Source organism: Ornithodoros turicata, chromosome 8 (assembly GCF_037126465.1).
Source record: "Ornithodoros turicata isolate Travis chromosome 8, ASM3712646v1, whole genome shotgun sequence".
Classification (NCBI taxonomy): Eukaryota; Metazoa; Arthropoda; class Arachnida; order Ixodida; family Argasidae; genus Ornithodoros; species Ornithodoros turicata.
In genome coordinates, this window is record NC_088208.1 from 17,889,445 (window position 1) to 18,164,371 (window position 274,927).

Consider the following 274,927-nt stretch of genomic DNA (forward strand, 5'->3'; position numbering starts at 1 on the left):
TGTTCCAAAAAATGCAGCTCCACGTATGGTCTTCAAATTGCAACAGGACTATTTTGAGCTTGAAACAGTTGTGATTTTGTCATTTTGACCCTCGTGTACCCAGTCTGTGAAACGCAAACAAAAAAGTCTAACACGATATACTTTTGTAATGAAGATCAGTGATGATGAGTAAAGAGAATATACGAGTTCAAGTTTATTCAATATTTTATATCATTCATTATATTATTCAACATTTTATGTCAAGTTTATACAACATCAAGTTTATTCAAGTTATTTCTTGCACTTATGCGTTTCAGGATACAATGAACGTGTATCTGCTAAATTTTAAATTTAATGTGATCGAATATGTGATAATATAATAATAATATATAAGAATATAATATGTGATAAATGAATGTGATCAACAGTAGATGTAAATAACATGAGTAGCCAGAGAAGTGCATTCTCAATAAATAATTTTTTTCTTATAGCGTATATGTGCATGCCTATTAACTGAAACAATTATCACACTTCCCTGGCAAGTTTCAATTTCTGAGAGTGTACTGTAGAGGCTGCTTAGATCTACAAGAGTTCATACAAGGTATTATATACTGTGAATGCCTTTAAAAATCCCATGTGACACATATGCCTTTACTTTCTGGAGGTGCTGTGGTAGTCAAGGTTTGTGGGCATTACGCAGGTTCTGCACCCATTTCTTGAGTATGTCGAGGCAGCTGTGAAGTAACCTGCATTGATGATGATTATTCCAATTTTTATGGTGCATCGACAACAAAGGAAATAATATATCAGAAGATTGGTTTGGGTGCAACCAGTTAAAAATGAATACAGTATGCTGTTTAATAAATTCATTGGACAAATGTTAAAACATCAGTTTAAAACATGGTTTACAATCCCTGTATCTTCTAAAAATTAAAAAGATTAAAAACGAGTCTGAAAAGAATATGGGGAACTCTTCCAAAAAGAATTATAATCTCTAATTATTATACTGCTGGGTGAAGGAGCCTAAAGTGTAAGGTGTGTTTCTGATGTGAACATGTAAGAAAATATACAAAACTGAGAGAGGCTAACCACAGTGCGTGCACTGAGGTTGTTCCTTCCTGTAAAGTAGAAACCAGTGGATGAGGAACGTGGTACTTACCTGTACACCCAGCCGTATCACACTGCACAGATTATTCACTGGGTAGCCCTCATGACGGAACCTGTATTGAGAGACCACTTTTGCCTTAAAAACTGCTAAAAATGGCACGACACGCTACAAATCATTACTATCGTAACAAGCTGACGATACAGCTCAGACACAAATGCGTTATTCAAGTCGCGCCACACCACGGTTACGTAGGATTCTTTGTCACAAATCAAACCAAGGCACAAAACAATACCAATACATGAAAAAAGGTGACAATCGTGGTCTCATTATGACGTAATACCGAACTTGTGCGTGAAGGTAATTCAAAGAAATGAATGTGGCACTTGCTTCCGCAGAGAACACCCTGTACCATGCTAGCAATGCATGCAAAAAAGCGCTCCAGTGCTCGCACATATACTGATGACAACACTACCTGTGTAGTGTAACGTGTTCTTTCAAGCATATTATGCACTCAAACTGTATTTGCCGCCGGGTAAAATGCAAGTGTGCTCGATTGAACGTCGGAAGAGCGATCAAGCAACCTGCATCCAGTGTTCGTTTTGGGCAAAAAAACACTTCATAATGGTCAACTAAATATACAGAATGAACGCCTATTTATTCCTCGATAAAGAGTGACTCACCTGTATAAATTTAGGCCCTGTAACCTTGCCAGTACGGTTGGTACGACCGTAATTGCAAGAAGTTGCCATGATCGCTGCGGCGACTGTTGTGGGCACCGTAAGATGGCGGCCGGTTTCTTCACGCTCGCGCTCCCTATCCGCGATCCAGCCTTTTACAATCGAGATCAGTGTGCTCGTCTGCCTGTTGCTCGAAGGTGCGGGAGGTGAAGGAGAGAGAAAACCGAAACCGTTTGCGCTCTTCTTTTTTTCTGTGACTCATGAAAACTAAATCCCAAGGTGCAGCGGGGCTTTCGCAACACGGCGCTCTCTGGTGGGCCATCCATGCAATTTCTGAAATCGTCTGTAATTGTAAATCTGTAATCGTCTGTAAATCTGTAATTGTGCTGTAAGAAGTGGCTCGCGGCCGCCTTTTGCGAGGAAGAAGAAGTAGGTAATCCAAGCCCGTGCTCTGAATCGCGTGTGGTCCATTGCACGGTTCGACAATCGGTTATTCGGTTGCGTTACATACCATCCGGTTGTTATTCTCCTGCAGCTTCCAGCAAGTCCCAAAGAAGGGTAAGCATGACAACCATCGTTGCTTCTTGCCTACCGTAAACTAGTCTCTAAATTCCATGTGAAAGAAAAACGATCAACTGACATCCTCCCCCACCCTAAGGGTCAGGCTAATAGAATGGAGAGCCTAGTAGAACAATATCTCTTGAACTGTTACCTGTTAACCTTAGTTTCTTCCTCCACTTTTATGGGATCGCTGCGTGTTGATCGCTGCTTTGCAGTTGAAAATTGCGCCGCGTTCAATGACGCCTGTTGAGATTCTTCAGCAGTTTGGGTAGTACTTAGGGCTCGCATAAACCACTGGCAAAGCTACATAGGACTGCGATGAGATTTTTTCTGAACGTTCCTGCAAGAGGGCCTTGTGCAGAACTGTCCACGGGCTGCAAGAGCGTGCACTGGCTATAGACAGGCCATAGCGGATGTCCAGTTTTCTTAAGTGCTTGATCAGATCGAGTACACAATGGCGACCATTAGTACACCGAAAGAGATTCAGGGTAATGTTCCGAAGCTATAAGTCAATCGCATTATTTGTTTGCAGTGATGGACAATCTTTTGTTGATCTTTGATTTTACATCTTTATTTATAGTATCGTCTTCGTGAAGTGCTACCCATGTCCGAAAACTCGACGGTAATTTTAACAATTAATAGATAGCCCTAGATAGACCGTAAGCCCTCTACGTCAAAAACGGATTAAGAAAGCTGGGAAATTAACAATCAGCAACGCCTTGTCATTCGCTTCCAATGAATAAAGCTGGTTACTGTGCCGACACCGTGATATCGCAATGCGGGATGCCACACAACAATTATCCGTGCTTGCAGTAAGATTACCTCATAGCAGACACGAAGGGACACAGGAAAGCGGTAACCGCATACGACGATTTCCGGAAAAACGGCCAACTTTCTCACCGGCACGACAACTCGACGGAGAAACGGCGGGACGAACCGCATGCACAGATTTCCACTGCGGCGGACGGTGGCGCTCCAGCGGGTATTTTTCTTTAGTTCGTGTTAAATATTGACTTGAAATTAACTGATAAATATTTTGCTACACAGAAAATTTATAGTGCGACACTGAAGTTCTTGCGGCCAAAGAATATTCGCGAAGCAAGCGCTACAAAGTCGCCCTTAGACAAAGGGCGAGCGACAGCATGCTTCCCAGTTCCCACCTTGGTCACACGGCCATCCGAAATGCCCGTAGATGCTTTTCGCCTGCTTTTCGCACCAGCTCCGGTGGCGCAGCGGTAACGCGTGCGCTTGGAGACTGGGAGGTCCGCGGTTCGAATCCGCGGGCCGGCTGTGCCGTCTGGGGTTTTTCCTGGGTTTCCCTCAGATGTGTAATAGGCGTATGCCGGCACAGTGCGGCACTGAAGTCGGCCCATGGACGCAGCTATCCTCCCCCCGAGCGGATTCCGCTCGGTCTTCCACTTCACCCTTTCCTCTCCTCCTCTCCACCACCTTTCCCTTCCCGAGAAACATGCCGCCTAATCAGGCAGGCAGACCTCTCGGGTTCCTCCCAACGACACTCCTCCTCCTCCTGCTTTTCGCCGTAGATGCTAAGGATGCCCTCTACTTCCGCTCGTGGAACGACAGCGCGTGTAGCGGTCCTATTCGCTACCGTCGAGCGGCCGCTTCCGCTCTTCGCCGGATTTTTCTGTCCACCTCTGTCGTCGAGAAACATGTGAAGTTCCCATTGCTCGCGTCGGCTCACCGGAAAACGGTGCCTGTGGCCGGTTTTCCGTCGAGAATTCGTCGTATGCGGTTACCGCTGAAGCATGGAAGGGTGGCTTTTGCTTAGACGGTGAGCGTCGACGACACATGGGTCCCGAACTGTTACCTCACCCTGTGTTGGCTTGGTGTACTTGAATTAGGAGGGATATTTGTTAGGCTATACGTAAGGATCCTTTCGTTCTCATCTAAGACCTTCTCCAGCAAAGCGTTCTGAGCAATCTCCATAGGCGCCGGAACGTGGTTCATACGTATTCTTTTTTAATTCGTGAGGCCTGGCGAACCGGAGGTTTGACAGTGGCAGGAGACTTTCGAGCAATCGTTTCCACTGGAAACGACATCACGCTGACGCAGGGTGATCGGTAAGAACAGTGAGGGGTCTCCGTGCGCCGGGCTATATTGGAAACAATAACTGAAATAGCAAGCAGCTGAAGGACGAGATAATCGAATCAGATACGACGGGATCTCTACTTGTAGTCATGCGTGTGTGAATGAATGAATGGTTCCATTTCGTCAGATATGCGATATTCTGTTCTCTTTCAGCTTCAGAAAAAGCCCACAATGTCGGGCATGTCAGGTAAGCACATACTGGACACCGTTTCTGTCTTTTACTGATGCCTTCTGCCTACCAGGAATCAACTCCGAGATGAGCGTCCAGGCTACGAACCAGGACAGTATAAGTGCTTGCTTTGTCGTAGGTTCGTATTTGGAAGACCTTAATCTAGCTCTCGTATAGCCATTTTCTGCTTTTGCGTTCTCAATGCTGCGGCACGTTGCGGTGCACCCACTTCACAGTAACCGCGCACTTGAATTTCGTATTCGAGTTCTTGTGCCTATACATCCCAAACTGTGGGGACATGGCATGCACTCTGAAAGTGATAGCCTAGTGCACGCGCCAGCTCCCGTGAGAGTGCGCGCCCAGAAGATAGCAGTCACATCAGTGGCGGTTCCGAGAGGGGGGGGGGCGGTTGGACGATCGCCCCCCCCCCTTAACGTCAGTTTATACATTGGATTGCCCTCTGCCCCCCTCCCCTCTACGCGCTCCCACAAGAAACCGCCCCCCCCCCCAAACTGAGGGTCTGGATCTGCCCCTGGGTTACACTAGGGCTGTTGCCTCACTATAGGGGTGCGGTCCGGACCGGGTGACGCGACGGAAGAGGGTGACCCTTGTACCAGTACCTCTTTCTCTGCGTCTATAGATGAGCCCTCCACGTGCAAGCGATGGTATGCCGTCTGGTATGGAAAGATTCATTTAGGAGGGGAGGGGGGCTGTTTATTTTATGTAGCCCATTCCCCTCTGTAAAGTAAGTATTACTAAGAGTAGTACACTAAGAGTATTACAAATAAAAAAGTATCGCAAGAACGAACTTTAAAAATGAAATGAGGACTGAGGCAAGCTCTATCTTTGGGCATCAGTCGCGCGTTACACCTTCGTCCTTCCATTCACCGTAGACACTCGTGGAACGCATAGAGACAAGCACAGCGATGGAAAAGTTTCCTCGCCGACTTCAACAGACTGAATAATAGTGCTCGAACCAGCGGCGCGCCGTACAGCGAAATCCTCCTTCGTTCTGCAGGATTTTTGTATTTTGCAGAGCAAATGTCAGACCAATGTAGGAGTATACTGTTGCTCTTTGCACGTACAGCGATGCGTAGTGGAGGAGGAGAGGGATCTGAAAGAGAGGAGGAAGTTCCAAGCGATCCTGACAACTACCTATCTACGACTACAGCCGTGACAACGACCACCACGTCGACTACCACCACCACGTCGACTACCACCACCACGTCGACTACCACCACCACGTCGACTACCACCACCACGTCGACGACTACCACCACCACGTCGACGACTACCACCACCACGTCGACGACTACCACCACCACGTCGACGACTACCACCACCACGTCGACGACTACCACCACCACGTCGACGACTACCACCACCACGTCGACGACCACCACCACCACGTCGACGACCACCACCACCACGTCGACGACCACCACCACCACGTCGACGACTACCACCGTTAAGTCACGTCAGTATTACATACCTCTTTCGTAGCATTCGCTCTGTCATTTGACATGCTTCCGACATCAACCTCCCTGAAAGGCTTAGTACGCGGAATAGGGATGCCGACAGTTGCGTGCACTTAACGAATTTGCAAAAGAACCTGCTAATCTCCAGTTTCAGATTACGTTGAGCGCCTTCTCTGACAACTCCTTCGCATATATCCTCTGTAGCAGGATGCCCTTTGGAATGGGAAGTACCTTGCGCCACCTAGCCTAAATTAAATGTGGTAGTACGGTGGTATCTATCTATGGGGTGATGGTGGGATCTGTATTTGCCCTGCTACCGTGGTATAGTTACACAATTTATTCTGATACCATCAGTTGTTAAGCTGGTCCTTCATACTTTTCTGCTTGCTTCGTTCTTGCCATCTCGAAAACGCTGTGCTTCCAGCATAATTAAGTACATTTCATTGCGTACGGTATCTCCTTGAACTCAGGAAGGTGGTAGGGACAGAGGCGAAGGTGGCTGTGTTCCTGTATTGGAACTCGCGCGAGCCGCGGTTCGGAGTCATGATATACGAGTGTTGTTATATATCATTGACTCTAGTGATTCGCATACAATGGAGAGTCGCTGGGAGACGACTCTTGAGCACCTCTAGTATCGAATCTAGTGTCACGTGGACGACGTCATGAGAGCCATGTCACAATAAGTCCAATAAGCAAACACAATCGTTTTTTAGCAATCCAGCTAATTGGAAGTAACGGCGATTTGTTGGCCAGATGGACTGCATTCTGGCCAAGATAACGGCCAAGCGGTCTTCGTATAGGATCTTCCTTTGCCCTCATAAAGAGGAACACCCCCAATTTTCCTCATGACTCACGCATTCGGTGTATAGGCATGCGCTCCCTGCCAATCTTCCAACTGATGCGTTCCCATAAAGGACGAAATGTCTGTGTTTGGACAAATTACCCTGTTTCCAAATATCGAACCAGAGTCCATTTGCTCCTTTCCAGGTCACATATTACTGCGTACCTCCCCTAACCCCACAGTGCCCTGTTTTGTGTCTGGTCTTTTTCATGATTTCTTACTGTATCCTCCATCATGCAGCAGATACCCAGTAGTATCTAACTCTCTTCTATTTCCGGTATTTATCACTATATAATCCGCATAAGTTCATCGTGGTATTTTTTGCTTATGTTCTAGTCAATTTTTCGTAAGCAATTCAAAAATTTGTGCCAAGGGACATTCAGTTTTCTACAACCTTTATCGATCGCTTTTAATACGGCAGTTATCTACTGAATCATACATTCGGATAGCCACATCCAGAAACCTATCTATGAAACAGATACCAGTATGTTCGGCATCTGCCGACCATCTGCTTTGCTGATCCGAAAGGTGTACCACTCATCATCACTGAAATAAGTTGGTTGTTCTTTGTACCAGGAGAATAATGATATCTTGGAGTGGGCAGCCGGCCATCTGATGGTTAATGTGGTCGTTGCGTTGTGATCGGCGGCACGCAGGTGACGGTTGTGGGTCAAATAACAATGAGGGTGGTAGCTTATCTTTGCGCAGATGAGGTGCGTAGGGAATGACCACGTCAGAACCTCGACAATGACACATACTACTGACGTTGCGCATTAAGTCAGTTGTTTGCGCCTGCCACGGCAATGGTGGTGCAGAGGTTACATAACGGCATAGACAGCCCGTTACTTAGTTTCGGTAGCAAGTACGACACTGGTTATTTTGTATATACAGGGTGTCTCAGTTAAATCCCCGGGCTAAATATTTCGCGAACAGGTGCACCAATCGAAGAACTGTCCGATACTACCTACAATCTGCGCACCGGGTGAATGAGTCGGAGGCGCTCATTTAAATAAAAATTTAAATTAGTTTCGTGAAAAAACAGCGTGAAACTTCTACAGCAGGGCGCCGTCAGCATTAAAATGGGCACTACCCCTTTTGGGACCTTCAGTGGACACCTTTTAGAGGAAAATCTGTCACCGAAGCGGGTCATTTGTTGCAGTAATTAGTTGGTTTCGGTTTACATATTTATACATAGAACCCATTTTAACGGCGACAGCGGTGTGCTTTAGAAGTTTTTAGAATTTAGAACTAGAGTTTAGAATTCTCATTTATATAATGAGCGCCTTCCACTCATTCAGACGTCGGACAGATTCTTGTAAAAAAGAAAGTTCGTCGATTAGTACACCCGTTCGCGAATTATTTAGCCCGGAGATTTAACTGAAACACTCGGTATGAATACAGATGAAAAACACAAGGGACAATAATAACAAAATGATAGGGAAGGGGCTCCAAAAGCGCGCTGTTTCATGCAATATTTGAAAGAGTACAGAGGAAAACATTGTTCATTCCTCTGATTTGCTGAAAACGGAGGAGAGGGGCATTCTGCCGATCATAATTACCACAAAATGGCGTACGTCCCCAGTTTTCATCAAATCAAGGGAGAGAACGGTGTCACTTGCGATGATGGTTGGGTAGCAGCGTGCGGCGAGGTGGAGCTCGGTTTTTAGTGTAGAAAAAGCTACTTCGTGGCGGGTCGCGCGTAAACCGCGCGTAAACCGCGGGAACACCCGCCTTTCCTCCGCATCTCAATGGTAGTGGCTGGGCATATTCTCCGAGAGAAAGACAGCCCTCACGCCAGCTAACGAGGACGCTATGCTGTTTCTCAACAGCTTTAGCTTCTCAATGGTTACGTGTATGTTATGTGTGCTTTCGCTCTTTCCTATGTTTTGCTGCAGTATCGCTGTGTGTATCGTATTGCTGTGTGTGTCGCTCGGCTGCGCTCCAATGTGGATTGTGGGACCACGGGTACACACGCACAATCCGCACGTGCGGATAGTTCTATCAAACCTCGTACCGGGTGCGGAGTGAGATCCTTGTCTGTGGGTGCAGTGCGGGTGCGGATCGAGATTTTCATACTCGCGCAGACACCTACGGTAACATAGGGGCAGTGTTGGTCCACAGAGGCTTGACTCTGTATATTTGACTGTGTACTGAGCATAATGTCAGAAGTCAGTATAACATCATCTTTGCTCGATTCTGCAGCTCTAGATTCACAGTTGGTGGTCTGTACAGCCACCTACTCCATTAGTTGGTCTCCAGTGTCAAGCCCTGTACCAGATCCGTGCCGCTTCTTGATGTTCAGCACGCTAGTGTGGAGAACACGGTGTGGCATTGATATTCAACAAAAGTAAGTATTAGATGTTGTAGAGTTCGACATTTCGTGTAGTTTCAGTCACTTTTGTAGTTACCTTCGTGTATACTCTTAGTGCATACCCTTAGTGCACTAGTCTGCATAAAGCCGAAGCCACTTCGGATGCATTCCAATTGATTTGTCTCTGGTGTATATGACGCGAAGCCAGCATCCCTTCATGGTGGCTGCTACACAGTGCAGATACTGGGCAAAGCCGTTGGGCAAAAAGGCGTCATGATATATCTTTAGCTGTCAGACCTTGACACTTTGTTGGACTAACGCGCAAACTTTTTTTATTTTTCCCGATGTGTAAGCATCTGCCATGCATTCCTGTCATCAATGTGCGTTGTCTTGCTCTCAACACATGCGTCTGTGCAGAATCCGATCAGCGGCTATGAGACAGCTAAACACCACTACAACTCTTCACGGAAAGGTGCTTCACTACGGCTTCCTCGGCTTTGACTGCACAGTGACTACCTGGTGTGCAGATGCGGACCCGCCCATTCAATTTCTCAAGGTATGTGAAGCGTCATTTTGTAGCACTCTCTGCACCTACTGTAGCGCGTACTATAGAACACTGAAATATGAGTACGCGGCTGAAAGTAGGAGTAGGATGTTGGATTGAACCTTTTTGCGTCGAGCGCAAATCTTGTTAGTTTCACTTTCAGTTTCGAGTGGACAAAATAAAGTAATCCTGGCAGCGCGTGGCAAGGGAAGGTGAAGTTACCTTGCGTGCGTGCTCAGCACCTTTTTGCTTCTTCTGCCAGTCGAACGACGAAGATAGGTGCTTGTCTCTTGTCTTGATCTCCTCTGGGTTTAACTAAACCGTCGCGCATCACCCACTGTGCCGTCAAGACCCCCCCAAAGGTCAACATAGGAAACCAGAATAATTTGATGGCGTGCCTCGACAGGCACTAACAGTATTGTTTTACGAAATGAAGTTCAATAACACATGCGCGAAAAGGGAGTAAAAAAGCGGTAAGTACTTGGAAGAACAACTTGTGCAAACGAACTGGTGTACCGTAGAAATGAGCAACATCTCATTGACCCTGAGGTATACACAAGCACACTGAACGCAGAAATACGGCATTAGTCGAAAACGCCAGACATGCGGCGGGATTTGCCGGTTAGGTGCCCCTCCAATCAGGCCACGCTAGCATCTTTACGACGACTTGGAAAGGAGCCTCATTCAACGGGACCACTCACTCCCATCACACTCTCTCCTACATGTCTTCTCATACATAGACACCTACATACAACACAAGTACGAGGCCCAGCGTAATCTGGATACCCTTTCCTCTACGGAACCCTTCCATCGGTGTTATCAGAGTAAGTGAGCAAACTTTGGTAAGGAATCCCACGCCGTGCGATGAAACGACGGAGGACATGAAGGAAGGCGGCTGCTGTCATATCGGAGACAAGCTCTTGATGGACGGCACTGGCCATATCGCATCTGAAAAGAGCGATCTAAGTATTGGATGATGTGGTTTAAATTTGTTGCACATAGAGGGGGCTAGTGAGGTCAACGCCAACGACGTCGAAGGTGGAGGCTTCGGTTGCTGGTGCTGGTTGCTGGAGGCTGTGGAGGAGGTGCTGGTGGTGGATTTTTGTGCCAGAAGTCTCGTACGGCTGACGGAATATCAAGGAACGAGCGATGACGCACTTAGCTGGCTGGCGCTCCTTTAGAACTCAACTCAGATTACGAAGGTCTAGTGAGTTTGTCGAGTGCCTGCATGGCAGATGCATGGGCATATATGATTATATGCGCTGCGAGGTGAAGACGTTTTTGAAGAAAAATAGGGTGCTTGACAGCACCAGTGTTCCTAAGGTGGCCTAAGCTCCCCCCCCCCCCACCCACACCCACCCACCCACCCACACACACACACACACACACACACGTTCAGGATTCTATCGTGGTGAAAAGTTTGCGCTGGGTCTGCTACCGTGCATGGGTGGTTTGGAGGGCGTGCCTGTAATCCAATGGAAGAGCGATGGTGGAATCTGTTCAGAAGAGGACTGGAACAACAACTTCATTTGGTATTATGATAGGGCCAGGGGCGATATTCTACCCCATTGCTGATGGATGTGACACGCGCTAGGGTCGGCACGGACAGTGTGGCTTACAAGTCTCGAACCTGCGCACAGCTGACGATGGCCCAAATTGGCCGAAGCAGCTGTCCAGTGCTGGTAAGCCGACGTTGAGCACATGCTCCACGTGCAACCAAAGAGTCGGCAAATTTTCTACCATGAAATTTATATATAGACAGGTTACATATATGTTATATAGAGTGTTTGCTCTGACGTGTCCAGAAATTATATTTAAAGCGAGCGATAAACGAAAAGCATCCGGTATTTTTCTGCTACTTGAGTAAGAGACAGGTACTGCTTCACTAGTAGCACCTGTTTCTTAGTCAAGGAGCTGAAAAGTAGCGCTCTTTTATCGCTCGCTTTAAATACAATTTCTGGACACGTTAGAGCAAAAACCCTGTGTATGCATTGCAGGCCTGCAAGAACAGTGGCTCATTCAGCTTCCAGGATAAGTCATTGATAGGAAACCAAGATGTGTGCGACACCGTGAGGCTCTCAAGTGGTAAGAGGGTACGACACTGAAACTCGTGAAACTGAACGTAAGCATCGGTGTACTGACGGAAAACATGTTTCAGATGTGCAAGGCGTACCACGAATACGGATATCAAGGTGGCTGGGTGATGTTCGACCTCTGTTTGGTGATGTGGACCAGATCTGCTTGATCTGTATTTGTACGTGCGGTAAAGAAGTACATGTATGAACGACCGTGGAGCTGCGAAAGTGCGAACAGTGCGATTTAAGTGTGATCCTTCCCCTTGAACTGCACATTTGGGCCAGCTGGGGGACAGCTTTCCTTCCATACGATAGATTGTATAGTTGTATTCCATAATTTTTTCATTGCTAGCCAATAGGGGTACGTGACGCAGCGTGTACGAAATGTTTGAATAATAATCGAAACCAATCGAAAATAGCAATCGAAACCAGTGTTTGTAGGAGTATCCCCTACGCATCCTTTATTACATAGTTTACTGTCAAACAGCCTGACACAAAGTGGACAGTATCTGACTCTTTCCTCGATTGTGAAAAGGAAATGCTCTGTGGTGCAACTTCCACGCTGCCAGCTCTACGTTTTAGTCGTAGTTGTGAGGCTTTTCATAAGCACACAGTTAGTAATGCGTCAGAAAGGGGGATTTATAGCCTTTCAAGTGTGAATAAAAGCGTATATTGCAGATACATTCCACGACTTGTGTTTTCTGAGTATGTTTAGCGCTTGTCCAAATCCGGAGTACAAATCTCTCATTGAAGAATGCTCAAAGCTCATGCCTGCCAGGGTTGACAATAACTGTTTCTGAGTGGGGTATCACTGAGCAACTTGCCAGGTTAGTCTATTGTAGATGTCGATTGATTAGCTAATCTCTTCCTTGGTGTGGTCCTGGACTCGAACCTGCGATGGGCTCCGCACATTAAGCACCTTGAAACCAAAGTGCAGCGATGGCTACCTGCCATTCAGCATCTTCCTGGCTTAGGCTGGGGCTGTGATACGCTCCCTTCTAGCACAGGCTTCGTAGCTAAGGACGTCACACCACCGAACGCCCCTTGTTCTCTTCCTGTGCCACCCACCTTCGCACGTCTTCCTGACCGCAGAGATCAGGTTCCCCCTCAAGTCCTTTGAGCACATTTTTATGCTCTCGTAGACGCGAAGTTTTCTACCTCTGCTGCCGCATACATCTGGCGCATCTCGAAATGGCAAGTACACGTCGGCATTTGTCATCCCACCCGAAGGCGTAGTTGAAGGACGTCGCCTTTGGCATTATACCTCATCCACAGCTGCGGGACTCTATGCCATACTTTTCTTTCAGCAGCACATCGTTCACTTTACCCCACGGAATTGGGTGGTCTTCACTGAGTCAACATCTGTGCTGCAAGAAATTGAAATTTCCGGCTTACGAGGCTCCTCCGCACCGTTGGTTATGGATGAGTTAATAGCTTACAAACTTGTCTACGAAGCAGTGCACAGGCTCGTTCTCCAATGGGTTCCAGCCGATTGCGGTGTCGAACAGGCTGACAGCGCCACCGAAGCAGCTCTCTCGTCTCGTAAACGGACGCATATTGCACTGCTGAGAGGAGATCGCCGGTCTGTACTTCGACGCCTCGTGGCTCCTCTGGCTACCCGCCAACGGACAGCTGACATTCTACACCCCCCCCTCCCGCCATGCTGAGCAGAGTTGATCCAGCGCTCGCTTACCGCATGCCTGTACATATCTCTCGTCAAGATTCCGCATTAGTTCACCGAATGCGCCTCGATGTGGCCTTCGCAACACAGTGGCGCTACCGCTTGAGACAAGTTTCCTCTCCCCATTGCAGCCACTGCGGTGCTGTTGAAGATCTAGAGCACATTCTTCTCCATTGCGCATACTACCAACGCTACCAACCTTCCCGAACCTTCCGAACTCTTCGTATCTCTCAACGAGCTAGACTTCCGCTCCCTCTCTTTCACAAAATTGCTTGATCCCTGGCCACGTCCAGCACACCAACGCTCTGCCCTCAAGACTCTCTTCGCCTTTCTGGACACCACAGGACTTCGATCCTTATTGTGAAGGGGCTCACATCACCCCCGCATTCCCCGCATCACCACCAGCAATGGGGTAGAGTATCGCCCCCGGCGATGAAACTCCCCAGCCATCATCCCGCAATAAAGTAGTTGTTGTTGATTAGCTAATGTACATTTTAGCAGGCACAGGCTATCCGTCAGTGCCACCCGCGCTTTCGGCCCTATTTAAGAGCCCATCCCTTTACTACCCTTGAGGCATTGGCTCAGGAGGCTCGTTCAATACAAGGCGACCTCCTGGTAGAGCACGAATACCGGCCCCCTGCGCCCCCGGGAGTTAGCGTTGGAACTCCGCTGTGCGCCGTCTGGAGGAGCCGCCTCGCTCGAACGCCTTCATGCAACAGGTTCGGGTGAGAACCCCCCGTAATTCATACAATACATAGTTATCCCACCGAGCCTTAGATCCCTTCCTCTATGACCAGAGGACGATCCCTGCAGGAGCGAGCCTTGACAGACCCGTTCCGCCTTGAAGTCGCGGTCTACCTGGCCTTCCAGCTCGCGAAACCCCAAGCAGCGGGGGCGGCACCACCCTGCGACCCCGCAGCCACGAGCGCCCAACGTGCCATCGGGAAACGGTCGCTGCCAGCGTCCATGAATGCTCGCTCAACGACGTCAGCAAGTTGCGAAGAAAGCGAGCAAACGGTTACTATCCGTGACCTTGGTCAATCAAAAACTAGCTTTGCAAGCAGCCAGATAACGCAAAGAGATGCTTTGGCTCCTTTTGCTTTTTCTGTCCGAGATTTCATTGGGGATAAGAAACCAAACATCGCCCTTCGAATTTTGGATAGAGATTACATCGTCCTTATCCACACAGGAGCTACGCTTTCCCTTATCGGAGACAGTGTTTACGCGCATTGCGTATCACCGGCATGGTGGAATTGCAATCCAGAGACGTCGCTCTTCGTCTTGCTTGCAATGACATCGTTCCAGCACTGGCTGCAGTTATGCACTGGATACAAGGTATATTTAAACAGGTAGCGCAACTCCCATAGGCCCCTGTGTCTTCAGAATGACGCCATGATTGAGACGGTCAGCGCCATCCATCCGTTGCGCGGACTACTACAATTGTAAATAAATGACGTCAGAGATGACGTCACTAGTATGAATAATAACTAGTGCATAATTAGTCATGCACGTTTACATTGGCCCACTTCGCTTGCTCTGTATTCCCTTTTCCGCGCCCAGTCAACAATACCAGACGTGAACACAGAAAAATAAAGCATATCAGGTTTAATGAATCATATCAATTCCAAATACATACGGTTATCACAGATTTTGACAACTCCAAACAGAAAGGCATCGTGATGACCATACAGAAATTAGGAAGGCTCACATAAGGCCCATTTCTCACCCAGAGCTATACGTACACCTAGTGATTAGACATTTGCATTTATTCAATGAGTGGCCGTTATAGGTCCATTGCAACAAAACACGACATCGTTAGTGCACAGTTGGTTCCTGCTAACACTCACACTATCATGGCCGCTCGTCCCATGACGAAATCTTTTTATTCGCGGGCCCAGCAACAGGGGATGCATTTTATTCACCTGTTCACACGTGTTAATCTTGGTCTACAGCACGGAGATGTGAACGTCGCTTCCTGTTTGACCCAAAGAGTGTACGAACTCCGTATTACAATGCACGGACACACGGTACGAATACAGAGGCGCACGGATAAACACCCACAACTGTGACACATGCGCAAAGCGCAAAGGAGCAGGATACGGAAATGTACTGAGTGGTAGATGATCTCGTATATGTGCACGAGCGGGGCAACAAAGTTTTTTCTACATTGAAATTATGAATAACCTACTAGTACACACACAAGCGACGCCCATGTTGCAAAGTTTTTCTGTTTACAACCGTACCTCTACTGTCAACACCCAGGATCGCTCGCGCCTCTTGCTGGTGGCCTTGCCGATGGGTCTAATTTGGTATTTTCGCTAGTTTTCGCTATCAGTTTAGATATACCTTGCTGGATACGTTCTGATGGGAGACGACGAAAGCAGCGTTTCGTGCACCTTCCGGGCCTGGCAGTTCAAGTTATCCTGGGCTGAGACTTCATCATCCGGCAGAAGTATGCACCGGACCTGCCCAATGGAGGATATGTGTACAGGGTCGGCCACACTTGTGTTGTGTTGTGTTGGAGTATCGCGGGAGCTCATGACCTGCAAGTATGCAGCGCCGCGTAACGGATACTCCTGGATTTGAGACCTCGCGCCTAGCGAACGTTCGCCACCTCCTGGTTTGGTCCGTCATTGCTCTCGTAACACTGGCGGGCGGGGAGACCCACCTGCTGTTGCTATTCAATCTCTGCCTGCGATGTTTCGATCAGTGCGTGGCGCGTCGTAATCTTCTACTTTTCTTCGCGATTCCGATAAGACAGATTACGTCGCGCCACGCACTCATCAAAACATCGATAGAACAGCAACAGCAGGGGGGTCACCCCGCCTGCCAGTGTTACCAGAGCAATGACGGACCCAACCGAGAGTTTGCGAACGTTCGCCAGGCGCGAGTTCTCAAACCCAGGAGCATCCGCTACGCGGAGCTGGCATACTTGCAGGTCATGCGCTCCCGCGATACTTTTAAGTGTTGCCGACCCTGTCGTCAGGGTTTTTCCGCTTCGCCGCAGCACGGGATCGCTGCACAGCACACCAAGCTGTGGCAGCGTCAGTTGAAACGTCTGGGCTGCAGACTGCCTTGGGGTCATTCTTCGTGCTCCTGAGGAGCAGCGCCGTGAGCTTGAACAAGTACTTCAGGCAGTTTGACGGAGCCTTTACGGAGAAACAGGGTAAGTCGTCTGTGTTACAGCATAGGATAGACACCGGCAACGCTAGTCCCTGGCGTTGTAATCCGAGACCACTGAGTATATGCATAAGCGTGCCTTATTAGACGCTGCTCTTCACGATGTGCTCCAAACTGGTGCAGTACAAAGGTCGCAGAGTTCTTGGGCGTTTCCTGTTGTTTCGTTGGAGGTGCTCGCCTTGGCGGATTTCATACTGTGGCGTAGAAGGTAAAATAAACCCATGTTGCAATGACTCTGTTGTTGTGCCGCTTGTTCCTTCGCGTGCGGAACGGACGGGCAGACGCCCGGTGGTTGTGGGAACTTAGGTTTACACAACGCTCAAGGCCAACCATCGTACAGAGAGATTACCTCTATCACTCTTGATTTGCGGAAAGCGCGGGGCGTACGCCTTTTTTGTGAGAATTAACATTTCTGCATAAGTGTCACAAAAAGGCGTTTAAGTACCTCCCGTTTTCAACAAATCGGGAGAGAGACAGATGCCACTCGGTCTGATGGTTGGCTTGGAGTGTGCTATGCGGTGAAGCTCATTTCTAAGGGTGTACCTGTGTGTACTCAACAGAGTACCTACTACACTCTTAAAAATGAACTTCACCGCATAGCACACTCCTAGCCAACCATCATCTCAAATGATATCGTTATCTGCCTTGATTTGTTGAAAACGTGAGGCGTACGCCTTTTTTGTGACACTTATGGTGTTCATAATTGTCACAAAAAGGGTGTACGCCTCCCGTTTTCAACAAATCAAGGCAGATAACGATATCATTCGAGATGATGGTTGGCTAGGAGTGTGCTATGCGGTGAAGCTCATTTTTAAGAGTGTAGTATGCATCATTACATGCAGTCTGGCTGTGGTGGGAACAACTGCACGTAAAGCCGAAGTGCTATATTACTGTTCATCTTTGTTTGAATTGTGCGTAAGGTTGATGCTTATGCTTTAATTGTGGGTGGTATACATGCTGTTGTATCCAAAGTGGCAAAATGCATGCGCATATTTGACATTGTCATGGAGCATGCATTTGAATTGCTTCCGATATTTGCAAATGTCCACATGCCAGTCTGGAATTATGCATTAAAGTGCATTGTGGATGCAGTGGTGAAAAAAGAAAGAACGGAAGGAGGTAAGAAAAAAAAAGCACAACTTTTATACTATTGTCGAACACTAACTAACGGTTCCATTACAGGGTGTCCCAGAAAACGTGTCATTGAATTATAATAAAAAACTACGACATCTGGAATCATGCGGTCAACGGCATTTGTTCTTATTAGGTTTTTGCCACCTTCTGATGTGAATGTCATGTATCTTAAGTTTAATTATGTACATAGTTGCGAACAGAAGTCGGAAATTTGCCAAGTTATGGTCACTGTTTTACCCCATCAATATGAAGAGCGTACCGAATTCACTCAAATTCATGATAATTGTCGGTGATATTCACGAGCTATCCCATCGGAAGTAGCCGAACATCATGCTTTTCGGAGCAGCGGACCATAACGCGCGATGACTCTTTGAGCGCAATCGCTCTCAGTCCGACGGAAGGAGGTTCCAAAGCCAGCCACAGCGTGATAGTAGAAAAAGTAACAGTTCCTAAAATTGGGAGAGGGAAAGCATTATCCCAGCGAAAGTCGGACGCGATCAGCCATGCCTGTGTTATCTCTTTCTGCGATGCTGGGGTGGGCTGGGTCTCCAACCTCCTTTCGTCGGTCTGACAAAGATTGCGCTGAAAAATTAATCACGCGCTATCCTGAGGAAGCTCCGTAGAGCATGATGTTCGGCTATTTTTTAGATCGGATAGCTCCTGAATATCCCTGTCCTTAATTTGAGTAAATTAGACACGCTCTTCACAATGGTGGGGTAAAAAAGTGGCCATTAAATGGCAAATTTCCGACTTAAGCTCGCAAAAATTTACATAATTAAACTTACGTTACACGACATTCACATCAGGAGGTGGCAGAAACCTATTAACAACAAATGCCGTTGACCGCATGACTCTGGTGGTGTAGTTTTTTTTTTTAAATTATAATTCAATGACACGTTTTCTGGGACACCCCGTGTAGAAACAAGGGAAAGGGTGCAGGCTAGCTGGTATAGATCCATGACGAAGACCGAGAGACACGGACACAGAAGACGACACACTTAGGTTCTCAGTACATCAGGAGGTGACAGAAACCTGGTAAGAACAAATGCCGTTGACCGCATGACTCTGGTGGTGTAGTCGTATTCTGAGAACCTACGCATGTCGTCTTCTGTGTCCGTGTCTCTCGGTCTTCATACACCCTGTATACGTTGAAACCGAATCCAAAACGGCGAGAACCGTGTTCTCTAGAACTTGCCCCCGATTCTCTAAAATAGTGTTACCGATAAAACTAACGGTTTGAGCAACGGTCTAACGGTTGAAAGCACAACGAGCATTCCTTTTATTTTACAATCACGATGAGAGCGCTTCCAGCAGGAAACGCTCAACGAACTTTATTCCCGAACAGAACCGTCGCGGGGCACATATGTTCCCTTGTCTGCACGCACGTGTGACAGGTTGTTGTTCTCCGTCAATACCTGCGACAAAAGTGTACGCCTACACCGGACATTCGAGGAATAGTCTTGTCACAGTTATGTTGGAAAATTGACGTTGCTGCCGTCACATTTGCCTTCCGCCTTTCTCGTGAGCCTTCATGTGTCGCGATCGCATCGTTGCTCTGTGGCGTCGTCTTGCACGTGTCGTCTGCTAAGTTTTTTTTTTTTCGTTTCTTTTTTTTTTTTTTTCGCTTCAAGAAAGTGTCGTCTGCTTCTTTCTTTCGTAACTGACACGCAAAGCGGAAACCTAATCGGACAACAGGATCCCGCCTTTGCCCCCTCGATAACACAGATAAGGCACATCTGACGTACTGCGCCCGGCGTAAGTTTATTCTAGTCACTTTATTTCAGTCTCTTATGTCAACTCTATCACGGTATCATTTACGTGTTGACAACACTGAGCGCGAAACATTGCGTACAGTACGGTAAGTGTGTGCAAAAGTGGGTGTGAAGTGAAGATGTTCGTGCTCTCCGTGATGGTGTTGTTTCTCCACGTGAAATGTGCTTTTGTTGACGCGGGTACTCCGCCCAACGAGACACACTACTGCCACATCAAGACTTCGCATGTCGAATCAACGGTGTACTGCAAGGGCGCACCAAACGTGGAGAAACTACGTCGGGATCTAAAGGAGCTCAATATACCTCGCCCGCATTCGTTGGTGATAACCGGTGTCAACATGCCGACCTTGCCAGGATTTTTATTCGTCAACCTTACAGTGAACGTGCTGAGAATCCTGCGCTGTGGGATAGAATCGCTTCACGCCGATTCGCTCGTTGGCTTGGACAATTTAGAGTTCTTAGACATGTCGAAGAACGGTCTCACAACGATACCCCCCGCCTTCGCTGCCTTAAAATCGTTGCAGGTGCTTTATCTCACTTCCAACAGGATAACAACGATTGGTATCGAGCTGGCGCATTTGCATGCGTCGCTGACAAAAATAAACCTGCACGGAAACATGATTTCATCGATTCATGAAGACGCACTGAAGAACATGAGCCATTTGCTGAGGTTCGTCGCTTCTCGCAACGGGATCACGAGTATTCCGAAGACCTTATTTCGTACAGCGCCCAGATTGCAGCAGATCGACTTGCGCTGGAATCTAATCGAAGATGTGGAGTCTCTGTTTGATGGGCTTCTGGAGTTGCATGTAAGTCTTCCTTAGTGACATAGAAAGGTTGGAAACCCTGTAAACCCCGAAGGAAATATTGCGCAGGGCCTCAGGGAGAGAGCGACGGATATTCTTCCTTCTGGGCGCACATAAATCTTCCCTCAACCTTAGTGTCCTTTGGCCGCTTTCCTTAAAATTCGTAGCGACGTGTGAGTGATGAGAGATGGAGGCATTTGACGCTTTGTATGTATTTGCCCTTTCTCTATGTGTTCCAGCCTCAGAGCATCAATAGACGAGTTCAGAAAATCCCAGAGTGCTTAGCGTCGCTTTGAACTGTGGGAATTTACTAATACGAAAGAAACGGGTGGCCTCAAAACTGTTCCGATTTCTGCCCCACCCAGTCCATTGTTCACGACGTGTCAAGGTCAGCGAAAGCGAAATGTGAAGGATTATCCTTCGTTCCCCCGCTCAGCAAGTGCCCAGGATGCAATGCGTGCCCCAAGAGCACTTGGATTTTCTGAACTCGTCTATTGTCTCAGGACGTGTGAGTGTGACGTTGTCCAGTGTGACATTTTATTCCTAAGAGATGTTCGGGAGGCACGTAGGTCACTTGACTTGTTGCGAGCTACACGTGATACATTGGAGCCTTATTTGGTGGCTATTATAATTCTTACTCCGTTTTCACGTACAATAAAACCCAGTATAGTAGGATGACTTAAAGGGACTATGAAATTTCGCGAATCCCCATATTTTTTGTTTTCTTCTGGAAACGGTTCGTCCGGCCGAGAAACTAATATGCCAGAAATGTTTTTCGGGCGAAATCGCTCCGCTCTGTGAGAAGCGCGCGCTTCAAATTTCTCTTCGGCATTCGATCCTCCTCTCCCGCGCGCATTCTCCTGCGGACCCAGCAACTATGCGGACTGTGTCTGTCTGGCCCAGGTCCCCCAAACTCACCTCGGAAAAGCGTGCAACGAAGAAGGCCGCCACTAGATACCCCACTGTTGCCGTTCCGGATCACTTCAGCGCGCTAAGTTTAGCGGCAAAATGTTTTTGTTGTTTCTGCGAATGAATCTAGTCTTTATATGTCCAAATAAAACGCGTATAACAACTTCCTCTGTCGTGTTTCACTTTTTGGTCCCGTTTTTAAACGTGTTGAACGATCGGAAGGATCTAGTGCACGGCTGCGTGCATCACATAGCGTACCTGTCGTACCAGGCGCCGCAGGCGCTGCAGTCGTCCATTTCTCCTTCGGTGACTTGACTTGGCTTGGGTTGTGCTTCAACTGGATCTTTAGTGCGCTACAATCCACGCAAGCCAACGTCTGGTAACAATGGGGTATCTAAGGGCGGCCTCCGGCATTGCACGCATCGGGATAGGAACAAATACATGGGAAAATGGCGACCTTGGGGGACCTGGTCTGGCCCCAGTTACGTCACCGGTGTTGCGCAATGCCAAGCAACGCTCGCCCCGGCCCCTCACCTGTGAGGTTGTGAGCGCAGTGGCGCCTGCGAGTCGCACCTACAAGGTCATAAGGTCTCTGGTCGCGTTTGAGGTCTGAAGCATTACGTTTCTGTTCGTTGTAGGCGTTCGGATAACACACAATAATGAACAGCTTTTTCTATGTGAACCGTTTGCTACACTTGCGCTGGCAGGTCTGGCATGTGAGCTGTACTTTTTCGTCTAATGTTATCGTTTTCTGATCCGCGGCCGTTCACAGCAAGGAACCCAAGGACCCATCTCCATGGCTATGAGGATTTTGCTGACGAGATACGTGGGCCTCCAGCGATTCACTGCAACGTTGTATTGGTTGTATCGCCGTCACCAATGGAAAGTGTCTGGTGGTTGCCAGGCGTTCCGGTTATATTTACGTGTTGGCACCTGACAACAAAGCAAGTGCGTTGTGAAGTGCAACTGTGATATTTGGAAGCTGTCCCCATTGTTTCTCGATTTATTCTTACGAATTATCGATGTAAAAGACTGGATGGTCTAATGTTTTGTTTTACCTTGTTTCAACTCGTGTTCTTAATTACCGTTACCATTACTATTATTATTCAAAGCAGCTTCGCGCATTCAAGCGCATACTCTGTACTTCGTGGTTTACAGACGCGACGGGCTAGCCGTATTTCATTCCGTCAAAGAAATTATTGTTTGCCTAACAATATCGTAAGAATATGTCTCACGCAAGAATTTGTTTTATGGGGTATTCAGTGTTGAGCACGTCGTAAACGTGAACAGTTAGTATTAGCAACAACCATGCCTACAGAAACTCAGCAGCAGCGTATTCTATAAGAGTATTCTGCACATCGTATGTATTTCGGATAAGTGTTTGTTGTTTAACAGATTTATCAACCATGTTTACAATACTATGTAATACATTCATAATCAACCCCGACACTGAGGGACACAAACTAACGACACCAGCTCGCTTGCGTCATTGCCACCTTATACTGTACTAGAGTCACATAAGCTTGAAGTCACCAGTTGATGTACCTGGAAAGAGGCAAAAGGCCCAGCAGTCATGCAACATGCCCTATATTGTGCAATAAAAAAAAGAGAAAGAAGTGATTGGTACCACTTCAAATAAACTGCTTTGTGGTCTTCTGGCGGAAATCTGCCTTCTTCGTAAAGGAACTGCCCAATTTGCCACCTCGACAGACACTGCCACACAGCTCACCTAACAACTGTATTGGCACCAGTGTTATCAGCAAATAAGGGCTGAAGTCGCTGCACAAGCTATACAGGATGCCGAGAGGAAGTTGAATTGGTTGAACCAGTGATTTATCCAGGCCCCACTACACCCCATAACACCCGAAACGTTCAGTGACAACCCCTAACTTTTTCACCTGTGTACCCCATACAGGTGGTGGCCTTGCGATTTCAGCTTTAGGCACATGTCGGTAATAATATGTTAAGCTGTAATGACGTAACTATAATAATGACCCCAACAATGAACACTCTGTCGTGCTTGGGATTCTGGATATACCACTGGGTTGAACACAGCAGTACACCACTGATATAGCAGTGGTTGGTAAGGTAATCTTTGGTATTGTAAAACAAAGCACAGAGTTGTAGCAGGAACAAAATCTCCTGACTGACATGGTGCGTCAGACGTACACTCTTAAAAATGAACTTCACCGCATAGCACGCTCTTAGCCAACCATTATCTCGAATGATATCGCTATGTGCCCTGATTTGTTCAAAGTGGTAGGCGTACGCCTTTTCTGTGACACTTATGCGGTTCATAATTGTCACAAAAATGGCGTACGCCTCCCGTTTTCAACAAATCAGGGCAGATAACGATATCATTCGAGATGATGGTTTGCTAGGAACGTGCTATGCGGTGAAGTTCATTTTTAAGAGTGTAGGTTTCGGTATTTTAAAGGTGAACTCCAGAGCACTGGCTGGATTTGTTCTGGCATATTACCCCGGTGAAAGACTTCAGCTGCCATACACTTGGACCGCGCTTTGGTTTGAGAGAAGAAAAAGAATAACATAACACAGTGTGCAAATCCAGTTCCGATGAATGCAAATGGATGCAATCCACACGAGTAATGATTATAAGATAAGGAACAAAAGTCTGCACCTCCTAAAAGCAACCTAGCTTATTCAGGTGTCAACAAGAAAATGTCCTCCTCAGTATCATGTTTGTGCACAAGATAAAGTATACTGAAATCAAATAAAAAAGAAACTTGTGAACAATATAGAGAGCCCGAATGGTAGGCAAGACAATGCTGGAAAGAAGAATCTAAATGGAGGCTGCACGGCATTTGTCTGCTCTGAATAGTGGGTTGCAGTGATCATGCTGTCTCACCTCAGGGGTTCCAGGCTCCGCTGAGGAGGTTACCTGTAAACCTACCTACCTACGCAGTAAAAACAGAACTTCACCACATAGCACGCTCCTAGCCAACCATCATTCCGAATGATGTCAAAACTTATGTCGAAAATGATGTCAATGATGTGTTCAAAACACGGGGCGTGTCTCAGATAGGCGCCTCCTCCCCTGTTCAAGAAATCAATGCACACAATGATATTCGGAATGATGGTTGGCTAGGAGCGTGCTATGTGGTGAAGTTCTGTTTTTACAGTGTAGACTGTTAGAAATGAACTTCAGCACATAGCACGGTCTTAGTCAACCATCATCTGGAATGATATCGTTATTTGCCCTGATTTGTTAAATACGGGAGGCGTACGCCACTTTTGTGACACTTAATTATCACAAAAAAGGGCATACCCCTCCCGTTTTCAACGATAACGATATCACTCCGGATGACGGTCGGCTAGGAGCGTGCTATTGCTAGTTGCAGCTTCGGACGGCTGCTGCAGCTACAGCTGCTGCGTGCGTATCCTGGGGATTTGGCGCCACCCGACGGAGGTCCCCCATACTAACGCGGACATAAGCGCAGGTATGCTCTAAATTATAAGGTGAAAATTACTTTGGCTATGAATGTACCGCCGAACTCCCGGGCCCACCGCCGTCTGGCTACCTTTTCGTGAAAGCCGTCCCGGGCGGCTGTTCCTCCCGCGTCCTCCCCGGGACGGATTCGGTTCTCAGGGTTGCTTACAATACTCGCAGTATTCCCGCACCCCAGCGTCCCCAGAGCCGCATATAGAGAGAGTATGGCCATCTTTTGGTTTCTCCCCGCTTCACGGGCGAAGCCCGTTTTGACGTCAGAGTGGGTGTTGCACCGCCCAAAAATCCCGCCCGGTATCCAAGCGAACTCCGCTTATCAGCCAGCAGGTTGGCGCATTTGACCCAGTTCCCAGACCTTAACATGGCGTCGGCGACCGTATGACGACTGGACAAATGAGCGCGGCGAGGGAGGACTTTTCGCCGTGACGTCGCATGACGCGGTACAAGTTAGGCTCCTCCTAATAGCCAAACTCTCTCTATAAACGGCTCTGAGCGTCGTCCGCTTGCGTCGCCGCTCCCGAGACTTTACAACCGAGACTGGAAACGAAAAATCGCTTGTTGTAAACATATTGTATACTGAGCACTAACAGTAATTGGCAAAACACGACCGCTTTTGTGGCCAACCTTTTCGGCCCTTTGCTGACTACTATCTAACGCGCATTCTTGCCCGCCACGAGAATGACGCAAGCAAGCGCTTGGGGCCTCACGCCACTTACGACAAATAGCGTGCGTACTAAAACCCCTAATCCCGGTTTGGGTTCTGGGCGTGAACATGCGGTGACGAGGCTATTTCTTTGCAGCCCGAAAGTGCTTGGGTCCCCTATTCTGAAACGAGAAGGGCAAACAAAATGAGGGAACATTGTGCAGTTCAAATATGTGGCATCCCTTAAACTACAGTGTACTTTATGCCGAGCTTCACAGAAACCATAATGCAATTAAACGGCGTTTTCTCTCTGTCCCTCATTTTTTTTTTTCAGACCCTGAAGCTGGAAGAAAACCGCATCAGCCACATCCGCAGCCTCTCCGCCACCAACCTCCCCTCTCTCGAGTCGCTGAGCCTCGACTTCAATCCCATCGACACCTTCACCTTATTCGACTCCAGAAACGCGGCCATCGAAAGCCTCAGCCTTCAGCACTGCAACATATCCGATGCCGCTTCCGTTCCGTTCTCGTGCATCGACAGACTGCGGTTCCTGAAGCTAAGTTACAACCGAATCAGACACATCGACGTCAACTCTTTTCCCAAGTCCGTAAACACCTCAAACTACGAGTCTTTCACCAGGCGGGATTTGATTCCGTCTAAATGTAACGCTGGAAACGAAACGAAGGCTGGCATTTTACTGGTCATCGACATCTCCCATAATTACATCGACGCAATTAATAACGCATTTCACGGCCTTCAACTACTCGAACAGCTGGACATCGACTACAATCAACTGGAGCACGTGCCCGATGATGCGTTCAAGACAAACATCAATTTGAAACAGTTGAATATGGGTTCTAATAAAATTTCCTGGATCGGAAAGCTCGCATTCACGGGCCTCGGAAGCCTGGTAGAGTTGAAATTAACGAGCAATCGGTTGACAACGTTGAACGGTTCGCTATATTTCATGCCCAGATTGAGGTCTCTGTATCTCCGTGATAATCAGCTGCTGTCCTTGAGGGAAAACGATTTTGGAAGACTTCCACGGCTGGGGTTGCTGTACGCAGAAAGAAATAACATCAGCGATGTTCGAGGCGCGTTCAAAACTATTGCGTCTCTCGAGCATTTATGCTTGCACGGCAACCACTTGACGGTGATTCATCGTGCTAGCTTACCAGAGGACATAACGAAGTTGAAGAAGATCACGATTGAAGGTGAGCGATTCCTCTCCGGTATAAATGTACTGTTGAACGCTACTACTCGCTTCGACGCTACGATTCGCTACAATACGCTATGCGAGTAGGTCGGTTGTCTGCGCAGCTTCCCTGTTTCCCACTCTGCCCTATTGTCCATGGCGCCACAGTATTGGCCACTCTCTCAAATAAGGAGAGGTACTCGAGCTAACGAGGAGCACGCAGTTTCATCTGTGTGGACCAATGCTAGTCTACGAATACCCCTCTCTGTTGGCAACACGCCCTGTAGCAAAGGGAAAGACAAACGTACATAACACAGAACGAAGCGCTCAAGACAAGGCTCAAGATGTTACTGCCTTGTCTTGAGCACGAGCTACTAGGTTATAACGACCACGTCATAATCGAAACCCTACGAGGAACCTGTCCGCACGATCCGCTAACGGCGCTACTCATCGACCCGCGAGATCTGTATCCTGATTGGACAATGGAAATTTGAATTTTGAACGCGCAGAAGTGGACGCACGACTGCCGTAGCAGACGACAGCAGCTCCTATGAAAATTCGTAGAATGATGATGATAATCAAGTTTAGAAAAAAGCATCTCCCATGAGACATCCACCACTTGTGCAGAAATACTAAGGTAAGCTGAGGTACAAAGTATTGCAGAAACTGAGTAGGGCGCTGGGAAGGGGTGCCTGTGACATGGTCGTTATAATCTAGTACGTCGTAGTCTTGGGCTGTTCGTTCTGTGCTCTGCGCATTCGCCTTTTCCCATGCTCAGAGACATGCTCAGAGACATGCTACAAGAGTCGAATACAGAATATTTAAGGCCCAGTGATCCGTTACAGGAAATCCTTTAACGTGCGACTGCCAACTATCCTGGCTGTACGAGGTACCGCAGCTGTACATGGACTACGACGTCCCGGTCTGCAATAGTCCACCGCGGCTCGCCGGGGCTCCCTTCCTAAGCAACGAAACAAGGTACAGTCTGGACATCTGGCTCGAAGACTGCGACGAGAAGTGCACCTGCAAATGTATGACGAAAGGCTACGAGGGATTTATTAAAGTCGACTGTTCCCATCGGAACATGGAGGCAGTGCCACGGAAGTTCCCAGAAGACACGGCCGTCGTAGATCTTAGCGGGAATCTCTTGGACACGCTAGACACGTCCTTAGCCGAGGAAGCCCCCGCTGTGCGGAGCTTAAACCTGTCGAATAATTTGTACACAGCCCTCGACTGGAAAGCCTTACCGACAAACCTGAGTTACTTGTCCCTACAAAACAACTCTTTCAAGCACTTCCCGTTAAGTATCGTTGATAATCTGAACTTATCAGGGATTTGGTTATCTGGAAATCCGTGGGACTGCGATTGCGAGGACTACGCCTTCAGGCAGTGGGCAGAATCACATGAAGATACGGTAAGAGATATAGTATGACAGCTTCTATGTCTTCCGGGTGTTTTGTGGACAATGTGGATCTGACGCCCTATCTGATTCCATTTGATAGATCAGAGATGCTCATGATGTCAGGTGTGTTGAAGGAGCAAATACCCAACTATCATCGAGGTTGTTTATGGACTTGGAGCAGAAGGACCTTTGCCCATTCAAGACATCAGGATTCGTGACCTACGGAGTGCCTTTGCTAGGTAGGCTTCTTGTGAGATGTGCGCTCTTAAGAAAGATGGTGAGCGGTGGTTACTTCCGAGTAGTTCGCACTGAAACCGGAAGTGCACAACATTGCAGCAGTGCAAGGTGCGATTCCTAAGTATTTGTTATTTATTTACAAATAGACCTGCTCCGCTCGAAGGTGTTATAGTGGGGGGATTAGTACAAGTCAAATTAAGACAAATCCTATATTACCTATAGGTAATATAACTACCTATAGTGTCGTGGTACATACGTGCTCTGTATAGACAATCATACCAGAAAACTTGCCTTAATTTATCAAATCAGTGTTCATCGATCGCTCATTGCTTTCAAGAAAATGAATATTTACATTAATTGGTTTTCGCATAAATCTTCATCGGATGGTCATGGTAAGAAACAATTTAGTGGGAAAAGAAAGCGACCTTTAGCGGTGCTAGTCACAGGTAGCGCCAGCAAGCATATAACGTGAAAACTTCTGAAATATAATCATGTCCAGTGCTCCCTGGCATGATGACACGTTACACCTTGGTGGCGACACGAGTATTACGTGTTGAACGGTCATTGAACACGTACGTAGCGCCATCAGGCGCTATGCACGTAGCGCTACGTAGCGCTACCTCCATAAGTAGCTCTCCTTGATGACACACGCGCCGTCAAGCGTGTAACGCGTCAACCTGTCAGAGAGCATTGGATATGACGGTGTTCGAGGAGCTGACACGTTATACGCCGCGTGTTTAATGGCCATTGATTTCAATAATAATTGAAGACTGTCGAAAAAGTCGAAAAAATACCCGTGTCACATGGGAGGTCTTCAAATATCATTGTAACCAATGGTCATTGAATACGTGCGTAGTGACACCATGCGTGTGATGTGTCAGCTTCCCAAAGAGCATTGGATTAAATGCTCCCTGACAAGTTGACACGTTACACACATGGTGGCGACACGAGGATGGCATGACGACATGACGTGCCGACAGGAGGATGACCACTGAACACGTGGGTAGAGCCACCAAGCGCGTAACGTGTCAACATGTCAGGGAGCATTGGATATGAGGCTGTTGAGAAGCTAACACGTTATACGCTGGGTGGCGCTACCCACATGTTCAATGACCATTGGTGTCAACTATCTTTGAAGACTGTCTGTGCGACAGCCGAAAAAATACCTGTGTCACACCGAAGGTCTTCAAAGGTCATTGTAACCCATGATCATTGAATACATGCGTTGCGACGCCATGCGTGTGATGTGTCAGCTTGCCAAAGAGCATTGGATTAAATGCTTAAATGCTCCCTGACAGGTTGACACGTTACACACTTGGTGGCAATATGAGGATGACGTGACGACAGGAGGATGACCATTGAACACGTGGGTAGCGCCACAAAGCGTATAAGATGTCAAACTGTCAGGGAGCATTGGATATAACGGTGTTGGAGAAGTTGACACGTTATACGCTTGAGGGTGCTACCCGCATATTCAATGACCATTGGTTTCAATCATCACTGAAGACTGTCCGTGCGACAGGGGAAAGATACACGTGTCCCATAAGAGATCCTCAATGATTATTGTAACAAATGGCCACCGAACACGTAATGTCCCATCTTCTAAAGAGCATTAGATTCAATGCTCCCTGGTGTCAAGTTTTTCGTCCCCAACCTCTTTCTCTTTGCCAGTGTTCTCGCATTCGCTTTGAAGCTTCTCGCAATGGCTGTAATGTTACGTCAAACTGTACGAGCGTCGCCATGGTCGTTGGCAAGGAAACATGGCATGCTATGAATATGCCTTAGCAAGTTTGGGTGTGGTGTTTTTTGGCTGCACGACGTCTCGTGTGCTTTCACAGGAACAGGCTTTCCAGTTCCAAACAAATGTTATCCTGCTATAGCCTAAAAAAAGGTCAGGTAAGTATAGGTGGTGTTACTTTGTCATTTCGCCGCCAGGAGCTCACGCGTACATGGGAATGGTTCATTGTCACGGGAAACTACACTATATTGCATCGTATTTGCAGGTTACATTACAGAATTCCTACGCTCGAGGAGGTAACAGCAGAGGTACACCTGTTGTTATTGTGAGGGTCAGAAGCAAATTGAAATATGCAATGTTATTGTAGAAGGTGGTCAGTCAAAGCGACCGCCACTGAGGGTTGGAAGGAGGTACCAGCGTGACCTGAGCGACATTCCTGGGAATATTCCACTGGATGAAAGAGTAATACAAACTAAATTCCGCCGCGTCCTCAAGAATTCGCGCACAGCACTCAGAAAAAGGGCGTGAAAATGTTGTAACTTCCAAAGTTACCACCTAGGTCAACATAGCGTCTGATAAAGGGTGTAAAAGGGCGGTAAAAGCAATTATCATATGTCCCATTTGCTACAAAGGGGCCGTACGCCCCCTTGCTCACCGAATCACAAGCGGTAGCCCTGTCATTCATGGCAACGGTTGGCGGAAAACTTGATATGCGGTGAAGTCCTGTTTTGAGAGTGATGTAGCAGGTAGAACTTATAACCATATAGAACATATGCGACAACTATTGCCTCCCTAAAAGGTGTAACTACTCCACCCTTTTCTTCCAAGAGAGCGCGGGATATTCCCAATTTTTAGAAGAGCACTCACGTAAAAGATATCTCAGACGACTCAGAAATTCATGGTGTTTCGTGCATCTTCCACAGGAGTGTCTTGGGGGACGTCGTTCGCGCGAATATACGGTTACTACGGTGAAAGATGAAAGTCACTGAAAAGGTTAGCCAGCTGTAGGGATCGAACCCACATCTTCTGGATTACCGACAGATGTGGGTTCGATCCCAACAGCAGGCTAACCTTTTCAGTGACTTTCATCTTTCATCGTTGATTTCTTAGGCAACTTGAGGCTTTGTTTGCATCTGTCCCTTCTATGTTGTTCCCAGCCTCAGAACATCAGTTTCTCTCTTGTTCATACGGTTACTGTCCACATTTATACACAACCTATTCTTACAGCTCTTTCGCGGTACTAACCTTGAGTGTTTCTTTTCAGTCATAATCCCCGTGTCCTTGGCGCTCGCCACGATATACCTGAAGCGCAAGAAACAAATCAAGATCTGGCTTTACGCCCACGGTGTTCGATGGGTTAAAGAGGACGACCTGGACAAAGACAAAACGTTCGACGTCTTCCTCTCCTTCAGCAGCAAGGACTCCGACTGGGCGTATGCCCATCTGTTACCTGGTCTCGAAGAATCCGGGTTCTCTGTCTGCACTTACGACCGCAACTTCAAAGGTGGCTTTCTCCTGCAAGACATCATTCAAGAGGCCGTGGCATGTTCCCGTCGCACGCTCTTGCTGCTTACACAGTAAGTAGAACATGCGCCGATTGGATGCACACAATCAATGTGCAGGTGTTTTGACGCGATGTCGCTGGTGTTTTGAGAGACGCAGCGCATGTTGCGCGCGCGCGTTGTCAGCTCTGAGAACTGCGTGCGGCCGACTGGGTAAGCGGCCCACACGAGTAGGCCTTGCCCTTTGCTAAAGGGGTGTTTTCACATGACGTCAAACGAACGCGTTTGGCCGCCATGGTGGTGGTCGCTTTTTCGGTGCTGCTGCCGAGATTATCTAGCATTTGCTTTGAAAACGAAGTCTTGAATGGTGTTTTTAAATCCGGTCGCGTTCGTACCTTTCCTCACGACGTCACGACTGACGCCCTGGGGGAATGTGCGTCCTGGACCAACTTCTAAGGAAACTGTGCTGACATATGCCGGACTGAGCCTTTTGAGCTGAACCAACGTGGTCGTCACATGCAGTAGTTGTGTTACCTTATTTGAGAGCGATCTAGAGACACCATTTTACGTGTACAACGGTTAGGCTAAAGCTGAGGGGCTGCGCGAAGGGCTGACGTACTTACATTGCGTATTCGTCAACATCCGCTACACTGTAATCACATAAGTGTTCGAATTGCTAACATATTGCTCTCTATACTCTTAAAAACTGAACTTATTGAACTTCCACCTCATGGCACGGTCCTGGCCAACCATAGTCCCCATTGACATAAGTCGCACCTGTGATTTGTGGGAAACGTCCGCCTTTTTTGTAATCATTATGTATTGCATAATGATACGAAAAAGGCCCCAGTAACGTGCACAATAGCCGCAAAGACAGTTTCATGAGGGGCACAGATTCGTGAAAAAAACAGCAAAGCATCGATAAAGTTGCTCGTTGCCCGAACGACCCGTTCAGCTGTCTCGTGTCGTTCAGTTGGACGTGCGAAAGCGGTGGAGTCTCCTGATTCGAAGACAGAGGGCCCGTATACGCCATTTTATGTCAATTTGAATATGTTATAATTGACACAAAAAGGCATACGCCCTCCCCCCCCCCTCCCACTCTCTCTACGAATCTGAAGCAATGACCCTATCATTCCTGGTAACAGTTGGCGTCCAGCGTGCTATGCGGTGAAGCTCACGTTTTAGAATGTCCAATACGGCGACAAATTTTATCTGTTCCTTCTTCCAGAAATTTCGTGGAAAGCGAATGGTGCCGCTGGGAGTTCCGAGTTGCTCATCGTACTTCCCTCCAGGACAAGCTCAACCGCCTTATCATCGTCGTCCCTGAAAATGTTCCGGAAGATATCGACAGTGACCTCGCCCTGTACATGAAGACCACCAACTATCTCTCCTGGAGAGAAAAACACTTTTGGGATAAGTTGCGGTATTCATTACCGAAGAAAGACATCGAACGCGATACCACTCCTGTTCCTGGAGCAATGCGGCTTTCTACAATATACAAGAACCATGCTCAGCGGTGACACTGTGGCGTGCTGGTTTTGAGTTCGTACTGCACCTGTTCGAGCAGCCGCGTATCGGTACAATAATGAGTGAGCTGGTCTAGTGATCCTGGTACCGAGGATACCTTGTAGCTGGGAGCCTGTGATTGGGACAGGATCTGGCACATTGTGACGTGAAAGGCGAAAACCAGGCCAACAGGGACAAGCACACGTGGCAGCTGGCTGACCATGTCACGTCGGGAATGGAAGGCTCCAGTGTTCGAATTCCGGTGCCGCCTGTGTGGTGCCGGTTTGTTCTTTTTGCTGGGTTTGCCGACATATGTCGGCACAGTTCCCTTAGAAGTCGACCCAGGACGCACATTCCTCCAGAGCGTTAGTCGGCAACTGCGAGCTCTTTCATTCGCAGCCCACCACAATCACCTGACCACATTTCACACGAATCACACGAATACCACACTCTAAAAACAGAACTGCACCGTATAGCACACTGATGGCCAACCATTGCAAAGTATGATACATATTCCTCATCGTTATCAAGCGCATAGTTGATCTTGATTGCTGAGTCCGAGCTTTGATTGCTCATTAGCTATCGCTCAATTTTTTGGCGACGATGACGCAAACGAAACACCGAAGCTGTAAGGTTTCTATACTTCGACTTCCCCAAGTTCCGAACATTTTCTGTCCAGATTACTCTAAAAACTCAACTTCACCGCATAGCACGCTCTGCGCCAACCATTGCCACGAATGATTGGGTTATCGCTTCTGATTCGAGGAGAGAGAGAGGCGTACGCCTTTTTATGTCAATTATCATATATCCAAATTGACACAAAAAGGCGTACGCCTCCCTCTCTCCTCGAATCAGAAGCGATAACCCAATCATTCGTGGCAATGGTTGGCGCAGAGCGTGCTATGCCGTGAAGTTCAGTTTTTAGAGTGTACACCTTCACCGGGCACCTGACGCCAGCCTTCAATATCCGTACTGTTAGTGTGAAATCCGGACAGGTGGCAACCCTACACTGTTAAAACAGAACTTCACCACATGGCACGCTCCTAGCCAACCATCATACCGAATGATATCATTCTGTGTCATGATTTGTTCAAAACAGGGGGGAGGCGCCTATCTGGGACAAGATAATCTGTCCCAGATAGGCGCCTCCTCCCATTTTCACCAAATCAATGCACAGAATGATATCATTCGGAATGATGGTTGGCTAGGAGCGTGCTATGTGGTGAAGTTCTGTTTTAACAGTGTACTTGGGAGGAATGCACTTCACGAAGATGACACTAAATTAGCCCGTGCTACAGGGGTATCGGTCCGATTTACCGCGTGTTCTATCCGCGTTTATAAGTATTGAGTTCTCGGAACTCAATACTTATTATATACAATATTCAATATATACAACTCATATATACAACTCAATATACAATATTGAGTTCTCGGTATTGAGTTGAAAGGGCATTCTTAAAACAAGTAGTGGTGCTGGTGAGTGGAACTGCTTGCCATAGTCAGCCACTCCCAGGCGGCCAACGACACCTCTCGCAGGGCACGGCATAGCACGTTCATAGCCCACCACCATCGCGAATGAAATCATTCCGTCCCCTGGGATCGTGCGCCCTTTTGCGACGCTTATGCTGTCACGAAAAGGCGTATGCCACGTGCTTTCGACAATTCTTGAGTGCACATTCATCATCCCGTGCGTTGGGTGGCCTTCATCGTGCTATACGGTTGTTTGTTGGCGGCAGGGAAGGGTAATGGTAATCGTAACGGAAACATATATTACCGAAACTGGAGATGGTAACGATAACGGAAACGCGCACCACGGTACTCCATTACCGGAAACGGAAACGAAAATTATCGTCCGGTATTGAATTCGAGTAATGGCTATTCCTGTTGTGCGATGGAAGTTGAGTGACATTCCATTCTTGTATTTTGTATTTTGATGACCCCATTACCTGTAATGCTCTATATAGTATACGAGAGCATGGAAAGAAGGCACAATAATGCAGCTAGAGGGTGCGATTTTGTTACTTTTGTACTTTTTCTTTTTTCATTTCACCGTGACGATAGCAGTATTATTTACTACTCAGGACGTCCGTTTATGAATGCGACATTGGATGAAGGTTACGCCCACCTTGAGTTCCTGGACCCCGAGTAACCAAAGACATGTTCCTACATTATTCATTTCAATGCTTGCAAGCTGTGCGCATCCCAACGACGTAAAATTATTTGTGTAGTGTGTACGCGTGACACCGGAGCAGCACCTGGCCAAAACAGGGTGCTGACAGAGCCGGACAGCTTGTCCTCCGGCAGCTCTGTAACAGCAGTTCTATTACCGGAAACAGTAACGGAAACGGAATTGAAAGGCCGATATCAGACACAGATAACGGAAACGAAAATATAGCAGCAACGAAAATGGAAATAATGAAAATACGTCCGTTATCATTCCCTGGTTGGCGGTGTGTCAAGAGGTCGGCACAGTTCCCTGTGAAGTCGAACAGCACGCATGGTCTACTGCGGTAGTAGGGACCTTGCACACCATGCGAGAGGAGTCCCGGCGCGCCCGGCCACAGTGCTAAGCCTTACCCCTGCTAAAATGTGCACATCAGTGGCTAAGGCGACTTCTATCAACATCGAAAATACGCGCGAAAGCTATAGCACGTTGCTCAGTTACTTATATCCCACTCTCAGCCACGGTCATAATCAGACCTCGCGGATATAAGCTTCGATTTTGCAATTTGTGATTTGGTTGTACACTCTTAAAAATGAACTTCACCGCATAGCACGCTCCTAGCCAACCATCATCCCGAATGATAACGTTCTCGCCCTAGATTTGTTGAAAACGGGAGGAGGAGCCTATTTTGTGCCGTGCATAATGGGCACAAAATAGGCTCCTCCTCCCGTTTTCAACAAATCAGGGGCGAGAACGTTGTCATTCGGGATGATGGTTGGCTAGGAGCGTGCTATGCGGTGAAGTTCATTTTTAAGGGTGTAGGGTTGTAGGGTAAGGTGGGGCAAGATGAGACACGGGGCAAGACGGTACATTTTTTTGCTCGACGCCTCCTGTCTCAGAAACGCGTTGTTCCATGCGGTTCAAACTTTACTCATAGGTCGCTCCATGTCCGCTTCATTGCACGTGAAAATTGTCCGGATTGGTGTTTACGTTGGAGAGAGAAAAATAATCTGTTACTGCTTCCTGGAATGTAAAGAACCGCAAAAAAAAAGGCGGCTTTCTGCAGTCCTTTCTTGTCATCTGTGCAACAGAGTTTCGCTGGCTCATTCTGTCTATGTCTACATCGTATTTCTTTATTCATTCATCTAGGTATATGCAAAGTATGAACACTCTTGGTTACTCGATGTTCTGTAGAAAAAAATAATTCATCCCATGATATGCACGGGGCAAGACGCAAACTGATAGACGAATTATTAGGTGGCTGTGAGCTTGCTCCTCAGATTTCTTCTTTCCAGCAAATGTTCCTGTTTGGTAGGATATTTCCAGCAAAGCAGAACCAGCATCGGACTGGCGGTGCCCTGTTTGCAAAGAAAAGGTGGAGCGAAATAGTACTGGGTTCTGTGTGGTTTAATTGCACATCACGTGGGCGGTGGGCTCAAGGGGGCTGCGTAGAGGCCAACGTGCTTTACTTTGTCTGCTTGGATTGCAAAAAACTAATTTGCATCATTACCACGGAGTGTCCAGACTTGCCTCACGCGATGTCTCGTCTTGCCCCAAGGTTCTGAATCTTCATTTTTCAATTTGTTGTTCTGTGCTTATTTTAGACCGGCTACATCCGTTCTGTATTTACAAGTCAGATGCTCTAGACCCATCAGAGTGTGCCTATGGCTAGATCTTTTTTGGAAAACTTCGATTCGTATTCAATTGTACCTTTCTTTCTCATATTGTCCTACACTCTTAAAAATGAACTTCACCACATAGCACGCTCCTAGCCAACCACCATCCCGAATGACAACGTTCTCGCCCCTGATTTGTTGAAAACGGGAGGAGGAGCCTATTTTGTGCCGTGCATAATGAACACAAAATAGGCTCCTCCTCCCGTTTTCAACAAATCTAGGGCGAGAACGTTGTCATTCGGGGTGATGGTTGGCTAGGAGCGTGCTATGTGGTGAAGTTCATTCTTAAGAGTACCTAACCCTGAGTGTTTCGCCTGCTGTGATATCGTGGTATACCCTACTCTAACCACTAGAAGCACAAGTCGTGAAGTGCACCTGCAATTTGCTTTTATTCACACTTGCGGCCACAAATCGCGCGTTTTTGACAGCGTGCTCACAGAAAACCTCTCACAAATATCTCGAAAAGGTAGAGCCTGAAGCGTGGAAGCTGCAATACAGAGCATCCGTGGGGGTAAAAAGCGAAGGAAGCGAGAGGCGTCAGATCGTGCAGGGATGGGTAGAGGATACCCTGACAAACACTGGTTTCGCTTTCCGCTACCAATATCCTCCTACGTTGCGTCACATATCTCTATTGGCTAGCAATGAAAACAAAATTGGAATAGACTACCGCAGTTTTACAAATCAGCTATACAATCTATTGTATGGAAAGCAGTGCCGCCTGCTGACCTAAATGCACAGTTCAAGAGGGATCTTGCATCGCACACACGCTGCTCGCACTTTCGTAACTTGATGATCGTTCACACATGTAGCTCTTTACCGCACGCACAAATCCAAAGAGACGTTTCGGTTCAAAGCAGTACCGGTCCGCATCACCAAACACAGGTCGAACCAGCCATCTTGATATCCGTATTCGCGGTACGTTTTGCACATCTGAAACATTTGTCAGTTTAGTTAATGTTTTCCCGCTAGTATACCAACGTTTACCTTCAGTTTCATAAGTTTCACATTGACGTACCCTCCGTACACTCTAAAAACAGAACTTCACCGCATAGCACGCTGTGAGCCAACCATTGCCACGAATGATAGGGTTATCGCTTTTGATTCGAAGAGAGAGGTGGGCGTACGCCTTTTTGTGGCAATTTGGATATATGAAAATTGCCACAAAAAGGTGTACGCCCCCGTCTCTCTTCGAATCAGAAGCGATAACCCTATCATTCTTGGCAATGGTTTGCGCACAGTGTGCTATGCGGTGAAGTTCTGTTTTTAGAGTGTACCACTTAATGTGATGAGCCCTTATCAGTCGCGATAGCCTCAGGGTGTCGCATACATCTTGGCTTTTCATCCATGACGTATGGTATTCCTCGTAACTGAATAAGCCACTTTTCTTGCAGGTCTGAAACGACAAGTCCGTTACTGCTGTCGATACACACCTACTGTTCGATACCTTTGCTCTGGGTCTATGTTAAAGGAGCACGCACGCTCGTAGAACTACGATCGTGCATGCTCTTGCAAGGGCGCTGCTTGCTTTGTTCGAGGTGTTCGAGGCAAAGTTAGCCGTTACGACCAAGGCACGCTTCGCTACAGATGCACTACCTTACGTAGATGGCATACGGCGGCATTTTCCCAAGAACTTATTCAACATGACATCATGATCAGATATCCGCGCAGCCCTTCACCATCACATCGCAGTCTTCAACTACAGAATCTATCACATCATAACTGATCATTCCAACTTGAACTTCAGAATCAATCACATCATAACCCATCATTCCACTTCAACTCTGATCCCACATTTCAATTTTCACAATTTGAGTAAAACTTCAGATCCCATCACGGCTTTGAAGTTGAAATCCAATGGTGAGTTCTGGAGTTCGGACAACCCAAGAAGAACGCTCATAAGTGCGCATAACAGTGAATTTCCTTTGGAAGTTTTTACAGTGAATTGTTAAAATGGATTGTGCAGCCTGCGCTGCACTGTCCGCACATCGGCCCGTTAAAGGAGCACAGAAAACGCTTCAGACAGGACAATTTTTTCAAACCAAGCCGTTAACCTGACTGATAAAACGCACCATGCGCAGTGATTCAAAGACATATGCATACATATCGAGGAATTCGATTTTGAAAACCGCAACCGCGCGCAACGGTGGCAATGCCCGCAACTAGCGGCGAGAGTCGCTTTGACGTCATCGCGGTGCAATCCGCTAATTGGTTTGCTTGTTTGGAGAAGTGTGGTCTGCTACACGCACAGAGAGAACTGGGAGTAGAAAAAAAAAAGCGTAAGGGCGCCGGCCCCGATTGGAGCGCGGTCTCTTGTAACCCTGATGACATCACAATCCTCCTCCTCCTCCTCTTTTCGTCCTGCAGAGCGAGTAGAGCGGGAACGCGCGCGCCGATGTTCAGGGGCGTTTTATTCCAAGCGAAGTACTGCGTACCGCCCAGAACCATCCAAAAGATTTTGACAATACTGTTCAACAATGTTGAGACTTTGAAAGAGTGGATTTTTGGAGAACAGACAACAGCAAGGAGAGAGAACTCTTGCTAAACCATACTCCATTATGAAATTAGCGAAATTACATTATTATACCTTCAAAGATCTGAAAACTGTTACACTGTAGGAGTATGCTAGACCTACCGTATCTATCGTCTGTGTTACCAGCCATTGTGCTCGTACCAGTCAATTTTTAGAAAACTTAAATTAAAAATTTTACACTCCGCCACCCTGCAACGCTGCTCATCGCTCGTTGGTAAGGGACAATTACATGCGCTACACACTTGTCTACAACGATAAAAGTCTGCTACCTAACACAAGATCAGCAAATCGCTATTGCTTCACGAACTCGGGATCATTTCTTTAATTTGAAACTAATTTTGCTAGCAAATTGAAACATTAGCAGTGTTCTGTCATACGTTTAATGTGGTAAGCTGAGTTTACAAGCAACAACTGCTAAACCACGCCGTAAACATCAATTGCCTGTCTGAGGCTTTGCAGTACCTTTAAACGATTTATCACAAAGTCCAGCCTTTGTGGACAACACTGATGATACGTGATGACCAATCTCGTATTTGCCACCGAAACTAAGTGACGGGCTATCTATTGAAATAGTGTCGTCGGCATCCAATAAAATTACCGTTTGACATGTTTTGTACATGTTTTTTCGTGATGTAACTTTTGCACCTACGCAGCTCGTAGCCCAGATGCCCATACATAAGCGATTGCTGCTTTTAAGTGTACGTACCACAACGTTGTGCGTGCGTGTATTCCCCAGGCTCAATGACATGTTGCCGATTCTACAGTAGACCAGTTCTTCGAATCCCGTCATCGGCTGTGCTGTCTGAGGTTTTCCCTGGGTTTTCCGAAGACTTTCCAGACGAATATCGGCACAGTTCCCCGTGAAGTCGGCCCAGGACGCATACTAACCTCCCCTGTCCCCTTCTCCTTCCTGCTGTCCTCTCTCCATCTGTACACGTCTGTACGCCGCTCATAGCCCCAGTTGCTTCGGGGCGCTAACACAGAATTAAAAAAAAAACTACACCAGTTCGTTTGCACACGTTGTTCTTCGAAGTATTTTCCTATTTTCCGCTTTTTTTCCCACCTGTTTCGCGCAGATATGGAATTCCAATTCGCAAAAAAATGCTCTTAGTGTCTGTTGAGCCAGCCATTAAATTACGCTGGTTTCATACTTCTAGTTTCTGCTGCGTATTCATCTTTTGGTATTCTAGTATGTACTACAATAGATGCAGAGTGCGCCATAAAAACTGCATTCATTATCATCATCAATAGGCACAGAGGCGTGCAACGAAATCACACTTGTCATACCTTGAGCAATTCAATCAACTGGTCCACATCTGCACTCGACGTAGTCATTGTGACGTCAAAGTCGAGGCAGCTGTAGTGAAACCCCTTTCCGCAAAGACTCGTGGTAGCGGCCATGTCAGTAAGGGTGGTTAGCTGTGTGGTCGCCTCTGATCGGATTCTGCACAGACGCATATTTGTTGAAAGAAAAAAACAAAAACAAAAAGAAAAACCCATAGTTAGCAGGGATACGTGGCACAAGTTTGTCCGGTAGCGAGATAAAGCTGTCAATGCCTGAGAGTGAACAAGGATATATCAGGATACCTTTCCCCCCCCCCCAGGTCTTTATCCGACGTCTCCCCTGTGTATGTGTTGCAGCAGTGAACATGGATTGGCGCTCGCTTCGCGTGATGTCCATCAGAGAATCAATTGAAATATATCCAAAGTGGTTTTGGCTTTATGCAGACTAGTGGACTAAGGGTACACGAAATGTCGAACTCTGCAATGTCTGAAACTTACTCTTGTTTAATATCAATGCCCCACCGTGTTCTCGATGACTTCGACACCAGCGCGGTGAAGTTCAAGTGTCTGCCAGATGTGGACGTGAACGGGGCTGTGGCAGGCCTGAACTGGAAGAAGTGGAACAGATCATCGGATACAGAGCTTGGCATTGCTGACCATCTGTTTGAGTGGGTGGCTGTACGGACCATCAACTGTGAATCTAGAGCTGCAAAGCCGAGCAAAGATGACGTTACGTTCAATTCTGACATTATGCTCATACATAGTCAAGTACACCTTCAAGTCAAGTCAAGCCTTCGTGGACCAACACTGCTGTTATGTTGCCTGATACAAAATGACCAGTCTCGTACTTGCTACCGAAACTAAGCAATGGGCTCTCTATTGAAGCCATGTGGTGCCGGCTTCCTACATTTTTAAATGTGTTTTATTTAACCTCCATCCATATCCCATTGACATGGCAGGTGCAGGCAACGGATTGATTACGCAGCGTCAGTAGTATGTGTCTTTGTCGAGGCTCTGGCGTGATCAGCTGTGTGCGATTAGCTACCACCCGTGTTGTTATTTGACACCGCAACGGCCACCTGCGCGGTGTCGATCAGAGCGCAACGACCACATTAACCATCAGATTGCAGCCTGCCACCCTAAGATGCCACCCCATATTATTGTACTGACGCAAAGAAGAAACAGCAACTTTATTTAAATGATGAATGGGATACTTCTCAGATTAACAAAGTAGATTGACGGCAGATGCTGAACATAGTGGTATCTGTTTCATGGATAGGTTTCCGGATGCCCCTTCACTTTTTACGGAGTGTATGATTCAGTGTACCATATACTATTGATGTTGCCGAGGTCTACCTTCAGTAGATTTCACACCGAATAAAGGAAGGGACGCGTGTCCCTCTTGACCGATCGGGCGCCTGGCCAACAGTGGTCGCGCGCCCAGCCAACGCCACCTGGATACAGAAAGCCTGCTTGAAGCCTCCTCACTCCTTCTCGCGTAGTAAACATTTCAAGTCGACCAATGGCCGCAGCCAAGCAAGACGTGAGCCAATTGCCAAAGATGATTTTGAAACACAGGCTCTTCGTGGCTACCAATGGCTGCACATGCGGCTGATGTCAGCTCGTTTCCATAGATACTGCAGCTGAGAGGAAACTCGTGATTGGCGTGAATTGTTTCGTGACGTTGCTCCCAGCAAGTGGTGTTGGCCCAGCCAACGCCGCCTTGTTGAATGAGGAATTCGTGTGCTCATTTCGTGGCAGTTTTTTTTTTTTTTTTGTGCCAGATTCCGAGCAATCACTTTCTCTTAATCAAACAATCGCTCTTTCCCAGCATGAGCAATTCGCCAGCTAGCACTTTTTTTTTGCAAGACCTCGATGCAACCGAGCATCGGGTTGCCCAACTACATCTTGTGTGGCCACATCCAAGTCGCGAGGGATCGCACGTCGCAAGCTAACGTGGGTTATAGAAGACGACGGAACCATGGCATGAAGATCCAAAACACAGCGCGAGAAGACACGACGGAAGAAGAGAGGACAGGACAGGCGCTGACTCCAACGAACAGTTTAATAACACAAAAACCAGTACGCAGGCGCACAGCCGCCAACCCAGTCACCCCACCTTGGTCCAAAAGCGCAGACGCTCAAACAGACACAATCACTACCGCCTCGACAACATCCTCCTCTCCCCCGATAACAAAGACACAGAAGTTTGGCTCACACACCTACCGCCTCTATCCCCGATAAAAAACGCTTCAGATAACTCCCGCGCACCCTTATCTCTGCTCCTAGATAGCACGACAATCTGACTAAATAGCGGAGTACACTTACATTTGGTAACATGCATGGGCAAATGACGCGTGTCCGCACTAGACAAAGACCTTTCATGCTCCCGGGCCCTGTCGTTAACACACCGGCCAGTCTGGCCAATGTACACCCTATCGCATGTGAGTGGGATCTCATAAACTACCCCCACCGCACAGCTAACGCACTGGTGCTGATGGCTCTTGCCACAAGAGACTTTAGGCTTACTACGATCAACTTTCGAACAAAGGCCCGAGAGCTTGCAAGGTGCCGAAAATACCATAGGTACACCGTATCTATTAGCCACTCTTTTCAAATTGTGCGATACTCTGCACGTACGGAACAACCATACATCTAGTAGAGCCCCTCGCCACTTCCCCCCTAGGTTTCCGCACCTTTCCTTTAACCTTTAGGAGAAGGCCTTCGGCTACACTCGCCAACAGCCTTGTGGGGAACCCAGCAGCACCCAACCTGTCAACCTGGGCCGTGAAACTCTCCAACAAAACGTGCTCACAAGACTTCTTTAAAGCGGATTCCAAGCAGAGCAAAGCAATAGCGCGCTTCACAGTCTTAGATTGGGCTGAGTCAAAAGGCATCAGGTCCTTCTTTGCCCTCGGGTGGAAGGCCCAACACAAGCGCTTCTCCCCAACACGGATATTAAGGTCCAGGAACTGTATACGCCCATTCGCCTGTAGCTCTGAGGTGAATGACAACCCTTTCCCTCCACAGTGAAATTGCTGTAACACACCACTAACAATATTCTCATAGCATTGCTTTGCTCTGCTTGGAATCCGCTTTAAAGAAGTCTTGTGAGCACGTTTTGCTGGAGAGTTTCACGGCCCAGGTTGACAGGTTGGGTGCTGCTGGGTTCCCCACAAGGCTGTTGGCGAGTGTAGCCGAAGGCCTTCTCCAAAAGGTTAAAGGAAAGGTGCGGAAACCTAGGGGGGAAGTGGCGAGGGGCTCTACTAGATGTATGGTTGTTCCGTACGTGCACAGAGTATCGCACAATTTGAAAAGAGTGGCTAATAGATACGGTGTACCTATGGTATTTTCGGCACCTTGCAAGCTCTCGGGCCTTTGTTCGAAAGTTGATCGTAGTAAGCCTAAAGTCTCTTGTGGCAAGAGCCATCAGCACCAGTACGTTAGCTGTGCGGTGGGGGTAGTTTATGAGATCCCACTCACATGCGATAGGGTGTACATTGGCCAGACTGGCCGGTGTGTTAACGACAGGGCCCGGGAGCATGAAAGGTCTTTGTCTAGTGCGGACACGCGTCATTTGCCCATGCATGTTACCAAATGTAAGTGTACTCCGCTATTTAGTCAGATTGTCGTGCTATCTAGGAGCAGAGATAAGGGTGCGCGGGAGTTATCAGAAGCGTTTTTTATCGGGGATAGAGGCGGTAGGTGTGTGAGCCAAACTTCTGTGTCTTTGTTATCGGGGGAGAGGAGGATGTTGTCGAGGCGGTAGTGATTGTGTCGGTTTGAGCGTCTGCGCTTTTGGACCAAGGTGGGGTGACTGGGTTGGCGGCTGTGCGCCTGCGTACTGGTTTTTGTGTTATTAAACTGTTCGTTGGAGTCAGCGCCTGTCCTGTCCTCTCTTCTTCCGTCGTGTCTTCTCGCGCTGTGTTTTGGATCTTCATGTATAGTCACCAACGTGCCCGACAGCGAGTCCTCTTGGAACCATGGCAGTGGGACCGCGATGTACCTAGCCGATAGTGGCATCACTACGGTACGCGTCACCGGATGCGCAGGCTGTGTGTCCCCCCCCCCCCATAATGGATCTCTTACCGTACCTAATGGTTCACAATACATAAAATTATCACACCACAACCAGAAAAAAATTTAGGAAGATCAATTGGTGAATCCTTTGGAAATGCATTAGCAAGCACCTGTGTTTGCTTTTGCTTCCTGCTTTCTCTTTCGCTTGTTTCCTTTGGTTGCCCTCAGACTCCTCTGGCGTTTGGCCGTGGAGTCTACAGACAGGCATTGCTTACGTTGCTATTCATTCTCTGCCTTCCGTCGTCGTCGATCGCATTCCGTTTTCCTGTGGCCTAGTCGGCCTGGCTCTCGTACTTGGTTTGCACTCTATTGTATATTTCAAACTTCCCCCCACGCACTCGCACGCTTAGACATCCCCGCATATTTGGTTCGCAGGCGTCGCCGCCATCCCCTCCTCCAGCTGCTCCTCCGCTGTGATCCCACGTGCTGCTGCCCTCCCGAATTTTCCTCCTCTCCCCTGTTCCTTACCCTCCTTCTACCCTCGTCCTCCTTCTACCCTTCCTCTACCACCCTCCGCTCGACATGACCCTTCTAATGCTGACGAAATAACTCACTGGCAAAGGGCTCCTCCTCATTTTGCCACAGAGAAACAGAGGTACTGGTGCGGCGTGCCACCCTCTTCCATCGCGTCACCCGGTTCGGAGCTCACCCCTCTACTGAGGCTACAGCCCTGGCGTGACTCTAACAATTTAAACTGCTTCTGGGCATGCATGTTCGGGTGACAACTCTCACGTGAGTTGGCGCAGCCACTAGGTTCGCAATTTCCGAGTGCGTACTATGTTGGCACAGCATGAAATGTATAGAGTCAATTTTGAATGCGAAATTCAAGTGCGCATCCACTGTGAGTGCACTGCAACGTGCAACAGCATTTAGAATGCAAGGCCAGGAAACAGCTAGACAAGAGCATCATTAAGGTCTTCCAAATACGAGCCTAAGACAAAGCAAACACTTACTGTCCTGGTTTCTGGCTTGGCGAAGCGGATTCCTGGTTGACAGGAAGGCCACGTTTCTGCGCGTATGCTGCTTGTTCTGAACGCTTTGCCGGAAAAGGCCTAGATGAGAGCGGAAATATCTTTACGCAGCTCTTTCAAATATCGTTCCTAATCCAAGTACACAAAGCCGACACGAGATGAAGCAACAGCCCAGGACCCATGTGTCTTCGACAATCATCGTGAAAGCAAAAGGCTCCCTTCCCTACTTCCTGTGTCCCTCGTGTCTGCTATGAGGCGGCAAGTACGTATAATCGTTGTGACATCCGCATTACGATACCATCGTATTGGCACACTAGCTAGTTTTAATAGGTAGCTTTCTTAACCTATCTTTTACGTAGAGGGCATACGATCTACTAAAATTATTCTCTAAAAAAACTCTTCAGTCCAGATTATTGTCAAGCATTCGGAGATGGGAAGCACTGCACTTAAACGATACGAAGAGAATGCCAGCCACTTCAAACGACTAAGGAAGATGACATTTTCGGAACCATTGTTATCTTAGCGTAAGCTTTCGATGTACTAAAAGTCGCTATTGTGTACTGGACATGATTAAGCACTGGATCAAGAAAACTGGGCATTTTCTTATCTGGCCCGTCCTTTGCCAGTCACCACTCTTTTAGCGCGTAGACAGTTCTGCACGAGGCCTTTTCCCTCTTGAACGAACTTTGAGAAAATTTCTCAGTGCAGTACTCTATGCGCGCCCGAAGCTCTACTAAAACTACTGAAGAATCTCAACAAGTGTCATGAACGCGACGCAGTTTTCATCTGAAAAACCCAACCGCGATAAACCGCGAAAGAGCCAGCGATCCGAAAAAAGGTAGAGAAATCAGCAGGCCCAGTTCATGACATTGTTCTACTGGGCTGGCTCCCCAGTCCAGTAGGCTGACCCCTAGAAGTGGGGGTGGGTGTAAGCTAACTGTTTTTAATCAAGAATAACTTATCGTTGTTCGTCAGATACTAGTTTACGGTAGGCAAATATAGCAACGATGGATCTCAGACTTACCCTTCTTCAAAACTAGCTGGGAGCTGCAGGAGAACAAACGGATAAGTACGTCACACAACCGAACAACCGATTGGCGAACAGTGGAATGAACCACACGCGATATAACCATAACGCGATTCTTCTTCTTCTTCTTCTTCTACCTCAGGGCAATGGCCGTTAGCCACTGAGGGCGATTGGCCAGGGCTAGTCATGATGTAACGCGTGAAGCGACCTTCTTCTTCTTCTTCTTCCACCACTAGGAACAGTGGCCACCAGCCACACAGGGCGATTGGCCAGGGTTTGGTGCGGAGTAATCTCTAGATAACGCGATCACCACCACCACCACCTAGATAACGCGATTGAGAGCGCGCCCTAGGTTTACTTTCTTCTTCTTCCTCCTCGCAAAAGATGCTCGTGAGCCACTTCCCTGCTATACGTGCCGTGGCCGTGTAAGTCTGTTTCGTGGTTATATTTGGCCGCACTGGTGCTTTATTCGATTTTAACATCCCAGAACAGCTCCACGACCAGCAATAATAATAGGGCGTTTCAGGGTAGTGTTACCCAATCGCTTTGAGGCCTCAAAAGAAATAAGGGTCGTGAGAGCGCATGCTCGGCTCCCAGAGGATGTTTCATGCGATTACGCAGCGCCTTCGTACTTCTTTTGTGTACAATGAAATTGGAAGCCATCACAGCGTACGCCTGGGGCCCATTCCGAGTCTTGGATGTTGACATACTGTTGAATGCAGCAAGAAACACACAAGGAAGGACGAAGTTGACACCACGGCTGCTTACTCACAACTGACAGAAAATTTATTTCGAGACGGACAAGGAAAATAAAGCATTTACGATGAACAGGTTTGAAGCACGAATAAGATCCACAGCCCCCCCCCCCCCCTGTCAGCCCCCTGTCAGCGGCTCTTTGGTCTTCTTTGAGTAAATCATGTGAACACCAAATACAAAGCAGCTTCGCCTCTCAGGTCCAGAGGTTGATGGAGGGAGGCTACCCACTTTCACTTTTGCAGAACGTTGCTGAGATCGTATTGCAGAAGGTAAAGGGCAAGGCGAGAAGGCTGCGTAGCGAGTTGAGGGGCAGGCCTATAATATTGCCATACATTCATACCTTGTCTCACAATTTCAAAAATGTGGCTAAAAGGCATGGGGTTCCAGTAGTTTTGACTGCTCCTATGAAGCTCCAGGTTTTGTGCTCTAGAGTCAACAACCCTAAGCCCACGGGTGGATGTAAAGTGCAGCACAAAGAGGAAACTTTTGTGAGTTGCCGACAGCAAGTAGTTTACAGCATTCCGCTCTCATGTGAACGACGATATATTGGGCAAACGGGGCGATGCCTCAACATACGGCTGCGTGAGCATAGGGCAGCGGTGTTCAATTCAACTCCCTCAGGACACCTTGCCGTTCACTGTCGAACATGCGGGTGCAAGCCACTTTTTGGACACACGGAGACTGTAAAAGCTATGCTCAAACAAAAGATAGCACGGGAGATAGCTGAAGCATCAGATACAGAACGGGGATATGTGTGTAAGCCAGCCGTCCATTGACCTGACTTCGGAAGAGATAGCAGATATGCATACGATGTAATCTTTGGTGTGGTATAATATGCTCTGTACTTTGTCAGCCATGCGTGGCATGTGTGAAATTGTTAGGTAGTGACGGGTTACCTTTAAACATGTGTGTTAACGGGGGGGGGGGGGGGGGGGGCTGTGGATCTTATTCGTGCTTCAAACCTGTTCGTCGGAAATGCTTTATTTTCCTTGTCCATCTCGAAATAAATTTTCTGTCAGTTGTGAGTAAGCAGCCGTGGTGTCAACTTCGTTCTTCCTTGTGTGTTTCTTGCTGCAGTCAACAGTATGTCAAGATACCAGCTACCCCAACTTCGTACACTTGTACACTTGGATGTTGAGGCGCACCCAATTTTGCGTAAATAGCGGACTACCCAAACTCGCCGCAAATGTGAGTGTGCGTCGCCCCAAAGCGAAACTTGACGTTTCCGGAGAGCTACCGGGTCACGGAGCTGTTCAAAAAAAAAAAAAAACAAGAAAACACACACACATATCGTGCAGCTACATTGTTTGCGACCTTGCTATGCGACAAATAGCTATGCAGCCTATGTGTATAAGAAACATGTCATGCAGACGTATAGTCGCAGCTGAACAGTTCAAATGCGCAAAATAAAGCGTTTGGAAGTAACTGGAATTTCGTTTCTTAAAAGGAAACTCTATATTAAACAACTTACCTTAACAAGATAGCAGACACGCGCGAGATGCTATAAAAATGCATTTATTTTTATTTGGTTACAGGTCAAAGGCCCGCGAGGGCACTGCATAACTGAGGGGCACACGCAAGCTGTATAAAGGAAAACGAATTACACGGAATAGGATCTGCAGCTATTGACTGCTATCTATGACCGATACCGTTTAAATACGATACTAAATACTGAAGGCAAAACGAATTGAAGAGCTACGAAAATACTTGCAATGAGAGTGTATTGAACAAAGCGATCAGAGCATATTTGTAAGCAGTGGTAAAAATTATTGAAGCCATATTTAATAATAATAATAATAATAATAATAATAATAATAATAATAATAATAACTTAACTTAACGCGACTTCGACTTAAAGCGACAGTCACCATCATTCTCTGCCTTAGAAAATCAATCTACTTGATCTCACAGGGATCACTACTGGCATGACGGGATGTCCTTATCTACTATGTGTTCGAAATATGCTACCCTGACAACGTAGGTACTAAAGATCCACGTCCATATCTGCTTCATAGTCACATCAGTCATGTCACATTTCAAGAAACGTAATTCTAAATTAACTATCTTTTTATACTTAACCGTGACTCGTGACGTCCCCGTAAGTAAATGTACCGGTCGACAGACCGCCAAACCATTTTCTAGCTTTTTTTTATTCAAGTAACGGTTTCTGCGCACTCATGTACCGATGGATTGGTGTGTGAGTTCTACTTGATGCAGTTGTCCTTTATGGGCGTCTCTTACTGGAACACTATAGCATGCGCATCCAGCGACGACATCAACGAAAACTCTCGCACCGTCTGTGTCAACAGATATAACAGTTCAGTCCTCAAATTGTATATTTTCTGTTACTTCGACGTAACGGAGCCTATCGAAGTGGATATCTTTCGCACTGAAACACCACTCGACCGTTGTATCTTGCTTTGACCACGTTCAAAACTAGAAAAACAACGAATAAACAACGAAAGACAATTAACCGATTCAATCCCCTGTCCTTGGTATGATTGAGAGCGGTATGTTGCCAGGATCCCGAACTGGGTTTCTGTCTTTCTTGGGCAAAGAGTATATGAGCTTGTTCCAGAAATGCTTCTCCCCCCAGCGCAGATAATTAGTTGCCTGCATGTAACGAATAAGTTCCTGATCGACACCATCCGGCACCTTATCCACAACCACAATGATCAGTCTGTTGATTTTGTCTTGCAGAGCCGTGTGATGCGCGACGCGGAACTCCCAACGACACCAGTCGCTCTCCACGAAGTTTCTGGAAACGGAAAAAAAAAAGAGAAAGCGATTGTCGATTACATTTCATAATGCAACACTTGCCACCAGTATACACTATACACTATACCCTACACTCTTAAAAATGAACTTCAGCACATAGCACGCTGCTAGCCAACCATCATCTCGAATGATATCGTTATGTGATCTGATTTGTTGAAAACAGGAGAAGTACGCCTTTTTGGTGACAATTATGAACAGCATAAGTGTCACAAAAAGGCGTACGACTCCCGTTTTCAACAAATCAGGTCACATAACGATATCATTCGAGATTATAGTTGGCTAGGAGCGTGCTATGCGCTGAAGTTCATTTTTAAGAATGTACGGGACCTGCAGCAATGCGCCACACTATACTCTTAAAAATGAACTTCACCGCATAGCACGCTCCTAACCAACCATCATCTCGAATGATATCGTTATCTGCCCTGATTTGTTGAAAACGGGAGGCGTACGCCATTTCTGTGACAATTATGAACAGCATAAGTGTCACAAAAAGGCGTACGCTTCTCGTTTCCTGGCGTACGCCATGCGTAGGCGCCAGGCGTACGCCATTTCTGTGACAATTATGAACAGCATAAGTGTCACAAAAAGGCGTACGCTTCTCGATTTCAACAAATCAGGGCAGATAACGATATCATTCGAGATGATGGTTGGTTAGGAGCGTGCTATGCGGTGAAGTTCATTTTTAAGAGTGTAGGCTGACAAACCTTACAAACGTGTATGCCTACTCCAATTACCAATTACCTGCCACCAGTTGTACACTCGGCGAATAGACGAGTTTCATAAAATCCCAGTGCTCCTTGCGCACGCTAGCTAGCCAGTTGCTTTCTGAGCTGGACTCTCGCCCCCCTCTCTCTCACAAAATTGCTTGGTCCCTGGCCACATCCAGCCCACCAACGCTCTGCTCTCAAAGCTCTCTTCACCTTTCTAGACAGCATAGGTCTTCGATCCTTATCGTGAAGGGGCTCATTATTTCATTCACCGCATTACTATCAGCAATGGGGTAGAGTATCGCCCCTGCCGATTACTGAAATGAGGAAGGGAGAACTGACCCCCACGTTTTGTTTTCGCTGACCTTGACTCCTCGCGTGACAACCGGTCGGGAGAGAAGGAACCGAAACAGATTAGGATCCTTCTCTTCCTTTGTTATCAGCAAGTTCCCAGAGTTCAAAGCGGCGCTAAGCTCTGTGGGATTTTCTGAAGTCGTATATTCACGTGGTCAAAATTGCGGCAACCCGGCCTAGCGTTCTGAAATTGCTAGCCCTGCGCCCGCGCCAAGTAACATGACAGTTGTCACACGGACTAGGATAAGAGGCTAGCGGTTTCAGATGGTCGCTTGGATCATGCTAGGGGCATCGCGGACGCTCGTGTTCCGGTTCCGTCGTCTGCTAACCCATGGGTCGCGCTCGGTTGTGACTCGAAAGGAGCTGCGTCTAACCCCACACGGAGCCGCTGCATAACGCTACGCATCCTCTCCTGATTGCCAGCCATTATCTATCGGCTTCCGCTCACACCTATTTCCGCTTCGTGTGCTTGGCTCGCAGACACCAAGTACCGCAGATGTCGCGTGAGTCTTTGTCAGTCACAGAAGGAGGGCGAAGCAGTTGATGCTACACAGGTCAAGCGTTTTCAGAACCAAAACGAATTAAAATTCTGCCGTGTTTCTGTTTTGTTCTCGTATTGCCTGCAATGCTGCTTACGACCCTGTTGTTATCTGACGGAAGAAGGTGAAACATAGGTGCAGACCATTGAAAATGTTTAGATATGACGGCGTATTTTCCTTTTTTTTTAGCTTCCACGATTTATCCACAAAAAAATGGGCAAAGTGGTAGTATCGATATAAAATTTTAGCGCATAATACGTATACTTCAACTCCCAAAAAATGCCCATGTAGCTAAAGGTGGGATAGCAAATGCCTAATGGACGTCTAAATTTAGACAAGTGACATGTCTAGTAAGACGTCTTCCGATAGCCTTAATGTCTAAGGGAGTTCCTCTAGCCTTCCTCTAGCATAGCTAACGTTACGCCACCTAGACGTCTAAACTTAGACATCGAACATCTTGCCCTAGCCCAAGTTTACACTTTTTATATACCAGACCGAGGTGGCTTCTAGCCCTATACTAGACCTGTATTAGACGTAATGTCTAGGATTATAGCTTCATTAGCCTTTGCTTAGACCACACCTGAAACGTTAAACCTAAATGCTTTTCTGTATGTGTGTACTGTTTCAGAAATGTGTGCTGTGCGTGTGAAAGTGACACGCAGTAGCTCACACGTGAAGCAGATTTTAACAAAGCTTTATTTAAAGTAAAGCTGTTACAACACTGCAAAAGTGACTAGCGTATGCACTTCACGTTTGCGCAGCACTGCAACGAGGAAATAATGGTACAGCCGCCTATCAAGGGCAAGTCAATGACTAGATAGAAATGCCCATAATATCACAACACATATTGTAGAACTTCTAGAAATAACATTGAAATATGAAACTCCAGTTACTTATGTTCTCTGATGATACATAGTCAACGACTCTAAGTCCTCAAACGCAAAATATCAAGTTAAAACGATTTACGAACAAATTTCAATAGATACTGAGCGCCCAAAAAATTACGTCGAATACCCCACCTTTTGGCAGCATGCCCGCGGTATAATACTTTCCAGGTGACATACAGAAAGGCGTTGACCAGATAGTAATGCTATGATATTCATAACACCACAGTCCAATATTTGTCAGTTGAACAGTATCATGTTCAGCTGACAAATATTCGACTAATATAACTTAACCCTGTCAAAAACCCACACCAGGCAATCCTTGTGGGTCATTCCACGCCAAATGATCCAAAGGTCCTGCTCGACACCCCTGAGTTCTTTTAAAAACTTTTAAAAACAATTTCATAGATATAATCCCTTCTACCAATAAGCATTTGCGAAAGAATTTCTGAAAAATAACAGGCCGGTTACGACTCGTTTAACGCGAAATTCAGCGTCAGGTGTGTGTATGGTGAAACGAGGCCGGATGAAAATGTGTAGACAAATTTATTTATGCGTGATGAGTATGAGCTTCAAACAGTATCATACAGTGTTTTATGACTACTGACGATCATTATGACATTCAGTGGCTATTTTCGCGATATGTGCCACGAGTCGATTTTATGGGACTACCGCAGCTTCAAATAGTGTCATACAGTGCTTTGTGACAACCGGCGGTCATTAGCACATTTCATGACTATTTTCATGATATGTACCACGAATCAATTTTTTTGGGATACCGCAGCTTCAAACAGTATCATACAGTGCTTTATGACAACGACGGTCATTATGACATTCCATGACTATTTTCGTGATATGTTCTATGAATCGATTTTATGGGACTACCGCTGGTTCAGTGTCATACAGTGTTTTGTGACTACCGGCGGTCATTATGGCATTCCATGACTATTTCACTTATCAACTCCTGTGCTCGTGAAACAAACAATCGACGAACTTGAAGTGACAAGCTCCAGAGACACTGCATCCTTTATCTGCAGTGGACGACCGATAGCATAATGAACTGGCTGTTCCACCGAGTGGGGACATCTTGCAGCGCATGCAACACATGTTTGTTCATTCGGCGCCGCAGGTCATCTAGCCGCCTTTGAGCAGCTGCACCTAGAGTCACTAAATAAGCTACGCTTCAGAGTAACGACACTGAGCCGCCATGTTGTTTCGGATGACCTCCAGCCCCACCTCTATTTTGGCAGTAGAAATAGAAGAAGGTGAAGTTCAGCAGTGGAAGAAGACAACACTTCGAAGAGCGCTAAATGGATGGCGCTGGAGGTCATCCGAAACAACATGGCGGCACAGTGTCGATACTCTGAAGCGTAGCTTATTTAGTGACTCTAGCTGCACCATGCTGGTAGTGCCCCACAATTGCTCGTGCCTTCTTGCACAGTTTTGTGAAGCCAGGTACTTGTGGGAGAGCAGCACTAATGGCCAGCTGCAGAGTACGTGCAAAGCAAGCACGTTCTTTCCACGGTATCTGCCTTACTGCAGCACTGATATCGCGGCCGTTGTCTGTCACAATGAAGACTGTGATATTGTTTGGGATATTCCATTCACTGCATAATTCGCGCAGCAGGGATGACAGATGATTGAGCGCGGTGTGACGAATCCCCAATGTGTACCTCTTCAGCTCATGATTACTTGCCAAGACGTGACAAGGCGGACTCATATACTTATATGATTTGCATGCGATGTCCACGTATCACTGGTGAATGAAAGTGCAGATGTGCCATTCTCAAATGCAGCGGCCAATTCTTCGTAGAGACATGGTGCCAAGTTTCGTGAGGGCACCGTTCTTGACGGTAGTACGTAATTTGGAGCAGCTTCCTTCATTAACACTCTAAAGCCAGGGTCTTCAACGACGCTGTATAAGGTTGCATATCTCACGCGATCATTTCGACAGCCTTTGTGTCTAGTCTTCTAGTAGTGTCTTCGGCAACTGCGTATGCGCTGCTGTCATTTGCACAAGGTTGGCTGCCGCGTCGCCGACTCTGGAGCCGGAAGGGTTCGGATCTCGTTGCCGGACGGTGTCTGGGGTTTTTCCTGGGTTTCCTGCGGGTTTTTCTGGGCGGTAATTTTTGGAATGCTGGCGCAGTTTCTAAACCGGCGCGCCGAGGGCCTCTTCGCGTCTGTTTTCGGAAGCGAAAACGTAGAAGGGCTACTAAACGCAATTAATGCGTAGGACAATCATACACTACAGCCGAAACACTCACAGTGCTTGGCAAATTCGTATGTGCACATGGGACATGCGCACATGGGACTATTACATGCACTTTTCTTGCTGTGCTTACGTTTCTAGTATCCGTCAGACATATATTGTGGATGTCTTCGCGAATGTGCACCGTTAGCTGTTCCCGCGATGCAGGACGCAGAACTCCCCGTCGTGGCGCTCATTTCACGAACATTCGATATCGAATATTCGAAAAGTTCGAATATCAAAATATCGAATACGAATCCGTATCGAATATCGCAAATATCAGTTTCGTATTCGAAATTCCGAATAATCGCACACCTCTACTAAACATCTAAACCCGCAGAAGTCTAGTGGACTCCCAGATTGAGAAAGCTTTCAGCATTGAAAGCTTCATTGCTGGTTCGTGAGTCTATCTGTTCATCTCGTCCTGTGATCGTCCTGGGTTTCTCCCTTCAAACTCAAGGCAATGTTAATATCAATTCAACACCAGCTAGCTTGCCTGTTCCTGCTATGTTCATCTAACCTCTGCAAGAGAGAACTGACCTCTAAACATCTAACCTCTAGTAGACGCCTACTTTTAGACCTAGCCCTTAAGTCTCAACTTATCCCTGGTTTAGACGTGTATTATCCCAACATGTGCTACATGTATCTCCATGTATCGCCATTACAACCCCCAAACTCTGCCTTGGTGAACACTGTACATCTGAACACCATTTCAGGGTCTGTATTCCATTTAGAACACTATTTCAGATGGGTGTTGTGCGGGCACCACCTAACACTGTTAGTACGCCTTTCAATTGGGCCCACGACATAAAAGAGAACATGCGTTCAAACTACATATTGTTTGGGCATTATTCCTTACTGTGTAAGCAGTAGCAGCGTACGCCGTGAGCAAGTAACGGCCTCCCGTATGATATCCTGGAGTAGAAAGCCTCCTTTGAAGTTCCTATCGTAGGTGCACACTGAGAAGTCCGCCCTTTCGAGTCCGGGTATTAGGTTTCCATACGCCCAATCAAAATCCTTGCTGCTGAATGACATGAACACGTCGAACACTTTGTCGCTGTCCAGTTCGTACTCCTTGACAAAGTGCACGCCATGCGCGTACAGCCATATCTTGATTTGCCTTTCTCGTTTTAGATACACCACCGTGACGGTCAGCACAATGGTTAATAGAACTGCAAGGGAAATGGGTAATGTAGTGAAGAATGAGAATGCACGACTAACTTCACAGGAGTTTGAGGAGGAGGAGGAGTTTGGAGTTTGATGGGTTATGCGTAGGGTTCGTGGTTTTCGGCATTTTCCGAAAAATGCCGGAAAACACCCCCCCGAATGATTTTTTTCAGATTCGGAATATTCCGAAAAAATACGAATTTCTCGTATCCTGACAGCTGCCATTCCTGGAACCGCAAAGGGAAATCCCCTTGGAATCTCCCTTTGTCGACTATTTCGACGAGCGTGGCATTATCTTCGGGCTGTGCCTTGTTTGTTACGTTGTGCGTAAGCGCTTATAGGAGGATGACCTCAGCTCTGTTAACGAATCTCGTGTGGATGATATAAAGCGCGTGTTTTTCGAATATGCTGCATGCCCTGCCCTTCAGGTGGATATATCTCCTATTCAGTTTTGGACGACCCGTTCCAGCACATGGCCTTTGTTATCGCAGTGCGCCTTAAGCATACTGGCTATTCCTGTTTCTAGCGCTAATGTTGAGCACGCGTTCTCTAAACTGCGTGTTATTAATCGCAAGGAACGAGCCGCTATGACAGATGCGAACATGATGATGTACGCTTGCATCTATTACAACAAGAGGTAGTCTCATTGTTTGCTGGTTTGGCACAGGTAATAAAAGACATTGTTAATGAAACCATGAATCAATTCACTCCTTTTCGGTTCGTTGTTACTTCGCCCGCAAAATAGGCTCTCCTTCATGCGAAATAAATAGATGCCCGTATTCGGGCATTTATTTTTTGGGCGGAATATAGATGCCGAAAAATTCCGCTTTATAGTCCCCAATATAAATGCCGATAAACACCCCCCGAATTGGGTTGAAAATAAATGCCGAAAACCAATCAGCCGGTCTATCGTACTCCGAGTTTCTGTCAGGTTACGGAACATGCTCCCCCGCTTTCTTTCCTCGGAGCCTCAGAGTAACACGCTAGCAGCGAATGGGACCGTACGGACATACAGTCATGCGCCTAAGTAACCCATTCACCGGTGTGCACGTCCGTACGGTACAATTCGCTCCATGCGTGTCACTCTGACGTACGTAGGGATGCTCAGGAGCGTGTTCCGTCCAGCACTGTACGAGGGAAGACATAAAAACGCAAAGACCTTGTATTCTGCTACGAAATGAAATTGAGAAAAAGGCTCACCAAATATAGGAACTCCAAATACAACGAACTTCGATATACCGGGTGGACAGAGATCCACCTGGTGCAGTTGCATGAAGGACTTCCGAGCGACGCCGGGGTTACTTCCTCCTGCACATATTATGTAGTCGGAGTCCCTCACCTGGAATGTGAATTTGCCAATGCAACCGTTTAGGGCGCACACACACAGTTCGAAAGCTATACGCGGGCGTCTTCTGCTTTCGTTATGAATGAATCTTATTAAATGTATTACAACACGTCAAGTGATCAAACAGTGAAAGGCAAGCCAAGTACAGGGCTTTGTCTGTCGATGGTATGTCTCGTATGATGTACTCACAAATATATTGCGAAGTAAAAGGTATATCAGTAACTATGCAGTTGACTTCACTCGTATTCATTCCGAGTTCTGCTAGTTAGTGCTAACTGACGCACTTACTAAATGTCAAAGCACAAAAGCGCGCGTTAGGCTTAGCGTTCCACCACTGATTGAATCTCATGTCTTCAGAATCCTACCGAGGATATGCCATTGGAATCCACGGGTCTTACACTGTATTATCACAAAAATACTGTCTCTCTATATGACGTGGAAGTGTAATAAAAATCACATTTATGTTTTCATAAAAATCGTTTCTAAAAATCATTCAACAAATCGCTTATATCTTTTCATAAAATTAATTTCCATATTTTCATAAAAATCGCTCCAAAAGATCGTTCTCAATGTCATTTCTATCGTTTCTAAAAATCATTCAAAAATCCTCTCTATCTTTTCATAAATATGATCTCCAGCTTTGAGAAGTATGACGTCATGTGGTGCCCACTCTGGCGTCTGGCAACACTGCTCCTCCAAGGTCGATTTCCGTATGTTCACCACCTCTGCTGGTAAACCTTCCAATGTGGGGAGGAGAGAGGAGACACGCACTGTTGCTATAGGAGAAAGACGACAGAGTCGAAGGCACGAAGGTACAACGTACGGAGCTATATAACTACAAGACATAAACTAACCAGACCCGCGCGTTCACGACGCTGCAAAGGCGGCCGTGGAACGCAGGTCGATTTCTGAACAAACGACGTGAAGCAGAGCACTTCCCTTTTTGACCGCGCCTGAACTTGTAAAACATATTCTTACCACATCTTCATGGTCATGAGCCCAGACTTGGAAATCGTAGGCCTCACAATCGCAACTCCACGGGTTTCCCGACAGCCACAAGCTGGATAAGTTTAGCTGCGACGCAACAGGTGTCGGAAGTCGAACAAGGCTGTTGTTTCTCAGATCCAAGAGCTTCAAGCCCGTGGGGATATCCTTGGCTTCAATGTTGGCGAGCGAGTTATTACTCAGGAGCAAGGTGTGCAGGTATGGCGTCCGTTCGACGAGGAAACTTCCTATGGAACGTAGTCGATTGTGTTCGAGGTTGACGAGGTACGTATCCCTAGGAAGCCTCAGTGCTGTGTCTGTCAGGTGTTTGTTTGAGCAGTCCACGTTTGACACCTTGCCGTAATCTTGATTCACATGGCATGTGCACGTGCACCTGTCGTCGCAGTCCTCGGGCCAGCGCTGCAGATGCTCCGAGGTGAGGTTCCGCAGCGACGATCCCTTCCACCAGAAAGGAGTGTCGCAAAGCGGAATGTCTTGTAATGACACTCTTGTACGATCTCCTAGAAGCCAGGAGATTTGGCAGTCACAGTTCAATGGGTTCCCTGTCGCGCCATATGAAAATAGAAAAGGAAGGAATTACAAACTCCTCCGGTTCCTCCAGCCCACGTTCATGGTAATGCACATAGCGTTTAAAGGGGATTTTTTTTTTTAAAATCGTCAGGGTGGGAGGACTGGCAGCGAGGCAGTCTGCGGACTATGAGGAGACCTTGACTCTTCGTCGAAACTCCCGAGACGAGGAATCATAGGATCGCGTTTTTGGGCCTGCTACGGTGTTCTGTTCCAGTGTTGTATGCGTGTTGCGCGTGGCCCTGTATGGACCTTATTTTGGCCTTTATCTATTTTGCTCTTTCCTATCCTGGTTGTGAGATTCGTGTGGTCTGCCTCGTGTTTTGCTTCTTGTTTTAGCTCCCTCAGCAAGGGGTAGGTGCCTCCGTTTGTATCTGTATATTGTATCTGTATTTTTATTTTTTTTCTGTTTTCTGGTATATTTTCCTCTTTTCCCTCCCCCTTTACTATATATATGTATATATACATGATTCGTGTATGACTACTCTATAACCTGATTATAAGCGCAGGGTAGGCACGACAGTCCTGTTTTTAACGTTTTAAATAACAGCTGCTCCCAACCGTCTTCCCATTGTTCTTGTACCACGTAGAAAGGCGGATTTTTGACATCGCCTTGTTCTCCAACTGCTCATTGCACCAAAGTATACTCTGTGTATCTGCAGAAGTATATTTTTGTTACTTCAAAACGTCGCAGTGTATATAGTGTACAATGTAATATGAAATTTGTGTAATAGATTTTAATGCAATAGGCCAGCTGTAAGTTTTCCGTAATCTATGAATTCTTCGTAAACAGTTTGGCCGAGTATGTGTAATCTTCCTGCTGTGTCAACTGTAATGTCACTCAACGCCGCGTTCCTTGCTGTCCCCGGTTTTTCTGAAGCCGCAAAGTGGCAGAGTTTTATCCCAGACCACCGCCATCTTTGTATATGGAAACGAACATAAATAATAATAACAATAACAAAACATTCTACACTGTAAACTGGAAAACACCCTTATGGGTGTAAATGGCTTGTCCTATAACTGACACCTCTTTTTACACCGTACATGGTCTGGAACACCCTTTTTAGGGGGTGTATTCCGTGTAAATCACCCCTGGAAAGGGCGCTTTTCTTTGAAAATGCCCTCTTTTGCACCCTTTAAACACCCTTCTAGGAGGGTGTAAGATCGTTAAACACCCTCCTAAAAAGGTGTATAAAGGGTGCAAAAGACGGCATTTTCAAGGAAAAGCACCCTTTCAAAGGGCGTTTTACACGGGATACACCCTCTAAAAAGGGTGTTCCAGACCATACGGTGTAAAAAGAGGAGTCAACTATAGGACAAGCGATTTACACCCATAAGGGTGTTTTTCAGTTTACAGTGTACCGCTCGAGTGTGTACGTAAACTGAAGCAGGGTTGCTGTAAATTTGGGAATTGCACTATGCGTTGAAACAAAAATCTAAGAATTGAACGCCGTGCCGAGACTGCATGGGAGGGCTGGGCGCCGACCATGTTGTCTGTCTGGGTGTCTTTCCTGCGTTCTCCTCGGACGCTTTCACCCTCGAGCGCCTGGCGGCATAGTCGGCAACTGTCGGCATAGTTCCCGGTGTAGTATGGCCAAGGACGCACGATTCCTCCCGAGTAACATACCGCCACACCAGCAGGCAGATCGCTCGGAAATAGCACGCCACCACCACCACCACCATCAGGCGAGCCTCAGCTGCGAGGTCCAGGCCGACGTCCGACAACACTCGTATCCTCAAACGGATGGAGGGGCGAGACGCCCAAATCTGCTGCTTTTCTTGCGTTTCTTCTTCTTTTTTTTTTGCCTTTCAGCGTGGTATTCTGGGGTGGTGTTGCAACATTTTGAGGGGAGGCATTAGGGGTGGGGGCTCGAAAAATCCCTGCCTCGAACCCATAAACGTTGGCAGGCAACACGACGCCGTTTTAGGGAGTACCAGGTACAATGTGTTTATTCATGCCTCACTTACCTGCAACGGTTAATATTTTCAAGCCCATCCAAGCCGCGGGGAAGCTGGCGCGATGTATTGTAGTCAGGCTGTTGTTCTGAAGGAGAAGTCTTTCTAGGCCTCGGAGCTCCTTGAACGCACCACGAACATCGCTGATGTTGTTTGCGAATGCGTAGATCCTTTTTAGCCTTGGAGCGCCATTAAAAACATCTTCTTCGAGTGCTCGTAATTGATTGTGTTGAATATATAAGACCTGAAGAGTAGGCATCCAGTGCAACGATCCGTTTAACGTCATCAGACGATTGCCTTCCAAAGACAACTCCCTCAATTTGAGAAGACGGTAAAAACTGTTCCTTCCTATCCAGGCAATTCGGTTATCACTCAGGTCTAACAAATCCAGGTTTTTGTTATTCTCAAACGTGTCATCAGCTAAAAATGAGATCAAATTTTTTCCCAGCCTTAGTTCCTCGAGAAACCTCATAGCTGCGAAGAGTTCTCTCAGATAACGGAGTGATGCAGCAGCCGGTGCGCCGATGTTAGTGATGTTGTTATTGTTCAAGTGCAGTGTCTGAAAGGCAAATATATATGTGTATATAGTTTTAAAAGCTTAAGAGGGCGGTTGACCGCGAGAATGAAGTAAACAGGAGAAATCAGAAGACAAACAAAGAGCTCGCAGGAAAACACAAAGGGGAGTTTACTGACTCCCAGGGACGGGGGTCGATGTTTAGGCAGCCACCGCTGCCTTCCACGCATCCAACGCGTGTCCGAAAAGATGCTACGTATTTTGTAGTGCATCTGGGAAAGGGCAAAACGGCGTGCGATCCTTTTGTGGTGAAAGCATTTTTCTAGCTGTGGCTACACTGTAAACTGAAAAACACCCTTATGGGTGTAAATCGCTTGTCCTATAATTGACTCCTCTTTTTACACCGTATGGTCTGGAACACCCTTTTTAGAGGGTGTATCCCGTGTAAAACGCCCTTTGAAAGGGTGCTTTTCCTTGAAAATGCCGTCTTTTGCACCCTTTATACACCTTTTTAGGAGGGTGTTTAACGATCTTACACCCTCCTAGAAGGGTGTTTAAAGGGTGCAAAAGAGGGCATTTTCAACGAAAAGCGCCCTTTCCAGGGGTGATTTACACGGAATACACCCCCTAAAAAGGGTGTTCCAGACCATGTACGGTGTAAAAAGAGGTGTCAGTTATAGGACAAGACATTTACACCCATAAGGGTGTTTTCCAGTTTACAGTGTACTGGCCAGGGTTGCGGAATGGGATCGTCCATTCCATTCCATTCCGAGGAACGGAGATTTGTGAGAATTCCATTCCTTTAACAATTCCTCGGAATGAAAAGGTATGGCCAATTCCCACCCCTGGAATGGCTTGGCCACTCCATTCCGTTCCTTTAATTCCATCAATAAAAGAAAAGGGACCGGTAAACGTGCTGGGAGCCCAGCCCGTTTAGAGGAGATTGACATTACCCACCACGGAAAAAGCACAAAGACAAGGTTATTTCGCCCTTGACCATGTGGCACACAGGCCAGTCCATTCCAATTCCGTTCCGCCAGCGAAAAAAAAAAAAAAAATCCCTAACTCCATTCCCATTCCATTCCTAGGACAGTTTCCGCCATTCCATTCCAATTCAATTCCGGTCTCTGATAAATCTGGAATGATTCCGGAATCATTCCATCCCCGGAGTGGCAACTCAGCAACCCTGCTACTGGCGCTCTAAGACTCTACTGTACTACCCTAAAACGACCTAATGTACTTACGCGTAAGGTGGCCAGATTCCGAAAGACATCTTCAGACAGCGATCCTATAGAATTCCACTCCAAGTGAAGGACAATCAGATCCGGCACTCCAGAAAGAAGCGTCGGAGGAATGGTCTTAATTCTGTTCCTGCCCAACCACAACTCCAGCAAAGTGGGCAGATTTTTAAAAGCGTTCGCGTGAAAAGACGAAATAAAATTGTTTGCCAACGAGAGAAAGCTCAAGGACGACGACAGGTGACCGAAGGATTCGCCGACAAACCGTATTCGATTGTGGTCCAGGTACAGCTCCTCCAGCCCACTCAGTGCACGGAGAGCACGCGGTACAGTCGTCAGGAGGTTGTGAGAGAGGCCCAGGTACGTCAACCCAGTGAGACCCAGGAAGGCGTCGTCGTCGAGCGACTTCAGACCGCAGTGTTCAACTTCGAGCTTTGGCAAAGTCACGTTGGAGAATAAATACGCCGGCACAGCGGACATATTGGCGTGCCCCACATACAGACTTTCTATCGCTTGCCCCTGCAAGCTTGCGATGTCTCGTAGGAGTGACGTCACGTTGTAGATGCCACTACAATTGACGTAGGGAGCCCTCGTGGGTGACGCGTTGCAGACGCACTGCGAGAGCTCTGGGCACGTACCGATTCCTCTTCGAGGCAGTGCACAGCGTGAGCAACAGATGCACAGCAAACTTATCACCGCTGCGAAAGGGCTGGGATACATGACGGAACTAATGCTGCGCGCGTACAGAAACAGGAGGAGGCGTTGAGAGTCAACACAGGAAACAGTGACACCGACGGAAGAGAACAACAGGCGGTGGTGGATAACGCCAGCGTTTGAAAGATGGGGAAGTGAACGTGGTGTCCAAAGCTGTTGCGCAAAGGAGTCACATTTAAAGGGAACACGCAGCGTTTGTCACTCGGAAGCATTTCGACCATCATTTCTTCCTCGAGCCGAGGCCGAGTGGAACTCCCTTCCTCGGACCTTCGTCAACATCACAGATCCATCGACGTTTCGAAGGCAATTATTCTCTCACATGTTTTCTAAATAAATAACCCCCGGTGTTTCCGTTCTTGATGCTTATGTCGATTGACATCGTTTTGAAGACTGACATTGATAAGCATTCTCTCCCTTGTATTGTTACTATTGTTTCGTCCTTCGATAAACATTCTGTTGAATTGCTCCACTCTTAACCCATGTAATGATCCTCGTGGTTTTTTTTTTTTGAATAATGAATTTAAAAAAACAATAATTACCGCAAGGTGGTGGTGGTGGTGGTCCTGGTGAATGGACCCGCCGTTGCTGACCTCACAGACGTGGACAACGTCACGACTGACGCCCTGGGGGAATGTGCGTTCTGGGACGACTTTTAAGGTAACTGTGCCGACATATGTCTGATAGCGTGTGAGGAAAACCCAGGAAAAACGGCGCCACAAAAATGGCGTACGCCCCTGTTTTCGTCAAATGAGGAACGAGAACGGTGTCACTGGTGTTGGGGCTTGGCTTGGAGCGTGCCATGCGGTAAAGTTTATTTTTAAGAGTGTAGTGTGGGAAAACTCGCTTAGTTGACTAAGAAGGAACAAGGCAACACTATCCCATCATGTAAAGTCAATCACCGGGAGCAGGGCCGGCGTCGATTTTTTGGCCCCCGGGGGACAAGTGAAGAATTTGCCCCACTTATCCCCCCGACCCTATATTCTTGCTACCCGAACGATGTCTCCTTGGTGTCTGTTTAGGTGGGATCAGGGAGGCGCGGGAGGCGTACGCCCGTTTTGTACCAAGTATGCACTACGTAAGTAGTACAAAAAAAGACGTAGGCCTTTTTTGTACGTAAGCCGGCGTATAGACGCTGGGGAAGGAATGCTGCCTTTCAAGCGAGCAATTGCACTGCCACAAGCAGACGCCGGGCAAAATCCTCATCAGCGCGACTAAGATACTGGAGCGGGTGCCGTGTAAGGAAGCGACTATAAACGCGAAGGGTATCTCCGTCCCGCAGGGTGTCAACAGGCTACTGGAAGAAGCAGGGATCTGGCTGAACCGTATGAGAACCTACACTGAGAGGGTATATTAGGGTAAGAGGAGACCCAGCCGAGTGTGTCAACGAAAGCGAAAAGTTCAACGAAATCTATCTGATCCGGCAGCCCCTTCGTGCTTGCGAAAGAAATTTCGAACGAAAAGGATTGCTTAAAACTGAGCCGAAAGATTTCCCTTTCGAAGAGAGAAGGCCGGACATGAAAGAAAAGTACTAAAGATTCGAGACTATGCGACTCCTTCCCAAGAGAGGTTTCGGTATCCCGTGCACCTGCTCCGGATAAACAGACTTGGATCTCTCCTCCTTGAAGCCCGACGTTTATCGTTTATCTGTGACCGGCGCCTTTTTTCTCTCTCTCTCTCTCTCTTCCGTTGTTGTCGTCACAGTATCCTGTAGAGACTTCGAAAGCCTCCTCCTCTTTATGTCGCGGCGTCAGTTTCGCTATGTATGTCAACTCTTTAACAGCGGCGATAACGTTGCTGTGCGTGTGTTGCTCGCACTGTGCAGTGACTCGGACAGGAAAAGGCACGTGCCCGGAGCTCCACCAGTGTGCCTGCGACTTGACACCGAACGGCCCCCGTGTCAGATGTTCCAACGTCCCCAACGTGACGTCACTCCTGGAGGACATCGCGAAATTGCAGGGTCACGTGATACGAAAGTTGTCCGTGAGGCACGCGAAGATGACAGTTCTGCCTGCGCGTCTCTTCTCGAACATCAGCTTGCGCGTGATCGAAATGGAACACTGCGCTCTGAAAGCGCTCGACGACGACGCCCTCGTTGGCGTGAACGCGTTGAAAACGCTGGACCTCTCGAACAACCTTTTGACGACCGTGCCGCGCGCACTTCGTGCGCTCAGTGTGTTGAATTCGCTGTACTTGGCGAACAACCGCATACAGTTCGTCGGTGAAGGCCTGTCTCACCTGTCGTCGTCGTTGCACGCTGTCGCGTTGGCGAAGAATTTAATTTCGTCGTTTCACGCGAATGCTTTTAAAAATCTGACCGTTTTGCGAAAGTTGTGGTTGAGCAGGAACAGAATTGAGACCATTCCTCCGACGCTTTTTTCGGGTGTTCCGGCACTGGTTTTCCTTGACTTGGAGTGGAATTCTATAGGTTCGCCGTCTAAACACGTGTTTCGGAATTTGGACAACTTACAAGTAAGTATACATTAGGGGGGTTTAGAATGAGGGGCACAATATTTTGGTGTACCCAGTAAACGCGGCGTACGGTGGACGCAAACAAAGGCAGCCACAGGGAGTTTTCAGAATTGGGTTCCCTGCCACCCAAACCACGCCACCTTGCGCATCACGACGCATAGCCACAACAGTCATTTTGTGTGAACAATTCATTTAATTAGAAAACTGTGAATTTTGACCCCAAACAACGCAGCTGGATCTAGGTTACAATGAATGATTTTTTTTTTAAGAGCTCCGTCACCTTGTAGCTATCTGGAAACGTCCTTCGACGCGTTTGGGCGACGCAAGTTCACTTTAGGGCGAGTTTGGATGGCTCACGCTATTTTTGGAAAACTTCGTGCGCCCCCAACTTCCAAAGTGGGAATAGGGGGGGGGGGTAATGGCAGGATAGGCTCGCCGTTGCTGGCCACACAGAAGTGGGCGTCGTCACGACTATAGCAAAAAAAAAAAAAAAAAAAGAACACAAAACACAAAGGACGGACGGACGGATGGATGATAGAGGAGGATGAAGGATGGGGATGGTGGTGAGGGTGCACGAGTTCGTCGGGGAGAGCAAAGTATTAGATGGGTCCGCCAAAGCAAGAAACCTCATTCTCTTTCTGCAGAAGGCAGGCCTTGCTCAAATTGGGAATGAACTGTTGGCATGCGCGTTGATGGCGCCCAATGGGGGACAAAAGGGGTAAGGAACGGTGTTGCGAACATTGCGAAGCGCACAAACCAAGACGTGCTAGCCGAGCATGCGCCTGTGACGACACTTATTTGTTTTGGGGCCCCAAAGCGCTTGGGTAACCCTACACTCTAAATCTTTTCACACCTTTAAAGGTGTAATAGCGTGCATGGCGCACGCCTTTTTAGGTGTAATTTTGGCAACATCATAATGGAGCACGGTTTCGCACAAATTTTCTTTACTCGAGTGTTGTCTGTCCTCCAAAAATGTAGTCTTGCAACATCTCAACATTGTTCAACAGTATTGTAGACACTTGCGCGTGCTCGATTATCGATAGCGATGCATATATGCATTAGCTCGTACCGACGATATCCAAGACATAATGAACGCAAGATTTGCACTGACACTTGATCTTTAGTAATGCTTTCCGAATTTTGTAAAATACCATACTGGAGATGCAATGTTACGCAACCAGATTGAATGTGCATAGCGCACACCTTTAAAGGTGTGAAAAAGTTTACAGTGTATTATGAAACACTCTATTATTCGTTGCTGGCCGTGGAGCTGTTTTGGGATCTGAAAATCGATGAAAGCCCCAGTGCTGGGCAGATATAACGACTAAACAGACTAACAGAGGCACTAACGGGGCTATTCTGTTCGAATGTTGAAAATGACAAGAGTAGGCATATTAGCTATATGTGTCTGTTGACCTGATGACGTTAGCACTGCCGCGACTTCGTGGACGTTAAAACACAGGACGAGAAGAACGCACGTTTTTTTTCCCCCTGTCTTCCTTGCACGCTGCGTGTTCAAGCTGTGTTTCAGCTGTTTGTGGGTACCCTATGTGGAAAATAAATAAATAAATTAATGAAGTTTCTTTGCTGGTACGTGTGCTCTTCTCGTCCTGCGTTTAACCTCAAACTCGAGGCAATGTTAACGTCATTATTCTGGGAAGCTAAGGGTCCACTGTTATTCCAGCAGTTCACGCGTACGTCACGTTGTTTGTGTATTTTTATTCATGTTACTCGCTGAATACAACACACTCGAGTAGAGATGCGAAGCCCCGGAAAAAAACCCGAAATTTTGGGGAATAAACCAGTTTCTTTCGGGTTTTTTCCTCGTCTCCGGAAAAATAGCTCAAAATATCCAGGCGACAAAATTCAAAAATGTAAATTTTCGAGCCTTTGACGCGTTCCAACCCGCCAACAATGCCTTAGATGCCTCTAATCCGCCAACAACCACCAACTTAGAACTCCGTCTGGCTGCTCCAAGCGATCGCCATCGCGTTCACCACATAATGTCGGAGTTCTGGTCGGAGTGGACGGGTTGTCCCAATTACTTATCGCTGAGTAGACAGCAGTCTCATGGATTGTATCTCATTACGGCCGATGTCTCAATACGGCCGAAAGTCTCAATACGGTCGATAATCCTTTAATCCCCAAGTGTCTCATTACGGCCAAAGTCTCAATACGGCCGAAGGCAGTCTCATTACGGCCGAAGATGTCTAATAACGGCCAAATGTCAAAATGTGTATTGTAACCTGCATTGATATGCAATGTCGCAGCCAGGTATGGATATATATTCAGCAGGGTATAAGCCATGCACTGTGCCCTTAGGGCCCTTATCATATTTATATACACATATTGCGAGACAAACGGTATGTTATCATACCACAGCACAATGCAACATATTGTGTAATGTGTACTCCCACAAGGTAGTGTAGGCTGTGAAGCAGGCTACTATGTGGAGTTAGCTACTTGTAGAGAGCTAGATGAATATTGGCTTTGTTGTGACGCTTTTGGAGCCATCCTACAGTCATTGGCCATGACAGAGCACCTATCTCAGTCGATGTCAGTTTATTTCCATTCGCCTTACAATGATACAATTCTTGCTTCTGGAATGAGTAAACCTGCAAGAAGCGATGAGCAACCATGAATAGGCTAGAATATTAAAAAAACAAAAAAACAACAAGCATTTGTCTCTACATGGCTCGTTTTAATGTGCACAAGCTGCACACGTGTTGATACGTGTCTGCTATTTCATACAAGGTTAACATAAATATTCATTTAGACAAAAGAATGACAAGCCTTAAAAATGTGACTTCCAGGTAAACACAGAGCATGACCATGATATGAATATAGGTTCAGTAGTTCATTCCCTTAATGGAAACATGTGAATATCAAATAGTAATACATTACAATTCATGAAATGATGCATGCATAACTTTCCATTTCTGGTTTCTTTTTTATAAAAGTAGTGCACGAATTAACATTCGTGCACTACTACAAAATTTCTCACTTCACAACAGAACCTTATGATGATCTTAACAGCTCACCTCTTCACCAGGACTCCCTGGGCAGCAACATCCTATTAGCCATGTTGTTGTTTTTCTTTTTCGGAATCCTTCGTGCAGCCACATACCATGCCTGGAATGGAAAACCAGCTATAAATAACAATGTATTTGAATGACTTCCTCTTGAAGTATTTATTCTAATCAGATATGCTTTGTGCCTACTATGGTGCGCGAAGGCACATAAGTACAACATTTGCAGACGTTCGACGTAAGCAGTTCTTGGCGATCAATTCAAGTACGCCGACTTGCGCTTTTATTTTTGAAGAAATACGACGACAAATTTTAACAAATGAAATATGGCTCACAATGATACGAGTAAATGCTGCTGTACGGTGATGCATTATCGGTATCTTATCGTCTTCGAATAAATTTGTTGTTCCTAAACGCGCAACCAACTAGAAACGGCGCAAACCTACGAACGGATACCGAGTTACATCTATTACAGGCACTTCAGCTGTTTTGATTAATTTAAATTACTCTTATGAGAATCCAACTATGTGTGGACAGCACACTACTAAGACAGGCAATCTACGAAAGCATTACTCACCAGAATTCCTGCTTGACTTGGTCTTGGTCAACACTGCGCGATATACGTTGGGGCTGTGGCGATTCATTCAACTCGATTTTTACCGGAACAACAGGCGCTGCTCGAAAGACAACGACGGAAAATAGAGAGCTATAAATTCCGCTAATTTGCACATTACAGCACTACAAAGCGATATATGAACACATCGTAAACAGCAACCACTCGCTCACACACACAAGAAACGAGGTACCCAACGTTGCTAGACACCATCCGAACTCCGAGGTGAGAGTAGCAAAACAACAAGATATCAAAACACGAAAGGAAGAGTATTGATCCCCCCTCCTTCTATAGCATGCAAAACGTGATTTGCGCTGAGATGAACATATATGTTCATGACGCGAGTAATTTTCACTTTTCACTGATCCAAAGGAGGTCACGTGGGATTGCTCGACGCTTGCGAAATCAACAATGAAAATGGCGAAACGAAACTTGTGAATCGTGCATTTGCTCTTCATGGTAGCTGCCAAAAAATCGAATCAAACTTATGGGACACTGGATTACAGGTATGTTGGCATCTTTTTCATTCCTGCATATCATTACACTATACGTGAATACATGGAGTCATGTCATGGGTGTCATGTCTCACGATGCTGGGGAAGTAGTTGCATGGGGAAGTGTGCATGGTTCTAGACTTTTAATTCTTGATCGCGTAATCGAAATATCGGCACCTCTCGCATTGTGGCTTGCATGTGACCAACCAAGTGCTGTTCCCTTACTAGCGCTTCCTACAAACGACAAAACGAAACATGTGGGAATGTATATTTTTGATTACTCATATGTAACAAGAAAATGTATCGTTTTCAGGTTGCTGCCACTACTCCATGTGCCCGCAATTGTCTTGCGTGTATGATTACACTAACGGCGTCGCCCACCACGGCGGAAGTGTTTTGCGTACACGCGTTTCAGCATGAAGCCTGCAGGTAACATCTGATGTTTACCCTTCGGATATTCTGAATTTACATATTGTCGCTTAGAGGAATTCCGAATGCCCAGAGTGACACACACTTTTAACATTGTGACATCAGTGCAGTGGCATAAGCTCTAATGTAGTGCCCTACGAAAATGAACAAGGGGTAGTGGTTTATCCAGAATCCCAAGCACGAGAAGGGTGTTGGAAAAAATTGTTGGAATAGTTACGTCATTACAGCTTAACATATCATTACAGACGTATCTGAAGCTGAAATCGCAAGGGCACCCCCTGTAGGGGGTGCACAGGCAAAAAAGTTAGGGGGGGTCTGGATAAAGCACTGACGAGGGGGACTCCTCCACCCCATGTCAAGCCTCATAAAACACCTCCTGAAATAGTTTCCTGGCTATGCAGCTGCATTATTATGACGTAATTGTCATTGTTGTCCATAATTCTTGAATATGTTTTGAATATATGAAAAAAAAAAAGTGTGCTTGACAGCATATGTCTTATAGTCATCATCAAACAAGAGCATATGTCATTTTGTTCAGTGGCTTATGTACTTTTTTTGTAAATTTCAGGTGGACGTAAATTGTAGAAGGCAGCTAGTGGGGGAGAAGATCATGGTCATAGGTCATGTGACTCCTGGAGCTCCCAGTGGGCTCCCTTGTGGAGTACTTTTCAGAACACACACACATACAGTTTGCTCACAGAACCAACGAGTAGGATGTTGCTTGAATACTGAGAGAAAATGGCGTAACACATACAATTATCGTGTGACACATATGACAATAAAAACATTTTTCACGAGGGATGCATGAAACACTGTCGCAATATTGTGTGCATGAACCATTGTGTGTGACACAAGCCGTGGGGGCACACCGCCTCGGACACATTTTGGGAAGCATAAAACACAGTATATACACAGCTAATATGGTGGATGCTTCTTTTTTCTTTTTGGCCGTTATGAGACATCTTCGGCCGTAATGAGACTACCTTCGGCCGTATTGAGACTTTGGCCGTAACGAGACACTTGGGGATTAAAGGATTTTCGGCCGTAATGAGACTTCGGCCGTAATGAGACCCGGGCCGTAATGGGATGTTACCGTCTCATGGGATGCTCTGCTCTGCATTTATGCCTAGAGGGTGAACACTACTAAAGTTTCTAGCTCATTGTATGCTGTGGCTTGGCCGGCAATGCTTCGACTCAGCAGTAACCGCGTTTGTTTCCATTTTTTCAAATTTTCGGGAAAAAAACACGAAAAGTTTTCGAGCGATTCAAAATTTCCGGAAATTTTGCGTCTCTACACTCGAGTCAGCGGCACCCGTTCTCTAGCAGAACCGTTCACTAGGACAAATTATGGACGTCAAAGACTTGAGGTATTAATCCCACGTCTTTTAAATCACCTCAGCCGTCATAATGCCAACTTCTTTATCATGTCCTTTCGTGAACTGAAACAATTTTTGTTCCGTAATATAATTACCCTGTTTTGATATATGTTCCTGTTTTGTTCACGTCCGCACTTTTCGATCAAAATATGTTTATCGTTCAACACAATATCTTGATAATGTCTTTGTAATCTTGATATGGTGCAGCTGTCTTTATGAAGAGATGTGCGCTTCTTTTCCTTTTTTTAATGCTACAGCACAGTCGTGCTGCTGTTGTGTGCCGTTGTGTGCAGTGTTACCACTTTGTCATTCTTTTCTTTTTGCTTTCCTGTTATCTTTTCTTTCTGAGTATATATTAGATCTCTATGACCCTCGCAGTTGCTGCTACTGTAGAGGAGTCGAGGCAACTCTCATCTCCTCCCATCTTTTGGTGGAATAAAGATATATGTATGTATGTATGATGGTGGCGGTGCACTCTTAAAAATGAACTTCACCGCATAGCACGCTCCTAGCCAACCATCGTCTCGAATGATATCGTTATCTGCCCTGATTTGCTGAAAACTAGGGCGTACGCCTTTTTTGTGACACTTATGCTGTTCATAATTGTCACAAAAAAGGTGTACGCCTTCCGTTTTCAACAAATCAGGGCAGATAACGATATCATTCGAGATAATGGTTGGCTAGGAGCGTGCTATGCGGTGAAGTTCATTTTTAAGAGTGTGGTGGTGAAGCAGGAGGAGGAGGAGGAGGAGGAGGAGGAAAGAAAGACTGAGATGTGGTACCTCGAAACCATACTTGTTGATCTCACAACTGGTGCATTTCACGCCAACTGATCCATCGATGCTGCTCGACCATCGCAGATTTTCGTAAATTAAAAATAAAGATCAGGGTACTTCGCGGTAGCAGGGGGATATCGAATTTATACGAAATGTTAGTCCCAAATTTTGGAGGCGCTTCACCGCTAGAGGGCTCCAAAGTTAGAAAGGAATAATGAAAAAGTTCGTCAGGAAAAATCATGTTGACCTTGGTAGGATGCGTTGACCCTTATGACGTCCCGAAATGCTTGCGAACATTTTGCAGACACGTCGTACACTCTTAAAAATGAACTTCACCTCATAGCACGCAACCAGCCAACCATCATCTCGAATGACATCGTTATCTGCCCTGATTTGCTGAAAACGGGAGGCGTACGCCTTTTCTGTGACAATTATGAACAGCATAAGTGTCCCAGAAAAGGCGTACGCCTCCCGTTTCCAACAAATCAGGGCAGATAACGATATCATTCGAGGTGATGGTTGGCTAGTTGCGTGCTATGCGGTGAGGTTCATTTTTAAGAGTGTAAAAGCTTTGTACTAACACTCTTAGCAATAGACTTCACCGCATAGCACGCTCCTAGCCAACCATCATCTCCAATGATAATGTTATCTGCCCTGATTTGCTGAAAACGGGAAGCGTAGGACATTTTTTGTGACATTTATGAACAGCATAAGTGTCACAAAAAAGGCGTACGCCTACGGGTTTGAACAAATCAGGGCACATAGCGATATCATTCGAGATGATGGTTGGCTAGGAGCGTGCTACGCGGTGGTGAACATCTTTAAGCGTGACGTATGATGGTGTGTCGTTGAACTGTCGCCAAAGGAAGCGTGTCTGGCATATCGAAAAACAACGCTAAAAGCGTCAAAGTTTGACAATTTCCAGAAAAATAACTGCGCTTTCTAAACACACTAAATCTTACTGGTGAAAAACTGACCAGGTGTACATTCCGATCAGGGGCGGATTTAGGGGAGGGGGGGGGGGCGTCCGGATGTCCAGACCCCCCCCCTCAATTCCATACTTGAACATAGGATTCAACACTCTTAAAAATGAACTTCACCGCATAGCACGCCCCTAGCCAACCATCATCTCAAATGATATCGTTATCTGCCATGATTTGTTGAAAACGGGAGGCGTACGCCTTTTTTGTGACACTTATGCTGTTCATAATTGTCACAAAAAGGCGTACGCCTCTCGTTTTCAACAAATCAGGGCAGATAACGATATCATTCGAGATGATGGTTGGCTAGAAGCGTGCTATGCGGTGAAGTTCATTTTTAAGAGTGAATGGACCAATCCAAGCATGCACCTGGCACTTGTTCATGGCGGACCCCTCCCCCACCCCTCGGAAAAATCCTAGATCCGCCCCTGATTCCAATTATAAATATCGTTGCTCTCACTAAAAGTTTAGTTGCCGAAAAAATTCGGTAAAGTCGAGTAAATCGCTTAAAACGCATACTGCATGGGATAAATTTGTCGTGATGGTAACAGGCTAGCATGTATTACACAGTACTGTAGAGGAGCACCTCGGGAATGCATATACAAAAAATTAGAAACGTACATTTCGTTAAAATCGAGACTTTTTATTTTTTTTATTTTTTTTCTGCGGCACACCCTGCGCCGCACACTGTCACCGCTCTCCATTGGAAAGGGCAATGGCGTCCCGTAGTAAGGTGTTACTCGATTCTTTAAAAAAAAAATCTGACTCCAGAAAAAAATCGGAAGAGAGGAAACTTAGTTTGAGTCCTCAGCCGACTTCACGGTGCCGACGACCGACTAGGACTGTGCCGATTTCCGTCTGGAATGCCTCGGGAAACTCAGCGAAAACTCCCAGACAGCACAGCTGGTGAGGGGACTCGAACCCACCACCCTCCAGTCTACAGTACGACCCCTATGACGCTAGTGTGGTGCCCGATGCCCCTGAGGCTTGTCCAGAAAAATTCGTACCTCTTCGCGAAAAGCTGTTGATTGCCGTCTTTTTCCACCCCCATCCACTCCGCCGCATCTCCACCGTCATCACCAACAAAAACTTGCTGTTGTCGTTGTTCATGACGATGCCAGCGCTCGAAAAGTAAAGTGTTTCTCTTTCTGTCTTTTTTTTTTAGGAGCTGATCCTGAGCAATAATAACATCAGTAACATCTACGGGGTGACAAGTGCATCACTGCCTTCTCTGAGAAAACTTTCCCTGCATGATAATCCCATCGCTTATGCCACTGTGTTTGGACCGATTGAAATTCACATCGAAGAGTTATCCCTTCAAAACTGCAACATTTCCTTGGTCAATCCAATCGCGTTTGGATCCCTTGAACGATTGCGTACCATTAACATTTCAAACAACAACATATCCTTCATTAACGGCACAACGTTCCATAAAAAATCAAAACTGGTGACGTTTTCGGCGTCTCACAATTCGATCACGAGTCTGGAGGGGACCTTCAGTATGACGAGAACGTTGGAAAGAGTGCGCATGTCTTCTAATCAGATAAGCGACATAAGCAAGGCGTTCGCAGTGACGAAGTTTCTCAAGGAACTACGCATGAAGAAAAATTTGATCTCGTTCTTAGCCGACGACACGTTTGAGAATAACGGGAATCTGGAAATCTTAGATTTGGGAGAGAATCGAATTGCCTGGTTAGGGAAGAACTGTTTTCACGGTCTTGTCAGCTTGAAGAATTTATTCTTGGGAAGCAACCGTGTAATAACGTTAAACGGATCGTTGCATTCGATACCTACCCTTCAGTATTTATATATTCAACACAATCTGTTAGGAGCACTGGGAGATGGTGACTTTAACAGCGCTCCGAAGCTGAAAAAAATTTATGCCTTCTCGAACAACGTCAGCGATGTCCGTGGTGCGTTCAAGCAGCTTCCAAACTTGGAAATTCTTCTCCTTCAAAATAACAGCCTGACTACGATACATCGTGCCAGTTTTCCCACAGCTAGGATGGGCTTGAAAACAATAAATGTCGCCGGTAAGTAAAATATGCACAAGCACTTTATACCTGGTGCTGCTTAAAAGATTCGAGTCTTCTGAGGACGCTAAAGTCGTGAAGCACGTCGCAGCCTGTATTCGGGGTTCGTTCGCACGTTTATGGGCCTGAGGAGAGAGGTCAGCCAGGTAAATAAACAGGCAGCCAGAGGTCAGTCAGGTAAAGAAAACATCAATAGTGCTCTTTCAAGGAGTCGAGTTGTTTTGTGAACTTAAGGGCCCGTACCCCCACGCGGTACACATGTGCGGTCTGCCGCTGGGTGGCAACAGAGAGTGCTCGCCGCCCAGCAGGCGCTATCGCCTGCGGTTTCCGAGGCTCTCAAGATACCGACGCGGACGATGCTGTCAACGTGTTATGGAGTGCGTTAGTGCCCGGAAGGAAACAAGACTGTGATGCAATCTGCGTTAACCACCTGATCGGACGTAGATGCGCGTCATGCCGCTAAAAATAGTGCGTCGCACGATCGAGGCAAAGCAAAGGAACGCGGAGGCGGCTTCTCTCGCAAGGCGGCAATGATTTTCCGCTCCGCATACGCGTTACTGCCCGCTTTTGATGCATGTGGCTACGCGGCCTTACTGTAAGCCCATCGCAGACTCCAGTGGAGTTTTTTCGTACAGGGGTTTCAGGAGAAATCAGCACGGTAGGTTGACTTCCAGCGCTGGGCCACCGGCGGGATTAAAGATCCTGGCCTCGGATTGGTCTCCGCAAACGACCTCTCGCTACGATTGGACAAATCGTTTGAGGAGACCAATGGATGCCCGCTCCGCATTGTTGGTCTTCTTGAGAAGGAGAGAGAAAGAGTAAATTGCGCCCTCTTCCGTTCATAAATCACGATGGAAGCAACGGACAAATCCGGGACGTTGATCCATTGCTGCGGCAGCCATATTAGAAATCCTAAAGAAGCTCATTATACTTTGTGCTGTATTGGTAGGATATGCACAGTCGATCGCGCTACTGTTCAGTGGCAGCACAACAATATAAATTATACACCGGTTGTTCAAACGAGGCGTGTATATGACCACGTTTGTTTGTTTTTCCACCAGAGGGCAGGGTCCGTGGTGAGTCACGTGACAATGTCGTAAGTCATTGGGAGCTCTATTCCTTTTCTGTTTTCCTATTGCGCAACAGGAAACCCGCTAACCTGTGACTGCCAAATCTCCTGGCTCCTAGAGGATCACGCAGGAGTGTCGTTACAAGGCATTCCGCTCTGCGACACTCCTTCGTGGTGGAAGGGATCGTCGCTTCGGAACCTCACCTCCGAGCATCTGCAGCCCTGGCTCGAAGACTGCGACGACAGATGCACATGCACATGTCACGTGAATGAAGACTACGGCAAGGTGACCAATGTGGACTGCTCAAACAGAGGCCTAACGCGCACACCAGACAGGATTCCTTGGGATACACACCTTATCAACCTCGGACAAAATCGACTACGTGCCATAGGAAGTTTCCTCGCGGAAAAGGCGCCGTCCATGCACACTTTGCTCCTGCCTGATAACTCTCTCTCCAACATCGAAGTAAAGGAGATCCCCAATAGCTTGAAACGCTTGGATCTAAGAAACAACAGCCTTGCTCGACTTCCCACACCTGTTGCGTCGGAGCTGAACCTATCGGGCCTGTGGCTGTCTGGTAACCAGTGGAGTTGTGATTGTGAGGCGTACGATTTTCAAGTCTGGGCTCGTGTCCATGAAGATGTGGTAAGATAATGTTTTACAAGTTCAGGGGCTGGCAAACAGTGAAGTGGTGCGGTTTACCTCGTTTAGATGTGCGTATATATTAGACGGTAGATTATCATTTGGCTCAATCCACAACCTGCCCATTTCGGAGGGACAGTTATATGCACAGATTGCTCATGACCGTGGCAGAACTGGCAATGCATACAAGTGAAGTCACTGCGGTGAGCCATGTCCTAATGAGTGATACTTTTTACTTCACGTATATCTATATGAATAATTACATTACACTATAGGGATACTACCTCTACTTTGCTTATCTTCCACTTTTTATCTTATCTTCCTTATCTTCTTCCTTATATTGTTATCTTCGACGCATGTTCCAAGCGTCCAGGTGCCGTTTAATAGCTGCGCCAGGAACACGAAACTCGGAGCGTCCGAGAAAGAATAAGAGAGCTAGCTACTTAAAGCGCCCATTCATTCTTTTTTCCGCCACCTTGAAGACAATGCGAGCGCCTCTATAGGTAGTTGGAGAGGCGAATAGCTTCGTAACACGGGATCGCAGTAGCATAACGTTTTGATACGCATGTTTAGTACGCATAGGTCAGTATTTACAACGTTATTTCTTTAAACGTTTGGAAATGATTTCGCAACTCCTTTAATGTGCAGTGATAGCGGTGCATCTAATGAAGTTCGCCCAAAACGAAGGCAGAAGAAGCCCGCCTAACTTTTGAACTGTTTCCTCTGCTCTTTTCTAAGTTCAGGTGTTTCGCAGCACCAATTCAAATTACCCATGGGCTCAAACAGTGTCATTAACAAATTCTCGTTCCAGGTGAGGGATCCGATAGTATGCGTCGGAGGAAGTAATCCTAGTGTTTCCTGGAAGTCACTCATGCTGCTGGATCAGGTGGACCTCTGTCCGCCTGGTACATCGAACTTCGTTATATATGGAGTTCCGCTATTTGGTGAGTGTTTACAAATTCGTGCTATGTTTTCGGGGCAGAAGAACAAGACTTTATGTCTCTATGTCCTCTGCTATACGTGAACATGTTTGGGCCGCCGTTGCTCACGCTCAGGCCTTTCGTATAATTGACGTCGCAATGTGTAATAAAAAACGTACGCTGCCTCATAAAATGATACAACTTACACGACCAGGAGTCTAAAGTTGAATCGATGTGTAACCTCCAAATAAATGCAATGCACATTGCACTGGCTGACGCATAAACCCTCAAACACTAGCAACTTCACTTGCCTTAGTGCCGTGATATTCCGTCGCATCATATAAATGATCAATGTACCAAACGATATAAACCAGTAAGTAAACTTACTTAAACACTGAACCGAGTTCTAAAAAAAAATGATGTACCCCAAAAAATACCCTACGAACATGGCAAAAAAGTAAAGACGCTGAAATTCCGCAACCCTATAGGTGCAATGCACGACGTAGGCTTTTGCGTCTCACAAACGTGCACCAGCTCCCGTGGCTCAGTGGTTAGCGTGCTGGCCATGTCACGTCGAGACTCGAGACTGGGAGGTACCCGGGTTCGAATCCCGGTGCCGGCTGTGCTGTCTGGGGTTTTTCCTGGGTTTTCCTCAGACGCTTTCAGACATATGTCGGCACATTCCCCCAGGGCGTGAGTCGTGACGTTGCCCACATACGTGAGGCCGACAACGGCAAGCCCTATCGCCATCACCACCACCATCACAAACGTGCAGGCGTTTGATGGTACAATAAGCAGTGGGAAAAAAAGAGAAAATGACAATTACACCGTTCCTTACTATAGCTGTTACCTTTTCTTAATCATTACAGACCTATTTCCCTTCCAGTTCTATTAACCATTCTGATGACCGTCACGGTGGTGTATGTAAAACGAGAACGACAAATCAAGATATGGCTGTACGCGCATGGCGTGCGCTTTGTCAAGGAGTACGAACTGGACAGCGACAAAGTGTTTGACGTGTTCATGTCATTCAGCAGCAAGGACTTTGATTGGGCGTATGGCAACCTGATACCCGGACTGGAAAGGGCGGACTTCTCAGTGTGCACCTACGATAGGAACTTCAAAGGAGGCTTTCTACTCCAGGATATTATACGGGAGGCCGTTTCTTGCTCACGGCGTACGCTGCTCCTGCTTACACAGTAAGAAATAACGTCACGTTATTAGTTATGAACGTTCCGGAACACTTTTACATAAGGCAAATTGTGTTGCTTGTATATGACTTCTTTTTACGTCGCTGCCTCAACTAAAAAGGTGTAACAACAGTGTTGCGGTTGGTGCTTGCAAAGCACCCGTCTGAAACCTTTTTTTTTTTTAAATACACCACCCTGAAGTGGTGTTTAGACGTAGAATGTGACTTTTTTTGTAGCATGTGCACGGTGCTAAACTTACCCCATAAAAGAGTGTGCGTGTAACAACAACTACAACAAATAAATCAGAGTTGCGGAATTAAAATTCCGGAATTCGAATGATTCCGGAGTGATATGCCCCGTTTCTAGCGCACCGGAATGGACTGGGAATGGAGTTAAGTCACCAGCTGTTGGGAATGGAATTTGAATGGAATTATACCCCTGTCACACGGGCATTTCGATCCTTCTCGAATCCGATCTGCATCGAACTTCCCGAGCACGCTCGAGTTTTGACGCTGCTACACGGCCACTCTCAATGCGCATTGAATGGTTGACCTGTGCAAATGAATAAACGGAACTAATTAATATCGCGTTTCCTATATAACAGCGATATTAGTGGTAATTTATCGTATACCGATGTAAGCATCATTTGTAGCTTCGCGCGCATGTCCGTCTTAAGTTATGACAGTTCACCGGGGTCGAGGATGAAAATGGCGGCCGTCGAGCCGTCTTGAAATTCTCAATCCTGTTATGGGAACTGTCTTGTGTCAAGCAGGATCAAAGTTCGATCCTGCTTGGAAGCGGCCGTGTAGCACCATCCGATCTGCATTGGGTTCAAGCAGGTTCGGTCGAGCAGGATCGAAAATGCCCGTGTGACAGGGGTATAATGGAATGGAATGGCCAGCGAATGGTGTTAAATTGATGGCCTCCAGAACGCTGGGTTTTGAGCGGAGGCCACTCAAAGTAAGTGTCCTGCAACCATCCAACCGAAGGTCGTCTATAGTTTCGGATTACAACGTAAGAAAAACGTCCGCACTTCAGACGCTATATACGTGAAGGCAATCTTGCTCGTAAACAGTTGTCGCGGCGCTGGTTCTCGTTTTAAGATGTTGGAAACAGAGGAACATAAAATTCGTCAAAATCAAGCAGTTTATACGATTGTTTGTCCGTTGGCAGTTAGTTGGATATCTAGTACACTCTAAGAAAAAAAAAAAGGAGTAATACGCGGGGAGTAATTGCAGCTTCTACTCCCCTAGTCTGCAATTACTCCCCATTTTAGTCCCCTAACCCAACATTTAGTCCCGACATTTACTCCCCAGGACAGCAAATTGTCACTAAACTTCTTTGCGAATGGTCTCCTGAATGCGACAGCCTACGTAAATATGTGCCCTTGGTCAATTTGAACGACATATAAGGCTGTATAACTCAGGCAACGTAGCAATTTGCCAACCACACAGAGTAAGAAACAGTTAGCGCATCTTTCTTCGCAAACTGTGCCCTAGTATGGCGCAAGATTTTATATCACTCGATATATCACGGTTGACGGTTTGCCTCAAAGTATTTTCATGCATGCGCACCAATTATGTACCTGGTACTTTTACAACAGCGCGTGAAATGCGGTCTTCACCCTGTGACATTCATTTACTCCCGTGCATTTACTCCCGAAAGGGACTATTTTTTGTGGCAATGCAATTACTCCCCAAAAGGAGTAAAAGTACTCCTTTTTTTCTTAGAGTGTATCCCGTTACATGTTTCTTTTCTCTCTCTCTCTCTCTTTTTGCACTGATCAGTGGACCAGTTAATAACTTAGAGTGCATCACTTTAGCCCCGGAGTGGGAATGCATGGGAATGTCCTTTTCTTGGGTGGAATGAGAATGAGCCTCGCGTCTTCATTCCGAGGAATTAAAAGGAATGGAATTTCGACTCGCAACCACTCCTCGGAGCGGAATTGGAATTGAACGGATCGACCCATTCCGCAACACTCAAATAAATTAATGACAATGAATGGGGAAATTCGCCACATAAGTTGTGTGTATACCCTAGCAACACAAAATGTTGCCGGAACATTGTTGCAATGTTGCCCCCCAAACGTTGTCAAAACGTGGCTAATGTCCTTTTGAAGCCACGTCCTAGTAACGTTATATGCGAACATTTCGCCGACATTGCCACAATGTTTAAATTCGCTTTGCAACGTTGCTGCAATGATACTGCCACATAAGGACTACATGTTTTTAACATTGTTCCAACATTGCTGCAATGTTCCTGGAGGGCAATATTCGGTAAACGTTTTAGTGTGACGTTGTGACGACATGTGACGAAAAATGTTGACCAACATCTAGCAACGTTGCCACAATATTGTTGCATATTGTAAAACATTGCTCCACTATTTACAACATTCGCAACGTTGCAGCAACGTTGTGGCAACAATATGTGTTACTAGGGTAGGAGGAGACACTTACACCCGAAAAGTGTAAAAACAACGCAGAGTGCACTGCAAATATAGGTGGTGGATCTTTTTCACACTCGCGTCGTATCCTAGCGTTTGCCCACCGAGATATACGATCGGCGCACACTAAAACACAGCCGGCGTTATATTGGCGCCATCTATTGAATCTGTAGGGAACCTTCTTCCGCGCCGTCAGCGCCATACAGCATGTGCAGAAGCGTTGTAAAAAAGATCAATTCGAGTAGATTTGCACGTGATGTGTGTCAACCTATAGGACTGCGGATAATTTCTACCACTTGCATCTCTTAAAAAATGAACTTCACCGCACAACACTCTCCTATAGCAAAACTATCATCCGGAATGACATCGTCCTCGCCCCTGATTTGTTGAAAACGGGACGCATACGTAACTATGAGCGTGTTATGCGGTGAACGATTATCGCAGGGTGGACCTTGCGTCCTGGGCCGACTTCACAGGGAACTGTGCCCAGTGGTTTATCCAGAATTTCAAGCACGGATGGCGGACCCTATTCTGTGCCGCGCATAATAGACACAAATTAGGCTCCGCCTCCCGTTTTCAACAAATCAGGGGCGAGAACGTTGTCATTCGGGATGATGGTTGGCTAGGAGCGTGCTATGTGGTGAAGTTCATTTTTAAGAGTGTAGTTACGTCGTTACAACATAACATACTACTATCGACATGTGTCTAAAGCTGAAATCGCAAGGGCACCCCCGTAGGGGTTACACAGGTAAAGAAGTTAGGGGAGTGTCACTGAACATTTGAGGGGTTGTTAGAGGGAGTAAGGGGGTCTGGATAAATTACTGACTGTGACGACATTCGTCCTAAAGCGTTTGAAGAAAACGCAGGGAAAACACCCAGACAGCGCAGCTGGCACCTGGACTCAATCCCGGATCCCGGTTACACCCTGGGCTCGGATCCGTGTAGTGTCCGGGTGTTTCCCCTGGGTTTCTCTCAGACGCTTTTAGACAAATGTCGGCAGTGTTCGTTGTGAAGTCAGCCCAGGACGCACGATCACCCCTCCTATAGTCGTGATGTTGCCCGCACTCTTAAAAATGAACTGCACCTCATAGCACGCTCCTAGCCAACCATTATCTCGAATGATATCGTTATCTGCCCTGATTTGTTGAAAACGGGGGGCGTACGCCATTTCTGTGACACTTATGCTGTTCATAATTGTCACAGAAAAGGCGTACGCCCCGTGATTTCAACAAATCAGGGCAGATAACGATATCATTCGAGATAATGGTTGGCTATAGGAGCGTGCTATGCGGTGAAGTTCATTTTTAAGAGTGCGCTTGAGTGTGGTCGACTACACTCTTAAAAATGAACTTCACCGCATAGCACGCTCCTAGCCAACCATCATCTCGAATGATATCGTTATCTGCCCTGATTTGTTGAAAACGGTAGGCGTACGCCTTTTCTGTGACAATTATGAACAGCATAAGTGTCACAAAAATGGCGTACACCTCCCGTTTTCAACAAATCAGGGCAGATAACCATATCATTCGAGATAATGGTTGGCTTGGAGCGTGCTATGCGGTGAAGTTCATTTTTAAGAGTGTACGGTAAGTAGTCCCACGAGTGTGTTATTAAAGTATACACTGATGACAAGTCTATAGCAAAACTATCTCACACATCAACACCTGTTCATTGACTGAAATTAATTAATCGGTAACTGCCTCTTTTGTTCTTTCCAGGAACTTTGTGGAGAGCGACTGGTGTCGTTGGGAGTTCCGCGTCGCGCACCACACAGCTCTGCAGGACAAGATCAACCGGCTGATAATTGTGGTTGTCGATGAAGTGCCGGATGGTCTGGATGAGGAGCTCATACATTACATGCAGGCCACCAATTACCTGCGCTGGGGGGAGAAGCACTTCTGGAACAAGCTCATATACTCTTTGCCCAAGAAAGACAGAAATCCAGTTGGCGATCCCAACAGCACACCACTCTCAATTATAGCCAGGCCTGGGGATTAAATCAGTTGTCTTTCGTAGTTTATATGTTGTTTTAAAATCATTTCGAGCGTCGTCAGAGTACTACCCCTGCTATACCCCAGTCACTCAGGCAACCCCTGAATGGTCGTTGAAGCGAATGGCAACTGGAAATGCACGTAGCGCCACCCTGCATATGACGCGTCAACTTCTCAAAAGGCGTTAGATGCAATCTTCTCTAACATGTTCACACGTTACACAACAAGGTTGCGCTACGTGCATCTTCAATGGCCATTGGTTTTAGTGATTATTGAAGACTGTCCGTGTGGCAGGAGTATTACACGGGAAGCCTTGGACGACGGTTGAAACCAGGTCCCCCAAGGTCGCCATTTTCCCATGTATTTGTTCGTATCCCGATGCGTGCAATGCCGGAGGCCGCCCTTAGATACCCCATTGTTACCAGACGTTGGCTTGCGTGGATTGTAGCGCGCTAAAGATCCAGTTGAAGCACAATCCAAGCCAGGCCAAGTCACCAAAGGAGAAATGGACGACTGCAGCGCCTGCGGCGCCTGGTACGACAGGTACGCTATGTGATGCACGCAGCCGTGCACTAGATCCTTCCGATCGCTCAACACGTTTAAAAACGGGACCAAAAAGTGAAACACGACAGAGAAAGTTGTTATACGCGTTTTATTTGGACATATAAAGACTAGATTCATTCGCAGAAACAACAAGAACATTTTGCCGCTAAAGTTAGCGCGCTGAAGTGATCCGGAACAGCAACAGTGGGGTATCTAGTGGCGGCCTTCTTCGTTGCACGCTTTTCCGAGGTGAGTTTGGGGGACCTGGTTGAAACCAACTCCCATGAAAAACAAGCGTAGAGCCATCAAGCGTGTATCGTGTCAACCTGTCAAACAGCATTAGATTCAATGCCCTTTTCGAAGTGGACACGATACACGTTTGCTGGCATTACGCGCGTTTTTCAAAGCAGTGGGTTCCAACGGTAGTCAAAGGCTGCCCGTGCGACTGGTGTATAAGAAACAACAGACCTCTGGTAGAAGTGCAACAGAGCAGGCGAGCTGGTACATTGTAAAAACGACGATAAAACCAGAGACACGGAACAGAAAAAGACATTGAGAACGTGTCGTGTTGTCTTTTTCTGTTCCGTGTCTCTGGTTTTATCGTCGTTTTTACAACAGACCTCTCCCTGTTTGTTAGCAAGTGCAGTCATAGTGTTCGGCAGCGCCCCCAATTTGGTAGAGTTGAACTACGCCCGAAGCTAAAGGCGAACAAGGTCGCGCCCGAAAGCCACGGCCTTGAGGGGATTACGATGGTCTCTGAAAGGGACGCGACCTTCGGCCCTACTTTTTTTTTCATTAGGAGGCAGCGAACAAGTGCCCATTCGTGGATCCCAGCCATCCCCTTCCGATTTGTTTCGGTTTCAGTCTGTGTACCAACGTCATGATGACGTTTCTCGGGTAGAGGTCTCTAGTCGAGTGGTGCTTGAGTTCGTAAATCGTCCACCTTGTCATAGGCTCAGCTGCGTCGAACTAACGAAACAGTTGTTCTGGTTGACCACCACAGGTGAGGAATTCAATCAAACAATTCAAGAAAAAGGTGCTGACGTCAGCATTCGAACCTGGGCCATGGCTGGCGTTCGAACCTGGGCTGCGTTGGTGGTAGCCGAGGCCGTGCTGAATACTAGTAGGTGGTGTGTTCGAATCCTACCACCGGCTGTGCTGTCTGAGGTTTTCCCAGGATTTTCCGGAAACCTGCCAGATGAATGTGGGCACAGTTCCCCCTGAAGCCGGCCCAGCACGCATACTAACCCCCATTCCTCCTTTCCTTCCTGCTGTCCACATCTGTACGCCGGTCATAGCCACAGTTGCCTCGCGGTGCTAATACTGAATAAAAAAGTATTTACTAATATAGCCTCATTGCTTCGTTCCCTAAGTATTTGCGCTACAGCTTAGTTATGACGCATTAATACATTTTTCTAGTATCTTACCCATGTCTGCTATTAAGTTAAGCTAAGTTATTTATTTAAAGTTATTTATTTAAACGGAATTCCGGCAGATACAACTCTCAAACACTTTATTTTGCGCACCTTAACTACCCAGCCACAACTACGTCTACACGACGTGTTTGTTACGCGTAAGCAGTTGCTATCTTGTGACGTGTCAACAAAGACTGGAGTTATCCGAGCTTTACAGCATGGAAAACCCAGCTGAGGGCATCGATCTCCACACACTTTATCGCCACGACTTATAAAAAACAAGGAAACGACTTTCGAAAACCATGCGACCGTTAAAAAATATGGCTGGTTGGTGGATTGGTTGGATGTGTGAAAAAGAGGAGAGACCTTAATTCATTAGCCGACGAAGCCGGCCGTGAGGCCGACAACGGCAAGCCCTATCACCACCACCACCACCACCACCTTAGCCGACGAATTCGGCCAACACCAGTTACCAATAAATATGGTAATACCCAGGTGACGTAATCGCGGTTACATTTTACAGCTACTTTCACGAGAACGTTTCCCTAAAAGTAACTCGGCAGTGCCACCTGTAGTGGAAAAAAAAAGAGACTTGCTACATTTACAATTTACTTGCAGTTTTTGTATACAACCCAATATGAAGACTTGACGATTTCGTATGTTAGGTTACTCTCTCGCAGTTTTCGGCTTAAGCTCCCTCTCTGGAACATTATTGTTAGGAGCGCATTGACGAGCGACGCTAACAAAAATGCGAATCCAATCATTACCTCAGCCCTGGGGTATACTCAGACTTGCACGTGTCCCGAGTACGTACTCAAGATGCATTATTTTAAATACTTTTTCCGGTATTTTGACGCTCTACTCAATATCTTTTGCGATGAGTATTTTTAAAGTATTCAAATTACTTTTTTTTAAGTATTTGCTGCTCAGTACTCAAAATACTTTCATTCCTGGTCAAGCCGTATTCAGCACACTTCTCTGCCGTGTCCAGGTTTTCAGCTCACTCGAACTTTACCCCTCTTTTTTTTTCTTTTTACTTCGCGCGTCTGTGGTTTATCCTCGTGTATAATAGGCTTACTAACCCGACCAGCACGGGACCATGCGTGCTATGACACGGTGAATGTGTGATGTGTCCTGTGTGTGCCCCCGGTGATTCCGCCACTCTACTCTAACTTGGGCGCAGCTCTTGAACTTTTGACCTACATGTTGAACTCCATTATTATCTCTGTTCATCTCTGGACATCATCCTTTTGCGATTTCATCATATCATCGGATTGAACTTTCTGTATTAAGTGTACTGGGGTAGCCAGTTTGACTTCGTCGAAACTTACATCCCCATTTTTTTCTTTATTCACATCACATCACATCACATCACATGCGTGCTATGGCTTTGCTTGTCAATAGCACGACTCCATCGTCAGAAAACGATTGTCATTCGTATTGCCAGGTGAATTCTGGCGTTCATTTCCTTGGTCACCTAAGCAATAAACGCAAGCCAAGAGGTTGAAAGACCCGAGCTGACACACAAGAGGGATTACAAAGTTTTGGGTCAGAGCCCCATATCACCAAAAGTTCACCAAACATTTGTACAGCCACGATTCAGGATACGCGTTTTACGTACTGCTAATACTGAAGTACTTTAAAGAGTATCTTAAATACTTCTTAGAGTATTTAGTACTCTACTGAAATTACTTTCCGTTTCGAGTATTTTATACTCTATTTCAAATACTTTTTGCGCGGTATTTTGTACATGTCTGGGTATACTTACTCCGCATCCCAGAAGAGATTCTGGGATGCGGAAGGATACATGTGTGTGCCTTTTTGCGTGCATTGCCGTATTGTTGCGCAGTTGTGCCGTGTCTTGTTCACTTTTGTCTCTTTCACTTTTATTCTACGTTTCTGGTAATTGAGACACTTCCCAGATGTTGAACAAGGGACACATGTTGGATGTCACGCCACCCAGCTCCAATTTCTTGAAATTAACATGCATTTCCTCCTGTTTCTAAGTAACACCTTATGAATGTAAATTTTATTTTCATATAAATGGGTGCCTAAAAAATACATATTTATATAAAAGAGCATCGTCTACGCCTTGGTTATTCCACGGGTTCATGAACACTTAGAGGGTTGATAACAAAAGCGAAATAATTTGAGATTCGACATTTATTTTCACCTCCTCTGAATATCCAACACTATTTAGAGGCGACACACGATACGAGTTGCCATGTGTGCCTCCGCGCGAGTTTCATGCGAAGAAGGTTCAACATGCCGTGAACCCGTACAGGTACAGTCCATCCCCCAAGGTACCTACACATGTGTAACGTGCAGTAAATGCAATATAACCGCAGGTTGTAATGTAAACTGACCGGACAATTCAAGGCAGACAGACGTACGTACACTATCTTTCAGGTAAAAGTTAAGGACACGAAATAATAATTGTTAAAGGTGCGACTACAATTTAATAGATGATGTGTGATAAGTTGAAATTATTTAAGACAGATCTCGCTCTTTGCCAATTAACTGTTGTTATTTCGTAGAGTAATTTATTGCGTAAAATTACGTTTGCAGAAATCAATTTTGAAGTGGTCAATTTTTTTTCGTTAACTACGCAGCTACAACAATAACAGCAACAACTAAATGAACGACGATTAGACGAGATGATTCACCGCAACAATTGCGGTACCATACTACGCAGATACAAATCGACGACAACAGCTCTTTATCTTGGTGATAATGAATGGGGTCCAGCTGCACGCATGCAAAATATCTGCATTAATTTTTCTGTGAAAAGTGGTTCACGTTGAAGCGTTGCAGAAATCATCCTCTGTGCCTTTGCGTTCCGTATAACCGGTAAAATATGATCTAACGGTTGCAAGAACAACTAGCACTTGCAGCAGGAAACGCTCGATGGGCTTTCCCGGACAAGGTCACGTGTTCCGCACTCCGCATGCACGTGTGGCAGGTCGTTATTCGCCGTGAATGCTTTCGATGAACGTCTACGCCTACACCGGACGTTCAAGGAACAGCGTTGTACAGCTAGTTATACCGCAAGATTTTCGTCGCTGCCGTCATATTTGCTTCCGCCTTTCTCGTTAACCCTTCTTTCTTGCGCCGCGATCGCCACGTTGCATTAGCCTGGCTGTTTGTTGTGTTATCTGCCTCTTCTTTTTCGCTGCAAGAAAGCGTCGTCTGCTGTATTTGCTGCAAGAAAGCGTCGTCTGCTTTAATCGCTGCAAGAAAGTGTCGTCTCCTTTATTCGGGGCAAGAAAGTGTCGTCTGCTTCATTCGCAGCAAGAAAGTGTTGTCTGCTTTATTCGCTGCAAGAAAGTGTCGTCTCCTTTATTCGGGGCAAGAAAGTGTCGTCTGCTTCATTCGCAGCAAGAAAGTGTTGTCTGCTTTAATCGCTGCAAGAAAGTGTCGTCTCCTTTATTCGGGGCAAGAAAGTGTCGTCTGCTTCATTCGCAGCAAGAAAGTGTTGTCTGCTTTATTCGCTGCAAGAAAGTGTCGTCTGCTTCTTTCTTGCGTGACGGAGCCGCAAAGTGGAAACCTGATCGTTGTCGGCGAACAACATCCCGGCCTTCGCCCTCTCGATAACGCAGATAAGGCACACATGACTGCGCTCGGCGCATTCCAGTCGCTTCATTTCAGTCTTTATGTTCGCCCTGTCACGAAAGCATCTACATGTTGACAACACTGGGCGCAGAGCATTGTGTGCAGTACAGTATGCGTGTGACACAGTAGGTGTACGGCGAAAATGTTCGTGCTCTCCGTGATGGTGTTGTTTATCCACGTGAGATGGGACTTCGTTGCTACGGATACGCCTCCCAATGAGACTCAGTACTGCCACATCAAGACTTCTAATATTGGACCAACGGTGCGCTGCAAGGGCGCGCCAGACGTGGAGCAACTACGTCGTGATCTAAAGGAGCTCGATATACCTCGTCCGTTTTCGTTAGTGATAACCGATACCAACATAACAACCTTGCCCGAGTTTTCGTTTGCCAACCTTACACTGAAGTTCTTCAGAATGATCGGCTGTCGGTTAGAATCGCTTCACGAGGATTCGCTCGTTGGTGTGGACCATTTAGAGCTGCTAGACCTATCGAAGAATAGTCTCACAACGGTACCCTCCGCTCTCGCTGCCCTTAAGTCGTTGCAATTGCTTTATCTCACTTCCAACAGGATAACGACACTTGGTCTCGAACTGGCACATTTGTCATCGTCGTTGACAAGAATAAATCTGGACGGAAACGTGATGTCGTCAATTCACGAAGATGCACTGAAGAACATGAACCATTTGCTGAGGTTCGCTGCGACCCATAACAGAATCAAAAGTATTCCGAAGACCATGTTCAGTGCAGCGCCCAGATTGCAGCAGATCGACTTGCGCTGGAACCTCATCGAAGATGTGGAGAATCTGTTTGACGGGCTTCTGGAGTTGCATGTAAGTCTTTCTTAGCGTGAATAGGAGTGTTGGACGTTGACCAAACCGGAGAGTAAATATGAATTGGGAAGAGCCTTGCTACACGTGAACCGTATGGGTGCTCTATTTGCCGAAGCGGCCATCAGAATTCTTACATCACATTCACGTTCTGTAAAACCCATTGATGACTTTACACTGAATCGAGAGCTTACCGTAGTGACCAAGTGCTCCTTTCGAACGATAGGGTTGTTTACTTGTATCCCGATAGTATAGCCTCGTTACGAAAGTGAAACAAAAATGTATTTTGTGTACGACTAATATTACAGGTACGAGAAAGCACTATTTGTGTATGCCGTAAGTGTTCGATATCATACAAAAGAGAGCTGTGAAACTTCGTAAACACATTGTCTTTTTTTTTTCTTGTCTTTTCTTTCGTTTCGTTTCTTTCTTTTTTTTTTTTGCGCAACAACAACAACAACGCTTTTGTGTGCTCCACACACAACTAAAAGCTTCCAGGGTTGTGGCACCACAGTGAACACGTTTCGTTCGATAGGCTTTCAAGTTTCAAAGGGAAATTCATCTCTGTAGCCGCTGTATATTTGTCACATATTTGTCACCGACATTTTGTCAGTCAGTCACGCTTGCCCTTTAAAAACGTGGTATTGGGCTTACATTCACCTTAAAAATTATGGGTGAGACAAAATGGAGCTGTACTTCGGTTTTTGTCCATAAAGGTGGTCTTGTGACTATACGGTGTGTTTCAGAAATTTCAAACAAATAAGTGGAGATACAAGAGATTCGATTTACGAATTTCCTTGCTTCTACGAATTCCGTTCGTCGTGCAACGAAACACTTCCCATTTATTTCTTCCCCGGTTTATGAAGCTCGCTTTTCGAACTGTGAACGCATTGTTTAGGCACGTACCAACATTACACTCTAAAAAAAGCAATTTTACTCCTTTTGGGAAACTAAATGCATTTTCACACACAAAAAAAATGTCCCTTTCGTGAGTAAATGCACGGGAGTAAATGAATGTCACAGAGTGCATGGAGACCGCACTTCACGCTCTGTTATAAGAAACCCAGGTAGATATAATTCGTGTGCATGAATGAAAATGCTTTGAATCAAGCCGTCAACAATGATATATCGAGTGATTTAAAATCTTGCGACATAGATAGGGCACAATTTGCGAAGAAAGAAGCGTTAACTGTTTCTTACTCTGCGTGGGTGGAAAATTTCTAAGTTAGCTGAGTTATATACATAGAGCTTTCTGCCATCAAATTGGCCAAGAGCACATATTTACGCAGACTGTCGCATTCGCAAGACCATTTGCGAAGTTCCGTGACAATTTGCAGTCTTGGGGAGTAAATGCCGGGCTTAAGGGAGTAAAATTGGGAGTAATTGCAGTCTAGGGCAGCGTTTCCCAAACTTTTGGCGGTGACGGACCTCCGGAAGCGATGAGAACCAATTCACGGACCCCCCCCCCCTCCCCCCCCCCACACACAAATATACCGGGATACGCTGGAATATGGACTGGAACGCTGCACCTCCGAAGCGTTCCTGGTTAACAATCGGGAAACGCAGCTCCGACCTTCAGGTAAGCGCCCTCCGTGGCAAAAAGCAGAGTTCGTGCCTGGTGGCGCAGAAGACACCGATTAACCGCTTGCAACGCAATTGCATGTTTGTTTGCTCCGTTTCGAGCCAAGATAACACACTGCTACGTCATTCCGTACTTTTTCTTCGATGATGCACTGCTTGTCGAACTCTCAAGATTGATAATACCAAACAGAGGTATCATCTGTAGTGCCACCATCGCTGCAAGAGGTCCGCAGGCTGCCAAATATAAAATGCGCTAAACAGAGGAACACTCTCAGTCAGTTCGAACTCGAAGCAAAACGATATGACGCACTGTATTTCCCATGCTATAGCCAGTGCATAACCAGCAACCTCGTCAGCTGCTGCGTGCTTTCGATACAGCTTCAGAAACGATTCCGGACTGGTTTCTTCTTGTTTGTATGTGTATGATACGGACAAACGTGCATTGCAGGACTTTTCTATCAGAAATTAGAAGATTTCCGTTGAAGCATGCTTGTAGCAATTTTGGAAGTTCTGGGTGTTTGGAAATCGGGCAGCATGTACGAGCGCGTCTTTGTGGGGACGAAAATCCTCACTGAAATGTGAGAGACGGTCGCGGACCCCCACGGACACTCTGGCGGACCCCCAGGGGTCCGCGCTGACCACACTTTGGGAAACACTGGTCTAGGGCACTAGAAGCTCCCCATTTTACTCCTTTTTTCCCCTTAGAGTGTGGAAGCGTCTCCCTTTTTTGATCTCGATATATGAACTGGTTGAGTGCAGTCTTCCAGGTCACTGACACATAAATTGGTGCGGGGGGCGCAAACATGCATTACCCCGTATATCTTACTCTGGAGGGTGACAGATACGAGAATGAACTTTGTCTCTGTGGCATGCCAGCGGCTGTCATTTCGAGTGCAACGTCGCGATGGACATGTTACAAAGGGAAAAGAGATCGGCAGTGACCGCAGGAGAACAATGAGGTATCCGCCTATTTTCAGGAATAAATAAGGAATAGCAGTAACTGTAATGTCGATACGGGGGTATATGCTATAAAATGGCACGGTGAAGTTCCTGTCATTCTAAAACTTTGACGTCCCCCACTCACTGCAAGCCTCGAATTACTAATCTCTCTTTTTTTGAACGATTTTCCGAGACGGAACGCATGTCGTTCATAGATCGAGGGTTGACTGAACATTGAAATGGAGTGTATCTGGAAACGTGCAGTAAGCATTATTGAATCCTTCTATATTTCTCTTTTTTTGAATGAATCCAAGTCAGATGTTGACACGTATGTCCTCAGTATCGTCCCTATCTGTGGGTTGGCAACTTTGTGCCATTTCCACTTGCGACTCAGAAAGCTCCCAGGCTGTCTTTTCAGTGTGTTCGGAGAGGGTGAAACACAGTGTGAAAAAAACGGTTCGATCGAATTTTAATTTTTTTTATACAGGAAACAACACTTTACATTTGAAACTCAGCAGCCTTATCCCAACCTTGCCATACAAGATAAACATTCTTGAGCCGATACCCCGAGAAATTGCGAAAATATATCAACGGTTAACTGTGGGCCCTGGCATGGAGCAGAATGTCATAATCAGTGGGGAGGATGATACAAAGGGTTTAAGGGGAAGCATTAGTCGTGGAAGGTCAACTCCGAACGTGTAAAAGGGCTCACGGTGTCTACTGTACTGGATCACGCCATGGGACGTATCAGAATATTGCTTTCATACAGCAGTGCTAAATCAGTAGAGCTCCGGACTTTCGGAGTTTATTTTCTGGGAGGATCTTCGGAGCGTGCTTTTCGGAGTTTATTACTTCCTGAGTATTCGGAGTTTATTTATTGAGACAACGATTAAGAGACGCACCGAAAGACACAATTAAGGGGCACACATGAAAAGAGCTTACACACAGTTAAGAAATGTGACGTTTCGGGAGCCGTACGGGACTTATCAACAGAAACGATTGGGTCCCGAAACGTCATGTAACTGCTTTTTAAATGGCCTTTAGTCGGTCCGGGACATGCATTCCCCAGGTTGTCAGTCGTGACGTTGCCCCCCTCTGTCAAGCCGACAACGGCGACCGCTTATACTTGTGCCGCTGCTGGCGCTGTGCGTCTTGTTTCGATAGTAAGGAATTTCTACCTCCGGCGTTGTACCATTTTACGGTTCGGAGTTTTTCGTCTGTTACCGTTTGTAGGTGAGTTAATATCCGGTATATGGAAGGGCAAAAAAAAAAAAAACTTCGTTAACGAATGTGCTAAATAGTGTTGTATTAGGCAATATATGTGTTGTTACATGGAACGTTATCACGCGTATGTTCAAAAATATGTGAAGACGACATTCACACGATGCGTCTCTCTTTAATACATGAGCAAACGATGACAGAATACCGACTTCGCCCGGCAGGCTGCAATACATCGTAGTTGGCTTGATAAACCCTATCTTTCCTGGTATTGAAGCGCGCGTGTGCCAACAGCAACGTTCTGGCTGAGATAACACGCGGACAATGCACAGATAACAGATTTCACAAACGGGATTCACGTGTGCCATTCGTTTTATCTCTGTGCTCTGGTCAAAGTGCAACGCAGAGCATGCAAGAAGGATGAAATGCATGCCCTGGACTAACTGCGCTGGAGCTGTCACGTGACCAGTAGTTCGTCCCAAATCCGTGAGAGGCGATTCAATCGCGTACTGTCCAGAGCCGTATATTAAAAGGGAGTCTGGCCATTGGGAGGAGTCACAAAAAGAGGCTCGACCTGCCAATCACAGTTTCGCTCCTCTGATTGGTTTGCTTTTTACCAAGGGGGTCGCCATGACACCATACTGCCACCCAAAATGGCGACGAAAACAAACACAGTGAAGCGGGGATTTCGTGACAAAAATTTTCACAGACTAACCTGATTTTACGCTGCAAATGTACATCCTAATATAAATTTTTCGGAAATCAGTTTCAACTTATGCTCATCCATCGATATCTAACTGAAAATAATACGTTTTGTCGCCGGTGTTAGGCCTAGTGAACACGGCGATCATGACGAAATCATAACAAAAACGGCGCTGTGCTGTACAATCTTATTTTTAACAGCTGGATTTCATGGATATAAACATTCTTGCCTCTTATATTCCAACTATTCATGTACATTTGTTTAAAAATCATACCGACAACAGAATGTGTCCCAGCAGGTGGTTCTGCCGGCAGCGGTACAACGACGGAAGCAGACGACAATTCCCGACGTGCCTTACGCTCCCTAGGTAGCGCTTATCAAATTTGCACCAACAATCCACTACTTTTGCAGATTGCGAGAGGTATCCATTTCAATCCCATCCAATCCCCTTGCCACCCAAAATGGCGCTGCCCATGTTGGATAGGGGGGCAAATAGTGAGGATAGGCTGATTGATAGCGCCCCATATTTCAAGACTTCATTGGTCGGAAAGCTGAAAAAGTGGGTGGAGCTTCAGGTATGGGCATGACCCATTAATGGCCAGACTCCCTTTTAATATACGGCTCTGGTACTGTCGAGACGCAAGTAGCACCATCTATTGACAGGAACATCGGCAGGTACTCCAGCCAGCCTCCGCTCAGCACACCACTCATTCTAGTTCACTCTAGGTGCTTTGCAACTTTTTTTTAAAATTCCGTGTGAACGCCGCGAAGCAACTGTGGCTATGAGCGAAGTACAGACGTGGACAGATGCAGAGAGGACAGCAGGAAGGAGTGGGGGACAGGGGGGGGGTGTATGCGTCCTGGTCCGACTTCAGGGAGAACTGTGCCGACATTCGTGTGGAACGTCTTCGGAAGGTGGTTTGCAACTTCCTGTCAAAATGACGAAAGGGAAGTTGCAATGTCACGTGGATTTACGCTTCCGGTTCGAAGTTCTGCTGGAGTCGTATAGCGTCAGCGTGATTTCAAGGTAAAAATAAGCGGATGTTCAGCGTGTAACTGCACTAATTCTGCGGAAGAAGAAGATGATAAAAATGTATCGCGTACCCTGGGATATCCTGCGCATTCGAAAAAAAATATATTATCAACGTAAACGAGAATTAAACTAAGGGGTGCAGGCACTTGTCACCAAATGCCGTGCTATGTACTTACCGTGTTGACCAACTCCCGTGGCATAGTGGTTAAGACGATCGCTCTCCACGCCGAGACTGGGAGATGACACGGGTTCGAATCCTGTCACCGGCTGTGCTGTTTGCTAGGTTTTCCCTGGGTTTTCCGAAGACTTTCCGGACGACTGTCGGCACAGTTCCCCCTGAAGTCGACCCAGGACGCATACTAACCCCTCTGATCCCCACTCCTTCCTGCTGTCCTCTCTCCAACTGTCCACATCTGTACGCCGCTCATAGCCACAGTCGCTTCGCGGCGCTAACACACACACACAAAAACTTACCATGTTGAATTGTGCGTGGCTGTGATAACTTTGTCAACTCGAGACTATAACTCAACTATAGACTCTTCCTGAGGAACTCGCAAATTCAGGAAAAGCGTACTGAACGTGGTTTAATCGTAGCAATTAAACGTAGTATAATCAAACACTTTGTAAGAGCACCCGTCGTGTGGCTCTAAGAATGGAAGCAGGGGTAAGCAACAACAGTAACGCCTAATTCCTACGGGACCTAAGCTTTTGTGGAGCATGCCAACAGCGCGCAGGGGGCTGGCTATTCCCTTGGAGGCGTTGTTCCTGGCGAAAGCATGAGCAACCATTCTGCCTTTTGTTTGATCTTTTTACCACATGGTCAATCAGGGATCGCTTATGACCGCAGTTGCAACAGTTGACCACAACGAGAACAGCTAAATCCGTCGGGACTAAGCAGACAGAAAAGCTTGGAGCTGGTACTTCCGGTTATCTCGAACGAAACACTATCCCTATACGCTCAGCGTCATATAATATATCCCGGCTGCAAGTAACGGCTGCATGAATGCTGCACCGGCTTTACTCACATGCAGCGACGAGATTTCGACAGTTACACCCCCCCCCTTTTTTTTAAGAATGTACAGGGTGTTACCCTATAAAAGTCTACCCGCGCCGGCATGCCGTGCTCGCCAATTACTCAATGCGGGCGGTACAATGTGTTGCCTACGTATAAAACTCATAAGGACATTCCATCATGGTAAATATCGAAGTGATTGAGCACCGTAACGCAAAGTTATAGCGCAAAACGTGAGGTTCCCGTAGTCAAAACAGCCAAGATGGCGCCTCTCAGTTAGCAGACGACATCCCTTTTGGGTGTCGTCTGCTTAGTATGCGTCGGCATTTATCGTTCCTCACGTTTCTTACTTCTGAGCAAAATATGACAGTTACACGAAAACGAAATGAGTCTGCAGTTCGATCCGGCTGGCAGGACATGCGACACGTTGTCGTGAGGGGAGCGGCATGTGCAAGTGCTCTTCTCAACGCCGCCATCTTGTTTGTTTTGACTACGGGAATTTCACGTTTTGAGTTATAACTTCGTGCTGCGGCACTCCATCACTTTGAAATTTACCAAGATTAAATGTCCTTATGAGCTTTGTATAAGGATCGCACAATATGCCACCTGCATTGAGTAATTGGCGAATACGGCATGGCGGCACGGGTAGACTTTTATAGGGTAACACCCTGTAGAACTCTGCAACAGAATAGCACACAAAATGAGGGAGCATTGTACAGTCCAAATGTGGCATCAAATATACTCCATGCTGAGCTTGATATAAAATAGAACGTAATTAAGCTGTTCCTTCTCTTTCTCTCTCTCTCTCTCTCTTTCAGACACTGAAGCTGGATGCAAACCGCATCAGCCACATCCAAACCCTGTCCGCCTCCAACCTCCCCTCTCTGGAGACGCTGAGCCTCGACCACAACCCCATCGACACCATCACCCTGTTCGACTCGAGAAACGCGGCCATCGAAAACCTCAGCCTTCAGTACTGCGAAATATCCGATGTCGCTTCCATACCATTCTCGTGCATCGACCGACTGCGGTACTTGAAGCTACGTGCCAACCGAATCAGACACATCGACGGCAACTCTTTTCCCAAGTCCGTCAACACTTCGAACTACCATTCTTTCGGCACGCGAAATCTTTATCCGTCTAAATGCAACGCCGGAAACGAAAAGAAGGGCGGTATTTTGCTGGTCATTGACATCTCCAACAATCATATCGGCGCCATTAATGACGCGTTTCGCGGCATTCAGCTGCTGGAACAGCTGGACATCGACTACAACGATCTCGAGAACGTACCGGATGACGCGTTCAGGACAAACATTAATCTGAAAGCGTTGAATATGAACGCTAATAAAATTTCCTGGATCGGAAAACACGCATTCAGGGGACTCGTGAGCCTCGCGGAGCTGAGACTATCGATGAATCGGCTGACGTCGTTGAACGGTTCGCTACACTTCATGCCCATGTTAAGGCGTGTATATCTGTACGATAATCAGTTGCTGTTTTTGAGGGAAAACGACTTTGAAAGTCTCCCGGAACTGACGGGGCTCAACGCTGAAAGAAATAACATCAGCGATGTCCGCGGTGCGTTCAGGACTCTTGCGTCTCTCCGGTTTTTATACTTGCAGGACAACAACCTGAGCGTCGTTCATCGAGTCAGCTTACCGGAGGAGATAGAGCAGATGAAGATGATCTCGATTGAAGGTGAGCGATTCCTCCCGTTGAGATACTGAGGTAAGCGACCTCCTGTATTGCGTGAGGTTAAGCGAATATGATGAATTCATGATTAGATGCGCTAAAATCCATAGAAGGACGAAATGCGGGCGATACACGCATAGCTAGAGATGCGAAATAAAAAACAAAAACAAAAAAAATGCAATTTTGAGGGGAAAACCGGTTTCTTTCGGTCTTTTCCCTCGTCTCCGGAAAGATAGCCCAAAATTTCCAGGCGACAAAATTCAAAAATGTAAATTTTCGTGCCTTTGATGCGTTCCAACCCACCGAGAGTGGCTTATGTGCTTCCAATCCCGCCACCTTAGTGCTCCGTCTGGCCGCTCCAAGCGATCGCCATTGCATTCACATAATGTCGGAGTTCTGGTCGGAGTGGACAGGTTGTTCCAATTACCTATCGCTGAGTAGACAGCAGTCTCATGGGATGCTCTGCTCTGCATTTATGCCTAGAGGATGAACACTACTAAAGCTTCTAGCTCATTGTATGCTGTGGTTTTGGCCGGCAATGCCTCGACTCAGCAGTAACCACATTTGTTTTCATTGTTTCCAATAAAAAACAAAAGAACGCTTTTTTTTTTTCGTGCGATTCAAAATTTACGGAAATTCGGTACGCATCTCTACGCAGAGCGCCACGGAGGGGTTTCGAACTTCCCGCGTGTGGTTATGAGACCGCTAGGCAATGTGAGACATGAAAGTACAATGTGGAATGCAAAAGTCAAAAATATCTCACGGGTGTAGTTCCGTATCGGGACCACTCGTTTTTGAAAATTAGTGAAAGCTTTTGGGACGTAAATACTGCGTAGATGTGAAAGAGGGTCATATACTGAATCTAAAAATGAAAGAATTATAAAATTCTGTGGACTATAACTTTTTATATGCATTTAAACAACCCCATCTGATGCACTTCCAGTCACGGAAGGGTAGCCGTAATGGTAGCGGAAACAGAAACGGTATATTACCGAAACTGGAGACGGTAACGGAAACGGAAACACATACCACGGTCCAGAGGCGGAGGGTTTTCATTTTCCCAGGGGGGGCAAGGGCGCACCGCGAAATAAGTACTCTGGCGGGGGTGGGGTGGGGGGGATATGTTTATTAAGAAAAAAAAGAAGGGTAAGCCAGATGGATGTCGGCGTGTTATTCAAAAAAAAAAAAGTGAAAAGGGGAAGACAAAAAAAAGGAAAAGAAAAAAGAAAGCAAAAGAAAACAAAAAGAAGGAAAGAAAAGAAAAATGAAGAACACAAAACTAATCACACACCCTGGCGGGATCTTATGATGTATGCAGAACTGGTATAGAAATAAGAGGAAGGAAGAACAGAAAAAAGAAAAAGAGAAACAGAGAGAACGTAAACAGTGAACATGTGCACAACTGAAGGCGTTACGCCTTCACATGTGGGCGGATACATATTTTACAAATTGCAAGATGCATTTTTGGGGTTGCTGCCTCTTCGCTCTTTTGACCCGGGCGCTCCGAGCCCCAAAGGTTGGTGTCAGTCTCCTAGCGGGACTTCCCGGGGGAGGCGGCGCCCCCCATAGTTCATGTTCCGGGGGGGGGGGGGCAAGGGCCCCCGCCCCCCCCCCCCCGCAGTCGGCGCCTATGCCACGGTCCTCCATTACCGGAAACAGAAACGGAAACGAATTTATCGTCCGGTAATGAATTCGGGTAATGACTATTCCTGTTGTGCGATGACATTTGAGTGACTTCATTTTTTTTTTTACATTGCTGCTGAGCGCTATAAGACGAAGACTTAAGAAGGAACACAACACATGCGCTACGCACTCTTCATTTTCTTTTTTTTTTTCGTTTTGATCACTCCATTCCCTGCAATGCTCTAAATACTGCACGAGAGCGCGCAATACTGGATCTCGAGGGTGCCTCCGTCGCTTACCTCGTCCCAGCCCTCATAACTCATGACACCAACACCATACTCCACCATAGCACGAGGAGGACGCATCACGATTTTTAGTTACTTATTTATTTATTGTTTTTTTTATTCACCATGGCCATGGCTGTATTATTTACTACTGATAGTGCCCACTTATGAATGCGACATTGGATGAATGTTACGCCTGTATTGATTTGCTGGACTCCGAGTGACCGAAGACATGTTCCTACTTTTTTATATATATATCTTGCAAGATGGTGCGTATCCCAACGACGTAAAATTACTTGTGTAGTGTATACGCGTGACACCAAAGCAGCACTTGGGCAAAACAGGGCCCTGATACAGCCGGACAGGCTGTCATCCCGCAGCTCTGCGACAACCGTTCCATTACCGGAAACAGTAACGGAAACGTAACAGAAACGAAATTGAAAGGCCGGTATCAGAAACGGATAACGGAAACGAAAATATAGCACTATCGAAAATGGAAACGGTAAACCAAAATACGCCCGTTATCCTTCCCTGCTTCCAGTGCAGGGGTAACACGGGAATGATTAGCCTAACAGATTCGAAACTTGCCACCTCGCAAAAGGTAGGGTCGTTGAATTGGGCTAAGTCACCTCCCGTTCGTGAGGTCAGTCCAGGTTGGGTACAGATTTCATCACCTCAGAGTCTAGCTTGCGCTTGCGGTGCACTATACATTGCTTTGCAAATATAAGACGCTGCCAAGTTGTTGTGACCACGTGGCTCACTTTCCTGGGCGATTTGATTTTGCTGCAACCGTCATGCTTCGCCTTGCTAAATATATTTGCTTTTCATATGTTCGAACCATTCCAGACAATGAGAGAAAGAGAGTTTGAGAAAAAGAGATTCCTCAGGAACAAACAGAAAAGCTCCTTAATTCTTGACTCGTGCCTTCCTGACTGAAACATCCCCATTAATCCCGCGTATACAGATGCTTTAATAAATGTTTCCTCTAGCAACCAGCGAAAGCCAGAAAACTATATTACTCAGTTTCAGTCAGATAAACAAACGACAACAGTGTGAACTTACTTATACATTGGAGACTTGTGAAGCTCCGCCGCATTGGTGAAACAAAGAAAAGAAAAGGACGGACACATAGGTGGTGATAGGGCTTGCCGTTGTCGGCCTCACGTGTGTGGGCAACCTCACGACTCATGCCCTGGGGGAATGTGCGTCCTGGGCCGACTTCTAAGGAAACTGTGCCGACATATGTCTGAAAGCGTCTGAGGAAAACCCAGAAAAAAACCCAGACAGCACAGCCGGCACCGGGATTCGAACCCGGGTACCTCTCAGTCTCGACGTGACATGGCCAGCACGCTAACCACTGAGCCACGGGAGCTAGACACATACTCTCGCCTCTTCGGTTACTCTTCGTCCCCCAATCGTGAAGAGGGGATTTTTTTTCTCCTCACGCATACACCAATCTCCTCAATATGCTGTTCAAGCAGCTCATCTGTCTCATGCCCAAGATTCGCGGACACGCCCTCCCTAAAGTGCGCTTTGCCTAATAGCGTGTGCTGTGCAAGTAAGACAACTTTACGTTTCTACACGTGTATAAGTGATAGGAGCCGTGAAAAAAACAAACAAAAAAAAAACAAGGTGGGGGACATGAGAGAGCGAATAGTTATCACCGGTCGCTTTTTTGTTAGGCGATAGTGGGCCCTGCACGACGGGCTTGATAAGGCTTCTTCAAACTGTTTCGTTGCTATCATATACCATGGTATATGAAAGCAAGGAAACAGTTTGGGGGAGCCTTATCAACGAAGTCTGCAGACTTATTTGTAGACGAGGATTGCTGGCAGAAATGGGGCCATTCCAAATGCCGTCATACCTGTGACACTGTTTTCTCTATATTATTGAAGGGTGTTTCGCTTAAAATCTGTAAACTTTCGCTTAAAATCTGTAAATCTGCAAACAAGTTTGTTTGCCTTTATTTTTCCCCTTTTTTCCTGGGAATAGCAAGCCGCCATACCGGTGGCTAACCTTTCCCTCTTATTTTTTTATATATAATAAACATATTCCCCCCCCCCCTGTAAACTTTTGTTAAACGATGCATCTCACTTGAACGGGACTTGGTGGGTAATGTTAGTAAGGGTGCAGAGATACTCGGTCTATTTTTTTGTTTCCTCATTGATTAATTAATTCGTTAATTGAAATTAATTTGTGATCCTTTTAACTACGGAGACTAGAGGAAAATTGTCGAAGGCGGAGTTGTAGAGGGGAACTGGGGTCCTGGATTCTGTTATCCGTGATTATGTACCTCCTATCCGTTCTTTACGCGAGATTGAGGATTGGGCACACATGGCTCACGCATCACCACCTACTGAGAGGTCAGGATCCGCCAGCTTGTGCGCACTGCGGTGACAGCTTGACTGTCTTGCACGTACTGGCATCCTGCCCTCACTTCGAACACCAACGCCAGCAGTATTTCACCGCACTCTACAGATACCATGTCAAACTCCACCCAGCCCTTCTACTGGGTGACACTCCTCTTGTGCCGTTTGATAATGTTATCCAATTTTTGACCATGTGTGGATTACATAGTCAGATGTAGATGTTAAGTATTGCTCCGCTTTTATCCAATATCACTGAACTCCTCATGTAAACATCTCATCCTGGATCACCTCATCGCTCACACTTGTAGATACTCACTTGTTATCGTCCACCAAGCACGTTAGCCTGTTCACCCTCCTCTCTTTCCTATCCTGTTCCATCTCATCGCTCATACCTGTAGATAGCTTTTAACTACCACACACTCTCACATCCCACTCTCATCTCTCCCATAGACATCTCTCACACACTCACCGTAGTTTTGGCGCTCTATGGCCTTTGTTGCCTTTGTGCCATTAAAACCATAATTTCTCTCTCTCTCTATCCGTTTTCTTCTTCGTTTCATTTTTCCCCGGTTTGAAAAGAGCGCACCTGAAGTTTCGAAATATCGCCCGACAGCAGCACCAGAAAGAAGTTATATCTTCATTAAAAGTGTATTGGGAAAGCTAGCGGGCCGGCGGAGCAGATACGCGCCGGAGCGCGGTGATATGTAGTACTTTTAAGTTTCGCAAGTACTTTTTTTTTCTTTTTTTTTTACGGAGCAGTGAAAACAGCAACGGATAGGAAGTACTTTTTTTATTTCCTGTTAGTGCCGCGAAGCAACTGTGGCTTATGAGCGGCGTACAGGTGCGGATTGGTGGAGAGACGGCAGAAAGGAAAGAATGGGCATAGGGGGGTTAACATGCGTCTTGGGCCGACTTCACGGGAAACTGTGCAGGCATTCGCCTGGAAAGTCTTCGGAAAACTCAGGGAAGAGCTCAGACAGCAGAGCCGGTGGCAGGATTCGAACACAACACCAGGAGGTACATAGTCATGTGTAACAGAACGCCAGACCCCTCGTTTCTTTTTCTTTTTTCTTTCCTTAATAGTTATTAATTTCAAAATTGCGGAGGTGTGCCGCTATTAACGAACGATGTGCGTGCACTCTTAAAAAAAAGGGTGTACTTTAACTCCTTTTTTTGCCACATATATAACGCCCTTTTGGAGAGTACAATTAGGCTCAAAAGGGTGTCTCCTCACTCCCTCAAGGGAGTAGCATAACACCTTTCTCCCTACTGGAGAGTAATATTACTCCCTGGCAGGGAGAAGGTGTTATGCTACTCCCTTGAGGGAGTGAGGAGACACCCTTTTGAGCGTAATTGTACTCTCCAAAAGGGTGTTATATATGTGGCAAGGAAAGGAGTTAAAGTACACCCTTTTTTTTTAAAGAGTGATGGTCGAAGTGGCAACATACTGGTCGAGTGGGTGGGCGGGAAAGTGCGCCTTTTGGGCGGCTTATTGGTATGAACTGGGGTCGACACTCGATCATCCTTTTCGCAAGGAAGAGTAACGGTAACGGAAACAGAAACGGTATGTTACCTTAATTCGCTCTAACGATAACGGAAACAGAAACGCATGCCACGGTATTCCATTATCGAAACAGAAACGGAAACGAAAATTATCGTCCCGTACTGAATTCGGGTAATGGCTAATATTCCTGTTCTGCGATGACATTTCAGCTACTTTTCATTTTATTTTTGTATTTTGATGACTCCATTTCCACGACAGCATGAAAAACAAAGCGCAACATTGGATCTCAAGGATGCATCCCTCGCTTACCCACTCGTCCCAGACCTCATAACTCCATATGACGTCCACACGCGTATGAGATACAACATGGACTCCACGCACTCTGTCTCTACTCCACCATAGCACGAGAATGACAGCCTACCATTTTTATTAATTAATTAATTTATTTATTTATTTATTTTACTTTTTTCATTTCGCCGTGGCTATGGCAGTATTGTGTGCTACTGGGAGCGTCTGCCTTTAAATGCAATATTGGATGAAGGTTGCGCCCATCTTGGGCTGCTGAAGACAAAAGCCTGACTGAAGACATGTTCCTACATTTCTTGAAAAAGTCTTGCAATATGTGCGCATCTCAACCACGTGAAATTACTTGTGTAGTGTGTACACGTGACACCGAAGCAGCACTTTGGCGAAAACAGGGTGATGACAGATCGGGGCGGGATGTCCTCCCAGTTACTCCATTTCTTACGCGTAAAAACATGATAACTGCGAGGGATAGAATTTAGAAGCGGACTTTTACACCGCTAACTTTTAAGAAAGCGCATCTCAGTAAAGTGTAACAACAACAACAACTACTACTACAACCTTAGTTTAACGATACAGTGCGAAGTTCATGAAGCAGTGCGCTTCTGGGATAGATGGCGTCAAGCTAAAAATGTCGTCGTCTTGCCCCGCATTAAGATACTGGAGGGGGGGGGGATTTATTGGCAGAAAAGAGAAAAGGAAAGAAAGAAAGGTTAAGATGCAGGGCATCTCCTTGGGCATGGGAAAACGACACGTCGCGAACGTCGAATCAATCAATCAATCAATCAATGTAACGCCCTCCCGAGGGACTCTTGGGAGTAAATAAATTGATTGATTGAATGTTGAATGCACACTACATATTGCCTAATAACTCCTTGCAGGAAATCCATTAACGTGCGACTGCCAGCTATCTTGGCTGTACGAGATACCACGGCTGTACACGGCCCATGACGTCCCTCTCTGCAACAGTCCGCCAAGGCTCGCCGGGGCTCCCTTCCTAAGCAACGAAACAAGATACAGCCTGGACATCAGGCTCGAAGACTGCGACGAGAAGTGCAGCTGCAAATGTATAGCGGACGGCTACGAGGGATTTATTAAGGTCGACTGCTCTTACCGGAACATGAAGGCGGTGCCACGGAAGTTTCCAAGAGACACGGCCGTCATAGATCTTAGCGGGAACTTGTTGGACACGCTAGACATGTCCTTAGCGAAGCAAGCGCCGGCGGTGCGGAGCTTGAACCTTACGAATAATTTGTACGCCAACCTCGATTGGAAAGTCTTGCCGAAGAACCTGCGTTACTTGTTCCTACAAAACAACTCTTTCTGGCACTTCCCGTTAAGTGTAGTTGATAATCTGAACTTATCGGGGATTTGGTTATCTGGAAATCCGTGGAACTGCGACTGCGAGGACTACGCCTTCAGGCAGTGGGCAGAATCACATGAAGATACGGTAAGATATATATGGCGGCTTCTATGCCAGTCTTCATGGGTGTTGTGGACAATGTGATTCATTCAATCACGTCATTGCTCTGCTTCCGTTTGATAGATCAGAGATGCTGGTGTCCTCAGGTGTGCTGAAGGAACAAATGCTGGGGTATCGTCGATGCTGTTTATGGACCTGGAGCAGAAGGACCTTTGCCCATTCAAGACGTCGGGATTCGTGACCTATGGAGTGCCGTTCCTTGGTAGGGTTCTTGTAAGACGTGCAGTCTAAAGACATCCTGACCGGTGGTGCCGTTATTGCGGAGGAGTTCGCTAATCAGTACCATGGCTTTCACTTTAAGAATTAATTTTTATCTACTTGTTTACTTATTTACAGATAAACGTACTATCTTCTCGATGGCGTTATAGTGCGGACGGGGGATTTAGTATGAGGCAGAAGAAAACAAAACATAATTTCACGTGCATGGTACCCATCTGCTCTGTATACACACACATACAAGAAAACATACGTGCATTAATTCCACAATGAATTATCCCTATTACAGCTATTTATTACATTTACTATTAATCAATATTATTGATCTTGTCAGGAGTAACAGCAACAGATACATGCTACAAAACAATAATTCGAACAGTTGAGATACCAAAGTAATCCTGTTGTTCTCTATATCGACATCTTTCTATCTATACATATATCTGTCGATTCTCTAGGTTGACCGGCTGGCTATTCAACCACTAATTGTCTGCGAGAAAGAAATTAATATTGGGTTAACATGGGTTTTCCGGTAACTTTGTCGTATTCTCGTGGAATGGCCACGGTAAGAAACATAATTAGTTTGGAAAAGAACACGGCTTTTACCTCTACTAGTCAAAGTAGTATTGGCAAGATACCACGAAATAATTTGAGACTCGAATTCTTGCTTGTACCAGCGACTTCGTGTTGCAACAATGAAGAAACAACCGCAGGAAATAATTCTGCATCGCCATCGCAGAATTACATTTTTGCATCATTCATGATTTGTTACACGGGACGACATAAACGCAGCGATGTAGACGGATGTCGTTGTTGAGAGCCTGCATCAATTGTGAAAGGAGCAGGATCGAATTAGTGTGAGGGACACAGCCACTGTTTCCCCCGGTTAACACACTCACGTTGTTCCAGGGTCTTAATGTGCCACCACGGCATTGCATCTCGTGTATTCAGGACCGCATGCTGTATATAGCCCCAGTTGCTTTCGCGGCGCTGACACGGAACCACACTCTTAAAAATGAACTTCACCGCATAGCACGCTCCTAGCCAACCATCATCTCGAATGATATCGTTATCTGCCCTAATTTGTTGAAAAGGGGAGGCGTACGCCTTTTCTGTGACACTTATGCTGTTCATAATTGTCACAAAAAGGCGTACGCCTCCCGTTTTCAACAAATCAGGGCAGATAACGATATCATTCGAGATGATGGTTGGCTAGGAGCGTGCTATGCGGTGAAGTTCATTTCTAAGAGTGCAGGGTCAGACATTATGTCATTGCGATCTAAGTCTCTCACAATGTGTTCTCCCAAAAGATTGTCCCTCTAGGGACGCCGGAAGGATCATGAAATTAATTTCTAGTTTGGGGAAGGATGACGTCATGGCCCAGTCTATACACGCTCGTGTGGCAACGTTGTTCCTCGAAGGTCGATTTCTGACTCCTCAACACAGCTGCTGGCAGTCTTCCAACGCAGGCTGGAGGGCGGAGATGCAACCTGTCCGTAGGAGAGACAGACTGTCCCGGTGACGTCACCCACTCATGGAGAATCCGAAACTATGAAGTTTTGCGCGTTCTTTCGAAAATTCGGAAAAACGCGTGATGTTCACAAAATGAATTTGTGTTGTACGCACTGAGTCTTTGAGTGAGGTTGATTCATAATATAAAATACAATAAATATCATCTTTTAATTTCGTAAATAAACTTTAGCTCCCGACAGCCCCCCACGTCATACACACGACAACCAGCCTTCCCTGACTAGGCCTTCCTCTTTGGTTCTGGGTTGTGGCAACAGTACGGAAATATGACTTCGAAGTGACATCCGCTTGTCCAAGGCTGTCTCTGGGCTGCGCGGGGGGGGGGGGGGGGGCTTCCATGTGGTGCAGTTGCTCATAAAGCTGACAGAGGAGCCTCCTTACCCTCTTCTTTCCCCTCTTGCCGCGTGTTCACACGAGCGACATCTCTGGGGATACTCTACTGGACGAAAGAGAGAAAGAGAAAAAAAAAAGAGAAAACGAATGTAGTTTCACCGCGTCTTTTGCTGAGCATACGCACGGCACCGGAATATTGGGAGCGGCGAACTGTGGACACAGCAGGCGACACAACCTCTCGTGTCGCCTCCTACGGAATATCTTGTTGCTGGGCCGCGGGATACTCCCCATGGCTAGAAGAGCAGGAAAAGACATGACGCTGGGCGCACGCGCTCGCGTGATAGTAGAAGGCTACGACGTTTCGTGCATCTTCCGCTGAAGTACTTCGGGGAATGTCGTCCGTGCGAATACGCGGTTACTGTCCACATTTGTACACGACCGATTCTTACAGCTCCTTGGCTGTACTAACTTGGAATATTTGTTTTCAGTTGTGCTCTCCGGGTGCTTGGCGGTAACGATGATATACCTGAAGCGCGAGAGACAAATCAAGATCTGGCTTTACGCTCACGGTCTTCGATTCGTTAAGGAGGACGACCTGGACAAAGACAAAATGTTCGACGTCTTCCTCTCCTTCAGCAGCAAGGACTCCGACTGGGCGTATACCCATCTTTTACCTGGTCTCGAAGAATCAGGGTTCTCTGTCTGCACTTACGACCGCAACTTCAAAGGTGGCTATCTCTTGCAAGACATCATTCAAGAGGCCGTGGCTTGTTCGCGACGCACGCTCTTGCTGCTTACGCAGTAAGTACAGCATGCCCTGATTTGCTGAACACACTTAAAGTGCCACTACGAACTCGTGTCTTCAAAATCCTACCAAAGTTGTGTTACCGAAATCTTCTTGTCCCACTTTACATTCCTGCGAAATATCTTGGCTCTACACTGTTAAAACAGAACTTCACCATATAGCACACGCCTAGCCAACCACCATTCCGATTGATATCATTCTGTGTCTTGATTTGCTCAAAACAGGTGGGAGGCAGAATCTGGGACAAGCATAATGTATCTCAGATAGACGCCTCCTCCCATTTTACAATAAATCAATGCACAGAATGATATTATTCGGAATGATCGTTGGTTAGGAGCATATGCTATGTAGTGAAGTTCTGTTTTAACAGTGTACGTGACGCGAAAGGTAGAGAAAATTAATTTTTATTTTTGAGAACTGTGACGTCATGTTTGGCTCCAACGGTGCGCCCAGCTCTCATCTGGCAACGTTGTCGCCCTTCGTGTCCTCCAGGGGGCTCACTTTTTGCACTCCGTTAGCGGAGCCCCATGTGACACATCCGACCGCTCCGACCTTCGAGAAAACACAAAGGAAGGAGATAACATCTCTCCCACTTTCCGCTCTTTCGATCAGTGTCCTGTCACGTGACTTCGCCACCAGGTGACCCTCCCCGGACGCCGGCGTCATTGCTAGGAGAAAAGTGCTCTCTCCAGAACATGACATTATTGCAATTGGTAGGCTTATGATTACGTCACTCGCTCCTCGCGTCATCGAAACTTGTGGAGGCTCAACAGATGTTCAAAAATTGACAGAAATGCGCAGCGTTCGTAAACAGGATTGAAATTTCACGTATAGAATCCTTGAGGCACATTCTTTTCATGGACTAAATAAAAAATGAACGCTGTTTTCCGAGTCCGCAGTGGCACTTTATAGTGCAGTAAGAAACGATGGTACGTTGACAGACGCAGCGCCGCGAAGTTCGGTTATGCTTGTGAGAGTCCAGTTAGGGGGTCATACCCTGTCACACGGGCTAGTTTGGTGTCATTTTCGTGAGGTGCGCTCTTCCCAAGCGAATGTCACTTTCACTACATGCTGCTACACAGCCCAAGTAAGTGTCACTAAACTATGATGGCAGTGTCGAGAGACGAGAATGCACGATGACAAAATTTGTAGGCACGTAGCCACAGTCCCGTCATAAGAACGTTCAGAAACGCTTCCGGCAAATGTAAAAAAAAAAAAGCCTCAAATTTGTGCCACCAGAAATATGGCCGCGGCCAGATCGCCATCCTCGAAGTTTTCACAGGATGTTAACGAGAGTAAGTACAGTTTATTTGCGAACAATGATGTACTTAAATAAGCACGCTGCTGAAAATAATTCTTTAAAAATATTGCTATTGCTACGGCCTTTACTTTTCCCGAATACGTTTACCTGTACCTCAAACCCTGCTGTCGAGACTATGCACGCGGAAGATGCGGCAGTTTGCTGGAGAGAAACGATCTTGCTTGTCGTCACCCGATTGCCATTACAGCAGTGTGGGGTCGTCATGGCCGCGCCCACTGAAAGGCGTCGCAACGAGTACGGCAGTGGGGGCGTCATGACCGCGCCCACTGATAAGCGCCGAAACCAATACGGCATTGTGGGCGTCATAGCCACGCCCACTGATAAGCGCCGAAACCAATACGGCATTGTGGGCGTCATAGCCACGCCCACTGATATGCGCCGCAGCCAATACGGCAGCTTGCTAGAGAGCAGCTATCTTGCCGGACGTTACCCTTGGAGGAAGGAAAACTAAGGAGGGAACACGACCGTTTCTTTCCGAATCACAAAAGTGCAGTGGAAGTGACGACATATAGTGCGCATCATGAGGACGTCACATCGATCAGGTGACTGGAGGCAGCCAATCTGCGGTGAGACTTCGCCACAACTGGGACAAACAAACTGGGGCAGCTGCCGGCGGGGATGGCGTTTTGTGGCGCCCGGCGAGATGCTAGAGAGCTGGGAGAGGAGAATTGTTTGTCCCAGTTGCTTCTCCTCACCCAAACTTCCGGAATCGTGCAAAATGACGTCACACTCCCTCCTTATTTTCCTTCCTCCATGACGTTACCCGATCGCCATTACAGCAGTCTGTGAGCGTCATGGCCGCGCCTGGTGAAGTTGTCGTCAGCCGCTGCGCTGTAATGACATAATTGCTCATATATCTCGTACATATTGCTTTCTATATGATAGCTCCCCATTTCTATACAGCGCAAAACTAAGAACACTGCGCGATCTATACCCGAACAGTTGTGTCAGTAAATGACGTTGCATGATACTAATATACGACTACAAGTTCCGTTTGTTGCCTCTTCCAGAAATTTCGTGGAAAGCGAATGGTGCCGCTGGGAGTTTCGAGTTGCTCATCACACCGCTCTCCAAGACAAGGTCAACCGCCTTATCATTGTCGTCGCTGAAAATGTTCCCGAAGATATCGACGATGACCTCGCCCTGTACATGAACACCACCAAATATCTCTGCTGGAGAGAGAAGAACTTCTGGGATAAGTTGCGATATTCGTTACCGAAAAAGGATATCAAACGCGATGCCCTTCCCACTGCGGGGGATACGCCCCTTTCTACAATTTACAAGCACAGTATTCAGCGGTGACGCTGCTGCGCGGGTTACGCGTGTTCGCACCTATTCCTGAAGCTGTGCATCAATACAATACTCGTGGACTAAGTGAAGTGACTGCTTGCGGCAAACCGCTGGTCTCGTGATCCTGGTACTGAGATACCTTGTCGGCGATTGTGACACGATCGGGTACATTGAGACGGGGAGGGTGAAGACCGGGCGAACAGGAAGCACCAGCTCGCGTGGCTCAGTGCTTGCCATGTCACGTCTAGATTGGAAGGTACAGGAGTTCGAATCCCAGTGCTGACCGTGCCGTCTGGGTTTTCCTCAGACGCTTTCAGATATATGTCTGCACAGTTCTCCTAGAAGTCGGCCCAGGACGCTCTCGTGACGTTGCCTGCCTCTGTGGAACGGTGATCTCTTCAGAAGCACCAGCAGCACCACCACGCAAACAGGAAGCTGTTCACACAAACACCATCACAATAAGGCCGGTTTCACACTACCGTATTTGTCGACCGTGTGCTTCAAAAATACAGCCCAGTTCACACTATTGCGTTCCAGTTTGTGCGTGCGTGCGTACACTCTTAAAAATGAGCTTCAGCACATAGCACTCTCCTAGCCAACCATCATCCCGAATGACAACGTTCTCGCCCCTGATTTGCTGAAAACGGGAGGAGGAGCCTATTTTGTGCCCATTATGCACGGCACAAAATAGGCTCCTCCTCCCGTTTTCAACAAATCAGGGTCGAGAACGTTGTCATTCGGGATGATGGTTGGCGAGGAGCGTGCTATGTGGTGAAGTTCATTTTTAAGAGTGTACGTCGCGTTGCAGTCCGTGCGTGCGTGACATGCGTTTGTCTGCTCACATACATGGTGTTTCACCTATAAGTGCTAAACAATTCTTACTGGCGACGTACCCGCAGGAGGATTGTGGAAATTTCGGCAATCACCTTCTGGAAACTTTTGCCACAATTGAGGAAGGCTTTGGACAATTTTTAATTGCGGGAAATTTATTTTTGTCAATTGAACTTTGAAAATTGCCAAGCGAACCTCTTCTTTTTACAGAAATATGAAGTCCTCCACGGATAACCACGGACCCATAAAAAAAACTATGCACAGTACAGCAACCGAAATAGTCGGGGAAAAAAAAAAGTAAAGCTTCCGCTCTAGTCCCGCCTGCTTGGTTTTCGTAAAGAGGCGCGCGCGAAATGTGCGTCCAGCGGAGGAAGTGGCCCCGCCTTCATTTGTCTTGCCTCCTTTGTGACAAGACTGCTGTCACTACACTCTTAAAAATGAACTTCACCGCATAGCACGCTCTTAGACAACCATTATCTCGAGTGATAACGCTATGTGCCCTGATTTGTTCAAAACGGTAGGCGTACGCCTTTTTGTGACACTTATGCGGTTCATAATTGTCACAAAAATGGCGTACGCCTCCCGTTTTCAACAAATCAGGGCAGGTAACGATATCATTCGAGATGATGGTTGGCTAGGAGCGTGCTATGCGGTGAAGTTCATTTTTAAGAGTGTAGTATCAAGGTCAGGGCGGGGAAAAGACAGGTAAAGCAAGAGGCGGAAACACTTGCCCCCTCTCCCCGACTCTTCCATGCGATCGCATAGCGTTGCGTTGTAAAGGCAGAGACCAAGCATATACAAAGCATATACTGGATGCGATTATCACGCAGTAAGCCTTTTAAAAGTGATGCAGCGACCTGTAATTGTCTAATATGCCATTTTTATATTGTTTTCTCACAGAAAATGAACGCAGCTCTTTGGGTACGCGTCGGACGCAGCGAACCGGAGGTATACGTAAAGTGGCTGCTTCAGAGAGCGATCGTTTGGTATTCCCACCGTTACGTGGTGACACTCGTACTCCGAGTTTGGTACGCGAGCGCGCTCTTCACGCCCCAGCTTTTGGTGGGTGCACGAAAAAGGGGTAGCGTGCTACGTCACGTGACCTCTATCCTGCTGTCCACGAAAGCGAAGGAAAGGAACGCAGGACATGGGGCACAGCGAGCGTGTACAAGCCTCCAAGTGACATTTAATAGCTGCTCCAGGAGCACGAAACTCAGAGCGCCCGAGCAAGAGTAAGAGAGCAGCTGCTTAACGCACTCAGCGTGTTGCACACGTCCCTCCTCAGGCGGAATTTCCTCCTAAACTGTGGACACATTTATACATACATTCATTACAGAACAATAAACTAAGCCACTGAGGCTCTGATCATTACATATACCTCTTAATCGCTGTACGACTCAACTTTCTCTTCGACGTACATCTCGAGTTTCGGTCGGAGTTCTGGTGCGAGGAGCGCTGCTCGGAAGTGAAGCACAGCTAGCGTAGCACATCACCTCTTCCTCAAACTCATCCTTGCTATCCTTATCGTCCGAGTCACAATAAGGAGGCGCGAGAACCGTTTCAAGTTCGCAGTAGCTCTCCGCTAGCTCAGCCATGGTGATCACTTCGAAGATTCGAAAGCACAGCTATGGTATTGTACAGCTCGTACAGCCAAAAACACAGGCGGAGGCGGACATGTGATGGCAGACACCGGATACAGCTGGGAAACGCTATGCACGGCTCGCCTACACGAGGGTAGCGACTCCGGGTCGACTCGCGCCACTCCCTATCAGATGGGGGTAGCTAAGAGGCATGTTGCTCGGGATCTTGAGTCGACTTCGCAGCGAACTATGCCGACATGTGCGTTTGGATGGGTTATTCTGAAGCAGTGCAAGAGATATTCTTCGTCATACTATCCGGAGCCAAACGGGGAAAATTGATGGATGTGTCAGTAACTATGCATTGAAGGAAGGGAAAAAATGATTAGTTCAGATGAGCTGTGTGATTGAACCATCAGGACTTCCTGAATTGTAAGGATCATGTCATAGTCACCAACTCCCGTGTAGAACCCTGTCTGCATGATCCGCTAGGGGAGCTATCTTTCGGCCAGCGGGATCTTAATCTTGATTGGACAGTGTAAATTTGAACGTGCTGAAGCGGACACACAGACACACAGCGGTGGCAGACGACAGATACAGATACTTCGAGGTGACCTGGGTTCGGATCCGTGCGCCGGATGTGCCGTCTGGGTGTTTTCCGTGGGGTTTCCTCAAACGCTTTAAGATAAGTGGCGGCAAAGTTCCCTGTGAAGTCGGCCCAGGACGCACAGTGGTGCAGGGTATGATGAGTATAGGGGTTTCACTGCGTATGAGCACATTCTTTGCTCGGGGAATGCAAATTATGTATGTCATGCATACATTCCTTCGGAAGCCTGTGCGGGAAATCATCAGCACACCTTGTCCATGCGTGAAGACTTTATTATCTGTAATCGTTTCGAAACTATTCACATACGCGTTAAATATCGAAGACCGGATAGGTTACCGCGAGAAAGAACGTGACACCCATCCCAGAGCGACAAATCGCCGTCACACTCCGCACTTCCGGCAGAAAGATGTATTTGAACAGCGTCGATCCATAGGCCCCCGATATCAAACACACAAAGAAGCACCAAATGCCGTATACATTTCTCGCAATGTCAAGTCCACTACAAGCCGTCCCGAACAGCAGCGCCGCAGACATGCAGAAGGCAAAGAAAGCGCCTGCCATCGCTAGTACGTAGTCATGCCAGCGCGTTCTTAGTGCAGTAATACCAAGAACCAAAGCCATCATCATCTGGTGGAGAACGGTCAAGGAGTAGCGCGTACCGTTGAGATCTGTGCTGACGGCAGCGGTGAAGCCCTCTATGGCACTGTACGCGCTTGATATGTAGAGCAGCTCCATGAAGCCGACGCGAGATATGGGACGTGCAACGTATTGGTAGCTGCTCCATCTAGATGTGTACAATAGTTCTGTGCGCACTCCCGGCGTAGCGGAGAAGTGTTCCGGGTACATTGTGTGCACAAAAAAGTCGAAGAGTTCCCAAGTAAGAATGCCAATGACCGCCGCTGCGTCGTAAGAGCGGCCCAGTGCTGTGCATGTCCTGCAGAACGGCATGGTGCGCAGCATCCAATGGGCGAGGACCATACCAGCGCTGACACTGATGCTTGTTTCCACTGCACTTGAAACCCAGAGGGCATTGGACCTCGCCATGGCTACTTTCATGCAGACGAAAGGAAGCGCGAACGATGCGAGCAATATGAAGAAAGGGAAAGTCGATGCCTTTAGCGTCGTTTGCAGGACCCATAGGATTGACATGCTGTCTTCGCACTGAGAACGTCGATAGGTTCCCAGAGATGAATACTCCTAGCGCGCTCACTTGCCACGCTTCTTCTTCGTTTTCCTCTAAGAGGATGGTCTTCTCCCCCTATAAGGGAGATTGGCCAGGACGGCTAATAACGTTTCCATTTTTTGTTTTTGTTCTCCACACGTTCTAGGAAGGCACTAGTATTGTACATTTCTAGCGAGGCCTTATTTTAGACGTGTTACGCATTATCTCATCGTGGCATCCATCACAATTCAAGAGAGACAAATGCGACTATTCTTTGGAGACAACAGTAGTTGTCCTACTCTGGCTTCGCACAGCGAGGTACCTGGGGCTATGAGCGCCGTACAGACGCACACCTTGGGAAGAAGGGTTACGGAACACCGATGTCTGGCATTTCTCCATTGGAACCACACCCCAGCAGCAAAAAGGAGCGAATAGACATCCTCTTAGATGGATGGAATAGTTGGTCACCCGTTTCTTATTCGAACTCTTCTTGTTAGCCAGTAGGTGGTTGCCGAGATAATACGGCAACGCCGTGTTCCGCGAACATTTGTTCCATTTTGTCCCACGACTGTACCATATCGACGAGGACAGGAGGGTGACGGGGGGGGGTGGAGGGGTATGCGTCCCGAGCTCACTTCATACGCGACCGCACACGAACCGTTACTGAGTGCGTGCGCAGACAGAACCTGCTTCTTGACTGACACTGCAGCTACCGCATCGAGATAAGTATCACAATCCCAGTAGACCACCATTATAGACGACCAAAGTATTTAGAAAGCACTGGCTAGACACGCAGAACAGAGCATGCAATGGTTCGGCCAAGTGGTTAATGTGATTATCGACCTTGCAATTACCAATTATCATTATTACTATTTTGATAGCCATTCCGCCGTATGAGAGAGCGCACTTTGCATCATCCAGATATGATCCCGTGGCAGTATTGCTGCATTTTATTTCAGACTCGACTATAGGCTCCAATGTCAATGTCATATCGGTATGATGAGCGCATGTTAGCGTATAAATCAGTTTTTGTTACTTCTTACACTAGAGCCAAGTCACTCAGCACACAACATAAAGCTGGACTCCTGGGACGCGCAGTATTTAATATCCCTTTATGCGCACCAACGCGTGTGATAATAAGTTGTAGCTTCAAGCAGCGAGACAATTATGATCATATGGGAAGCCACATTGAGCGGTTTGTAGATCTTGTAGGAACCTCACGATGCAGCACGCCATGTTTAACATCCCGGGGGAACACTGTGTGCCTATAAGCAGCGTGTGCCTTGCACCCCATACCATCGACATGCGGCGTCCTTGTCTGTTATCGAACACGTCATCTAGGACCAGCAGGCGGACACTACCAACTGTTGCACTGGGACCAGTCTTTTGTGACAGGATGATGTCAGGGTACGTGTTTTCTCCTGTCACTGTGAGGGTCTGTGGTCAAACACCGCGCTGCAAGGCAACGTGCCTCTGCATGAACACGTGTCATGGGGTCACGGAGGTTGCTGATGGTCCTAGAGTCTTGGTGGTGTCAGGCAGGTCATCTACAAACGTCTCTGAAGTCCAAAGACGTTCCCACTTTGCGATCACCTTCCATTGTGACGTTAATTTTCCCATATACCTGTTTTCTCCCCGGTAAATCTTCGACCAAAATCTGCTGGTATGAGCTATTCTCATGGTGATAATTTTATTTATTGATTGACGAAGTGCGAGTCATTTCGCAGGGCGATGATTAGCTTGCAGCTTGATCTGAAATAGTGCAAGCATTCTGTTAGAACTGTAAGTAATGATATCCAGACCCGAGTTAAACCACTATACACTAAAGAATATTATCGTCATTGGAATCTATGTTGGAAGAAATCACAGTCTACGAGAAAATGATGGATAGAAAGCCCCATGAACGTCCGTTTCACCTTCAATGTGCGCTCAACACGCGCGTGCTTAATCCTAGCTGTTTTGGACTTTCACGTTCTTAATGGCGCGTTTGCAATCATTGACGAGGCATTGACCTTTCTGGTGTAGTCTAGGCTTATCCGAAATATTGCGTCCCGAGTCATACGTCGGCCTTCCGCGTACGGGGTGATGGGCAGAGCCAACGCGAGCTGACAGAGCTGCGCTGTGGCAGAGAACCTTCCCAAGGTCTCATTGGCCCGACAAGACTGTGTGGGGCGGGGAAGCAAGTATCGTGTGGTCTTGCCAAAAAAGCGACATTGACAGTTGACCTGCATCGAGCGATGTCTTTGATCCAAACTCATTCAAGAAAGGCCTCTACTCTTCTAGAGACCCCTAAAGGTGTGGATGCCACTCCGTAACGCGGGCAGGGCAAGATGGCACTGTCGATTAGGTGGCTCGCTACAGACCGCTGCGAGATCGACCTATAAGGGGCGACGCTGTCACCGTTCTAGTGTAGATGACATGTGGACTGGTGTTCGCGGTTGATGGTTCTTTAGCGTAATCCTTGTGTATATTCACCTGAAGATCACTGCCGCGATGGTACAATACTGTTCGGCTCCCCAATGCTCCTCCAGCAGCACTGAATGCGGAATAAACGTAAAAGCAGACGACGCGTCCACACTACGGTAGCTCTCCGTTCTCCGCAGCGCGCCGACACCGTTCAATCTCGAATCAAATCCCGTTCTCTACTGATGGGAACGCCGACCAGCAATGACGTCATTACGCCGAGTGACCAAAGCGCCATCTTTAGGTGACCCGCATCCTGTCCGTATCCAAGACTCTGAGCCCTCTATTCATAGGAGATAATATGTCTATTATAGGCCTATATTTTGCTACCGCTGATACGCTTCTTTTTAAGTATGGTACCACGTCCGAAATGTATGGGGATAGTTGGTGCATACCTACCAACAGCGACTACGAACACACCGTACTAAAGCTGGCAACAACGTTCACTGGTACCTTCATTAACCCTGTGACCCACTCCCCACACCATACATAAAAATCTGCTATTCACAGATACACACACACACACAAAAAAGAAAGAAATAAAGAAAGAAATGTTCAATTATCAGCATGGCACCCTTCCACCTTCTGCACGGAACCATCCGTACAACTAAAAGGAAAGTCTGCTTACGCTGGACAAAAATATTTCTTGGGGATGCCGAATTCCTTCTTTGATCGTGATGGACTTGCTCAGCTTCGGGTGACTGCTTGGTGTGAAAATGGCGCAGCACCGGATGAATATAACTATGCCGAACATAACGAAGACGCATCCCGCTGCCACAATCCATGCGTTGTCCTGGTGTTGGAGAGAATTTTGAAGGTAAGAACACATGAACCTGTAGATCGCCACAAGCGAGGAAGCACCCTCCAACGAAATATCGCTCTGAACGGGACCCTCGAGAACCACGGCTCAGGCGGTTTTTATTTTTAGTCTAAAACACGCGTTTGATACTCTCCATGTTTCGGCGTACGTGAATATCGTTCACAGCAGTGTACGAGCAAACGTGTGGAAGAACGGAAACACCCAAACCGCGTGAAAGTGCAGGTTCCTAGCCCGCACTCTTAAAAAAAAAGGGTGTACAGTAACTCCTTTTTAGGGAGTACACCTTCGCCGCATATATCAGTTCATTTGGAGTGTACAATTACTCTCGAGTAGGGGGTTATAGGGTCTCTCCTAGAGGAGACTCCTCCTTGGGAGTAATTGTGCTCTCTAAGGGGAGTGATATGTGCGGCAAGGAAAGGGCGTTAAAGTACACCTCTTTTTTTTTTAAGAGTGTGACGTGTGATGTACTGGCACAATGATCTTGGTAGACTTCCGTCGGAGAAAAATGATACATGATCAATTCGTGAATGAATAGTGAATTACACACTTCTAGTAGTCACCATGCGAGAGTTTATCTTATTGACATATCCGATTGAGGCGTTCATTGACAGGATCACGTAACATTAATACATTGACAGCATCAGCCACCGCTCATTACCCCCCCCCCCCCCCCGATCACACACCGTAACAACATCATGTACAACTAGAAGCAACAGTGTACAACAGCTGTCCAGCGCCGGCATGGCGCCGTTGAGCACCTATAACCACACGTATTATACGTGCCGCCAAAGAGCTTTGGCTACTCTTCTTCCTTTAGAAGAGCATGGAAAGGACTTGGAACATATTTTTTGCACCATTTTAGGAGCGTACTACCTTAAGGAACCGCCATGCAAAATATTTGCTTTGCGAAGTGTGAATTTACTGAGAAAATTGCTTTGCAAAGAGGCGCGCAGCAGCGACGACCTCGCCGGGCGGCTCCTCGCGCAGTGTTGCCAACATTCCAGACGAGTGATCCGCCAAAATAGCCAACCGATTCCGTCAGAATCGGCTAAATTTCGCGAAGAACCCGCTAGAATCCACTAAACGCTGAAAAGTGCTTGAACATGTTGAGATTGATGTATATTGCACCTGTATTCATGGTGTTCGGGAGCTTGCTTCGCATTCTCGTTCATTTCTTCTTTCGGATGTTCCTGACAACTTCAGGAGGGGAGGTGGTACTCGAAACAGCTCTTCCAGTGCCGTCTCAAGCCTGAGCGGATTGCCAGAATGGCTTCGACCATGTCCGGCTTCATTTTATTGCGCAACTTGTTCCTTATCAAGTTCAGCTGGCTGAAGGTGCGATGAACACACACATATATGAGATGATGATGTGGAGGGTCATTTTCCGCCGTTATGGCGGTACACTGCCCCATTGCGATGAAGATCCTCCTTGGAGTGCGGAAAAAGCATGTTATTCCATAGCTAAACAGTTGGACCGACGCATCTTATATTCCTTTGCCACAGCAGAAAAAGACTTGTAAAGTTTCCCGAGATGATCGGCGGTCAGCACTGAACTTGGTTCAGCAATAAAAAGCGCTGTCCTACGTTCAGTCCCATGTGCTCGATCGACTTTTCTCGGGGCGATGCGAACTGTTTGTTGCTTTTGACTGATGCTTTCCTGTGCTTTGCGCTCTCTCCATGCACCTTCAGGTCTGAGTACTGAGCACACAGCCACAGAATCGGCACTCCACCGTTTCTGTCCAATCTGCCGCCGTTCTGCACCGTAGCCGTGCACTTAGCAGAGGGTCCCGGAGCCATTCCTTGCAAAATTTTTGCTTGTAACTCATTTTTGACATTTTAGCATAATAGAAGAGTGCACACTGCAACAGACGCTAGTGAAAGCGAGAAAGGAAGCCATGGACGCAACTCTACCTCCCAATGGGTAGACTTTGTGGGCTACTACAACAGGGAGCAAGATGTCCTTACTCATTACTTTAATTCGTGTTCCGGTGCAAAATTTTGGGTTATATGTCATCATATCTACTTGTAAACAATGCTGTGCTGAGTGACCGCAACATGTAAGGCCTTAGTAGTTAGGGCCCTAATATCGTGCCCTAAGGACAGAACAAAGTCCCTTCTGTCCGTATGGCGCGAGATCACGGCCCTAACTACTAAAGGGTCAGGCCTTAAACGTTGTTCTTGTTCTCTGACCGGGGCATTAGTGGTGTGTGTTCTCCAAAAAGGTCAAAGAGGTTCTTACAGAGAAGGAAAGAGAGCGAGTCGAAAGTGAGCTTCTTAAGCGCAAACTGCAGTCAGATAGCAAAATTTCAGGTGACTGGTTTCGGTTCGGTAATTAGCACACTCTAGCGAATAAATTGATTTTTCCGGCTTTTCAGCCAAAATGCGGCGAAAGTCTGAATACGCTAGAATCCCCTAAATTCAGTCAGGACCCCGTCAGAAATTCCGCTAGCCGCTAAACCATTTCTTTGCCCGCTAGATGCAAGTCGAATCCGCCAGATCTGGCGGGAAATCCGCTAAATTGGCAACACTGTCCTCGCGTCTCGTGACGTCATATTGGCAGAAGACTTTTCATTGACCACCAAGAGCCATCGTGGTCCCCAAGTCACCAAGAGTGGTAGCGAGACAGACCTTTCGAGACGCCTCGCTATTGGCGAGATACATGACGTTGCAGACTGGCAGCCAAGGAGAGCATGTTTTCTGATGTGCGAGATGGAAAGCTCTCTCGCGCTCCAGGATTACAAACTGCACTCGTAGTGTTTGTGCGAATATGTGTCCCAGGGCCTGTAATCCTAATTTCTAGTTCTCCCGACATATTTGTTCCCGAGTCTTGGCACGCTCTTTTAACGCAGTTTTACGAGCCGGATCGGGAGCAGAGTCACCGTAGCGGTGCTTTGGATATACGAAGGGCAAGGAGGCATGGGCTCGGTCCCTCCTGTTAGAGGGGAGTCTGCCGTGAACCAAATGCACTGGCTGAGACTAAAGCTCATATTGAAAATGCAGCATAGAGGCAGGAGTGAAGGGTATTAAAACATTCAAGGACACGCGATCTCGCAACTCTCAACTGGTGGAAATTGTATTATTAAGAGCGTTTTAAGAGGTTACGTTACCATTATAAACTTCAATACCGATTATATCAGGAAGGCACGTCTATTGAGCTAACCAAAAAAAACATGACATTGTTATTAACAGACCTGACTCAGATAGCCTCTTTCTTGTTCTGTCAATGCCAATGACGGAGCACTGATAGCCTACCCTTAGAATGAGCCTACCCTTCTTATCAATACGGAACTTTAAACTTCCCCGCTGTACCCCACTTGTATGAATAAAGCCACGAACTACCAACAGCCATACCAACTTGCCCGGTTCACCACCGTTATGCAAGCCACGAGAGAACAATCCGGACCATATCTACGTGCGTCATTCCCACGCGCCGCTGCGGGGTGGCTCTGATCCAACTGTGGCACGGTTCCCAGCACTAAAACAATACACGACCGACTCACATCAAACACGTACTCTACGTTGATGTGGACTTGTCACTGGGACAAGTTCCGTTACCTCCGTCTGCTGTCTGGTGTCTAAAGCTGCAGTCAACTATACCGAATAGTAACCGATCTGACTGACCTCAACCCACTGATGTAAGCCTCGCGAGCGTCGAAAGAGCAGGGCTTCAAGACGAGTCAGAGGTCCTTCTTCGTCGATGCCTCTGCATTTATGGAAGACGTCGCAGTATCCCATGTTGTTATTGCACAATGCACCAGGCTGTCTCTTACGACCACAGAGCGATTTTAGGACCGGAGTCTTGCAGGGGTCCAAACATACGTTGGTTGTACCTGAGCGAACAAGAACGTGCTCTGTACGGCAGATATGTAGTATGGAATAAGTGTGCGTTCCAACCGGTGCATGTCCATCAGGTGAAAAGGTCCTAACCCTACTCCAATGCTGCACCATATGCGTTTTTATCTTTAGTTCATCTTACTTCGGCACCGCGCCCATGAGCCCCGGCATGAAGCCCAGTAGGCCTCAACAATACCTCCACAGTTTGATTGCCACAGCGCGGACGGTATAGTATGTTTCCTTACCAGAAGTACGGCAGAAGAGGCTGCATTGTACGTCGGGGCTGTGTTGGCTACCAGAGAGCTGGCAATCCTCGAAGCCATATTTCAGGCAGATGGAACCCTCACATCGCCCTTGGAGGCACACTTGCGTGTACCTATTACATGGTGTCTTGTCATGCTTTGGAACTGGTGAAGGGCACAGTGCCGATACGCTATTGTTCCGTAGTCAAGGAAACCAAGTATGTTAGATTAGATGGTAAAAGAACGTATCGTTAGAATCTTTAAGTGAGAAAATAATATTATTTTGCTCAATGAAATTTATCATTACACTGTCTTGGACGGATGCACATAACAAGTGTGCTCTATGACGTTATCATCACCGTATTCTGAACTGGCCTTTCAGGGCTTGTGTCACATTGATAGATGTGTAGACGGGTAGAAATCCAACGAACCGGTAGAGAAGTACGAAGGGAGCAGCATCAGGACAGGAGCCGCTGATATTTGGAACAGAGACTGTTCTTCTTCTGGGCACCGTCCTCACGTGCCCAGAAGAACAGTCTCTGTTCGAAATACCGGCGGCTCCTGTCCTGAGACAACTCCCTTCGTATTGATAGATGTGGTTTGTTGCACCAAGCGAACATTGTATCGTACACACTAGGACACTGAAAAAAAAAAAAAAAAGATCACTTTTTCTACGCGTCGTGTACGGCGAGATGCAAACCCTCGAACACACGTACTCGTCAAGCTCTGACATCGGAGCTCCGGGCATTCTCATTGGTAGTCGTAAGCACGTGACCTCCCTCGCGCCTCGTCACTGACGGGGACGCCGTGCACTCGAGAGACGAGGTATACTGATGCATGGTCCGGGTTGGTAGTTCGAGCTCGTCGGTAGTTGCATGCTCCTTCATGTTGGATTAAACACTTGTTCTCTTAATTGCGGACACCCTGACCAGATCGCTAATCGGTATGACGTAGTCGTTAGGAGTCTCGCCAATCACGGCCATGCTTACGGCGTCCGTACCCATAGAGACCAGTTGTGATCTTCCGCATGGACGGCTACTCGCGGTCACAGACTTTCTGCGTTTCAAATAGCCCGCAGCGAGAGGGTTAAGCAGCGGACATCGCGACTCTAGATGTGCACGTCATGAAGCCTAGGAAGGGAAGCTTTCTTTAGACTACAAGGGTGGTTATGTATAGTTTTCCACGTCTCCTTCCTCCATTTCCTTCTGTACCATTGCAACGGTACTCCTGTTTCGAATCTGATCATTCCTACACTGACGATGCTTGTCGTCAGAAAATCAATGTTTTGACGCCACACCAAGACGTAGGGCTAGCTTTACTGTAGCTGGCCCTTGTCAAGGAGACCAAACACTGCATGATAGTTCGTTATAGTACTCAGATGCAGGACCAGGATCGAGTTCCGACTAGGACACGAGGGTGTCCTCCTCGTTCGGCTGCCCTTCTCTTTGATTAGGGCGCGTTATGTAAAATGATATTTGCAGTACGAAGCAAAGTTGCAATCGTCCTCGGGAGAACACTTGTCCGTTATTGGCAGGAACTGGCAGGAAGAGCTGCAACATGGTCCGGCCGTTGGACTGTAGAGACAAAACCAGAATATCTTGTATTTATAGCCACTACAGCAGTCTTACTGGCTTGCTGGGTAGCACAGTGTAGAGTGATTCACCTGCAGCTGGCATTAGGGCGGAGCTTGCAGCCTTTTTTCCGTTCCGGGTTCCTCTGTGAGTAGCAGCATCTGTCCTTGCACTCGGCGTCGTTATAGCCACAGTCACACTCTTCGTCCCCTTCCCGAATGTTGTTGCCGCAAAATGGAACGTCGCTCGCTGCGCATATGGTATGGTATGGTATGGTGTGGTATATTTCTCAGGTTTCCACAGTGTCGAGTTATTATGTAATGACTTGCCCCTGTTCCCGTATGCTCCGCCCCACAACGACGTAAGTGAGGCGCGTTCCTCCAACACCTCCTAGATAGCAGAAGGCCTTCTCCCACGTGACACAACGTCACACAGGAAGGCCTGCTGTGAATGCTGCTATGACGTCGATGAAAATGCGAACGAGAAGAAAGCTTGAGGCAGCTCGCAAAGGCGCAGGCCCGATGCTATCTAGGTGGTGTTGGTTCCTCCGCGAGGGAGGAACTCTTTATCGTGCGAAAGGCCGGCGGAGTACGAACGGATCATGGCCCGAGTTTAGCGCCGCGTTTTCTCACCATTCCTGTGCATCGGGAATATTCTATTCGTTCGCTCTCCGCAGTATGTATCCCTTCTTCCGCTGCTCGTCTGCTTGTTTCGCCTGCTAGCAGCATCGCCCTGAGCGCTCTCTTGTTTTCTACGAAATATTACAGAAATATAACCCGAGTCACGACGACACGACCGAGTCGTGTCTACTCCTCCGTGTCACGTGCTTTACTGTTGAAATCATGTACCAGCTCCTCAGCGCTCTTACCTTTCTGCCATTTCTAAGAAATAGACTCTTTATATACCAGTGTCATTCGCATATTGTCAGCATCTTTTTTTTTTCTTTTTCGCGATACGTTTTTGACGCGTGTTTTCATCCTTGCTGTCCTGCGCATACATCTCGCCGGATAAAGTCGCTCGTGCGAGTGCCCGGTGATTTTTCACCTTCTGCGTGTATGTAGATTGCTACCAAAGCAGAGTACCTGTCCTGGTCTTCACTTTCACTTGTTAGAGGACCAGACGGTATCATTCGGAGGGACGGTTGACCTAGGATGTGTGATATGCACGACGCACTAGATTATAACGACCACGTCATAATTGGCAATCCCTATGAGCAGCACGTCCGCACGACTCGCTAGGGCCGCTACTCATCGGCACTCGAGATCTACATCATGATTGGACAATGGAAATTTGAATTTTGAACCGGCAGAAGCGGACGTACGACTACAGTAGCAGACGACAGCAACAGTTCCTCTGAAAACGCGTAGAATTATGATAATCAAATTTACAATGAAACATCTCCCGTGGGACATCCACCGCTTGTACAAAAATACTAAGGTAAGCTGAAGTATAAAGTATTACAGAAGTTCAGGAAGCAATATTCGGGCCGATTAGTAGTGCTACCGCTAGTGCGGCGCTGGGAAGGGGTGCCTATGACATGGTCGCTATAATCTAGCAGGTCGTGGTTATGTGTGCAGTTCTGCTTTTAATGTGCGGTAAGCAGCTGCACGGTAGCTGCACACCTACACGCGGTAAGTTCCAGTCGTGCCCACAGCGGCCGACATCGACTGAATAAACCATTATTCTGCGCAGATTGGGAATCACGAAATAATCTTACCCAGGAAGCAGTTCTCTTTATCGTGACGGGACTCAAAGAATGCCGTCAGGACGGTAGTGATATCTGCGACGCTGCATTGTGAAAAGTTGTAGTTGTTGGGCAAATTGCCTGGTGAGGCCTTCGGGAACATGATGTAGTTTCCCAGTTCTCCGCCAGGGGCGCACTGTGGACTCACGTCGTGCTGCACGCAAGTAGTAGTGAAGGCATAGTTAATAAGGCATATATATACATATATAGTATATAAGGCATATATAAGGCATATATAGTTACGCTCGTATGTCCTCGGTGTCAAGTTAGCCCGTTGGACCAGAAAACGCGCAGTTATTACTCGCGTATTTACTTGAACATATTTTAGAGGCCTTCAGTGGATCTCTCCATGACTGACCGAGAGAACTCGTTTTGTTTTAAAGTGAAAATAGTGTACAGCACAAGGTGTAAAGATAGGAACATGCTGCAAGAAACGAGATGATCGAGTGCACCAGCCTCAATTATGGGTATTATGGAGCACCATCAAAGTTTACACCACGCAAAAGTGCACTGACGTGTAATGTGCTGTTTCTAATATTGTTTTCCATATTTTCAGTAGACGAAGTCCTAGTTATCTCCGACTCACAGTCTTTCTGCTGTAACATTCACATAGAATGCGCTTTCAGAAGGTCGACAGAGAGCGCGACCAAAAACTGAGAATTTTTCCGCGGAAGAGGACGCAGTTACCATGGGAACCCAGTGCGCACCCGGCATTTAGATGCAGAGGTGCGTCGTTCTCTGCGGTAACAGCACGTTTTATTACGTCGGAAGAATTGTACGAAAACAACACGAGAAATGAAGTGATCAACCCCTAGCCAGTGGCGTAGCCAGACCGCCAAGGTAGGGGGGCTCGATACGAAAACTCCCCCCCCCCCCCCCCCCGCTGATTTCTGTGTGCGACAACAGACACATACTCGTGCACACTGCAAAGTGCGGAGGAAAAAAAAGTTGATTTGGACGTTCGCAATACGATTACATGGATGGTGATTACAGGAGATGGTGTACGGAGGACCGGATTACAGGAGATGGTGTCACGAGATTGGAAGTATTTTGAAAAGCTCATACATTGAAAACCATTCAAGAGTGCTGCTTACATAGACGCAATGATCTGTCGCGATCATCACACTGCTCCCCCCTCCCCCTATATTACGTTATCATCGGATTTGCACGATTTGCGTGAGTCGGTCCGTGGAAGGTAGGGGGGGGTCTAACCCCCACCCCCCTCCCCGTGACTACACCACTGCTCCTAGCTTAGCAATGTGACGTTTCCCGCTCCAAAGAAACAGGGTCACTGGATCATTATGCGTTGGAACTGTTATCGTAAACATCTTCTTGTGTACTAATAAAGCTCGCTAGTACACGACCCCAGAATTCATAGATATGACCTGATCTCGTCTTGACCTGCGGCTGCATTGGGAGAGCGCCAATGCACTTCGGAGACCCTCATTACGCGCGTTTACATGAAGGCGACAAAGGTCGACCTAGCCAGATAGGTCGACCTCCCTTCTTCATGTAAACAGTCTTCATGTAGTTCACTCTACAATGGTCGACTTCCCTTTGCCATGTAAACCGGTTCAGTCGACCTGGCGATCGGTGTCCGTTACGTCATCAGCGAGCCCTTCCCATATTGCCCGCGAAATTCCGGATTCTCGGAGGAAAGCAAGCATGGCGACGGAAGCAAGCGACGTTCCCGCTATCCCTTGGAAACCACCGCGATGCGTATGGATCGACGAAAGCACTAAATTAATGTTGTCCATTATTCGGAACATCGCATCGCAGCTGGATTCGGAGCGGCAGCGGAACCAAGCTATGTTTCAGACTTCGGAACGAGGAAATGCGTTGTAAGACACTTCGTAAATAAATATACTGCGAAAATACAATATATTTACTTCCGAGATAACATTTTAACGACGTGGCGCTGCTGCTGCTGCTGGCGAGTAAGGTCGACTGAATTTCGGGAGAGCTAATAAGGCTCCTTATCTAGTTGCCACGCATACCGTGGACGGTCGACGCTACCGATCAGTCGACTGGGGACTTCGGTCGACGTTTGCGTCCATTTAAACGCAGTTATTGGCTTGAATCGTTCTCAACCAGCGCGCTCCACTTGACAAGCCTAGTGAAAATTTATTTTTGAAATCAGCGGTCGTGCAGCGCTCCAGTACAGCAGCTTCTGGAAGCCACATCCCACTGACAATCTTGCCTTGTCTTGGCGTTACATCAGCTGATGCGTCATCAATTTGTTTACAGGCCTTTCCACAAGTGTTGGTGCCAGACGACAGGTGTAACACATATTAAGAGTCATCGTGGCAATAAGAAATGTCCTGTTCTCATATTGGAAAGCAAATGTTTGTGCAATGTTATACGAACATGTCGCTCGCAGACTTTTAAACTTAGTATAGGCAGCAACTTGACGGAGTTAGCCAGCGGGAGCAGGGATTTCCCTACACCCCCCTCAGGGGGGGTGTTCACCCTCCCTGCATTTTTGTAACCCCCCCCTTAAATTTCTCAGGTGACCCCAACCAACTCGGCCACCAGCACGTTCTAGCTGGTAGTGAGTCCGGCGCAGCGAATTACATCATGTACTGTCAAACTTGGGCTGTAGGACCATAGCCATGCAGATGATCGTAGCATGCATTTCTCTAAAATCATTTGAAAGTGACTGTTCAATATGCATATATTGCGCGCATATACGAGCAAAAATGCGTGCGGGCACGCAAACTCAATGTGCATCATTAAGAACCATTTGTGCCCAACTCAATCAAGCGAGGTATTCTGCTTTCTTCGTCTAGGGTTTTCACCATTGGTTGCTAGGTATTCATTGAGCTTCGTGAGACAAGGTGCTAGTCTTTGTCGGTCGTGTCATTATCCACCTTAATGTTGAAATACCGTTCATAATGAATCTGTATTCTAATGTACTGTGTTCTAACATGTACAAATAAAACGGGAAAGCTGTGCAGATATGTCACCATTGTGCAACGATTCTTTCCGTGTCTAAGAAACATTCCGTAAGCGGAACCTTCACCAAGCATAACCCCCCCCCCCCCCCCCCAGCAATGAATTTCTGGGGAAATCACTGAGCGGGAGTGTTCATGAATCACGCATAGCGTCTTGAGCGAAGACTGGTCTTGGCGCAGACTTGCACTTGCGTGAGTTCGGGAGTGAAACGTTGTGAGTATGATCCCCCATTGTCCCTCGTCTCGGGATTCTGCTACCAAGCGCACGGAATCCCTGGCAGTGCCAGGTTTTCAGAGTACGAAAACTTCCGAACGGAGATCGCATCGGTGTAGGACGTTACTTACTACGTCTAAGAGACGAAACTCCACATATTCGGCATGGCTCCTCCAAAAGTGGAATAATCGTGTCACAACCTATGTCAGAAATAGCGTGAAGATATCTGGGCATGAATGGCAGCTGTATCATCTCTATCTGCGGTGGTAGACTTGACCACTTCGTTTTCCACTTTCACTGGTGTCTAAGGGCAGTACAGCGTGTATGTTACGAAAGACTTACTTTGTAATTCGTCCCCATTTTTCGTGTTCCCACTTGTGCACTATCATGCGGAACAACCTGATAGTTTCAATATATAAATATTCTAAACTGCTCCGCAGCATACTTACGCGCGCTCCGAAGGAGTGTCCGACCTCGTGGGCAAAAGTGAGCTCGCTAATTCTGGACGACATGACGTGGCCGTGGTTGACAAAGGTCACTACTCCTGTATTGAGCCCCATGTTCTTGATGGCCCCCCTGCGAGTATTGAGCCTCTGGTACTTCTCACAGATCCCGCCGGGTCTTTCTGTGACAAGAGCAGATCTGACATTAGCACCGCGGAAGAACTACGGCTGTGACCGGCGCTTGGAAACAAGGACAGATGGAGAGACGGCAGCGGGAAGCATGTGGGAGACAGAGAGGGTGTTTTTACGACGGTCATAGGCAAGTCTGCGAATAGTAGTGTCTCTTATTGTGTACTCAAACGAGCGACATTCACACGGCATATTCTAGTGGAAGAATGAGCTGCTTGCGGGGCGGAAGCCCCGCGGCTTGTGGTGTTGACAATTCGCACGATGCCGAAACATAGGTAGCGGGCTACTGCGCACATAGCAGACGATACCATAGGCCGTGTCGTCTGCTTCGGAATATCCTGTGGCTGCGGCGCGGGATATTCTGCATCATACTTCTACTTTATCCCTCTGTTCTACACTGTATGGTTGAAAAAGCACGAAAAGGCGTGATGTTAACCGCTCGTGCTCACGCGGCGGTCGAAAATTATGCCGTACCCTGTATCATCCGCAGGAACATTCCGGGAACGTCGTTTCGTCGTTTGTACGAACACGCGGTTAGCAAATACGAGATAACTTCCAATGAATTAATTCAAAGCCGATCGCTTTTGTCCTGGACAACCAAATCGCGATGCAGTGCGGTAGAACGGATTATGCATCAGCAGACTTGGTAGGAAGGACCAAAAGATCAACCCTTATCTTATCAACACCTTATCTTACCATCCGGGTGTGCAATGAAAGCAAGGCCAAGCGTGCCCGAAGCGAAGTCTCTAAAGGTCCAGAGGAAAGACAGACAGAAGTCGTTGTGGTCCGCGCTGGACACGAGATCGAGTAAGGTAGTAGGATCCAAGTCTTCTGCGCAGAAAGGGTTGGATTCCTTCTCACGACCCCCGCATGACTCTGTATCATTAATCTGCGTAGAGGTACAAAGAGGAACACATGCAGTATGACATCGTATCTCTCAATGCAGCTCTCATTTCAAAGCGGCCGTCACATTGTCAGTAATGAGAAGCACTATAGTGAAAGTAGTACGTATCTGAGCCATTACGGCAGCATTGTGGAACATCTATATACGACGAGATCAGTCTACTGAATGCCAGCCTCAGCAACTCTTCGTGCCTTTCTTACCAGCTCCGGTGGCGCAGCGGTAACGCGTGCGCTTGGAGACTGGGAGGTTCGCGGTTCGAATCCGCGGGCCGGCTGTGCCGTCTGGGGTTTTTCCTGGGTTTCCCTCAGATGTGTAATAGGCGTATGCCGGCACAGTTCCCCTGAAGTCGGCCCATGGACGCAGCTATCTTCCCCCCGAGCGGATTCCGCTCTGTCTTCCACTTCACCCTTTCCTCTCCTCCTCTCCACCACCTTTCCCTTCCCGAGAAACATGCCGCCTAATCAGGCAGGCAGACCTCTCGGGTTCCTCCCAACGACACTCCTCCTCCTCCTCCTCCTCGTGTCTTTCTTCGTGTCCGAAACTTTTACCGTTAAACCTGAGCCAGCCATTTTCCTTGCACATAGAGCTTCACTCAATCGCTCACTCCTGTTGGTTGAGACATTTTTTTTCTTGGCGTTCTCTTTCGTAACGCATATTAATATCAATAAAAGTGATAGAGAGAGACGAATACGAGCCGAATGTGACTGTTTTGTGCTCTTTATTCCAGGAAAACGGTTGGTGTTCCAATGCTTGTGTGAGCGTGGCAGTAGCCTTGCCAGAGAACCAAATGGTGCTTGCCTTTCGAAACACTAACTTCGTCATCCATATTTAAAGTGACATGTGTAAACTGACATCATTTAAACTACTATATATTGCTATGCTAAATGCTAACTATTGCATATAGAGTCCCGTGAACTTGTATCTAGCACTGTACATATACGTGCATGACGTAATGAATCACGCAAGTGAAAGTGCCATAACGCCCTTGAGGTCACAGAAATGCGTACTTTATCTTCATTCCAAATACTTACCGTGAGCGACTGCACCCTGAACAAGATGCCGCGGAAGCGTCCGAAAGCTGTAGTGGAGTAGATGCGGTTCAGCGTGTCCACATGAGACGCCACTGTGCCGGCAATGCGGGAACGGGCAGTGGAAGAGTCTCCTGCTCCGAGCAGATACGCGGCGAACATGGTGTGATCCACGAGAATCTCTAGGTGGCACATCCGTCGCACCCGTCTCCCCTGACGCGAAGACCTGCGATTGTTATCCCTGTTCTATGATGGCGTTCGGACTGGAAAGGTAAGCTGGGGTATCTTGTGGGGACCACACATTTGTTCCTTCTACGAGACACCAAATCTATTCCAAAACTGCATTGCAGGCTTGAGTGACGCCATGAGTAAAAAATTTGCAGCCAAAGAGAGGACGGAGACGCAACAATACAACAGCGGGAACTGCAGACTCTCAACTAAAGGATTTATTAACAATACGTCAGTTAAAAGGCGCAAGTATGTATGACACATATAGTGTTAGCCAGACTTCTTTGTCCCTCTTGCCAGTCGAGATCGGGTATCTTGCAGGAGACTAGCTTTGTTGGAGAACGCTAGCATTACCTTTATCACTATCTGTGTCATACTTTCTTGCGCCTTTTAACTGACGTATTGTTAATAAATCCTTTTGTTGAGAGTCTGCAGTTCCCGCTGTTGTGTTGTTGTGTCTCCGTCCACTCTTTGGCTGCAAATTTTTTACTCATGGCTATGTACCAACTACCCCAAATTTCTACCTTGTTGAGTGACGCCACGGTTTGTGAACATCAGTTGCCGCCGTGATGTCGAGGTGGCGCTACGGTGTGGACATCCATAACATTACCGGTACCCCAAATAGCAAGTCCACTTCGACGTCTTGAATCAACGTCTTTGAGGGCTAGATAAAACTGCGTGGACACAGGGCTTTGCGGGCTATCTGATTATTTGATTGTCGAACTGGGCACCACTACTACGTACAACTACGTGCCATACAGGCACAAACGGTACATGTCGTGTAAAATGCTTGGTCGGTGTACTACCAGGAATGGACGTACTTATCAACACTTGTTAAGACATCAAACAGGTCGGCTACAGATCATGCTTGAAGTGTGGAGCGAAGAAGACGAAGATGAGACGAACCACCAAACACCATATGATACAACTTTTATCACGTCATTCCTTGCGTGCACATGGTGTCGCAACACCTGCAGAAAACTTCGCATATACTGTCTATCGCTATCGCTAAACTATCGTATAAAACTTCGGAGATATGGATCGCATACATCGTTTAGAACTCTTTGGAAGCTCGCTCGTCTCGTACCTGCAGTCAACGGCAGTAGGAAGAGGTCTTGTCCAATAAACCACAAGAAACAGTGGCAGGGTGGAAATGTCTGTCATTGCGAACGGGGCATAAGACAACACGACAAAAATGCGATCGACGGTAATTTAGGGGTCCACGTTGTTAAATTCGGGTTTGCGACATTGTTCAGCTTGGCAAGCATCCATAACAGGTTTCGCAAATTGAAGTATTCGATGCCTTCGTGATAAAACAAGGGAACAGAAACTTTGCGCCATTTGTTGTCCCGAACCCTGCAGAATTGGACCTTACTGCTTGCTATGAGGGAACCCAATAGCCTCTAATCTCATCCCTTCAAATACATAACGCGTCTTTGAAATAAATGAACGTTGATAGTGGATCCAAGTGGTGTCTGGTCGTTCGTGTCGTCCTGGTAGTTTTAGCTCCGGATTTCAAGCATGCACGCAGTGATGAAGGAACATCAAAAAGGTTATACCTATTCCGTGCAGCCCGTGGTTCATCGTCCACTTCAAGCATTCCTTCAGCTTCCACGTAATCAACGCTTCTCTTGTGCATGGCATGCCTATTTATGATCTATATAAGCAAATTTATAAAAACGTTTGTTTTGAAGCACCGTATGTCTCGTAATATGTGATATAATTAGCACTGCACAGTTTGAAACAAGTTATTCGTATCTCCAATAATGACGCTGTTCACCAAAAATCTTGAGACTTTGCAGATATTCTGGGTGTACTGGAGTGCCAAATTCTCCCCTCCGAATGAAAAATGCCACTACCCTGACGCCAATACAAAAGGAACGAGACTCACCCGTTGAGTCGTTCCTGATTTATGAGCGAAGGAAGCCGTAACGTTCTATACACACGAGCGACGTACTCGCGGAAGACTGTTGTGGAAGAAAACGCGAAAACGCTGCTCACGAAGACGAAGAAGTTCCGCCCCGTGTTATGTCGAGCATTCGCACGGTGCCGGAATATCGGGACTGGCGTACTGCGCACTTGGCAGCCGACACTTAGCAGACGACACCGTCAACGTCTTTTCCTGTCGTCTGCTACGGAATGTACTGTGGCTGTGTCGCAGGATATTTCCCACAGGTTAACAGACAGACACGACGTTAAGCGCTCGCGCTCACGTGACAGCAGGAAGCTATGACGTCTTTCGCATCTTCCGCTGGAGTATTCTGGGGAATGTCGCTTGTGTGAATACACGAGCTACTTCTTCCTCTCCTTCTCAAGAAGCCGTACAATGCGGTGAGGCTCCGGATTGGTCTCCTCGAACGATCTCACGCGATGATTGGCAAATCGTTTGAGGTGACCAATAGGAGCCCGCTCCGCGTCTCTCCCGACAGTGCGTTACGAATGAACACAGGTGAACCGCGATCATTGTACTTGCGTGAGAACATGATTGTGTTCGTCGTACTATCCTCCGCAGGAAAGGGGAGGAATCGTTCGTACGAAGGAAAATCATTAGGCAGTAGCGAAACGTAAAACAGAGATGGAAAGAAATGGGCTTTTAGTTATGTCATTCCCTTCGTCCACGTCCTTTTTTCGTGTCATTAGAATATTGCGGAAGTGGAGAAAAATTTATAGATTTGTTTAACATTGCTTCTTTAACATGCGCATGGGCATGTTACAGGAACAATGTAGTAAGTCAGTGGTTCCTAAGCTGTGGGTCGTGACCCCCCAGGGGGCTCGCGAAGCGACCCAGAAGTTGTAAAAAAAAATCCGCTATTCTTCGTTACTAGGAAGTCCGTGGCAGCAGACCCGGAGGTTTCTTATAAATGCGCTTGCATGCAGGGTACGTGACGCTTTCGATGCATCAGACAGCCTCGCTTTCACGCCTGCCTTCACTTGTGCACGAGTGTCAAAATCCATGTCGTGAGGTCCACTCACTCCCACTAAAGGCCACAGCTTCTGCATCTATCGTTGCATACGCGGACGCTCAGCTCTCACTGTGCACCGCGCAGTGGCGCCTTCTCGAATTAGAGCGGACGTTGGAAACCTAAGAAACCCGTTTCGCCTGCCTTGTGAGTAAGCGACGCACGCAGTAGCTAGCAGATCAGGGCGTCATATTTGCTCAGGATTAAGCGTTCGTTCATGTTTACAGCGCCAGTTTTGCGTGCATTCAGCTGTTTAGTAATGGAACCATTTCTGGCCGGTGTCAAACGAAAATCTTATTTGGAATGCGAAAGCACAAGCGCTCCTGCCGCTCTGCAAGACCCTTTGGCCCAGAGAACTGGCTCTGAGTGTAGCTTCAATAAAATGCCAGTGTATCTTTTGGGCTAACATTCATGCGTTGAGATCGGAGATGTCCGGCATCAAGACGAGGGAAGCTGTGGGAAGGGTTCGGGACAGGGTCGTCTATATGTTAATGGGCCGCGGGGCGGGGTAGTTTGGGAACCACTGCAGTAAGGCATTCGGGATATAAGCGTGCACTAATACCACGATGTGGACACCGAATATATTAAACATGTGAGTGCGAGACAGTAACACAAACGCTACGAAGAAGACATTTCACCTGTGGCCGAACAAGTCCTGACGTCCATTGGTTCACAAGGTGAGAGGCATTGTCGTACAGACGGTCGACGCCGCAGCTGGAATCGCTGGCGATGAGCTGCGGCAGCTCCACATCTTGAGCCCTGTAGATGATAGCATGCTGATGGGAGGTGGCGTTATTCAAATACTTCCACAGAGGCTCCACGTAAAATATGGTTCCGTCTCCTGCAGTTATACGGCCTTCGAACACTCCACCAGCCACGGAGCCGAACACGTGACTTCCTGCGTCACCTGAATGAGAATAAATTGCTGAAGGCGTAAGAAGTCTCATGAATCTCGTAATGAAGTTCGAGCGCTGGCCCGCATCGGGCCACCACTCGACGCTTTTTTTGGCGTGAACTGTGCCCGCGTGGGATGCGATATAGCAAAGAGCGGCTATATTTTAAGATAAAAGTCATCCTTGAGAGCTATTCTCCCCCGAAATCTCAAGACTTTTCGGGAATCTCTTCATGATCTGTTTAACAGACCACATTGTACCCCAGTTTCCTTTACGTTGCAGAAGTACACAGTCAGCGTAAATCTTGATTCTGCATAACTCTGCTGTGCAGTGGTTTCACTAGGGGCGTGCGAGTGGCGCGGTCAGCACCGGGTGACGTGACGGAATGGGATGACGCGACGCACCAGTGCCTGTTTTTCTGTGCTGCACGACTACAACGTGAGGAGCCCTCTGCGAGCACGTGATTTTTTCCCCCTGCGTGTCGTACGATATTATTTCTTATCGTGTATCGCATGGAATAGAAAGGGGTCCATTAGTGGTGCGGGCTGACGCAAAGAGCTCTCGCACCGGGTGACGCGTACCCTAGCGATCCCACTGCTGCTACTCAGATGTAATTGAATTGAAGACGATTCCACTTGCCTGCCAATGCACCAGAGTATATGTGAGAGATATCCAAGTCGACAACCTCGTTGTTAGAAAGAGCGACGAAATCATCTACGAATGTGGACGTGTCACGGCTTAGCAGGAGGCTGAAAGTCCTGAAACGGAACGTAATGGTTGGCACTTAACATAGTGGAACAAAAAGACGTCACAGACGGACACGGACAGCATCTGTGTCTTCTGTGCGTTCCATCATGGCAAGTTTTAAACCAGCATGCTCCATACATATTCTAGCGCAACCGTTATCCAACGTTATTTACTATGAATTTTCTATCATGGCTTGTGGACCACCCTGTATATGCGCCATACATCTGATCAGGTAATAAAAATAACAGCACAAGTCACAGGAACGTACCTTCCATATGCGCTGAAACGTATGTTGGCTTGTGTGTTGGCAATCTTGGGCTGCAAAGGTCGTCTCTTTGGAGGTTGTTGAGTAAAATATAAAAGCTGGTAATTCCGGATAAACTTGCTGAGGCGCTCTGAAGCACATATTTCTATATCAGTCGTACCCTAAATATGCACAATCTTTTTAATTGTTTGTGGTATGAAAGCAATGTATCGAATCCACATTTGGCATAATTTGAGCAGTTTATTAGGGATCACGGGGGGGGGGGGGCACTTGTTCAAAAGCACGCAACAAAGAAGGCTTGCGCCCCAGATGCGCAGCTGAAGGCTTTGTTTTCAGCACCGAACCATGCACGTTATAATGCGAACGCCGCCCGCCCTCGTAGCGGAATCGTATGGCCAGTGCCGTGTATGCCAAAGAGAGTCTGGCCATTAGGAGGAGCCCAACAAAAAACTGGCTTGACCTGTCAATCAAACTTAGGCGCATGTAATTGGTTACAGTTTTCCATGGGACTGCCATGACACCAAATTTTCTCCAAGATGGAGGGTGGTTCTTGGAACGGCGAAGCGGCGATTTCGTGACGAAAAATTTCACAGACTAATTTAATTTCATACTGTGAGTATATATCCTCATGTACGCATGTGGAAAATCAACTTCAACTTTCCATCATTATTTACGTGAAAGCGGGATGTTTCGTCGCAAACGTTAGGCCTAGTTAAGATCGTGATACCAGGAAAATAGCAAGAAAGACGACCCTTATACGCAGGATTTTGCATTATATAATTGCATTTTATTTATACATACATCTTTGGTCATTTTTGATTCACTGTACTCACATTACGTCATATGAAACTTCATACCGGCTGTCGTCTGCTACGAAGAAGCGGTTGTACCGTTGTACCGCCATCCTGGCCAATCACTTCTGCCAGCAACCATTTCTGCGATTCTGACACTTCCCAACATGGCTTTCTTCGTGCAGATGGCGTTGATAAAGTAGGCGCAAAATCCGTCGTTTTGGTCTGTCACCAGTGATATCCGTTTCAATCCAAATCAATCGAGTTTCTCCAAAATGATGGCACCCAGGAAATAAGGGTGAGGTATAAGTACTGGATGGATGTAATAATAGACAACTGTATTTCGACCTGCGATTGGCTAGATACTTCAAAAAGTGGGTGGAGCCTCAGGTATAGGCAGGTCCCACTAATGGCCCGACTCCCTTGACATACACGGCACTGCGTATGGCGAATGCGTAGCGCGGGCTATCGGCCCTCGCACGCATATAAACGCACTCCGACGCAAAGCGAAGGCGCTAGCCTTGAGTGCCACTGTACGAAAAAAAAAAAAAATATATATATATATATATAATTATATATATATTTTTCCGTACATATATACATTTTTTTATATATATATAAAATAATAGGACTTGGACTACAGATTACAGGAACGTTAACAAAAACTAATTTATTTAATGGGCAATTTAACACATAGATTAAAAAAAGAATGGTCGACGTTTCGACAGTGGCACTGTCTTCGTCAGGACCTTGGTCAGGTCCTTGGTCCTGACGAAGACAGTGCCACTGTCGAAACGTCGACCATTCTTTTTTAATCTATGTGTTAAATTGCCCATTAAATAAATTAGTTTTTGTTAACGTTCCTGTAATCTGTAGTCCAAGTCTTATTATTTCACTTTTATTCAGCTTCGTAGCCGTCTGATATATTAACCTATTTGTTCTATATATATATATATATATATATATATATTTGTGGGCAGTATTTCGCGCAGTGGAGCCGCCATTGTGGTTGCTGTACACGAAGTACCAACCTTGATAATATTGGACTCTGATTGGAATTTTCGGGAAAGATGACATAAGGCCCTGCCAAAACCAGTAGGAACAAGAAAGCTTTCACACCTTGCAGAAAATATGAAAAAAAATATGTATTATGCACGCATTTTTATGCGAGAAAAATGCCATAACGTGCAAAATATGCATTTGTATTAGCATGTTTCGAATCTTGCTAATCGGTCACAAACCAAAACCAAAAGCGTTTTTTCTTTCATATTCCAGTACGAAACCATATCGACAACAAACATGCATTTGCTTGAAAATCCGCGCTCTACGTGATCCATCGTAGTGTGCAATATCCCTCATGGTGGGTACCTCACGTTACGCGAGGGCACGAGGTGGTGGGTAACGCCAGATGGCGAACATAGTGGTGAACAACATTCAGGTTGAAATATGTTGGTGTGCATGTGTTGCCGAGTGGAAAGCAAACGTAAGCCGTACTAGATTATGGGCCCAATATTGGTTGGATATCGGGAACGATGGGTAAAATTTTTCCTACATTCGGCCACTATTGGTGATATCCAGCAGACATTGGACCAAGATGTTGTGCAGCATGGGAAAGAGAACGAAAGAATAAGAATCATGGCAACCATATTGCTATCGTACCAGCGGACATACCAGCAGCGTGGCGTACACTCCAACAGAACTTTGGTGACTTTTTGTGACACTTCTCAGTTACGTTAAATGCCGCAGAGAGGCGTACGTTCCCACTGTCTCCTCTTATCAGGAATGATAATGAATCTGTGATGCTTCACGGAGTTATTCTTTGAAGCTAATAGCCAATTCTGCGTCGCATGTAAACTCGTTATTTTGAGCGCCACATAACTTGAAGCCCAGCATGACAGCAAACATCTCTGGTATAACCTTTGCCTGAAGTGTGATGTCGAACGCTGACCAGATATTTGAAAATATAGGGCGGTTGAGCGTATACTGACATTTTTTACCGTAACAAGACATCATCGCCTTCCCCAAGTGCCGCAGCGACCCAGCGAAACCTATTTAGTTACAGTGGTGTGTCAGTCACAGTAATCTTGTGGTCTCCAAGGCGTATGGCCTTGTTTCCATACATCTCCCAGAACATCTTCCGAAAGGGATAAGAAAGTGGCAAGCTTCCAAACATAGACGAAAGTTTTAGGTTCTTGTGAACCTTATTAGGGTTGGACCGCTACACACGGAAAAGTTACGCTGTTACAAGACTTCAGACGCGCATTCTAATCTACACTACGGTCGAATCTAGGGTTAGCGTAGCCGTATTAACCGGAGTATGCATCAGTGCTTACCCGCCATGGTGTTCACACAGCAAAGCAGCAGAAGGAGCGAACGATATTTCATGTAATAGAGAAAGAGATTGCTTTACAGTCGACAAGGGTAACGTTGTGTTCGTCCTTCTTCTTCTTCGCCTCACACACGCGATGGCCGTAATCCAGAAAGGAAGGTTGCCCAGGGCAACTACGCAAAATGAGTATATCCCTATGATCAAGTTGTATGTGCTAATACGTGTGTTGTGATGGATGATGCAGATGACAACGGCGAGCCCTTTCACCATCACCATCACCACCGCCACCAACAGTGGATAGCGTGCTGGCCATGACACGTCTAGAGTGGGAGGTAGCCGGGTTCGAGTCCCTGTACCGGCTGGGACTGTTTGGGCATTTTCCTGGGTTTTCTTCAGACGCTTTCAGACGTACTTCCTTCAGAAGTCGGCCCAGGACGCACATTCTCCCAGGGCGTAGATGGGTAGAAATCCAGCGAACCTGTAGAATGTAGGAAGGAGTTGCCTCAGGGCAGAAGCCGCCGATAATTCGAACAGAGACTGTTCTTCTTCTGGGCTCCCAGGGCGTCAGTCGTGACGTTGCCGATAAGTATTGCGAGTGTGTGCTACTTCTTCAGTATCCTCGGAGGTGCTGGCCGTGATCTCCGAAAGGAGACTGGCCAGGGCTCGCTCCTTTCTGTTTCTTTTCTTCGACCAGTAAATGAGGTCATCTTCAGTCTGAAGACAACCGGGACAGAGGGGAAACAAAGGACTTGTAAAGGGCCGGGTGGTGCCTTCCCCAAAGGTCAAAAGAAAAATCGTATAGAGTCCTACATAGGAGAAAGAAAGCGCATGTCCAAGTACCCCGGGGGACTTGATTTGCCGATAAAGAAATTTACATTCTGGCACTCTGCCCTAAAACGCTTCTAAAGTTTTTGGACACCTATAGGGCTTCGGTCCTCACTGTGAGACTACTAATTATTCCATTTCATCACGTTACCGACAGCAATCGGGTAGGATATCGCCCCTGGCGATGAAACCCCCAAACAACCGGGCTTTAGTTGGGGGAAGGACCAATGGGGTCGCACCCAAGGCACGCGGGGAAAAGGAAACTCCGGGACTCTGCAGGCACTTCACCTAATTGCCTATTTAAAATATTTCGGGAGGGGTTCTATGGTCACTTTGCATGGGAGAGGAGCATTTGCCCTTCGTTTCCCCCTCCCAAATGTACCATTTCGGGAGGGGTTCGAACCCCCGAACCCCCCTGTCGCTACGCCAGTGGCCTAGCGCATTGCGAGCCCAATGACATATTCTACCCAAAAGCTAGAAGCCCAGCCGTGACGTTGCTAAGCGGACTTAACGCGCCATCGTCTTTCGCTACATTCTCCAGCAGGAAGTAGGTGGTACGGTCCGCGTCAAAGTTAATTTGAACACCGGTCCAGACAGCGAAGCGGGAAGAGAGCCACCCTGGCAAAGCCTAGCGGAAAACAATGCCTTTATAACACGCTCCGCCATTATGTCTACTACGCGCCACCGGCGTCGGCAGGCCGGGATGAAGTAAAAGTTAACTCTGAAGCGAGCTGTACATGTATGCATGTGTGTAGGTACAGGTGTTACGTAAAGATAGATTAGAGGCGAGCAACTCAAAGAGAACGGATATGTCGAGCAACGACTGCCACCAAGCAGATAACAAACAAAACAAACAACTTTATTTGCTGATGATAATTACGTCACGACGACAGAAGATAAGGAACATCCACGTAGCGCACCCTTATCGTGGTGATGAGTGAATCGCCTCTTTTGCCTGTTCCTTATCTTCGGGCGCGCCCGCGTGTGAAGCCAATAATTGCTGAAAAACTTCCATCGGCGGCAACGCAGCACAGTTTAACAAAAAGTGCACATTTATTTTTTATTTATCGATCATACCCTACTGCTCCACATTAGTGGAATTACGTAAGGGAGAGTGCAGTACACGACATGCAATAATAACAAAAATACAATAACACGTAGTACGCATTGAGCCAACAGAATGTATGGCGTGATAACACATCAACAACACACACAAGTACAAAATCTAACCAAAGTGTGAGCCGTTACCCCGAAAAGAAAGAAACCAGTTTTTGTGAAAACAGAGTCGCACAGAGTGCACATGACATTTCTTTTAGAACTTAAATGCGCATGTGTGATACCCCAATCACACTGCACGTTGAATGTCATTCCCAGGGAATGAAATTCACACTGAATGACATTCGTTCCGTATCGCACGGTGAAACTCAATACATGCGAAAGGGTGCGGGAATCTCATTCGTTTTTCCCTGTCGCACCGACTGCGAACCCTCGCAGTACAGACGTAGCAAAAACAACATTTACAAAGCGCGTGGAAAAAACAGCGTAGCAAAAACAGAGCAATAGAGCGTCGTCCAAAACGCGACGCTTTTGTGAAATCATCTACTGTCTCGCTAGTTTCGAGGAAACTTAGTAAAAACGTAACTAATGTAATGTAATAATGCCTCATACGTTCGGGGCCCCGGTGTCTAAATTATCGACAGTAACACCATTTGCGAATGACACTCTGTTTTCTTGTGTAGCTCGATGCAATACAAACGAACCGCATTCGGTGCGTCTGCCATTCGCTGGGAATGCTATTCATGCAGTATGCCTTGTGACAGGGACGAGCAGTTTTCATCTCAACCACCAACACCACCACTATATATATATCCCGAGTCAACTCCACCGCAGCAGACACAGAGGCGTATACCTTCGCAGGTGGAGAACGTTGTCCGTGTTCGCATTGGACGCATGCAAATATGTTCTCTAAGTACGTCACATCCGACGAGTGTTTCCGCAGCATATGACCAGTGTAGAAGCAACAGTTTGAAGCACGCGGGGGGTCACTACGTTGTGACTCGGAGGCTTTAGGCGAATCACGGACGCCTTTATGTTTGAGGGCGGAGTTGCCCTGATATCACATTGCTTATAGCTTCGAGTTGGCAGCTTCATTTATTTGATTATCTTTACAGAGTGCTTACGACCTACTACATTCCATATTATTATTATTATTATTATTATTATATTTACCACAAAGTGATAGGGACCAATGAAAAAACGCCACCGTATTCCTCATTACAATTCGCGTTTTCCATTTACCGAGGAGACACAGTCTCCCTCCTTAGACCGTGTTCCCACATGGCTCCGTCGATGCTGATAACTGTTCGACGTCCTTCTACCTTCTTGCGGGATTCGTGCATCCAGCGTCGCTGCATGCAACGAACGCGGGTCGTAGTGTGCCTCGTGTAAAGGCACTCGCCGATGGCAGCGAGCGAAGCTGCGATTGCGCCAATGGCCAAGACGGCGAAGAGACCAGAAACGTCGTCGATTCCCAGGGGACGAACGCGGTCGTACGTTGCCCCCTGACCATGCAGTCCTTTTTCCAGAACGTTTTTGCTGTATAAGTACGCGAAGCCTCCTTCCAATATCCAACGTTGTCTGCACGAAAGAAAGAGAAGAGTCTGCACACTCCGAGAGAAAAAAACGTGAAGCGGTGCACGAGTAGAAAACCGGGTCGCCAACGTCGGTGCCTCATAAGTTCATATACTTCCGAAGCAGCACAGTCGACCGGGGAAACCTTTGAGCATCAACGGGAAAATTGACTCAAAACTGGCCGATATCGAGAACATTTTCCCAACTGTATCCCTATACCTTGGGGAAGGAGAAACAAGAGAGCGAGGAGAGATAGAATTCTTTCCCGACCTACTCCCGCCAGCAAACCAGTACGTGAAAAAGCGATAAAAGACCGGGTCGTTTGATGGTGGTACATTTCCAAAGCGATAAAACCCCAGTTCAGAGGACATTGAAGGTGAAACAGGTGCATTAAAGTCCCAAGCAGCACAATATGTACCGAAAGTCGAGTGCAATAGGGGTGGACGGTATGTGTCTTATCAATGTTCTTTAGTTTCACCAGTTCGTTCAAGGTCTTCCACCTACCCGTCCACCCCTATTGCACTCGACTTTCAGTACATTGTGCTGCTTGGGGTATGTTTGTCAGTCAGTGCTTCGTGTTCGTCCCGTCCTTTCGTGTCCCCTGTACTTGGGTTTAATCGCTTTTAAAACCATTGCATGGATAGATCGTCAAACGGGGTCCCACGCCGTTTTGCTCCGGGTAAGTTGCCATCTTGACATCGAGTGATACACCCACGTGACCCATTTGTCACCACGTGATCGCGACATTGTCAATTTGTTCCGTTGGCAGCGGTAGTGAGATACGGCCGCGGGCAATTTTCCGTGAAGAACACGACGTACTCATGTAAGTATGTCACTTTACAGTTACAGAGTGTTCTTTCGAGATCTCGAGTGTGCAGGTACTCGTGAAAAGCAGAATTTCCTCCGTAAAGGAGGGGGGGGGGGGCAAATGCGAGAACTTCTCGTCTTTTGTTGTGCGGCTAGGCCTAACGCCCGTTTGCTATGCATCGTGTTCCTTGGGCCTGTATATGCGCTTTGCTGCCTTAATCCGTCTCTAATTGCAGTAATTCTTTATGTATCGCGGAAGGCTCACTGCGTTTTGTTGGTTTAAACGGCTGAAGGGTTCCTCGTACAATTGTGATCGACGCGTGGTGTCTTCTGCCGTTGGCAGAAGGCACATTTGCAGACGGCATTTGAAGCCACCGCTCTGACTGATATTTCTGCTACGTACAGCCGTCGCCACACTTAACCGTAACGCGCGATCGCGTGGCCCCACGGGCGTCAGCGCCGCCAGGCGTCGACACTGGGTTCGAGACACTCGATAGTTCCACACAAGCACCCCCTCTCGACGGTGGCTTCGGATTCCCGCATGTGTCGCCTACTGCCCTTACCTACTCTGGGCTAACGCTCGTTCCGGGCGCGCGCGCCGGCTGCGACTGAGAAGGGACATGGGGAAGGGAATGCGCGCTTGCTCCATGCGGAGAATAAATTAAAAACTAAAAATGAGCCTCCAAAGACGTCACTAGATATGCCTTCAGCACCAAGGAAGGAGTCAAAGATTCAGGAGCGGTGATAACGGACAAGAGCTGAAGCTTCGTTCGTCTCAAAAGAACGTTCATAGAATTATATCAAACCTATAGCCCACTCACAACACTTATTTATTCCTTTTATCGCGGCAAGGTAGAGTGCATCAGATAAGCGCGCATTTTCACATTCGCAATCGTTCGTGGCCGAAGCGCCCGTTGGGTGAGGGCGCACAAACACAACATCAGAAGGTGAGAGCATATCGAGCCATTGCCGAGCCACAGTCGAGAGGCGGCGCCTCTGTGCAATGATTCACATGTCTCGAACACACCGTCGAAGGTTGGCCGCTTGGTGACTCTGGTAGCTACACGTGCCACGCGATCGCGCGTTACGGTTAAGTGGGGTGAGGTGACGGCTGTACAATTCTTGCTCAGACCAGATTTGTGATTCATAATTCAAGATTAAGATAATAATTTTACACCTAAGATAAACTAGTAAGTAAATAAGACACACATAAGATGTCATGCTATTGTGGTGTGTATTGTTTGAGCGCATAATTATTACATCTGTCCACAACTCAGGGATCCATGTGGAGAATATTCTATTACCTCAGGCACCACCAGAACTACGGCAACTATACGCCCTCTTGTATCTGCTGGACCCAGTGTTGTGCACTCAATGTTTTCGTGCTACATTCCTCTTTCCAGTGGACTAATTTAACTGCCTGTTAGAGTGGGTGAGCATATGGGGGGGGGGATATATTCATTAGACGAAAAGAAAGGGGAAAAAAACGGGAGAAAGGTCAGCCAAACGAGACGTTGGCTTGCTATTCCAGAAATAAATAAATAAAGAAAAATGAAGAAATAAAAAATAAAGCAAAAGAATCAGGAAATAAAGGATAAACTGACAAATGATGAAAGAAGGATGAGGTAGATTAAAGACAAAGATGAAAAAAAGATGACTAACAAACGGTGAAAGAATGATGAGATGGATCACAGAAGAATGAGATTGCAGTAGTAGGGTTCTTAAGGGAACAGGGCGAGACAAGGATAACACGGAGGGTAGGCGGGATAGGATTGTTGTAATTCCGTATATCCATGGGCTATCACATAGATTGATCAAGATGGCACGTATCCATCATGTTCGGGTAGTGTGTGGGCGCAATAAAAAACTGTCGTCTCACGACAACTAAACTCACTAAACTAAACTAAACTCACGACGTCTAAACCTGCAGTTATTAACAGAGATAAAAGAATATGTTGTACAGTTAGGCATCTGGAAGCTCATGTACCATGTGCACAAGAAGTGGTGTATGAGATTCCATTGAGTTGTGGGAAGAGATACATAGGACAAACAGAGAGATGTCTGAACACCCGCCTAAAAGAACATAAAAATTGTAAAAATAGTAAACAAGGTAACTTGTATATACACACAAGAGAGTGCGGCTGTGATGGCATTTTCGATAAAACAGAGGTAAGAGGGAGATATAAAAAGCAGAGAGATCGAAAGATCTGGGAGGCTTGCCTGATCAAGAAAGCGGGCAACACGTGTGTTAGCTCGGAAAGTATTTCGATATCTGAAAGAGAAAGGGAGTTCCTGTTGCAATAAATATAAGCACTTGCCATAAATGCCATGTGACATGTCAGTAAAGTTGTTGAAAGTGAGCGCTCGATGTTGTGTGTGTCTGTGTTCGTCCTGGTTTTAGCGCTTTTACGTTATGGAAAGCTTTTCATCGCGTGAGCGCTACTCAGACTCCGCATTCCAGCTCAACCCAACTCAGCACGTACCGCAGGGTAGGACTGTGGATAATTTGGAGCCCCTGGGGTTCTTCTGACGTGCGCCGGAAGTCACCGACACACGGTGCTGGAAGCAATGTTCACCTCCCCTACATTGCTGCAGTCCTGGGCTGGGATCGAACCCGCGAACTTGAGATCAGCAAGCCAACTCGTTACCAACTGAGCTACCGAGGAGGGCCTACATTTAGGAGGATATACCTTTCGTAACACGTACGCTAGGGCCACCATACCAATCATGACGGCTCACCAGCTGAGATACCCTTTTCCGCCGCGTTCGCGATCTCTGATATTATGAGAGTTGTCTGCAATGTGCACACCTAGTATGGATGATCTTCTTAACATGTTGTGGAAGGCCTTTGTTGACGAACATAGAGCCGTAGGCACGCGCGATTCTGACTTGTCCGAAGTAGAACTCTCCTTGTGGAGGCGTGTCCTGATAGAGTTTCTGCGTCCAATAAACGAAAATAGCCACGGTAGAGAAAATAGCCTTCTTGCCGTCAAGAACCTCTTCCATGACCTTCCGCACGAAGACTTCCTTTTGTGGGACTATACTTCTGTGATTCACAACTCTCTTCCACAGGGCCTGATAAGCAGGGTTCTTATTTTCCTGAAAGTACAGATAACCTTTGCAAATGTATGTAAAAACGTGCTATCAAAATACACCTATAAAGTGTGCAAAGATTTACATTAAAAGTTCCAGCTAATTTGACGGCTGCTGTACATGTTCGTCCGGAATGAAGTCCGTTCTAAGTCCGTCTTCCATGATAGGCAAGCCTGAGCGATGGGCAAGACACGTAAACAAAACACAAACACGAAGGCTGTTTACGTGTCTTGCCCATCGCTCACGCTTGCTTATCATGGAATTTATCCACCAGCTAGCCTGCATTTACGCCATTCTGTTAAGTCCGTCTTCCTAGGTACTGTCGGGATATAGTTTTAACGCTACGTCCTTGAGATGTGTCGCTATCACTTTATAAAGTTCCGTGAAATACACGACCTCATCCTGCTTAACCGTATCACAGGCTGTGATCTCTGTGAGAACTTTATCTGTTTGAGAACATTAATCGCTGGCAGCCTCAAGGACACAAATAAGATCGATCAATCAATCAATCAATCAATGCAAACTCGTTGGTATGAAAAATACCGAGACCTGATAGACTTCTTTGCATAGTCCAAATAAGTCAAACTTCCAAATGTTGGCACATAAGGGCTACCGCGACTAGATTTCACTTTGGCTAAGTAAGGTCAAGCTCGAATCGACGAAGCTATATACTAACAGACTAGGAACAAGAACACCTAATGTCTTGTCGTTTCAGCATTCCCGCATTCTGCGCCGTCAGTTCTAGACGAGTAATATGGTCACCTTGAGGAAAACGTCAAATGCCATTCCCTTGGTGATGAGTGGCACGATGTTAGGGTTCTTCGCCAAGTCTTCTACGCTTTCCATCCTAGGAAGTTCCTTCTTTACTGTCATGCTGGCCTTCATGAAACCCGTAAACGCCAGACCGAGCAGTATGACTGCCATCCACCATGTTCCAAGCAGGAGCCGATTGTTCCCTCGACGCGCAGAAGGAACGGTATTCGCTGGAAAGGGAAAGCTCCTGATGTTATTAGTCGCACCTAGAGATGCGAGGCCTTAAAGGGACTATGAAATTTCCCGAACCCCCATACTTTTTTTCGATGGAAACTGTTCTTCCCGCAGAGAAACTAATATGCCACAAATTTTTCCGGACGAAATCGCTCCACTCTGCGAGGAGCGCGCGCTGGAAATGTCTCTTCCGCGTTCCTCCTCTCCCGCGCATATTTCCCCGCCGATGGTGTAAGTGTACGGACCGCTCTTCGGTTCCCCGTTACGTCACCGGTGTTGCACAATGGCAAGTAATGCCGCGAGCTCGCGCTGTGGCTGCCGCCACTGCCGAAATCTGCCGATCGCGCGAAAGCTGCTGTCATGGAGATTTCCACTCCCGATGAACGCATACGCGGGATCCTACGGCGCATGCTCCTGGCGGGATTCCTCGGCTCGGCAACACGTCACGATGACGTGTTGCTGAGCCGGCCGTGGTCGCGTCAAGTTACCCGTTGTGTCTCCGCTCGGCAGCTCGTCACGGCGCGGCGCCAGCTGTCCTCCCTTCGCCGCTCCGTTTAAATTCGCTCCCGAGAAATCCGCTCGCGCGACGAAAGTAAAATTTCGGTTCTAGACTCAGAAAAATGTCTTCTTTCGAACGAAACGAAGAAAAAAATCGTCTCATAGTCCCTTTAAAAAAAACGAAAATTTTGTAAAAAAAACCCGTTTATTTCGTGTTTTTTTTCTCGTCTCCGGAAAAATTGTCCAAAATTTCCAGGCGACAAAATTCAAAAATGTAAATTTTCGTGCCTTCGATGCGTTGCAACCCGCCAACCCTTAGGCGCCGACGCCTTAGGTGCCTCTAGTTCGCCACAACCAACTTAGAGCTCCGTCTGGCTGCTCCAAGCAATCGCCATCGCGTTCAGAGAGTTCTGGTCGGAGTGGACGGGTTGTTCCAATTACCTATCTCTGAGTAGACAGCAGTCGCATGGGATGCTCTGCTCTGCATTTATGCCTAGAGGGTGAACACTACTAAAGTTTCTAGCACATTGTATGCTGTGGCTTGGCCGGCAATGCTTCGACTCAGCAGTAACCGCGTTTGTTTTCTTTTTTTTTTTCAATCATTCTGCGGGAAAAAAAAGCGATTCAAAATTTCCGGAAATTTTGCATCTCTAGATGTTATTAGTCGTACCTAAAGATGCGTGGCCTTGGAAAAATAAAATAAAAAATACAGTAAATTAGCGAAAAGAAGTCGTTTTTTTTATCGCGTCGTCGGAAAAATTTTGCAAAATTTCAAATTCCAAAAACAAGCAATACAGAGTTCTAGAAAGAATCGGTTCCGCGATGAAAAGCACGTAAACGCAAACTGTAGACGCAAGCGCAAAGGCCAACAGTGTGAACAATCCTCTTGAATAACGCGACACTGAAGACTCCCTTGCGATACCGTGCTTAAGTCTTACTTTCTGCACGTGTATTGTATTCCTAATTTGCACTCATTGTGACCCGTTTCTTTTTGCTTTTTTTTTCTCAGCCCTTTTTTTGTGCGGTCCTTATGATCTCCCTTTCTCTGGCTTTCGAGTATCTCGACTGATAATTTCTCACCTTCCCAGAAGAACATCGCGCTCAGATAGAACAGCTGGTCCACGTATCTTCCCAGAAACGCTCCTCTCTTCTTCTTGCTGATTATGGTGAACACTCCGCTGGTGACGAGGATGCTAACGAACACACCGACCCATACCTGGAGGTATGGACATACGTCAGAGGGCACGAACGTAAACAACACCCCACGTCATAATGTTATGGACCTCATCGTTTTCAAGGCACATTCAGAAAGCGTTCAATTACAAAATTTGGCATTAAGCAGGACGGAGGGCTTTTCACAACGGTGGAAAAGGCTATCGACGCATCAGCATTTCTGCAAACGTTTCACCAATTGCCATTCTTCAATTGAAGTATGCAGCTGGTCTATGGGAAGCTTGAGTGTTGCGTTCATCCTTCCACGTTTCATTAGTGAGTTATAGTACTACAGTCGACCCCCGTTTATCCGGACGGTGCCGTTCCCGGCGAAATCGTCCGGATACCGGGGCATCCGGATAAATGAAACGACCGAATAGAAACGTCCTACAGAGCAAGGTTTAATTAAAACACAGAAATCTCGTCAATGACAGCTGTTACATAGTGTAGGCACTCGATTCCTGCAAACTTTTGCTAATTGCATTGAGTTGAGCCACGCTGCATGTTGCGCTGCTCGAAGAATGTCAGTGCGGTCGCAAAGTGTCAATGTCCGAGCCTTGTTTCTCACTGGCGTCATCGGCACCGTCTTGCCGCACATGATCGAAGGTAACAGCAGCAATCACACCGTCATCAGTCATAGCTGCACACGCGTCATCATCCTTATCAACGTCAACGTAGTCAGAAACCGCAGCATCATCTACAGCAGTCGCAGTGAGTCTCTGCATCAGGGATCACAGCTCAACGGGCCATAAGCAACAGGCCCTCGGGTTGGAGTTTTCCCCTCTAGAACCGGACAGTTGCTCGAGATATTTCCAAATGACTCGACTGGTCAACGTGACCCAACGCACACAAATAGAAAAGGGGGTCATCGTGCACGGTTGTCTCCCCTACGGAGGAATGTAGGTCTCTGACGTGTGACGGGAATAACCCCAAAACAGCGAAAAGGGTGACGAAGCGGGGTCAGCGTCTCCTCTTACTCACGGTAGTCCGGCTAACTGAAGCTGGATTACAAGAATTTTCGACTTTCGTTCCCTGGAATTCTTGTCCGAGTCCGGAAGCTGAAGTCCGGATAAACGAGAACAAAACACATGGAGGAAAATCCGTTCCCGTGCCTCTTGTCCGGATACCGCGGGATCCGGATAAATGAAGTCCGGATAAACGGGGGTCGACTGTATCTACTATCTATCTACTAGCTATCCCTTAGTACGCAAAGGGGATAGCGTATACGACGCACTAAAACTCACTGTTGTCTCATCTACCACAACTTGAGGAAGCTGCCGCACGCCACGGGTGTGTCAGTCTGTATGAATTTGAGTGACTGGCACTTCAATGATAATTAGTCTGTCTGTCACAGGTTAAAGGTCTCGCCCAGACTCGAGTGGGGAGGGGGAGAGGGAATCGTTTGCTCTTTTGGAACCTACACTCTTAAAAATGAACTTCACCACATAGCACTCCCCTAGCCAACCATCATCCCGAATGACAACGTTCTCGCCTTAGATTTGTTGAAAACGGGAGGAGGAGCCTATTTTGTGCCGTGCATAATGGGACAAAATAGGCTCCTCCTCCCATTTTCAGCAAATCAGGGGCGCGAACGTTGTCATTCGGGATGATGGTTGGCTAGGAGCGTGCTATGTGGTGAAGTTCATTTCTAAGAGTGTATAATTCGGATTGTAATCGGGTGCAATTGATACGTCCGGATGTGATCGCTTCTCTTTTTTTTTCTGTCCAGCAAGCAGCCTGCATATATTAGTGAAAACGTGCATAAACCGCGATCTATAGGGAACAAGCTCCACACGTTGTAAGATCCAATGAGCTTGACGTAATGTTGTTGCAATCAAGTAAGATTTACGCCATACATTATGGCGTATTGCTACCATACGGTACGTGATAGGGTACCAGAAATCTGATTGAATGCGAGCTGGTCGTCAACTGAACCGGCAAGAACGGGGTTCAACCCGAAAACGTTAAACCCTAGATATGATATGCTCGTCACGATTCGATGTGCCACTGTTTCGTAACGTGGCTCAGCGTGTTCGTGAGAGGATGCAGAAAAAAAAAAAACTTTTGCGCAGTGAAACGAAAGATGGCTAGCATGACTATCGTGTCTATTGTTATGTCTCATGCAAAGAGATATTTGATTTCCTTCTCGTTCACCTGCCAGGCGAAGCACTGCAGATATCCAAATATGTCAGAATCGTACAATCTCCTTCGACCCGCAATATGGCCAGCGCGTCCGTAGTAATAGCTCGGCATCGGGTCCATTGCATTGCAGCGATCCGTCGTCAGCACCATAGGACCCATCGTCAGGTCGCACTCCTGCAAAAATATGCTACGGTTTAATTTTGGCGCGGAGCTGCCTGAGGCCTGTCTGTCTCACATTCCGCGAAACCATACCGACTTGACCACGCCATGTACCATCAGGCTGAATGGTACCCCAATCGTTATCTTTGTCCATGTGGACCTCGTACCTGCGCCAGTCGTCAAAGGGCAGTATTTATTTTCGCGGGGAAGAGACACAGGAGTGAACACTGCTGAAACACACAAGAACTGGCAGCACTAGCTGCGGAAGGTTCTGAGCATGTGTTTAATATAATGCACATCAAGACATGTTGTTTGTGAAGGTTCGGTTGCATATAAGTGGAAATAAAAGCTTACTTGAAGCCCAGACCACTTTGAAGCAAGCCCAGCATGTAACCAGAGAAACCTTTCAGAACAACTTTCCCGTTTTCTTCCACCGTTGGCATCGACAAAGGCGGAAGCTTCGCCCAGGGAAACAAAGTCGAACAATTGAAGCTGCTTTCAAACACTAAACCTTCTCAACTCACGTATGTGGCAGCGACCCTTAGTGTGATGTTGTCTAACCTCGGGTATTTACTCATTATACCTTGTGACGATGAACCTGCAACGTGGGTCTGTCTACAAGTAGAGTGGTCCCGCCTTTCAAGTATGGTAGGTTTTGTACGTGTAGATAGGCATCACTTCATTTAATCTGTCGGTGAGCGGACGTTGTGACATGCAGAGTCGTGTCCCATAATTGATTAGTTGCAAACCAGAGTAACTCTCGTGCATGTTTGACTCACTTTATTGTAGAGGGACAAGACCCAGACAGACATCGTTTCCAAACGTTCCACACTTTCCAGTCTGGTGTGTTACATTACGAAATCAATAATCCGCTAGCAACACCAGGTCGTACATAAAATATTTTTAGCGTCACTTCTTACACGTGGCAGGAAACATTACCGACAAGAGGATGTAAAGTGGACCAGTTTGCTCAAGGTAGAATCCACTGCGCAGAGATGGCGCACGGATAAAACGACGGTCGGCTTGAACACTATACTGAACAAGGTCAAACGTGCTCTCTCGGGAAATCTAGATGCAGTTTTTGGACACAACAACACTTGTACTGCTGTCTGTCACGCCTGGGCTGAGACCATATTTTGAAGCCTTGGTGTGCCTATTCAGCGCGTTATTCTTGTCAGAGTTAGGTCGCCTACATGGATTAATGAGAACGTTCTATAGAGGGCATAATGAAACTTTAAACCAGGCAAAGGGGCAGATTGTCCTACAAGGTAAGGCGTTCTGCAGGACGGAAAAGTCAGTGTTCGTCTCTTCTACTGTCAGTATGCATGGAAGAAAATGTAGGAGAACGGGCCAGAGTGAATGGTGTGTCCGTGTCTTTACGAACGATGCCTTGGTGTGTTAACGACAGCGAGAGTGCTGCGTAGCGTAATTGGTTGCGCACCTGACCGGCAGTGAGAGACCCAAGGGTTGTCGCCTTTGGGCAAGATAATGGAGCAGACCGATGATGACGGGAACAGAACGGAGGAAAAGAAAAGAAAGGAACGGAAGGAAGGAGGGTTGCTATTTATAGGTGAAAGAAACCGCAACTTACGCTTTCCCTCATCATCATCATCTTCTGAAGAAGGGATTTTAGGAAAAATCTTCCCGGAAACAACACCGCAAGCGATGCTGCCCCGACGACCGTTTTACGGACCGCGCATTCTAAGACACACACAGTCTTCCGTGTGTGTCTTATTATAATCCGCCGCTTATTATAAGCCGCCACCCGGGGGCGGACCGCGTTATCAAGGGGCCCTTCTCCAAATATGAAGGACCGGCTCGCTTTCGCCTCCCTCCACCGCGAAAGATCGAAAGATCAATACGCGGATTTGACGGGAGACCAGAGCATATATGGAAGGCTGACAAGGATGACACGGCTTCTTCTCGTAACGAGAGGGAAATTTTCAAGTTGCAGTTTATTTCGTTCATAAATCACGAGCGACGCAACTGTGCGAATCCTGTTCCTTTTGTGTTGGTGTCAACGTAACGCCATCTTTCATTGAGGGACGAGAATTTTTTTGCACTTTCGTGTCCCTTTAAGTCTGCATGACTTTACTTAATCAATCAATTTGCATCCTAAAGCTTTCCTGCATCTCATAAAAGCAAGAACGACCCAGTGCCAAAGCAACGTTACACTACCAGTCTAGGCACGTTAGACACATTGGCTTGTTACAGGTAACGCCGTGTGTTTATGTCTTTCCTCTCTGTGTGGTGGAGCGCTTGAGTTATATCGCTTGTGGAGGAGTAATGTACCAGCAAGCACAGAATAACGTGGTATCACCCCCCATTGAAAAAAAAAAAAAAAAAGGTTTTGATTTGATTTTTGATTTATTTAAAAGAAAACAAGTTCAATTTCTCCCTGGTTTTCTTTTAAATAAATCAAAAATCAAATCAAAACCTTTTTTTTTTTTTTTGTTCAATGGGGGGTGATACCACGCTCTCTGGCTAGGCTCTTGACTGCAAGGCTACAACTTGCGATGCGACCTCCAGGTTGCATCTCAAGTTATACTCTCATGCACGCCCGTTGTAGTCCTCGTTGGGAAACTGTTTGTCTTTGACCAATGAACAAAATACCTGCAAACGATTGTCGACTCCACCAGTTCGAAGAGTGCTCCCATTCGCTTACTTAAAGGGGCACTGAGGTGACCCCCCTAAACTTGTTTCGTTGTTCTTCGCTACGGCGTGTTCTGCAACGAATAAAATGAGCTCTTGCAAAATACCGACGAATACAGGTGACCTGCAGAGTGCACGTGATGCTCTGTTCAGCACACAACAAATAAAAAATAATATAAACAAATTCCACTGGTACAAAAAAACGTATCGTAGAATGAGGGAATTTCGTGACTAGAGTGGTCCAGTGCAGATGACTCGTGACGAAGAACTGCACAGCTCATGCAGGAATAAGCGGCGCGTGAGTCGAGAAGAAGGAAACAAACTAAAAAGACAAAGGGGATTCCCTACGTCACGCGAGGATTGTGTCGGCCGTCCGCGACTGCTTTCTCCGACTGCTTTTGTAAATTTGATTGGGCAGTTATACTACACCACAGAGCGAAAATATTTTTCATGGTGACTTGTTCAGCTTCAAGAATGAAACAGGGATTCGAGCCATGTTGAACGTCGCAGCATTGCTCGTTTCGAGGGACGGTCGTATCTGTTCCAGTCGGTTTCGAAACTAACAGTGTCATTTCGTTCCTCCTTGACCACTGACCACGTCATCGCAAATCCCACGCGAAATAGTGGCGTAGTTTGACTGTTATTCGACGAAATACATAACAGGAGCAGACGCCTGATGTTGAGAATATTCCGGAAATCGCTTTCCTGAAAAACGAGAATACGTCGCTACCTAAGAACCAATGATGGTTCTTGACCAATGACCTTCAGATAAGAGATACCGTGGTCCAGCTGGCGTCACATACAGGTATGGTTCGTCGGGACACCGCCTTTCCCCCTCTTAGCACCGCCCTCTCACTCCTCCGCTTAGGGTGTGACGTCACGACGCCGGAGCTTCCACAGCCGCGGAAGCAGCCCTGATCTTTAAAATTCGTTTATTTAATACCTAAGCACTTTGCGGACGAAAAAAATTGCCGGGTAGATTGTCGGCGGTTGCTGAACATACTGGGATCGGTTTCATAGACGGGTTTTGTTTTCGGATACAACCGTTCCTTTAATAGATGGAGTGGTTGTTCATCGGTAATGCACTAATTCACCAGCTCTACTAGTTTCTAAAATCCGTCGTCAGTCAGATAAGTTCTCAAGACAGTCCTTTATGACATCAAACACAGTATCGGTGTACAAAGACATGTCCTTCCTACATCTGACGTCTTCTTCACAAGTTCGGAAAGGCGGATTCACCCAACTGTGGCACCTGTGGGACTGTTGAGGACACTGAACATATCTTATTATCTTGTCCACGGTATCAACAGCACAGACAATCTCTACGAGCTTCCTTAGCTCGGTTGAATTGCAGACCATTTGATGTTGTTAAGGTTCTGGGCCCTTGGACACCCGACCATCTGTTCCACGCCATGCAGGCGTTTGTGCGATTTTGCGCAGACTCCAAGTTGATGGGCACAGTGTGACTGACAGTGTGTGTGGACAGTGTGTGAGTGACTGATTGAGTGTCTTTGTCACTCATTGGTTTTATTGTAGATAGCCATTTGTGTTTTCCTAAGTGATCTGGAGTAGCCGGCTCTCGTAATAAGTGCCTATTTCTCAATTTTTTTCAGTTTCTTATCAACTCCACTCAGCATGTCCTTTACACTTTTTTTTTATTGTAGCATTCTTATCATACAGCACAAACCCCTTCCTTGGAGAACTAAAGAACCTTGGAGAACACGACATACTTCTTCGATAGATCCACTGCTCGGCATTATTGGCCCCCTTCTTGAATGCGTTTATGCTCGCTATAATGATGCATGCGATTTCAAGGACACAGCAGGATGCAGTAAATGTTAGTGCGTCTCGATCGAACTAACGCATCCGTGTGCCGTGCGTGGGGACTTGCAAACTGTAGAGTACATTTGAAACTTTCTAGCCAGCGTGTGGTTCAGAGATCAAGTATGATCAATCACTTCAGAAGTCACAAATCTCGCAGCTCGGTATAGATGCCCAGCGAAGCTCAGGAGTGACGAGCAAATACAGAGCTAGATACGTATACGTGATCCTACAGAATCCTAGGACAATGGAACAATTCAAAGGTGGGAGCGCAGGGAGCAGCCGCCCCCTCCGATCTACACTCTTAAAAATGAACTTCACCACATAGCACGCTCCTAGCCAATCATCACCCCGAATGACAACGTTCTCGCCCTAGATTTGTTGAAAACGGGAGGAGGAGCCTTTTTTGTGCCGTGCATAATGGGCACAAAATAGGCTCCTCCTCCCGTTTTCAACAAATCTAGGGCGAGAACGTTGTCATTCGGGGTGATGATTGGCTAGGAGCGTGCTATGTGGTGAAGTTCATTTTTAAGAGTGTAGGAACTCAAGTAGGTACACGCACCCTTCTCTCCCCTCGGCGTGCTGTCCGTGAGTACGGGAAAAAAATAAATACTTTTTAATTTTAATTTTAATTTTTAAATACTTAAAAATTTCCTCAATGCGTGCAGGGCTACTTGGTATTTCGTCTCATAAAGCAAATTTCTACAGAGCTTGCTTCTGTTCACTTCTCTGAATTTTGCTAACTTCCAAGTACAGTTTTCTTTTCACTGAGGAAAACGTTGCACTTCGAGTAAACATTCCCATTGTTCCCGTTACTGCCCGCTCTGACACAAAACACATTATAAACTTAAATACGTGTATTTCTGTTATTCCAGCACTAATATTTTTGAAACACACCTTTCCCGTCCTCTGGCCTTCAATAAGGGAAAGACCCCACAATTCCAAATGAATCAGATGCAGTCAGTTGCAGCCGATAGCATATCCGGAGTTATTCTGTATTCCGTGCAGAGCGTACGTGTCCTTAGTTTTTCTACAGTATACCAATGTAATGTAATGAAATGAAATGTGCCGATCCTTTGAGCTTCACCTTTGCCCTCTCCCCTGTGCTGAGGGACGTCCCACTCCCCTGAGAGAAGAACAGAACCAGAGAAGCACTAAGATACAGAAATTCCTCCTTGCAAAATGAAGCGTGCCATTACCTTGAGACCAACTTAAAAGGAATGCGATGCGTCCGTTGCGTCGCTCGTGCTTTATGAGCGAAAGAAACCGCGAATTTATACTGTCCTTCTCTCTCTCCATCTCAAGGAGGCCGACAATGCGGAGAAGTCTCTCATTGGTCTCCTCAAACGATTTGTCCAATCATCGCGGGCGACCGTTTGAGGAGACCAATCGCTCTCCGCATTGTCGCGCTTCCTGAGACGGAGGAGGAAGAGGGGAAGTGTGTAATGGGGGAGGGGCAACGCCACCTAGACAGAGAGGGCCTCCTCTCCTTCCTTCGCTATGTGAACGCATAAGGTCAGAGTACGCCTGCTAGCGCGATCCGCAGTTCTTCGAATATAAGGATTCACCAATGATTGTAGCTCACTTCGCAAATAGACCTCTACCGGTTTGTAAACAAATGACGTCACAGTGTTCGACAGCGATACCAATAGACGAGTTCAGAAAATCCCAGAGTGCTTAGCATCACTTTGAACTGTGGGAGTTTAGTAATCCGAAAGAAATGGGTGGCCTCCAAACAGTTTGGATTTCTCCCCTACCGGTCCATTGTCCACGACGTGTCAAGGTCAGCGAAAGCGAAATGTGAAGGATTGTTCTTCGTTCCCCCACTCAGTAAGCACCCAGGATGCAATGCGTTCGCAAAGAGCACTGGGATTTTCTGAACTCGTCTATTTGGTAGAGTTGAACTACGTTCAAAGCTAGTGGCGAACAAGGTCGCGCACGAAAGCCACGGTCTTGAGGGGATTACGATGGTCTCTGAAAGGGACGCGACCTTCGGTCCTAGTTTTCTTTCAATAGGAGGCAGCGAACAAATGCCCATTCGTGGAACCCAGCTCTTCCCCTTCCGATCTGTTTCGGTTTCAGTCTGTCTACCAACGTCATGATGACGTTTCTCGGGTACAGGTTTATTGGAACCTGTGGACTAAAAATGCAACACGCTTTCCAGAAAGCCAGTTTTGCGAAAAAAATATGGAACTGTTTTGCACTTGAATTTGTCTTCCCATTTAATACCCGGGAACGTTCCCTACTCGCAGACGACAATGGCTGCCCTTGCCGCTTGTGGTGGCTCGTGTACATGGCTACGACGCTGAAAGCCCGTTCGCGATTGGCTACGGCCGTTGAAACACACGATCCTGATTGGCTGACTCTTAGGTATTGCGTCACGTCGACGAGTAAGCCGGTGCCGGCTGTGCTGTCTGGGGTTTTTCCTGGGTTTTCCTCAGACGCTTTCAGACATATGTCGGCACAGTTCCCTTAGAAGTCGGCCCGGGACGCACATTCCCCCAGGGCGTGAGTCGTGACGTTGCCCACATACGTGAGGCCGACAACGGCAAGCCCTATCACCACCACCACCACCACCACCGACGAGTAAGCAGTCTTTCTCTGTCTATAGGTGGTGTTCATATTGCGGTTTCTTTCGCTCAGAAATTACGATCGACACAACAGACGAAACTCGTTCCTTCTATGTTGGTCTCAAGGTAACGACACCTTTCATTTCGCGAGGAGAAGTTTCCTCACTTTAGTGTCTCTTTGAGGTGCAAACGGAATATAGTGCTGTTCCCCGAAACATCTTCATGGAGACGACCCCTCAGTTCTTGTTTCTGTCACGAGGTGGACGGCACGTGATCATGAATTGCGGACGACATAAATTACAGTTCGGTGAGGCACACTTAAGGTAGAATCACTCCGTGGCACCAGTTATGATCCTCCGGTAGTAATACCCAGTCGATGACATGAATCACACCGTTCGACGCTGGAATGTCGGCTCGGTAAAGGGGTGAGTTGTTCGCTTCGTATAGACGTCCTGAAACAGCAATGAATTGCGTCACTCAAATTATAATCTGCGGAGAGGGTGGTGTTCGCGAGGGAGGGAACACATTTTTGTGACATTTCTGGCAGTTACACTCTTAAAAATGAGTTTCACCGCATAGCACGCTCCTAGCCAACCATAATCTCGAATGATATTGTTATCTGCCCTGATTTGTTGAAAACGGGAGGCGTACGCCTTTTTTGTGACACTTATGCTGTTCATAATTGTCACAAAAAAGGCATACTCCTCCCGTTTTCAACAAATCAGGGCAGATAACGATATCATTCGAGATAATGGTTGGCTAGGAGCGTGCTATGCGGTGAAACTCATTTTTAAGAGTGTACGATAATTGTCACAAAAGGGTGTACGCCCCACGCGTTCCACAAATGAGTTGTTTCAGCGTCATTCTCGCCGACCTTCAGCATTTCACAGAGTTTATGTCAAACCAGCGCAGACAATGGCAGCATTATCACTTAATTCTCGTTCGAGGAAACTGATCGTTATAAGATTAATGCGAGGCGTCCTAAACAGATGTACACTGTCGAACACAGCCTCGCCACATAACGGACACCTCCAGAGTCGGCCATTCGTTCCGTTCTCTCTTGCGTCGTCGAAGTGCCTTTTTTAGGCAATAGACGAGTTCAGAAAATCCCAGAGTGCTTAGCGCCACTTTTAAACTGTGGGGGTTTACTAATACGAAAGAAACGGGTGGCCTCAGAACCGTTCTGATTTCTCCCCTACCGGTGCATTGTTCACGACGTGCCACGGTCAGCGAAAGCGAACTGTGAAGGATTATTCTCCCGTTTCCCCGCTCAGCAATTGCCCAGGATGCAATCCGTGCGCAAAGAACACTAGGATTTTCTCCGAACTGTAGTGAGTGTGGCGTTGTAGAGGATGTAGAACACATCCTTCTCAGGTGTCAGAAGTACGTCGATGCTCGAAGGGCATTAGAGACAAGCCTCTCTCGTTTGGACTCCCGAGCCTTCGACATCACGAAACTATTAGGTCCTCCTTCGTCCGACAAGGCGCTAAGGGCACTTGAAAGACTTTTTGCATGCAACCGGGCTTATGGACATCCTATGACACGGTGAATGTGTGATGTGTCCTGTGAGTGCCCCCGGTGATTCCGCCACTTTACTCTAACTTGGGCGCAGCTCTTGAACTTTTGACCTACATGTTGAACTCCATTATCATCTCTGTTCGTCTCTGGACATCATCCTTTTGCGTTTTCATCATCTCATCATCGGATTGAACTTTCTGTATTAAGTGTACTGGGGTAGCCAGTTTGACTTCGTCGAAACTCACATCCCCATTTTTTTCTTTATTCACATCACATCACATCACATCACATCACTAGGATTTTCTGAACTCGTTTATTAATGCAAAACAAAGCGCCCAAAACATGGCGTACGACTCCCGTTTTTAACAAATCTGGATAAAAAATTCAGTGTGGCGATTTAGTGGTGCGAGACAAATGCGTGAGCATTAAGTGCCTTTTCCGATGTACACGTGACTTCCCGGTATCCACTTCCGGTCTAAAGCCGACTTCCGGTTGTCCACTTCCCGTCTGTACTTCACTTCCGGTATCTACTTGCGGTCGAAATTCGACTTCCGGTCTAACCTCACTTTTTGTTTGTTACCTTCGGTCTATACTTGACTTCCGGTTCGACACTTTCAATTACTATATGTAAGTCAATTTAATTAACCTTTAATTAACCTCAATTACTCTCAGTTACCCTTTAATTACCGAATGTAACCAGAGCTTACCTGAGGTAATCTTGAATTTCATTTAATTCCCTTTAATTACGTTTACTTGCTTTAGTTACCCTGTTTCCCTTTAATTGACGTTAATTACCTGTAATTACGTCTGGTAACCTGCGGTCACCTTCGGTATTTTAGTCGTAATTCGGTAACTTAATCGTTCTCTTAGTTATATATATCTTATATTCATAACCTTTACACTCAACTTTGTTGCTTTACTTACTCTTGAGTAGTTTCAGCTCTTACTCTTAATTACCTTCAACTACTGCAATTCCATATAATTTACCTTTATTTACCATCTTATCTCCCCTTTACATCTCCACTTATACATCTGCCTCAGTGAGGCTTCACCATCTCATACACATACATACATACAGCTTTTCTTCATGTTGACGTTCCCAACGCTAACGCATTAAAACGGCATTGAAGGCCACCCGAACTGAACACCAAACACGCTGATGGCCGAACGTTGAACAGAATGTTACCCTTATCAGGCGGGACCTGCACCTCTTTGTGACAATCAACATAACCGCATAAGTGTCACAAAAAGTCGTACACCTACTGTTTTCAACAAATCGCAGGATATAGAACGATGTGTTACGCGATGAAGCTCTGTCCTTAAGAGTGTTTGCGACGATATGGGGCTTTAACAAGAGATAAACTGATGTTCTGAGGCTGGAACAACATAGAAGGGACAGACACAAACAAAGCCTCAAATTGCCTAAGAAATCAACGATGAAAGATGAAAGTCACTGAAAAGGTTAGCTAGCTGTAGGGATCGAACCCACATCTTTCTTAGGCAATTTGAGGCTTTGTTTGTGTCTGTCCCTTCTATGTTGTTCCAGCCTCAGAACATCAGTTTATCTCTTGTTCAACAGGTGCCGCTTGCGTCGATTTCCGTCGTATGAATGTCCGTATGAGTGAGCAAAAATGTAAGAGTGAAAGGAGGGCGAGTGAGAGTGAGTGGCTGGTTTGTCGTTTCTTCAGATGACGCACCCCGAAAGTCGCTGGAGAGGCGTGTTAGCTTAGCTCAATTGGTAGAGCCCTGGACCGGCAATCCAGAAGATGTGGGTTCGATCCCTACAGCTAGCTAACCTTTTCAGTGACTTTCATCTTTCATCGTTGGGGCTTTAGTACGCGTGATGCATGTAATGGCAGAGGTACGTACTGTTGCATCCATCCAAGTTGACACTGACGCGTACGGGGTGGCCATTGTGTCGACTCCTGAGGTATTGGCCGTCCCTGAGGTCGTGGCTGTAATGGATACCTTCGGCGACGTGGTACATCAGAAACTCTGGAACAAGATGCGTGCTTATTCATCAGTTCGCATCGGTATAGCTCGGTGATCTGCGTGGACTTTTGTATCAAAGTTGTTTACTGGAACATGGCTGGAGGACGCGAGCGTTTTTGTGCATGATGGAAGTTACTCGTCTTTGCGTTTACCTTCTCGACTGTTAAAAAAAAAGAGTGGACCCCTTGCATATTCGAGAGTGCGTTGAAGCGCCACTTTCGTGGTGGAAATGGTAAAGTACCGAAATCAACGAAAACTCCCATATCTTTTCTTGTGCCATATTCACAAATGCGACTGCAATACTTAGCCGCGTAACGTTACGTTAACTACAAGCAGTGCGCCCACACCGAAGCTGGGTGGCGCTGCGATATCATTTCCAAAGCGGAGTAACGCTGTTAGGGTTGATGGACTACATTTGGTGCCGTTCCTATACGGTGAAGGACTTCCTATGTTTTCAAAAACAAAAAGAAGCGGAATACGTGGACTTAAGAAGGCAAATTTTTGCTGTCACTTTGCGAGATGAAATTGTAGAGTAGTAACTAACCATGCATGGTTAGGTGTAGTTTTGGATATCCCGGGCCGCTTTTACAGTCCCGGAATTTCGGAATTTTTCGCGACTAATCCCGAGATTAACGTAAAACCGAAACAGCACTTAGGTTGTATAGCAGCTTTGATGATTCATGTGTTTCGTTTTGTCTTTGTCTCATCGGCGTTCTGTCACTGCATGTTAAAGTTGAACCGTTTTGAAACTTTTTATCCAAAAACGGATAAGGCCTCTCCTCAAGTAAAAGTCCTGTTTTTATGCGCAGTTGTTACGCATATCGCCTTCCAATTTATTTCATGCAGTCACCGAATACGAAACAAGGATTCGACTTCAACATTGAGTATCCAAACTTCCAGGAAGTAAATGCCTCCGGCTGCTTAATGTTGAGGAAAGAAGCTGGCGGCCGTTGCACCACCCTGTGGTATGCGCCGCAAACAGTGTTGGGGCGTCATAGCAGCTCTCACGGCATAAGTATATATAGTATGGATATATACACGACTAAACACAATGTTGTACAAAGAAGGGGAAAGGAGATATGGTGCCACATGTCGCAGTACACAGACATGTGGCACCATATCTCCTTTCCCCTTCTTTGTACAACATTGTGTTTAGTCGTGTACGTGTCCATACTATATATACTTATGCGTGTCACCACCTCACTTTGTACCTGAAGAAGCGTGGACCTACACTCGAAAGCTTGTATAAATTAAACCTAAACAAAAATATTCAGTGTAGGTTTCTGCATTTCGTTTTTGTTTAACTGAAAGAACGCTATCGAGATCGCTGCAATCCATTTCGCGTGGCTTCCCTTAACACGTCGCAATGCGCTTGAGTTGAACGACACGACTTTCGTGAAAATCTTTATGAAGACCCTCTCTGCCCACACAAAGATAAAGGGCATACTTGAAATGTCGAATTTGAAGCGAATATCTGATGCTATTTGAATGGTATTCGCAACCTATTTTCAGTATTCGAAAATTTTCGAATATTTTTCGAATAGTACTGAGGACGAACGTAGAGAATTGAGTCAAGGCCAACTTGACTAAAGTAACAACAAAAACATAAAACACTCAAGCTAGGTAAAGTACTGAAGCAAGGTATAGCTACCGCCATTCTGCAGGTGGGTGGGTAAAGCCAACTTCACATTACCGCCATTGTTCTTTTGGGTGTGCGGCTCCAGTCAGCAAGTGGGCTTCACGTCAATACACTTTAGTGTTAGGTGAAGCCCGCCTTACACTGTTTACTATATCCTGTCACCAAAGTCCACAACTTTCGTGACCTCATGGTCAACACTGTGCTTCTGTGTTCCCGTAAATGTACACCCAACTTTTAGAGTTCTGTGCAGTAAAAGATGGAGATATGTGCAGTTTCTAAAAAAGTGTTCACAAAAAAATTCACGATGTAAACCAGTGTTCGAGGTAACTCATTACAAGGAACTCGTTCCCGTACCTAAGCTTCTTTTTTTTTTGTAACTTGTAACTTAATTCTGTACTTTGCGCGGTGTTTTAACTTTCAGAGACACTCGTTCCTTTTTCAGGTAACTTTGCCAAAGTTACTTAAGTTAAGTTCCAAGTTACTTTTAACTCTCTTTTCACTCACGTCCGCATACTTTCTTGCTTTCTCTCCGGTTCCTTCATGGCATTTTTTTGCCATAAGACGTGATATTCAATCAATGACAGTATTTTATTCAGGAAGTAAGAACCGCTGCCACTGAAATGAAGCTGAACTACTGTGCGACCACAGGGAATAAGATGCAAAGCGTTCGAATAGACCCTGTACCAGAGAAACGTCATCATGACATTGGTAGACAGACTGAAACCGAAACAAATCGGAAGGAGAGGGCTGGGTTCCACGAACGGGCACTTGTTCGCTGCCTCCCATTGGAAGAAAAGTATAGGACCGAGTGTCGCGTCCCTTTAAGGGACCATATCGTAATCCCCTCAGGACCGTGGCTTTCGGGCGCGACCTTGTTCACCTCTAGCTTCGAGCGTACTTCAATTCCATCAAATTTTGGCGCTGTCGAACACTATGACGTCATTTGTTTACAAACAGGGAGAGGTCTATTTTTGGACATAAACGAAAAACGATCTAAGCGTGTTGCACTCCTCTGCAGGCAACTCAAGGGCTAACTCAACCGTTCACGCGCGCTGCACTATATACGTAATGCTATTTTGTGTCCGAAGTAACTTGGAAGTAACTCGTTCTTTTGTTAAGTAACTCAGTATCTGCGAGTTACATTTCAGTATGAAGAACTTCATTATTAACTTAGTTATATTTTTTGAACACGGTAACTTAACTTGTAACGAGTTCTTTTTGACGGGTAACTTCTCAATCTATGATGTAAACATAGAAAGGAGGAGATGCACATAACTCAGGCTGCATGGAACACGTTGACTAAATTTCAGTGCAGTTCATCCCACTAATGCTGTCTACAAGACAGAGGGACCTTTCTCTCACGATATGCTATATGCTGCATGAAAAGCCTCGCAAGTTTGGAGCAGAACGTCGTCGAATGAGCACACCACCACAAAATATTTCACCATGAGGTATTGAAAATTATTAGAATTTGGGCATTTTCTGATTATGCGAATTCGATTCGCCGTCTGAAGAAATTATTCGGATTCGATTCACAGCGGAAGTGAAGTACTTGTAAACTATATTCGCAATGGAAATTTTGCTATTCACACACCTCTTTTACTCGATGAAAATATTTGTAAGTCATTCGAATTCTTTGTTTTCAAATATTCGACTCGATTCCCAGTGAGTTTCAGCTATTCGAAAATTATTTGCGGCGAGTTTCAAGAATTCGCGGTATAAATTTTGGTACTCGCACACCCCTAACGAAATAATAGAAAGGGGCATCAAACATTCTGCGCATGAGTGCGTGGATGAAGTCAAATAGACGATTTTAAAAAGACGCGCGCGCCATCAAGCGCGTGGCGCAAGGCAGCATGGGAACTTTGAGGGACACTGCTCCGTCGTCTCTTCGGATATGGTTTATATCGGCTGACGCTGTGGCTGCGCACACTGGGAATGTTGTTGTTCTTCTTCTGCCTCCGCCTCTGGCCGTATCGTAATGTTTGAGGGCGCTCGAAGTTCCCATGAGCCCTTGCGTACCACAGGTGGCGCTTGCTTTTCTAAAATCGTCTATTGTGCAATTCATCCGTTTTGTATATCCAACAATCTCCACTGTGCCGTTCTTTCTGACGTTCTGCTTTGTCTTCCACGTTTTGTGACCCGTACTGGGCGAAATGGGGACAAGCCTTGCACGGCTGTTCGGAAAAGTTAACGAGCGATACTTTTCCTTCACTGACGACGCGACTCGTCTCTGCGTTAACCTCTCGTGGCTTCGTTTGCATAAGTGACGGTGATAAATTGGGCAGAATATACGGAGGGTGGAACTGTTATAAATAGAAGCCTCGTACGAGTGCGCATTCTTCGAGACGGTCGCTAAATCGGCAGGTAACAGAGGTCAGCAATAGCGGCAGTAGCTTCTTCGAATTAGAATTTCACCTACACATGATAAAGCTGCGTAAATAGGCTTTCTTCATCAATCGTATTCCGTCGGCAGTGTTATTTTCCAAATGCGACGTAGTTAAACTTTGCGTATTGTGGCCTACGCTCTAAGTACAAATAAGTGCTAACTACTATTAATAACTAAGTACTCCTTCAGTACAAATAGTAGTTGCAACGACTATGCCACTCTCATAGCTTTTTTTTAAATAAAATTTTTTAACGAATAAAAAAAAACGTATCTGCGATTTGTTCTCTTTTCTGTTTTTTTTGCATACGCCTTTTGTGACATTTACGCAGTTATGTTAATTGTCACAAAAAAGCATTGGCCAGGCCACCAAGATGGGGCGACAGGGGTTCAAGATGAAGTGTTTGAGCACCTACCCTTTCTATGCCCTATGATTAATCTTATGTTGATTACTAGTCTGTGCTTGCTTATGTAAATGATAGAAGAGCTTTTGATCGCTCGACGAAATCGTTCATACGTAGTGATTTTGCACGATCTCTAATTAGTATTTGCGATAATGTTGTAAGTTGAAACCAGCACGTAAAAAGACACATCAAGTCTTTGTTCAGAATATACGATCGAAACGCTGTGGAGGCTTGTGTTGGAGGCTTCTGGAAAGATGTCTGCCAAAGCAAACTTGTACGTATCTTGAATACAGTACTCGTATACTCTATCTTAAATAACTTTGTTTGTATTTCAGCATGTTCAGTACGTTTTCCGGAAGGTATTCGTAGTCCTACTTCAAATGTTTTCCTTCAGTGTTTTCCACTCAATACTCTAATTACTTTTTTGTTTCTCTGTTGATCTTCACATATCATTGCAGTTTTACAGCAGAATACTGTACCAGTATCCTACAACAGTACCCTGTACCTCAGAAGTACCATTGCTTCCCATAGCATTTTTCTTCTTCGCAGTGCATCATGGAGGACAACAACTTATTCATAAAGCAGGTTATTTTCAAAGACTGAGAGAAAGGATGACTGACGAACACCATGGAATGCAACTCCTGTAGAACGGGTTAATCACATCTTCAATACATCTTACCTATCTTATTGTACAATGTATCTTCAAGTATCTTGCATACTTTTTGAAGTATGTGCTACTTTAGTTACTTTATTTTCGAAGCGTTTATACAGTATCTATCTATATCCTTAACTACGTTCTTCGTTCAGTATCCAGTATAAATCGCAACACTAATTCGTGGCTTCACGTTCTGACACAACTATTTTAGAATCTTATTTTTTATATTAATACTATTTTATATTTAATTTATATATTAGAGTAATTTAAATACATTTTCATTGTGTCTGGTCCACGGCTGTGTCAAAGTAATACATTACTTTACAAAACTGTCTCGAATATAATAATGCGTCACAAAAAAAAAAAAAATAATTTCCCCAGCTCTCGTGTGCACACAAGAGTATTCTCTTCCTTCACCGTGACAAACCTTTGAGCGCGGTGACGTTGTTCTGGTACACCTGCAGCTGTTCCTTGGGAATTTTTGACAAGGCATCGTTGCTTGGTAGAAACAATGTGGACTCCCATCTGGAAAGAAGGTAAAAGGGGCGCAGCTTACGTCATCTGCATGACCCAGCCATCAAGAGGACACGGAATCAGCTCAGATGTCTTCCAGCTCGAAACCGCTGGCTCCGTGCAGTAGTGTAGCCAGATAAATATTTCAGGAGGGGTTCTACGGGAACTTTGCTTGGAGGAGGAGGAGGATTTCACCATCGTTTTCCCTCTCAGTATTCCACCAAACCCATCTCACATCTCTTCCCTGTGCCTTCCCTGTACTGGACAGAAGCGTGGATTCGGGACCCCTCTCACAGCCAAAGGTACGGCTTCTGGGAAGAGGTGAGGTAGGAACCTCCGAGACCATCCCCCCCTTGCCTGCGCCACATGCCTCGGAGCGCCAAGAGAAAGAGGAGGGGTGAGTGAAGGAAGGAAGGAAGGGAGAGAAGGTGGTGGTACAAAAGAGAGAGAGAGAGAAGAGAGAAGAAAGCGATCCAATGCGACCCCCTATGTGTCCTTGCCTTTTGTTTTCTATTATTCATCGACTCGAAACCGCCAATCCCCAGGCGCTGAAACACTACTTTCGGTATACCATCGGAAAATACCTATTGAAATAGTGTTATAGTGAGGACGGTTATGACGAAGGGGGTCACTTTTATAGTTATCATGGTGTATCATCAACGTTTAGTCACGTAGTATGATGTACTTTATGGTGTAATTTGGTCGTGCTTAACATACGTGCTCCGTATTGGTATAGACCTCTACCAGACAAACGTCATCATGACGTCGGTAGACAGACTGAAACCGAAACAGATCAGAAGGGGACAGCTGGGTTCCACGAGTGGGAAGTTGTTCGCTGAAAGAAAAGTAGGACCGAAGGTCGCGTCCCTTTCAGAGACCATCGTAATCCCCTCAAGACCGCGGCTTTCGGGCGCGACCTTGTTCGCCACTAGCTTTGAACGTAGTTCGACTCTACCAATCTCGTGGCGCTGTCGAACACTATGACGTCATTTGTTTACAAACAGGTAGAGGTCTATTGTTTTCGGATGGGTACCTCGTTTGGCACTCTATGTCGCATTATATTATTACCGTAACTATTGTTTACTAGCAAACTATCTGCTGTACTGTGCTGAAACCTTCGTCTATATGTCTTAATTTCTATGCGTTTCATTCCTGCCACTCCACAAAACTAGGCGAAGGTAAATCGAAATCGAACCCATAACCTCGGTATCTGTGGGCGGACACATTATACTAACTGACCTACCGAGGCTTGTTTACCTTTTTGCGCCGTGGAACAGCGATATTTTCTTACACTTTGTACTTTTATTTCTTTACACGTATCTCAATGCCAGGGAAGATGTCTATAGGAAGTACCTTTCAGGATGTCTACGACGCCTGTGCCCGTAGCGAGGGTGAGGAATCCCTCGTACTTGTCACATTCCGTAAGTGTGGTACCGATGTCACGGTCCGCCAAGGGAGTCAGCGGACCGCCGAGTACGTGGACGATGCTTCCCCTGGGTCCGCTCACGTCCGCTCGCACCAGTCGTTGTCCGTTTACCGTCACCACCTGCAGAGTCAGACGTCATCAGCTTTACTTTTTTTTTTTTTAATGTGCGTGGTTTTAATGCGATAGCATTATTGAGCTACCTGCCTCGAAAATTCCTGCGCCGAAAACTCAGCGCGGACGATAGATGGCGCCACGGTAACCGCGGGCGCAAACGCGTTTATGGCATTGGTGAGTTTTAGCATGTTGCAAGGTTGCAGTAAATGCCAGGACAACCGTTCAGAAGGAAAACCCCGAGCTCAACTGAACTCTGTAATCTAAAACCCTTAGTCTGTGCACACAGATGGACGACGTGAACGCACGGCTCAAACCAGCAAAGCTTACTATCCACCAGAACACCATGTACATATAGTGACACGGCATGGGAAAAGAGGAAAAGGAAGGTAACAAAGAGGTCACATACACTCGGAAGAAGGCCAAGCGAATGCAATGGTTACAAAAGGCGTCGATATAAGCCGGATGAATAGCACAGAATGCCCTCCAGAAGAGTTGTTCCAGCCTCAGAACATCAGTTCTTCCATGTTTTATGATGTCGTATCGGCATTATTACCATCAGCTGCCGATGAAGTTTACGACACATGGTCACACTTCCCCCAAGCAATATTAACACGTCTGGCTGATCTTTCCATTTCTTTTTTTTTCTTCTTAATAACATATCCGCCTCCAACACTCTTAAAATGAACTTCACCCATAGCACACTCCTAGTCAACCATCATCTCGAGTGACATCGTTCTGTCCTCTCACTTGTTGGAAACGGGAGACGTACGCCGTTTTGTGACACTTATGCAGAAATGAAATTGTCACAAAAAGGCGTACGCCCGGCGCTTTCCGCAAATCAAGAGTCATACAGGTATCACTCTGCACAATGATATGTTCGCCGCACACAGTTCGCCGATTACTAACGTATTACTCTAAATTGTATCAGCATGGAGGCCGCTACTTTTTTGTTCAGCTCATTTGCATAGCAAAATTCGGCAATGTATATTGCAACGGGCGCGCTCGCTCAGGCATTTTTAAACACTGTAATGGCTTTTAAGGAGGATTGCGCCCCATCCGCAGCCTTACTTTTGTCAGAGAGACCCTAACTAAATTGTTAATTTATGGACATGCTGTCCATCTAGTAAGCTACACATTTCTTCGCGGGAATGTCCGCCAGGTCGTATATGTCACGCAGCACATCTATGTTGCTCTGATAACTTTTCATTAGAAAAAATCTCTAACGAAGAAAGCCCCCTATGTTTGACGAGGTCAATTTATTCTTATATTAAAAACGACGACTTTGGACAATTTGACAGTGAACTACCCCGTTCCCGGTCAACTTCAGCACCCGTTTCATGTCTGCCCCTATATTTATTGTCATCGCATTTTTAATATGTTACCACAGTGCTAATACAGTCTATTACTCAGCAAATATTGCTGAAAATTTCGCCTCCAGACTGTTTTAAAAAGAACATTAAAAAATGAGTTAAATACTTAAACAGAAGATTTAGCTATTCGATAACCTGAGCCCACAGCACTCTTAGGTCCCAATTTTCATCGTGACAGCGCTTAGAGCTTTTTTTTATAGAAAATGTAAAAAAAAACATTACGGAGAACAACCCTGTGTCTGAAACGAAAGAAGTCGGTTGCGTAGCCCTCAGTATGCCAGGAGGTCAGTCGGGACCATCGATCACTGTTGCTTGACGAATTGGGGATTATTTGCCACTAGAGGCCGCCGTTGTCTCTGACCTTGTATTCGTAACCTTGTTCCGCTGTGCTTACAAGCAACAAGCTGTCTACATAAACTGCCGCTTTACTATACGTTTAAAGGAGCAGTCTAGAGGCCCACAACTTTGTTTCTGTTTTTGGTCAGTATGGAATGTTAGGCGACCGAAAAACAGTTTTCCCACAATTAGTGCAACCGTAGCGAAATTGGGACGCCTGCAATAGCTCCCCGAACCTCCCGTGCGCTAAACACCCTCCTTCGCCTTCACGATAGGCACGTAATGAGCGCCACCACGCGCGTCACTAAGTGGCGCAAGTGGTAAGGACGCTCCTCATTGCACCGTGGTGAAACAACTTGGACAGAAATATTTTGTGGGATGCTTTTCACATACTGCTTTACAAGATGACAGCAGTTCTTTGGCCATGTTAGATAACACTTTAATGCTCCTTTAAAATCGTCGCCGGTACTCTAGCATCATTAGATTGCCATTGCTGTTATTTTCAACTTTTTTATTTTTATTTCTCTCTCTCTCTCTCTCTCTCTTTCTCTCTTTCTGTTAACGAATTCGAACGCATGACCTTCGCTCACTCACTCATTTGTATGACAGGAACGATGTTTGAGTTTGCCTATACATAAAAAACAAAAAAAACAAAAAAAAACAAAAAAAAAAACGGAAGGATAATTTCTTATTATGTTAACGCCAATTTATAGATCTGCCAATCCCTATCGACTGAGAATGACACTGCGTGGTTGTACCGAGGCAGGCGAGTTTTCCCCCTTCAAAAAGGAAAAAAGAAAGACTTTCAGTGTATGAAAAAATGCAGCGCAACCTGAGAAGCGAACTACAAAGGAGAACGGAAAGGCGACTATTTCGGGGACCATAGCACAGTCCTCTTGATGACCAGTCCAAGCGGCGTGTATGCGCGCACAAACTGCTTTTGTCCTGCTTCATTCGTGCAGCCACAATCCCCTCGAGACAAAGGGAACCCATTGTGTTGGAAGACGAATAGGGTAATAGGCTACACCGCAAGAGCGCGGTGAATGAAATATCGAGTATTTCCGGGCGATGTGATAAAGTATGACACTATCCTTGCTTAGTTTGGTTTGGAGGAGGAAGAAGAAAAAATCCATCGAAATCGCGACTCGCCGTGCATTCACAGGAGCGACATACCCCCACAATACTACAGCGGAAGATGCGAAAAACGTCATAGCTTTCTGCTGTCACGTGATCGCTGACGCTCAACATCGTGTCTTCACATACACTGCTAACTCGTGGGAATATACACAAGATGTTACGTAGCAGACGACAGGCAAAGATTGTGAGTACGCATGCTCAGTGTGGAGATGCATGGCGACCGCGACTGCGTTTGAACAAACCGGCGGTATCGAGGCCCACCGGCGGCAAACGACGTTGAAAAGCGCTCCAGTGATTATGTTGAGACGCTTGCACCCCGTTCTCAGTGAGTGTGGAACAGACACCGTGGTGGAGAAGCAGCGGGTGTTTACAGTGAACCGCTACCGTCCTTGAGACGCGTAATGGTTTCCGGTTTACGATGTGCTTGTGCGGCAGAATGGCGTCCATGACTTTGGCTTCAGCATTCGCTTTTGAACCAAATGAAAGATGCGACAATGACATTGCAGACATCGGAGTGCCGGGCAAAGATGGCCATAATATAATATACTGAAGCAGCAAAAGCAATCAATTTAAGAGCTGTTTTAATTAGTCACCCGCCTAAACTACTGAACCTCATGTTGGTGAGCACAAAAGTTTGCTTTTCATCATAGCTTGTCTCGCTACCGGAAGATCTCGAAATGCTATCGCGAGCCTTCATGTTACTTTCGTACCTCCTTGTTCACCTTCACAGGTCAGCATCACACCATTCCACGTTCGGCAATAATGCCTATAAATGATGATATCGCTCAGCGCTGGTACAGCTTGGGACAAAAGTTTACGGAACACCGGGGTGTTGCATTTCTCCATTGGAGCGACACCGTAGCAGCGAACAGGAGCGGACACATATACTCAAAGGTGGATAGAATTGTCGGTCACCTGTTTCTTATTCGATGCCTTCCTGGTAGCCACGAGGAGGCCACTCCGATTAAGAAATTTGCTAGAGCCGTGTTCCGGTAAACTTTTGTCCCAAGCTGTAAAGGTGAGCCCGAGTTTCAATTACCGTATGTCCCGATGTGTAACGCGCACTGACGTATAACGCACTTCACGATGGTGGTGGTGGCGTGGTATTTCCGAGGCGATCTGCCTACCTGCGTGGCGGCATGCTGCTCGGGGTGATCGCGCGTCCTGGGGCCGCCTGCACAGGAAACCGTGCCCATATACTTGTCTTAAACAGTCCGAGGAAAATCCAGGGAAACACGCACAGAGCGCAGCCGACGCTCGGATTCGAACACGGGTCACACCCTATAGTCTCGGCGGCGAATACCATCACCGCAGCTACGAGCTTCACGGAAAGCGCACACCCTATACATCGGCGTTCGTAACTGCAGTGATCAAAGTCCGTGCATCTGCTCTGAGTGCTGTTTTGTATTACAACAATACGAGATTGGTTCATGGTTGGTGTTCTGAGCCCCTAGCTTTTTTGTTGAGCTCACAGAGTCAGGAACAAAAAAGAAAAAAAAAAGAAGTGGTTATCTGCGTGCACAACATTTCAAGGAATTTTTGAAGCGCAACGTGGCCAGGCTTACGCTTGTCCCATGCTACAGTTGGCAATACAAGGAAGGAATACTATTCATACAGAATTCCGGTGCTTCGTGCAAATTAAAGAGGAAAATTTAATCGTTTATCAGCGACCTACCTATCTCTTTTAGACCAGCTTCGTCTCCCTGGTGGAGTGCTTGTTCTTAAAAAAAAAAAAAAACGCGTTCGTCTGCGTGCAGTGCAGCTCAAGCAATATAATTCATCGCAAGAATTGTCTCCAACTCTCCTGCTTGAAGACAATACACACAATCTACAAGCTTCCAAGTATGGATTGATCGGTGCCCATTAGCGTTCGGTGGCCCAGACACCGGAAGCGCAGGAATGTCATCAAGCCATTCGTGCTGGTCTTCGTGCGCATCTTGCACGTGAGCAGAGCCTTTCTGGTACCCTGGAGTGTTCTCGTCGGTCGTTGTCATCCAGACGTCTTTTCCGCCATGTTCAAGGGAGTGGGAGATCATGTCCTACCCGCCGAGCAAGGACTAGCACTAGCCTCCGAAGCGACTCTGCCGCAGTTCTGGATTGCTCGCATGGTCTGGCGGGCACGCACAGCAATCCTCCTTCGGGTGGAGTTGTACGTGTATTGAGTGGAGTTGTGTATTCAAGAGTTACATTGCGTGTATAAGGGCTTCATAGACAGGTTCCTTACTTGATGACAATACTACACGCTCGCCTACGGTCGTCGGGGCAGTACCCTGTGCGGTGCTGTTCACGAGATTTTTTTCCTAAAAGCTCGTCTAAAACACGGTCATCGGGGTGGCATCCTCCGCGGTCTTATTCCCGGGAAGATTTTTTTCCTGAAAAGCTCGCCTTTTAGCCTTCCACTTCGATGTCAATACATGCCTGTACACTCTAGCACACTATAGTGTTGAAAGCCATGTCTTCGTAACACCTGTAACTACACCACCCACGGAATAACTGAAAGCTATTATGGTGAACTGTATGATGTGAACCGAAGGTGACCACCAGATGGCACAGCCACCGAACATTGCACTGAACATATCATCGCTGTGTGTCGAGTGTCCCGTCCCGGTTTTCAGTGGTTCCCTCTTTTTTCTTGTCCTTTTCCTTTTCTCTCTCTCTCTCTCTGTGGCAACTTGCCGCCGCCCGACAGGCAGACCGCCCTCTTTCTTATTCTTTTCTTTCCTTCGATAAACGATAACCCCCCCCCCCCCCACACACACACACGAATAAGCTTTTTCGCACACAGCTCGCGTGTTTTAAAAGCCACGTTTTCGTACCACCTGTAATTACGCCACCACGGAATAAAAATTTCCCACAACAAGCTCGCCTGACATTAATCTGAGATGCCGGACAACAGACCTCTCCCATGACGTCGTAAACAAATGACGTCATAATGTTCGACAGCGCCACCCAGGTCCCCCAAACTCACCTCGGAAAAGCGTCCAACGAAGAAGGCCGCCACTAGATACCCCACTGTTGCCGTTCCGGATCACTTCAGCGCGCTAAGTTTAGCGGCAAAATGTTTTTGTTGTTTCTGCGAATGAATCTAGTCTTTATATGTCCAAATAAAACGCGTATAACAACTTTCTGTGTCGTGTTTCACTTTTTGGTCCCGTTTTTAAACGTGTTGAGCGATCGGAAGGATCTAGTGCACGCCTGCGTGCATCACATAGCGTGCCTGTCGTACCAGGCGCGGCAGGCGCAGTCGTCCATTTCTCCCTCGGTGACTTGGCCTGGCTTGGATTGTGCTTCACCTGGATCTTTAGCGCGCTACAATTTAACGCAAGCCAACGTCCGGTAACAAGGGGTATCTAAGGGCGGACTCCGGCATTGCACGCATCGGGATAGGAACAAATACATGGGAAAATGGCGACCTTGGGGGACCTGGCGCCACCAGTTTGGTAGAGTTGAACTGCGCTCGAAGCTAGGGGCGAACAAGGTCGCCCTCAAAAGTGGCGGTCTTGAGGGATATGATGGTCCCCTGAAAGGCACGCGACCTTCGATCCTACTTTCTTTCATTAGGAGGCAGCGAACAAGTGCTCATTCGTGGAACCCAGCCCTCCCCTTCCGATTTCAGTCTGTCTACCAACGTCATGATGACGTTTCTTGGGTAGAGGTTTATTGGAACTATCTGGTCTATCGGGAAACTCTACCTTTGGTTTACTTGGCACCGGAAAACGTAATGTAATCCTTCCTTGTATTGCCAACTGTAGGATGGGACAAGCGTAAGCTTGCCCACGTCACGCTTCAAAAATTCCTCGAAATGTTGTGCACGCAGATAACCGATTTCTTTCTTTCTTTTTTTTTTTTGTATTGTTGACTCTGTGAGGTCAACAAAACCACCTAGGTGGCTCAAAACGCCTCGTACTGCCACCAGCTATATATGTACTGGCATCACCCGTATTGGCCGACAGATCAAGCAAAGATCTTCCCGGAACAGCACCGCAAGCGGTACTACCCAGACAACAACCATCAATTCGTCATCGTTATAATACGAAACAGCACTCAGAGCAGATGCATGGACTTTGATCACTGCAGTAACGAAGGCCGATGTATAGGGTGTGCACTTTCTGTGCACTATTAGTGCCGGTATTGTGACCTTCGTGAAGCTCGTAGCTGCAGTGATGGCATTACTGGCCGATACTATAGGACGTGACCCGTGTTCGAATCCGGGCGTCGGCTGTACTGTGTGCGTGTTTTCCTGGATTTTCCTCTGACGCTTTGAGACGAATATGGGCACAGTTTCCTGTGAAGTCGGCCAAGGCCGCACGATCACCCAGAGCAACATGCCCGCCAGGGGGCGCGGATAATTGCTCACCGGACAATTGCTCACCGGACAGTTGCTCACCGGACAACTGCTCACCGGACAATCGCTCACCAAAAACTGCTGAGGCCGGACAATTGCTCACCGCCTCTTTCACCACACTTATATTGTGATTTCATTTCGCGTTTCTGGCGCTTGACTTTTTTATGTTAGCTGAACTTCTTTTTTAGTTGTGTAACTTGCTTCAAATAGATCTAGGAATCCACCCGTGTAGAGGGTTAGGCGAGAGGTCGTCCACTTGAAGGCACACCTGAAGCGTCTTTGTCAGGACCTGCATCCATGGGGAGTTCCTAGAGGATTATTTCCCAAGGGGGGGGGGGGCAGCAAAGTGCTTCCAGGGGGGGGGGGCAAAGCGTGCAACCACGTCACCTCCTTCCCTGGAGACGGACGTTGCGGACTGTGCGGGTGTTCACAGGTTCATATTATGATGACTCTGAGAAAATAATCATGACCTATGAATAAAGAGTGCGCAATTTTATAAAGTGACCTTGTCCCCCTCTCGATACGCTCATGCCTGCGTCACCAGGATCTTCCAAGACACGAGACGGGGAAGATTTAAAATCACATCATTATTTAACCATTAAAATTAACGAATTTTCTATATCTGTCCAAGTCGGTTTAACGAACGAAAGCCACATTTTAGCGCCCGTTATGCTTAGTAGGGCGGAGACGACTGAACAGTACGGTGGTTAGTTTATTATTAGGTTGGTCCAAGTTCAGTGTTTGCACCGCTATGTCCAGGTTAGTCTAAGTTCGCTGTTGGCAGTTTCCCGCGCGCAACTGTGCATTGTATAGCCAGATAACATTTATTTACAGTAGTTTGTTTTGAAATGGGGATTTCGACCACTTTATTTCGAGGTACACCCAAGTTCAGCTAACAAATAAAAAGTCAAGTATATGAGCACCATAAACGATAAATAAAATCACATCACATAAAATCGCGAAATAAAATTACGTATAAGTGCGGTGAAAGAGGCGGTGAGCAATTGTCCGGCTTCAGCGGTTCTGTGGTGAGCAATTGTCCGGTGAGCAATTGTCCGGTGAGCAACTGTCCGGTGAGCAATTGTCCGGTGAGCAATTGTCCTGGATCCCCCGCCAGGAAGGGGTGCAGATCGCTCGGAAATCATTAGTGCAGGACGGTCCAGGCCGGGGCGGCTCAGAGCCCATGTGTCAGAGTTCCTGAGGATATCCAACTTGTGAGGCGCCTGATCCTCAAGGACCAACAGATAACATGTCTCGAACTGTCTCGAAAGACGGACCTTTCTGTGGGAACGTTGAACACTATCATCCATGAACACTTCCGGTTTCGGAAAGTTAGTGCCCGTTGGGTCCCGAGGCAGCTCTCCGTGGTTGACCGGCAGAGAAGTCTGGAAATCTCCCAAGAGCTAAGGCCACAAAAAGGCGTACGCCCCCCCCCCCCTCTCTCTTCGAATAAGAAGCGATAACCCTATCATTCTTGGGAACGGTTGGCACACAGCGTGCTATGCGGTGAAGTGCTGTTTTTAGAGTGTACCTCTTAAATTTGTTGCCAGACAATTCGAGACCTGCCATTTGGAAAACTGCAAAGAGAGAAACGCCACCAATGACGTTGGACTGATGGGCGGATTGTGTTCACTAGATTTGGTTTGTTTCGTTCTTTCTTCGAGTGCACATTGTTTTTACTGTACCGCACTTAGCTTAACAGGAGAGCTAAACTTTGTAGACTTCATAGGAGAGCAGATGTCACACCCGTTGGCGTGAGCGCGCTCTGTGCTTTATAAAAACTCTCCCCGGGGAAAGGGGGGGGGGGCGGTGGGGGATAGATGTTTAATAAGAAAAAAAAAACAAGAAGGGCTACCGCTAGTGCATGCGGCGTACTGCTCACCACTGACGCATCATATCGTCCACGCGAGCCTCTATATAGCATCTAACGTCATCTACTGAGTCCGATCTCTTCGCCATACTGACCGCGTTGAACCACATAGCGGTATCACCGCCTGGCGCTTCGGTTGTGTTCACGGACAGTAAGGTGGCGCTAGAAGTTCTAGCAAATTATTGTTCCAGAACAATCGGCGGCCTAGACACCATGATAGTCGCAATATACAACCGACTTCTATCCTTTGGTCATAGCCTGTGTCTCCAATGGGTACCCAGTCACACCGGCCTGCACGGAAACACTCGCGCAGACGCCTTAGCACGTCGGGCACATAGGGACGGCACCTCCAATAACTGTCTCCTACCACTTTCAGCCTCATCGTGCCGGTTACAGACACAGCGACTCCGCTATAATGGCACTCGGCAGTTTCAAGAGGATGCTGTCCGACTGAACGACCATCTCCGGTCTATCGACCCGTCGATGGGTTTCGTTGCCACACACCACTGCTCGCGTCAAGAAACGTCCATTCTACACCGACTACGCCTTAATGCCGTCAGGACACCTCTATTTCTCTTTAAAATGGGTCTTCTCCAGTCGCCCAAATGCCCCACTTGCGCTGCTGAAGCTGATGTGCCACACCTCCTCCTCGACTGTCACAGATTCGACACCCCTCGAGCCACGCTGAGACGACGCCTACTCGAGCTGGGGTGCACGGATTTTTCTCTGGCCACTCTGCTCGGCCCAGTACAAGGTCACACACAGCAGTCTGTGACGAAAGCAGCTCTGACTTTCTTGAGGGATTCAGGTCTTATGAACAGCCTGTTAACTCAGTCGTGAAATCTCATTCGTCTGTGCCCCACTCTCACCCTCATGCTTTCCTTTAAAGTCATCTTCTGTGATCCATCTCATCATTCTTTCACCGTTTGTTAGTCATCTTTTTTTGGTGTCATCTTTGTCTTTAATCTACCTCGTCCTTCTTTCATCATTTGTTAGTTTTTCTTTATTCCCAAATTCTTTTTCTGTATTTCTTATTTCTTAATTTTCTTTCTTTATTTCTTATTCCTTCCTATGTCTTTCTTTGTTTAATTCTTGTCTTTTCTTTTTATTTATTTATTATTTATTATTTCTGGAATAGCAAGCCGACGTCTCGTTTGGCTGACCTTTCCGACGTTTTTTTTTCCTTTTCGTCAAATAAACACACCCCCTCCCCCTCTATGTAGCGGCTATACTAATGCTTCCTATTGTCGTATCCTACGCACGCCTCGCAGATGCTTCGTTCCCCGTCGATTTCGGCAGTCGTTTCGACACTTTCCTTGATTGCATAGCCCGACGGTGAAGAGCGACAATCCACGACGTCTTAAAAAATAGAAATTGTTTGATTGTTTGTGGATCTGTTTATGGATCGCGTGTGTGTGTGCCACGCACACAATACGCATTCAATCGAATTTTTTTTTATGGCCTTAATGTCGGCTTGAACAATATGAGATCTATATCTCTCCGGAACCCTGAACGAGCGCAGATACCCTTCCACGGTGTATTTTTAGGATTTCGATGCTTTTACTTCCATTCAAAACGGCCCGACTGAGCTGTCATTGTTCGCGAGAAAACGTGTATGAACTCCGCCGGCGTTTAGCGGGCGTTCACACGTGCCAACTTTCTGCACCAACTCGGACCAACTTTGGAGTTGGTGGCAGTCGGCCGACATCACCGACCATGACCAACTCGAGTTGGTGGGAATCGGTCGCCGAGCGAAAACTTCGGAGAGTTGGTGGTGGTCTAACCAATCAACGCGAGGAGCATTGCCACGTGACCCTCGAGGGCGTCAAGCCATTTCGTTTCTGTCGTACTGCCTGGCATGGGTTCAAATCCTACAGGGGTACATGATAATTTTTTAATCTTTTTTTGTTGCTAGCGCCATATAAACATATCAATAGGCATTTTTTTAGATACTGGTGACCTTCTGGCGAAGTAAAATGACTTCGTTTTGATTAATGACAGTTAAAAAAAAGTCACCAGCGGTTGGACTTGAACCCATACACCCCGATTGCCGTAAGGTTGGTTGTGGGCGGAGCTAACGAGTTGGTACGTGTGAATGTGGAGACTGTACCGTCTTGAAGTTGGTCCAAAGACGTTGCTTCGAGTTGGTCTGAGTTGGTGCTGAAAATCGGCCCGTGTGAACGCCCCCTTAGAGCTGCACCGCCCAGCTTTACTTGGAGAAATTGGGGTGTTGAGGATGGGCCACCGATTCGGGACGATGCTTATGCTAATCTTATATACACGCCTACATGTCAGCTTTCACGTCTGCGTAGGAGTGATCGGTCGAAAGCTGGAACCTGAAAGCGAGGTAGACAAGAAAAAATAAAATAAAATAAAATAAGGGTTCTCTCGTTCTCTGGTGAGCCAGCTCTATACGTACTCTGGAGTAAGGGGATCAATATTTGTGGAACCCACGCCTTTCTATACTATTGATAGACATCAGTACCTATGGCAGTCCTCTACGGGAGAACTGGGTTAAGGGCTAGTTACGACAACGGTCGCTAGAAGTGCTGCTTCACATTATCAGGGAAGGGAAATGACACGGGCACGTTCTATTATTTTTTATTTTATTTTATTTTGATTCGGTGTCAATTCACTCTAATAAGGAACCTCAACAACGCCCCTTTGCTGCAGTCGAAATGCAACACCAGGGGGCTTAATCGCTTCATCGTCGTTACGTTCGTTACAATATAACGTGTGGCGGGAAATTCAAAAAGGTGGGCACGTGACACATTGCGCGTGACGTGTACCACGGCCTTCACGTGTCGCGCGAAGAGCAGCCGTGCGCGTGTTCTATCACGTGCCTACCTTTTTAAATTTCCCGCCAGCCTTTTTGAATATCCCGCCACTCGTTAGCTTGTAACGACCGTAACGACGATGAAGCGATTAAGCCCCCAGGCGTCTTAAAGGTTCGCATGTGCAACCTCACTAGAAGTGTACTCCGAATACTTTTGATTGGTTTTCTTTTCTTTCTTTCTTCTTTTTTTTTAAACATCATAGTGCCATTTGTATTACGCTGCATACGATTTCAACGGACAGAGAGAGAAGCAGGATTTCGTTGCTTTGCCTGGTTAGCAGCACTGTTTTGGCACAACACTGTTACCCATTGATTCGGGTGAGCAGATGTTCGGTAATACAACTACTATTACTTTACTTCAGGATTACGATTGTGGACTCGATATCACGTATGTCACGATGGCAGTTTAATTGTTGTTGTTGTTGTTAGCGATGATGATGGCGGTTATCGTGTCCACAAATAATATTTGGAATAGGCAAAACCATGTTATGGTGCAAATTAGGCATAGGCATTAGGCAAAATTAGACATAGGTAGTATGCTCGCTGGACGAGGTCGTGCACAGCTCGTGCACCTTGATCGGAAATCAATTGCCCGTATAAATCAACCTATACACTACTCAACTTGATTGGTCGTTGCTGTTGGTGGCCTTGGGCAATCAGCTTGACGAAACAATGGCAAGCTGCTCGATGCTTTTTTTCTTCTTTTTTTTACAGGTACTTATATCGACTATCATTCTTAATTACAGACACGATACCAACATGCCAGAGCGGCTGCTCACGTGCTTCACAAGAATACAAAAAAAAATAAGAAAAGTACACGTAACATCGTGACGGGACATGAGGTAGGCGGGGTGCACGCCGGATTATACAAGAATTATTTTATTATTACTTTATTTCGGACCCACATAGTCGGTCATTAAAACCGGCGCGATAGCAATAGCGAGAGTGGGGACCGCTATTTATCTTGGCCTCTCTCCCGTCTTCCTGCTTGCACTGCATGCTTCAATGACAGCTGGTGCATCCTCCGGAGAAAGTGGCCCCTGCCACTTGAGAGCTCTGACCTACTTTGGTACCAGTTCACGCGTCCCCCGCCCAGATTCCCGCATCACATAAGCATCGCCTGACAATGCACCACAGTCCCTGCCCTTGTCGAAGGTGAGTCGCGGATTTACGTGTGGCCGGGATGGTTTAAAAGGACCACCGTGGGAGATTCTGGAGGCGACGGAGAAAAATGATAAAGACCCCCCCTGATTTCACGCCGCCTCTGAGAAAGATGTGCGTGTACGGGGGGGGTCAATTTGTTTCCGCGACACCTGGCTACTATATACAGCGATATATTTTGTGCGGAAGAACAGGAGGTGCAGGTCTTCGACATGCCGAGAATTAGTTTCGCCGCGGCGTTCTGTTATATCAGAGGACTTCATTATACGCGTGAGCTGTCCAGAGAGTTCCGGTTGGCGAAAACACGAAAAAAACGTCTTCTCATTGTTTTCCGTGTTTCCACTGGTCCTACATCGGCTGACGAAATCGTACTCGGTCTTTATCGAATATTAATAATAATAATACAGTCAACCCTCGATTTATGAACACCCTCGGTTCCCTGAAAAATCGTTCATAAATCGAGGGATTCATAAATCGAAAATTCAGTTAACTGAGTACTATCGAGCAAATGCAACAGTATTTCCGAGTTGGGATTGTGTTTATAATGCCATATATTGTGTAATTTTGCTTTTGACCATGCCTTCTGCTGTGTCAATCTTGGAAATAAGAGATGTCACCACATTCGCACTGGACTGGTCTCGGATTTCCTCCGGGATTTTTAACCTACGTTTATTAATCTCCGGGTGACAGCGACCATCTTATTCATCAACCGAAGTCAGGAACACTTGGTCGCACCTTGTGCGACCCCGGAAAACCTGTTTGTTGTTCGGATTTCGAGGGGTTAAGAACCGAGGGTGCAATACCTGGAAAACGTTTTGTCCGTTCAGGCGTCATTCATAAGACGACGGAATTATCCCTTTGAAGGTTTCTGTTGACCTCGGAACGATCCGTTCATAACTTGAGGGCAAAAACGCTGGGCAACTCCTAGTTGGTTCCCAGAAATTCCGTTCATTATTCGAATATCGAGGTTCATAAAACGAGGGAAAAATGAATGGAAAAAGTTTGGTTCCCTGTGCTCGTGTTCATAAAACGAGGGAATTCATAAATCGAAGGTTCATAAATCGAGGGTTGACTGTATATTTTATTGAGTTCCAAAACTATTCGCACGACTACCCCGCCTAAGCCATCTAGGGATTGTTGGCTGGGCGTGGCAGTCAGAGTAAGTGGGAGACAAAGGGACAACAACATGCAAAAGGATGCACCATAAGATAAACCACGTGCGATCCTTTAGTGCATACTTTTGTATGTTGTTCTCTTTGTGCCTCCCACACCCAGCCAACAAGCCTTTCATAATAATAATAATAATAATAAATAATATTAATAATAACACAGGGTTCTCTGTTCTCACAAACCGTTCGCCGGCTGTCCCTTCGACCGCACTCAATAAATACTAGAGCCCGCGGGTGTTGGATTGCCTTAATAACTTTGTACGCGCCGTACAGCAGCAGACACACAGTTTATGCTGACGGTATAGCTCAACAGCTTGTTGCTTATAAACCCGGCTTATCCATGTGACGAGAACAATTTCTTAATAGCTTTAATTGCCTAGCAAGATTGAGGCAAAACGGCCGTCTGGAGGGAAATAATGCCCAGTTCGTGAAGCAGCAATTATTTATTTTCCCTACTGATTCGCTTCTGCTTATGACTACGTGACCTTCGCTTGCCGTGCATTCACACGAGCGACATCCTCATGGAATATTCCAGTGGAAGAAAAAGCGAAAACACTGTTCACAGAGCCGAAGTTCCGCCCGCCCGTGTTCTGTTAAGCATTCACATGGGGCAGGAATATCGGGAATCGCGCACTGCGCACTTAGCAGACGACACTTAGCAGATGACACCGTCAGCGTCTTTTCCTGTCGTCTGCTACAGGATATATTGTTGCTGTGTGGCAGGGGGGATGGATATTTCCCACGGTTAGCTGTGTACGTGAGGAGACGACGCTGAGCGTTCGCGCTCGCGTCACAGCAGAAAACTATGACGTGTTTCGCATCTTCCGCTATGAAGTATTCTGGGGAATGTCGCTCGTGTGAATACGTACATGGTCAGTCAACCTATTTCGCTTTGTACACAGTGTTGTCCGCATGCAATGCAGTTTTGCCGCCGTATTTGACGAGTAATGCGCAGTTGGTAGACACTTGTGTTGCCCAGAATTTTGAATTGAGTGATTGATTATGTTTCTGTTGATTAATTTTCTCAAAGAAACTCAGTGCGATTGGGGACGAAAAGCAGCACGTAAGCGTGCCACTCTTAAGAAAGGTGGTGGTGGTGCTCGCCGCTCGTGAAAGGGCTCGTCGTTGTCTGCCTCACAGTGGTGGGCAACGTCACGACTGACGCCCTATATAGGAGAATGTGCGTCCTGGGCCGACTTCTAAGGAAAATGTGCCGACATATGTCTGAAAGGGTCTGAGGAAAACACAGGAAAAAACCCAGACAGCACAGCCGATGCGGGAATTCGAAATCGGGTATCTCCCAGCCTCGACCTCTTAAGAACGAACTTCACTTCATTGCACGTTCCTAGTCAACCATCATCCCGAATGACATCGTTCTCGCTGCTGATTTGTTGAAAACGGGAGGCGTACGCCTTTTTTTGTGACACTTATGCAGTAGTTGGAGGTGCTATAGGAGGTGCTATGCGGCGAAGTTCTGTTTTTGAGATCGTACTGATGGCTCAGGCTATATCAAGTAGATAAATTTTCTGAGATTGCACTGAACCATAATGATATCGCTCGAGGTGCGCGTTCGTCACTTTTGTAACACTTTGCGTACATGTAAAGTTTTGCAGAAACAGAGAACACCTCCAAAAGTCAGAAGACATATGTCATAGCACTGCGTTTGCTGCTACACTCTTGAAAATGAACTTCACCACATAGCACGGTCCTAGCCAACCATCACCCCGAATGACAACGTTCTCGCCCTAGATTTGTTGAAAACGGGAGGAGGAGCCTATTTTGTGCCCATTATGCACGGCACAAAATAGGCTCCTCCTCCCGTTTTCAACAAATCAGGGGCGAGAACGTTGTTATTCGGGATGGTGGTTGGCTAGGAGCGTGCTATGTGGTGAAGTTAATTTTTAAGAGTGTAGGTCCTGAGCTTGTTTTGCGGTTAGATTCTTCTTTTTAGGGCGCAAGTCAGTCATCCATCTGCAAATCATGAAGGCGAGAACTATCGGGACTATATACTTTGCTCACTCAGACGGTGACCATCGAGGCTCCTGGAGCAACGGAGCTTAAAGGTGATGAGAAACTACAGTGATAGAACTTCGTCTGTGGCGTACTCCTAAAAATGAGGTGGCGGTGGTGGTGGTGACGAACCGACTTGCCGTTGTTGGCCTCACGTATGTGGGCTGCGTCACAACTGTATAGCCAGGATGAGATGATATGGTGTGACAATTATGAACAGCATAAGTGCCACAAAAAAAGGCGTACGCATCCTGTTTCCGACAAATCAGGACAGATAACGATAATCATTCAAGATGATGGTTGGCTAGGAGCGTGCTATGCAGTGAAGTTCATTTCTAATAGTGCAGGGTTTGTACTGCTCACTCCACGCACTTCGTACGCAAAGTCCCATCCCCCATATCCTATTATATTTTATACTACCGAGTTGTAAAAATATGCAATTTTCGAGTCTCCCGCCGACCATAGTGCCGAGTAGTGCCGAGCAGCTTCATGAAATAGGCGGGAAGTGACGCTTTGGTCGGTTGTTCTATGACGTACGTCACAGCGCTTCCGCTCATTTGCGCGGGATGACGCCGAAATAAATCATGTAAAAATAAAACGTTCACAAATAAATCTCTCAAATATCAAATTTGCAAAATAAACTCTTCAATATAAATCATGAGAAAATCCACGCTGTCGAAATAAACTCCGAAAAATAAACTTTGAAGAATAAACGCTTCGAAATAAATCTTTTAACATCCATCGTCCCTGATTGGTGGACAGCCGACGGCTCTATGTCCGCCGCGGAAAATAGTACCCTCCTCGCGCTTGGGGATAGCCAGGGCTATAACTATGAACGAGGATTTCGGTACACCGGAAGTAGGTTGTCTGTCTGTATGTGATCCGTGACAAGTTTTGCCAACTAGGGGGGGGGGGGCTGATATCATTCGCGTGTTCTGTATTCATACGCGCATCGTCGTCATCACTTTTAAGCTGGATATTTCGAAATCCTAAGTTGTTATGTAATTGATAGCAATACAAACATGATTAAGAAACATCATAATAGCATGTTTCGCCGAAAAGAACATCATGTCGCTCATACGGCTATCACTACTATGATACGGAGAATTACCTTCCTAAGCCTAACCGTGATTTATTTTAACAGCGTTTATTTTGAGGACGTGTATTTTTAAACGGTTTATTTCAGAAAATGGATTTCGAAGGGTGGAATTTTAAGCGTGGATTTTTTAATGTTTTATTTTAAAAGATTTATTTCGGCGTACAGCCAATTGCGCTTCCGTTCCGAGCACTTCGCCGCGCGCCGCGCGGCGTCCCAGAGTTCGCCGCATCCCTGTTTACAGACGTCGTCATGAGGACAGGAAACTGCGCACTTCCGGTGCGCGCTCGGTGCTAAAGTCATGCCGAGATCGGGCGAGAAGGAGGCGAGCCAAAGAGTGAAAGGATCTTCTCATATTCATGGTGTCATACCTCACGTGACACGGGAACACAGCGTGAAAGCGTTTCAGCAGATACGTTTGGCCCCTATAAATGTACATTTCAACCACGATTTCGCGTAATACTCCGGATTTGACTCACAGCCCCTTTTAGAACAGTACGCTCTCAGGTCGCTTGGGTCGCTAGTGATCAGCATAAATGGCATATTGATAACTTATTATCACCATCTCACTCCGCTAATGCGTGTGGATTGCTCGCCTATACGATTAAATGTTATTCACTTACCCCGTGAGGATGAGAGTGAACATGTAGGAGAGCGCCAGCCTTTGTGGTCAGTGGACCTCCACGTACCAGTTCCTCCAACGCCACACGGTTTGCCAGTACGTGGTTCTGCAGGGCTTTGCGCAGAGCATCTTTGTCCGAACGCCACGTGTCAAGTAGCGCGGGGTTGATGAGATCCAGGTTCGCGTCCGAGATCAGGAACAGCGTGAACGGCTCTGCAAGTGGACGAATGTTCCTTTATTTTGCGTGACTTTTACGCGCGTGTATCTCGTGTTATTCCAAGAAACAAACGGGATACTTGATGGGCTGCCTCAAGCTGGCTCTAACTCACTTAGGACCGACAATAAGCGTGGACTTTGTCGCGTGTATACACCTATGCATGTGGAATACTGGAATGCACTGGAGAATTATAATATAGTCCGATTCACACAATCTCTAGTCTGGTTTCAAATTGAACCAATATGCTGCAAGGCCCCGAGCAATAACTGAGAGGCTATTTACTCTTTGAGACGTACGATTAAGCATGTTTACATTATTTGAAAGGTTGGTACTCATCAAACGAAACCATTTTTAAAGTCAAATTTGTGTTTTGCAATGTAATAATTTGCACGTAATGTCAACAAGTTCCTGTATAACAAATTTTTCTGTGAACTAAGAGGAATTCTGAAAGTAAATGTCTTTATTATATTTGTATATTGTTAATTGAGGGTGGCGTAGCAATACTTTGAGCTATTCAGGGTTCCAGTCTTTCTAGCTCACCTGCATATGTTTCTAACATCGTAATTGAGTGAACCAACAGGCTCGGTGTGATAGGTACGGCCTAGCTCTCGCGTTTCATATACTCTATACCAGTCAAACTTGACTTAACATTGCGTTGAGCTTGCTATACTGCACTTTATAAACGGAATTTCGCCAGCAATGTTGAAATTGGGTGACCGTTGTTGGCCACACGCAAGTGGGCGTCGTCATCGTCGCTTTTGCCAGAAAGGGATTAAGGATGAAGGGTTGGGTTGGAGGTGAGGTATGTATAGGATGTGTGAGACCGGTGTGCACTGCGAATGGGTGTACTGCATTTAAGGTTAAGGTCGACGCCTGTGAGGTACATTTAAGGTGCGCTCGAAAGAGAGCGTACGCCTCACGCGTTCCACAAATCAGAAGTGACAACGCCAGCATGCTATGTAATGATTGAGCCTCAACATAATATTTGGTAAAGTTCTGCTTTCGCATTGCACTGTTGGTACAGTTCCCAGTGAAGTCGGCACAGGACGCACAGTCACCCCTGCGATAGTCCTTTTTGCCCGACTACCCCAACAACACCGAAGATCCTCCGGATATATGAATAATGTCCAAGCGAATTCGTACGTCCGATTGGATGTCACTCAGATATCCCTCGGACGTCCGAATCCATTGGAACATTATTCGTACATCCATAGAATATACCGTGTCGTTGGGGCAAGCGTGGCCGACTAGGGCAAGCAGTTACATCATCATCATCATCATCATATGTTTTAAGAGCCAGTCCCGTCACAACCACCATCAGGACCAGGCCCCGTTTTAAGAGTGTCTACATGATCACATGACGCAGTTAAAGATGACAGGTCATTCCTGCACCGATTGCAAAATCGCAAAATGCGATTTAGTACTTTATTTGGTGATATACCCTGTGCAAGAATTATTTCGGACAAAAAAGTTGTGCGTTTTTGCGTAAATATAGTTTTCTAGAACGTATAGACCGCAACATCTCCGGCGTGGACGTCCCACTATAGAGCGACTCCGTACGAAATAAGACGGCCTCAGACGATAGAAGAATTTCGTATTTGCTGTAACCTCAAAAAACGAACGGAAGTGAGACGAAAGAGGCAACAAGGAAATCGTGAGCTCGAGAGGGGGAGGTCAAACGGAAGAAGTATTATAGATGATATGCGTAGCAATAAACCCATCTGTTACTTCCCACTTGCACGTCTTCTCTTATTATGTCGACACAGGACCGCCGGTCGACAGTTTCTGCAGAAACTCGGCCTGCAGCTCTTTCGGAACTTCGTACGAATATCGAGTTGGAAATGGAAGAGACAAGAAAACCATGGGGACGTGTGCTTCATCAACATGAACGGCGGCTACTCCATGCTAAGGCAAATAAGTGAACAGAATGAAAGTAATAGTAATAAATAATATCATGAGTAGTACTAAATGAAGTAGTAACAAATTATAGTAGTAATTTCTCTACGAACTACTTAATTGTTCGAATTATATATCAAATTTACTGAATAGTAGTTTAAATAAAATGACTCTTCATGGATTTGGACTCTGACCAGTCGCAGATCTCGAAAGAAATAAAAAAAAATTAAGTGGTGATTGCGGAGTTTCATCGCCAGGGGCGTTATACTCTACCCCATTGCTAGCCGTAATGTGGTGAAATGGTACAATGATTCGCCACAGAGTGGAGAACGAAGTCCTGCGGTGGTCATAAAGTTTGACAGCGCTTTTAGGGCAGAGCGTTGGGGGCATATGGGCGTTCTCAGAAGGCGTTTAGGACTGTGCGGGTGTTTAGAGGTTCCTATTATGACATCTGAGATTATTCATGACTACCTATGACTAAGGAGCGCCACTATTTTCACAAGCGACCTCAGAGCTCCGGGTGGGGGGGGGGAGCTGCATTTGGCCAGGAGCCAAGCACTTTTAGCATAGTGGGAGGGCGTGAGTCAGAAAAAAAAGAAGCAAAAAACGAAAAGCCGGAGCACTTAATGAAAAGGGAACCCAAAAGAGTCAAAATACTTTGTCTGCCCTGTTATCTGTGTGCGAAAGAATGTCTAGCGGTACATCTGCTAAGAAATGAGGCCAAAATACCCCAATCCGTCAAAATATTAAATGGGTGACAGGCCTTCCGTAACAACAACAAATAAATTAATGATAATGGGTTAAATTCGCCACATAAAGGGCTTCTGCAACAACAACAACAAATAAGTTAGTGATAATGAATGGGGAAATTCGCCAGGTAAGGTGCGGCCCACTACCCCAAGGCACAATGGTGCAGGATGTGGTGTGTCCTGATGATGAGGTGACGAACGATGCTAAATAGGGATAGTCAGTGGAGTCAGTACGACATCAGAACGGTAGGCAAAACCACAGCACACAAAAACACACACACAACACACAGGTACGCAGGCAGATCATAGGATAGAGAGGAGACCAGTGTCCCGGAGATAAAAATCTTGAAATACTCAAGAACTTGGCGATGGTCAATCTGGTTAGACCAAGGGCCGAGAATGGTTGCCAATGTGAATGGTGCGGCCGTGATCGACTGCAGGCGACACTGTAGAGCTGCTCTTTGGGAGGTGTATAGATGGCAGTCGAGGAGCAAAACACATGCTTGGTATCAGCCAAAACAGCACAGCGAGAGCAGAGAAACGAGTCAGAGCGGCCGATCAGATGCTTGAAATGGGGCGTGAATGCAACCCCAAGACGAAGCCTGTGTATCAGCGACGCAAAATAGCGAGGCACACGAGAAGGCGTGGTGAAGCCAAAGTCAGGGTCCACAGGGTCCACACTCTAAAACCAGAGCTTCACCGCATAGCACGCTCCTATAGTCTATCATCATCCCGAATGACAACGTTCTCCTCTTTGACTTGGAAACGGGAGGCGTACGCCATTTTTGTGGCAATTATAAATTGCATAATGCCACAAAAATGGCGTACGTCCCCATTTTCAGCAAATCAAGGGGAAGAACGATGTCACTGGGAATGATGGTGGGCTAGGGGCGTGCTGTGTGGTGAAGTTCATTATCAACTCACTCCCCCACCACCACCACCACCTCATTTCCAATTCCAATCTGATCTTATCTTAAGAGTGCAATATTTTCATCTTGGGGAGGGGGGGGGGGGGTTGTGTCTCGTAGTGGGTTGAGGGGGCGACGCCCATTTTTTGCTGCTTTAGTGGCGTTTTTGGCCTTTCTGGCCTGCATTAGGGGTGTTGCAAGATGTTTAGGGGCGCTAGGGAATGCGGGAGGCGATGAGAAAACCCCTGGTTAAAGGTGTCATTTTGTGCAATTGTTTTGCCTTTACCATTCTATGTGGTGAAGTTCTGTATTAAGAGTGTAGGTGTGCTTCAGTGTTGTGCACCACGCTGCCCTCTCGTGAGCAGCTTCTCAATTTTTCTTTTTCTTCTTTCTATTTTAGTGCCGGTGGATCCCGACAGGGAAACCGCCCCAACTCAAAGGGCACACGGCCCAACCTAAACCTAACTGTTACTTGCTGCTACCTCTTTTGTAATTTATACACACTGCGACAGAAACAGGTATGGCAATATGCGCGTCTGTATTCAGAACGTTCAATTAAATTCCCCCTTAACAATATGACGACTCTGAACGAGAGCAGTGCCAACGCCATCTATAGATACAGAAGGCCTGCTTGCTGCCTCTCCCTCCATCGCTACGTGGTCACGTAAACTCAGCATTCCTCTGGTACCACGACTCGGTCTTCTGCGAATTCAAGAACTCGCATAGGATTGCAGCTAACTTCGCAAATTTGAACCTGTAGATTAAAAGTGCAGCACGTTATACAGCTAAGTGCACACAACAAGTGCATACAGCCTCGACGTCCGTATATGACAGTTACGTACAAAATACGTTAAATGGCGGTCTGAAGCTGTCGACTGGTTTGGAATTAGAGCTGTGCTCGGTTGTGACTTACGTGTAGATGCCACGCGCACAGTTTCATAATGCGGAACATCGTAGTTATTAATATAGAGGCCAAAGAAAAACGAACGGTGTGTTTCAATCCGGTTTCTGTTTCACAGCGACGTAAACATTAGTTACCACATCTTCAGCAGACGTCACCAGGATTGGAACCGAAACTGCACTCGAACCGAAAACCGCTAAAAACCCGTACTTTTCGCTGAACCGGAAATGAACTGAACCAAAATATTTTTTTCTCTCGCGTTGAACCGAACCGAAACTGAACCGAAATAAATTTAGGAGGTTACCGGTTAGCGAAACGGTTCAGACGTAATGTGCGTTGTGAGAGAATGGGAGCACTGCTGTGTCGGCAACGGCAACAAAAGCACATTTGGGTTATTTGATAGTCGTATAGATAAGCTTCCTTTTTTTAACCCATGTAAATCGGATTAAAACTGACTTTCCTGAATCATTCTAAAACGGGTTGAAACACTATTTTACGCTGCTTCGGAGCTGAACCCGAACCGAACCGAAAAACAAATAACGGTTTCGATTCCTGGACGTCGCGAAGGTGTGCAATGGATATAAAGGCAATTGAAGATTGCTGCTGCTAACCTCACCTCCGAAACCAAAACAGTCATAGAAGAGAAAGAAGTGATTATGTAGAAAAACCAGGAAATGAATTACTATGATCTCCAAATACATTCATCGTGACCAAAATTGTTGGGAATTGCCCATCACATTGCAACATTGAAATCTGAACTCCATGCAGCTTGTACTTGCAAGAATAAACATATGCACATTTTTCTTATTTCTCCCCAAACCTAAGTGCTTATGGATACTCATTAAAATATTTTACGGACAGTAAATATAAACTGCAAGTGATGACAAACCTTCTTGTCCGACGGCAGAATCCAGCAGCTCCTCCGAGAGATCCACTCGATCGAAAAACTCCCCCGCCCCCACACTCTCAGCCACCTGTCTCAACGAACGGTTTCCCAAGTTCGTCACCGCACCCGCTGCCGATGTCACTGGACTGCATGTCGCTGCACTCCTTGGGTCTATTTGGCCAATTCCTTGCTCGGCGTCTTCCTTACTTGGCGATCCACTGGGGCTTTCTTCCTCCTGCACACTGTCCGGCGGAGTCGGCGTATCTGGCAACTCGGCATCCTGCTCAGCTCCATACAACTCGGCATCCTGCCCAGTTCCATAGCCTCCCTGTGGACGATGTGGTCTCGTTTCTGGCTCTTTGGGCACAGTCTCGTTCTCCGGATTCGTTGGCTCCTCAGGCTGGTACGGCACGTCCTCATTGCTGACCGATCCTGGCTGCTGTGGTTCGAGAGACTGGCTTTGCACTGCGTCTGCGCCGTAACCACCGCCACGCACGGGAGTGTCCAACGGCTGGCTGAATTCTATCTTCTCCGGTTTTGGTGCGATGCCTCCGCGAGGAACGTCGTCGATGAGACCCGGACTGGGCCTAGGAAGCTCCCGGAAGTCGGGAGGTGGTCTGCCGAGAGGTCTCGCAGCGCGAGCCCCGTTGTACCCGACACGTAGATTGTTGTCCTGCACTGTGAGTACCGGAGTCTTTGGTTGAAGATGCGCGGGAAACGCATTGTGGAAATGGCGCGGTGCGGGAGGAAGAAGCCCTTCGATGTTAATGTCAGCTATGTTCTGGTGAGGTAGGTAGTTCGGTCGGTGTCTCTGCAAATTGTTTCTCTGCGGCTGGATGTTCTCCAACAGTTCCGTCGGAAGCCACACGTAGAAAGCGGGGACGTCATGACGACTGTCCGATCTGGCAGTCCGTCTCACAGATTCTCCTGTCACCGGTTGCTTGGCAACCTTGTCGCGCACCGCGGGTCCAAGGATGGGCTTCCATCCGCCGGATTCCAGCTTCGGCGGAGTGGCCAGGGCGAGCGCGGAACGGAGAAGAAGGAGGGCGATGATACCTCTCGTCATGGTACTGCTACAACTGAAGAGCCAGGAAGACTCTGAAGAGTGACTGCGGACGGGAGAGAAACACACGTGATCACTTTCCCGCCCCGTCTGAAAGAAGAAGCTCTCCGTTGAACCTGACCCTAATTGTGGCTCGCCGTCTCCTCTGGCCTGTTTGTTGGCGGTGATGGAGAAGGAGGAGGCCTCGTCACCGTACGAATTGTTGGAGCTTTTCGATCATCGCCGAACGTTCGTGTCTTCCGCGAAGTTTGCCACTATTTTGGAGGGCTCGTCTCTGTTTTGATGGATGCGCAGTAGAAAATGAAGTTGTTAGTTCCGTGGTCACGAAGGAACCTCTGCCACTTACTTGTAATGGATGGAGCTCGCGGATGAAGGCGTCACTCGCTTTTAATACAAACTCAGCGGCTCAATGTGATGTCATAATCGTGGGTTTCATTGTTGATCTTCATTGACTCTCGCGTTCACATGGCTACACGTGGGTACGTGTAGGTATATATGTCGATACCCGAGGTATGTAAATTTTATATTCCAATGAGGAATGTGTCTTGTACTGCATCATAACAGGAATGGCAGGTTAGTAAAATACAGTGACAACAATGATTTTTCAGTTGCTATAACCGTGACGCTTCTGTTGACTATTAGAAAAAGGGTGTAGCCGTTACGCCTTTTAGGAGGTAATAGTTGTCGCATATGTTGTGCCTAAAAGGTTGCAAAGTTCTACCTGCTACCTATGAATGATAGGGTTACAGCTTCTGATGGGGTGAACGAGGGGACGTACGCCCTTTTGTAGCAATTTGGATATATGATAATTGCTTTTACCACAGGTCTTTTTACATCCTTTATCAGACGCCATGTTGACCTAGGTGGTAACTATAGAAGTCGCCACCTTTTCACACCCTTTTTGCTTACAGTGTTCACGCTGTCACCACAGCGACCACCTCCACAAATACCAATATGACTATAATATGTAACTAACGGATCACCGAATACACCAAACAAAGGACGTTCAGCCAGAATACAGTAAATAGAAGCAGCTGCATGGAAGCGATATTAGTGTAACGGTCAGAAGACGAGTTTGTTTTCGTGTCTTCTGTAGTATACACTGTTCAAAGAAAATATCTTTCAGGGTCGCATATATATATTTTTTTTCTTTTTTTGTCCTGACGAAGACAGTGCCACTGTCGAAACGTCGACCCCTTGCCCATTTTACTTTTTAACGTCTCCCTCCCTATGTAATAAACTAGTGTTTGTAACTTCCCTAAAATCTGTTTCCGCGTCTTTTTTTGAACTTCTGTAAAACTTCGTGGCCGTTTGATAATCCTTTTACCTCACCCTATATATATATATATATATATATATATATATACATATATATATATATATATATATATATATATATATATATATATATACATATATACATATTTAAATTGCGAAGAAACTTAAGAATCGTGGAATAAACCGAATCGGTTCGATATAAGAGTATGCTCGAAATATCGGTGGCTCTCGTCCTGAGGCTTTCATTTACCGTACGCCGTTTTATCTGTTTCATTACCGGTTCGTTACCGGTTCTTCTGCCGTTCTGTGAAATAAGCAGGACATTTTGAACAATCACAGATGTCGTTTCCTGACTCCATTCAGTTTGCTTTTGAGGTGCGATACTCGCAATAGACATAAAGACGTTCACTTCAACTCATCCCTGTTGGTAACGGTGTAATGGAGGACCTCAACAATTACGGAGTACATTCAGAAAATGTTAGCGTATACTTGCGCTCCAAATATCCAGCATTTGCATGATTATGTCATTGAAAGTACTGACGTATATGATCATTCATTGGAGTGTAAATAAGTCGAGTTGATAAGTCGAAAAAAAAAATATGTGGAGGCCATAATGAGTAACGCAGTGTACTGTTAGGTTTAGTAGGTAGCTCTTGCTAAAAAATGGGACAAGTTTACCCAAAGTCTTCTTCTTCGAAGCGTGCTCTGAACATCATTTGACAGTCCACAATTCGTAATTTAACGAAGACCGGTTTTTTAAAAATAATTTTACCCCTTCGCACGTCACATGGAGATGCACACATGAGGACGTAGACGTTCATAACCGGAATGTTCCTTCTTCCTCAAGTCATGAACCTCGTACACGCTACTTAAACGTTCGTGTCAGCATATGGTAGCGAAATGGCAGCATGGTTCTTGGAGAAGAGGCATCAACTGTGTCGCGATCTTTTCTTTCAGTGGAGAGGGAGAGAGAGAGAGAGAAAGAGAGAGAGAGAGAGAGAGAGAGAGAGAGAGAGAGAGAGAGAGAGAGAGAGAGACATCTCTGCTATGTAATTACATGGTACGTGAAGGTCAAGCGTCTTTTCTGTGTATATGGTAGTATTTACGTGGGATATGACCGAAGGGTCGCCTATGCGTAAGTAAGCACAGTTTGAGGACGCCTTTGCGTTCCGGTCAGCCTTTCAAGGCATTCCAGGGCATATACTCTTCTCTTTGTGACATACTCTTCAACACACATATGACACGTGGGTTTTTACCTTCAGGGTGGTTATTAAAGTGAACCGTACAAGACAAGTTAATCACGTGTCGTCGTTGTTTCGTTTCTTTTCCGTCCTAACGTATACTTAGAGTTTCCTCATTTTCGGGTTAAACCCGATTCTTCACGATATTTGCACCCCAAACCAAAATTCGGGCATAATCCGATTTCTCCCAGAATTCCTCGAAGTCTTTCAACCTCATATGATGCTTTACAGTGCGCCACGAAAGGGATGAATCACGTTATCAACCTTAATTCTTAAGCACCCAAGAGAACACCTGAAGGTCCTGCCCGTCAGTCAGTTCCTAGGTAGTACCAAAGGCCAGCTTGTTTGGACGCCTGTCGGAGGTCAATTGTTCATCCTGGCAATTATCTCTGCAGCTTGACTCGCAAGATTTTACTTTCACTCGCAAACTCCCGACAGCACAAAACACGTGACAGAACACGCCAGATTCTAACCCGAATTTCCTATAGAAAGAATCACCCGATTTTGACCCCCCGGAAGCTCGAAAATAGTAAAACCCGAAAACGAGGGACCCTACGTATGCTAGGTTTTTTCGGCTTTTTTGAGTTCTTGAAGTGGTCGTAATCTGGCCTTCACTTGCCGAAATTGAACTCACGACTTGCGCCAAGACTTGGTAGCTCTAAAAGCGTACCACACCATAACTTTCACTAATCCCAATCCTCACCATCTGCTTCCTTCCTTTGCATCATCCACCATTCGTCAAGGGAAAAAACAACGAACTTTTATAGAACTCTTAGAACTATAGAACTCTCTCTTTTGTAGAACTCTTCATATCAAATATCATCGCTGTGACGAGCGGGCACTTGGGCGGGTCATTTAGCGTGAAAGTTAGTGGGGAAGTGACAGTGCGCGAGTTGACGGACAATAACTATTCCGGCGCTGGAACAGACGAACTCAACACAAGCCTCAATACGCTTAACAGCATGAACGATTCGATTCCCGCAGCTGCCTGCATTTTTCGACGACTGCCGTATTTGACCGGCTTAGGTTATTTTTGTCAATTTTAAATATAATCGAAGCCCACAGTTGCTGGCCATAGCATCAGAGTTATCGAAGAGTAAAAAGGGAACTAAACGAACAAGCAATTACAGGGATAGATACGAAATAGACAGCACATATATAATATATTGTCGTTAGTATATAATAAGTAAGCAGTAAACATCACGATTACTGAATCAAAAAAGATGGCTTAATTGTTTTCGATGCGAACCAGAGTTAGGCCGGATGAGTGTAGAAAACGTTTGTGTGCATGGATAGCAATGTGGATGCCCTGTCCTATTGCAACGGGGGCTAATAGACGCCTAGAAACTCCTCTCCGAAACTGATCTTTCTGTGACACCACGGCATATGCATTTTCGCCATTGAAGCCGCCGCGGGAGAGGTCACGTGCTTTCGAGTACCAATGGGAGGAGGTAGACGCGGGGGCCTGTTCAAGGGTGTCTATCCAGCTAGCCGCGACGTTTAAACAAGTAATTATCTCAGTACTCTGTGGAGCAGTGTAATGCGTTCATAAAGCAATGACCAGTTAGTCGCACAACCCCTTTAAATGTGTTACCACAGAACTACGAACGGGCTTATATCAAGAAGGAGAAGGTAAGCTATCTGGCTTTCCATTTGCGAATGAAGAAAGTACCTTGAACTTTGGGAACACTAGATAAAAGACACAGACGCAGATCAGACGCTGAGGCAGGCAGACTGTGTGTGACTTCGAATCGCACCTGAGCTATTGGCGCCGAGAAGTTTGGGAACCACCCCCTGGTGTTCACTGAACGAACCGTGTCGTGGGGATATTCCCGGACAGAATTCGCATACTGCATTGCGTATCAAGGCATGCACGTGTAAGAGGCTGCCCAGCGTTGATCATTCCTGATAATGCCGGACGAAAACGACGTATGTTCATTCCAATATGACAGTTTTTACTGCAAGTGACAGAAACGAAATCGAAACGAGGATCCTCACCAAGAAGCGGCACAGTGGCGCCCATAGTGAGGGTCTCGCCGCCATGAGCGAGCACGTCGTCCTAAAAAACCCGAGAACATACATAACACGGAACTACTTATGAGTAACTGTGTCAGGCGACCCGTAATCTTTCCAAGTGGTATCACAGCACCGACAGTCAGTGTTGCTGAATCCTAACTTTATACTGGGGAGTTGGGATCATCAGCCATCTGAAGATCATCCCAATATCTGTTCTGAACACTTTGCTGGCTATCGCTTGTAAAACGCAATAGACGACCCGTAAACAACCATGTGCAAAAGAAAAGAAGCTACCTTCGACGATGGTTCAAGATGACACGCCGACTGTGTACATGAAGGGTGTAGAATTGCACCAGCTTATGAAATACATGGCTACTGTTACAATGTTGCCAATCGCACTGTCGCATGCGAATTAGGTTACTACCGTTACCTTATTCCTTTGAGTAACCACAGGTGCGAGAGCGAAACGATGCTTCGATTTTTTACAGTGTTGCTGTTCTTGTCAGAATGCACAAAGTAAGTACATACCCTAGACCTGCTCATTCACGACCTAAATCCCGATGTTATCATTTTTCGCTGTCGATCAACTGCACGTAGGCTATCCTCACGATTCAACCAAAACGCGTCCTCGCCCGAGAGTCTTTCCCGAGTTTCGAGAGTATTAATGTCATATCTAAGAATGGCTTTTAAAGCAGTGACCCTGAGGTCACTGCCGAACTGGGGCACGCCTCTTAGAAGTTCGCGTGAAACAACAACAGCCCCAGAAGCGCATTTGACATTTTGGTTGGCTTGGTTTCGTTTCGCAGAACGGGCAGATAAAACAAGAGTGTGGCACCGATGAAGAGGGGCGACTAAAAAGCTTTAAAAATCTCCGACTACTCCGGTTCTGGAAGCTGGAAGAAATGGAACGAAAATCAGTAGAAGATAAAAAAAGAGCGGTGGACACGGGGCCCCAGAAATAGTGATGCAGCACTATCAATAAACTGACTATCGATAGCGTAAAAGCTATCGATTGTGGACTATCGATAGCTTTACGATAATTAGCTATCAATAGTACTGTTCTTTTGTTGTTGTTCGCTGTCCATAGCTAGATTTGGTTGTCGTTATCGATGGTTGTTCTTGTTGATGTTCCCGTCTTCGTTTTCGCGCTGGCACAATGACAACGAAAACAGATTCACGTGAGACACAAGTTCTTTCCGTTTAGCTGTATAGTGTATGGAGGATGTATACTGCACCAGCGAAAGAAGATGCTCATCATAAAATCGTACGCACGCACTCATGAGCCTGCAATGACAGACAATCCAGTGCAGTGAGTATCACGTGACCTTGCGGTGGAGTGAATGGCATGAGAAGTTCAGGGTCCTGGTCGGAGGGGCAGCTGCTCTGAGTTGTATTGTAAAACTTTTAGGAGTGAGGCATTTCCTTTCTCTATTTCTATCTGCTCCCCGATAATTTTCCGACAACGTACTATTCATAGTATACTACCCATACAGCTATCGATACTTTTCTTACTGTCGATAGTTCGATTGTCACAAGACTATCGATAGTATCCATAGTACTATCGATAGTTTTGCATCACTACAGAGAAATCGCATTTACGTCTATATCAAATCCACGAGATTGATGTAAAGATATAGGGTAATGCCACCGTAACCACGTATAATGCACACAGAAAAAGGACAAAATGGCACATGCGGCGCCAGCGTGTTGCAGCTGGAGAACAAAGCACAGAGACGCATGTTAGGTGAACACGGCTGGTTTCGAAAGCATAAACTTTTCGAACGGAACGGGAACCCCGTCTTTTGCGCGCAACATTAGGGTGTAGGGGGGTGCACGTTTTGCATAAGTTGAAGAGTTTACAGCACTGTGCCTCTTAGTGATATAAAAATTATGTTTCGCAGTTTTATTGATTTTTTTTTATGAAGCGCGAGCGAGTAAACGGCGAGACTGTGAGGTGCACTTTTTTGACTTCAGCTTACCCTTTTCCTCCCTTCCAAACCTCGGAGAAAATCTATTTTGAGCTGATATCTCCACACTTACTGATATACCTGGACCGTCTCCACGCACCGATTGTTTAAACATGCTTGTAAAAACATTATGGAAGAGGTCGAACGGGCCGACTGATCTGGCGTTGAACAACCTTTTACCATCTGACAATTTCAAGCCAAGTCCACCAGATTACGATCCAGTACCCAACCATCTTGGCCATCCATATTCAGCAAGACCAGCGACCCCTGGCAACCAACACGAAGAACCCGGAAATTCGAAACCAAAACCGGAACAAGAGGCCCAGAGCTGTAATACTGAAGCGCAAAAGAGCCCCAGTCAGGGTAAAGAGCCAGGCCAGGCAAGCTAGGCGACCAGACAACAGCACCTACACGACAACACAACGGCAACAGCGGCTAGCCACTGAGACGTAAACCACGAACTGACACTATGTCATGTTTTCTTGGACCACTATTATTTTTCAGTCTGGACGGCTGTCCAGATTTCGCCTGTGGACGCGACCTACTACTATACTAGAGGCCTGGACATCCACAAACTCCCAGCGCCCGGGTAGTAGTTCTTGCAATCGCCGCTGCGCTATGGGATTTGGCGCTATTTAGCACTATTCGTTACCACGTGATTTGCGTAAGCCACGGCAATGTACGATGGGCCTTTCACCAGCACCATCACCGCTGTGTTGACAAGGACGAAGAGGCACGGAAGAGGGTAGAGCGTGTTAGGCAACAGCCTAGTAGCCCTAGCCCTGTGTAACACACGAACAACGGTGGCGATGATGATAGTAGTGCCACATGTCGTTTCTTCTCCCCTATAATGCTATGTGGCGCTTGCAGCGGCCACTAGCGTGACTAACCCTAAAAACCCGGCTCTCCCATAGGCGGTTGCCATTTGTCCAGGTCTCCAGTGTAGAGTAGGTCGTGCCTGTGGAACCCCATGGTACCTGCCCTGTTTTGAAAGGGATGAGACAAAACAGAACCTGAACCTGGAATAGGCCTTCATCATGGTGACGCATGGGGTGCTTAGTGCATTTCGTTGCCGTAAAGTATGTCATCGGTAACGGATATTCTGCCAATATATCGTCAAAACATCCAATCTGTGTTCCTCCCTTTTGGCTCTTTTTTTTTTTTTTTTGCGAGAAATAAAATCCCATCTGTGGCCTCTGACTCTGACAAGCAATAATGTCGAGAAGTTATCCTCATGGCCACCGTCAACCACGAAAACATTCCAGCTATTTCGAGGAGTACAAAGCAAAAGAAGGATGAAAGGAAAGAAAGAAAGTGACTGTGCGGCCACCACCAGGAAGAGCCGGACAAATCTTCCAGCCAGGAAACTCATGATAACTACCCTTCGCCTATTGTTAACCTCTTCCTCTCTTTTTATAGGTCATATGCGAAATGTCTCCGCGTCCTCTCGCTGCTTATTATAGGGTTGAACACTGTATACATGTTGTCGTGTCAAAGGGTAGCTGGCTCACCGTTGTCTACTCGTCCGGACGCGGGGCATCATTAAATGATCAAGTTGACGTATCAATAGGCAGGATCAGAACGCTTGGGGCGTTTAGAGTAGCAGGGTCAACCTTTTATATTTCAGTGTCATGACCGAAACAACACGTGACAACGACGAAACAACGGTGAACCTTGCAGACTGACTGCAAAGCATCATAGACGAACCGAGGTGCACGCACACACAAACACGTGCGTACAAAGAGGGAGAGGGAGAGAGAGAAAGAGAGCGACGCACACACACAAAAACACACCAACACACACACAAAGGGACAAATACCGACACACAAACACAGAAACACACAGAGAGAGATAAACGCGCATATCGCCCTACTACACAATATGGACTTCGAAAGGACCGATCTTTCTCATGCCCACCCGATCCTGCGTCCAAGCCCTGCAGTTACGATTATTAATGGTTGCTCATGACAAGGTACCAGAAGTGGCATTCGAACCCACGTCTTGCGATTTGCTGACAGAGATGCTACCAGTTTTATAATAATAATAATAATAATAAATTTTTATTCAACAAAGCATACTACAAATATAATAAAACAGGCCCGTCCACGCCGAAAGGCTTGTGGCACTGGGCCTGAGGCGGTCAGCAGCATACAGTTAGACAACATATAAATATATATGAAGGTACTACATCGTATGGTAAAGTTGTCGTAGCGCTTTTTTCGTTTGTATTTCGTTTCCAAAGAAAAAATGTCGAAGGGAAGTTCGTTGAAGATGAGAGGTACATAGCAAAGAAAGAGAAATATACCCTTAGAGCAATATGTGTGCCAGTGAGCGATAGATAAATAATAATAATAATAATAAACTCAATTTAGATCAATTCCTTTACCTTGGCACCTTTGGCAAGCTACAAGCTAATTGTAGCGGCCTCGACTAAGCCGAAAGAGTTGTGACGCAGGGGCCGGCGTCAGCAGTGGTGTATCAACACACAGAAGGCACGTACAGCACCCTCAAACCATAGCAAATTTTAAATAAAAAAGCAGTAATTAGCAGGGCAGTAGACCTAGTAATGCATGCAAAAACTAGCGGTGATGGACCACAAGATTAAATGCGTAGTGAGCAGTAAGGTACAAGAAAAAAACAAAAAATATGAAGTTCCTCGGTAAGTGATTGAATATATCCGGAATGTAGTAGCATCTACGGCATGTGCCGTATTGTGTGAAGGTAGTAGGAACCACATACAACCATCTCTTAGCGGTACCCATTGATCTATGTGTTTTCCCCGCGATGCCTGAACTCTGTTACCCCACACTCTTAAAAATGAACTTCACCGCATAGCACGCTCCTAGCCAACCACTATCTCGAATGATATCGCCATGTGCCCTGATTTGTTCAAAACGGTAGGCGTACGCCTTTTTTGTGACACTTATGCGGTTCATAATTGGCACAAAAATGGCGTACGCCTCCCGTTTTCAGCAAATCAGGGCAGATAACGATATCATTCGAGATGGTTGTTGGCTAGGAGCGTGCTATACGGTGAAGTTCATTTGTAAGAGTGCAAGTGATACCCGAATTGACATGTGGAGCACTCTCACTGAGCACTTTCCTTGGGTGGGCGAGACAGTGAGCCATAGTATGATGCAGTCAGCAGCCATAAATGTGAACAAACAGGAGTGAACAGGAATAAACATGTGTTACCTATCGAAAACGAAGCGAAACAGTCAACATCCGCTGCTGACTAAAATAATACTAATACTAATAATACTAATAATAATAATAATAATAATAATAATAATAATAATAATAATAATAATAACAGTATTAATAAATACACAGAGAATACTGCTATTAGTGACTGCCTGCCATCTAGCCAGGACGGCCCACATGCCAAAACGCACATAAAGTTATTATTTGACTTTATTAACTTATTTGACGTATTTCACTTTCTCTGACTAGTTTAATACATTGACAAAACAGGATGGCATATGCCTTTTGGGCATGTGGGCCGTCCTTGCTAGATGGCAGGCAGTCACTATAATAGCAGTACTCTGCGTAGTTACATAGCTCAAATAGAAAAAAAAAGAATGAAGAAATACCCTTAGACCAATATGGCGTGCCCGTGAGCGATACGATTAGTGCATGTACAGAATTCTAACAGTATACAATACAAGACAGAAATACAATGTAACATATGTCATTAATGCATGCATGTACTACAAGTGCACACTTTTATACTTGATCTCGAGTATATCGCGCTAGCTACCCTCTCGTCAAAGAACCATGCCAAGTTGAGGAACGCAGAGACATGCTCTCGCCATCAGAACGTTCTCCCCGGCCAGTAACACTCCCGCATTCACACGGATGCAAACTGTCGTGGCAGGTGTCATCTTTCTATCGTCACGCTGTCATCACCACTTTCATCAACTATCATTAATCGAAGCACGCAACTAAACACTCGGCCACACCCTTCTCCATTTCATCCCTGCACATCCCCTAAAGACGGGCCATTGTTATTTCCGCTTCCGACACATATGTCTACAATGGTACATCAAGCTATTACAACGTAATTGTAATAGTGGCCCGCTCTCCGCGCTTGCGAATCCGGATAAACCACTGCTTCTGTGTTTCATTGACCCGTCTGTCTGCCACCGCTTTATTGCTTCTGGGTTTTTCACGCCAGATTTCGTACGTCACCTTACTCGCAATTTTTTTAGCGAAGGTAGTATTAGCAAGGTGTATTGAACTTGTACTACACACGTTTACTTGGTTATATTAAATATCCTAAACAGTATTAGCAAGAGAGATAAGGTGCAAGCATGTTGGTAATGTGTAATATAATCTGTGTAATGTGTAACATTGTGAGTTTTGTATAATGTGTATGGTGTATATGGTGGTGTTCTTTTTCTTTTTTAGCCTCCGTGTTAGCGCCACCAAACGCGGCAAAATAAGCATCGCAACAAAGTTCCACCGCTAAGAAAGCACGCGAACCCACATTCACACAGGACTAGCAGGTCGTACAGGTCAAATTCGAAAAGTCAAGAGGGCAGCAGTTTCCAAAGAACGGGGCCAATAGACGATTTCACGCAGTTGCGCGCGCCCTCAAATGAGCCGCGCAAAGCACTGCCGGTATGTTTATGGCGAATTCGGGTGGTCATTTCGGAGCAACTTTTTTTGCCAGATCTCGAGCAGTCATGTTCGCTTGGTCAAAATGAAGCAAATCTCGCATGTTTGCGTGGCGCTTTCCGAGCGCTCGGAATTTGCTAGCTAGCACTTTTTTTTGCCCGGTCTCAAAACGATCGAGCAGCAGATTGCTCAACTGTATCCGGTGTCGTCACATCCGCACTGCAACGGTGGCGAGTGCCCTCATTGGCCCGCATGTTGAAATCACGTGGTTTAGCAGACGACAGAACTCGAAGATGTGCGACCGCGACGCCCCTAGCGTGATCCAAGTACCTAAAACCGCTAGATTCCTAGCAATCATGTTCGGGTGGCAACGGTCACGTGATCCAGCTCGGTCGCCGACCTAGCAATTTCCGAGCGCTCGGCCGTTTTGCTACGAAATGACCACCCGAATTCGCTATTAGAGGCGAAGCAGCGTCGTCGTCTTCTCCGTGCGACAGTGCACGTGCAAAGTAACGGGCGCGTTTTTTTATTCAACCCGAGCAGCCAGGGAGTCGGGTAATGACGTCAGAGCCTTTATCATCACCTGACTCCAGAGTAGCCACCTGTGACCAGAATTTTCGAATGGCTAGAGCTACTTTGCGCTCAAAATGGCGGACTGGCCAGACGGGCGAGACGATGTGGGAGTGGTGGCATTCTCCAGCATCGTCATACCGTCTGCTTAACAACTTACAGGTTAATGCAGTTACGTGCACTCCATGCACATTCTGAAAATGTTATACAGTTTTTAACCAGTCCTCCATTCTAAATCGCCGACAGAACACCACCTAATGCGTGGTTCACACTACAACTTCTCTCCGTTGCGGTTACGGTGCGGATCCAGTGCGGAGGCGGCTGTCGTACGACACGCTGTTCAGACATATGCGTTCTTGATACGTCAAACGCTTGTGGTTGACCAATCACGTCTCCACTCCACCACGTCTCCATGCCACACAGGCAGCCATGAACGGGCAACGTGATGTGGTCGGCGAAACTTTGAGATGTATTGAAGCGTATCTGCGTCATACAGAGCGCGTAAACTGGCCACTTGTTGTTCAAATGGCAGCAGCCATGTTGGAAAAGCACGCGACAGCACAGCAGTGATGCGCTTGCGCGGAGCGCGCTCGCTCATTGGTCAGGTGCATCTCCGCAGGTAGCCCGTACCGCATGGAGTTCGGTCGAGCTCAACTCTTGCGGTGCGTGTGCTTTTCGGAGTGTCGTGCTTCGTTGTCATGACAACCGTGTCGCGCCGCATCCGTAACGCATGAAAATGCAACAGTGTGAACCAAGCATAAATTGTCTGTAAATAGGACGGTTGGTAGCAGACGACGCATGTAGCGTCGTCTGCTATAGCTTCGTGTGGGACGTCATAACGCCAGCTTACCCTACTTCAGGGTAGAGTAGAAAATAGTTGTTACTCTCTGGCCACTCTGCCTATTTTTTGCCACTCTGAAAGTAACTCGGAGTCGCCAGTGTTGAATAAGAAAATGCACCCGTTGTTACGCAACGTGTTGTTTGAACAGTTTGGCACGCAGCACGGTCGCTCGCTGTCTTTCTTCTTCTTTGACGTCTTCTTCTTCTTCTAAAAGACATGGCAAAGGAGTGTCAGTCACAAACTATCGGCTGAGCGACTGGGCGGGCTGTCTCCCTCAAATACCCCACTATACCTTGCCCCAGTAACTCGCTGCGCTGCAGCATGTGAAATCTTCTATTGGTAAAACTTTTAACGCAGCAACAAAGCTAACAATAACGATAGCGTTAACGACGTAACGTTAACGTTAACCAGGGGTCTTCCACCGCAGCGTTTAGCTGCGTCAAACACTATATGTTTACGCATTTTATCATCGATACAAACCCGGTGATTTAGTTTGAGTAACCCTGTACTTATGCACCATCTTTATTCACCTGTCTGTTGCACTGCTTGTCCCGCTTCCCACGTGCCCTAATGGTGATGGGATGATCTCTTGTACGTCTGCTTCGGTATGTTCGCAAAGTACCGACATGGAAGGCATTCTTAGCTCCATGTTCAAGACGTACGTGCTGGGAAACCAAATATTTGTCCCGCATCGTTCATTACATTGATGTGTAGCATTACCATCCCTTAGGGTCTCTGAGAAGCGTTGCCTATACACAGGCTGGTAAAAGGAAGTTCCGGACATTGTGCAGCGCATCTCTGGGTCGACCTCTGCACCGACCTTTCGCCGCTCGAAGAGGAAGGCAAGAGGAAAGTAAAGCTCGCACTCAGAATAGAATCGCTGCTATTGGCTTCAGGTTATGGAAGAGAAACGAGGCGCCCTTAACGTATGATTTATCAATGAACCTATCTCATTATCTCTACTAATTAAAATATTACCTATTGTACTACGTGTCTCAATTAATCGCGAACAGGACAGCGATCATCTCTTCCCTTCCTCCTTTTCGGTTGGGTCCTCAAGTTGAGTGGTTGATATTGGCGCTTTGTCGTGCCTTACCCCCCTTGCCTGACATGTCCCGTGCTTGATTACTTTCGCAGCAGCGCAGGGAATACAGAATTAGGTCCAATAATCTACATGGAGCCCCGTAGACGTAGATAGTTCTATAAAATCTCATGATGACATGGAGGATTGGAAAAAACTGCTGTCAGAAGCCGAGACAGTCTTTTAAACAGAATACGAAACTTCTGAAACAGTGTTTTGTGAGAATGTGACATTTGAAACGTCGCTTTATGCAGAATACACAATTTACAAGATCGTTCCAGAAACCCCCTTTAGTATGGTGCGAAACCTCACACTACACGTGTGCGCCATATGGGACAAGACATTTACACCCGAAAGGTGTTAAAAACACTGTGCACATTAACAAATTAACTGTAGCTTGATTAGAAGCGATACGTATCTTTGTCATATCGACCGGGAAGTCCCGCCAGCGCTGGTCTATACTTCTATTACAGTTTCTACTCTTGACTGGCTGACTTGACAGCTCCCGTGGCTCAGTGGTTAGCGTGCTGGCCATGTCACGTCGAGACTGGGAGGTACCCGGTTTCGAATCCCGGTGCCGGCTGTGCTGTCTGGGGTTTTTCCTGGGTTTTCCTCAGACGCTTTCAGACATATGTCGGCACAGTTCCCATAGAAGTCGGCCCAGGACGCACATTTCCCCAGGGCGTCAGTCGTGACGTTGCCCACATACGTGAGGCCGACAACGGCAAGCCCTTTCACCACCACCACCACCACTGGAAGCGCAACCAAGGGGGTTCAGGGCTCAACCCTCCCTTCGAACGCGTACCTATGGGAGTGCATTTGGGAAAGGGGAAAAAGTGCGCAATTTTCCTGCTCGTGTAAGACCGTCCTCTGGGTGGTGGTAGCCAAGGTCGTGCTGAAGAATGGGAGGTCGCGGGTTCAAATCCTACCACCGGGTGTGCTGTTTGAGGTTTTCTTTGGATTTTCCGGCTGACTTTCCAAACGGATCTCGGCACAGTTCCCCCTGAAGTCGGCCCAGGACGCATACTAGACCCCCTCTTTGTCCCCCACTGCTTCCTACAGTCCCCTCTCCACCTCTCCACGACTGTATAGCCACAGTTGCTTCGTGGTGCTGACACGGAAGAAAAATATAAAGTACCCAATTAAAAGCCAAATAGAATAGGCCTATATACACACAAAAAAAAAAAAAAAAAGCACGGGCACCGCTCGTATCGGAGAGGCGTGGGGTTACCGTTCATCAGTCCTCTGTACGTAGTCTTCTGAATGCAGTTCCCGCAGAGGTCGAGAAAACAATGGGCGCTTCAAATTTTCCGAAGCCAGCATATGTATGGCATATAAAGGGGCCAGGAGAGCTCTCCAGTTTGACAGGCGCGCTCCCCGTGGAGACGTTCCACAACATCACTTTCACGAATGACTGAGTACAGCTTAGTATAGTGACAAGTGGTACTCGACCGTCGAACGAGTGGTGCGATGCCGGTTTGGTGCGTTGCCATTTATAGATCACCAGAGAGACACACTAACGCAGCTCTCTGCGCCCTAACGCCGTTGCTGTCTAACAACGACGTTTTCAGTGCCGATTATGATTGGGCGATCACGCTACGAACGCTAACGTTCACGTAAATATTCGTGTAACTTTAGCTTTGCGGCGATTCCGTACGCTGTTTCGAGACCTCTCAGCGGCAAACATTAGCACGAAACGAAACTTCAGTAGCTTGCAGCGACGATAAAGGACAAGAACAGCAATAGATGATGGCGATGAGATGGGGTATTTCGTCGCGGTGGCGCGGTACCGTATCCCATTGCACGTAGAACGTTATAGGGAGATGAAGAAGGAAGGATGAAAATACGAGAAAGAATTAAACCTCCTGGAGCAATCTGGTGGACGATAGGAATTTCATGAACAGGTGGAGAACCCGACGATGGAGCAGAGGATGTTCATATGATCCAATTAGCGCAGCCAAGTTGACCGATCTCTTGCTGATACGGGCAAACTCATTACACAGTATCTGCCTTCGCTACTAGCACAGTGTACATTCCATAAAAAAAAACGTCCCAGATAAAAACAAACATCCCCCCAAACAATTAAAGCTCCGCAGTCATCATCCCGTAATAAAGTTGTTGTTCCATAAAAATGTGTGGGTGCTCGCCACGACACCGCAGGTGGCACAGAGGCTTGTGTCACAGTATCTGAACCGAATACTTCTCTTTGTCACCAACCTTCACCTTACCTCCTAACATATCGGAAATTATAATCGCCGTAAACTAGAAACTACGATGAAAGATGAAAGTCACTGAAAAGGTTAGCCAGCTGTAGGGATCGAACCCACATCTTCTGGATTACCGGTCCAGGGCTCTACCAATCGAGCTAAGCTAACACGCCTCTCCAGCGACTTTCGGGGTGCGTCCCTTCAGATGACGCACCCCGAAAGTCGCTGGAGAGGCGTGTTAGCTGAGCTCGATTGGTAGAGCCCTGGACCGGTAATCCAGGAAGATGTGGGTTCGATCCCTACAGCTGGCTAACCTTTCAGTGACTTTCATCTTTCATCGTTGATTTCTTAGGCAATTTGAGGCTAGTTGCTGTTTGTATCTGTCCCTTCTATGTTGTTCCAGCCTCAGAACATCAGTTTCTCTCTTGTAGAAACTCTAAACATCACCACGACCATGAAAAATGTACAGGGTGCTTTCTTTATGGCGATACAGATTTTTTTAATGAAAAATTATTTGAGCAACACAGATATACAGGTTTTGTAGATGGGTTGTGTGGCGGAGGCGCACATTTTGTGTAAGAGATTATCGGAGCGCCAGATGACTAATTAGCTAAAATTAATTAATGAACTTTTTATTTACAGGTTTTCAGGTCTATCTTTATTTTGTGGAATTGGAGGCTAGCATTGTTTGACGCGAGTCCATAAAAAAACAAAAAACAAAAAAATCCGAAGCGTGCACGTAATTCGAAATCACCAAATTTTTCTATTACAATATCTATCCACATGTAAATCCACTGCGCCAGGGCTTCCCATAAAGTCGGCCCAGAACACTCGGTCCCTTAAGAGCAACAGGCTGATCACCCGAGAAGGAAAGAAAAGAACGCCACCAACAAGCCATTATTACAGCCAAAACGTTGTTACATTCTCTGTGGGTTCCTCTCGTCAGTGGTGACCCACTGCTAACGCCGCATCCCTTGACACGCTACAAGCGACAGCGACACACGGCAAGCGGCAAATGGCAAATCGATGGCAGCGCCACCACACGGGCGACAAGGAATCTCCGTCGTGGTCACAAAATCTTGCATCTACTACTCCCAAAGTAAAAAGCAACGGCATAGTCCAATTAACTGTGATTGCACTGAGGGAAGGTAAAACGGGTAGGAACACTTTATTACAATTAAGATGAACAAGGCTTTCGTGCAGAGCTTGCACTTCATCAGGTTAAATATTATCTACTAAAGAGGTCTACTAAAGTTATCTACTACTCCCCGTAGATGTTTGTCCCTTGTGGCACTGGGGCAGCGCCCAGCCTGCTGGCCGGCACCAGCCCCATCTCATCATCGTCTCTTTATGTGTGTCTGTGTCGCTTGTCGCCAGAGACCGTTGCCCGTAGCGTGCCCAAATCCGCTAGATTTTGTCGTATGTAAGTTTGTAACTGAAGTGAATGATGAATAAATGGTGCTCTTTGTTTCTCCACACCGAAGTGGCGGTGGTACCTAAATCGTGAAAGCAGGGCTCATTTAAGCTTATTGCAGCGAGTAATCCCCTAATCTTTCCCCGGATACTCACGTGTAATCCGTGTCTCTCGGTTAAACCCGAATGATAAAAGACACCGGCGTACGCTTTCGGTGTTTTTCGGTTAAAACCGAAAACGTGGTGACGCGGTAACCTTATGTATGAGGTACCCAAAGGAGGCCAGTTACATTAGAAAACATTAGAAAGCACGTTTGTTACGAGAGAAGTCACCGATACCAAAATGTAATTCAGTTCCACGTACAGTTCCTCATTGAACGATTTGAGTTACTTTTAAGTAGAAAGCACGTTTGTTACAAGAGAAGTCACCGATACCGAAATGTAATTCAGTTTCACGTACAGTTCCTCATTGAACGATTTGAGTTACTTTTAAGTAGAAAGCACGTTTGTTACGAGAGAAGTCACCGATACCGAAATGTAATTCAGTTCCACGTACAGTTCCTCATTGAACGATTTGAGTTACTTTTAAGTAGAAAGCACGTTTGTTACGAGAGAAGTCACCGATACCGAAATGTAATTCAGTTCCACGTACAGTTCCTCATTGAACGATTTGAGTTACTTTTAAGTAGAAAGCACGTTTGTTACGAGAGAAGTCACCGATACCGAAATGTAATTCAGTTCCACGTACAGTTCCTCATTGAACGATTTGAGTTACTTTTAAGTAGAAAGCACGTTTGTTACGAGAGAAGTCACCGATACCGAAATGTAATTCAGTTACACGTACAGTTCCTCATCGAACGATTTGAGTTACTTTTAAGTTACTTCGGGTGGTGTTCGTCATCGATGTTAAATTAGTTGCTACTAGCACTATAGACATGATATTCATCGTTAAAGTGGAGAATGCATACAGACATAGCTACAACGTGCTAAAACCTGCGCACACACACACATCCCCATTTTTTGCTTTATTCACATTACATCACATCACCTGCGCTAGAGCAGCAGCTGGACGCAGTGTGACTGACAATGTGTGAATGAGTGTCTTTGTCACTCATTGTTGTTCTTACTGTAGTTAGCCATTTCTCGTTTTTCTAAGTGATCTGGAGTAGCCGGTGCTCTTAATCAGTGCCTATTTCTCCTTTTTTTTCTTATCAACTCAACTCAACTCAGTAGCAGCTATAAGAAAAATGAAACTTTGATAAAAGTAGAAGAAACCCGGCCTTTGGAAGGAAACGATGTCACAGACAGAACTTTTCTGAAAGGATCGTTAAGCCACAGCAGGAAGGAGCTCTCTCTTGAGTACAAGTCACAGGCAAACTGTTATTAAATACAGCTACAGTTGATAATTTTTGAAAGTGCACTCTTAAAAATGAACTTCACCGCATAGCACGCTCCTATCCAACCACCATCTGGAATGATATCGTTATCTACCCTGATTTGTTGAAAACGGGAGGCGTACGCCTTTTTTGTGACACTTATGCTGTTCATAATTGTCACAAAAAAGGCGTACGCCTCCCGTTTTTAACAAATCAGGGCAGATAACGATGTCACTCGTGATGATGGTTGGATAGGAGCGTGCTATGCGGTGAAGTTCATTTTTAAGAGTGTATTTGGGTACAGTAATTACATTATCTAAAACTTAAATAAAAATACTCGTAACTTAATTACTTCTCGTTGCCCGCTGTGCCGTTCGCGAACCGCTTGGACGAAATTGACTAACTAAAACTCCCTATTGTCATTGCTACTTAACAAGGAGAGACCAGCTCCCGTGGCATAGTGGTTAGGAAGATCGCTTTCCACGCCGAGACTGGGAGGTGACACGGGTTCGAATCCTGTCACCGGCTGTGCTGTCTCAGGTTTTTCCTGGGTTTTCCGAAGACTTCCCAGGCGAATGTCGGCACACTTTCCCCTGAAGTCGTCCCAGGACGCATACTAACCACACTTGTACGTAACGCGTTACTTGGAATCAATTAGGTTTATCGAGTAATTTTTCAGTAATCAATTACATCTTTGAGCAAGTTGTTTTCAAGTAACTCGCTTGCAATTTTGAGTAATCAATTACTTTTGAAGTAGAGTCGGACTCCAAATAACAATGCTCTGTGGCAAATTTCCTGCGTCTTTATTGGGCGATTCTAGTGTAGTAAACAGGGGGAAAATATTATTGTTACGTCGCACGAGCGAGTCCTTCATACCGCGTTATTCTTTCGCTCTACACTCTTAGAAATGAACTCCACCGCATAGCACGCTCCTAGCCAACCATCATCTCGCATGATATCGTTATCTGTCCTGATTTGCTGAAAACGGGAGGCGTACGCCATTTTTGTGACAATTATGAACAGCATAAGTGTCACAAAAAAGGCGTACGCCTACCGTTTTGAACACACACGTAGGACACGCATAGCGATATCATTCGAGTTTGAACACATTTGAACACACATAGCGATATCATTCGAGTTTATTGTTGGCTAAGAGCGTGCTATGCGGTGAAGCTCGTTTTTAAAAGTGTATTTCTGCTGTCCCAATCACTTGGGAGCTGCTTTTCTTTCCTTTCTTCTGCTTCTTTTTTTTTTCTTTTTCGAAGCGCACAGAGGCGGAAATTTTTGTACGAATTGAAAGTAACGGCCCGAGTAAAGGGGTTACTTTTATACTCGTTGCTCAATTACATTTTGAGTCGAGTAATTTGTAACGGTAATCAACTACATTTTGTAGTAACTTGCGCAAGTCTGATATACTAACCCCCACCCCCCTGTCCCCCACTCCTTCCTGCTGTCCTCTCTCCATCTGTCCACGTCCGTACGTCGCTCATAGCCACAGCTGCTTCGCGGCGCCAACACGAAATTTAGAAAAAGAAATGACGAGGAGAAATTACTAGAGACACGCAAAAGAACCGGAATAATTCATCGGGAGCACTCCAGCATCCTGAGTGATATATCGGAAGCTCGTCTAGGAACACGACCGACGGCAACGAGTTCCGCCATTCCGGGGCACGCGCATAGAGCATGGCGCTTCCGCTTTCTGGCGCAGTTCTATTTGCTCACCGACTCGCGTGATAACATCGGAAGGCATAATGGAAACAATGGCATCGAGGAGGCCTTACATAATGCTTCATATTAGCTTCACACAACATGCAAGTGGCACAACTGCAAAGGGCTTCCGGATTCCGTCTCGTCGGCCTCCGACCGTCTGCGAGGCAGAAGCTTGAGCTCCATATCGTTTTTGACGGCCGGCAAAGCAAATATGAATAAGAAAACTTGTAATCAAGATCTTGTTTTTGCGTGGAGTTTGCCGGCTATATGTGTTTTGCGATGGCGGTAGCGGGAGGTGGTGTTGATGCGTCCGTTGTTATATGAGACTGATTCTGAAACCAAACAACAACAACAACAACGGCGCTATTATTATCGTGAGATGATGAATGAGGAGTTTCATCGCCAGGAGGCGACACTCTACTCCATTACTGGCGATAATGCGAGGAATTCTGAAACCATGGAGACATGTGTGGGTTCCCAAGCGGCACAATGTACTGAAAGTCGCGTGCTATAGGTGTGGAAGGTACGTGTCTTATCAATGCTCTTTAGTTTCACAAGTCTGTTCAAGGCCTTCCACCTAAACGTCCACCCCTATTGCATTCGACTTTCAGTACGTTGTGATGCTGCCTCAGTTTGTCCTGTGTCTGAACCCTTAGCCGCAGCTTGAAGGACACAAACACACAGATATACAGAACAGACGAACAATTTTTCGAAATTCATGAATTGATGAATTGATTAATTTCATACCGTATTCCACGTACACAATTACGATGATCAATCGCTACGCAGCAGTATTCCAATGTTTAATAGAGAATATGTAGATAAACAAATTACTTTCGGCGGCGCTTCTCGGGTTGCTTAGAAGGGTCATATTTGCAGATTGATGCTTCAATGTTTTTCTCTCTCTCTCTCTTTCTCTGTATGTGTTGAGTGTCTGTAACCAATGGCGCTCATGATATTACATTGTGACATTACATCCATCCGTAGCCTATGTACAGCACTGTGCACACTTAACAGTAACACGACCTCCGTACAATCGATGGCCCCAGTAGAAAGTGCGCAATAGTTCCCGACAATGCGAGTTGCAAACGTGAAGGTCAGGTTTCGACTTACATGTTTACTACTCGCATTGTGGCGAACCCTTGCGCACTTTCTACTGGGGCCACCGATTGTGCGGAGGTCGTGTTACTGTTAAGTGTGCACAGTGCTGTACTATCGTTATGGCGAGCTATTATCATCAGGAACATAAATGCTGCCTCTTTCGCTTACAGATTGTGTTGTTGTTTGTGCATGTCTATTTCGCACATGTGATTGCCAGCTGCAGCGGCGCTCAGTATCCATGAGTCACGCGGCACCTGTGCTGCATCTGGTCTGGCGCTTACTGAAGCAACACCTGCACAGCCTTTTGGCCTTTTTCGGAACAATTTACAATTTCGGACCAATTTCGGACCAATTTCGGACCAATTTCGGAACAATTTCGTAATTTCTGTAGTCATCCGGGGTTGCACGACTATTGCACGAAATAAACTCGCGAAAGTCTTCTGCACGATAAGAACGGCATCTCCGGAAGTAGAACTTTATAATTGATTCTCATCACGTTTAATACGAAAATAACGCTTGTCAAGAGTAAATACGACACGAAGAAATTATGCATGCAACGTTTCGAACACCATGTTGGCTTCTGATGGTGAAATAAACGGAGAAAAAAAGAAGGCCTCCACAATGCCATTTTTAGCTTGAACGCAACCGTAGCATTGGTGCAATTATCAAAATTTTGCCCCTGAGATGCGCGTTTGCACCACATGACCTTCTTATCGTGGTTTTGAATTTCCGGCTTCATATTTTTATTTTGTGTATACCTCACCTAATCTAGTCTCAGCTAATCTAATAAATCGAGCTATAATTATTCTACCTGTGTTCAGACACAAGTCACAAATATTATGGACATCAAAACAAGTGGACTAACAGATCTACTATCATAATCGTATTAAACTAAAGTTGCCACTAGCCTTAATCTTCCTATCAACTTATCGTATTTTATTTAGAGCAAGACGATAATTGTTTTAGCATTAACTTACATTAATTATTCGAACTGTAACCACAAATTCTACAAGACGCGCAACGAAACACCATATTTATATCATGCGAAGCCAACCTTGATCCCAACAATCAGAGGGATTCATGACACAGAAGGACAGCGATGTCAAATAAAGCAGAAATGATTGTGCTCGTGACCTAACAGGTGTAATGTTTTATAATCAAACTCAAACTCAGGTGTAATCGTTTTTAATGATACGAAAGGCCGCACAGAAACTCAAACGCATCGGATAAGACAGGCCACCAAAAAATGCCCATTGTTCTCTTCAACACATCGTTCAAGTCATTTAACTACAGGTACCGCACAAAACTCAGACTCGTCACTCGAATTTTAACTAAAGAAAATGTTTTAACCAATACAGTCCCGGTCGAAATAACAATTTTTATGACGACACTTCTAAGAAAGCTTGCTTTACGTGACCACCATTGTGTAAAGTAAGTGTCTGGAGGCTGGAGGCAACGCGAAAGCAATTAACACATATGAAACGTACCTCCTTACAAAAGGGTAAGCTAAAACACAACAGAGCACAGCTGGGACACGCAAACCAATGAAATATCAATCTTTCACATGACATTCAGAAGCCATGCCAGTCGTGAACACAGGCTGCTCTGTTCGGCCAAGTACGACATCCCACACAGCGGTCTCTGACCAAAGCAGTTTCGACGTTCCTGAGCGACCCAGGTCTCACGAACAGCCTGTGCTGTGTGAACTGTGAACTCAGGTCGCGCCATCTCCCTCTTCAGTGCCCCACCCTCACCTCTATCGCGTCCTTCTTTCACTGTTTGTTAGTTTATCATTTATTTCCGAATTTTTTCCTTCTTCATTTATTTTTCTTTTTGCTTTGCGGAATAGCAAGCCGACGTCCCGTTTCGCTGACCTTTCCTCACTTTTTCCCTTAGTTCTAATAAATATATCCCCCCCCCACCCCCGTCATGAAATTATACAACCCGATACAACTCGCTGGTCACTGTAGCAGCTTTCAGAAGCAACGAGCTGCCCTCTGGAACTGGTTCTTCTTTCTTGCTCCAGAGTCCGAGATGGCGAACCCAGCTGCATTCCCCAGTGTCTTTCTTGAAAGAGGACTTCTCTGCTTGAGCGCTTTTTGTTTGAGTTCGTGTTGTTGGTGACAGATTAACCGAAAGGTTAACCGAGGTTAAAGGTGACGCGAACAATGAACACCATGTTCGACGTAATTCGGCCGTTTTATCATCCCAAATTTGGCAACCTTCCCGCACGACCATGTAGCGACCCGTGGACGACGCCACTGCTGGCGCGCGCCACCGCGCCTGCTAGTCAGTTCTACCAGCACCGTCCTAGCGCGAGGCCACGACCATCTGCCCGCTGGGACATTCTATCATCGCCGTTTGGAACTCATGTAGAGGAACACCGCCTCCTCCACAACCACATCCTAAGCCATCACTGAAGGTCCGGTTCACCGTTCTACCGAGGAACCACTAGGCGACGACGCTCCCCGCAGCCTGAACACTCTGATTCGCGTCGCCACACGCTTCGCGATGGCACTCCTGGGGCTTCCATCAGCGGCACCTTCCCCAGCATCACGCTCTCACACCGGCCCCAGCACGCTGCTGGCGACTGCACGGCCCCATCCACATCGCCATGTCAGTCCCAAGAACCCTGCCCGCCTTGCCTTCCCACCAGGCTTCCATACAGAATGCTGGCAGTCCACCCAAATGGCGGTCAGGAGGCGCGCAGCGGGACCGACGTTCCACGGGGGACCCGCACGGAGGCCACTGAGTTCTACTCCGGGTTTCCCCGTGCTTCACGATGGTTCTCCCTGGCACTCTCCTTGGCGACGACACCAGGAGCTCACTAACCGGTCGCGGTTCTGTCGCCGCTGTCTCTGCATCACATCGGCCTCCCTACCTTCACTCCGCTTCGGCCCGGCACTGGAACCCGCCCGCTCAACGCTTGCTCGCACCATCCATTCCGCTGCTACTGCCCGTTCTGAACAAGACTCAAGCCCAGCCGTTCCTGTTCCACTTGTCGCCCTTCTTTCTCCTCTTCATGTACCGACGCGTGCCTCAACCGCTAGCTCTACAGCTCCGCGTCTGAGGGAGGGGGGTGATGTGGCGACCCGTGGACGACGATGCCTCTGCTGGCGCGCGCCTCTGCCTCTGGCAGCCAGTACTACCGGCACCATCCTAGCGTGAGGCCACGCACACCTGCCCGCTGGGACATTCCACCATCGCCGGTCAGGACTTACGTAGAGAAAGTCCATCGTGTTCCACTGGACAAACACGCGCTACGTGGGCGAACCTACAGCCAAACAAGGTGACGGAACAGAGGGTTTTGTCGTAGAGGACCTTAGAAGCAGCTTGCACGTCGAAAAGTGTGAAGGCGAGCGAGCTGGTGGCATTCTTCATGGTCATCTGCATACCCATCTTTAAAATAACCTTTCTTAGTAAGCTGTATGAATGACGCCATAATGTATTTTTAACGCGAACATAACTAGCTGAAGAAACACTATAACTAACAAAAATGGGGCCAAACGGGTGACAGAAGCAATCTTCTAAGACGTTTCAGGTCTCGTGTTATCTTACTCGCTCACCCAGTGTGTTGTTTTGTTTGTCTATTGCTCTCCAGCCGCGGTATCAAGGGAACGTATGATAATACATCACCACTATTTTTGCTCTCGTTTCCCCCAATACGAAAACACGTTCGGCAACTAGCGTTTGTTTGCTCTTTGTTTCGGGCGACACTGTTTCTTTTAAGGTGAGGCGAACTTATGTGGTCCTGTAAAGCATGTTTTTCCGATGCGCGCCTCTGCGATTTGTGAAAACAACTTTACAGAGGCCTCCGGGGCTCCGATGGGTGTATCCCAACTATAATGTGTCACTGCGTGTTATGTCAGGAGGTGTTTTTTTTTTGTTTTCTTTTCTTTTCCAAAGCGGATGTCTACATCAATATGTAAAACAATTGTCACCCTCTTGCGTAATCTAGCCTTGTGATGCTTCCACACGAAGCGTCACAGCGAAACAATGGTTTTACATCCGTTGGTACAAGGTGTTTTAATATAACTTTCGAAAGGAATACAAAAATAATAAGAAATGAATGCAGGTATCCTAGTATAATGCGGTCCAGACACTTTAGGATCTTCTTCTTTTTGTCATCATGCAGACCTACAGTAAAAGAAAAGTTGCGAGATGTAGGTTGGTTGTTTTCTTCTTTCTGTTGATCCCACTGCCTGCCGTTGCCAGTTGTCTCCGTTGTGTTCGACGATGACGATGAAGTTTGGCAACGCCTTGGTCACTCCACGAGAGGTTTATTTACACGATGATATTTACAAAGTACAATCAAGACGTTCGTCCTGAGACGTCCGTTCGCCTGGGAATCCGTTAGACAAGTCCCTCTTTGTTTCCGCTTTCCCGCTCATGGCGTTGTTTTTTAGTCCCCTATGCTGCCCTTCCCTTCACACGGCTTAAGTTACACGCTTGACAAAAAAAAAGTAAGAAATACACCCGAACAAAGGTGACCTTTGCTGACGAAACTATCCCCAACCCTAGATGGGTAGAAATCCAGCGAACCGGTAGAGATGTAGGAAGGGAGTTGCCTCAGGACAGAAGCCGCAGATATTTCGAACAGAGACTGTTCTTCTTCTGGGCCCAGAAGAAGAACAGTCTCTGTTCGAAATATCGTCGGCTTCTGTCCTGAGGCAACTCCCTTGCCTATCTCCAACCCTGATATTTACAGTTTCCTGTTTGCTACACAGAACCATTGGGAGAACCCGATCAGCCGTGTTTTCGCTCCAGAATTCGGGAGTCTCATCCAGAGTTCGTCCTGCGAGAACGAGGGTGGGATCTTCAAAATGTCCGGCTGTGGTCTGTGAAAACGCGGGGACACATACAAGTAAATATCTAAAGAAACCCGCCATTTCTGTCGCACAGGAAGTTTCAACATTACATCTACGTAGCACGAATGAATGACATTCACCATGCATGTTAACGGGAGACTTCGGAACGATAGGAGAAAAAAGTGCTGCACATTGTAGGTGGTGCGTAACATCCACTGTATACCTGCCATCTACTTTGTTTTTTCCTCTTGTAACGAATTATGCCTGAAATAAGAAAGCAATCAAATCTAAACACGAAGGTGGAGAGGAGGTAGCAATAATTTTTTCCTACACCAAGGCCACCGCGTTGACGTCACTCTGCATGGAGCGGACAAGTACTATCCCAAGCAGCACACAATATTGGGGCCCATATTGGCTGGCCATTGGCGAAACGGGTACAATATGGGGCCCGTTTCGCAAAGATTTCCCCCATATTGGCTGAAACTGGGCAATATGGGCCCCATATTGCCCAGTTTGAGCCAATATAGGGAAAATCCTGGCAATATGGGCCCCATATTGCCCGTGTACGTCACTATATTGACTGAAAATGCACAAAATGGTACGTACCCGTATTGCACAAATGCCCAAGCATCACGGCAAGATTGGACGTTGAAGCGTGTGGAATGCCCGACTCGATACCTCGTTACATCCAACAACTTCCCGCAGATTATACACATTGTTCGAAACAGTCAACATACGTGGCAATCGCATTGTAACACTCACTAGAACTCGAGAACACAACTTTCCAGTTTCTGGAAGCAGCCGCCATCTTTCGTCACGATGCCAACGCCAATCGGTCGAACCGACTGAGAGCGAGCGGGGTCGTTTTGAGCGAGTTCACGCGTCCTACAACTGATGCGCATGCGCGACAGTCGGATCGGACGTTTGATACGGGCTAAAATGTCGCTGGTTCCTCCAATGATAACTTGAATTGCGGATGATCAAGTAAAAAAAAAACACAATGTTTGATATAAAGGGATGGCTTTCAAATTACTGCAAGCAGTGTGAGTTGCTGAGGCGTATGTCCGTCACCGTCACGAAAGTGTTTCGCTCCTTCGTACTCTCGGAGCGGGTTGGAAATGTTTGGTTCATAGACTATTGCGATCCCAACGAAGGCTTCTGAGGGATATTTGGCATTGACATTGCCAGTTCCGTGGGATTGCCTGTGTCCTTCAGCAAGGCGAGCGTAGCACCCATTCTTCGTTTTTGGGGCGATGCAGTGTTGTTTTTGTGATTGTATGCAACGTGGCTCAATGAAAGTAATATTAGTGGTGGATATTAAACCGGATAATGCTTTATTATTACAGGGACCCCCCTTGGCGTTATCTCACGGAAATATTGGCGCAAAATGGTGCCAATATTGGTCCAATATGGAGCCTGGTTGCACTCCCCATATTGGACCAATATTCGGAGTGCTGCTTGGGATGCCACGCCGGTCGCAGCCGCTGTGTTATAACCCTGAAGCAGCGATTTCCCCAGAAATTCACTGCTGGGGGGTGCCGAGCTTTCAAGGGGGGGGGGGTATGCTTGGTGAAGGTTCCACTTGCGGAATTTTTCTTAGACACGGAAATAATCATGGCACAATGCTGATATGACATATCTGGACAGCTTTCCCGTTTTATTTGTACATGTTATTACGTTAAACACAGTAGATTAGAATACAGATTCATTATGAACGGCATTTCAACATTAAGATGCATAATCACGCGACCGACAAAGAAAAAAGGCTAGCGCCTTGTCTCACGAACTTCAATGAATACCTAGCAACCAACGGTGAAAACCTTAGACGAAAAAAACAGAATACCTCGCTTGATCGAGTTGGGCGCAAATGGTTCTTGATGATCCACATTGAGTTTGCGTGCCCGCACGCATTTTTGCTCGTATATGCGCGCAATATATGAATTGAACAGTCACTTTCAAATTATTTTGGACAAATGCATGGTACGATCATCTAAATGTCTGTGGTCCTACAGCCCAAGTTTGACAGTACAGGATGTAATTCGCTGCGCCGGACTCACTACCAGAACGTGTTGGTGGCCAGCTGGTTGGGGTCACCTGAGAAATTTCAGGGGGGGGGGGCGTGTTTCAAAAATGCAGGGAGGATGTACACCCCCCTGGGGGGGGGTAGGGAAATCCCTGCCCTGAAGCAAAACGGTGGACGAAGATTCGGGGTGAGAATACGCAGGCACTGATGGAAAGGAACAGCTGTCAGTTGCTTCCCTGAGAGTCACGAAACAGCATCAGGAATGGTAGGACTAACGTGTTTCTGTTTGTTTACGTGTCTTGCCCATCGCTCAGGCTTTCCTATCATGGAATTTATCCACCAGCTAGCCTGCATTTACGCCATTTTGTCTAGGACTAATGCACAGTGACGTTGGCGGACAAGCGAAAGAAAGGTGAACTATACCTCCCATCGACGCTGGGTGGTCGAAGCAAGACTGATTCACATTGCAAAAGTCGTTTTTTTTTTTTTTTCAATGATTCCCTCTTCGTTTTCAAGTGAGATATTTCACAGCTGCGTTCTGTACGTGTAAATGATTGTGGAAATACCATAAGCGTGAAATCCATTTGGTTTGTCAAACCTTTCCCCAATTGCCTCAGACGAGAGCCGCCGATATTACTAACAGTCTGTGGTCGTGATTCGTTCGTGACATTCACTCGGTTCCTTCGACTTTCCATAACCGTCGTTATTATATTGCCAGCTGAAAGATGGGACAAGCACAATGCTTGCCGACATCGCATTTGGAAGATATGTTGCTATGTCCAGTTTAAGACTGGCATCACACTGAAGAGCTATGGATAATTTGAAAACACCAGTTTCATCGATGAGTACATCCTAGCATCTATTTGCGGCGGGTGCCAATTAAGCAATTGTGGCGCCATACAGCGTCGTAACTAACAAACGAAAAGTTTCGCCATATACCGATCAGCCTGTAATTCCCTTAAAAACACACACTCTTAAAAATGAACTTCACCACATAGCACGCTCCTAGCCAACCATCACCCCGAATGACAACGTTCTCGGTCTAGATTTGTTGAAAACGGGAGGAGGAGCCTATTTTGTGCCGTGCATAATGGCACAAAATAGGCTCCTCCTCCCGTTTTCAACAAATCAGGGGCGAGAACGTTGTCATTCGGGATGATGGTTGGCTAGGAGCGTGCTATGTGGGGAAGTTCATTTCTAAGAGTGCAGTCTGCTGCGTAATCATAATTGATCCGACACATCCGACACAGCGTTGCAGATGGGTATCGAAAGGAAAGTTAGGTAGCAAGTGAGCTGGTGGTGACGACCCATGGCTTGAAAATCCGAGACGAGGTATAGGGACGATAACAGACCGTGAGTGTTGAGACCGTGTTTGTGTTTGTCTGTTATCGTCCCTACCTCGTCTCGGGTTTTCAAGTCATAGATGGGTATCGTACCGATTCTTCTCTCCGCGATATAGGGCCACGCAGAACACGGCACATGCGCCATCGGAGGGTCAGTTCACGATTTCGGGAAATCCCACTGCTCCTTGCTCAGGCGTTGCAGCCTGGGCGCTTACTGTCATGGGGAAAGAGAGGATACTCCTTCACGTTTCGTGTGCGGTGACCCTGGCACGCCGTGGGCAATGGGCCGAGGGAGGAGAAATCGAAACAGTTTTGAGACCTTCTCTTTGAAACTCAAGTTCCCACAGTTCAAAGCGGCGCTAAGCGCTCTGGGATTTTCAGAGGTCGCCGATAGGTCGCAAGAAGGCGTTAGTTCTGACAACGCCCTGCACAAAGAGCTGTCTGCTACCGGTACCGAGGCGGTGGATGTTCGGTTGGCAGCCAGAGGACATCAGGGGGACACCATTAACGGCGCAGTATCATGAACTCGTCTTGCTTAGCGCCATACAGATCTATACATGGTTGGCTTTCAGACCTAAGTGACTTGGTGCCCATTGGAACCACACACACTGGCCCAGGGACATGGGTTGGTTGTGCACGTCAACAATCATGGAGTAGATATCGCTGATCATTACTTTAGCGGAGTAGAAGACCATACCTCCAATGCTCCTTTACTGTCCGTCAGGATTATCCAAACTCTAAGTGTCGCCGAGGAGTCGTCTCTCAAAACGAAGACTTCGGTCCACTCCTTCCTGCTGTCCTCTCTCCATCTGTCCATATCTGTACGCCGGTCATAGCCACAGTTGCTTCGTGGTGCTAACACGGAATAAAAAAAAAAGAAGACCTCGGCTAATGTGACATTCTGTGGAGGAGCTTGAATCCTTGCTCAACTCCGTCTTGGGGAATATAAATTGCAGCTGTCCATATCAATATATATATATATATATATATATATATATCACTTTTTCCGAGATGAAATCAATTACAATATATCATATTCTGAAGGGCACTCCTTATGAGGGCATTAGCAAACTCCTACGACAATGTCTTAATTACCTTTCAATAATTAACTTATTAATTACAAAAACTACGATGTCCCAATGAGAACATCTGTTCCTTTCGGTTACCTGATATCGTAACCGTTTTCAGAACAAAAATTCGTTCTGTAGATGGCTCTCGAGGTGTACGTATAATCCAGACATGACTGTATATATTTTTAAGAAATATGTTCGCATTTACCTGGGACACCCTGTATGCATAACTTCGGCGGGTTTGAAGGGTATGGATGTTGCGCAGTGTAAGTTAACGGACTACAGTGCTTGGTGCGTTACTGTTAAGGAATACCAGGGACGTACTTGTGCACGGTGGGTTGAAGAATTGTTCACATGAGCGGCGCATACGAGACAAGGGTGGAGATCGGTCGGATGTAGTCTTGTTAACGAGGAACGAAGGTGGGCCAAACACTGAGGATGGACAAGGTCCCGGAGGTGGTGAGACAGATGTCGGGTATGGTAGCGTGTGTATGCGTGCAGGGTTGCCTTATTATGTAAGACGTATGCTGATGATTCTCACACGTTTGCGATAGAACAGGGTAAGGCTCCGTGGTCATTGGTGCTCCTAAGCAGAAACGGCGTCTGCGGCCTTGAATGCTCAACAGTTTCCGTTCTCCATAGCTGCTTAGCTCATATAATACAGGTAAGCTCTATGGCACAGAACACAGACTCAAATATGTTAGCACCTGACGTGGCTCAGCACAGGACATTACCGGAGGAGCCGCGAAGGTGCTGAAGCACGTTAATGTAGGTGCTGGTGCTGACAGCTGGAGACCGCGACTAGTGTTAGGAAAGAGAAGCGCTAAGAAAAAGTCAAATATATGATGACATCTTTCTTTCTCTGGCCACGCCCACAGGTGACAACAGTATTCTTATAGTGGCGTATCAATAGCAACAAATACGTGTAGTGGTGAATTATGAGGAAAATGGTGTATGAAAGTGATAGAAATAGGAACCAAGTTGAAGCAACGAGAAAAGACCAGGAGGGGCACGAACAGCGTTTCACACGCAACTGTTTTATTGGAACAGTAAGCAGTGACTAAACTGGCAAATAACTAATCGCAGAGGCCACTTCAGTCAATCCAATGAGCCCTTGTTCGTAGAGATCCTAATATTCCAACTATAGACTGACTTTATTCTGCTATACCCGACCATAGAAGTACCTCAAAAGTTCAAATAATTGCTAAACGCCTTCTGGCTCTGGGCAAAAATTGCTCTGTTCCCTCCAGGTTTGAGCAGCCAGTTGTAAGCACACAATACTACCATGGCAAAAAGCCAGCGAAGTCCTAAGGTCTAAGGGTATAGTCCTTCGTCGCCCGTGCAGGCTTTCAAAAGTTCTCCTGACGGTAAATCTTCCACTGAAGGCTCCGTTCTGCACTGCAAACCATCGCAAAAAGTTTGTTGTTTGCACAAACAATGTAGTTTATTTTTGCCCCTTCACCTGTTGCAAGCAGCATATAGGTCAAACTCCCCAGTGTCTGAACAACTCCCCTGGAAATCTAGCTCCGATTTACATGTCATGATTTTTTACATGAATTTTTAGCGCATATGATGTCGTCTAACGGATAGTGTAGCACCCAAAAGCTTCGTTTCATTTCCAATGCAGAGAGCAGTTGGAGCGTTCGGACTCATTAGGAGAGCTCGTAAAGCCTTGCAAAACTCCGGCTTTGCGGTAGCTTGGTGACTCACGTATTTTTGGAAGCAACTATGAAGTGATAAATATATAAACACACCAATTTGTTATTAGCGTACAAGCTTTCATCCAGTGGACTCAATTTCACCATGCACTTGCAGCCCACCTGCCAGGTACAGTGCTGCACAAAAGTTTACGGAAGACGCGCCGGCGCTTTCCTTCCTCAGAGTGACACGCTTCAGCGAATCGGACCGTACGGACTTAACGACATATGCCTGGGTAGCCCAGTGGCCTGTTTGTAAACCCGTACTGCTAGCGTTTCACTCTGAGGAAGGAATGCGCCGGAGCCTGTTCCGTAAACTTCTGTCCAGTACTGTACCTGCCTGAAATGCAGCCTGCTACATAAAAGTTTATACGCTGATAAACAGAGGTTTCACTGTATCTTTCTATTACTTGTGTTGACTGTATTTCACTGGAGATTTTCTCATTTCCATGAAGCAGCTGTCATGTATTACAACACATTTCACATTTCTATCCGTAAACTGGGTCTGGGTACCAGGAAACAGTGCAGTCAATTTATCAACGTCTACAGTGACGTGTTAAGCAACCACTCTGTAGTTGATTGATTCACTTGGAGCTGAGGTATAATTGTTCGCCCTTACCAGGGAAATCGATTTTCCAACATGCGTCCCGTGCATGTGCCGTAATGCCAAGGTTAGAGACATGTGTCGACCTTTTGCGAAAAATGCTTAGTAATATGCGTTTTCTTATCTCTTTTCTTGGTAGAATTATTGTATTGGTGATCTTTCCCTGAAGCATCAGGCGCTTTTCATAGCATCATAGCACAGAGAGCACCACTATTTGCGTGGCACTTGAGGCGTATCATTCGAGAAGTACGGGTGAAACATGATTCAGCTAGCCACTTTCTTGACTGCCTCCCTGTTGTTAGGCGTCGTTCATGGCAATGCAGGAACTAAGAAGAAGACAGGATGTAACGAAGGCAATACTGTATCTCAGGTGCGTCACTTTAAGGCATATCATAGTGATGTAGCTTAAACCACGATGAGAAACTACCACCAAGTGAATATCCCACGCAGGTTCTCGCAATATTTACGTCATGTAATGCGATCCACGAGTTCATAAGAGACCGGGAAAGCACACTATCGTGTGCAATGACGTCACTTTATTGAGACTTGGGGCAGTGCCCTCTAAAGACCACTTCGTCCATACTCTTCTCTTTGCCAGCCATTATGAATGACATCGTTGTCTCTCTTTGTTTGTGGAGAATGGAAGACATACGCCTTTTTACGGCACTTTGCTTTTATGTTGACTGCAGCTCCATCTCCTCTCAAATCAGGCGTGGTATCATCCTCGGCAATGGTTGACCTTGAATGAGCTAATGCGGAGAAGTTGTGCCTTAAAGTGTTGTATGTGTAGTTACTTTATGAGGAATGAAAGTGACCGAGATGACACGGCCTTTCTGGTTGCGCGGCGGGCAAGGCGTCGAAGCCGAAGCGGTATCTATGCTAACGATTTTGACAGTGACGTGTCAGGACTTAGACAGGGTCTGCATTTTTCTTTACTTGTTCCTACAGGTCCTCGCAGCATTGCAGAAGGAGACGTATTACCTCACGCGTACAACGAATACTACGCGGGAGCCCTGTTACTTCCTGTCTATTCAGGGGTTAAACGAAGAGTGCGTGTCCGGGACGCCAGTAACGTACGGATACAAAGAAGGGAAAAAATGGCAAGTATTCGTGCGACACATGTCACGTTCTGTTTTCTTCTCGTCTTGAACACCCGTACCCTACTGATATAAAGGCAACGGCAACTGGCAAGTAGTCGTAGATATCGCATTACAATGAAGAGACTCACGCCAGGGTATAGTACAAAAACATGGTCGATCCATTGGTGGGTCCGACGAAAATGCATACATTAAAACTTGAAAACCCCTTTGGAACACCCCTTCACAAGGCTACACATCCCTTCAACCACCGTTCACAAACGTTACACAACCCTTCACATGACCGTACACAACGCTAACTCAAGATAGCATCCGCAGCCAAACGAGCCTTTCGGGCTTCCTGCGACTCAGCTTGGCGGCGCCGTCTCGGTGCCTCCGCCTTCTTTGGCCGGTGCTCCTACGCACAGCTTTCATAGCCGATGGCGCGACCACGCCGACACATCTGAACCTGTGACCACCACAGCTGCACTGCCGGTGCGCAGGGTCGCGCGTTCTCCACCAGCTTTCTTCTTCCCTCTCCACCAACCGCGCATGCGCGCCGTTACTACAGCCAGACTACGCCGCGACTCTTGCATACCGAGGACTCTAATGCTAACATTAATATACATCATATCGTTAATACATGGATGCATTCACATGCGTGACCGGCGACACTATCTGAGTTGGTCGAAAGTCGGCATATTCTGCAACGGACCTTGCATTTAATCGTCATTTCGTTCTTATTAAAAATTGACTGAACCAACCTTGTCACTTTTTCACAGTTATTGGAACCCGTTTGTAGTTCCACGGAGCATGCAGTGCGAGCAGGACGATTATGTGCTCACACATTTTTGTCAGCACATTTTGTCTCATGCACAGCAGACGTTCGAACTGCGCGAGTACAGAGCTTCCATGTGGAGAAACCAGCGAGCGTCAAGTAAAAGACTCGTTATGTGGTCAGCTGTGCTGTCTGGGGCTTTTCCTGGGTTTTCCTCAGACGCTGTCAGACATATTCTGGCAGTGTTCCCTTAGAAGTCGGCCAAGGACGCACATTCCCCCAGATCGTTAGTCGCGATGTTGCCCACACCTGTGAGCCCGACAACGGCGAGCTGTTTCAGCGGTACCACCTCCACTACCAGAGGTCTGCCTGCCGACACGGGTGGCAAGATGCAACAGAGAGAAAGAGAGAGAGAGAAAAAGACAACAAAAAATAAACAGGGAACACGAAAAAACGGGCCACACCAACAAGACACACGACACGTAGCGATGGTACGTTCACTGCAAAGTTCGGTGGCTGTGCCATATCATGGTCACCTTCGGTTCACACCATACAGTTTACCATAATATCTTTCAGTTGGTCACATTTGTTACAGCAGGTCACATATTTGTTGGTCACATTAGTTGGCCACAGGTTTGTTGTTGTTCACAGTTGGTTCAGTTCACAATTGATCAAGGGTTGTTGGTCCCTCAGTTCACAGCGTTGTCTGTTTCTTCTTTGCTGGCAGAGAAGGGGCAGAAAAAAAGCGAATCAATAAACACCTGCTGACTAAGATGGCTCTAAAATGTGTGCTCTTACGCTAACATGCAAAATAATTGCTTAAAGGCGTTCGGGCCATGCCCCATTTAAATGGACCGTGAAATACAGCTAGAAGTCCCCGGATAAAACTCTCCAACCCATTGGCACGTGCGACCATCACCTACCAAATCTGAGATTTCGTGTTCATAAAGATATACGGCAGCAAAACGGATTCTTTTTATCGGTTTCCCCGCAAGACGGAGCTAGAAAAAGGTAAACTTCGCCCGCAAACATACTGGTGATGTCAGTTTTTGCCCCTTCCAATATGGCCGCCGGCTTCACCCGATCGCAATGGCTCGTATGGGGCATCGCTACTCCAGAAGTTCGGTATATAAACTCCTTGATCCGATCGCCCGGTACCCGCGCCCTCTATAATTCGGATTGTGAATTCCCGGGAAAGTGAATCAGGTGTGGGTGATCCGTGCGGTGTCTCGTTCCAGCACTACTCTTATTCCGGAGTTCGTCGGTGATCGTGGAATTTAAGGCATCAACATGCTGTGCTTCTTAACTCAGGACTGAATTTTGTACCAAGGAAAGCCGGCGATAGGGGGTAGCGCCGTTGTCGCCTGGGAAAGTTGTTTGGGTGTCCCTCCGAGCCTTGCAGGCAGCGAATACGACAAAACGCGGGGCATAATAAAATAGAACAGAAGTAAAAAAAAAAGGGGGGAGGGGGAACATATAGATCGGACTAGTGCGACGAGCTGTTCTAGGACGCTTGACGTGTGAAAGGACTGAATGATTTGAAAGGGTATTGCAGCACGCATGTCCTCGAGGTAGTTCGGCAGTGCACACAGCGCAGGTTGCTGGCGCTATTTTGGCCAGTTCCCCAGTACCTTCTCAACACTAAAAGGTTGGTTGTCAAGTTTCGCGAGGGCGTTTTTCAGTGTTCGCTGGCTAGAGGCGAAGCGTCAGTAGGTGACCAGCACGCGGGGTAACAAAACAATATGTACGAGTTCATTTGCAATAAATTTGCATCGAGGGGAGAAGCGCCCCCCTCGAGCGTTTAGTCAACGAGCAGTGAGAATGGTGACAACTTCACACCGGGCTTGAAGGCTAGAAATACTTTTACATGGTTTCGATATAGCCGACGCCCGCATATCGACTTTTTGTGCCTCCTCCCCAAAAGAAGAAGAAGAAAAAAAAGATGAGGCACATCTTGCGCTTCTGCGGAGCAATCACTGTGTCCACTCTACATGCGTGATCTACCGGCAGTTCACCAGCAATCAAGTAGCTACTGCAAATTCTTGACCATTTCGCGGGTCTTCATTCAGTTCATTTGAAACTCCGAGCCATTTAGGTTCACGCTGTGCACACGGACACGTAGATGCCAAACGTGTCACACTTACGGTACTTCCCAACATTCGCCGCTAAACCTGTGCCCCTGCAGGTACTGAGAACGACGAGAAACGGAAAACTTCGTTCTTACTGAACAGGTCTCGTAGGTATCTACGCAGTTAGCTATGAAAGCGTCCTAGTATGGGAACGAGAACGTCCGTACGCTGCATGCACGCTGAGCTGGCTACTAGTTGGCTTGCATGCCACGCCGAGACTGGGAGGAGACCCGTTTACGAATCCGGGCGGGGACAGTGTTGTTTACCCATGGTGTTGTCGTTAGGCGCTTTAAGAGAAATGTCGGCTCAGTCCCCTTTGAACTCGAACCAGGAGGCACGATACCCCAGAGCAACATATCGCCACACCAGCAGGTAGTACGCTCAGAAATAGCACGCCCCCACCACCACCACCAGAACATGCCTGCCGGATGTCACGAGAGATATTTCCGCTGGAGGCCGGATCGCACGACTAACTTCCTTGTCGCGCGCTGTCCTTTAGCTCGAGGCACATCCGGCTAGCTTCTGCTGCCGACGGTACAAACAAAAGTCAATGTAAAGAGACGCCCCAAACATTATAGCAACTACTTGGGATTTGGTAATTAAATTTCGCAGAAACACGTCAACGTCTCGTGCGGAACAGGCAGCAGCAGATAATCATTTGCCTCATTTCTGATCTGCCTCCTTCTGAACACCTCCAGCAACGATATATGTATGGCACTTTGCTCACATCGACGGGTTTGTTGTCCAGGACCGTGACGAGGTTAGCTTCCAGTGGGTACCTAGCCACTGCGGTATCCTTGGCAATAAAAAGGCTGACTATCTCGCTACAGAGGTACATAGTATGCGTCGGTATCGTGCTATTCCATTCACAGCGCACGACGCCCGCCGACTACTACACAGCGTCACGTACGACGTTTCTCGTCGACTGTGGTTTGCAGACACTAGCTGTAACCTGAATGTTCTACGGCAGATGAACCCCAACCTAAGATTTGTAGAGGACGATGGTCTTCCTCCACACGAGCCCCGACCGACGGTGATGGTATGCCACGGAGAGGTGATGACGGTGGCCTATCTCCATGGTCGCGCCGGTGGAACTGAGGCAGGTGCTCCAGGCGCGTGGCCATCTTCGTCATTGTCCACGGCAAGCTACAGATTTTTCATGCCTGGTGGCGTACCCTGAGCTGCTGAGACTCTTATTCACCGTCTTCGAGCTGGCGTCCCGTTCTGCCGTTCTCTACTGCACAGGATTGCCGTTGTGCCCCGAGCGTGATGTGGTGGATGACAGCGGTCACGTCTTGCTGAAGTGCCGTCAGATCAGAGAGACAGTCACTCCTTGCCGTCATTTTATGCATGACAAACCCCCCAGTGGAGCTGACTCATTTATTGGGTCCTTGGGATACTCCGCGCAATCAACGGAAGGCAATCCGTCTGCTGGTAACCTTCTTGAGCGAGACTGGTCTCACAACCGTATTGTGAACACTAGGTGCGAACTCCATTTTAGTGTGAACTGCTGACACTGTATTTTGTAGATCTGCAGTGTGCTATATTGTTTTCCCGCTCTATTGATTGAGTATGTGAGGGTTCCCGCTGTGATTTGTTTTGATTGTTGTGGGGATTTTGATTCAGAGTGTGTAATAGCTGTACAGCTCTTGCAATAGACCAGGTAGCACCCGTGGTGGGCTGCTGAAACCTCCATGGTTTACTTTTTTTTTACTAATTTACTTACTAACTAACTATCGACGGGTGGTTTGAAACTGAAATTACTTTCCTGTTTGCAGGTTTAACGTAACAGAAGGGGTCACAGAGGAGAAAGGCGAGAAAAGCCAGAAAGAGCATAGATTTTCCTCGGGTCTTCGTGGTAAGCCTTAGAGGAGTACTAAAGTGCGCTCATCTCTCATCACGCAAGGAAAGACGCTGTTACCTTGACACGAACATAAAAGGAACGGGATTAATTAGTTTAGTCGTTTATGAGATATAATTTATGAGAAAGGCAATCTGCAATTTACGCTTTTCCTGACACACTCCTTCTCAGGGACCCCGACAGCGCGGAGCGTGCTCTCATTGGCCACCTCGAACGATTTGTGCAATCATCGAGCGGGGTCGTTCGAGGAGACCAATCCGGGACGTCTCCGTATTGATGCGCTTTGTTAAATATTTCATGGGACCTCGACTTCCGTCGGACGACTGGTCAGTGCCGATCGTCCCGTTACAGGCGAGAAGTTACTGTATAAGTAGTAATTTTCACGAGGAACTGATCTTCACGACATTCACGAGGAACTGATCTTCACGACATTCACGGGAGCTCTTCTCTTCGCAAGTTGAAAGATCCGCGAAATTTTCGAACCATTTACAGAAAAATACGCGAACGAAATATGCAAGAAATTTTTCCGAGGACACTGAGGCAACATTTATACGCGGTTCCTTACGCCGTTACACTGCATTGCCTCACAAAGAGACAGTTCTTCTCCGCTGAAAGTGGAGACAGTAATCAAGCCTTCGCGAATTCCGCGCGGATGTCGGCGTCCCGTGATTCCAGTTCTTGCAAGCCTAGATCATCCAGCAAGCGTGCCTAGGTTTAAACTCCCCGACACGCAGATCGGCCTTTGTCAAAGTTACAGAATCACTATCGTGTGCCAATCGTACCTGCTCGATGCGGTGACAAGGGCAATTCGGCAATGAACCAGATACCAACCGAATGAGGGCCCCCTAGTCGCAGCCCTCTCAGAGAAAGACGAAGAGAAATTTCTAGCACCACGGGATGAAAAGCGATAAAACCAAGGATGAAATATAGCAGGAGACAACACCATGAAAGATAGAAACAACACAACCGCTACTTCCAACTAGTCCAATGAGATGAAACGGGCCTATTTCAATACCCTGCTTACGGTGCAGCCTGCTGTTGCCTCCTGCGCTGTTTCATCCAGTGGATCTGTGCATGAACTACCCCACTTCTCCGTGTTAGTTGATTTACTAGCATTACGTTTCTCTCGTCAAGTAATGGCGTGCCTCATGAACTCAGTTGAGAACGCAGGCCGAACGCCGAGGCTCGCAAATGAACTTTCGGCAAACGATGAGGAGCCGGAGTGTTATTGTCTTAGACAAATGCGAAGTAAGAAGAGATCACCCATAGTCCATCCGGGTCGCTCATCATGCTTCTTTGCGGGCGGCAGCCTGTTGAATATTTCGACGCCCCGTGGCAACGAAGACAACGACGTTCAAGGGCCGCCCTCATTGTGTTGGCTTGACTCCCAAAGGCTTCTAGAGAAGAAGGTGGAGAAGGAAAGCATAAACAGCGGTCTCCTTGGTTCATATATCAGGAACGGCGCAACCGATTAATCGTTCGCATTTGTTTGTATCAAGGTAACGACATTTTTCATTCAACGAGGAAGCAGAACGAGGAAATCGGTCTCTGGAGCCCCGTCAATCAGACGCAGACATAAACTGGTAGTTCATGGAAGGTTTCTCACTATTTCCAACTGAGGCAGATAAGTGTTATTGAAATTAGGACCAACATTGGGAATCATGATGCGGTCAGAATACCACGACTGATATTACGGAAAAGGGAAATCCCCTAGAGGAAAGCGATATGTGGTTCAAAGCACCGTTATTGCTGTCATGCCGTTTGCCTTAAGATCGGCTTGCCTCGTGAAATAACATTTGCTTGCTGTGGTTTTGTTTGTCTGGATGCATTAGATTATGCAAGATTAGCGTTATCGGGCTTGTTGGTAACTCATTCGGAAAATTCTGCGACCCAGTAGGGCGCTGGAGTACCCTTACACTTCCAGCGTATGCTTCTTTTGCTCAAGAAGAAGAGGAGGCAGAGCTCCGCAGCCACGAATAAACACAAAATTCCCAAGAGCAGAGTGCGGTGTTCCAGGCCGAGCTAAATGGCATGCCGACATGCCGTCAGTATGCAAATTGTTAACAGACGCCACTTTCGCTTAGACCATGCCTGATCAAATCAAATATTATAGCCAGACAAAGTCGGTTTACATGCGTGAGCAATTACGATACAGTTCTGTTACGACATGCTCACGTGCAAAAGAATGCCTGCATGTCTCATATATAGTATTTTTTTTTAAATTATGAATAGGGCCACTGAGCGGAAAGAAAGTATCGGTTCAGGGCGATAACTGTTTCGTCCTCCGTTTACAAGATGGTAAGCATGTCTTTTCTTACGCGCATAAAATCACCCTGTAGCAGATAAATACATGCCTGTTACTTCCTTGACTTAAGTGAAAATATACAGGGCGGTCCACCAACCATGATAGAAATTCATAGTAAAACACGTAGGCCCTGGAGAGACATGCGGTCAAGGTATTTTTTTCTGCAAATAACTTTTGAAACATATTGGTAACATTTTTATTTCATTTCAATTGACGGAAAGTTAATTTCTTGAATTGAGCTCCGAAAATTCCCAAGGCAACCTAACGTTTTCTTTGCGGAAATGGGTTCCCCGTGGTCATTTTACTCAGTATAGCACATAATCCCACTCGTAATGCAATGGCAATTGCCGTAATAAATTCGCCGAAAATCTGTGTAAATGAGCCCTTGGCTCCGCCCCTTTTTTGACGGCTCGTAGTTTGAGCGCAAAGCTGCGAAGAAAGGACGTTACATTGACACGCCACACGAGGGGGGAAAGGGTTACAAGCCTTACCCACCGAACAAACACGCGCGGTGAGTGCGGGAATCAGAGCTATCTTATCAAAAATGAAGTCACCCGACGCCTTGTAACCCTTTCCCCCCTTGTGTGGCGTGTCAATGTAACCTCCTTTCTTCGTAGCTTTGCGCTCAAACTACGAGCCGTCAAAAAAGAGGCGGAGCCAAGGGCTCATTTCCACAGATTTTCGGCGAATTTATTTCGGCAATTGCCATTGCATTACGAGTGGAATTATGTGCTATACTGAGTAAAATGACCACGGGGAACCCATTTCCGCAAAGAAAACGTTAGGTTGCCTTGGGAAATTTCGGAGTTCAATTCAAGAAATTAACTTTCCGCCAATTGAAATGAAGTAGAAATGTTTTTCTATGAATTTCTATCATGGTTGGTGGACCACCCTGTATGTGAAACTTCCACACTTTAAGAACAGAACTTCACCGCATAGCACGCTTCGCGCCGCCTATTTCCACGAATGGCAGGGTAATCGCATGTGATTGGACAACACAAGGGGCGTACACCTTTTCTTTGGAAATTTTAATATATGCTAATTGCCACAAAAAGGCGTACGCCCCCTCTCTCTTCGAATCATAAGCGATAACACTATCATTCGTGGGATTGCTTGACACACAGCCTGCTATGCTGTGAAGTTCTGTTTTTAGAATGCACATACGCACATTATTATTATTATTTTCAAGTCAGTGTTCACTCTAAAAAAGAGGAGGCCTCCCGTTTTCACAATATCATTTCACGATATCATTCGAGATGACGGTTGGCCAGGAGCGTGCTATGTGGTGACGTTCATTTCTAAGAGACGTTTTCAGACATATGTCGGCACAGTTCCCTTAGAAGTCGGCCCAGGACACACAGTCCCCCATGGCGTAAGTCGTGACGTTTGCCCACCTCTGTGAGGCCGACAACGGCGGTCCCTTTTACCATCACCGCCACCACCATAATTTCTAGAGGGGCAACCGCATGGAGCACTTTTGCCAACTGAATGGCAGCAGAACTTGAAAGGAACGGTGACCTACTAAGCGAACAATAGACGACGGACGGATGAGCCGGTTTCTGCCAAGGACAGATATTTAGTCTGAGGAGAGGAAGTGACACCACCCGACGGAACCGTGTGCGCCAATGAAAACACGCTTCACAGGAAATGCCACAAGCACGTGACAAAGTCACCTGTGTCCATGCCTGTGACCGCTTTTTTTTTTTTTTTTTTGCGGCCTTTGTTTTCTTCGCCCTGCCTCCTAGAAGGACACGCAGATGGTCCGTCGCGCGGACTTCGACGTGGATATATTAATATCGGAGGTTTCAAGGAGGCCACCCCTTTGGAACGTCAAACTTGTTGAGTATGGACATCAACTTAAAATATATCCTTTGGCAGGAGGTGGCAATAAGGTGTGTGCACGGCGAAGGTGACTAAATGAAACATCAAAATATTATTTGTGGCACATGGGAAATCGGAAATGTGTGAGGAGATAGCGGTAACAAAAATGCAATCTGATATTTGTTTAGTGAGCATTGCTAGAAACACTCATAAGCCAACATTCTCTTCGTATCTCAAAATTTCTTGTAAACACCTGGTTTCTAGATGTTATTAGCACCGTACTTATTCAAGAAGCGCTAAAATATAATTTATGTTACTAAACAATGCGTACAGCAATTTACTACAATAAGCATTGCCATATCGTCTTTTTTCCTTTTCGGCTAATAAATATCTTCCCCCCCCCCCCCCTATTGCCACATCGCGTGCAACAAGCGGTGGTAAACGCTAGGCCGACGCTTCCCCATGACAACCTGAACGTGGACATTCTGCTCCATGCGGTTGCGTAGCTTCGATACCGCTCCGTTCACGCTGAGTTGGCGCTCCGTTGGCCCGATTCAGTTGGCAAAAGTTGCTCCATGCGGTTGCCGCCTAAGAGTGTACAGCAAACTCCTGCGACGGCACATAACAACCATTCTGGTCGGCCGAGACTTCATATTGCAGTTGCGATTGGCCTTCGTGCGGGAGCTCGCTGCGTATCATGAGTGAAGTGATGCATTTAACTCTTGTTATGGAATACTGTCTTGCCGCTGTTCAAGCATACAAAACTTACGCGTAATACACGCTACCATTACCATTACCTTGCCGCTGTTACGGCATGCAGAACGCTCGATATTAGCGTCACTCCACTCCATTCCGGTGCAACGTGTCCGCCAGAAGGTGGTTGGCTGCTGGCGAATCCGAAAACGACGACCTACACTCTGAAAACTGAACTCCACCGCATAGCACGCTCTGCGCCGATCATTGCAAGGCATCATAGCGTTATCGCTCCTGATTCGAGGAGACAGGGAGGCGTGCGCCTTTTTGTGTCAGTTATCACGTATCCAAATCGACACAAAAAACGTACGCCCCCTCTGTCTTCGAATCACAAGTGATATAACCCTATATCATTCGTGGCAATGGTTGCCGCACAGCCTGCTATGCCGTGAAGCTCAGTTTTTAGAGTGTATTGGGAATGTAGAGTGGTATTGGTTCATGGACCGCCTGCATAGAACGTGCTAGAAGTGGTGCAGTTAACAGTAACGTGCCGCGACAGATACTGGAGCGTGTGGCTTGGAAAAGCGGGACAAGAGCAAGGGCGCAGGCGATCTGGTACATGGTGAAGGGAAAGGAACACGAGACAAGGATGGAGGACAAACACGACACGTTCTCAGAACATGTCGTGTTTGTCTTCCTTCCTTGTTTCGGGATCCTTTTTCTACAGCTTCCGTGCCTTCGTGTGAGTGCTTTCACGTTCGTTGTGAAATTTGGGATGGTTAAAGCGGAAACACTATATTCGACCAGGGTGTAGTTCTCGCTATCCAGGTTACCAAATGCAGAGGGGATGGCGCTCCCTCGATGTGTATCACGTGTATCATGTGTATGTGATCACGATATCCAAATCTGGCACATCTGGCCCTCTGGAGGGCCAAAATGTGCTGGGTGGCTTCTCAATGCGTGGCAGTTCTCGATAGAACTGACCGCTTTGTGCGCTACCACTTGCCTGCAATGGCGCGTAGTCATTGTCCACGTGCGGCTACAAACTGAAATATTCTAACTGGGATATATCATACTTTCATCAATAAGCGTCAATTTCCCGTTACAGTGCTGGAGTAGAACTCTGCTTTTTGCAATTGCGGAATAGACAGTTCTGTGTTCTTTTACAGAGATTGAGCTATGGGTCACGAAAGCTTTCGTTGACACCTCAACATGCTGCAAATCGACGTTCGATAAGATCACTAAAAACCAAAGAAGCCAGACGACATACGAACCCGATTTCTGCTGAGTGCGCCTTCAGTTGTAAACGTCTGCGACAATGCATCTCAATAAATTGTTTGAAAATGTCTATGCAGTTGTCACGCTTAAGGATAGAATCGTCAATAAGCTGCAATTTTAGCAATAGCTTTCTGCTTCAACAAACATAGACATTTTAAATCGCCAGCTAATTCATGCTCGGATACTCAGTGTGTTGTCGCGACTTGATGGATGTACTGTCGGGGACACGGTTGGGGATCTAAAATGAGCACTACGTGGTTTGTCGCACCTCAAATCTCCAGGTGTTGTAAGACTACTTCTTTCGAGTAGTAAACACGTGCTGCACCTGGTCAACCTTCAAATACAATATTGGCACAACACTCTCAAGCGCAACCGAGGTAATAAGGGACAGCGAAGTACTGACAGGCGATTTTAGCTAACTGTGTCCCCAACAGTACATGAGTTTCCGTACACTGGTCTCAAATATGTAGCAAGCCGAGTACATACCGGGTAAGTCATCTTTTAGAATGTGCAGAAGCAATATCTAGAAAAGAGGCTTGTCTCTTCTTGGCACACACGCCAAACCAGCCGAGCTGGGCAGCGCACATAGCTGTCAGGTGGAGACACCTCTATCCCCTACACCCCTGCCCTTTTTGAAGGCCGATGACACAAATTATCTCGCAGTGTTCTTTCATATTTCCATAGCCGAGTGTCAAAGGCTTCTCAGTGTTAGCTGAGCCCTGCCACAGGGCAGCACGTTAAGGAACAAAGGTGTCGGGGAAAGCATGAGGTGTCAGGAACGTTAAAGTGTTCGGCGACTGCTTTGGCCGAACACTTTAACGTTGCTGGTCACAATTTTGGCAACATTATACTATATATTCTGGAAACCGGGTTCAGATCCACGCTTGACAGACGTGATAGGGAGCCTTCTTTCATATAGAAGTTCAACGCTCTTCACCCGTTCGGTATCAACAAATCACAAGGCACCCTAGAAACACTTCACAAATAAAATATGCTCAGACATTTTTTCGTCTATTCAATTTATCATCTGTTATGTTCTGCATGGCCACTCCTTTTTGCTTTCTTTATTGCATGCCACAACTTTGTATTACGAATATATATCTTTAAAAAAATGTTTTGCTCACTCTGGAATTTTCCCCACGTACCCACTAACCTCCTTATCGATCGGAATGCTTGCCAATTCCTGCCTGTTGTCCCATTTCGTTCCCGTGTTCGTGAACCTCCCATTCGTGTAACTTGTCTGAAGCCAAGGTCACTTCGTTCACATAATCCCCTCCACACACTAATAGAGGCGGCCATTCACTCTGGCCATAGAAGCCCATACGGACCCTTTCTTCTCTCCGGGCTGTTAACCTACACACACCTAACCTTTTAAATACATGCCAATGATGAGGACGGTGCCCAGAAGAAGAACAGTCTCTGTTCGAAATATGGCTGCAAAATCGACGGCTCGAATTCGAATTCTATCCGTCGAATTCGCCGCGTCGTGAATTCGTCGAATTCGCCCCGAATTCGAATTCGAAAGCGGCGGCTCCTGACCTGAGGCAACTCCCTTCGTACTTCTCTGCCAGTTCATTGGATTTCTACCCATCTAGAGTCTCATCAAAGTTATTCAAACTGTTTAATGCATTGCATTTTGATAACCAAACCCAAGCACACATTGTCATCCTTGGGATACCGTAAGAATGGGGTGACATCCTCAGGATGGACAAATCTGATCCTCAAATCGTCCTCAATGTGCCAAAGTGGCACTATACCACATCCCCACAGTACACTTTGCAGGAACCTCCTAGTCCTGAAGCAGCACCAGCACAAACAGAATTTATCTAAAAAGCTTCACTGGGCTGGTGTCCCTGTCCTGCTATTGGCGTGCCAGAATGTTTGAAGGTATCTACACCCCCCTCTCGAGTTTCAACATTTGATCACTCCTCGATGTCGAGACAAGATACCGAAGTACCCCCCTTGCTAATCAGACGAACGGCGTGGGAGAGACGGCCCCAACATCGTCTGCAGAGCAGCAAGGCGCAAGGCCTAAACCTAGAGTAATCCCCTCTGAAAAGGCATAGTCGAACTTCAAATACGGGAAGGATGAACACCTTGCAAAGCTAGCAAGGGCTTGGAAGTTGGACAGAATCTGCATTCTCAAAGCATCTTACGAAGCGGTCAGGAAACCATCTGCTACAAGCATAACAAGCTTCAGGCAGAAATGTATTCGATGTCTCTGGTGGAGAGAAATGTCAAGGTCAGCATTATCGAACGAAGTATTCAGAAGGAAATCGACAAGGACCGATATGACCTCATAGAAGGAACCTCTACTATAAGACGGTCATTCCCCCCCTGTACCACCTCGTCCACTATCGCCTGAATCAACCTCTAGCGACAATGATGCACGCGTTCGAAACAATTTTGGACCGTCTGGTCCATATTCGTCTCCCCTTTGGTAAGTGTTTCTTTATCTCTTCTGTTTCTACAGGCCATCCTTTAGGACAATTTTAAGACAGTGTTATAGCACAACAGGGACGAATTCCAAATTCCTTTTATTGCACTTTATTTGTTTTGTCACAGACCACTACATTTTGTTATACTTGTTACTGTCCATTGTCTGGGTAAACTGCCACTATAATGTCTAGTCCATTTTTTCCATAATGGGTAATGAGCAGGTTGTAATAAAAAGAAAAAGGAGAAATATAAAAGATGAAGAAAAAACCTTGCCAGGCACACCAAGTGACCAAGTCCAACAAACTCACTTTGAAAGGAACTGAGGCTCCCTTCCGAAGAGAAAACAGAAACTCCATATTAATTGTTGCGCGACCTTCGGTGAATCCGATAGCCTTGCTAGCCTCCCACTCAGCACAAACGGTGAGCTGTCAAAGTTCAGTTCAATTAGAGAACCAAAAAATACCGAGGGAAGGAATTTCCTAAAGTATTAAGTCTCCATTACTGCGAAACCCATATTTCTTAGTCCTGTTGATTTGAGGCATTGGGGGTATGACCTACGGAAAGTCAGAAGCACGGCGGTCGCGAGATTCGATTCTCGATCATATGTCGATTCTTCGATCACGCAAATATCAGTTCAACAGTTCATCAGCTCACCCTGTTAAGACCACATACACAATTGCGGTAACAAGCACGAACACACATTAAAAAAAACAGCGGCGACAGCAGCTGCTGCTTGACCGCGAGCCTATCCCGCCTTCTGTGGACGTTGTTGCCATGCTTACTCGAATATTGAACGTGGAGGAGGAGGCGAAGGGGGCGTACTCGTACTGTTGAGGGGTTGTTGAGGGCAGTTCATAAGGTAGAGAGACCCATGGAGGCGCGGGTGATTCGTTCGTACCGAGAGTGTTCGAAGGAATCGAGAGTCGGGGAACTGAGGAAAGAAGCAGCTGAATGCTAGATCGCCAGGTTGGAGAACGAGCTAGGGCCAAGAGTGAGACACGGGTATTGAATCGCCAGTGGGCGGTGTAATGTTGTGTAGTCGCTGCGCTGTTCAGTTCACAGAGGCTCTACGACGCCGTTTGTTTGTTGTTTGCGATATCGCAAATTGGATGTCAGGATATCCATGTGAGCTCCACAGAGAGCCCGTTTACGTAGAAAGTACATCCATGGAACAGCCAGACGCCTACTGTTTTCACATCCCAGAACTGTCGCATAGACATCTATTTTGGATATTTGGATGTTCCAGGGATATTGTAAAATTTATGCTATTGTTGTGTTGAATCAATTTGAAATTGGTAGTGATTGATTGGTATACCAAATTAATGCTGAACACACTAATTAATCGAAAACCCATCTACTTTTTGCAGCAAACCCCACTTGGGGAGGGGTCAACTTTCAGCCATAATCCAAGACCAGTGCAGACCGCGCGATAGTAAATGAGCTTTCGCCTTTCACCTTTTACCATATGAGACGCTGGCTCCCTTTTTGGCCGCTCCGCCGCATACGCGGAATTCAAGAGATACCAGAGCGAGCATATACTGAAATATGAATTGTTGGAGTACGTTCATCAAATGTACCGTGGCGTATCACGTTTGCAATGGTGACGTCTTTGCAGTTAACTTGAGAGTCTGCTATCAGCATATGGCTGCAAACGCTGCTTACGCCCCATCCAGGCAAATATCGTGTTTTTAACTCAAGCTACCGTCTATAATGTGATTACTTGGTAGATAAAACAGTAAACCTGCGATTTTTTCCGTTTGCTTACATCACGCCACTAAAGGTCACGTGTCCTAAATGTCTCAGAAAAATAACGCGGGCTTGCACCTTTCTTTTTACACCTATCAGATGTCCCAGGGATATAGAAAGTAAGACAGCTTTTGAAGTCCCATTGTGGACATACAGGTAACGTCGCATAGACGTGGCAGACAGATGCGATGTGTGCGACCTTTCTGGGATGTACCAGGGATATTTCTGGTGTACTGGGTAGTTGACCTCAAAGGCTTGCACCAATGAGTTTTTGGATAACTTGCAATACAGGACCACTGTGTGCTTCCTGGGAATGTCAGGTGGTGCAATGAAACGATCTGTCAGAAGGACAAGCATTCCCGCCCCAACCGTCGTCTCACGTTTCACAACGCAGGCTGCATAAATAACGCCTTTACTATGTGTTTAATCGCAAGTATAGTGAATAAGACCAACGATCAAGGCTGAAATGAGGTCCTCAGAGGATCCACATGAGCAACTACTGCTTTGTTTACTGTCTGTTTGGCCGCCGATAACGGGAACCGCAATGTTCTCTGATGTCTCTTCATGATCAGTGTTCGTGTGGTTCGGGAGTGAGACTACTGACGAGCTGAATGGCTGAGTGGGAGTTGGACAGAGCGCAACAAGCTCGGAGAATGGGTGAATGGGGTTGTAGCGATGGCGCTCATTGAGTTGTTTGTTGAGAAATGTTTTTGGCTGCAGTGAGCTCCTGTGCTTTTGTGTATGAGGCGTCTCTTCGTTGTTGTGCTCGCTCACTGTGGCATTGGTGTGATGTAGCTTCTGTGGCTGAGTTGGCTCGCTGTTTACAATTCGCGCTCTGTCGTCGTTCATGAGATGATGTGGTTTGGGATCTGTCGACTGCTTGTGCCCGGGATGGAAGGCTGTCTCAGGTGGTAGGTATTTCTTCTTGTACAGTTTTAGTCGGTCGTGTCATGTCAAGCATTGACGGACGCGGCACAGCCGGTCCGACGACGGAGGCTTTCACTGACACAACTGTAACTAGTGAGCCTGCATTCCAGCAGATAGCACCCACGATGTGCTCATGAGCTGGCTGAATACTAGTATGACGTCAGAAAAACTGTGACATCACTGGTTCATGAATGAATCATTTGAACGAATCAGTAAGGTGAACTGATTGAAATGAGCCGGTTCACCAAAATGAGTCAGACTTCCCATCACTAATGTGGATTGCTTGCAAATAATGCTGCGTCCGCAGACCATACTTAAAGGGGTTGTGAATCCAAATCCAAACATTACACAAAATCATGTTTGAAATGTAGATTTATTGGTGCCAAACATCTCCGTCGATACCCTTTCACGCTGCGCTCCCGTGCCACGGAGTTATGACGCTTTGAATATGAGGAGAACCTTTCACTCTTGGCTCGCCTCCTCCTCGCCCGATCTCGGTATGACGTAGTACCGAGCGCGCCACGGAAGTGCGGAGTTCCCGTTCTCATGACAACGCCTGTAAACAGGGCCGCGGCGAGCGCTGGGACGCGACGCGGCGAAGAGAAATGAGCGGAAGGGCTATGACGTAGAGCCATAGAGCAGCCGGTCAAGGCGTCACTTCCCGCCGACTTCATGGAGCTGCCCGGCACCGTTTGGCGCCACGGTCGGCGGGAGCCTCAAAAATTTGAGATTTTTAAAACTCTGTGGCATAAAAAATAATAGGAGGTGAGAGGTGGGACTTTGCGTAGGGAGTGCGTGGAGTAAGGCGTACAGACTCTGCCAGAGACAAAGGTCTATCCGTGTGGTTTCTCAACCCCTTTAATATGAGCAACGGCATGGGCAAGAAGGTCCATGATGTCTGCAGAGATGTAGTTGAATTCAGGGTTGGTCAAGCTCATATAGTTGCTCATCAGTCCCAAAGGTCTATTCTGAACCATTGTATAGATGTTCCTGTAACGAGCGTAGGTCCAACGCACGATCTTCTGCAGTGGCCTCGGCGAGATCTCTCTGATATTGTCGAAGCCCACCATGCCTACGATGTAGCGAAAAACAGTGGTGATGAGCTCATTACAGGGTCTTTCCTTGCTGAAACATTTATTCTCCACTTCCTCCCAAGAAGTGTGGATGCGGGGACAAGCTTGTAAAGCGTGGTAGCTGAACATTTTCAGGTATTTGTCATAATGGTAATGTGAATGCAGTGCGCACTGCCTTTATAGAGTATTTTCAAATAAACATGCGCAAAGAAACAACAGAAAAACCGAAATCGAGTAGCAACCTGTTGGCAATAGGAGTTAACACAGAGAAGAGAGAGAACAAAGACGAAATAAAGGAATGACCGCTGGCCGCCAGCTGGCCATGGCGGCGCAGAGGACTCTAAGATTGCGCACGCGCCCATGCGTAGCACCCATAGAGCGGCGCTTGCATCAGTCTAGGGCTGGCTGTCATGGAGTGAAGACATGTGGTCAGTCGGTCACTCCTGAGTCATCTTGCCGCATCAGTTGAGGTCTGGCTGTAGATGAGAGCGGACGCTCAATTGCCAAGGAGGAAAGGTACGTGATTTGTCGCAGTGGTTTTTCCCAATGTTTGTGCATTTTTACAGTACTCGCAATAAGCCTTTTCTCTATGCTGACATATGTTTTACATATGCTGTAGCAGTTTGGCTTTTTCCCTACATGACTGCACTTGTTTGGCACTGACTTCCATGCTGTTGAGTTTCGTAGCATTGTGCATCTTTTAAGCCTTTTGTACTGTCTGAGGGAACTTATCGAACCGGCACGTGTCTGTCACAGGATTTGTTGTGTGGGCGCTCGTTTTCGCACTGCCGATCAAACTAGAAACAACCTTTCCAATTCACCTTCTCGACGCCAGACATCTTTATGTTTACAACACATATGTGTACAACATATATCAGACGTTCAATGCACATAACAATGGATGCACACTAGATGTCTGAAATCAGGGTGCAGTGTACGTTCCTTAGACATCCAACTTTTGTAACGTACTTTCTATACGTACGATGGACATCGATGAGATATTGCTTTTGGATGTAGACGTTTGGATTTTCCTGGTACGGCCGATAGATGTTTGTGGTTTACTGGGAAGGCAGTCGCTGGTCACTCGGCCGTGACATAGCGATTTCTTCGAAGTGGCATCGTTTATTTTTGAATAAACGACATATCATCATTATTCGAATTGTTATTTTAAATAATTTGTTTTTCTTCATTCTATTCCTATCTATTTGTTTGTTTTTATGGCCACTCGTTATTGGCAACGCACAGGGTGGTGTGGACATGAGTTTGATGCTTCCCATAATTGTGGTGACTGCCTGGATGGTCCCAGTCCTGTGGTGTTGGCCCTACTTAGCTCTAAATGCCAATTTAATGATGTCCACATCCCCTGTGTGTTACCAGCTCCGGTGGCGCAGTGGTAACGCGTGCGCTTGGAGACTGGGAGGTCCGCGGTTCGAATCCGCGGGCCGGCTGTGCCGTCTGGGGTTTTTCCTGGGTTTCTCTCAGATGTGTAATAGGCGTATGCCGGCACAGTTCCCCTGAAGTCGGCCCATGGACGCAGCTATCCTCCCCCCGAGCGGATTCCGCTCGGTCTTCCACTTCACCCTTTCCTCTCCTCCTCTCCACCACCTTTCCCTTCCCGAGAAACATGCCGCCTAATCAGGCAGGCAGACCTCTCGGGTTCCTCCCAACGACACTCCTCCTCCCTCCTCCTCCTCCCTGTGTGTTGTCCTGTCCTTGCGATGCCGCATCCTGTGGTCAGTGCTTACTACTACCTTCAACGCACCTTAGCTTCCCGTCAGGATTATCCAAGCTCTAGGTGTCGCCTAAGCAGCTAATAGCGAAGTCCTTGGTTTCTATGGCATTGCATGAAGAAGCTTGAAGCCTTCCTCATGTGAAACTCCGTCATGTGGAATCTAAATTGCAGCTGTCCATCTGTCTTGAAGGACTAAGCCGTTAGTATATGTACATAACTTCGGAGGGCACGAAGTGTATGGATTTTGTGCAGTGTACGTAAACGGACCACAATGGTTGGTGTGTTACTCTTCAGGAACACAAGGGAGAGAATATGAAAATGTCAGTCAGGCTAATGCCAGCTTGTTATTCCAAAAAGAAAGATAAAAATAAGCAAAAAGAGAAAAAGAAAGAAAGAAAGAACGGAAAACAGTACAGCACAGGCTAGACACTGGAAGAGGGCTCAGTCAGAGGGTATAGACACAAGGTCCAAGTGAAATGAGATAATATTTACTGCTTATAACATGACCCTCCGTAGATTCGACAGTCCTGCTGGCTCCTACACAAAACGAAGAGGGAGCAGTCCACGCTGGTTTCGATTACGCAAAGAGTAAATATCCAAAGCCAGAAAATTATTTAAGTATTAGCTCTGCATCACTGCAAAGTCTATGTTTCTTACTCATTTTGGTTTGAGACACCCAGGTATGTACTTTGAAAGTCAAAAGCAGTGCTACAACGCGTTTCTGCCATTTCCACGAGAAATACTTTATGTATGATAGACACTCATTCTTTTGCAAGGCAGATAATTTTACGCTCAATCAGGCCCTAGGATCGCTCCAAAACAAAAGAAATGTGTTCACAGAGTCTAAACAGGTAAACCAAAAAAGTAATATTTCTCGTCCCGCTAGTTACCCACAGGGACGGGCACAGGACGTATCTGAATGACTCTCCATGGATAGTCCGCGGCTGTCATCCTCAGGACGTTCTGGGAATACACATCGAAGGACACGATGCCGCTCCTGTGAGGACATCCTGAGGAGCGTGTGTGCCCTTGGGGCTGACGTAGGTCAGCACAGTACATCCCTGGAGGATCCGTGGAAGTACTGAAGCATGCTAACCTTAATGTTGGTGCCGGTACAGCTGGAGATCACGACTAGTGTAAGGGAAGTGAAGCGCTAGGAAAAAAGTCAAATATTTGATGTAATCTCTCTTTCTCTGACCACGCCCACAAGTGGCAACGGTATTCTAATAGTGGCTAACAGTCACTATTCTGATAGTCACTAACAACACGTAGTGGTGAATGACGAGGAGAGTGGTGTATGAAAGTGGTGGAAATAGGAAACATGCTGCATGAAGCGAAATGACCAGGAGGGGCACAGACAGCGTTTCATGAGCAACTGTTTTATTGAGACAGCAGAAGCAACGACTAACGTGGCAAGGAACTAACCACAAAGTCTACTTCAGTCAATCCAATGAGAACTTGTTGGTCGAGACCCTAATATTCCAACTACATACTCACTTTATTCTGCAGGGTACACGACCATAAAAGTACCCCAAAAGTTCAAATAATTCCTGAACGCCTTCTGGCTCTGGGAAAGGTTGCCCTGCTCCTTCCAGGTTTGAAAAACCTGTTGTAAGCATACAATATAGCCAAAGCAAAATAGCCAGCAAGTCCTCATGTTTAAGGGTATAATCTTTGCTCACCCGTGCAAGCTTTCAAAAATGATTCTGACGGTAAACCTTCCACCAAATGCTCAATTCTGTGCTGCAAACTATCGCAAAACGTTTGTTGTTTGCACAAACATTGTGTTTTATCTTTGCCCCTTCAGCTGTTGCAAGCAGTATATAGGCAAAACTTCCCAGAGTATGAACAACCCTCCCTGGAAATCCCGCTCCAATTTACATGTCTTGATTTTTAGACGAAATTTTAGCCCATATGATGTCGTCTGATGGATAGTGCAGCACCAAAAAAAAAAAATCGTTTCATTTCCAATCCGGGGAGCATTTGAAGCAGTTGGATTCACTTTGAGAGGTCGTAAAGCCTTGCAAAAATCCTCCTTTACCTTGGTGTCTCAAGTGTGTTTGAAAGCAACTATGAAGTGATAAATATATGGACACACTGTCCTTTTTTTACTAAAGTAAAAGCTTTCATGCGGCAGACTCAGTTTCACAAGGTATCTGAAACCCACCCACAAAAGTTTACAGAAGACGCTCTGGTGCAATTCCTCCTTCCAAGAGTGACACGATACGGCGAATCGCACCTACGGACTTAACGGCATATGCCTTGGTAACCCTGCCAGCGTGTCACTCTGAGAAAAGAATTCAGCGGAGCCTGTTCTGCAAAAGTTTGTCCAGCACTGCACCTGCCGGAAATGCAGCCTGCTATACATAAAAATTTATGTAGCTAATAAACAGCGGTTTCACTGTATCTTTCTATTACTTGCGTTGACCGTATTTCACTTGAAATGTTCTCATTCCCGGCAAACAGCTATCATGTAATGCAACACATTTCACATTTTGATCAGAGAACTGGGTATAAGGACCAGTGGCGGAAACATTTATCAACGTCTATAGTGACGTGTTAAGCAACCACTTTCTAGTTGATTGATTCACCTAGAGCTGAGGTTCCATTCTTCGCCTCCCACCAGGGAAATCGATTTTACAACATGTGTCCCGTGCATGTGTCGTATTGCCAAGGCTACAGACTTGTGTTGACCTTTTGCGAAAAGTCTTGGAAAAATGCAATGTTTTTCTCTATTTTCTTAGTAGTACTATTGTATTGGTGATCTTTCCCTCAAGCATCAAGCGACTATGTGGAACAGACAGCACACACACAGAGAGAGAGAGAGAAATACATGATATGGGGATGACTTCCGCTGGGGCTAACAGCACAGAGAACACTGCATTGTGCACGTATTTGTGTCGCACTTGAGGCATATCATTCGAGACGTGCTGGTGAACCATGACTCCGCTAGCCACATTCTTCACTGCATGCTTGTTGTTATGCGCCGTTCATGGCAAAACAGCCAAAAAGAAGGAGACAGAATGTAAGAGAGGCAGTGTAACTAAGGTGAGTCACTTTAAGGCGTACTGGAGTAGCTTAAAACGCGATAACTTCCACCAAGTTGATAGCCTGCGCACAGACCCGCAATATTTACGTCGTGTAATGCGATCCACTAGTCAAGAGACACGCAAAGCACAATACGTGTGGAATGACGTCACTTTATTAATACTAGGGGCGGTTTCTTCTCTACAAACCACTTTGTCGCATGCAATTCTCTTCGCCAGCCATCATGAATGATATCGTTTTCTCTTTTCATTTGTGGAGAATGGAAGACGTCCGCCCTTTCGTGGCACTTTGCGTTTATGTTGACTGTCAGAAAGGCCTGCCGCTCCATCTCTGCACAAATCAGGCGTGGTATCATCCTGTGTAATGGTTGGCGTTGAATGTGCTAAAGCGGAGGAGGTCTGCTTTAAAGTGTCACATGTGGAGTTACTTTATGGAGAATGAAAGTGGTCGAGGTGAGACAGCCTTTCTGGTTGCGCTGCGGGCAACGCGTCGAAGCTGAAGCGGTATTTACGTTAACGATTGTGACAGTGATGTGTCGGGGGTTAGAGAGGGTCCGCAGTTTTCTTTACTGCTTCTTTCCCTACAGGTCCTCGCAGCTTTGCAGGAGGAGACGTATTACCTCACGCGTACAACGAATACTACGCGGGAGCCCTGTTATTTCCTGTCTAGTCAGGGGTTAAACGAAGAGTGCGTGTCCGGGACGCCAGTAATGTACGGATACAAGGATGGCAAAAAATGGCAAGTATTCCTGCGACACATGTCACGTTCACTTTTTGCTTTGTCGTGGACACCCGTAGCCTACTGATATAGAGGCAACGGCAACTGGCAAGCACTCGTAGATATCGCATTACAATGAGGAGACGCACGCCTGAGCATAGTACAAAAACATGGTCGATTCATTGCTGGATCTGACGGAAACGCGTAGCATTAAAACTTGAAGACCTCTTTGAAATTCCCCTTCACAACCCTACACATCCCTGTCAACGACCCTTCACAAAAGTTACACAACGTTTCACACGACCCTAGAAAACGCTAACTCAAGACCGCATCTGCAGCCAAACGCGCTTTCCGGGCATCCTCCGACCCAGCTTTGCTTCGCTGTCTCCCAGTCTCTGTCTTCTTTCGCGGGTGCTCGTACGCACAGCTTTGATAATCCATGGTGCTACCACTCTGACACGCTTGAACAAGGGTATGCAGCTGCCATAGAAACTTGGTAGAATCTCCCTCGCGGGTGACCTTGTGGGAGTCCAGGATTGGTTGACGACGCGGAACGTCATTCGGGTATGAGTCTGCCCCGTTGGCTGTAGCCGAGTGACGTTTGCTAACACATTAGACGAAGGGGAGAGTTGCACTGATTTCGCGCTTTGATCTACTTTTTAAATAGTTAAAGCGCCTGAGCTACACAAAGTCTTCCACATATTTAGGTAGAGTGAAATCCCTGCTTTCACTCTGTGCTGTTCATTAGGCAAAGTCCCTTCGCGGTTGCGGCTAGTTTCTGCTGCCGACTTTAATTTTACATGTGGTTTGGCAATTGAATTTCGCAGAAACGCGTCAGCGTCTCGTGCGGAGCAGGCACCACCAGATAATCATTGACCTCATTTCTGGTCTGCCTCTTTCTTATCAACTCCAGTAACGATATTTGTACATGGTATTTTGCTCATATCGACGGACAGATTGGAATTGAAAATCCTTTCTTATTTGCAGGGTTAACGTAACAGAAGGGGTCGCAGAGCAGAGAGACGAGAAAGTCCCGAAAGAGCAGATATTTCCTTCAGATCTTCGTGGTAAGCCTTAAAGGATCACTAAAGTGCGATAATTTCTCCTCGCGGCATGAAAGACGCCGTTACCTTGACAAAGACAGAAATGGAACGGAATTCATTTGTTTCGTCGTTCGTAATTTATCAAAAGGCAGCGTAAATTTAGGGTTTTACTTACCCTCGCCTTCTCAGCAACCCTGGCAATGCAGAGCATGCTCTCACTGGTCTGCTTAAACAATTTTCCCAATAATCGCAGGAGGTCGGTCGAGAAGACAAATTTCAGAACTCTCCGTACTGACCTGCGTTGTTGAATATTTCCTGCGACCCCGACTTCCGTCGAGCGCGTGGTCAGTGTCGACCGATCCCATTACAGACCAGAGCTCACTTGCCAAATCACACTGCACTGCAGCGGTGAAGTCAACAAGGCCGTCATCAGCGCTGGACGAAGAGGATTCGCCAGCATACATTTCCCTCATCAAGTAACGGCGTGCCTCATGCACTCCGTAGAGAACGCAAGCCGAACGACAAGGCGTGCAGATCGACTCTTGGTAACCGATTAGGAGGCGGAGAGTTCTTGGATTAGGGAAATGTGAAGTACTGAACAGAGATATCGCCTAATGTTCCACCTAAAGTCTGTCTATTCGCGAGCCGCCCAACTTACAGGGCGATCCCTTCTCTGGAAGGAACATGACATTTTGTAGGATGGTTTGTAGGGACGCAGAGCAGTACGCATCATAGTTCATCCGGGTGTGCGGGTCTGTCGCGAACGCTTTTCTTCTCTCTCCCTTCCTGATTTTTTTTTCTTTCTCTCAGCGTTTCTAATTTCGTATTTCTTTTAGTCTCTGACCCCCTATACACTTTCTGATTTACTCCCCCTTCACCCCTTCCTCTTTAAAGGGACCATGAAACGATTTTTTTCTTCGTTTCGTTCGAAAGAAGACATTTTTCTGAGTCTAGAACCGAAATTTTACTTTCGTCGCGAGAGCGGATTTCTCGGGAGCGAATTTAAACGGAGCGGCGAAGGGAGGACAGCTGGCGCCACGCCGTGGCGAGCTGCCGAGCGGAGACCACTGATCTCGATTGTAAAAGGCTGGATCGCGGATGGGGAGCGCGAGCGTGAGGAAACCGGCCGCCATCTTACTGTACCCACAACAGTCGCCGCAGCGATCATGGCAACTTCTTGCAATTACAGTCGTACCAACCGTACTGGCAAGGATACAGGGCCTAAATTTCTACAGGTGAGTAATTCTTTATCAAGGAATAAATAGGCGTCCATTCTGTATATTTAGTTGACAATTATGAAGTGTTTTTCTGCCCAAAACGAGCATGGATGCAGGTTGTTTGGTCGCTCTTCCGACGTTCAATCGAGCACACTTGCATTTTACCCGGCGGCAAATACAGTTTGAGTGCATAATATGCTTGAAAGAACATGTTATACTACACAGGTGGTGTTGTCATCAATATATGTGCGAGCACTCGAGCGCTTTTTTGCATGCATTGATAGCATGGTACACAGTGTTCTCTGCGGAAGCAAGTGCCGCATTAATTTCTTTGAATTACCTTCGCGCACAAGTTCGGTATTACGTCATAATTAGACCAAGATTGTCACCTTTTTTCATGTATTGGTATTGTTTTGTGCCTTGGTTTGATTTGTGACACAGAATGCTACGTGACGGTGGTGTGGCGCGACTTGGATAACGCCTTGTGTCTCAGCTGTATCGTCAGCTTGTTACCATAATAATAATTTGTAGCGTGCCGTGCTATTTGTAGCAGTTTTTAAGGCAAAGGTGGTCTCTCGTCAATACAGGTTTCGTCATGTGGACTACCCAGTGAATAATCTGTGCAGTGTGATACGACTGGGTGTACAGATAAGTATTAAGTTCCTCATCCACTGGTTTCTACTTTACAGGAAGGAACCACCTCAGTGCACGCACTGTGGTTAGCCTCTCTCAAATTTGCACATTTTCTTACATGTTCACATTAGAAACACACATTAGGCTCCTTCACCCAGCAATATAATAATTATAATTCTTTAGAAGAGTTCCCCATATTCTTTTTAGAATAGTTATTAATCTTTTCAATTTTTAGGAGATACAGGGATTGTAAGCCATGTTTTAAACTGATGTTTTAACATTTGTCCAATGCATTTATTAAACAACATTCATTTTTAACTAGTTGCACCCAAACCAATGTTCTGATGTATTATTGCCTTTGTTGTCGATGCACCATAAAAATTGGAATAATCATCAATACAGGTTACTTCACAGCTGCCTCGACATACTCAAAAAATGGGTGCAGAACCTGCGTAATGCCCACAAACTTTGACTACCACAGCACCTCCAGAAAATAAAAGCATATGTGTCGATCACATGGGATTTTTAAAGGCATTCACAGTATATAATACCTTGTATGAACTGTTGTAGATCTAAACAGCCTCTACAGTATGCTCTCAGAAATTAAAACATGTCAGGGAACTGTGATAATTGTTTCAGTTAATAGGCATGCACATATATGGTATAAGAAGAAATGTATTTATTGAGGATGCATTTCTCTGGTACTGATGTTGTCTACATGTACCGTTGATCACATTAAATTTAAAATTCAGCATATATGAGAAAATACCAGGAGGGAAGTTGCTATTCTTTGCTCATTCCAACCTATAATTGAGTGCTACAAATTTAGTGAGTGTACCTGTCCATTGTCATCCCTAAAATATATGTTGTCATTGTAGGAAGGTCACAAAACAATAAATGTAGTCTTTTGCGACCTCCCTGCACGTTCATTGTATCCTGAAATGCATAAGTGCAAGAAATAAATGTTGAACTTGAAAAATGTATACTCTCTTTACTCATAATCAGTGATCTTCTTTACAAAAGCATATCGTGTTAGTCTTTTTTGTTTACGCTTCACAGACACGATACACGAGGTCCAAAATGACAAAAGCACAACTGTTTCAAGCTCCCAATCGTTCTGTTGCAATTTGCAGACCATACGAGTGTAGTGCAAGAGTGCCCTTGCACATCAAAGGGTAAGATGGGAGTCACAGTTAATGAAAGTGGTTCCTATGAGAGACTTCGATGCTGAAGAAAATTGTGCAAATTGCGGAAGGTGTCATAGAAGATCTCCAGAAAGCGTGTCTGGTCTCAAAACGGCGCCCCTTTTAGATGACGATGATACTGATTGGTGTTTCAGATGTGGAGCTGCATTTTTTGTAACGTGCTCCACATAACAGGCATGACAAAGCCAGTGCTGGATGGACATTCAGTTTGGCACAACCGCGCCTGCAAACATGCAGAACAAATGAAGGAAGCAACAAACAAACATAGAAGGGCTGTACTTAAAAAAGAGATAAGTCCTGTGTCTCAAGGAGGTGTTACCACTTTCTAAGTAACTTAGTTGGTTAAGCTTACATCACTACCTGATTAACTGTCCTAACGAGTGTGATCTAATTGCGTGAAGTAATTTTTTGGGATGCTTCGGTGTGTCCATATTTGCGAGGCATGGCACCCATGTCGTTCACTAAAAGACTCTTTCTGCGGCGATGCTTGATATAAATCATACTAAACGCATACACGGCTAAAACAATGGCTGAGCCGGCGTTCACACGGGGCAACTTTTCCCAGCAACTCGAAGCAACTCAAACCGACGTCTTTTGAGCAATTTGAGTCTGCAGAACGATATCTTTCTGTCATGCGAGTAAAACTTTTCCCGGACCGTTCGTGACGGAACAATTTTTGTCCAGAACGCAGCACAGGATATTATATACAAGGTTGTTGTTAATCTCACATCGTTTCTTATTGAAATATTGGCTGGGAAACGTGCTGTAGTACAATTCCCAGCGCTGCACTGCAGTGACGGTCTAGTTTCGGAATGCAAAACATAACGTAATTAAGAATCGAACGGCAGGACACCTGTGAAACACTGTTAGGATACATCAGTATACTGGCACCTTACAAAATCGCGTGACGACAAACAATGATCAACGCCTGTAGCGCAATAAATACTCACAATCTCTGTTGCCTCCCATTGTTTCCAATGGGCAGACACAGCGTTTTAGGGCCCACCAACATGGCGGCCCGAATGCGTGCCTCTCTCCCACGAGCCCCTCTCCCATACGCGATCCAGCCTTTATACATAGAGATCAGTGGCGGAGACACAACGGGTAACTCGACGCGACCACGGCCGGCTCAGCAACACGTCATCGTGACGTGTTGCCGAGCCGAGGAATCCCGCCAGGAGCATGCGCCGTAGGATCCCGCGTATGCGCTCATCGGGAGTGGAAATCTCCATGACAGCAGCTTTCGCGCGATCGGCAGATTTTGGCAGTGGCGGCAGCCACAACGCGAGCTCGCGGCATTACTTGCCATTGTGCAACACCGGTGACGTAACGGGGAACCGAAGTGCGGTCCGTACAGTTACACCATCGGCAGGGAAATATGCGCGGGAGAGGAGGAAGGCGGAAGAGACATTTCTAGCGCGCGCTCCTCGCAGAGTGGAGCGATTTCGTCAGGAAAAATTTGTGGCATATTAGTTTCTCTGTGAGAAGAACAGTTTCCATCGAAAAAAAAGTATGGGGGTTCGGTAAATTTCATAGTCCCTTTAACTAAGAGTGAACCTTTTTGTCTGAGCTGGCAGACCTCACTCCTATTCCTTTGAACATCACACCACCAGCGACCGACGAATGCCGTTCGTTTTGTGTTTGTATCAAGGTAAGGACATTTTCCATTAAACGGGGAGACATTGCTGCACTTCGGAGCCTCGTCAATCAGATGCAAATGTCAACTGGTAGTCTGTCGAAGACTTTTCACTGTTTTCAACTTGAGCTGATGAGTGTTATTGAAATTAGGACCAACGTTGGGGATCGTGACGCGGTCCTAATACCACGACGGACGTTTCGGAAAACAGAAATTCCTCTAAAAAAAGCGATTTGTGGTTCAAAGCATCGATATTACTGTCGGTATTACTGCCGCTTGCCTTGAAATCTGCTCGCCTTTGTCTGTCTGGATGCTTCTGATTAAGCTAGACTGGCATACTCGGACTTCTTGGTGGTACCGCTTTGGAAAATTCTGCGGCCCAGTTTACTCTCACGACCAGCTACGATCGCTCTTTTTTTCTATCAGCATGAAACATATCCCCCTCACAGTAGGGCCCTGCAGGACCTCTTCTGTTCTAGGGCTTGCTTTGCTCAGGGGAAATGGAAGAGGAGGAGCCCCTCAGTCACGAAGGAACAAAACATTGCCAAGAGCAGAGTGCGTCAGCGTGTCAATGTTAATACTGGTCACTTTTTCTTACACTCTGCTTCGTGATCAAATCCCTTACTAATCATCGCGTACTAACGAGACCAAGTCGTTTTCCATGCTTGAACCATTGATTTTTTGCCATGCTAACGTGTAAAAGATGTTGACGTTAATGAAAAAAAAAAAGTACTAATAATAGGGAGAGATTGAATTCGTCACACGACAAATTCGGCTACTCTCATAAACAAACCCCCCAAAGGGAAAAAAAATATAAAAGATAAACCCCCGCTTTAGCGATAACTCTCGGCCAAGTGCCAAATCAACGGGTAACTAGCGATCACACGGTCCTAATAGACTGAATCCAACGCCACCTATGAATAAATGTCACAAGCGCTGACATAGCAGCGTCCCTCTTGTCAGGTGCCCAAGGAACCAATACTCTTACGAAAAGTTGCGGTTGTCCAGTTGGACGAGAGGAGATTCCATGGTAACCTTGCAAAAGAATGCCTGCATGTTTCATATTATTTCTTTTTACTATGAATAGGGCCACTGAGCGGAAAGAGAGTACCAGTTCAGGGCAACAACTGTTTCGTCCTCCGTTTAAAAGACGGTAAGCATGTCTTTCTTACGTGAGTAAGATCACCCTGTGATGCATGCATGCCAATTACTTCCTTGAATTTCAACAATTTAAAAACAGAACTTCACCGCATAGTACTCTGTGGTCCACCCAGGGGCGGCACTCATTCTTTTTTTTTGGGAGGGGGATTTTTTTGCCGAAGGTCGTAATGGGGGAGGGGAGAGAGGAAAATCCTCGCTATAAAGTGACGTTTTGGATCCGCTACTGGCGTCACCTATTTCCAGGAATGATGGCATATAATCGCATGTGATTGGGAAACAGTGGGGGGGGGAGGGGGCTTTGTGGAGGGTTTTGTGGGGGGTTGTGGAGATTTTCATATATGCAAATTGTCACAAAATGGCCTACGCCCTCTCTCTATTAAAATTAGAAGCGATAACCTGGTTACCCGTAGCAATCAATGGTGGTTTGGCGCACAGCGTGCTATGCGATGAAGTTAGTTTGATGTTTTTAGAGCGTACATATCACCCATCAGGGTTGCCTTTCAAGTTAGCGCACTCCCTCCTGCAACGGCACATAACAACTGGTGGGCTGGGACTTCAAATCGAAGTTGCGATTGGCCTTCTCGCGTGAAATCGTGGCGAATCACGGGCGAATTGATGCATTCAACAGTTGCTACGGAGCCTCGACAAGTTAAAGATCTGTCTTGCCGCCGTTCAGGCAGACACACCTTGCACAAAATAGACACTACCATTACCAATACCTTGCCGCTGTTACGGCATGCAAAACACTTGATATTAACGTCACTCCAGTCCATTCCGTTGCAACTTGTCCGCCAGAGGGTGCTGGCTGCTGCCGAACGCAAAAGGGATGACCTTTTCGGAATGTAGAGTGCATGGGACTGGTTCCTGGACCGCTTGCATGGATCGTCCTAGAAGTGGTGCATTTAACAGCGACGTGCGCCGACAGATACTGGAGCGTGTGTCCCTGGGAAAGCGCCGCTGGTGGATGTCGAGGTGCAATCGATGGCGGTTTGGCGCACTGCGTGCTATGCGGTGAAGTTCTGTTTTTAGAGCATACATAGCACGCATTAGGATTCTGTTTCAAGTTAGCGCACTGCAAACTCCTGCGACGGCGCATAACAACGGTTCTGGTGGGCCGGGACTTCAAATTGAAGTTGCGATTGGCCTTCACGCGTGAAATCGTGGCGAAGCACTGGCGAAGTGATGCATTCAACGGTTGCTACGGAACATCGATAAGTTAAAGATCTGTCTTGCCGCCGTTCAGGCAGACAAACGTTACGTGGAATACACACTACCATTACCATTACCTTGCCGCTGTTACGGCATGCAGAGCGTTCAATATTAACGTCACTCCACTCCATTCCGGTGCAACTTGTCCGCCAGAGGGTGGTCGGCTGCCGGCGAACCCAAAAGGGATTACCTTTTCGGAATGTAGAGTGCATGGGACTGGTTTTGCGGAAATGGGTTCCCCGTGGTCATTTTACTCAGTATAGCACATAATCCCACTCGTAATGCAATGGCAATTGCGGGAAATAAATTCGCCGAAAATCTGTGGAAATGAGCCCTTGGCTCCGCCCCTTTTTTGACGGCTCGTGGTTTGAGGGCAAAGCTGCGAAGAAAGGAGGTTACATTGACACGCCACACGAGGGGGAATTTCTTCGGAGCCAAGGGCTCATTTCCACAGATTTTCGGCGAATTTATTTCGGCAATTGCCATTGCATTACGAGTGGGATTATGTGCTATACTGAGTAAAATGACCACGGGGAACCCATTTCCGCAAAGAAAACGTTAGGTTGCCTTGGGAAATTTCGGAGTTCAATTCAAGAAATTAACTTTCCGCCACACTCTTAAAAATGAGTTTCACCACATAGCACGCTCCTAGCCAACCATTATCCCGAATGACAACGTTCTCGTCCCTGATTTGTTGAAAACGGGAGGCGTACGCCTTTTTGTGACACTTATGTAGAAATGTTAATTGTCACAAAAAGGCGGACGCCTCCCGTTTTCAACAAATCAGGGGAGAGAACGATGTCACTCGGGATGATGGTTGGCTAGGAGCGTGCTATGTGGTGAAGTTCATTTTTAAGAGTGCAATTGAAATGAAATAAAAATGTTACCAATATGTTTCAAAAGTTATTGGCAGAAAAAGATCCCTTGACCGCATGTCTCTCCAGGGCCTACGTTTTTTACTATGAATGTCTATCATGGTGGGTGGACCACCCTGTACACTCTTAAAAATGAACTTCACCACATAGCACGCTCCTAGCCAACCACCATCCCGAATGACAACGTTCTCGCCCCTGATTTGTTGAAAACGGGAGGAGGAGCCTATTTTGTGCCGTGCATAATGAACACAAAATAGGCTCCTCCTCCCGTTTTCAACAAATCTAGGGCGAGAACGTTGTCATTCAGGGTGATGGTTGGCTAGGAGCGTGCTATGTGGTGAAGTTCATTTTTAAGAGTGTATGTGAAACTTCCACACTTTAAGAACAGAGCTTCACCGCATAGCACGCTTCGCGCCACCTATTTCCACGAATGGCAGGGTAATCGCATGTGATTGGACAACACAGGGGGCGTACACGTTTTTTTTTGGAAATTTTAGTATATGCTAATTGCCACAAAAAGGCGTACGCCCCCTCTCTCTCTTCGAATCATAAGCGATAACACTATCATTCGTGGGAATGTTTGACACACAGCCTGCTATGCTGTGTAGTTCTGTTTTTAGAATGCACATAGCACACATTGTTATTTTTTTTGTTCAAGTTAGTGTTCACTCTAAAAAAGAGGAGGCCTCCCGTTTTCACAGTATCATTTCACGATATCATTCGAGATGACGGTTGGCCAGGAGCGTGCTATGCGGTGAAGTTCATTTCTAAGAGACGTTTTCAGACATATGTCGGCACAGTTCCCTTAGAAGTCGGCCCAGGACGCACAGTCCCCCAGGGCGTAAGTCGTGTCGTTTGCCCACCTCTGTGAGGCCGACAACGGCTGTCCTTTTTACCATCACCACCACCATCATAATTTCTAGGAGTGGACAGCAAACTCCCGCGATGGCACATAACAACCATTCTGGTCGGCCGGGACATCATATTGAAGTTGCGATTGGCCTTCGCGCGGGAGCTGGCGGCGTATCATGAGCGAAGTGATGCATTTAACTCTTGACATATCGACAAGTTGTCTTGACAAGATCTGTCTTGCCGCTGTTCAAGTAGACAAAACGTACGCGTAATGCACGCTACCATTACCATTACCTTGCCGCTGTTACGGCATGCAGAACGCTCGATATTAGCGTCACTCCACTCCATTCCGGTGCAACGTGTCCGCCAGAAGGTGGTTGGCTGCTGGCGAATCCAAGAACGACGACCTACACTCTGAAAACTGAACTCCACCGCATAGCACGCCCTGCGCCGATCATTGCAACGCATGATAGCGTTATCGCTCCTGATTCGAGGAGACAGGGAGGCGTACGCCTTTTTGTGTCAATTATCACGTATCCAAATCGACACAAAAAAGCGTACGCCCCCTCTGTCTTCGAATCACAAGTGATATTACCCTATATCATTCGTGGCAATGGTTGCCGCACAGCCTGCTATGCCGTGAAGCTCATTTTTTAGAGTGTATTGGGAATGTAGAGTGGTATTGGTTCATGGACCGCCTGCATAGAACGTGCTAGAAGTGGTGCAGTTAACAGTAACGTGCCGCGACAGATACTGGAGCGTGTGGCTTGGGAAAGCGCCGCTGATGGATGTCGGAGGATAGCTTCCGGGACAAGAGCAAGGGCGCAGGCGATCTGGTACATGGTGAAGGGAAAGGAACACGAGACAAGGATGGAGGACAAACACGACATGTTCTCAGAACATGTCTTCTTTGTCTTCCATCCTTGTTTCGGGATCCTTTTTCTACAGCTCCCGTGCCTTCGCGTGACTGCCTTCACGTTCGTTGTGAAATTTGGGATGGTTAAAGGGGGAACACTATATTCGACCAGGGTGTAGTTCTCGCTATCCGGGTTACAAAATGCAGAGGGGATGGCGCTCCCTCGATGTGTATCACGATATCCAAATCTGGCACATCTGGCCCTCTGGAGGGCCAAAATGTGCTGGGTGGCTTCTCAATGCGTGGCAGTTATCGATAGAACTGACCGCTTTGTGCGCTACCACTTGCCTGCAATGGCGCGTAGTCATTGTCCACGTGCGACTACAAACTGAAATATTCTAACTGGAATATATATCATACTTTCATCAATAAGCATCAATTTCCCGTTACAGTACTGGAGTAGAACTCTGCTTTTTGGAATTGCGGAATAGACAGTTCTGTGTTCTTTTGCAGAGATTGAGCTGTGGGTCACGAAAGCTTTCGTTGACACCTCAACATGCTGCAAATCGACGTTCGATAAGATCACTAAAAAACAAACAAGCCAGACGACATACGAACCCGATTTCTGCTGAGGGCGCCTTCAGTTGTAAACGTCTGCGACAATGCATCTCAATAAATTGTTTGAAAATGTCTATGCAGTTGTCACGCTTAAGGATAGAATCGTCAATAAGCTGCAATTTTAGCAATAGCTTTCTACTTCAACAAACGTAAACATTTTAACTCGCCAGCTAACTCATGCTCGGATACTCTGTGCGTGGTCGCGACTTGATGGATGTACTGTCGGGGACACGGTTGAGGATCTAAAATGAGCACTCCGTGGTTTATCGCATCTCAAATCTCCAGGTGTTGGAAGACTACTTCTTTCGAGTAGTAAACACGTGCTGCACCTGGTCAACCTTCAAATACAATATTGACACAACACTCTCAAGCGCAACCGAGGTAATAAGGGACAGCGAAGTACTGACAGGCGATTTTAGCTAACTGTGTCCCCAACAGTACATGAGTTTCCGTACATTGGTCTCAAATATGTAGCAAGCCGAGTACATACCGGGTAAGTCATCTTTTAGAATGTGCAGAAGCAATGTCTAGAAAAGAGGCTTGTCTCTTCTTGGCACACACGCCAAACTAGCCGAGCTGAGCAGCGCACATAGCTATCAGGTGGAGACACCTCTCCCCTTCACCCCTCCCCTTTTTGAAGGCCGATGACACAAATTATCTCGCAGTGTTCTCTCACATTTCTATAGCCGAGTGTCAAAGGCTTCTCAGTGTTAGCTGAGCCCTGCCACAGGGCAGCACGTTAGGGAACAGGGGTGTCGGGGGAAAGCATGAGGTGTCAGGAACGTTAAAGTGTTCGGCGACTGCTTTGGCCGAACCCCAGGCAGCACACGACATCGGGCCGATATCGGCAGCAAGTTGGGCATGTCGGCCCAACATATCCCCGACACTGCCAACTTGTGACCGATGTACGACAGAAGTTGGCAATGTCGGCTCGATGTTGAAGGAAAAACGCGACATCTAGCCGACACTGCCAACTTGCGACCGATATCACGCTGAAGTTGGCAATGTCGGCCCAGTGTTGACCGAAATAAGCGACATGTAGCCGACAATGCCAACTTGCGACCGATATCACTTTGAAGTTGGCAATGTCGGCTTGGTGTTGACCGACACCAGCGAGATGACGCTGACAATGTCAACTTGCGATTCACATCCCACAGAGATTGACAATGTCGGCTTGATGATAATAGAAACCAGAGACATGACGCCGACATTGCCAACTTGCGACCAACATCCCACTGAAGTTGGCAATGTCGGCTCGATGTTGACCGAAGCCAACGACATGACGCTGACACTGGCTTCCCATCGACTTCCTTGGTGTCCCGCGCCAAAAACAAGTAGGAAACATATTCGTTACGTTAATGTCGAGTTACTATTCGAAGCAATTCCTCACTTGAGCCTCGTTTGTATGCTTGAGCGAATTAAACTGAGACACGTCACCTCCACCATTTTGATTCCGAGACAAGCAGGGCTCTTGAAGTTGCGGAAGCTCGAAAGACATAAAATATATAGTATCTGTTTTCGCTTGGAAAAGGAATGCCGGTTCCTTTTGAAAGCTTCTTGGACTTCGTGGTCCTAGGAGCTTTTAAACTTTTTTTCGTCTTGCTTTTTGTAACGCCGCGCTCATTGCCCGCCACGGGAAATACGAGGAACAAAGGAAACCATCAGAAAATGAAACGAGTAAGAAACAATAGCAGAAATAAAATGTTGTTTCGTCGCAAATAACCGATCTAACGTTTAGTTACGATCGCCAACACACGAATACAAATACAAAATTATGTTGGCACAACATCGGTCGCAAATCGGTAGCATGTCGAAATGACATCGGCAGCATGTCCAAACGATATCGGACCAATATCCTGACCCGACATCGGCCCAACTCTGGGCGGTGTTGCAAAGTGTATGTTGGGCCGATATCGGGGATGTCGGCAGAAGCACATCGGGCCGATGTCGGCCCGACATCGGGGCGCTGCTTGGGACGTTACTGGTCACAATTTTGGCAACATTATACTATATATTCTGGAAACCGGGTTCAGATCCACACATGACAGACGTGATAGGGAGTCTTCTTTTATATACAAGTTCAACGCTCTTCACCCGTTCAGTATCAACAAATCACAAGGCACCCTAGAAACACTTCACAAATAAAATATGCTCAGACATTTTCTCGTCTATTCCCTTTATCATCTGTTCTTCTGCGTTCTGCATCATCTGTGTTCTGCATGGCCACTCCTTTTTGCTTTCTTTATTGCATGCCACAACTTTGTATTACGAATATATATCTTAAAAAAAAATGCTTTGCTCACTCTGGAATGTTCCCCACGTAACCACTAACCTCCTTATCTTTCGGAATGCATGCCAATTCCTGCCTGTTGTCCCATTCCGTCCCCGTGTTCGTGAACCTCCCATTCCTGTAACTGGTCTGGACCCGAGATCACTTCGTTCACATAATCCCCTCCACACACTAACAGAGGCGGCCGTTCACTCCGGCCGTAAAAGCGCGTTCGGACCATTTCTTCCCTCCGGGCTGTTGACCCACAATTCCCATGAAGCTTTAACACGTCACACCTAACCCTTTAAATACATGCCAATGATGAGGACGGTGCCCAGAAGAAGAACAGTCTCTGTTCGAAATATCGGCGGCTCCTGTCCTGAGGCAACTCCCTTCGTACTTCCCTGCCGTTTCATTGGATTTCTACCCATCTAGAGTCTCATCAAAGTTATTCAAGCTGTTTAATGCATTGCATTTTGATAACGAACCCCAAGCACACATTGTCATCCTTGGGATACCCTAAGAATGGGGTGACATCCTCAGGATGGACAAATCTGATCCTCAAGTCGTCCTCAATGTGACGAAGTAGCATTATACCACGTCCCTACAGTACACTTTTGCAGGAACCTCCTAGTCCTGAAGCAGCACCAGCAGAAACAGAGTTTACCTGAAAAGCTTCACTGGGCTGGTGTCCCGTCCTGCTATTGGCGTGCCAGAGGGTTTGAAGGTATATACACCACTCGAGGTTGAACATTTGCCTACTCCTCGATGTCGAGACAAGATACCGAAGTACCCCGCTTGCTAATCAGACGAACGGCGTGGGAGAGACGGCCTCAACATCGCCTGCAGAGCAGCAATGCGTCAACCGAGAGTAGTCCCCTCTGAAAAGGCATACTCGAACTTCAAATACGGGAAGGATGAACACCTTGCAAAGCTAGCTAGCAAAGGCTTGGGAGTTGGACAGAATCTGCAATCTCAAAGCATCTTACGAAGCGGTCAGGAAACTCGCCATCTGCTACAAGCGCTACAAGCTTCAGGCAGAAACGTAGTCGAGGACAGCATTACCGAACGAAATATTCAGAAGGAAATCGACAAGGACTGATATGACTTCATAGAAGGAACCTCTACTATAAGACAATCATCCTCCCTTGTACCACCTCGTCCACCATCGCCTGAATCCTCCGCATCAACCTCGCGTCAACCTTCGCATCAACCTCTAGCAGCAATGATGCACGCGTTCGAAACAATTTTGAACCGTCTGGTCTGTATTCGTCCTCTTTTTGGTAAGTGTTTCTCTGTCTCTTGTGTTTCCACAGGCCATCCTTTAGGACAAGTTTAAGACAGTGTTATGGCACATCACGAACGAATTCTAAATTCCTTTTATTGCACTTTATTTGTTTCGTCACAGACCACTACATTTTGTTTTACTTATTACCGTCCATTGTCTTGCTAAACTGCCACTATAATGCCTAGTTCATTTTTCCACAATGAATAATGAGCAGGGTGCAATAAAAAGAAAAAGGAGAAATATAAAAGATGAAGAAAAAATCTTGCGAGGCACACCAAGTGACCAAGCGCAACAAACTCACTTCGAAAGGTACTGATGCTCCATTCCGGAAAGAAAGCAGACACTACTTATTAATTGTTACGCCACCTTCCGTGAATCCGATAGTGTGGCTAGCTGTAGTGGCCTCGGCGAGATCTCTTCTATATTGCTGAAGCCCATCAAAGTGGTATATTATCAGCTCAACTAGCCCACAACTCACACAGTGGCCTGGACACCATTAATGAGCAAATAGAGCAATTTGGGACCCCCCACAGTAATTAGGATAATTCAGGGAGTAATTACACTAATTGGGGAGCATCTAGGACGTGTCCAGACCACTGTGTGAGTTGTGGGCTAGTTGAGCTGCTAAAAAATAAAAAAATATGTAGAAAATAAAATGAAAAGATAGAAATAGAGTGGAGAGAAACAATTTATTCGAAAATCAACGATGCCGCGGCGAAACGGCTCCGGGGTGACCAGCGCTTGTTGACGTCGGCTAGTTGCAGAGATCGACGACAGGTGGCCACTTAGTTGCAAGGCATCACACCAGATGGTGCCACCATCATAGCTCTAGAGGAGAAAGACAGAGAACAAGATACTAGCGGCAGGTAAAAATTGCAGCACTGCTAAACAAGTCTAGGCATGCGAGAGAAAAGGTCTAACCGCTACTGCTAAAACAGCACGGAGAAAACAGTACATATCGGGGAAAAAGGCTTACGGGGACGATCGCTTAGGCCTAACCTCAACGTCACAACACTATGCAGCTAACACAAGGCAGGAACCACTGGGCACACATCGCTAAACATGCGCCAACACGAACAAAAGGCTTGCTCACCGCAAAACAAGTCTAAACATGCGAGAAAAGGCTTAACACAAGCGCGGTCAAATCACTCGTTGGTCACCGCTAAACACGGCAAACATACGAGGAAAAAGGCTTACGGGGGCGATCGCTTAGGCCTAACCTCAACACTACGCAGCTAACACAAGGCGGGAACCACTGGGCACACATCGCTAAACATGCGTCAACAGGCTTGGACACCACAAAACAAGTCTAAACATGCGAGAAAAGGCTTAACACGAGCGCGGTCAAATCACTCGTTGGTCACCGCTATACACGGCAAACATACGAGAAAAGGAGCGCGTAAAATCACTCACCTTTTCCCCCGCGGCAACTTCCAGGCAGAAACTGAGCGAGCGCGGGGAACACACGTCTGCTCTGTACGACAGCCAGCCAGAAACTGAGCAAGCGCGGGGAGCGCACGTCTGCTTTCCATGGCAGCCAGAGAGAAACTGACTGAGGCGACGCGCAGCGGCAGCTATGGATGCGCGCGCGCCCTCTGCTCCACCCGTCCGCGCATGCGCGCGCGCGCTCCTAGCTCCCTCTGCGCCGCCCGCGGGTATTTTCGGTTTCGGTTCTCCGCTGCGCGCGCGCGCGCTCCTAGCGGCGACGGGTGGCTTTTGAGTTTCGGTTTCACTCTCCGTTCTTTGCACGCGCGCGTTTATCTGTATAAAGGCAGCGTGCACCGCGCTCGCGTCATCATTCTGACCGATACGTGGAAAACGCCATGTGTGGTTTATTCTCCTGCGTTTCTCGTCGTCGCAAGGAAAAGACAAAAAACTAAGAACTTCGCGAATTTATTCGCGGCATCGTGGAGGAAGCCTTTCAAGTCCACCGCCTGGAATGGTTGCAAGCGCGTCAAGAAATGTGTCAGGACAAGATGAAGACGCTCGACCGCATCATAGCGGCGCACAGACTGGCGAAAAAGAAGTCCAACTTTAGCCTGGATAATCTGTATTGGGAACGCAGTTCCGATGTAGAGGACGACGACGACGACGTGTAAATAAAAGCGATGCATTTCTCTTCGAGTCTCAGTCTCTTCTTTCTGTTCGTGAAACGTGTACGCACGCAACATGTCTTCCCCCGAACCTTTTCGTTTCCGTCATCCTTTTCGCTGTATCCTAAGCGGCCCCTCCATGTGCGGCAAATCTACGTTCGTTGCTAACGTGCTGAGGAACCTGAACGACGTGGTGGACAAGCCTCCGTCACAAATATTCTACGTGCAGAAATATGCTTCGCCGAGCATGCAGGACGAATTCGGGGACTCCGTAAAATTTACCAAGGAGCTACAGCGAGAGGGACACGTCGCGCGCTACGCTGATCGTCGTCGACGATCACATGACCGACGCCGGTTCCTTGAAGGAGGTGACCGATCTTTTCATTCGGGGTTCTCACCACGCCAACGCGTCGATCTTCTTACTCGTTCAAAACATCTTTTTCGACGGTAGCCATTTTAGAACTATGTCCTACAACGCCAGTTACGTCGTCCTGTGGCGCACCGTGCGCAGCGTGCACCAGATGGAACATTTCGGCCAACAGCTATTTGGCAGAAAAAGATTGGAGTATTTTCTGGACGCATATAAACAAGCGATGTCGTCGCCCCACGCATATTTACTCGTGGATCTTCACAACTATACGCACGAGGATCACAGGTTGCGTAGCAATATCTTTCCGGGGAGAACGTCAATATATCTACGCTCCGAAATGAATCTCCGCCCTCACCTCACTTTACTCAAAGTACTCTCCACTCTACCCCCTCCACGCCGTCGCGACGTCTTGAGACGTTCGTCCTCGTCCGACATGAAACACCTCTCCGAAATTTGCCTCAATGTATTGAACGGAAAGGTGGCTCTAGCTCCAGATACGTTCGCGCGTTTGAAGAAGCACAAACGCTTTTTACGACGGCTCGCCTACAAAAAGATTCACAAGAATCCGCAACGTTTGAAGCGCTATCTGTCTCAGCAGCGAGGATAGGGCGTTCTTTCGTCGGTGGTTCCTCTCCTGCTTCCCGCCGTGTTGAACCTTTTCGCCAATGGCCAAGAGAATTGAAGTGACCACCTCCTCCTCCATCGGAAACATTCTTTCCTCGAAGGAGAGTGACGACGTCAAAGTGAAACTCATACTGCAAGCACTGTATCGCATACTCAAGCAGTACGGATTTGACCCCTACGACAATAAAAACAAGGCGTCCGACGCTACAAATGACTTTGACTATTCGCCCCTCTCTCCAGAGGTGGACGAAGAGGAAGTGTAAAGGGTCGTCTCGGAATTAAAGAAGGTTCTTTCCTGGAATCGCGAGGGTTGTGTCTCCGTGTCCTCGTCAATTATTTGTTGCAACGTAAGACGGGAAAGAAACCTTCCTGGTTCCCCAAAGTCTCGAAACTATTGCGCCTGATTTCTCTGCCCAAATCTCGCGAGCCTCAACAGCAGCAGCAGGCCTCCATTGCGTGGACGACTTATGGAGGGATATGAAAAACCAGAGGGTGGTTTGGGGGGTGTGGAACGCTATAGAAAAGCGCATCACTTGAGCAAAAAGAAGGCTCTCGCCATTCTCAGAAAGCTGGATGCCTACACGCTACACCATCCGGTCAGAAGAAAGTTTAATAGGAGACGCATCATCGCGCTCAAGATCAACGACGTGTGGCAAATGGACCTCGCCGATGTTTCAAAATACAAGAGATTCAACGGTGGTACCGCTACATTCTCCTGGCAATCGATTCCCTCTCCCGCTTTCTGCGCACCCTCCCACTAAAGACGAAGCGCCCCGCCGAAATGAAAAGTGCCATGATAAGACTTTTTCGGGGAGGTAACGTACCTACACCCATCTTTTGCGACAGAGGCGGGGAATTCTACAACAAGACCGTCAAGGAGTATCTCTCACGGAAGAAGGTACACATGTATTCGACCTTCTCTCCAGTAATCAAAGCATCGCAGGCAGAACGCGTCATACGCACTTTACGCGACAGAATATTCCGTTATTTTAGAGTAACGGGAAAATACCACTTCGTTTCCGCGCTTCCCAAGATCGTGCGCGACTACAACAACACCAAACACAGGACTTTGGGCATCAGCCCGTCCGAAGTCACGCCCGAAAACGAATTGGAGCTGTTCAATAAGATAAATGGGAAGCCCGTCGTACCCTCCGTGAAAAAGAAGCTCAAACTGGGGGATAAAGTGAGGGTCCTACTACACAGAAAAGGTTTTCATAAGAGCTCGGAAGGGAGTTGGTCGCCTCAGATTTTCACCGTCTCCCGCCTGAGAGACACCTCTCCTCCCGTCGTACACCTGGAAGATTACCGGGGTAAGGAAGTGGACGGATCTTTCTACCCGGAGGAGGTACTCGTCGTAACCCGAGACGCCAATCAGCCTTGGCCAGTAACGAAAGTGCTGAGAAAGAAGCAAGTGAACGGTCAGAGCTTCTCCTTGGTTCGCTGGTTCGGTTACGACAAAGAACACGACAGTTGGGTTCTGAGCAGCGACGTGGTCAAGATTGGAAAATGACGTCAGACATCTACGTCCACCTGCTCTCGAACACCAGCATGGATAAGTTTCCCTCGAATAAACTCAACGCCTTCACGGTAGCTTTCGATAGTCCGCTTCAGCTCTCGAACCGCTATAAAGTCGGCCTGATGGATCTCAGCATAAGTAACGATTTTTTAAATATCGGGTACGAAAGGCAAGATGCGAAAATTGAGGTTTCTTTCGAGGACACGGTGGAAGCCGGCAGAACTTTTCGTGTCACCTCGGATCTCGAGAGGGATTTGGGAAAAGCCCTTTCGGAATTTAACGTTTCTTTCGCGTACAATAAATCGCGATACGACTTCGTCTTACCCGTGGACGTGAAAGCCGTGGAATTGGACCCTCGGCTCGCACAGGCGCTCGACGCCTCGCTAGCGTCCCGCGAAGCAGGTCGTGCGGTGAAACCTCCCAAGTTGAGCGAACGCGAAGCCACCTCCATCTTATGGGAGCACGCCGCAGCCGTCGCTTTCGGCGACGTCACTCTGAATTCGGAAACCACGTCCCTACAGAACACACTCAACAAGTATTTCCAGACGCACAAGCTGGACGCCTCGCTAGAATTCGCGGATAACGTTTACTCTCTGAAAACGCCGAAAGGGTTGCACGTACCGGAACCCCTTGTCAAGCTGCTACATCTCACACCCGTCGAGGGACACGGAGAAACGCTACGCGTCTCTCTCCCCGTAGCGCGCCAATTTTCTTTCACGATCAAGACAAAAATTCCTCGCACGAGCGAGAAGGTCCACGATGTCTGCAGTGATGTAGTTGAATTCTGAGTTGGCCAGACTCACAAATTCGCTCATCAGTTCCAGGGGTCCGTCAGGAACCGTTATGCAGACGTTCTTGTAACGGGCGTAGACCCGACGCACCATCTCCTGCAGTGGCCCTGGCGAGATCTCTCCTATATTGCCAAAGCCTACCATGTCTATCACGTAGCGAAAAGCAGTGATGACGAGCTCGTTGCGGGGACTTTCGCTGCTGAAACATTCCTTCTCCACTTCTTCCCAAGAAGCGTGGGTGCGGGAACAATTTTGTAACGAGTGGTAGCTGAACATCTTCACGTAGTGATGACGCGAGCGCGGTGCGCGCTGCCTTTATACAGATAAACGCGCGCGCAAAGAAACGAGAGTGACACCGAAACTCAGAAGCCACCCGTCGCCGCTAGGAGCGCGCGCGCGCGCAGCGGAGAGCCGAAACCGAAAACACCCGCGGGCGGCGCAGAGGAAGCTAGGAGCGCGCGCGCGCGCATGCGCGGTCGGGTGGAGCAGAGGGCGCTAGGAGCGCGCGCGCATACGTAGCTGCCGCGGCGCGTTGCCTGAGTCAGTCCAGCTCTGGCTCTCGTAGGTAGAAGACGTGCGGCCGGTCGCTCCGTCGTCACTTGATCCCTGGCTGTCGACGAGAGCGGACGCTTCGTCGCAGCGGGGAAAAAGGTGAGTGATTTACCGATGTTTGCGCGTTGTTTTACCGTGCTCGTGTTAAGCCTTTTCTCACCGTACGCGAATGTTTAGACTTGTTTAGCGGTGTCCAAGCCTGTTGACGCACGTTTACCATCGTGTGGCTAGTGGTTCCCGCCATGTGTTAGCCGCGTAGTGTTGTGACGCTTTGGTTGTAGTGCTGTGACGCTTTGGTTAGGCCTTGTCGATTGCCTTAAGCCTTTTCCCCCGATGTGTAGTGTTTTCTCCGTGCTGTTTAGCAGTAGCGGTTAGGCCTTTTCCCCGCGCTCTGGCATGGTAAGACTTGTCGAGCAGTGTTGCCATTTTTACGTGTCGCTGGTACTTTCTTGTTCTCTGTGTTTCTCGTATAGAGCTACGATGCTGGCGCCATCTGGTGTGACGCCTTGGAACTAGCGTGCCACCTGCCTCTGCAACCGTCGTGCTCCAGTCGCCCGCACCGACGTGATTTCTTCAAGATGGCGTCGTTGATTTTCAAATAAATCATTTCCCACTGTCTGCTTCCTTTCTATCTAGTTTTTTATTTCCTACAACCCGAGTTTTACATAGAAAATCCATGACAAGTATTGCACTGAATCAGATTTTGCCAAATTTAAAAATTTTAAAAATTTAAATTTTTTAACAAATTTTAAAGTAATTTTAAAATAATTTAAAGTAAAATGTGCAATACTTGCCGTGGATTTTCTGTGTAAATCTTGGGTTGTAACATTACTACTGTGGACACCAGTTTGATGCTTCCCAATTATTGTGGGGACTGCCTGGATGGTCCCAGTCCTAATGTGGTGGCCCTACCCAATGGAAATTTGTCGACTGCCGATGATCGGCCGGCCATCGGCAGTCGGTCGGCAAACGACTTCATCGGCCAAGAATGATTGAATCAAGCATGGTCCAATGTCACTAACAGAGTATGTTGGTCAATGGACGCTGGCCCCACAGCACACCCTGGCACCTTGTTGACGCGTCGTTAAAGCCTTGGCATGCATCATCTGGCCAACATCCTGTGGTCGTCGCGAAGAGATTCACTGAAAAGAACGCACAGGCCCCTCCATTTTCGGTAATAGCAATATCTATCACAAAATTTAAACCATATCCTGTTCTCTACCCAAGTGGAAAGTGTCGACTGCCAACCATTGGCTAGTGGTCGGTTTTTGGTCGGCATGTGACCTAGTCGGCCACTACACCTTGGACCAACGTCTGTATGATGTCGCTCGCAGTTGTCATCGAACGACGTTGCGCAGCGATTAGCGGGCGTGCTATTGAGAGTTCTGCATAACATAGGCGGGACAATGTCGGCCCTGCAGTGCAAACAAACCCCAATACAATGCAGCTGCTACTCGAAAAAAAAGAAGAAAAAGAAGAAGCTTTGACGGTTTGCAGAAAGTCGAATGACAGTTGGCCAACGACTCTTTCGGCCAGCCAATGTTGGTGCATTGTTGCAGAGTGGTAGCCAGAGCGAGATTTGGCAAGTCGTTGGCAAGGGGGCAGACCTGTACCAAGAACGAGCTCGTTGGCCAAGACCTGCCAAGCACGGCTAGGTTTGCTTGCCAAACTCTTGCCAAGCTCCGTCCAATCTCGGTATGTTTCCTTGGGGACAGGGAAAGGCGTAATGATGCAGCACTGTGTAAGTTCGACTTTCGATTGACCAAGAGATTGTCTCAAACCAGAAGCAGTAAGAAACCGAGACGTTATCTTCATGGTAAGTTAATACAATCATAGCTTCCTCATTTCAGTGTTGTTTTGTACATGTCGAATTAAACTCAGACACCTCACCCTTCATTTTGACTCACACGCATACAGGACTTTCGAATCTGTGGAAGCTCGTTAGACAACCTATGTATAGTATCTGTTCTTCCTCATGAAGGAAATGCTTATGTCTTCCCATCCTAGAATTAGCAATACGAGAAATGCAATTGCTTTTCTTTGTGAGCTGTTTAATTCTGGTGGTCTAGGGCATATGGCAAGCTTTTGTTTCTCCCTTTCTTTATTTATTTTTTCTTTCACTTTGAAACGCTGTTCTATTGTAGGAAATTTCTGTGCTCTAAAACGGCGTGCTCACTGTCCATTCTGGGAAATATGAGCAACAAACAAAGGATGATAAATCGTTACTCTACGCGACGAGACGAGTATAAATAACGTCTATCCAGCGTTGGGCCTACTGCTCTATGACTGTGGGGCGCATGGTCGGCCCATCAATAAAAATAGATTACTGGCTAGGGTGAAGCCAGGGAGACCCCAAGGTGCAACCAATCTTGGTTTTGTGCTGGCGCTTCCTTGGCCCAATGTCGTTCAGGTCGGCCATATACGTTGGCCGAACCTCCAGCAGATTAAAGGTACTATAAAGCAGTCGAGGTCGAACCTATGCATGACGTGAGAGTACTAGA

General features: G+C 46.8%; 10 protein-coding genes, 1 long non-coding RNA gene and 1 other non-coding gene across 19 annotated transcripts; 7 read left to right on the forward strand and 5 right to left on the reverse strand.

Annotated features, from left to right (window-relative positions):
* The first annotated feature begins 2,169 nt into the window (after positions 1 to 2,169).
* On the forward strand, positions 2,170 to 12,530 carry LOC135366573 (integumentary mucin C.1-like). The gene is made up of 8 exons (XM_064599331.1): positions 2,170 to 2,322; positions 4,588 to 4,621; positions 4,677 to 4,742; positions 5,691 to 6,080; positions 9,125 to 9,269; positions 9,651 to 9,789; positions 11,775 to 11,870; positions 11,936 to 12,530. The coding sequence occupies exons 2-8, from the start codon at positions 4,606 to 4,608 to the stop codon at positions 12,020 to 12,022; spliced, it is 939 nt and encodes a 312-aa protein (XP_064455401.1). The 5' UTR covers positions 2,170 to 2,322; positions 4,588 to 4,605; the 3' UTR covers positions 12,023 to 12,530.
* A 7,082-nt stretch (positions 12,531 to 19,612) lies between these two features.
* On the forward strand, positions 19,613 to 33,753 carry LOC135366574 (protein toll-like). Of its 2 annotated transcripts, none has more exons than XM_064599332.1 (6): positions 19,613 to 20,428; positions 25,778 to 26,657; positions 27,484 to 28,052; positions 28,141 to 28,279; positions 31,280 to 31,592; positions 32,746 to 33,753. In XM_064599332.1, exons 1-6 carry the CDS (start codon positions 19,739 to 19,741, stop codon positions 33,035 to 33,037), a joined length of 2,883 nt encoding a protein of 960 aa, XP_064455402.1. In that variant the 5' UTR covers positions 19,613 to 19,738; the 3' UTR covers positions 33,038 to 33,753. The 2 variants fall into 2 exon arrangements, with proteins under 2 accessions (XP_064455402.1, XP_064455403.1); XM_064599333.1 differs by lacking the exon at positions 19,613 to 20,428 and adding an exon at positions 22,128 to 22,282.
* Positions 33,754 to 38,087: 4,334 nt separating this feature from the next.
* LOC135366575 (uncharacterized) lies at positions 38,088 to 46,965 on the reverse strand. Of its 3 annotated transcripts, XM_064599336.1 has the most exons (7): positions 46,753 to 46,965; positions 45,711 to 45,809; positions 41,364 to 41,383; positions 41,176 to 41,285; positions 40,681 to 40,837; positions 40,100 to 40,367; positions 38,088 to 38,256 (listed from the first exon to the last, which is right to left on the reverse strand). In XM_064599336.1, exons 1-6 carry the CDS (start codon positions 46,859 to 46,861, stop codon positions 40,152 to 40,154), a joined length of 711 nt encoding a protein of 236 aa, XP_064455406.1. In that variant the 5' UTR covers positions 46,862 to 46,965; the 3' UTR covers positions 38,088 to 38,256; positions 40,100 to 40,151. The 3 variants fall into 3 exon arrangements, 2 of the variants coding, with proteins under 2 accessions (XP_064455406.1, XP_064455405.1); XM_064599335.1 differs by having other exon boundaries at positions 41,176 to 41,383; positions 46,753 to 46,955; XR_010414224.1 differs by lacking the exons at positions 40,100 to 40,367; positions 41,364 to 41,383 and having other exon boundaries at positions 46,753 to 46,939.
* A 2,045-nt stretch (positions 46,966 to 49,010) lies between these two features.
* On the reverse strand, positions 49,011 to 77,209 carry LOC135366576 (protein toll-like). Of its 4 annotated transcripts, none has more exons than XM_064599340.1 (6): positions 77,151 to 77,209; positions 61,074 to 61,620; positions 58,512 to 59,080; positions 57,389 to 57,527; positions 55,881 to 56,193; positions 49,011 to 50,269 (listed from the first exon to the last, which is right to left on the reverse strand). In XM_064599340.1, the coding sequence occupies exons 2-6, from the start codon at positions 61,531 to 61,533 to the stop codon at positions 49,990 to 49,992; spliced, it is 1,761 nt and encodes a 586-aa protein (XP_064455410.1). In that variant the 5' UTR covers positions 61,534 to 61,620; positions 77,151 to 77,209; the 3' UTR covers positions 49,011 to 49,989. The 4 variants fall into 4 exon arrangements, with proteins under 4 accessions (XP_064455410.1, XP_064455408.1, XP_064455409.1 ...); XM_064599338.1 differs by having other exon boundaries at positions 77,000 to 77,202; XM_064599339.1 differs by having other exon boundaries at positions 76,886 to 77,202.
* LOC135367537 (uncharacterized) lies at positions 65,255 to 112,143 on the forward strand. The gene is made up of 12 exons (XM_064600832.1): positions 65,255 to 65,996; positions 74,859 to 75,726; positions 76,873 to 77,441; positions 78,250 to 78,382; positions 79,245 to 79,557; positions 83,710 to 83,988; positions 89,679 to 90,384; positions 97,686 to 98,565; positions 105,524 to 106,092; positions 106,189 to 106,327; positions 108,690 to 109,002; positions 111,338 to 112,143. Exons 1-12 carry the CDS (start codon positions 65,286 to 65,288, stop codon positions 111,627 to 111,629), a joined length of 5,772 nt encoding a protein of 1,923 aa, XP_064456902.1. The 5' UTR covers positions 65,255 to 65,285; the 3' UTR covers positions 111,630 to 112,143.
* On the forward strand, positions 69,472 to 71,596 carry LOC135366577 (uncharacterized). Its single transcript, XR_010414225.1, has 3 exons — positions 69,472 to 70,144; positions 70,446 to 70,561; positions 71,130 to 71,596. It is a non-coding gene; the product is annotated as an uncharacterized LOC135366577 (long non-coding RNA).
* A 5,317-nt stretch (positions 112,144 to 117,460) lies between the features above and the next one.
* Positions 117,461 to 140,531, reverse strand: LOC135366578 (disintegrin and metalloproteinase domain-containing protein 10-like). 2 transcript variants are annotated; one of them, XM_064599341.1, is made up of 15 exons: positions 140,418 to 140,531; positions 137,297 to 137,423; positions 136,921 to 137,039; positions 136,027 to 136,295; positions 133,988 to 134,085; positions 132,204 to 132,426; positions 130,965 to 131,157; positions 130,086 to 130,261; positions 126,442 to 126,622; positions 124,817 to 124,973; positions 124,629 to 124,727; positions 123,157 to 123,347; positions 122,699 to 122,907; positions 118,886 to 119,050; positions 117,461 to 117,546 (listed from the first exon to the last, which is right to left on the reverse strand). In XM_064599341.1, exons 1-15 carry the CDS (start codon positions 140,467 to 140,469, stop codon positions 117,511 to 117,513), a joined length of 2,295 nt encoding a protein of 764 aa, XP_064455411.1. In that variant the 5' UTR covers positions 140,470 to 140,531; the 3' UTR covers positions 117,461 to 117,510. The 2 variants fall into 2 exon arrangements, 1 of the variants encoding a protein (XP_064455411.1); XR_010414226.1 differs by lacking the exon at positions 117,461 to 117,546 and adding an exon at positions 120,206 to 120,505 and having other exon boundaries at positions 118,968 to 119,050.
* Positions 140,532 to 143,532: 3,001 nt separating this feature from the next.
* Positions 143,533 to 153,210, reverse strand: LOC135367538 (glutamate receptor 2-like). Its single transcript, XM_064600833.1, has 8 exons — positions 153,122 to 153,210; positions 152,844 to 152,934; positions 152,621 to 152,782; positions 151,063 to 151,185; positions 150,335 to 150,470; positions 148,532 to 148,752; positions 147,486 to 147,775; positions 143,533 to 143,875 (listed from the first exon to the last, which is right to left on the reverse strand). The coding sequence occupies exons 1-8, from the start codon at positions 153,208 to 153,210 to the stop codon at positions 143,533 to 143,535; spliced, it is 1,455 nt and encodes a 484-aa protein (XP_064456903.1).
* Positions 153,211 to 160,086: 6,876 nt separating this feature from the next.
* LOC135367540 (uncharacterized) lies at positions 160,087 to 195,032 on the reverse strand. Its single transcript, XM_064600834.1, has 7 exons — positions 193,970 to 195,032; positions 188,411 to 188,622; positions 170,271 to 170,463; positions 169,153 to 169,177; positions 168,832 to 168,929; positions 163,198 to 163,323; positions 160,087 to 160,262 (listed from the first exon to the last, which is right to left on the reverse strand). The coding sequence occupies exons 1-7, from the start codon at positions 195,030 to 195,032 to the stop codon at positions 160,129 to 160,131; spliced, it is 1,851 nt and encodes a 616-aa protein (XP_064456904.1). The 3' UTR covers positions 160,087 to 160,128.
* Positions 163,049 to 163,121, forward strand: Trnaa-ggc (transfer RNA alanine (anticodon GGC)). Its single transcript has one exon. It is a non-coding gene; the product is annotated as a tRNA-Ala (tRNA).
* A 33,111-nt stretch (positions 195,033 to 228,143) lies between the features above and the next one.
* On the forward strand, positions 228,144 to 240,006 carry LOC135366580 (uncharacterized). Its single transcript, XM_064599342.1, has 5 exons — positions 228,144 to 228,365; positions 228,944 to 229,095; positions 233,757 to 233,836; positions 236,072 to 236,137; positions 239,828 to 240,006. The coding sequence occupies exons 1-5, from the start codon at positions 228,255 to 228,257 to the stop codon at positions 239,944 to 239,946; spliced, it is 528 nt and encodes a 175-aa protein (XP_064455412.1). The 5' UTR covers positions 228,144 to 228,254; the 3' UTR covers positions 239,947 to 240,006.
* A 10,693-nt stretch (positions 240,007 to 250,699) lies between these two features.
* LOC135366581 (uncharacterized) lies at positions 250,700 to 262,997 on the forward strand. The gene is made up of 5 exons (XM_064599343.1): positions 250,700 to 250,901; positions 251,488 to 251,639; positions 252,606 to 252,685; positions 258,440 to 258,505; positions 262,819 to 262,997. The coding sequence occupies exons 1-5, from the start codon at positions 250,794 to 250,796 to the stop codon at positions 262,935 to 262,937; spliced, it is 525 nt and encodes a 174-aa protein (XP_064455413.1). The 5' UTR covers positions 250,700 to 250,793; the 3' UTR covers positions 262,938 to 262,997.
* Positions 262,998 to 274,927: the final 11,930 nt, after the last annotated feature.

What these genes read in the sequence shown, in the direction of transcription:
- LOC135367540 (XM_064600834.1), bottom strand. Translation starts at nt 195,032, where the DNA reads ATGACGAGAGGTATCATCGCCCTCCTTCTTCTCCGTTCCGCGCTCGCC. An exon ending in TTCACTCTCATCCTCACGGG is followed by an intron (nt 170,464 to 188,410) that starts GTAAGTGAATAA and finishes CTGACTCTGCAG; the next exon opens with GTGGTGACGGTAAACGGACA. An exon ending in CGTCGTAGACATCCTGAAAG is followed by an intron (nt 169,178 to 170,270) that starts GTACTTCCTATA and finishes GCTTCTGTCCAG; the next exon opens with TACAGGGAAGGCACAGGGAA.
- LOC135366573 (XM_064599331.1), top strand. An exon ending in GGCATTGATATTCAACAAAA is followed by an intron (nt 9,270 to 9,650) that starts GTAAGTATTAGA and finishes GCGTCTGTGCAG; the next exon opens with AATCCGATCAGCGGCTATGA. An exon ending in GGCTCTCAAGTGGTAAGAGG is followed by an intron (nt 11,871 to 11,935) that starts GTACGACACTGA and finishes AACATGTTTCAG; the next exon opens with ATGTGCAAGGCGTACCACGA.
- LOC135367538 (XM_064600833.1), bottom strand. Translation starts at nt 153,210, where the DNA reads ATGCCAACGGTGGAAGAAAACGGGAAAGTTGTTCTGAAAGGTTTCTCT. An exon ending in CTGCTGTTACCTTCGATCAT is followed by an intron (nt 150,471 to 151,062) that starts GTGCGGCAAGAC and finishes CCATACCTCCAG; the next exon opens with GTATGGGTCGGTGTGTTCGT. An exon ending in CATTTGACGTTTTCCTCAAG is followed by an intron (nt 147,776 to 148,531) that starts GTGACCATATTA and finishes CTGTACTTTCAG; the next exon opens with GAAAATAAGAACCCTGCTTA.
- LOC135366581 (XM_064599343.1), top strand. Translation starts at nt 250,794, where the DNA reads ATGACTCCGCTAGCCACATTCTTCACTGCATGCTTGTTGTTATGCGCC. An exon ending in TACAAGGATGGCAAAAAATG is followed by an intron (nt 251,640 to 252,605) that starts GCAAGTATTCCT and finishes TCTTATTTGCAG; the next exon opens with GGTTAACGTAACAGAAGGGG. An exon ending in CGTCCTCCGTTTAAAAGACG is followed by an intron (nt 258,506 to 262,818) that starts GTAAGCATGTCT and finishes GTTCTTTTGCAG; the next exon opens with AGATTGAGCTGTGGGTCACG.
- LOC135367537 (XM_064600832.1), top strand. Translation starts at nt 65,286, where the DNA reads ATGTATGTCAACTCTTTAACAGCGGCGATAACGTTGCTGTGCGTGTGT. An exon ending in ACGCTGCTCCTGCTTACACA is followed by an intron (nt 79,558 to 83,709) that starts GTAAGAAATAAC and finishes TGTTCTTTCCAG; the next exon opens with GAACTTTGTGGAGAGCGACT. An exon ending in ATAGCCAGGCCTGGGGATTA is followed by an intron (nt 83,989 to 89,678) that starts AATCAGTTGTCT and finishes CGTGTGACACAG; the next exon opens with TAGGTGTACGGCGAAAATGT.
- LOC135366576 (XM_064599337.1), bottom strand. Translation starts at nt 63,533, where the DNA reads ATGTATCCCAGCCCTTTCGCAGCGGTGATAAGTTTGCTGTGCATCTGT. An exon ending in GGAATCTGGCCACCTTACGC is followed by an intron (nt 61,621 to 62,819) that starts GTAAGTACATTA and finishes TTTGCCTTTCAG; the next exon opens with ACACTGCACTTGAACAATAA. An exon ending in CTCATGACCATGAAGATGTG is followed by an intron (nt 57,528 to 58,511) that starts GTAAGAATATGT and finishes TTCACATTCCAG; the next exon opens with GTGAGGGACTCCGACTACAT.
- LOC135366575 (XM_064599335.1), bottom strand. Translation starts at nt 46,861, where the DNA reads ATGGTTATATCGCGTGTGGTTCATTCCACTGTTCGCCAATCGGTTGTT. An exon ending in GGCATTGATATTAAACAAGA is followed by an intron (nt 40,838 to 41,175) that starts GTAAGTTTCAGA and finishes GCGTCTGTGCAG; the next exon opens with AATCCGATCAGAGGCGACCA. An exon ending in AGTTGATTGAATTGCTCAAG is followed by an intron (nt 40,368 to 40,680) that starts GTATGACAAGTG and finishes ATTCTGTGTTAG; the next exon opens with CGCCCCGAAGCAACTGGGGC.
- LOC135366574 (XM_064599332.1), top strand. Translation starts at nt 19,739, where the DNA reads ATGTTCGTGCTCTCCGTGATGGTGTTGTTTCTCCACGTGAAATGTGCT. An exon ending in ATGGGCTTCTGGAGTTGCAT is followed by an intron (nt 20,429 to 25,777) that starts GTAAGTCTTCCT and finishes TTTTTTTTTCAG; the next exon opens with ACCCTGAAGCTGGAAGAAAA. An exon ending in CTACGGAGTGCCTTTGCTAG is followed by an intron (nt 28,280 to 31,279) that starts GTAGGCTTCTTG and finishes GTTTCTTTTCAG; the next exon opens with TCATAATCCCCGTGTCCTTG.
- LOC135366578 (XM_064599341.1), bottom strand. Translation starts at nt 140,469, where the DNA reads ATGAAATATCGTTCGCTCCTTCTGCTGCTTTGCTGTGTGAACACCATG. An exon ending in ATACTCTGGTGCATTGGCAG is followed by an intron (nt 136,296 to 136,920) that starts GCAAGTGGAATC and finishes ATTCTCATTCAG; the next exon opens with GTGACGCAGGAAGTCACGTG. An exon ending in CAGGACTTGTTCGGCCACAG is followed by an intron (nt 134,086 to 136,026) that starts GTGAAATGTCTT and finishes TTGCTTATATAG; the next exon opens with ATCATAAATAGGCATGCCAT.
- LOC135366580 (XM_064599342.1), top strand. Translation starts at nt 228,255, where the DNA reads ATGATTCAGCTAGCCACTTTCTTGACTGCCTCCCTGTTGTTAGGCGTC. An exon ending in TACAAAGAAGGGAAAAAATG is followed by an intron (nt 229,096 to 233,756) that starts GCAAGTATTCGT and finishes TCCTGTTTGCAG; the next exon opens with GTTTAACGTAACAGAAGGGG. An exon ending in CGTCCTCCGTTTACAAGATG is followed by an intron (nt 236,138 to 239,827) that starts GTAAGCATGTCT and finishes GTTCTTTTACAG; the next exon opens with AGATTGAGCTATGGGTCACG.